Source organism: Peromyscus maniculatus, chromosome 22 (assembly GCF_049852395.1).
Source record: "Peromyscus maniculatus bairdii isolate BWxNUB_F1_BW_parent chromosome 22, HU_Pman_BW_mat_3.1, whole genome shotgun sequence".
NCBI lineage: Eukaryota > Metazoa > Chordata > Mammalia > Rodentia > Cricetidae > Peromyscus > Peromyscus maniculatus.
Genome location: NC_134873.1, coordinates 2,123,500 through 2,411,857, shown reverse-complemented (window position 1 = coordinate 2,411,857; position 288,358 = coordinate 2,123,500). Strand labels below are relative to the sequence as shown.

General features: G+C 40.8%; 5 protein-coding genes, 2 long non-coding RNA genes and 3 pseudogenes across 14 annotated transcripts; 5 read left to right on the top strand and 5 right to left on the bottom strand.

Annotated features, from left to right (window-relative positions):
* Positions 1 to 6,536: 6,536 nt before the first annotated feature.
* LOC102907636 (uncharacterized) lies at positions 6,537 to 19,204 on the top strand. The gene is made up of 4 exons (XM_042266961.2): positions 6,537 to 6,648; positions 11,799 to 11,925; positions 12,128 to 12,188; positions 12,733 to 19,204. The coding sequence occupies exons 1-4, from the start codon at positions 6,646 to 6,648 to the stop codon at positions 14,159 to 14,161; spliced, it is 1,620 nt and encodes a 539-aa protein (XP_042122895.2). The 5' UTR covers positions 6,537 to 6,645; the 3' UTR covers positions 14,162 to 19,204.
* A 70,229-nt stretch (positions 19,205 to 89,433) lies between these two features.
* LOC102907927 (uncharacterized) lies at positions 89,434 to 103,257 on the bottom strand. 4 transcript variants are annotated; one of them, XM_015996856.3, is made up of 4 exons: positions 103,159 to 103,257; positions 93,526 to 93,652; positions 93,327 to 93,387; positions 89,434 to 92,792 (listed from the first exon to the last, which is right to left on the bottom strand). In XM_015996856.3, the coding sequence occupies exons 1-4, from the start codon at positions 103,159 to 103,161 to the stop codon at positions 91,253 to 91,255; spliced, it is 1,731 nt and encodes a 576-aa protein (XP_015852342.3). In that variant the 5' UTR covers positions 103,162 to 103,257; the 3' UTR covers positions 89,434 to 91,252. The 4 variants fall into 4 exon arrangements, with proteins under 4 accessions (XP_015852342.3, XP_076415122.1, XP_042123010.2 ...); XM_076559007.1 differs by having other exon boundaries at positions 89,434 to 92,771; XM_042267076.2 differs by lacking the exon at positions 103,159 to 103,257 and adding an exon at positions 99,322 to 101,532.
* Positions 103,258 to 109,103: 5,846 nt separating this feature from the next.
* LOC102921133 (ubiquitin-like protein 7 pseudogene) lies at positions 109,104 to 110,053 on the top strand (annotated as a pseudogene).
* Positions 110,054 to 120,186: 10,133 nt separating this feature from the next.
* Positions 120,187 to 121,119, bottom strand: LOC143270162 (uncharacterized). Its single transcript, XR_013047140.1, has 2 exons — positions 120,930 to 121,119; positions 120,187 to 120,511 (listed from the first exon to the last, which is right to left on the bottom strand). It is a non-coding gene; the product is annotated as an uncharacterized LOC143270162 (long non-coding RNA).
* A 160-nt stretch (positions 121,120 to 121,279) lies between these two features.
* On the top strand, positions 121,280 to 271,860 carry LOC102926914 (uncharacterized). Of its 4 annotated transcripts, none has more exons than XM_076559000.1 (4): positions 121,280 to 121,422; positions 139,039 to 139,165; positions 139,368 to 139,428; positions 139,966 to 144,265. In XM_076559000.1, exons 1-4 carry the CDS (start codon positions 121,420 to 121,422, stop codon positions 140,714 to 140,716), a joined length of 942 nt encoding a protein of 313 aa, XP_076415115.1. In that variant the 5' UTR covers positions 121,280 to 121,419; the 3' UTR covers positions 140,717 to 144,265. The 4 variants fall into 4 exon arrangements, with proteins under 4 accessions (XP_076415115.1, XP_076415113.1, XP_076415116.1 ...); XM_076558998.1 differs by lacking the exons at positions 139,039 to 139,165; positions 139,368 to 139,428; positions 139,966 to 144,265 and adding exons at positions 268,005 to 268,131; positions 268,340 to 268,400; positions 268,942 to 271,860 and having other exon boundaries at positions 121,395 to 121,422; XM_076559001.1 differs by lacking the exon at positions 121,280 to 121,422 and adding an exon at positions 121,613 to 121,835.
* LOC143270153 (large ribosomal subunit protein eL19 pseudogene) lies at positions 144,921 to 147,820 on the top strand (annotated as a pseudogene). The gene has a single exon (XR_013047126.1). The product of XR_013047126.1 is annotated as a large ribosomal subunit protein eL19 pseudogene (transcript).
* On the top strand, positions 160,638 to 204,326 carry LOC102920812 (uncharacterized). Its single transcript, XM_076559003.1, is given in 5 exon segments — positions 160,638 to 161,325; positions 198,898 to 199,024; positions 199,228 to 199,288; positions 200,434 to 201,892; positions 201,894 to 204,326. Coding segments are annotated over 5 exon segments (1,920 nt in total). The 5' UTR covers positions 160,638 to 161,268; the 3' UTR covers positions 202,110 to 204,326.
* Positions 183,793 to 185,325, bottom strand: LOC143270154 (Y-box-binding protein 1). Its single transcript, XM_076559026.1, has one exon. The coding sequence runs from the start codon at positions 185,186 to 185,188 to the stop codon at positions 184,220 to 184,222; it is 969 nt and encodes a 322-aa protein (XP_076415141.1). The 5' UTR covers positions 185,189 to 185,325; the 3' UTR covers positions 183,793 to 184,219.
* LOC102907023 (ribosomal L1 domain-containing protein 1 pseudogene) lies at positions 188,126 to 190,044 on the bottom strand (annotated as a pseudogene).
* Positions 267,929 to 275,560, bottom strand: LOC143270161 (uncharacterized). The gene is made up of 3 exons (XR_013047139.1): positions 275,536 to 275,560; positions 272,173 to 272,298; positions 267,929 to 268,204 (listed from the first exon to the last, which is right to left on the bottom strand). It is a non-coding gene; the product is annotated as an uncharacterized LOC143270161 (long non-coding RNA).
* Positions 275,561 to 288,358: the final 12,798 nt, after the last annotated feature.

The window sequence follows — 288,358 nt, the reverse complement described above, 5'->3', positions numbered from 1 at the left end:
ATTGAGGCTGGAGAAGCCACACACCTGAACTAAAGCAGGGAGATTATATAGGTTGTAGGTGAGGGGTGATGACGTGTCTGCCACAAGATCGGTTTGTGCCCGAGTATGGTCAAAAGTTGAACGCTTTAGGCAGGGACTTGGGTGACTGGCAACTTTAGGAGAGGAAGCTGCCATAGCCACCAAGAATGCAGAAGTCTTTGGGGCCTTCACTTTGGAGATTCTCTGAGTGGGTGGGGTTTGGAGAGACAGGAATGGCGCTTCTTAGACCATGCAGGAGAACACTGGAGGTTCCAATCTAACAGATTCCTCTCCTTAGTGACCAATAGGAGTCTGACTCCTAGTGCCCCAGGCTGCCTAGGTCAGGAAAACTTCTCCAGAATGGAGAAGCTGGGCTGGAGTAATACCTCAGCAGTTAAGATCACAGGCTGCCTTTCCAGAGGACCCAGGTTTGATGTCCAGGATGACGTGGCAGCTGTCAACTGTGGTGTGACTCCAGTTCCAGGGTATTTGACTCCTAATCAGGACTCCCTGCCCACTGAGCATGAACATGGTACACAGACCAGTATAGGGGCAAAAAGTTCAATGTAGATGAAATAATAATTTTACAAAAATAAAAAAGAAAGTAGAGACAATTCACACTATAAACCTTCTTTTTCCAGCTGGGCATGGTAGTCCACACCTTTAATACCAACACTTCTGAAGGAGAGGCAGGAGTATCTGTAAGTTCTAGACTATCCCAGTCTACACAGTGACATCCAGGATAGCCAGCGCGATGTAGAGAGACCATGTCTCAAATAACAAACGAAAAAAAAACTTATTTTTCTGCAAATTGATATGCTTTCTCCATAGCAATGTAGATAGGAGCCCCACAGAGGTGTCCTGTCAGATCAAATCTAAACAGCCAGGATGCTGTGATACTGAATCACTGTTTACAGGTCTACATAGAGACCTCCTATGAAAGGAGGCCCCAGCCGGTGGGGGACCTTACAGGTGTCAATATGGGGCTGCCACCCTAGAAGAGATAAGAATGGAAACCTAGTGTGGATTGACTTTGTCAACCTGCATCAGATTTCTGGGTGTCTAATGCCAGGCAGGTAATAGTCATCATATTTCAAACATGGTACAATTTGGGAAAAGATTTCCAGGGTACAATTAGTCCAAGCAGTAGAATTCCAGGTGTACCATAAAGCTTAGGCTGTGACTACATAGAAACCCTTTGATAGAGTTCCCGTGACCATGAAAGTGGGTTCTATAGCTAAATGGCCTAAAATCTAGTGTGGTCTCTGACCAAGATAACATAGATGTCAGTGGGCCATGGAGCACGTGTGCCATCTCCCTTAAAGACGAATAATGGCCTAGGGAGGGAAGAGTCTGGGATAATCATTCTGAGGAATTTGGGTGAGGTCTGCTTCCACAGACAGCCAAAAGGTCACCACGTCATTAACAAAACCCACTCTTAGCTTTCTGGATGGAATGCAGGTGTTTGATTTCGTTTCCTCCATTGAGGAGACACCCCTGTGTGTTAACATTCCTGGTGCTCTTAGTGTGTCTCTGTGAGTACAAGGCCCTCCTGCCCTCTCCACCAGATGTCCCCAAGAGCTTTTCTCTACTATCTGACCTCACTGTGGATCTACTATGACTTACACAATGACAATGCTTCTTCTGTCCACTTACCTTCTTATGTTAAAATTATACTAATTTATTTGTGTATTTGGGTGCACATGTACCTCTTAGTGCAAGTTATCAAAGTCAGGATAACTTGCAGGAGTTATTTTGTGAGTGAGTGGCGGGGGTGGGGGGGTGGGGTATGTGCGTGTGCACACCTTCACACACCACAGTGCACATGGAGTGATCAGGGCACAATTCACAGGAACTGATTCTCTTCTTCAACATATGAGGCCAAGACATGAATCTCATGTCATCAGGCTTCATGGCAAGTGCCTTGCCTGATAAGCCAACCCACCTGTCCTATGTCTGCTTTTCTCGGAATCTGGTGAATATGTTCACTGCCATGTCCCCTCAGTCACTGCCATTTCACATAGAAAATGCTACTTTTTCATTATTATACACTTCCTTATTTTACACAACTATATTGTCAAACACATGAATTTGAGAAAATTTGCAATGGGTGTAACATTATTCAGCAAAAACCATTAAAAAGGGTTAGCAAGCTGGGCAGTGTTGATGCATGCCTTTAATCTCAGCTCTTGGGAGGCAGAGCCAGGAGGATCTCTGTGAGTTTGAGGTCAGCCAGTGAGATCCAGGACAGGCACCAAAACTACACAAAGAAAACCTGTCTTGAAAAACAAACAAACAAACAAACAACAACAAGAACAATAAAGAAGGGTTAGCAAGATGGTTCAGAGTAAAAATGTGTGAATCAAGCCCAAGGACCTAGGTTCAGTCCCTGGTATCCATGTCAGAAGGACAAATGGGTTCCTGGAAATGTCCTCTGCCCTCCCAATGCTTGCACAGTAGCATGTACACATAGACAGACAGACAGACAGACAGACAGACACACACACACACACACACACACACACACACACACACACAAGTCGGCAGAATTCTTCCAATGGATCCCTGACCTGTCCAGTTAAGGACTATTAAGTTTGGAAAGGCTAAATAGACTCTTTTAGAGTCGCGTCTTCCAAGGAAAATAGTGAATCAAAACTAGTATTGCATCCCTGGAGGAATTGCAGAAATCAGTTCTACCATGAAGGACTTGAAAGATTCAGAGTGGTGGTTCACATCACATCCCCCTTTAACTCTGGTCAGTGCAGATGACAGGTGCATCATGAAGAATGACAGTTGACTATCAAAAACTCAATCACATAATGACTATTCATGTTGTGAAATGGTGCTCAAGAGGCCTTGGTGGGTTTGGACCAAGGTCCCCCACGGTGGGTGAGACACACCATACTGGTGCAGCAGATGGTAGCATGTCACAGTGGAAAGTTACTAACATGGCAGATGCAATGTCCATGTGGCAAGTTTTATTATTAAAGGGAGAGAGAAGGAGATGGAGACAGAGAGAGAGAGAGAGAGAGAGAGAGAGAGAGAGAGAGAGAGAGAGGAAGAGAGAGAGGGAGAGAGGGAGAGAGGGAGATAGAGAGAGAGGTATGTACTACCTCTGGTGAGAGTGGAGAGAGAGAGAGAGAAAAGTTTTTCTTTTTTTTTTTTTTTTTAAAGATTTATTTATTTATCACGTATACAGAAGAAGGCGCCAGATCTGATTACAGATGGTTGTGAGCCACCATGTGGTTGCTGGGAATTGAACTCAGGACCTCTGGAAGAGCAGTCGGTGCTCTTAACCTCTGAGCCATCTCTCCAGCCCGAAAAGTTTTTCTTAATGGGAACGTAGGATGGAGTCAGGACTCTAGATGGGTCAGAATACTAACAGTGACATCAATGCATCTGTTGTACCAAATGTGGTGTCCATACTTGAGCAAATTACCACGTCTCCTGTGACATGGTTTGCAGCTATTGATCTGGCTAATGACTTTTTCTCAGTGTCTGTCCATAATGACCACCAGAAGCAATTTGCTTTCAGTTGCCAAGGCCAACAGGACAGCTTTACTTCAACAGTATGTTACCTCTGCAGCCCTGTGTCATCACTTAGTTTGGAAGGGTTCTTGATCGTGTGTCTCTTCCATAAAATATCACATTGTTGTACTGTATTAATGATGATATATTGAATGAGCCAAGCGAGCAGGATGGAGTAACCACATGAAACTCATTGGTAACACATATGTGAATCAGAGGATGGGCCATAAATCCAATCAAAATTCAAGAGCCTTCTACCTCAGTGAAATTCTTAGGAGTTCAGTGATGTGGGACATATAGAGATATTCCATCTAAGGTGAAGGGTAAGTTGTTGCACCTGGTCCCTCCCAGCACCAAGAAAGAAGCACAACTTTCATTGGGCCTGTTTGGATTCTGGAGACAGCACGTCCCTCACTTGGGTTGGTTTTTCTTGTGCATACACCAAGTGACATGGAAAGCTGCTATCGTGTGTGGCCTGGACCAGGAGAAGGTTCAGGCTACTGTGCTACCACTTCAACCACATGATCCAGCAGACCGGATGGTACTTCACATGCCAGTGGCAGATTGGGGTGCTGTTTGGAGCCTTTTGGTGTCCCCTATAGGTGACTCACGGAAGACACTTTTGAGATTTCAGAGCAAGGTTCTACCTTCATCTGCAGACAACTATTCTCCTTTTGAGAGAGTTTGGGGCTACACTGCTCTTGTGCCCTAGAAGAAGCTGAACCTTTTAAAATGTGCCACGAAGTTATTAGGCAACCTGTGCTGCCTATCATGAGCCTGCAGCAATCTATTATCAAATAAACCATCATACCTTTAGATTCAAACTTCTTAGAATAGTTAAATGAAGATTAAAACCTTAGTAGCCTTGTGAGGTTCTTCTACACAGTTATGCAGCTTCCAGATGGCATCATCTGCCACAGTCACACTTAGGGACTGCCTTCTTTGCTTCCACCATATCTAGTCCAAGATTTCAAGGTTTCCAGAGGGAACTGTGTAGGGAGGAAAACGAGGGATAATACCACACACTCAGAGAAATGATAGAGACTTAAAACTAAGCTTGGAGGTGTCACATTGTTTAATTTCCTCTTAGATGGGATAGGGAGGGTTGTAGTGGTATTTGCTCTGCCCATGACCTTGGACTCTATGGCCCAGAGGAGGCGGTAATCTGTAATTGTGAGTGTATTTTCTAAATTTATATCTTAATAAATTGTTATGCATTTAATAGACTCATATGGATTGATCATAATAGAGGGGTTATATTAAGGAAGTATGTTGCCCAGCCAGAGGGACTGGATCCACCCTAATTCTGGGAAATATTTGCTTCCTTTGGTCTGTTTCTCTCTCTCTCTCTCTCTCTCTCTCTCTCTCTCTCTCCCCCCCCCCCCAATAGTTTTCACTCTCTGTCTTTTCCTATACTGCTCTTACTACTTAGGTTACATTCCTTTCCTGGTTTATGTTGTGCTCTCCACCCTCAGGCTCTAATATGCAAATGTTTGGTGTAACAGTAGGAGGTGTGTCTTTGTGGGAGTTGGTGTGTCCTTGTTTGTTTAGGTGTGTCACTGTAGGTGGGATTTAAAGTTTCAAGAGCCCAGACCAAACCAGGGGTTTCTCTCAGCCTCCTGCCTCTGTTATCAGTATGTGTGACTGAGTGCCATGCCTTCCCACCATGATGCTGCCATCCAGGATCATGGTGGCCTATTCCTCTGTAATCAAGCCCCAAATTAGAAAACTTCCAGTGTGAGTCACCTTGGTCATAATAGTTCCTCACAGCAACAGAAAAGCCACTAAGACAGGTTGTCTGTGTAATATTTTGGCATATTATGTCTCTGTATTGTGCCCATGTCCAGTGATAATGAGTAAGGCTGAATTGAAGAGGAATGGACTGTCTTGACAAAACGTATGGTTTGATGACTCCTGCAGGTCCATAGAGTAAGAGAGCAACAAGGCGGGGTGGGGAGTTAATGCAACCTGTGTCGTTTGGAAAGAAAAACAGCACTAGATAGTTTCAGAGGGCAGTATGTGCTGAAACAGAGGCAGTGATTATCAGGGAGGGTAGAGCCATTAGAGAGAAGACACTTGCTCTTCTTTGAAAATATAGAAAAGGTGTTGTAAAGGAACTGCCTACCCAGCCAAGCATTTAACTATGGAAGGAAAAGGAAGGTGATTCCTAGTCCTGAAAACCAACTTCACACAGCATCTGCTGCTGCTCTGTTCCAATGGGGCCAGGCCCATCCAAAGCCAGGACCCTGCATGGTGGTATCTATGTGTTACTTTTTCTTGAAAGAAGAAAGAAGTAACATTTAAAGGTCATGCATTTTTTCCCTCTGTACATTCAGCTCTGTTGCAGCTATCTGTTTGGCAGAGTCCAATCCCCAGTGAAAAGACAGTGAGACTTCATTCCAACAATTCGTGATGATCAAGTCTGGGTTGTATTTTGAGACCATAACATGTTGAGATGCCCAAGCTTTGAGACACTGTCATGAAAAGTTTCGTGTAGGGAGTGGCAGTAGGCAAAGAGAGAGCCAGCTGTATGAGAAGTTGCAGTGAGAAAGAGCCATCTAAGCCCTTTGAAGCCGAATCCCCAGGTGTCTGAAACAGAGCTGCAGGATTTGGTGTTTGCCCTGGAGCGTTTCAGTCTTGCCTTGGTTCGATCTTTCCTTACTTCTTTGAAAGGGAAATGTGTATTCTGTGCCATTGTGTGTAGGGCACACATAAATTGTGTTTCGATTTTACAAGATGCCACATTCTAAGACATTGCTTAGATTTTCAGAAGAAACTTTGTACATTGGACAGTGTTGGGACTGTTAGATAAAACGGAGATCTTTGAAATTCTGCTGCATGCCGGTCTCTGCAGGTCTGGGACAGTTCTGTGCCTGGGGTGGAAGGCAGGGCTGGGAATCACGGTGCTGTGTCCCTTTGTTTCTAAGAGAACTGCTCCTGTCATTCTGGACGCACTAGCCAATCAGGGCCTCCAGAAGGACTGTCAGTCAGAATGGGGAGGGTACTTCCGGTCCGCCATGCTGCAGGCTCGGCGGCTCCGGGGCTGAGGAGACTCTGGTGTTCCGAGTGCTGCGCCTGGACCCGCGGCCGGAATCGGCCATGGTGAGCACGGGGCCGCCGTCCCCACCGGGGGAGGAGCCGGGGGAGCCGGGGTGGCGTCCCGGGGCTGCGGGAACCGGCGGCTGGACGCCGCGCCCGGTGTGATCACGTGAGGCCCCTGACGTCCCTGCTGCCCCTGCAGCTCCCGGGTCCTGCGGCCTCTGAGTAACTTCACCTGCGGCCGAACCCAGGGGTGTGGGTCCTGGGCTCCGAGAGTGGCTCATTGTGACGTCACCATGCTGTGAGCGCGCATGCGCCGCTCTCTTTGCGCCTGGTGGGAGGCAGAGCGTTAACTGACCGAACTTGGTGTGGAAAAAATGCAAGGCGAACCTCGGCTGTTGGCTGAACTTGAAGCCAGCCTGAACTGCTCGAGACATTGTCCTCCCAAACCAAAGGCAGCCGTGTGTGCCTGTGCACGGTGTAACACCAGGGCTCAGGTCGCAGAGGCACAAGGATGGAAGCAAGTGTAACCTAGTGTTTGCATAGAGTTCCAGACCACTCAGGCCTGTACAGGGAAGCCTGGGCCCCACGGCAAAACAGCATATGATGTCATAACTCATGAAAAAAAGAATGCCTGCAAGCGGTTAGGGTGCTTGCTCCTGGGGCTGATGACTTGAGTTCAACCCTAGGACCCACGTGATGGAAAAAATGACCTTTTCATCAGCTCCTGCTTTCAGGTTCCTGATGTGCTTGAGTTCCTGTCCTGCCTTCCTTCCTGAGCATGGGGAGCAGGAGCCCTTGTGTGGAAACATGCTTGTTGTTGACCTCACCATGCAGAGAGCATAGCTCTACTGCTTTTATTGTCTCCATGGAAGGCAGATTTGCTGACCAGCTGAGCCCTAGTTTCTCTGTTATCTTCTCAAAGTTCTGAACTTCCCACTTAACACACAGGTGTAGGATCCCACTGGAATTAATTTTGTACAGATCTTAAAATCTGTGTTGTTAATACATTTGCATATAAATGACACAGTGTTCCAGATACTTGTGTTAGTAAGGCCATACTTACTGGGTTTTCTAGTCACATTGTTCAACACTGACTATATTTTAATTGTTTTCTTATGTCTGTTTGCTCTCATGTACAGTTGATCTCTTTATTCTTTCCCAGACAATACAATCTTTATGGTAGTTGTATTTGAAGGTTTGAATTCAGATGATGTCACTGTGTGTACTGTTTATTCAATCTTATGTTGATCATTTTTTTCATTCATGATGACCTTTTGCCATCACTTTTCTGTTGTTGATAGCATAAATTATTTGACATTTTATTAGACTTTCATTGAATCAATAGCTCAAATTCTGATTTTTTATAATATACTATTGATATAATAGCCAAGATGGCTGCAAACCACAAAGTTGCTTTCTTTTCATGTTTGGCTCAGCTCCCTGCTAAGACTTTCCCATCCTCCATCACGCACAAGTCCAGGTGGGATCCACCTTTCTTAAAGTTTAAATGTTCACTGTTACACCATTTCTTTAATAGAACATTTTAATTAGGTTAGCATGAATGTAGGAGGAGGTGGCACCTATGGCCTAGGCAGGTAGGCTCCACACAGCAAAGGAGTAGAGGAAAGATTTCTGTGCCCTCAAGCAGAGACAGTTGAGTCCATCCAGATTATAACTGTGGAGGCCAAGCATTGTCTTCCAGGTGTTCACCTTTTCCTCAGTCCTCAGACATAAAATGTTGCTTGGCCCCATTTTATCCCAGTAGATTATGGTCTGGGCTGTGATCAGATGGATCTGTGACTCTCCGTGTTGGCTGGAATTTAAGACCTTCAGAATCCAACTTGCTAAACTAGTGAAATTGGATTTAAAACCTTAGTAGCCTTGTGAGGCACTTCTACCCAGTTAGAAATGCAGCTTCCGATGCCATCGTCTACAGCAGTCACACTGAAGACATGAAGAGACTGACTGCCTTCTCTGCTTCCAGCAGACCTGATCCAAGGTTTCCCGGTTCTCCGAGGGAACTCAGTAGGGAGGGAAACAAGGGATAATGCCATGGACTCAGAGAAAAGATAGGGACTTAAACCTGAGTTTGGAGGTCTTGCATTATTTAATCTCTTCTTACATGGGATAGGGAAGGTTACATTGATAAAGCCTGTAACCTGGCAAGAAGTACTGCTTCCCTCTTTTTGGGGTAAATTTTCTTCCTTTTGTTTTTTTTTTCTCTCTCTCCTTTGTTCTTACTCCATTTTCCTTCTGTTTCTTTCACTCTTTTCCTTTAGAGCTCTTTCTACTTAGGTTATATTTCTTTTATGGTTTATAGTTCCTCAAGACCCTCAGGCTCCTACCTTTAAAAGCTTTGTCCCCAGGTAGTGGAACTAATTGTGTAAAATTAGGAGGTATGCCCTTGTGGGAGTAGGTGTGTGGTTTGTTAAGGTGGAACTATAGGTGGGCTTTCAGGTTTCAAAAGCCCAAGCTAAGACCAGTATTCCTGCTTGTCTGTCTGTGTATCAGGATGTTGGTCTCAGCCCCATGCTTGCCTGCCTTGATGCTGCCGTTCATGATGATAATGGACTAATCCTCTGTCTGTGTTATCAAGCCCCAACGTAGAAAGCCTTGCATTGTAACAGTCACCGTGGTCACAGCGTTTCTTCTCAGCAAAATGGTAGTAACTAAGATAGATGTTTTGTGTAATATGTTGGCATATTGTCTGTATGTATTCTTCCTGTGTCCTGTGAAAATGAGTAAGGCTAAATTAAATAGTCATGGACTGTCTTGACAACAGATTTAGTCTGTGGCTTGGGCATTACTGGTGACTCATGCAGATCCATAGAGGAAAAGAGCAACAATGGGACTGAAGTTAATGAAACCTGTGTGGTGTGGCGAGAAAAACAGCACTAGGTGGTTCCCAGTGGCAGTCACATGTTGAAACAGAGGAGCTCAGGGCCATTAAAGAGAAGGCACCTGCTCCACTTTGGAAATATAGAAAAGGTGTTGCAAGAGTACAACACACCCAGCCAAGCATTGAATTATGGAAGGAAAACGGAACAAGATTCCTAGTCCCAGAAAACAACTTCATACAGGACATGTTGTTGATCTATTCCTATGGGGCACGGTCAGTCCAAAGCTAGAAGCCATGTAGATGCATCATTGATGCGTCACGTTTTATTGAAAGAATAAACATGCACAATTTAAAGGTTAGGGATTCTTCTGTGCTTTCAGTTCAGCACTGTTACAGCCACCTGTTTGGCAGAGCATATCCCCAGTGAGGAGACTGTGATACTTCATTATATGATGGTGTGAAAATGAAGCTTGGGTTGCATTTTGAGACCATTAGATATTGAGATACCCAAGCTCTGAGACACCTGCCATGAATAGCTGTATGTAGGGGGTGGAAGTAGCCAATGAGAGAGAGTGTGAAAAGTTTCAAACAAAAAGAGCCATCTAAGCCCTTTGAAACTGAAGCCCCAGGTGTCTGACACAACTGCAGGATTTGGTGTTTGCCCAGCAGGGTTTCAGTCTTGCCTTGGTCCAATCTTTCCTTACTTCTTTGAAAAGGAAATGTGTATTCTGTACCTTGTGTTGTGTATCTATAATTTGTGTTTTGATTTCACAAGGTAACACAGTCAAGAGACTGCTGTCAGTGTGAGAAGAAACTTTGTACATTCTAGCAGTGTTGGGACTGTTCAGAATATGGGGATCTTTGTGGTGGACTAATTGCAGTATGCATTGAGTGTGAGCCTATCATGATCTGTGTCAAAATGTGGTGGGTTGAATGAACAATCTCCCAAGTACAAAGATGTATTTGAGACTTTGTCTCTGGTTTGTGGTTTTCATCAAGGTGCCTCTAGGATGAGAGGCTTTTTTGGAGTATGTTAGTCTCTGGGGATGAATGTTGAGTATTTCTACCCTGACCACACTCGTCTTCTTTTTGTGGTTGACACTGAGCAGCCCCCTTCCTTCTCATGCAGCCATACCATAACACTCATAGCAGATTCCATCCCTAAATTACATAAGATAAAAACAGAAGCAATTCCTTTTCCTTGCTAAGCCATTTTTTTTGCCCTGATATTTTCAGTTTCATATTTTTGTCTGGTAGAATTAGGTTTTTATACATGTGAAGCATTTGCTCTTGTGCTGAACTTTACCCACTTCTTTGCTTTTTAACTTTGGCAGAAAGTATCATTTTTTTCTTTACCCACTGGGATGGCATGCATTCATGGCATTAATACGTATCTCCTGAGTCATTACATTGCAGACGTTTAACTTTCTCCATATCTTTATGCATGTTTTAATTTTTAAAAAAATTTTTGAAATGTGTATGTGAGTCTTTTGCCTGATATATGCATATGTACCTTGTGTGTGCCTGATGTTCACTGAAATCACAAGAGAGCATTGGATTCTCTTGAATTTGAGTTACAAATTGTTGAGACCTCCAAGTGAGTGTTGGGGATTGATACAGGTCCTCTGTGAAAGCAACAGATGATTTTTAACTGTTGACCTTTATACTCTACCATTGTGTTCTCTCTCTCTCTCTCTCTCTCTTTCTTTCTCTCTCTCTCTCTCTTTCATTCTCTCTCTCTCTTTTAGCATAACCCTTTACTATCATATTAGCCTTATAGTTTAAATGGGGCATTCCAATTTTCTGAGAGATAAGAACATATCCTCAGTGAATTTTTAACTCATTAGTGGAATTTAGAGTAAGCCCCGAGTGCTCTCTTTTTTTTTTTTTTTTTTTTTCTTTGTTTGAGACAAGGTCTCAGTGTGTACCTTTGGCTGTCCTGGAAGTCAATACAAGGACCAAGCTGTCCTGGAAATCACAGAAATTCACTTGTCTCTTCCTCCTGAGTTTTTGGGATTAAAAGTGTGTGTCAGCATGCCCATTTTAGCCATCACTTTTTGATGTCGGTAATTTTGAACAATTTTGCTGATGTTTACTCAGTACTATTGCTCTGTTTGCATATCTTTCTATATATGTAAGTCAGCATTTCTCTTGCAATGCCATGTACTGTTCAGAGAGCCCAGAAATAAAGGTCATGGTCCTTCTTTTCTGTTTCCTTCTAAAATGATTTGGTAATTGCATTTGAAATTCTGTGATATGAAATAAATTTGTTGAGCACACAGAATTATGAAATTATATTCATGACAAAATGTCCATTTTCAGTGCAGTCAGTCTCAACATTTCTATTATGTACATATTTGGGATACTTTAGGATGCAGTGACCTATGAGGATGTGCATGTGAACTTCACCCATGAAGAGTGGGCTTTGCTGGATCCTTGTCAGAAGAGTCTCTACAAAGATGTGATGCTGGAAACCTACTGGAACCTCTCTGCTGTAGGTAAGAATGTGAGTTTTCCTTCCCTTTTTAACTTAAGGGGACATGCCTTTATTGGACATTGGTGATCCACTGTGATTTTGACTATGAAAGTGGAAGAATATGGTGAACAAGTCAGGCAAGGTTCTAAGGTTCATGAAGATAATAACTAAAATTTTGCATAATTTCCTATAATGTATCATACTTTTCTGGTACTATATTTTAGGCTACAAATGGGGAGACGAGAATATTGAAGAACATTGTCAAAGTTCTAGAAGACATGGAAGGTAAGTTTCTTGTGCAAGGTGATAGATTTGTATCTCTGAAGAAATTTTAATGTGCCCTGATATTTAATGAAAAGCAACAGTATAAATAATAATAGCTTTGTGATTATTATTAAATTTTTACAACATCATGTACCTTGATTTCAGGTAGGTAGTCTATGTCTGCAAGGTGGACCTTTAAGAAACAAGACAAGGAAACAATGTCTTAACAGATGTCACCATATTAATCATAGTCCCCTGAGATCCATGTTGTAGAGCTATATATCCATTTAGTTTCATTCCATTAAACTATTGTAAAGGCAATCACAAAGGGATTAGGGTATGTCCAAGACCTTTTATAAGCAAATTGTCCCTTAGTTAAGCTAGCGTTACTCATATACTTGAAGAGACTTACCAAAGTGTAGTGAGAAGGGCAGTTTATGAGAGTCAAGGATGTTGTTGTGATGGAGAGACCTTAATCCCTATACCACATCTCTATGAGACACAAAAAGTTAAACTGTGTCAATGCATTGTGACAATCTTTGGTTTGTTATTATTCCTTTAATAGGTACGTGATCTGTCACTCTGGATACAAGCCATGTGAGCGTAAAGGGTATGGAAAGAAGCAATGTACCTCTGTCTCTCCCAGAAAAAATAGGAGATATGTAGTAGTGCCCACTATGAGAAGACATGGTGATCGTGATTCAAGGGCAGAATTAATTGAATTTCCAATTTCACCAGAAATACATCAAGAAACTCACATTGGAAAAGAGCCTTGTGAGTACAAGGAATGTGGAAATTCTTCTGTCTGGCCTGGTTCACATTGCGCACGTAATGTGACTCACACTATAGGAAAATGTGATGAATTCAATCAGTATGGTAAAACTCTGAGTTCTTCCATTTCTCTTCAGAGAAGTGAAAAAACTCATATGGGAAAAGGATGTTGTAAATGTGAACCGTGTACAAAAGGCTTGAACCATCACAAGTTTCTTCAAACACATGAAAGAATCCATAATGAAGAGGAATCCTGTGAATGTAAACACTGTGACAAAACATTTACATCTGGTTGCTCTTTACAATTACACCAAGGAATGCATTTGAAAATGAAACCCTATGACTATAATCAAGATGATAAAGACTTTGCATGTCAAAGTTATCTTCAAGTGCCCAGAATTCATACTGGGAAGAAACCTTATGAATGTCATCAATGTGGAAAAGCCTTTGCGCGTCCCAGTGAACTTAAAATACATGAAAGATGTCACACTGGAGAGAAGCCCTATGAATGTAGTCAATGTGGTAAAACATTTGCATATCCTAGTAGTATGCAAAGGCATGAAAGAAATCATACTGTTGAGAAACCCTTTGAATGTCACCAGTGTGGTAAAGCCTTTGTACATAACAGTCATCTTCAAAGGCATGAAAGAAGTCATTCTGGAGGGAAACGCTATGAATGTAATCAGTGTGGTAAAGCCTTTACACATAATAGTCACCTTCAAAGGCATGAAAGAAGTCATACTGGAGAGAGACCCTATGAATGTAATCAATGTGGTATAGCCTTTTCATCTCGCAGTAATCTTCTCAGTCATGAAAGAAGTCACGCTGGAGTGAAACCCTATGCATGTAATCAATGTGGTAAAGCTTTTGCACGTAAGACTCATCTTCAGTATCATGAAAGAATACATACTAGAGAAAAATCCCATGAACCTCATAAAAGAAGTAAAACTTTGCATACGAAGCAAAGGCGCCGCCATTTTGGAAATACCAGTACCATGGGGTGTCCACCAAAATCATCAGCAGTGGTGAAGTGGAACCAGTCAGAGCCTAGGAGAGAAGTTGTGGGAACTGCAGAGGGTGGAGCCAGAGAAGTGACCCAAACCCTTTGGAGAAGCCCTGAAGGTAGTGAGTGGATCCCAGTCATTAATAGTGGAGTTATTTATACTGTTGGAGTTTGTTTTTCTGTTTTGCAGAATGTGACTACCCTGATTCTTCCCTCTTGAAGGGAGAAGGTATTTAACTTAACTTCGATTTTTTAAAAAGCCATAATTGAAAGACCTTCAACTTTTAATAAAGACTTTGGATTTTTAGTGAGATTGGATATTTTTAAAGAAAAATTTTAGTGTGTTTGAATTTGTAAAGATTGTGGGACTTATTAAAGCTATTTATGTTTTTAATATGAGATCTTGGGAATGAATAAGAACGGAAGGGTTGTGGCTCAATAGTGACGTGTTTGCATGTCAAGTTGACAAAAGTGGTCAGTTGTACTGGCTAGTCTTAGGTCAATTTCACACTAGAGTTGTCTGAAAGGAGAGAAACTCAATTGAGAAAATACCTCCATAAGATCTGCTATCAGGCATTTTTTAAAATAGTGATTGATGGGGAAGGGTCTTGGAATATAAAAGAAAGTAGATTGAGCAAGGCATGGGAAGCAAACCACTAAGCAGCACCCCTCCATGGCCTCTGCATCAACTCCTGCCTCCAAGTTCCTGCCCCATTTAGGTTTCTGTCCTGACTTCCTTTAATGATGAACAGCATATGCAAGTGTAGGCCAGATAATCCTCTTCCTTCTCAGCTTACTTTTTGGTCATGGTGTTTCATTGTTGAAATTCTAATGAAGAAATCCTGTCTCAAAAAATTTAAAAAAAGTGGTTGTGGATGGCTCAGCAATTAAACACTGGCTGTTCTTCCAGATGACACAGTTTCAATTCCCAGCACCAACATGGAAGTTCACAACTCTAAGTCCTGTTCCAAGGTATCCAACACACTCATACATACGTACATACAAACAAAACACCTATGCATGTAAAATAAAAATAAAGTATTTTTTGAAAAGAATATATCATAATATCATATTATGGAACTTTCCCTACATAATCTGAACTCATCTCTAATCAAGTAAATTTTTTTTTTTTTTTTGTTTTGTTTTTTGTTTTTCGAGGCAGGGTTTCTCTGTGTAGCTTTGTGCCTTTCTTGGAACTCACTCTGTAGTTCAGGCTGGCCTCAAACTCATGGAGATCTGCCTGACTCTGCCTCCCAAGTGCTGGGTTTAAAGGTGTGCGCCACCACCGCCTGCCTCAAGTAAATTTTTTGTTGTCTTCATTCACATGAGAGAACTGTGTTAACAATGACAATGAGAAACAATGTGCAGAGTCTATTCACAGAGGGACAGAAAGCAGTCACTCCTTCAATGACCAAATAGTAGAGAATTTCATCTTTCCAAGTGATAGAAGACAGAAACAGTAATGGTGTAACTTCATCTTCTACAGTATAAATGACATATTGGCAAGTTGGGGATTTGACTCAGTAGCACTGATGCTGTTGGGTACCCAACTTTGATTCCTAGCACTCAACATCTGATGGCTCAGAACTACTTATAAAGCTTTTTTTCTGGAGATCTGATCCACTCTTCGGGCTTCCTTGGGCACCAGGTATGCAAGTAGTGCAAAGACAGATTTATATGTATCTGTATATGTGTATGCTCCATATCTTTAAAATAGTTTCTTCATGTATATGTTATGTTTTTTCTTGTTAAAATAAACTTAATTTAATTTAGGTGTACTGTTGGAACATGGTTCCAGAAAGGGGTCATTGAAGAGAATTCTACATGCTCATGTTAACAATCCAAGAAAAGACAAGAGGCTGTGACCTCCATTTCTTCAAAACATGAGCTTGTTCTGGGAATGTGGTTTTGCGCTCCTCCCAAGTGTAGCAGGTCGGAGTGAGTTCTCTTGAGATTACACATGATTGCTTGCTGTTGTTATTCACTACATGCTTAAACTATCATGTATATGCCTGTATGCAAAGACATGTTTTGTCCCATGTGGCTTGTTTTTATCATTGTATACAGCTTGAACTCATGAGACCTTTCTTCCTCATGTGACCTTTCTTAACCTGCAGAATATAAATTTTCTGGGTCTCCGAATAAAGTTGGCTATTGTATGAGACTTTAATCCTCCATATCTATGGGCTCAATTCTCCCAGGTCCTACCATCCCTAGGGTGGTGAAAAGTGGTGCTTGATGAGGAGCCAGAAGTCAGCTATGAGACAGAGTGAAGACCCACAAAAAAGGAAGTGAGTGAGAATAAGGTGGCAGAAACCAGGGAAGGCTTTGCTTTATATCTATATGGCACATCATTTTTTAGAGTAAGGAGGAACACAAGTATCAAAACCACAACTATTGGATTGCTTGCAAATGTTTATGATAATAATTCCTGGTTTCCAGAAGAAGGAATTTTAGATGAAGTGGTATGGGACAGAATCCAAAAGGACATTGAAAAGGCCAATAAACAAGGGAGAAAGATCCCTGTTCAAGTTTGGGCCACTTGTTCATTAACTTGGACTGTTATCAAAATGATTAAGGAAGATTAGGAGGATAATATTCATGAAGAAGTGATAGTGAATTCCTTGAATGAATGTAAACTTTATGATCAAACCTTAAAAGTGGTAAAAGAAGCAAAAAAGCTGATTTTTCTTGTTCCGGGAAAATTGGAAGTAAAAAATAGCATCACCAACATCTACGCAGGTGACAGTTCCCTCAATTCCCTTATTGGAGCCACCTTTAGATACATGTCATCCATTTTCTGAAAATGATCCTGAAGCATGGGGTAAGTAATTTATTCATCAGTTAGATCTTGAATTCTCCATTTGATGAGGACTTAGGAGAATCTGTGGGAAAGCTAACTTCCTTTGCCAATTCCTTCTTGACCTAATGCGCTGTAATTGGATATGTTCAATGCAACTTCACCATAATCTAAATGTTGCAGCTATTGAATCCAGACCAAAGAGACATTTGTTTATTGTATAGATCCTTGATTGCCTTTAAACATACTTGTTTTCCCCACTAAATTTTCACCTACAGATATAGCATAAAATGATAAACTTTTGAAATGGATTTATTTACACCATAAAGGACACAAAACACTAACTGGCCAATGGGAGGTTTACAGCCATGTTTATACTCATGCCCACAAGTATTCCTAAATATTGGCCTTCAATAGTTTTGGATATAAAAGATTGCTTTTATACTATATGTATTCATCCTGTTGATAATGTGCATTTCACCTTTTTTCTTCCCTCACTCAATCTTAAAGAACCTCTACTCCAATGTCAATGGACTATATTACCTCAAGGCATGACAAACTTCCCTATTATGTATAAGTACTACATAGGAAAGGTGTCATAGCCTGTGAAGAAGGCCTTCTCTTAGCCTTATATCATTAAGTATATAGATGATATCCTGTTTGCCTCCTCCAAAGAGGAAGAGCTACAGTTCATATATGAATTTACTCAGGATATGCCAAAAAAAAAAAAAAAATGAACTTACAATTGCACTGAAATGGTGCAAAGATTAGAATTGCAATATTTGTGAAAACTGGTTATGAGAACAATCAAACCACACAAAAAGTCCATTAGACAAGACAACTTAAGAACAATGAGTTTCAGAAATTATTAGGGGGTATTAATTGGCTGTGTCATTCTCTAGCAGTACCTAATGATGCACTAACCATTCTATTTAAAACTGTAGAAGGAAAGGCAACATTGGGTAGTCCTCACATTACCTTCAGAGGCAAAGTAAGAACTACAAGTGTTTGAATCTGGACTAAAAGAGACATGTGTGTATTATGGATTCTTCATGATATTTTATATTTCCCACTAATTGTCTCCTACAGGTATTCTAGCACCAGAAGATAAACCTTTGGAATGGATTTATTCACACCATAAGGGGCAAAAAATAATATTGGCTTTTCTTACTCTTCTTGCTCAGGAACTTAGGACAAGATTTGATTTTTGCTGTATTATATTATCCTTAACTAACAATGAGTGCTTAAACATGTTAAAGATCTCTATGGACTTTTAAATCATTTGCAGGTTACTGTGGAAGGCTAGGAAATCATTATCCTTCTGACAAGCTATGGGATTTTTCATATGACCTGAATTGGTGATTCAAAAAATTGTCCAAACACCTCCCATTCCACAGCAGAAACTTATTTTATTGATGGCTCATCTAATGGACGAGGAAGGTTTTATAGTCCAGAAATTCACCAGTCTGTTAATACTTCTTCCTGAGCTTAACAGCTGGAACCAGCTGTTGTGATTAATGTATTACAGTTTGTTCAGAAATGTTAGCGTTCAGACCCGCCCCTTGGGGACCTGCCCAGCATCCTGACCACGTTATCTTAGTCATCTTACGTAAAATCTCCTTTAAGAAAAAAATCCCTCAGCTGGGTGGTGGTGGCACATGCCTTTAATCCCAGCACTCAGGAGGCAGAGCCAGGCAGATCTCTGTGAGTTCGCGGCCAGCCTGGGCTACAGAGTGAGTGCCAGGAAAGGTGCAAAGCTACACAGAGAAACCCTGTTTAAAAGAAAAAAAAAATCCCTCTCCTCTCTCCCTCCCCCCTCTTCCATCTCCCTCCCTTCCCTTCTCTCTTTCTCTCTTGCCATAAGGTAGTGCACATTTTTTCTCTTCTTTTCTTCCCTTTCTCTTCTTCCCTCTCTTCCCTTCTCCCTTTCCCCCAATAAAACTTTCCACGTGGGTGCCATCTGCATGGTATGAGCGACTTTCTGCTGTGCCCCCTTTTGGCACAGGCACATATCTGCATTGTGTTTCCCTCATCCGCTGTGGGACACCTTGGCTTCATGTGCCAAAGCCACCGTGGCACCATTTTTAAAATACAACACAGTTAATTTGTAAACCTTTAAATATTGTTTCAGATTCTGCTTATGCCGTAGGAATATTTCCACCATTAGAAGCAGCTTTAATTTTATCTTCACTTCCTGATATTCTCTCATTACTACAGGAGCTACAACATCTGGTTGAAGTCAGCACACATCTTTTGTTTATTACTCATACTCTAACCTCCCTGGGTTTTTATTGCAGGAGGAAATAAGCAAGCTGATGCATGAACCTGCTCTATTTTTACTTCTCCAGAACAGGTACATCAACACATACACACTAAAGCTCCTTGACTTCATGTACATTGATTGCCCCATCCCAAGTAGAGAAGTGAGATAAATTGTTCAGGAATGTCCTTTTATGTTTTTTTTTTTTTAAACACCATCAGGGGGCTGGAGAGATGGCTCAGAGGTTAAGAGCACTGACTGCTCTTCCAGAGGTCCTGAGTTCAATTCCCAGCAACCACATGGTGGCTCACAACCATCTGTAACAAGATCTGGTGCCCTCTTCTTGCCTGCAGTCATACATGCTGTATATATAATAAATAAATAAATCTTGAAAAAAAAACCACCATCAGAGTCATATAGCTTGAGTTAATCTCAGAATTAAAAATACTAATGAATTATGGCAAATGGTTATCATGCCCTTTTTTCTTGAACCTTGTTTGCCCTACCTGCATGTGTTCATTTATACATATTCTAAATTTGTTTGGGCTGCACCTCAATCCTCAGAAAATGCTTCTACAGTATGCTCTTATACAGACCTTCACTATTATGGGAGTGCCTACTTCTATATAACTTGCCATAGAATAGCATATACTAATACAATATTTAAGACTTGTAAATAATGGAGTATTAATTAGGCATTCCTTAAAATCCTCAAGGCCAGGATATAATTGAAAGTGAACATAGCATATTAAAACAACAATTATTTTTTAAAAAATTAAGAAGGGAAAGTACCAAGGGGTACTTTAAATTTTAAAATTAATCCCCAGGTTATATATGTTTGAAAGCTCAAAATCATTTCTCTACAGAGTGTTCTGAACTGCCTTTCGATAGGCCTGTCTGGTTTAACCAGTTTGAGACTTGGAAGTCCGGTTGGCTGAAAATTTGGGAAAGAATATGCGTCTTTCATTGCAGATAGATCCACTGAAAATTTATGGATTTCTGTTCAACTCCTCTGTGGGCCATCAAGAACGGGGTGAGAAGACAGTGGAAGGCACAGGAAAGATGGCAACTCTTCAGCTAATGGGCAAAAGGAGAAATCAACCATATCATCAGAACTCTGTTCGGCCACCCGGGGCCAGCTAAGAACCTATACACCAAGGGAAAAGGTATTCTAAGGACACCCAAAGTCCTATGTCACCTGCTAATCTCTCTCTGGCAATATTAGCTGCTTTGGCCCATGCATTTGCAGTGAGTGCCACTGAGTACATTTATTGGTCTAGCATTACCCATCTGTCTTTGCTTCACCTTGTGGACTGTTTGGATTCAGCCCCTGTATTCAATACTAACAACTCTGTGTTGATGACTGGACCTTGGGACCATAAGATACTTGTTCATCCATCTGATAAAGGGACTGTATGGAATTTTTCCTTGGGATTTGAATCACTTCCCATTTCCATAGCACATCATAACATTAGTATTCCTATTAAAGGCAAATATGGGCTTATGTTCTATGAGATACCAGAACTACTAATCATATGGGTCTCTTCGAGCTATTCTCTAGATTTTTTTTTTTGATCAATACTACTTGAAATAGTTTGGATTCTTGTTTTATTTTATTTTTTATAAAGAAATTTTTTATTCATTTTTACATACCAACCACAGATCCCCCTCTCTTTTTTTCTCCTGGCCCCCCACCCCCCACTAGTCTCCCCCCCCCCATCTAGTCCTCTGAAAAGGTAAGGCCTCCCATGGGGAGTCAGCAGAGCCATTCAGTTGAGGCAGGTCCAACCACCCCCCCCATCAAGGTTATAAAAGGTGTCCCACCATAGGTAATAGGCTCCAAAAAGCCAGCTCATGCACTAGGGATGTGGATCCTTGTTCTTGGTGACAAATAATTCTTTCACAATTTAAATATTATTCATTACATTTATAATTTGCTTGCTTATAAGATGAATATATATGCATCAAATGACAATTAGGTTTATACGCAGCAATTAAAACCACTCTAGATATCCTGTGTTTAAAAAATAAAAAAGGGGAGCTGATGGAACACAATCCAATAATGAAGTCATAGGAGAATTCTGAGTGCTTGTGAGAACACCCCAAGTGTAGGGAAAAGGGGCCAGCTAAAGAAACCCATCCTGACCCTGGAACCGAGAACCAGTGAAAGAAACAGCCTGGATCTGAGACCTGAGCCAGTGAAAGAAACACTTTATTCCTGAACCCAGAACCAAAGAAACATGCCCTGACTCCAAAGAAACCAGTGCCAAAGAAACACACTTTGTCCTGAGAATCAGAGCCAGTGAAAGAAATATGCCCTGGCCTTAGAATTAGAGCCAAAAAAAAAAAAAAAAAAAAAAGAAAAGAAAAAAAAAAAAGCCAGTGAAAGAAAACAGTTTGGCTCAAAGATCAGTGCCATCTCTGCCCCTGACACCAACGAAACTAACCAGTCCCTGAGCAGGAAAAACTAACCAATCCCCGAACAAAACAATCTCCCTAGAGAAGCTCTGCCCCTAAGGAACCCTATACAAACCACCCTGCCTGTTCGGCTGTTGACTGTTCTTTCCCACCCTGGCAGAGGCAGTCACTCTCCTAGACTCCTCTCCCCCCCAAATAAATCTCTGAAGAGTGTTGGGTGAAGGTCTTAATTCACCAGCACAGAGAAGAAGAACCTTGCTGAGACGTCCCTTAGAGGACTGAGCAAAGTTGGGGCAGAAAAAGTAACAACTTTTTGCTGGAGCCAGAGGAGATTTCTGCAGTGATTTCCCCTTTAGCAGAGTGAAGTGAAAGAAGCAACATCTTGGGCCAGAGAGAAAGAAGCAGAGCTCTGCTGGGAAGCCCCCTTAAGGGGCCTGAGCAAAGCTTAGCTGTAGTGGCTCTCCAGGAGATGAGCCGGATTGCTGTATCCTGCGGGGAGACTACCCCCCACCACACCACAGCTCCAGGTATATCCTAACTTCCCAAACAGGATACCTCCCTCCAGAGCTGAGCTGTCCCACTCAGCCCCAGCCACCAGAGCTGTCCTAGCAGCTCCAGGTATAGCCTGACTTCCCAAGCAGTCAGGAGACCTTCTCCGTAACACTTGGTTACACCAAGAAAACACAAAATTCTTATGACCTCAGTTTCTTCAAAACATGAAATTGTTCTTGGAATATGTTTTCATGCTCCTTTCAGGTATAACATATAGCAGTTAATGTACTCCAGATGACCTGTTATTGTTTGCTGATATTTCTAAATTAAATGTTGAAACTATCATTTACATGCCTCCAGGAGAAAACATGGTTTCCATGTGTGGCATATCCTTGTGATTGTATGCAGCTTGAACTCATGAAAACTTTACTCATGTGCTATTTCTTGACCCCCTAACCCCCAGAGTATAAATTGTCTGAGGCTCTGATTACAATTGGCAATTGCATGAGACTGAGGTCCACTTCATTTGTTGGTTAATGTAAGCCACTTGAACCACACAAGTGGCCTGGCCCCTCCCCTGAGGACCTCTAACTCCTGGACCATGCCCCCACCCTACAGAGTAAAAAACCCAGTCTCTGCATGTGAAATCCCACCAATCTCCACCCTGAAAAGACCCACCCCTTTCCAAAAAACCATATAAGCCCTGTATCCTGTTTGGTTTGCTGCTGTTTTTCCCTTGAGCAGCAGCAGCAGCAGCAGCAGCAGCAGCAGCAGCAGCAGCAGCAGCAGCAGCAGCAACCTTTCTGTTTTTTCCTTCCCATCAACTCTCTTGTGTGAGGTTTGTTGTGTGGTGTGACTTTGGTATTCGCTGGCTCCCGGCTGCTAGAATACCTTCCCATCCAAGTTGTAATGCTTACATTTGGTGCTGTGACTCGGATAGGCTCTCCTAGTGCCTGCGTTTACCCTCATGGTCTAAGCTGTACTGGACCCTATCCTTCATCTCCACCCACAAGGCTCCACCTTCTGGCTCACCAATCACTCAGCCCCTTACCACCAGCAGCAATTAGGTTAATTTCCCCCTTTGGTTAGTATAAGCATTTTCCTGAAAACGAGGAAGTGACCATTGAGTGTCTGGCACTGTTGTGATAATCTTAGAGGTGGAGATATCCCCAGCCACTGTCTTTAAGGCTATGACTCATCCTCTTCATCTGACCCATAGCCCCACCCTTGTAACTGCACTTAGAAAACTTCCATTCTTTCCACCTGACACCTGACCTGAAGAGCACTAAATTTGTTCACTTTTGCAATCAAATTTGGCTTTAATACCCCTTAGATAATCAAGCCAAAGGGCAACCTTAGATCATAATATTATTTGGTACCTTTACAAATACTGTGAGCAATCGGGGAAACGGAAAGTGATTCCACATTCCCTATTTCTCTGCTCCAAGCCCTGTTTGTTTTTGTCTAGTCTCCCCTGCCACACACACCCTGTGTGAATGTCCTGTCTTTTAAGTTACCATCCATGGATCTGTAAGTTTGCTGCAAAGGGGGAGCTAGAAGCAAGACCTAGCAGGAGGGGGAGAAAGCAAAGGAGCAGGCCAGCTGCAGCATGCACACACCACATACACACTCCACTGACCGGTGCTTTCCTCAGCTCCCTCCTGTAGCATCCTTTTCTATAGCCAGGGCTCAAAAACTTCCTATCATTAAGCCTTCTTTGTTCTCAGCTTACTGGATTTAGTTTTACAGGGATTCAGGTGTCTCAGGTTTGAGTGGTACTAGACTGTTGCTCCGTGCTGTCCCACCTGAATTTAAACCTGGCTCTGGAGTTAGGATATGACTTGTTTAAAGGTTTCTTCCAAAATCTCTGTCCTGTATCAGGTGAGCCATGTGCTGTGTGACGGAAAACGGAGAGCAAAACAAAATAAAGGGACAGACTATTTCCAGTAGGGACCATTGCTGCTCATCTCATACTCCTGGTTTTAGATTAACTCTCTAAAACTTTTGCTGAGGTATAAGCAATATTTGTAAGGCTCTTGTGCAAACTTCCTGTACCTGAGGATTTGTAAACATATTGGGTCTCATTAAAACTGTGTGAAAATCTGTAACGAAAGTGTTATTTAAAACTCATAGCACCAGAGGGGATAGTTGAAAATTTATACACAGGTAGCCTTAAAGGAAAAATGTGGCTTGCTGCCACCTTAGCTGCTGTCCCCCCCACTGGAATGGAGGTAACCACATGGCTGACAGCTGTCTTTTGCTAGTGTTGGAAATGATGGACTTTGCCATGTGACCTCATTCCCATCTTGATAAAAGTGACTACATGACAGAAGCTATCCCAGGAAAAATAACTCCTCCTAGCTGTGAGGCCCAAACCAGATGATTTTTTTCTTCCACTATTTTCAGTCACACACAGAAACAAGCCTCCACCCACAGTCCCTTCTCTTGCTCTCCAGCCTCTGGTTTCCCTTTCTTCCTTCTCAGTGACAGAATCTCTTCACTGTGAATGTTTTTATGACTCTTGTGGCAAGTGGAACTTATGAAGGCCTTCCCACAATACTTACATGCTTCCCCTACTTTCTATTGTTACAAGAACTCCAAACAATCAAGGTTTTGCCACAATGTTTACATGTGTGAGATTTCTCTCCTAAGTGAGTTCTTTCATGAATGTTACAATGAGTAAAGCTGGTAAAGGTTTTTCCAGAAGGCTTTTGATGCATAAAGCTTTCCTTCACTGTGAATTTTTTCACTAACTAGCAAGAAGTGTCACAGATGAAGGTTTTCCCATGATGCTTGCATGCATAAGGCTTCTCTCCAGTGTGAATTCTTTCAGGAGGGCTATATAACGTCAAAACAATAGAGCTTTGGCCACACTGCTTACATGTATAGGTTTCTTTCCTGAGTTACTTTATGTTTCTCAAAATATTTCAAATATTTAAATGTTTCCCACATTGCTTGCTTACAAATGTAGCTTTTCTCTCCCATAGGACTTGTTTTCATGGTTGCTAAGGTAACTGGAATCAATGAAGGATTTTTCACGGTGCTTACCCATAAGTGGATTCACTTCTGTGTGGATTCCTTCATCATTCTGGCTGTAAGTGTGTCTCCTTAATATAGTCTCATTGAGTTTATCTCCAGTATAAGTTCTTTCCCGAGGATAAACAATTGGGAGACTCCTACAGCCTTGATTATATTTTTAGTTTTTACAGGGTTTCTCTTTAGGAGAAATTTCAAGTACCCGAAGTGATTCAAAATGACTGATATCTTTCTAATGTTTCTGATGTGTAAAAGCCTTTGCCATAGCTTCTATATATTTAGATAGTTTCCCTCTAGTTTGTCTCTGAGATACACATGTAAGGATGAATGAACAATGTATTTTACATGCAATCAGCTTTCACACACTTATTGTGGGATGCATGGCTTCATTAACCATATTCTCTGGAATTGTTTTCTTAATTTCATCACACTGTCTATCACATTGATATGCATAAATGTTGCTGGAGGGCTTCTCTCCAGGTTCCACCAAGCCCCGCAGTCCCACAATCTACGTATAAAATAATCACTCAGACGCTTATATTACTTATAAACTGTATGGCCGTGGCAGGCTTCTTGCTAACTGTTCTTATATCTTAAATTAACCCATTTTTATAAATCTATACCTTGCCATGTGGCTGGTAGCTTACCGGCATCTTTACATGCTGCTTGTCCTTGTAGTGGCTGCAGTGTCTCTCCCCCCTTCTTCCTGTTTCCCCAATTCTCCTCTCTCCTTGTCCCGCCTATACTTCCTGCCTGGTCACTGGCCATCAGTGTTTTATTTATATAGAGTGATATCCACAGCACATAAACTTTCTCAACTACCTGAGCTCTGCATAAAATGAGAAGAGCATTACTGTAGCCAAGGGAAATGGTGGAAGCTGGCTTGTGGGGACCAGGACAACTATACTATTGCAGAGGCAACAGCAGAATGCCACCAATGTTAAGGACAATATGGAGCACATGAAAAGCCCTTGACAAGTATAAAGAGTGTTGACTTTACATCTTTAAGAATTATGAAGGGGCTTTATCATTGGCTGAGGGGTTAAGAACAATTCTTGCAGCCGGGCGGTGGTGGCGCACGCCTTTAATCCCAGCACTCGGGAGGCAGAGCCAGGCGGATCTCTGTGAGTTCGAGGCCAGCCTGGGCTACCAAGTGAGCTCCAGGAAAGGCGCAAAGCTACACAGAGAAACCCTGTCTCGAAAAACCAAAAAAAAAAAAAAAAAAAAAAAAAGAACAATTCTTGCTCTCATAACAGGCCAAAGTTTGATGATCAGAATTATATGGAATGCTTCCTGTTACTCTTGATCTGAATGATCTGTTGACCTCTCTGGTCTACACAGATGGTTTTTGCAAAGGTGATGTATACAAGCACACATACAATACACATAAAGTAATTAAGGGAAATAAAAGGAGTGAACCTTCAAGCTAAGCACTGGTCTTAGCAGACAGTCACAACAACCACAGAAAGTAGTCAAACACTGGCATTTTTGCATTATAAATACTTAGCCTGTGTTGACTAGTTAGTTATCAACTCAACCAGAGCTAGGGTCATCTGAGAATAGGGACCCTCAATTGAGAAAATGGCTCCAAGGGATTGACCTGTATTCAAGACTGTGGGGGCATATTCTCATTATTATTGATGAGGCAGGACAGATCATAGTGAGTGATATGCTCCTAGGTAGCATGTGGGTGTGAGCTCATAAGAAAGGTACTTTAGTAATCCATGAGGAGCAAGCTAGTAAGCAGCATTCCTCCATAGTCTCCAGTTCAGTTCTGGCCTCCAGCTTCCTGTCTTTTTAGCTCCTACCCTGCTTTCCATTGATGGACTATATGTAACATGTCAGTGTAAGCCAAAAATAAGCTGCACTGTCCCAAAAGATGACTTTGGTCGTGGTGTTTATCACAGGATCAGGGAAGACTCTACAGTAGAATTTGGCTACCAGGTTCATGAGGTAATGCTGACAGAGATGACTGTAGTTTTAATGAGGACTGGGAGAATGCCTGGAACATTGATCTGGAAAAGGCACTGAGTGCTCAGAGGTCAATGAGCTGTTACTGGAGATCTGAGGATAGGAATGTAGAGAACAAAGAAAAGATGGAAGTCTGGCTTATAGAGTTTCAAGGATGATGATTGTTACATCAAAGACTCTACTGAGGCAGTTTCTGTGATATTTTATATTATGACTCTGCTTTCTCGTCAGCTTGGCTTTAAGAATGATTTGGGATTAACAAGAAAACAGCATCATTTAATATAAATATCGAGGGATTTCAGTCAGCACACAGACAGGTGGCCTAGAGGGTGCCAAGGCTGCATCTCAAGTTGGCTGCAGAGTATTATGGTTTATGAGCTTTTTTCCAGGCAGGATTGGCCTTGACATCATGAGAGCTGCTGGATTGCAGGGGTCTTGGAACGAAACTGAGCATGACATCACAAAAGGCCAGGGGAGACCATTACTGAAGGTGCAGGTTTAGATGAATTGGGAAAATCAAAATAGAGGAGGTTTTGGAGAAGCTGAGACTTGGCTCAATATGGTAGTTTGGGAGTCCCTGACAATATCCCAAGGAGCATGTGTGGAGCCTCTAGCATATAAGAGAGACCAGTACCATGGAAAGATTTCCAAGGACTGAAGCAACTGTGAAGTGCAGTGAGTCTGAGACTATCAGACAAGTTATGTGTTCTGTGCATGGCAGGGCCAAAAGGGTGGGTCATGCAAGAGATGTGGGAAACTGAAACATTGTGAGTGAATTCCAAATATGGGATATGGGGCTAGAGGTCATGATTTTCACTGCAGAATTTTAGTTTTGCTTTGATCTGAGTGAGTCTATTGTGGAATATTTAACTATGTAAACATATGTTGTTACATTTGTTTATCCTGCAGAATATTACTTTAACTGTTGTTTCTGCTACCTTTGTTAATGATGTGAGAATGTGTTACATTTGTTTATGCTGCGGTTGCTTAATTATGAAAAGATATGCTGTTGTTTCACCTTGCCTGCCTAAGGCATCTGATTGGTCCATTAAAGAGCTGAATGGCCAATAGTTAGGCAGAAGAGGGATAGGTGGGGCTGGTGGGCAGAGAGAATAAGTAGGAGGAGAAATCTAGGTGGAAGTAGAGAAGAAGAAAGGAGAGATAGAGGGAGAAAGAAACAGCTACGTAGCCACCAGTCAGCTTGATGGAGTGGGACATACAGAAATGGTAGAAAGCCCCAAGGCAAAATGTAGATGAAGAGAAACAGGTTGGCAAAGAGGCAGGTAGAGGGAAGTTGTTACTAAATTGCACGTTTTGCAACTCTGTGGGTTTGATGTCCCAGGTTTCAACACCAAAATGTTAGTAAATTGATGGCTGAAACTGCAAGGAGACAGTTCAGCCCTGGAGGGTGAAGTATCCTGGACACCTTGAGCTGCTCAGAACAAGAGCTCTGCCCTGAAGGTGTCCCGGACACCTGGAGCTGTGTAGCACAGCTGTGATGGCTGAAACTGCAAGGAGACAGTTCAGCCCTGGAGGGCGGTTTTTCTGACTTTTCGGGAGAGTCAAGCCTGGAACTGTTTCAGCAGGGAAGGGTATCCTGACTCTTTGGGAAAGTCAAGGTATACCTGGTGTGATGGGGGATGGTCTCCCCGCAGGATATAGCAATCCTGCTCCTCTCCTGGAGAGCCTCTACAGCTGAGCTTTGCTCAGCCTCCACTTAAGGGGGCTTCCTAGCAGAGCTCTGCTTCTCCAGCCTAAGATGTTGCTTCTTTTGCTTCACTCTGCAAAAGGGGAAACCCCTGCAGAAATGCAGCAAGCAATCTCTGGCTCAGGAGGAAAGTGTTACTTGCAGTTCTCTCTGTCCACTGAGGGGCGTCTCAGCAAAGATCTTCTGTTCAGCTGCTCCTTGCCCTGCTCTTTCAGCTCTCTCTCTCTCTCTCTCTCTCTCTCTCTCTCTCTCTCTCTCTCGTTTTGTCCACTGGGGGACGTCTCAGCAAGGATCTTCTCTATGCCAGTGAATGAAGATCTTCACACCCAAAAAACTCTTTTGAGGAAGAGGTTTATTTGGGAAGGGGGACTCCAGGAGAGTAGCTACCTCTACGAGGGTAGAGAGAACAGCCTTGCTTTCTAACTGACTAGGCAGGGTGGTTTTCACAGGAAGTCTAGGGGTGGAGTCAACCCCGGGGTCCAGGGTTCTACTATCCTGCTCTGTGATTGGTTGGTTTCACAAGTCAGTTGGCCAGGGGCAGAGATGGCTCTGATCTGACTGAGACAAACTGTGTTTCTTTCTGCCCTGATCTGAGCCATCTTTCCCTAGTTCTGGGCTCCAGGGTCAGGGTGGGTTTCTTCAGCCAGCCCCTTTTCCCTACAGAAGTAAAAAAAAAAAATCCTCTATTGTTACTGAAAAATTTCCTCACTACATTCTACCCCCTTTGTGATATTTATGTCCTCAAGGCTCAGCAAACTAATCAGTTTTGTCAAAAACAATCATCAACCTGAGACCTCCATGCCCTACAACACAGGTTGGCTGGTAATGATTGTTCACCAGGTTGGATAAATCATTAGAAATACAAGAAAAGTGGGTTAATAGGTGACTCTGCCAAACCACAAACAGTGCAGGACTCCTCAGTGTCAATTTAGGACAGTTCCTCGACCCAAGTCTCCAGCCTTTCGGAATTTATGGAAAGTATTTCGTTTTTGTCTCCTTTGCTTTTTTTTTCTTCCTGTGTCACTTGGAACACCAGCTGAAAATGGACTGGAATCTTCCTGACTTAACACCACATCTGTTACACAATAACGGTTGTCCATGATGAATATGAATGCTGCATTTTTGTAGAAATTCAACGGATAAAGACACAAGGAAAGAAGAGGACTCTCATTGAGATGAACTCAATTTCACAAAAAAAGTATTCTACAGTGCACGTACCAAATCCTGAAATTCCCAAAACACTTGAGATTGTGTCAGTCAACAATTTGTGAAGAATGGGATTGGCAATTGATGGCTTTGAAGGGAAAGCGAGTCGTTTTTCTTCAGGAATATGGCCAACAGTAGGTTTCCCATGCCCTGTGGATGGCCACACACATTTGGACAGTGGTAACTGAACTCAGTGTACAATAAAAAACAAAAACAAAAACAAAACACACACAGAAGTAAGAGAACAGATGGCTGTGCTGGGCATGTAAGGGCTAGAAACAACAAAAACACACCATTTATATGCAGAATTTTCCCCCAAACAAACATATTTAAAAGGTTTTGTTTGGATTTTTATTAATAAAACATTAAAACAGATGTCCATAGGGCTAGGATATGGGTAAGAATGTGAAAACCTTGCTGCGCAAGCCTGCAGACCTCAAACCTGCTCAAGGATGAGGGAAGAGTGAATACTTCCTCACTGTTGGTGGAAGTTTAAACTGCTGCAATTATCAAGCAAATCAGTGTGAGCTTGCCTCAAAAGTAAAATACAGAATTACCATTTTACCAAACTATACATCTCTCCACATATGATGTAAAGAGTCCAAACATCTACCACAGATACATGCACACACATGATCAATGTTGCTCCAGTTCCAATAACTAAAAAATAATCAGCCTAAAAGGATAACCAGACTACAACCCACGGCTCCAGAGAAGCTAACTAACAAGGAGAGCTTGTCCCCCAAGAGGGACACATGGATTGGCCTGTGAAGGGGAAATGGATGAGATCTCCATGAGTAAATTGGGAGTGAGCGGGGCAATAGAAGTTAGGGGAAGGGGGATGAGAACATAAGGGAATGGGATGGTCGAGCTGGAACAGGGATGGAATGGAAGAGCAATGAAAGAGATACCATGATAGAGGGAGACGCCATGAGGACAGGGAGAAACCAGGTGCTAGGGAAGTTCCCAGAAATCCACAAGGATGACCCTACCTTAGACTACTAGCTATAGCAGAGAGGGTGCCTGAACTAGTCTACCCCAGTAATCAGATTAGTGAATACCCTAACTGTCATTATAGAGCCTTCATCCAGTAACTGATGGAAGCAGATGCAGAGAACCACAGCCGAGCACCTGGCTGAGCTCCAGGAGTCCAGTCAAAGAGAGGGAAGAGGTATTCTATGAGCAAGGGGCATCAAGATCATGATGGGGAAACCTACAGAAACAACCAAATCAAACTAGTGGGAACTCATGAACTTTGGACCAATAGCTGTGGAGCCTCCATGGGACTGGATTAGGCCCTCTGCACAGGTGAAACAGTTGTATAATTTGATGTGATTAAAGGGCCCCTTGGCAGTGGGATCAGGATCCATCCCTAGGACATGAGCGGGCTTTTTGGAGCCCACTACCTATGGTGGGACAACTTACACAGCCTTGGTCCAGGGGGAAGGGCTTGGACTTGCCTCAACTGAGTGTATCAGGCTCTGCTGACTCCCCATTAGAGGCCTTGCCTTGGAGGATGTGGGAATGGGAGGTGTAGATGTAACCAACCGTCTTATTAAATAAGAAACACAGAACCAATGCAAAAAAGAAAGGCAAGAGATCAGAGCTAAGAGCCTTACCCGTCTGCTGCAGCTAGCCACTTCAGCCAAGAGAGACCTACTTCCTGAGTGTTTGTCTTTATATAGACTTTCTGTTCTGCCTTCTCATTGGTTGTAAACCCAACTACATGGCTGCCTTGTCACTGCCTGTTTGTACAGACCTCCAGATCTTCCATGGTTGGTATAATTTATGACAATACATCCATTGCATCTTATCATTAGAGTCCACCAGTTGGTTCTTTCTGTAGCCCAGGCTGGCCTCTTTTTTTGTTTTTTGTTTTTATTTCCAAAATGCATCACTTTATTTTTCCACATGAGGTGGCCACACATTATAAACTCTGAGCGCATGACAATCACATGATCTCTTCAGTGAGCTCCCAGGTAGATCCCAGCTCTCCTGGAGCTTGGAGTCCTGAGGTTTCAAATGTTAAAGCTTTCACCACAGCCACAAGTCCCTTTGATGTTGGGGTTATTGAAAACAAACTCACTGGACAGTTTGTCTTCCACATAGTCCATTTCTGTTCCTAAAAGTGTTAACTGTGCTTTCTTTTTGATGAACACTCTGACTCCATCTTGAGTAACTTCATCAGAATCTCCTTTTGTCTTTGTATACTCTAGGGTGTAAGAGAGGCCATTACAGCCCCTAGTTTGCACACCAACTTTCAGACCCACTTTTAGAAAATGATCTGGAAGGTCTTTAGGCTGAATTATTAGGGTAAAGAACAGAAGTGTAACCAAGCATGTTCTGTATGCTGCCATATTATCTGGCTTGTCTTTAAGAAGCTGTTTTATCTTGTTCACAGCTGAGGTGGTCAGCGTCAGCACCACCCACGTGGCCTGCAGCTTCCTCTTGCTCACGGCCCGCACTTGCCCTCAGCCTCAGGCTGAAGTGCGATAGCTCAGCCTCTCTCCATGGACACGGCTGGTGCTTTGATGCCACAAGCTCGGGCGCAGGTGCCAGGAACCCGCCATAGTAGCTCAAACATGCAGGCTGCTACTAACTTGAGAGAAACAACTAGGAACTGTTTTTAGCTCTGTTTTAGAATCTTTGTACTCAGGTTTTAGGTGGAAACTCTTGCTCCACGTTGGGCGCCATTTGTTGCTAGAGTTTTCCTGCCTGGCCCACAGTCAGGACAAAAGTGCTATGGGATGGTCTGTATGTCAAATTACTTTGATGTGTCAATAAATAAAACATTGATTGGCCAGTGGCTAGGCGGGAAGTATAGGTGGGATTAACAGAGAGGAGAAAAGAAAGAACAGGAAGGCAGAAGGAGACACTGCCAGCCGCCGCCATGACAAGCCGCATGTGAAGATGCCGGTAAGCCATGAGCCACGTGGCAAGGTATAGATTTATAGAAATGGATTAATTTAAGCTATAAGAAGAGTTAGCAAGAAGCCTACCACAGCCATACAGTTTGTAAGCAATATAAGTCTCTGTGTTTACTTGGTTGGGTCTGAGCGGCTGTGGTACTGGTGGGTGACAGATTTGTCCTGACTGTGGGCCAGGCAGGAAAACTCTAGCAACTGGGGTGAGGGGAAGGCTGGGAGTGGAAAGAGGAAGGGGAGGGGATCTGTAGTTCAGATGTAAAATGAATAGAACATTTCTTTTTTTTTTGTTTTTTTGTTTTTCGAGACAGGGTTTCTCTGTGTAGCTTTGCGCCTTTCCTGGGACTCACTTGGTAGCCCAGGCTGGCCTCAAACTCACAGAGATCCGCCTGGCTCTGCCTCCCCAGTGTTGGGATTAAAGGCGTGCGCCACCACCACCCGGCCTAGAACATTTCTTAATAAAAAAGAAAAAATATTTTCATTGGCAAAAAAAAAAAAAAAATCAGCCTAGATGTGCATCAACTGATATTCATTTAATGAAATGTGGCATATAAACACATTGGAATTCAATTCTGCAATGAAGAAATCTGAAATGAAATTTGGAAGTGTATTAACTGGAAATATAATTATATCGAAAGAGCTAACCAAAGTGCTCAAAGTCAAAGGCTGTCTGTTCTCTCTTCTATATGAATTCTATTTTTAACCTCTTACCCACCCTCTTACCCATCTGTTTCAAAACTGGACTGAGTGTCTATAGAGAGCATGGAGAAGAAACTTCCACGATTTGTGTGTAGGTGGGGGTGATACAGCTACAGTAGTAGGCATGTGATATGCAAGTAGAGTGGGGGATATATGAGGACCAAAAAGGGGAAAGGGAAGAGAAGAGTTTTGAGTATCAAGGTTCAGGATCATCCTCAGGTAGGCAGTGATTTTTGGGTCACACTGTTGGTACACAGTGTCTCTGTCCAAAAAGAAATCAGACATAGAGTTGCAAGCCCTTACTCAGAATGAGTGATGCAGAGGAGGGTGATCTAAGAGTCCAAGGCTAGCCTGGTCAACACAGAAATTTCCAGAGTGATACAGAGAACCCAAAACAAAACAAACAAACAATAAATTATGTTTTAAATATGAATTAAAAGTAAATAAAGCCCGGCGGTGGTGGTGCATGCCTTTAATCCCAACACTCGGGAGGCAGAGGCAGGCGGATCTCTATGAGTTCGAGGCCAGCCTGGGCTACAGAGTGAGTTCTAGGAAAGGCACAAAAGGCACAAAGCTACATAGAGAAAGCCTGTCTCGAAAAACAAAAACAAAAACAAAAAACCAACCAAACAAAAGTAAATAAACATCAATGTAACTACAAACACAAGAGTAATAAATGTGTCATGAATGTACTGCACACTCACATCAACTTTCAGTTAAAAAACATCTCCAGCAGGTTAGAAGCACATTTGTCTTTCTCCCATATGAACTTTCTGCAGCTTTCCCAACAGTTAGAAATTACACCACCTACAAAACCAACTATCTGAAGGCAATAGGAAAGACATCAAGGACTGCAATCCCGGAAATTGTGTTACAGAATTCACACTCCCAATCTCTTCTGTTTCAAGCAGCCTACAGCAAAACAAGGAGCAGCAACAAATACAATTCCAGTTCCATGAAGCTCTGCACATGACTGCCTGGTCCATTTCATATTTAGCAATGTTGGGAATACTTTCTAAAACTCTAATTTTAACCTTAAAAACAATCACTGTAAACAAACAAAATGTGAGGCAAAATGAAATTTCTCTTTCTTCAGATCAGTAATTTTGACCACTGTAGAAGGAAGAACAAGAAAAAGTGTTGCACATCATCATTTTTTTTTTTTTAAAAAGGAAGGCCAGATGGTGGTGCACACCTTTAATCCCAGCACTCGGGATGGAGAGGCAGGCAGATCTCTGTGAGCTTGAGGCCAGCCTGGTCTACAGAGTGAGTTCCAGGACAGGTACCAAAACTACACAGAGAAACCGTGTCTTGGAAAAAAAAAAGAAAAGAAAAGAAAAATGCAAAAATCATACTAGACGAGGTGTTAGATTTTAGGACACAGTCTGGACTCAGCATCACCAACCTGCCATCTCTTTAATGTCTATGTAGGCATGGGTTCATGGAAAGGACTCACCCAAGAGTGCTGGGGATTTCGAGGAAGCAGCTTCATCAGCACAGAACAGGATGCGACTCTGGGCTCGAGGCTGCCTGTGGGTTGCACACTTCAAGTGCACATGCACACAGGAATGGCTGTCAGATTCCATACTCCAACACCACAGGAAACTCCAAGTGCTGGCGCCACATAGCTCCAAAGTTGCTAGTGTCCCAAACTCCCAACGAAGATTCCAAGAGCACAAGACTCACTCACCATTTCATACTTCTGAGGTGTCTACACTTTCATATAATAGTGTACTCTTTCATACACAGTGTATTTAACACTTCAAATTGATCTTCCTATCTCATATACAATTATTTTGCCTATCATTAGTTAGAATTATCTAGTATACCACTAATATTTGCTACAATTTGAGCAATAATTTACACTAAAATACAGAGGAAATTGTGAAATGTATCCACTTTTTAAAAAAACATTTGATACTTTCAGTAAATAACAGGATGTAATATCAACATCCAATAAAAAATAACATTTCTCAAATCAACACCAGGGTCAAATAGAAAATCACTAACAAAATCCCATTCAGAGTAACATGAAAAGAATTACTTAAAAATGAGCCCAAGCAAGAGGGTAAAAATGGCAATAATGACAACCTCCAATGGTAAAGAAATTAAAAATTCATGTCCATGAATTGCCAGTAATAATACTGTACAAATGAGCATTGTACTTGATATAGTGCCTGGGTTGCAACACAGCATTCCTGAGAATATGATCATCCCTGCTCAACCATTATGGGTCATCCCTGAGAGGACTGTCTGCCGAGACAGCCTGTCTACCTTGGGCAATAATTTCAAGGAGAGACTGCATAAAAACCAAGTGGCTTATGAAGCTTCATCAAGTTCATCATTCTGAAGCCCCTTCCAGGTCACCCAGAGAGTGATGGATGTTCACTGGTATGGTCTCCTGTCAAGCAGGGGCCCTCTGTCTGTATTCAGGCCGGGACAACGCTACTAGGAGTAGAGGGTGGATTGGAGGTAGGCTGTGCAGGGACTGAGAGAGTGGGGGAGTTCTGTGGGTGGATGGCTTCCCTGGAGTTCTGGCAGCAAGCGTGGCCCCTAGTTGAGCAGAGGTCTCCACCTGAGTTTAGGGTTGGGACATGTTGATGAGGAGGGGAGCAAGGATGGGGGTAGTGTGACTAGGCACAATGGAGAGGTTCAGTGGATTGACAGCCTACTCATAGTTCTGGTGGCTGGCTCAGCCTCAGGTCAAGCAGGGTGCCTTCACGGGAGTTGGGGGCTGGGAACAATAAATTTAGTCTTAAGTTTATTAAAAAAAATCTTTCACTGTCAAGCTTTCACCAAATGTTATACAACAGCCAAATTATATTTCAATTAAAAAACTTTAGATAATGGATAGGTTGAAACATAAGGCGAGAAAAAGCCTCAAATGTGCTTACCTCTCTCCAAACTCTTGTGTTTGCATAGCATGCCCTTCTTCCTGTTCCTCTGTCTAGACAGACCTGGGGACTCTTTCTACCCCAGCTGTCTTAGGATTTCTACTGCTCCGAAGAGACACCATCAAGAAACAAAGGTCAAGATGGAATATGGTTGCTGGTCTGCAGTCACATTAGCTAACTCCTTTTCTGTATCTTTCTTCCTTACATTCCAGTCCAGGCCTGAGGGCAGTAGGGGTTGGGCCATGACTCATACCCACAGAACAAAACACAAGACTCAGGAGGAGATAGAGGGGCAGGGAGTGGAAGGGTCTGGGGCCCAATAAAATCTTAATTTCAATGCATCCATAGGTCAGAGATAGTCTTTTGGCCAGCAGTGTCTGTGGCTATTGCTTTCTTGACCTGGATGTGGTGGATCCATGTGGTAATGACAGGTACATTCACATTCACAGGAGTGGAGCAAATGTCCATGCAGTGTCCTTACCATGTTGGTTCTAGCACCCATTTGACTACCCAGTTGACCTAGATGGTATCATTGGACTGAAGCAAGGGGAAATATGTGTTGGGCACAGAGACTGGCTAAGTTTCTTGTGTAGTCTAATGAACAGAATTTATGGAGAACTGGAAGGCCTATAGTGACTTGAGAAAGGAAGGGTGACACAGATTTGCTCACTGCTGGTCTCTGAGCCTGGGATGCACGGAAGAGGTCTTTCTGGGTATTGCTGTGAAAGCTCTGACCAGACTCTTGTTTGGAGGAATGTGGATATTGGGACATTGGATTAGAAAAGCAGTTGAACATTTTAAGTGGAGATTAATGGGCCACCCTAGTAGGGATGTGGAAGACAGTGGTGTCCCTGCAAGGAAGTCCAGAGAGACCATTGCATGAAGATGTGAAACAAGCCTGGATTGTGTTAGAGACCCCAAGATGCTGGAGATGCCAGAGTCATGGGTACCTGCCAGGGAAACCTGTGAACAATGTGTGGAATCAGCCCAAGAGAGAGAAGTGTTTTGCAGACAACAAGACCGAATAGAGTTGGCGATCTGAAAGGCTCTTTGACATTAGACATTGTGCTGCAGAATCTGTAGTTTGCCCAGCAGCTCGTAGGTCTTGTTTTGGTCCAGTAGTTACTCACTGTGCTTCCTCCCCTCTCTTTGGCAATGGTGATGTACATCCTGTGCCAGTGTACGCTAGTAGTATGTAATCTGTTCTTTTGATTTTAATTCACAGGGGTTACAGTTAAGAGTTTGTCATGCATCAGAAGAAACTTTGAACCTTGCACTTTTAAACAGTGTTGAGGTCATGATAGACTATGGATACATTTCAAGTTGAATTTAGGCATTTTTTTTTTTCATTTTGGTGTGACTACAATCTAGGGAAGCCAGGGACTGGAACATGGTGGTTTGATTAGAGTGGCCCACGTAGGCCAATTCGAATGCTTAGTCACAAGGGAGGGTTATTGTTTTGGATGGTTCAGAAGCCTTGGTGGTGAAGGTGTGGTCTTGTTGGTAGGCATGTACCACTGGGAGTAGGCTTTAAGGTTTCAAAGGGGCAAGCCAGGCCCAGAGACTTCCTCTTTTCCTGCTGCCTATAGATCCAGATGAAGAACTCTCAGCTAGCATGTCTGCCAACATGACACACCCTCCTCACCATAATGACAGTGGACTAAACCTCTGAAATTGTAAACAAGCCCAGTGAAATGCTTTCCTTTATAAAAGTTGCCATGGACATGGTGTCTTTTACCACTAATAGAATATTGACTAAAACAGATACCAATACTCAGTTTTTCAAAGAGATAAAAATAATAGAACACTTAGCTGTATTGACTTTGAGGCAGACTAGGACATTCCCTGGAAGAAGGAATGCCATTAACAAGAGACTGTATGAGCTTGCCTCCTGTAAAAGGTTAGCTTCTGAGTGCTGTATGAGACACACAGGTTACATCCAAATGCCCTGTGTTTCAATCCTGTCACCAGACTGAAGGGAGTCCACCAGGTTTATACTTAACAGTATAAAAGCGTTTCCCAATTGTTACTTTCATTGGTTCAATGTAGTTTCCCCAAACTGTACATCCACCAATTTGTTTTGCTGTCATTTGTATGGTACGAATTAGTGCATGCTGGGAAAGTGCACCGAACGGCACCTACCCTGCCACATTAGACCCTTATTTGTAACAGAGATTCCTACAGCCCACTGACTTAAACAGCCTGTTGTTGTTATTCAGATAAATGTTTATGCCACGGGGAGGGGATAAAAATGTTCATGCTGCTATTGAAAAACATATTTTGCCATGTGTGGCTTGTCCTTGTGATTGTATACAGACTGGACTCATGAGAACTTTACTCTTGTGACAGTCCTTGAACCTCAGAGTATACATTGTCTGGTGCTCTGAATGAAGTTGACTATCGATTAAACTTTAGACCACTTCAAATATCAGCTCCACTTTCCCAGATCCCATTGTCTGTAGAGAGGTGATGGGGTTCCACCCCTGACCACATCCCCAACCTCTCACTGGAAGATTCTAGACAGAGGCTCTATACCTAAAGCACACCCCAAACCCCTCATTGGGGTTTATTAGGCAGATCCTTCACCACTGAGCCAAGCTCCATTCCTTGGTTTCTTTAAATCTTGCATTGAACTCTTATTTGTTGCTATAACTGAGATTTGGGTCTGTTGTGCCCAGATTGTGATCCCCCAGAGAGACCACCAAAGACAGGCATGCCGGAATGCAAAAGCAAGGTTTAATTCTGGATATCCAAAAGCAATACAAGCCTAGGCAGGGACTTCGTCCAATACATCCAACGCAGTGGAGGCTGGAGGAAGTGCCCACCTGTCTGCAAGCTCAGCTTTTAAAGGGAAAAATCACAAGGTTACATCATTTAGGGGTGCTAGTACAGGTACAATTCTGATTGGCTCACTTCTAGGGACTTCTAGAAATTACTTCTAAGGGAGTGGTTGCCCACCACCATTTCTCATTGGCTGCCCTCAGGTGGGGGCATTTCTGTGGTCAGTTACCCTGGAAACCAGGGAGAGGACATTCCATAGTCTGGCAGGCATTACCTCGTGACTATCTTGTGATTCTGTACTTTTACACTTCCTGGTTTCTGGAATCTGAACTGACTGGTTTTAGTAACTAATGGCCTATTCCCAAAAGGAGAAATCTTAGGCCTTAATTTTAGGGTGAAAGCATTTTGGTCTTATTTCTAAGATGGCTCATTTTGGTATCACAGGTCCAGAATATGAGATTACCTTCTGAGTCCCTCTACCCCGTTCCTGCCCTTATCCAGTGTTCCACACTGTGAAGTTTCCCCCTCACAGTAAGCTCTGGGTGGATGGTTGTGATGTGGGTGGCATAACAGAAGTTGAAACCTTTCAGGTGTTGGAGAGTTATGGAAATCAGAGGGCCACAGTGTAAGGAGTGGTGGAGTGATGTGGTTGGCTGGACACCATTGCTAAGGTCCCAGGCTGGCCTCCCAGTATATGATGAGCTCCATTCATCACCCTGCAAACTGGAGAAGGTGGTCTGGGGTTTCGGCTCGTAGAGGTGATAAATGGAAAATGAACAGCTTAGCTGTGTCCTCCATTGCCCTGTGCCTGCAGCAGGTGCATCTGCACAATCTGGCTGAGAATGCACTGCATGTCCTCATCCATCTTTCTCTGTCATGAGGTGGAAGTTGGCATATACACAGACACTCCTTCATGCAACTGTTGGGTGATCCCCTGTCTCCAAGTCCACCCAAGAGTCAGTGCTCCATCAGTTAGGTCCGTGCACAGAGATGAACCGCATGCCTGGCCTTCGATGGAAGGGGAATCTGAGGCCTAGGTAGTGGCAGAGGAATACTCAATGAGAATGGGCACCACAAGATGGAACCAGGAGGCACAGGACTTAGCTGAATGGCAGACATGAGGAGATGGCTGCTATATAAAGCCACTACAGTGCCATGCTCCCAGGCCTCTCCCTGTGGGTACAGGGGAGAGGGAGGCAAAGAGATCAGGGAATCAAGGTCATCCTTGGCTGCACAATTAGTTTGAGGTCAGCCTGGGCCACAAAAGACTCTTCCTGAAAAAAAAAAAAGATGGGGAGGTGTAGATGTAACCAACCGTCTTATTAAATAAGAAACACAGAAACAATGTAAAAGAGAAAGCCGAGAGGTCAGAGCTCAGAGCTAAAATCTCACCCTTCCTCCTGCTGTCCCAGCTTCGCGAAAAAAAAGCTACTTCCTCTCGGTTCGTATTTTTAAAGTATGTTGTTCTGCCTTCTCATTGGTTGTAAACCCAAACACATGACTGCCTCGTCACTGTCTGAATGTACAGCCCCCTAGGTCTTAAAGGCATATGTCTCCAATGCTGGCTGTATCCCTGAACACACAGAGATCTTATGGGATTAAAGGCGTGTGCCACCACCGCCACACTCTTGCTATGGCTCTAATAGCTCTGACCCTGAACACACAGATATCTATGGGATTAAAGGCGTGTGCCACCACCGCCACACTCTTGCTATGGCTCTAATAGCTCTGACCCCCAGACAACTTTATTTATTAACATACAATCAAATTAATATTTCAGTACAAATCAAAATAATATTTCAATACAATTAGATTACCACCACATTTCCCCTTTTCTATTTTAATAAAAAGAAAAAAAGCAAAAGGTTATGACTAACAAAAGAAAAACTATATACAAAAGTACAATAACTATATACAATATATACAAGTAATAAATACCTAAACAGGTATTTGACGAATCAGAGAAAATAATTCCATTATCTATCCTATTTTGATAATTCCAAGATGTATCTAATGTACTTTCTATCCTAATTAATTTTCAACTATAACTAACTAATCTTCAACCATAACTAACTAATCTTCAACTCCCTCAGAGACCCAAGAAGGGAATAATATTAGCTAACAAAAATAAAAACAGGAAGTGCATGCAAGCAACTTCCAAAAAAATTTTGTGAGTTGACAGAAACAGCCAGCTGCCTGGGCAGTCACCTGAGGTTTCTCTGCAGTGTTGGGGCATCATCTTCAGCCTATAGGCTTAGTGTATCTGACAGATTCATTTGTGAAGTAGGATGTACACAAGGTCAACAGTTCAACCTCACATTGGGTGAGAGCAGTCCACGTACCAGAAACACCTGAATTCCACTAGTGTCCTGTCATGATTCAGGATTTTAAATTCTGGAAATTGTTGACAGTTTTTTAATTCAGCTGTCCATTCTTCTTGGCTGTGTATATATGGCTTCATCTCAGCATCCCCTTCTTCTCCACATCCCTCTATTAAATGCCAGTCTACTTTTGAGAGGCATGAGCTTTCAGCTGCTGTTCCATTGTACAACAGAATCCATCGGCCCTCTGCCTGTTAAGCTGCCTTCGAAGAAAAGGGCACCGTACCTTTTCCGGATGCGAAGGCCACTTCAGGGATGGGGCCATATTGTCCTGGCCTCAGAAGATGCCTTTTGATAAAGCCATAACCACACTTGTTTTGGCAAGAATCAGTAGTCCCTTGTTTCGTGATCTGTCTGTCCATTTTGTCCTGTTGATTCGAGGATACTTTGTTGTCCAGTGGCTAACTTTTGCTAGAATGAAAGTTGACTCCATATGCAGTTTCTTCAATGCCCATATTTTCTCTAAAGTAGATTGGTACTGCCAGGAGCCGACATGTCTCAAAAAAGAAAAATTTTCTAAGTTATTAAAACATTTTAAATGCCATATTCTGTAGATCTCTGAAGGGTTTGAAGATGACCTGTCTAAAACATCTCTGCTCAATTTTTAAAACATATCCAATATGACTACAAGTTCTATGATAATGTCTAACTACTAGCTTTCATTTCTTTATATCCTAATAGTTGATAATAATAACATTCAAGGATCAGAAATTTGCATTACATTGTTAAATGGATGGAATAAATACAATTAGAAATATACATATAGCATTTTCTAACAATATCAGTTTCAAATTTGTGTACAATATAAAACAATTCAATCCAATGTAAAGTATTTAAAACTAGTAATTGTCTTTCTCTTTTCTTTCTTTTCCTTTCTTTCTTTCTTTCTTTCTTTCTTTCTTTCTTTCTTTCTTTCTTTCTTTCTTTCTTTCTTTCTTTCTTTCTTTCTTTCTCTTTTTTTTTTTTAAACAAGAACCTTAAATCTAATCTCCTTTGCTTAGCCTTTTTCCTAACCCTTGACAATAACTTGTAACCAACCCCCCTAAATACTAAAAATTATCCCAGACCCAAAACCCATTAAAAAGACCAAAAAACCACCCGCCCCACACCACCTCTTTGGGAATGTGGGCGTCGTATTCTTAAAATTGCTTCCTGCTGGGTATGGGCGAAGTTTTCTTTATCCTGAAAGAAAAATTTTAGGTTAATTGTCAAATTCTAGGAGAGGTAACTATATCCTTCATTATCCAGTCTGTGTATAATGCCAAAGTTCAGGGTTTATCTCAAGTCCTTATTCAAGTAGTCTTTGAGACTGGATCATCTCATCTAGTCATCTCAAATTTGCTCTGAGCACCTTGTAGTTCAAAGCTGATCTATGGATGATGTTTGTCAGCTTAATGATATTATTATTGTCCACGTGGAATTGTTGTTGTTGTGGGGCCCCATCTTCTTTCTAGAGACTTCAGTTGATGTTAGGCCTGGCCATGATTTCCTGCAGAAAACTGATAAGAGACTCGAACACAAAAACATATATATGCAGCTAGCCTTTTTTCTAGAATTAGTTAGTACTCTATGTGACCATTCATATCTTAACAAAGTTTAAAATGTATATATATATATTAATCTTGTAAATTTTGATATAAAATTTATACTTTGAGAAAAGTTTAAAGAATCAGAATAGAATCAAAGAGTTGAGATTAGTAATAGAATAGTCCCTTAATTAATTTTGCTTTTGTCCTGTACCATAGCAGAAGATGGCTCTTATTCTGGCATGATACAGGGAGTTTGCATTTTCCTTTTAACAACATGCTTGATTTTAAAGAAGGAGAGAGCCATTCTCCAACTCCAAAGTCAGCTTTAAATTTTAATTGAACTGGGACTATTAGAAAACCAAGAGTGTTAAATCTTTAGAGAAAAGCAGAAACAAACATTTAGGAAGACATAAAATTTTTTTAGATAATATATACCCATACACCGTTTCACTCTGTTTCTTGGGATAGATGATTTGTCCCTTTTCTTCAGTTGTCTCATTTGTCCAGTGTTCTTCAGATTCCTTAACCTTCATTCTCCTAAAAGACAAAAACAAAAACCTTTCCCCAAGACTAATTTTGGGGATGTTTCCTTTTGACAAGTTATTATCTGATTAAATGAAAAGGCATGTGTTATTGATACAAGTTAGTTTAAATTGGATGTTCATGCTGGTTGATGAACTATCACCTCCTCTAATTAAGAGGTCTCTCTTGTTCAAATCGAACCTTTATCAATTTTGATGGTACCCACAGCTTATCTTCTCCTGTAGAAACAAAAGCAAAACCACGTCCCCAATGTAATACATACCCTGGTTTCCATTCTGAGGTCAGCACATCCTTAAAGTATATAGGCTGATTTAATTCTGTAGTTTTTTCTATTATCCAATGTCTCTCTGCAGCTGTTGTTCCTTTCTCATTGGCATTCAGAAAATTCAAAGTTAGAAGAGCATTATGCAGTCTATTTCTGGGGGTTTTTGTTACCCCTTTCTGTTTATTTAGCATATCCTTTAGAGTTCTGTTTGATCTTTCTATAACTGCTTGACCTGTAGGATTGTGTGGTATGCCTGTAATATGCTTTATATTGTAATAAGCAAAAAACTGTTTCATTTTAACAGAGACATATGATGGAGCATTGTCAGTTTTGATTTGTGCAGGTATACCCATGATGGCCATAACTTCTAGCAAATGAGTGATTACAGAATCAGCTTTTTCAGAACTCAAAGCAGTTGCCCATTGAAATCCTGAATAAGTATCGATAGTGTGGTGTACATATTTCAATTTTCCAAATTCTGCAAAGTGAAACACGTCCATCTGCCAGATTTCATTTCTCTGAGTACCCTTTGGGTTACATCCTGCTGGTAATGGCGTCTGATTGTAGAAGGAACAAGTAGGACATTTCTTTATTATTTCTTTGGCTTGTTGCCAGGTTATGGAAAAATCCTTTTTTAAACCTTTACTATTAACGTGATGTTTTTTATGAAATTCTGAGGCCTCCAGCACATTTCCTATCAATAATTTATCAATCTCTTCATTGCCTTGTGCTAGAGGGCCTGGCAGACCAGTATGGGATCGAATGTGAGTTATATATAAAGGATGATTCCTTTTCCTGATTGTATCTTGTAATTGAATAAATAGTGAAGTTAATTCTGAAGCATCAGGGATAAATTCTGCAGTCTCAATATGTAACACCACTCTTTCAGCATACTGAGAGTCAGTTACTATGTTGAGAGGTTCTGAAAAATCCATTAATACCAACAGAATAGCATACAATTCTGATTTTTGCACTGAATTATACGGACTTTGAACCACTTTACTTAAATTTTCTGATTTGTAACCTGCCTTTCCTTCTTTGTTGGCATCTGTATAAAATGTACGAACTCCAGATATGGGTTTTTGCCGTACAATTCGAGGCAAGATCCATTCAGCTCTCTTTATAAGATCAATTCTATTGCTTTTGGGATATTTGCTGTTAATTTCTCCCAAAAAATTACTGCAAGCTCTTTGCCAAGGTTCACTTTCTGTCCATAATTTTTCAATGTCCTCCTTAGTTAATGGTACGACAATTTAGGAAATTTTTTACGTATCACTTCCAATGGCTGTTGTACAAAATATTGGCACAGAGTTGGGCTATTCAACATTCCCTGTGGGAGGACCCTCCATTGAAATCTTTTAACCGGTTGAGAATTATTATAAGTAGGCACTGTAAAAGCAAATCTTTCTCTGTCTTTTTCTTGTAAGGGTATTGAAAAGAAACAGTCTTTTAAATCAATAACTATGAGAGGCCATCCTTTTGGTAACAGAGTAGGCAAAGGCATCCCAGATTGTAGAGAACCCATTGGCTGAATTACTTTGTTAATTGCCCTAAGGTCTGTTACCATTCTCCATTTACCAGATTTCTTTTTAATAACAAATACAGGAGAATTCCAAGGGCTGGTTGATTCTTCAATATGCTGAGCATTTAACTGTTCTTCTACCAGCTCTTCTAAAGCCTGGAGTTTCTCTGTTGTTAAAGGCCATTGCTGGACCCATACAGGCTTGTCTGTTAACCATTTTAAAGGTAGAGCTGTTGGTGTCTTTGGAAGATCATCAGTTATTGTGCCCTGTTCTTGTATAATATGGATGGCTGGTGACCACTCATTAGAACAATATCTTCTAATATTTCTCTCAGTAACATGTGCTAGTTTATGATTTGTTTCTGAGATTGGAGGGATGTTAATCTGAGTATTCCATTGTTGCAACAAGTCTCGACCCCACAGGTTCATAGTTATGTTAGCCACATATGGTTTTAATTTTCCTCTCTGTCCTTCTGGACCTATACATTCGAGCCATCTTGCACTCTGTTTCACCTGAGATAATGTCCCAATTCCTAACAGTTGAACGTTTACCTCCTGAAGAGGCCAAGTTGGATGCCAAAATTCTGGTGCAATTATGGTAACGTCCGCACCTGTGTCTACCAGACCAGACAACAAAACACCATTTATTTTTATTGTTAATTTTGGTCTTTGTTCATTAATAGAAGTTTGCCAAAAAATTTTCTTTATGTTTTCTCCTGAATTTTCTATTCTCTCTGTTTCATCATTCTGACCAGCATGATTTATTCCAATAGGCATTTGGTTATTTAATCGCTCTCCAGAGCAGGCATTTCCTCTATGGCTGCCGGAAAGGTTTGAACTGGATTTGCACTGGGGGCCTGCCTGAGGCCCCTCTGGGAGTTTCCCGAAGACTGAGGCAAAGGATTACCCTGTCTGTCCTTTGTTGATCTACATTCGTTGGCCCAGTGTTTTCCCTTACCACACCTTCTGCATACTCCAGAAGGAAGGGGCATTCTGTTGCCATTGTTCCTTGAAGAAACATTGTTTCTGGAAATGACCTGTCTACAGTCCCTTTTCAAATGTCCTTGCTTTCCACATCCAAAACATCTAACACTCCTCAAACCTTTTGAAATTACTTCTCCTACCCATGTATCATCATGCTCATCAGCTTCAACATTAATTGTTTCTCTAATCCAATCTTCCATAGGTGCAGATCTTGCCCTTAATGGCCTGATTATTCTTTTGCATGCTGCATTCGCATTCTCAAAGGCCAAAGATTCAATTATTGCCTTACCAGCTTCTGAATCCGAGACCGTTCTCTTTACTGCTGAAGCCAGTCTTTGTAAAAAATCTGTAAAAGACTCTTTTGGGCCTTGCTTCACCTTTGTAAATGACTCAGATTTTTTTCCTGGTTCCTCAACTTTGTCCCATGCATTCAAGGCTGCCGTTCGACATAAAATTAGGGTTTGGACATCATATAAACATTGTGCTTGTGCTGAAGCATATTGGCCTTCGCCCATAAGCTGATCCTGGCAAACTTGTACTCCTTTATCCCTCCATTGTTTTTCTATGTTTTTAGCCTCCTCCTTAAACCAAGTCAGAAATTGAAGTCTCTGGCTGGGTTCCAGAACACCTTGTGCGAGGTCCCGCCAGTCCTGTGGTACTATCCTATTATATGTTGACCAAGTGTTTAACATTTGCTTTACATATGGGGAATGCATGCCATAAGATACTATTGCCTCCTTAAACCTTTTTAAATCCAACATTTCAATTGGAGCCCAAGTATTTTGTGTAGCCATTTGATCAGGCATCTGCTGTACTGTTACAGGATAAATTAAGGGTGACTGTGTGAAAACAGGTTTTCTTTCTGCAACCTTATGATCCCGACTTGAAACAACTTCACTGTTAATTTCTTCTGTCTGAATTTTTACAGGTTTAACAAGTTCTTCTAACGCTGTTATCCTGGCACTTAAATTGACTATCTTTTTAAATATTAAAATGTGGATTATTATAGTGATGAGGTGCATAATTCCACCAATACTAATATTATATAGTTGTTCCATTGCCAGACTGCCTAAAATTTCGAACAAAAACCAATTTTCTTCCAATGTACACATAAAACCCATTTGTTTTTTAATGTGGAAAAAAATTCTCTTTTAGATAGTTTCCTTTAAAATATCTGATATATTATGACTTACCAAATCTGCGTAGAACAGTAGAAATCCGAGGGGATTTTCAAAGCAGCCACCTAGTGTCCCAGGTGTAAATCCAGAGAGAGAGAGAGAGAGAGAGAGAGGAAAGAGAGAACGCACAAGAAAGCGTAGCCGGCTAAAGCTTAAATGCAGCCACGTGTTCCCTCTTGTGCCGAGTCAAGGCTTGGGTCTGGCTTCCTTAAGCTCCGACCACGTGCGTTGGCTTTACAGGGCCCTGTTCGGCAGGGCAGGTCTGAGTTGTTTGTAGCACCGGCTTTAGGCAAGCTGCTCACAGACCTAGGCCCGGGCTAGAAGTTGCTACCCGGACTAGGACGCCAGCAGCTCGGACTAAGAAGCCGATCGCCGCCGGCCGCCGTGTGCCGCCGCTGCTGCCGCCGCCGCCGCCGCCGCCGCCGCGGGCCGCCTGCCGCCCTTGCGGGAAAGCGGACCTGCCGCCAAGCCAAGCAGTTTTTAATGGATTCTTGTCACGTTGGGCGCCAGATGTAGATGTAACCAACCGTCTTATTAAATAAGAAACACAGAAACAATGTAAAAGAGAAAGCCGAGAGGTCAGAGCTCAGAGCTAAAATCTCACCCTTCCTCCTGCTGTCCCAGCTTCGCGAAAAAAAAGCTACTTCCTCTCGGTTCGTATTTTTAAAGTATGTTGTTCTGCCTTCTCATTGGTTGTAAACCCAAACACATGACTGCCTCGTCACTGTCTGAATGTACAGCCCCCTAGGTCTTAAAGGCATATGTCTCCAATGCTGGCTGTATCCCTGAACACACAGAGATCTTATGGGATTAAAGGCGTGTGCCACCACCGCCACACTCTTGCTATGGCTCTAATAGCTCTGACCCTGAACACACAGATATCTATGGGATTAAAGGCGTGTGCCACCACCGCCACACTCTTGCTATGGCTCTAATAGCTCTGACCCCCAGACAACTTTATTTATTAACATACAATCAAATTAATATTTCAGTACAAATCAAAATAATATTTCAATACAATTAGATTACCACCACAGGGAGGGGAGTGGAGGAAGGGAAGGGGAGGGAAGGAGTTGAATGGAAAGGTGAGTGAATGGGAGGGGAGGAGGGAAATCTGAAGTGGACGGGAGTTGCATCTATAGCAAGACATGCCCACATATCTGTGCACCTGAGTCAAAACCCCATGATCTGTGCCCACTGATGCCTGAGTCAGGAAATTGACTGTGACCCACCGCATCTAGCCTGGATCCTACCAACTATCACTGTCTGTACCCCGTCTTCTCTCTGTGTGGCTCCCATCGCCCACGCTCTCCCGCACAGAACCAGGGTAATCTCCATCCTCTGCAGTGACACTGTCACTTGGCCACTCAGCACATCCTTCTCCCCAGAGTGTCCAGGGCAGCCTTCTGTGCCTTCGGGGCCTCTGACAGCATAAAGACTTCTCTGGACAGTCCTGTAATCTACGGGGGCCTGGGCTCCATGAGCAGCCACACAGTCAGACAGGGACAAGGGAACTCTTCAGCTGGCAGCTTGGTAGAGGGTCCAAGGTCAGGACAGGAGCTGAGCCAATTCAGAACTTGTAATTGTATACCCCAAGGGCTGAAAATGTTCCTCATGTTTTTAAATGTTTGAGAAGGAAAAAAAATCCAAGGAAAGATTTATTTTCTGACCCTTGAATGGATTCCAAATCGCATTTGATGTTTATCCATAAAGTTAGATTGGCACACAGCCCTGTCTGCTCACTGCTCAGAAACCAGACACTCTGTGGTCTACAGGTCAGCAAATACTTTGTCTTTTTGACTCTTCATAGAAAAACACTCAGCCTCCCCTGCTCTTAGAGTCTCTGTTGGCCCATTTGGGGGAACACTAGAATCTGGAACAGCCTCACCATGCCAAATAACACATAAGCCCCAATTGGATTTCTGTCGCCTTTTATGGGATGTGCAAGGTTGACCTGTGACCTCCTGACAAGCCTGTATCTCCACTGAGTTCAATCCCTGGGACTCACATTGTTGAATAAGAACACAGGAAATTTGGGCTGGAATCCCAGCTTATGATCCATTTAGTGGCGTGACCTTGTATGAGTGGATTTACCTCTTTATGCCTGTTACTTCAAATGCGGATAATTAGAGCAGTAAGCACACCACACCAGTTACCATGGTTACAATGACCAGTTGGAGCATCGATTCCCAGATTGGCTCTAGCTGAGACTCTTCCCTATGTCTGACTTCCCATGTGATAAACGGGCTGGTTTCACCAGACAGTGGCGGCTAGAAGGTTCTTCCGTTCTGTGTAACCTCGGCTGAGTGGGCCCCAACAGTGAGCAGGGGGGAACCCACCTTCTTGTCCTTCTCCTTGGCCTTGTCCAGGGCCTCCTGGGCACGGCTCTGGGCCTGGCGTGCCCTCTCGGCCTCTGTACGAAGCCCCCGGAGCTGCTGCTCGGCCCTGGCCAGCTGGGCCTCGGCCGCGTGCCTCTCGCTCTTCATAAACAGTGCCTCACGCTGCACCTGCGGCCCAAGCCCACGAGTGACTCTCGGGACATTTAGACCCCAGAGAGGCTTGGATCCTGGGGCTCTCCCCACCCTTCCATGCTGAGCTGATGGCTTTCCACCTCCAGGAAGGTTCTGAATTCCCACCCGACCCTAGGAACGTCCTGCCCTGCCATGCACCTCTGCTTCCTAGCTGTGTGTAGCCGGACAGGCAGTTAAGCCTCTCTGTGTCCTAGCTTCCACACTTGGTGGTGCAAACCTGAGATGCAGGTACTCAGGGGGTCTGGGGCAGGAGGATCAGGAGTTTGGGAGCTATAGTATGAGTTCAAGGCATGCCCAGACAGCTGAGAGAGACTCTGTCACAAAACGCATACACAGTTCCTGGTAATAATTTTATTTGTTTGTTTGCCCTTTGCTTGTTTATTTGCTTTGAGACAGGGTCTCAGTGGCAGCTGTGCGTCACCATCTCGGCTATACAGTGACTCAGATGAGTCTCAGTAGGCAGAGTGTTGCCCCAACATGCACTATGCATCTGCATAAACAGGATTTGGTGGTGAAACCTCTTACACCAGTAATTGGGAGTTGGAGGCAGGGAGAATCAATAGTTCAAGGTCAGCTCATGCTATATGAACCTCTCTCAGAAAAACAAAACCCAAATGAAACAATGAGGAGGAAATAAAAAAGACCAGGGTTCAAGGCTGCCTCAGCAGGTAAAGGTGCGTGCAGCCAAGCCTGACAGCCTTGGTTAGGTCCTCAGGACCCACACGCTGGAAGGAGAGGACTGTGTCTCACAGGCTGCCATCTGACTTTCCCATCATACAATGTGTGTGAATACACATAAGGAAAGATAATAAATTAAATCAAAATAGAAATATTGAGGGCTGGAGAGGTGGCAAAGAGGTTAGAGCACCGGCTGCTCTTGCAGACCAGGGGTCCGTTCCCAGCACCCATCCGTCACTGCTCTAGAGGACTATGAAACCTGGGAGGATGGAGCCAATAAATGAGGTGGACCACAGTCTCATGTAATAGCCAATGGTAATCAGAGCTTTAGACATGTACTCTGTGGGTCACAAAACGTCACATGAGTAAAGGACTCATGAGTTCATGCAGCATACAATCCCAAGGATACACCACACACAGGAAACATGTTTTTCCATAAAGGCATTGTAGATGTAACCAACCATCTTATTAAATAAGAAACACAGAACCAATGCAAAGAAGAAAGCCAAGAGGTCAGAGCTAAGAGCTAAAACCTTACCCTTCCTCCTGCGGTGGTCCTACCTCTCCGAAAGAGAGCTACTTCCTGTGTTAAAGTCTTTATAAAGACTTTCAGTTCTGCCTTTTCATTGGTTGTAAACCCAACCACATGACCACCTCGTCACTGCCTGTCTGTACAGACCTCCAGGTCTTCTATAGTTGGTATTAAGATTAAAGGCGTGTGTCTCCAAAGCTGGCTGTATCCCTGAACACACAGAGATCTACCTAGCTCTGCCTACCAAGTGCTGGGTGGGATTAAAGGTGTGCACCACCGCTGCCCTGTTTTCCTATGGCTTGCTAATAGCTCTGACCCCTGGGCAACTTTACTTATTAACATACAAATAACATTTTAGTACAAAATAAAATATCACCATATTTCCCCTTTTCTATTTTAATAAAAAGAAACAAGGAAAAAGCTTATAACTAACATAAGAATAACTATATACAAAAGTACAATAACTATATACAATATATGCAAGTAATAAATACCTAAACAATGTCTAGTCCATTTGTATTTGACAAATTCAGAGAAAATAATTCCATTAGCTATCCTATTTTGGTAAGTCCAAAATGTATCTAATTCAATTTCTATCCTAATTAATCTTCAGCTATAACTAACTAATCTTCATCTCCCTCAGAGACCCAAGAAGGAAATAATATTAGCTAACAAAAATAATAACAGGAAGTACATGCAAGCAATTTCCAAAAAATTGTGAGTTGACAGAAACAGCCAGCTGCCTGGACAGTCACCTGAGGTTTCTCCATAGTGTTGGGGCATCATCTTCAGCCTATAGGCTTAGTGTATCTGACAGACTCATTTGTGAAGTAGGATGTACACAAGGTCAACAGTTCGACCTCACATTGGGTGAGAGCAGTCCATGTACCAGAAACACCTGAATTCTACTAGTGTCATGTCATGATTCAGGATTTTAAATTCTCGAAATTGTTGATGTCTTTTTAATTCAGCTGTCCATTCTTGTTGGCTACGTTTGTACATGGCTTCATCTCAGCATCCCTCTATTAAATTCCATTCTGCTATTGAGAGGCATGAGCTTAATTACTCTTCAAGAATAACTGTTTCAGCGGCTGTCCCATTGCACATCAGAAGCCATCGGCCCACTGCCTGTTCAGCTGCCTTTGAAGAAAAGGGCACTGTACCTTTTCTGGATTGCGAAGGCCACTTCAGGAACGGTGCCATATTGTCCTGGCCTCAGAAGATGCCTTTTGATAAAGCTACAACCACACTTATTTTGACAAGAATCAGTAGTCCTTTGTTTTGTGTCCTGTCTGTCTATTTTGTCCTGTTGATTCGAGGATACTTTGTTGTCCAGTGGCTAACTTTTGCCACAATGAAAGTTAACTCCAATTGCAGTTTTTTCAATGTCCATATTTTCTCTGAAGTAGATTGGTACTGCCAGGAGCTGGCATGTCTCATAGTCATAACAAAAAAGAAAACTTTTCTAAGTTATTAAAACATTTTAAATGCCATATTCTGTAGATCTCTGAAGGGTTTGAAGATGTCCTGTCTATCTAAAATATATCTGCTCAATCTTGAAAACATACCTAATATGACTACAAGTTCTATTATAATGTCTAACTACTAACTTTCATTTCTTTATGTCCTAATAGTTGGTAATAATAACACTCAAGGATCAGAAAATTGCTTTACATTGTTAAATGAATGGTATAAGCACAATTAGAAATATACATATAGCATTTTCTGACAATATCAATTTGAATATATATAATTTGTATACAATATAAAACAATCCAATCTAATGTAAAGTATTTAAAACTAGTAATTGTCTTTTTCTTTTCTTTTCTTTCTTTTTTTTAAAACAAGAACTTTAAATCTAATCTCCTTTGCTTAGCCCTTTTCCTAACCCTTGACAACAACTTGTAACCAACCCCCCTAATCAGTGAAAATTATCCCAGACCCAAAACCCATTAAAAGACAAAAAAAAAAAAAAAAAAAAAAAAAAAAAAGACCCATCCACCCCACACCACCTCTTTGGGAATGTGGGCATCGTATTCTTAAAATTGCTTCCTGCTTGGTATGGGCGAAGGTATCTTTATCCTGAAAAGAAAAAAAAATTAGGTTAATGCATTCAAGGCTGCTATTCGACATAGAATTAGGGTTTGGACATCATATAAACATTGTGTTTGTACTGAAGCATATTGGCCTTCTCCAGTAAGCTGATCCTGGAAGACTTGTGTTCCTTTATCCCTCCATTGTTTTTCTATATTTTTAGTCTCCTCCTTGTACCACATTTTCCACTGGAGATTTTGTCCGGGTTCAAGAACAGCCTGTGCCAGCTCCCGCCAGTCCTGTGGTAGAATCCTATCATAAGTTGACATTTGCTTTACATATGGGGAATGCATGCCATAAGATGCTATTGCCTCCTTAAATCTCCGTAAGTCAAACATTTCAATTGGAATCCAAGTATTTTGTCCATTCTCTTCACCAGGTAACTGATGTATGGCTACTGGATAAATTAAGGGTGACTGTGTGAAAACAGGCTTTTTTTTTCTGTAACCTTATGATCCAATTTTGAAACAACTTCACTGTTAATTTCTTATGTCTGAATTTGAATTTCTCTATAATTCATTTTTACAGGTTTAACAGTTTTTTCTAAGACTGTTATCCTGGCACTTAAATTGACTATCTTTTTAAATAGTAAAATGAGGATAAGAAAAGTAATAGACTGAATAATTCAATCAATATTAATCTTCTCATATAGTTGTTCCATTGTCAGAGTGCCTAAAATTTCAAACAAAGCCCAATTTTCTTCCAATGTACACATAAAGCCCATTTTTTTAATGTAGGAAAAAAATTCTCTTTTAAATAGATATCTTAATTGACTTACCAAGTCTGCATAGAACAGTAGAAATCTGAGGGAATTTCAAAACAGCCACTTGGTGTTCGAGGTGTGAATCCAGAGAGAGAGAGAGAGAGAGAGAGAGAGAGAGAGAGAGAGAGAGAGAGAGAGAGAGAGAGAAAGTGTAGACACAAGTTCTGACTAAAAGCTTAAATCCAGCCACATTTTTCTCGCTTGAGCCATGTCAAGCCTGGGCTCCTGGTTCCTTAAGCCCTGTGGGTTGGCTTTACAGGCAGGGGCCCTGTTTGGCAGGGCAGACCTGAGTTGTTTGTAGCACCAGCTTTCAGCAAGTAGCTCCAGCTGTGGGTCAGTCAGACCTGGGCTGGAGCAAGGGAGCCAGGCCACCCAGGCCGGAAACCAGACCTGCTGCCAAGCCAAGCCAAGCGGTTTTTAATGGATTCTTGTCACGTTGGGTGCCAAATTCTTGGGCGTACAATCCCAAGGATACACCACACACAGAAAACATATTTTTCCCTAAAGGCATGTAAAGGATAGTTTAAACATATAATTGAATAATATCAGCAAACAATAATTGGTATTATGGAATAAATTCACTTCTGCATGCTACACATTAGAGGAGCACAAAAACCCATTCCAAGAACAATTTCATGGTTTTTGAAGAAACTGGATCTTGTCTTGTTTTCTTGGAGTCTTTTCTCAAGCACCCAGAATTCTCTTCACAGGGCTCCATTATTGTACTGTGTTCCACTAGCTCCCCCTTTTTATTTTTTAAACATGGGATATCCACAGTGGCTTTGATTTGAGATGTAGTTAAAGGTAATTGTCATTTGATGCATGACTATCCTATAAGCAAATTATAAACATAATGAATAATATTAGAACGGTGAAAGGATTGTGTGTAATACTCTGTAACCAAGAACAGCGATCCAACCTATTTTGAGTACTATTGGTTACATTATCATAGTGATCAGAAAAATCTAGAGAATATCTTGAAAAGGGACCCATAGTAGTTCTGTTATCTCATAGAACATAAGCCCATATTTGCCTTTAATAGGAATTCAAATGTTATGATGTGCTATGGAAATGGGAAGTGATTCAAATCCCAAGAAAAAATTCAATACAGTCCCTTTATCAGATGGATGAACAAGTATCTTATGGTCCCAAGGTCCAGTCATCAACACAGAGTCATTAGTATTGAATACAGGGGCTGAATCCAAACAATCCTCAAGGTGAAACAATGAAGGATGAGTAATGTTAGATCAATACACTCACTCATTGACACTCACTGCAAATACATGGGCCAAAGCAGCTAACATTGCAAGAGAAAGATTTGCAAGTGACAGGGCTCTGTGTGCATAGACTATCTTCTCCCTTGGTGTATGGGTTCTTTTTTTAATTTAAATTTTTAAATTCATTTTACATACCAACCACAGATCTCCCTCTCATCCCTCCTCCTGCTCCTCCCCAGCCTTCCCCTGACCCATCCCCCATCCTCTCTCTATGGTGTTATTTTATTTGTACTGAAATGTGATTTTAATTGTATGTTAATAAATAAAGTTTCCCTGGGGTCAGAGCTATTAGAGCCATAGCAACTTGGTAGAAGAGCTAGGTAGATCTCTGTGTGTCCAAGGATACAGCCAGCATTGGAGACATATGCCCTTAAGACCTGGAGGGTGGTACTTACAGGCAGTGACGAGGCAGTCATGTGTTTGGGTTTACAACCAATGAGAAGGCAGAACAGAAAGACTATTTAAAGACAGACACACAGGAAGTAGCTCTTTTTTGGGGAAGCTAGGAGCACTGCAGGAGGTAAGATTTTAGCTCTGAGCTCTGACCTCTCAGCTTTCTCTTTTACATTGGTTCTGTGTTTATTTTAATAAGATGGTTGGTTACATCTACATCTGGTGCCCAACTTGACAAGAATCCATTAAAAACCACTTGGGGCCAGCTCCCTAGTCTGACCAGCCGGCTCCCTAGCCCCCACCCAGGTCTGCTTGGCCTCAGGCCGGACTAACTGAGAACTGCTTGCTTAAAGCCAGTGCTACAAACAACTCAGGCCTGCCCTGCCAAACAGGGCCCCTGCCTGTAAAGCCAAGCCTTGACTTGGCTCAAGAGGGAACAAGTGGCTGGATTTAAACTTTAGCCAGCTACCCCTTCGCTTTCACTTTTGCTCCCTCCCTCCCTCCCTCTCTCCCTCTCTCTCTGGATTCACACCTAGGAACTAGGTGGCTATTTTGAAATTCACTCAGATTTCTACTGTTCTATGCAGATTTGGTAAGTCATAACATATCAGATATTTTAAAGGAAATTATTTAAAAGAAAATTTTTTCCACATTAAAAAAAATGGGTTTTATGTGTACATTGGAAAAAATTTGGGTTTTGTTTGAAATTTTAGGCAGTCTGACAATGGAACAACTATATGAGAAGATTAGTATTATTGGAGTTATGCAGTTTATCACTATGCTTATCCTCATTTTACTATTTAAAAAGATAGTCGATTTAAGTGCCAGGATGACAGCTTTAGAAAAACTTGTTAAACCTGTAAAAATTCAGACAGAAGAAATTAACATTGAAGTTGTTTCAAGTTTGGATCATAACGTTACAGAAAGAAAGCCTGTTTTCACACAGTCACCCTTAATTTATCCTGTAACCATACAGCAGTTGCCTGATCAAATGATTACACAAAATATTTGGGCTCCAATTGAAATGTTAGATTTAAAAAGGTTTAAGGAGGCAATAGTATCTTATGGCATGCATTCCCCATATGTAAAGCAAATGTTAAACTCTTGGTCAACATATAATAGGATTGTACCACAGGACTGGTGGTACCTTGCACAAGCTGTTCTAGAACCCAGCCAGAGACTTCAATTTCTAACGTGGTTCAAGGATGAGGCTAAAAACATAGAAAAACAATGGAGGGATAAAGGAATACAAGTTTTCTAGGATCAGCTTATTGGAGAAGGCTAATATGATTCAGTACAAACACAATGTTTATATGATGTCCAAATCCTAATTTTATGTCGAATGGCAGCCTTGAATGCATGGAACAGAGTTCAGGAACCAGGAAAAAAACCTGAGTCATTTACAAAGGTTATGAAAGGTCCAAAAGAATCTTTCACAGATTTTTTTTTTTTTTTTTTGGTTTTTCGAGACAGGGTTTCTCTGTATAGCTTTGCGCCTTTCCTGGAACTCACTTGGTAGCCCAGGCTGGCCTCGAACTCACAGAGATCCGCCTGCCTCTGCCTCCCGAGTGCTGGGATTAAAGGCGTGCGCCACCACCGCCCGGCCACAGATTTTTTTTACAAAGACTGGCTTCATCAGTAAAGAGAATGGTCTCGGATTCAGAAGCTAGTAAGGCAATAATTGAATCTTTGGCTTTTGAGAATGCGAATGCAGCATACAAAAGAATAATCAGGCCATTAAAGGCAAGATCTGCACCTTTGGAAGATTGGATTAGAGACACAATTAATGTTGAGGCTCATGAGTACGATGATATGTGGGTAGGAGAAGCAATTTCAAAAGGTTTGAGGAGTGTTAGATGTTTTGGATGTGGAAAGCAAGAACATTTGAAAAGGAACTGTAAACAGGTCATTCCTAGAAACAATGTTTCTTCAAGGAACAATGGCAACAGAATGCCCCTTCCTTCTGGAGTATGCAGAAGGTGTGGTAAGGGAAAACACTGGGCCAACGAATGCAGATCAACAAAGGACAGACAGGGTAATCCTTGCCTTAGTTTCCGGGAACTCCCGGAGGGGCCTCATGCAGGCCCCCATAGCAAATCCAGTTCAAACCTTTCCTGCAGTCATAGAGGAAACCCCTGCTCAGAGCGATTAAATAACCAATGCCTATTGGAATAAATCATGCTGGTCAGGATGATGAAACAGAGAGAATAGAAAATTCAGGAGAAAACATAAAGAAAAATTTTTGGCAAACTTCTATTAATGAACAGAGACCAAAATTAACGATAAAAATAAATGGTGTTTTGTTGTCTGGTCTGGTAGACACAGGTGCAGACGTTACCATAATTGCACCAGAATTTTGGCATCCAACTTGGCCTCTTCAGGAGGTAAACGTTCAACTGTTAGGAATTGGGACATTATCTCAGGTAAAACAGAGTGCAAGATGGCTGGAATGTATAGGCCCAGAAGGACAGAGAGAAAAATTAAAACCATATGTGGCTAACATAGCTCTGAACCTGTGGGGTCGAGACTTATTGCAACAATGGAATACTCACATTAACATCCCTCCAATCTCAGAAACAAATCATAAACTAGCACATGTTTCTGAGAGAAATATTAGAAGATATTGTTCTAATGAGTGGTCACCAGCCATCCATATTATACAAGAACAGGGCACAACAACTGATGATCTTCCAAAGACACCAACAGCTCTAGCTTTAAAATGGTCAACAGACAAGCCTGTATGGGTTCAACAATGGTCTTTAACAACAGAGAAACTCCAGGCTTTAGAAGAGCTGGTAGAAGAACAGTTAAATCCTCAGCATATTGAAGAATCAACCAGCCCTTGGAATTCTCCTGTATTTGTTATTAAAAAGAAATCTGGTAAATGGAGAATGGTAACAGACCTTAGAGCAATTAACAAAATAATTCAGCCAATGGGCTCTCTACAATCTGAAATTCCTTTGCCTACTCTGTTACCAAAAGGATGGCCTCTCATAGTTATTGATTTAAAAGACTGTTTTGTTTTCAATACCCTTACAGGAAAAAGACAGAGAAAGATTTGCTTTCACAGTGCCTATTTATAATAATTCTCAACCGTTTAAAAGATTTCAATGGAGGGTCCTCCCACAGGGAATGTTGAATAGCTCAACTCTGTGTCAATATTTTGTACAACAGCCATTGGAAGTGATATGTAAAAAATTTCCTTAATCTATAATTTATCATTATATGGATGATATTTTACTAGCTGACTCAAATGCAGATACTTTAGATAGAATGTTTGAAGAAGTAAAGAAAACTTTGCCTTGCTGTGGATTACAAATTGCTCCTGAAAAGATACAAAGAGGAGATTCTATTAATTATTTAGGATATAAAATAGAGCTACAAAAAATTAGACCCCAAAAGGTGCAAATTAGGAGAGAGAGACTACAGACTCTTAATGACTTTCAAAGATTATTTGGAGATATTTCTCATCTATGAACTATTGTTGGGGTAAAAAATGATGAACTGACTAATTTGTTCAAAACCTTAGAAGGTGACAAGGACTTAAATAGTGCAAGATAATTATCACCTGAAGCTGAGAAAGAATTGGCCTTGGTAGAAAAGAAAGTACATGAAGGGCACGTGGATCGTATTGATCCAAAGCTGGATTGCATTTTGGTTATTTTACCTTCTAGGCATTCTCCTACTGGAATATTAATGCAGAGGGAAGATATTATATTGGAATGGATATTTTTACCAAATAAACCAAATAAAAAATTAAAAACTTATGTGGAAAAAAATCTCTGATTTGATTTGGAAAGGAAAATTGAGACTTCGTCAATTAGCAGGAATAGACCCAGCAGAAATTGTTGTACCTTTAACTAAGGAGGACATTGAAAAATTATGGACAGAAAGTGAACCTTGGCAAAGAGCTTGCAGTAATTTTTTGGGAGAAATTAACAGTAAATATCCCAAAAGCAATAGAATTGATCTTATAAAGAGAGCTGATTGGATCTTGCCTCAAATTGTACAGGAAAAACCCATATCTGGAGTTCATACATTTTATACAGATGCCAACAAACAAGGAAAGGCAGGTTACAAATCAAAAAATTTAAGTACAGTGGTTCAAAGTCCTTATAATTCAGTTCAGGAATCAGAATTGTATGCTATTCTGTTGGTATTAATGGATTTTTCAGAACCTCTCAACATAGTAACTGACTCTCAGTATGCGAAAGAGTGGTATTACATATTGAGACTGCAGAATTTATCCCTGATGCTTCAGAATTAACCACTATTTATTCAATTACAAGATACAATCAGGAAAAGGAGTCATCCTTTATATATAACTCACATCCGATCTCATACTGGTCTGCCATGCCCTCTAGCACAAGGCAATGATGAGATTGATAAATTATTGATAGGAAATGTGCTGGAGGCCTCAGAATTTCATAAAAAACATCATGTCAATAGTAAAGGCTTAAAAAAGGATTTTTCCATAACCTGGCAACAGGCCAAAGAAATAGTAAAGAAATGTCCTACTTGTTCCTTCTACAATCAAACGCCATTACCAGCAGGATGTAACCCAAAGGGTACTCAGAGAAATGAAATCTGGCAGATGGACGTGTTTCACTTTGCAGAATTTGGAAAATTGAAATATGTACACCACACCATCGATACTTATTCAGGATTTCAATAGGCAACTGCTTTGAGTTCTGAAAAAGCTGATTCTGTAATCACTCATTTGCTAGAAGTTATGGCCATCATGGGTATACCTGCACAAATCAAAACTGACAATGCTCCATCATATGTCTCTGTTAAAATGAAACAGTTTTTTGCTTATTACAAAACAAAGCATATTACAGGCATACCACATAATCCTACAGGTCAAGCAGTTATAGAAAGATCAAACAGAACTCTAAAGGATATGCTAAATAAACAGAAAGGGGTAACAAAAACCCCCAGAAATAGACTGCATAATGCTTTATTAAATTGAATTTTCTGAATGCCAATGAGAAAGGAACAACAGTTGCAGAAACACATTGGATAATAGAAAAAAAACTACAGAATAAAATCAGCCTATATACTTTAAGGATGTGCTGACCTCAGAATGGAAACCAGGGTATACATTACATTGGGATGAGGTTTTGCTTTTGTTTCTACAGGAGAAGATAAGCTGTGGGTACCATCAAAATTGATAAAGGTTCGATTTGAACAAGACAAACCTCTTAATTAGAGGAGGTGATAGTTCATCAACCAGCATGAACATCCAATTTAAACTAACTTGTACCAGTAACACATGCCTTTTCATTTAATCAGATAATAACTTGCCCAAAAGGAACATCCCCAAAATTAGTCTTGGGGATAGGTTTTTGTTTTTGTCTTTTAGGAGAATGAAGGTTAAGGAATCTGAAGAACACAAGACAAATGAGACAACTGAAGAAAAGGGACAAATCATCTATCCCAGGAAACAGAGTGAAATGGCATATGGGTATATATTATCTAAAAATTTTTATGTCTTCCTAAATGTTTGTTTCTGCTTTTCTCTAAAGATTTAACACTATTGGTCTTCTAATAGTCCCAGTTCAATTAAAATTTAAAGCTGACTTTGGAGTTGGAGAATGGCTCTCTCCTTCTTTAAACTCAAGCATGTTGTTAAAAGGAAAATACAAACTCCCTGTATCATGCCAGAATAAAAGAGCCATCTTCTGCTGTGGGACAGGACAAAAGCCAAATTAATTAAGGGACTATTCTATTACTAATCTCAACTCTTTGATTCTATTCTGATTCTTTAAACTTTTCTTAAAATATGAATTTTATATCAAAATTTACAAGATTAATATATATATATACATATATACATTGTAAACTTTGTTAAGATATGAATGGTCATATAGAGCACTAACTAATTCTAGAAAAAAGGCTTCAATTAGCTGCATATATATGTCTTTGTGTTCAAGTCTCTTATCAGTTTTCTGCAGGAAATGACGGCCAGGCCTAACATCAACTGAAGTCTCCAGGAAGAAGATGAGGCCTCACAACAACAACAATTCCACGTGGACAATAATAATATCACTAAGCTGACAAATATCATCTACAGATCAGCTTTGAACTACATGGTGCTCAGAGCAATTTTGAGATGACTAGCTGAGATGATCCAGTCTCAAAGACTACTTGAATAAGAACTTGAGATAAACCCTGAACTTTGGCATTATACACAGCCTGGATAATGAAGGATATAGTTACCTTTCCTAGAATTTGACAATTAACCTAAAATTTTTCTTTCAAGATAAAGATAACTTCGCCCATACCCAGCAGGAAGCAATTTTAAGAATACAACACCCACAGTCCCAAAGAGGTGGTGTGGGGTGGGTGTTTTTTGGTTCTTTTAATGGGTTTTGGGTCTGGGATAATTTTCATTGTTTAGGGGGGTTGGTTACAAGTTGTTGTCAAGGGTTAGGAAAAAGGCTAAGCAAAGGAGATTAGATTTAAGGTTCTTGTTTTAAAAAAAGAAAGAAAAGAAAAGAAAAAGACAATTACTAGTTTTAAATACTTTACATTATTATCAACTATTAGGATATAAAGAAATGAAAATTAGTAGTTAGACATTACAATAGAAATTGTAGTCATATTAGATATGTTTTAAAAATTGAGCAGATATATTTCAGACAGGTCATCTTCAAACCCTTCAGAGATCTACTGAATATGGCATTTAAAATATTTTAATAACTTAGAAATTTTTCTTTTTTGAGACATGTCGGCTCCTGGCAGTACCAATCTACTTCAGAGAAAATATGGGCATTGAAGAAACTGCATATGGAGTTAACTTTCATTGTGGCAAAAGTTAGCCACTGGACAACAAAGTGTCCTCGAATCAACTGCTGACAAACAGGAAAGACAGGACACGAAACAAAGGACTACTGATTCTTGCCAAAACAAGTGTGGTTATGGCTTTATCAGAAGGCATCTTCTGAGGCCAGGACAATATGGCACCATCCCTGAAATGGCCTTCACAATCCGGAAAAGGTACAGTGCCCTTTTCTTCGAAGGCAGCTGAACAGGCAGTGGGCCAATAGCTTCTGTTGTGCAATGGAACAGCAGCTGAAAACTCACGCCTCTCAATAGTAGACTGACATTTAATAGAAGGATGTAGAGAAGAAGGGGATGCTGAGATGAAGCCGTATATACACAGCCAAGAAGAATGGACAGCTGAATTAAAAAAAAAAATCAACAATTTCCAGAATTTAACATCCTGAATCATGACATGACACTAGTGGAATTCAGGTGTTTCTGGTACATGGACTGCTCTCACCCAATGTGAGGTTGAACTGTTGACCTTGTGTACATCCTACTTCACAAATGAGTCTGCCAGATACGCTAAGCCTATAGGCTGAAGATGATGCCCCAATACTGTGGAGAAACCTCAAGTGACTGTCCAGGCAGCTGGCTGTTACTGTCAACTCACAAAATTTTTGGAAGTTGCTTGCATGCACTTCCTGTTTTTATTTTTGTTAGCTAATATTATTTCCTTCTTTGGGTCTCTGAGGGAGTTGAAGATTAGTTAGTTATAGTTGAAGATTAATTAGGATAGAAAGTGAATTAGATACATTTTGGACTTACCAAAATAGGATAGATAAGGGAATTATTTTCTCTGATTTGTCAAATACAAATGGACTAGACATTGTTTAGGTATTTGTTACTTGTATATATTGTATATAGTTATTGTACTTTTGTATATAGTTTTTCTTTTGTTAGTTATAACCTTTTGCCTTTTTTCTTTTTATTAAAATAGAAAAGGGGAAATATGGTTGTATTTTATTTGTACTGAAATGAGATTTTAATTGTATGTTAATAAATAAAGTTTCCCTGGGGTCAGAGCTATTAGAACCATAGCAACTTGGTAGAAGAGCTAGGTAGATCTCTGTGTGTTCAAGGATACAGCCAGCATTGGAGACATATGCCTTTAAGACCTGGAGGGCGGTACTTACAGGCAGTGACGAGGCAGTCATGTGTTTGCGTTAACAACCAATGAGAAGGCAGAACTATTTAAAGACAGACACACAGGAAGTAGCTCTTTTTCGGGGAAGCTAGGAGCACTGCAGGAGGTAAGATTTTAGCTCTGAGCTCTGACCTCTTGGCTTTCTCTTTTACATTGGTTCTGTGTTTCTTATTTTAATAAGACGGTTGTTTACAGCTACGTGTCTCCAAAAGGGTAAGACTTCCCATGGGGAGTCAGCAAAGCCTGGTACATTCAGTTAAGGCAGGACCAAACCCCTCCCACCTGCATCAAGGCTGAGCAAGGTGTCCCATCATAGGTAATGGGCTCCAGAAAGATAGATAGATCCTGAGCCCACTGCCAGGGGTCCTTCAAACAGACCAAGCTTCATAATTGTCTCCCATATTCAGAGGGTCTAGTCCAGTACCATGTAGGTTCAACAGTTGCTGGTCTAAAGTTTGTAAGTTTCTATGAGCTTGGTTCAGTTGTCTCTGTAGATTTCCCCATCATGATCTTGACCCTTGTTGCTCATGTAATCCCTCTTCCCTCTCTTTGACTGGACTTCTGGAGCTCAGCCTGGTGCTTGGTTGTGGATCTCTGCATCTGCTTCCATCAGTTACTGGATGAAGGCTCTATGATGACAGTTAGGGTATTCACCAATCTGATTACTGGGGTAGGCCAGTTCAGGCACCCTCTTTACTATTGCTATTAGTCTAAGCTGTTCTCATCCTTGTGGATTCCTGGGAATTTCCCTAGCACACCTTATCCCATAATATCTCTCTCTATCAAGATATCTCTTTCATTGCTCTCCCACTCCGTCCCTCCCCCAGCTCGACTATCCTGTTCCCTCATGTTCTCATCCCCCATCCCTTCCCCTTTATTCCCTGCCCCCATACCCAATTTACTCATGGAGATCTTATTTGTTTCCCCTTCCCAAGGTGATCCACGTGTCCCTCTTAGTGTCCTCCTTGTTTCCTAGCTTCTCTGGAGCTGTCGGTTGTAGTCTGATTATCCTTTGATTTACATTTAGTATCCACTTATGAGTGAGTACATACCATGTTTGTCTTTTTGAGTCTGTTTTACCTCATTCAGGATGATATTTTCTAGTTCCATCCATTTGCCTGCACATTTCATGATGTCATTGTTTTTTTTTAACAGCTGAGTAATACTCCATTGTGTATATGTACCACATTTTCTTTATCCATTCTTCAGGTGAGGGGCATCTAGGTTGTTTCCAGGTTCTGGCTATTATGAATAATGCTGCTATGAATATAGTTGAGCAAGTGTCCTTGTAGTATGATTGAGCATCCCTTGGGTATATGCCCAAGTAATATGAGAAACACACAGGAGTCTGCTTAAGGAATATTAGAGAATTTATTTGGATATAAATTGAGGAAATATACTCACAAATACAGAACCAAGTAAACAGTTGAAGGCATCCTCTGTTCTGACCAGAAGCTAATCCACCTGGACATCTGATCACATCAGGAAGCAGGGTGAAGGGATCTCATAACTACTTTCCCTTTCCTTTTAAGAATTCATATATGATGGCAAGAAGCACTGCCTCCTTCAGGCCATATAACCCAAGGTCATGAATGGAGCAAATTCTACTACATTTCCCCCTTTTGCCTAAATAAGAAGGTTCTAAACCTAATGCAAACTATATACAATAAGAATGAATATCAAGTATTGTCCAGGAAAAACAGAGAGTAGTAATATAAACAAAGTGGAACTACAACCTACAAAACAACATCAAACAAGAAACACATGCTAAATGCCCAGAAATGTCCAGATCATAGGTAAATGGCAAATTATCGAGATTACTACAATAGCTGTCCTATCCTGAAGAAGCTAACTCTAGTACCTAATATGTTCTTAACTAAGATACAAGAGGATTGTAACTGTAACTATCTAGTCATCAACCCCATCAAAGATTGAGAAGGAAAATAATATTACCTGAGAAAACAAGAAGTGCAAGCAAGCAACTTCCAAAAAATTGTAAGAGTTGACAGAGACAGCTGGCAGCCTGGACAGTTATCTAGTGTTTCTCAGCACCATTGGGGCATCTATTTTTGGCTACAGGCCTAGAATATCTGACAGACCATTTTCAGAAGCAGGAATTCTGAAAGACCATCTTACCCTGTCTTGGCAAGGTTCAGCAGTCACTTTTCCTTGTGTCCTGTTCAACCAGAAAGGACAGTGTATGTACTCTCAGCAGTCAAAGCAAGGGCAGTTCTTTGCCCAGTAGGCCATTTTTTTGCCAAGAAGAAGACAGACATCCATAAGGAGTGTCTTTGAAGCCCAACATTCTCTTGGGAGTAGATTGGTGCTGCCAGGAGCAATTGTTTCTCACACCAACAGAATTCTAAGTTATCAAAACATTTAAATGCCATATCCTCTAGGTCTATGAAGTTTCTGAAGATTACCTATCCATCTGATATATTTTTCTGTAAATCTGGAAAACCTAACATAACTATAGATATGACAAAGATGTGTGACTATTTATCTATAAGTCTTATCTACCTAAATAACCTAAGTACTGAGACTTCACATTAACAAGGTAAACAATCTGAAAACCGACGTACAGTATAAGGACAATGACCTCAAAATTGTGACAATGTACAAAATATCTTAAACAGAGGTAGAAATGTATAGTGCAATATGACAACAATATCCTTAATATGTATCAATATACAAAATATCATAAACAGAGGTAGAACATACCGACAGTATGACAAACATTATTTTATATTTGTATCAATATATATCAACATACAAAATATTTCAAATAGGAGTAGGAATATGTGTACAATATGACAATTATAGTTTTGAGTTTGTATCAATATACAAATTATCTTAAATAGAAATCGAAAAATAGTTTAAATTTGTGTCAATATACAATAATCCATATCAGTGCAAATTATCTAAGGCTGGTAGTTTGCTAAATTAATTTTCTAGTACAAACAATAATCTTCCTTAATATCCCATCCTATCTCTTCCCTCTTTTTTCTTTTCTGAAAGAGAATCTTGAGTCTAATTTTTTTTTTGTTTCACTGCCAACCCTATTACAACTTACCCATAACACTAAGAAAATATAACATTTTTGGAGAGGAGGCATCATTTTCTTAAAATTGCTTCCTTCTGTCTAGTGGGTGATGGTATCTCTGTGGGATTCTGTAAGAAAGCTAAATGGCTAAGTCTCAAAAGGACTTGCTGAAAGTTTGTAGCCAGTCTCATAGTAATGGGTAAGGTTTCTGAAGTTCTGGCTAGCAGCATAATATGATGGACCATCTCATCTTGGAATTGTCCTGAAGAGTTTTCAGTCCAAAGCTGATCATTGAGTGGTGATTTTTGCTTCAATGGCATCATTATGGACAGGGTAGGGTCATCATTGTTGAGCCCCATCTTCCTTCTGAAGACTTCAAGGATTGCTATTAGAAAGATTTATTTTTCACTGTGGAAAACTTGAATGTTGTTAATATCAAAATGGAAAGTTTGAGTTTTAGGATGATATGGTGATATTTTATTTGTATTTAAATGTTATTTGTATGTTAATAAATAAAGTTGCTCGGGGGTCAGAGCTATTAGCAAGCCATAGGAAAGCAGGGCAGTGGTGGCGTACGCTTGTAATCCCAGCAGTTGGTAGGCAGAGCTAGGTAAGTCTCTGTGTGTTCAGGGATACAGCCAGTATTGGATACACATGCCTTTAATCTCAATACCAATCAATAGAAAACCTGGAGGTCTATACAGGCAGGCCGTGATGAGGCAGTCATTTTGTGGTTGGGTTTATAACCAATGAGAAGGCAAACAGAAACACTATAAAAAGACAGCCACACAGAAAGTGGTTCTGGTTCGGAGAGGTAGGACCACCGTAGGAGGAAGGGTAAGGTTTTAGCTCTTAGCTCTGACCTCTTGGCTTTCTTCTTTGCATTGGTTCTGTGTTTCTTATTTAATAAGATGGTTGGTTACATCTACAGGATGACATGACATGTGAGGAAGGATACCAAGAAATCAAGAATAAGCTTTGAGAGAAATAGAATCTTGACAACAATGGTCCCTACATTATTGGTTTTCTATCCACACCAGTTGGCTTTTCTGATATGAGACAGATTCTTTTAACTTTTTCTTTTAGCAACATGCTTGGGTTTAGAGAAGGAGAGAGCCATATTCCAACTCTAAATCCAGCTTGATTTATAATTGAATTGGGATCACAACTTTTGTTAGGTTAAAGAGATAATGATGTTAGGCAGTGAGATATTATTACCCTGTAGATTATATTGATACCAATAGGTCCTTCTCTTTTCCTGTAGATGTGTGGGTGTTCAAGGCCTTTTGATTTCTTGAAGATAGGTATTTCTATTATCCTGTAAAGACAAAAAAAGAACCCTGCCCTGACCCTTGTTTGTTGAGTTTTTCTTACAACTTGTAGAGTTGTCACATCAGTGGATGAGCTATAACTTCTCCTCATCAAGGGAATTCTCCTGTTCAAATAGAGTTTTTATTAATTTTGTTAGTATCCATAGCTTTTGTTCTTTTGCAGAAACAAAAGCAAAAACCCTTCTCCAATGTAGGACATATCCTGCTTCCCATTACAAGGTCAACACATCTTTGAAATAGACAGGTTGGTTTAGCTCAGGAGTTTTTTTTTTCTGTTATCCAATATCTTTCCACAGCTGTTGTCCCTTTCTCATCAGCATTAAGAAAGTTCATGGTTAAAGCATTATGCAATCTATTTCTAGGAGTCATTGTTACCTCTTTCTGTTTATTTAGCATATACTTTAAAGTTTGATTGGATCTTTCTATGACTGCTTGGCCTGTGGGATTGTGTGGTATACCTGTAATATGCTTTATATTGTAATAAGCAAAAACTATTTCATTTTACTTGAGACATATGCTGGAGCATTGTCAGTCTTAATTTGTACAGGTATTCCCATGATGTCCATAACTTCTGATAGATATGTAATTATAGAATCAGCCTTTTCAGAACTTATAGGAGTTGCTCATTGAAATCCTGAGTAGGTTTCAATGGTATGGTATACATATTTTAATTTTCCAAATTCTGCAAAATGAAACACATCCATCTGCCAAATTTCATTTCTTTGTAAACCTTTAGGATTACTTCCTGAAGGTAATCAAGTTTGGTTATAGAAGGAACAAGTAGTATTTTTTTTATGATTTTCTTGGATTGTTGCCAAGTGATGGAAAAGTCTCTTTTCAAACTATTGCTATTTACATGGTGTTTCTTATGAAACTGTGAGGCTTCCAGCACATTACCTATTAATAACTGATCAGTCTCATTACTACCTTGTGTTAGAGGACCTGGCAGGCCCATATGGGATCTGATGTGTGTTTTACACAAACACACACAGACACACAGACACACAGACACACAGACACACACACACACACACACACACACATACACACACACACACACACACACACAATGTTCCCTATATCTGATGATTTCCTCTAATTGTATAGTGAAGTTAATTCTGTGTTATCAGTAATAAATTTATCAGTTTTAATATGTAAAACAACTCTCTCTGCATATTGAGAGTCAGTAACTATATTGTGAGATTCTGTGAAGTCCATAAGTACCATAAGAATGGCATAGAGTTCTGCTTTTTTGTACAGAATTGTAAGGGCTTTGAGCCACTTTACTTAAGTCTCCTGATTTATATCCTGCCTTTTCTGATTTATTTGCATCAGTATAGTATGTGGTGACTCCAAACCTTGGTTTTTGCCATACAATGTGAGTAAGGACCCTCTCAGTTCTTTTTATGAATTCTATTCTCTTGCTTTTGGGATAACAGTTGTTAATCTCTCCCAAAAATTACTGCAGGCTCTTTGCCAATATTCATGGTCTTTTCACAAAGAGGAAATTTCCTCATTAGTTAAGTGTATTACAATTTCTGCTGCGCCCATTAATACCAATTGATGAAGTGTTAATTGTCCTTTTAAAATCAAGTCAGAGATCTTTTCCACATATATCTTTAACTTCTTACTTGGTTTATGTGGTAGAAATATCCATTCTAATATAATACCTTCCCTCTGCATGAAAATCCCTGTAGGGGAATATCTGGAGGGTAATATGACTAGAATACAGTTAAGCTCTGGATTCACATCATCCACACATGCCTCTCATATTTTATTTTCTGGTAGGACCAATTCTGTCTCAGCTTCAGCTGATAGTTCTCTTGGACTGTTTAAGTCCTTGTTCCCTTTTAGAATATTGGCCAAATTTACTAGTCCATTTTTAGGTATTCCAATGATGGTCCATAAGTTGGAAATGCATCATAACAATATTTGAAAATTATTAGGAGTCTACAATCAATCTCTCCTGAGTTGTACCTTTGGGGTCTATTTTTGTAGCTCTATCTTATATCTTAAGTAATTAATAGAATTTCTTCTTTGTATTTTTTTGGGGGAGCAATTTGTAATCACCAGTGAGGTAAATCTTTCTTTACTTCTTCAGACATGCTATCTAAAGCATCAAACTTCAAATCAGCTAATAAGATATCATCCATATAATGGTAAATGATAAATTGTGGAAATTGTGCACAAATTATTTCCAATGGTTTTTGCATAAAATATTGGCAAAGGGTGGGGCTATTTAACATTCCCTATGGGAGAACCTTCCACTGATACCTATTGATTCTCTAGGAATTATAAGTAGGTACTGTGAAGGTAAATTTTTTATCTATCCTTTTCTTGTAGAAGTATGGTTTAAAAAACCCAGTCTTTTAAGTCAGTAACTATACTAGGCCATTCCTTAAGTATCAGAGAGGGTAAGGGCATCCCATTCTGTAGGGAACCCCTAGGCTGAAATACTTTATTAATGGCTCTCAGATCTGTCAGCATCCTCCATTTTCCAGATTTGTTTTTAATCACAAATACAGGTAAATTCAAAGGGCTGGAAGATTCTTCAATATGCTGAGCATTTAACTGCTCCTTAACCAGCTGTTTTAAGGTTTGTAATTTCTCTTGTGTCATAGGCCATTGCCCAACCAGACAGGTTTATCAGTTAGCCATTTTAAAGGTAGGGCCATTGGTACCTCTGAGAGTTCAACAGTGGTTGTGCTCTGTTTATGAATAGTTGGTGGCAGTTTATAGTATCTAATAACATTATTCCCAGAAACAGAAATTGGTCTATGGTCTGCTTCTGAGGTTAGAGGGATATTAATCTGGGTATTCCATTGCTGTAATGTATCACGGCCCCAAAGATTCATGGCTACATTAGCCACATATGGCTTCAGCCTTCCTTTCTTTCCTTCTAGCCCTATGCATTCAGCCCATCTTGTACTTTGTTTTACCTGAGATAGGATTCAAATCCCTAAAAATTGGAATCTACCTCTTGAGGAGGCCAATGCAGATGCCATGAGTTTGTTGTAATTATAATCACATCTGTACCTGTGTCCACTAAGCTTTCAAGTATAAGGTTATTAATTCATACCCTAAGCTTTGGTCTTTGTTTATTTATGGAAGTGTGTCAAAATATTCATTTTATGGTGTTTTTCAAAATTTTTGATCCATCTATCAATGCTGTTCTATCATCCAGTGTAGTATTGTCTTTTACATTAGGCACTGTATTATATAATTGTCCTGGGAAGGAGTTTCCTCCACATTGACTGGAAATGACTGGACCACATTTGATTTGGGGGCCTGTGAGAGGCCCCTGACACATTTCCCAATGGTAAAGGGTTGCCTCATATGTCTCTTGTTGATCTGCATTTATTGGTCCAATGTCTGTCTTTGCCACATCTTTTGCATAATCCAGAAGTTTGGGGTCTCCTGTTTGGGTCATTTCTAGAAGAAGCATTGCTTGTAGGAGTGCCCTTTGTACAATTTCTGGTTTACCTGTTTTACCACAGTTAACACATTTGGCACTTTGATGCCTCTTTATACCTTTGGAAATTACCTCTTCTATCTGAACCTCATCACCATAGTTAAGAGACTCAACATTGATTGTGTGTTGGACCCATTCTTCTGTGGGTGCTGGTTGGATCTTTAAAGGTGCAATTATCTTTTTTCATTCTATATGAGCATTTTCAAGAGTCAAAGATTGATTTGGTACTCATCTGCTGTGGATATTGCTCTATATATAAATAAAACACTGGTTGGCAAGTGGCCAGGCAGGAAGTAGGTGGGACAAGGAGAGAGGAGAATTCTGGGAAGCGGAAGGCTGAGGGGGAGACACTGCAGCCACGGCCAGGAGAAGCAGCTTGTGAAGACGCTGGGAAGCCACCAGCCACGTGGCAAGGTATAGATTTATAAAAATGGGTTAATTTAAGATAAAAGAACAGTTAGCAAGAAGCCTGCCATGGCCATACAGTTTATAAGTGATATAAGCGTCTGAGTGATTATTTTATAAGTGGATTGTGGGACTGCGGGCCTTGGGGAACCTGGAGAGAAGCCCTCCAGCTACAAATGGCGCCCAACGGCTCGAGTTTCCACCTTAAACCTGAGAATATTTAATAACCAATTCTAAACAGAGCCAAAACCAGGTTCCTGCTTCTTGTCTCATACAGGCAGCTAGACGCCGCAAAACGCGGGTTTGAACAGTGGCGGGTTCCTGGCGGGTGCGTTTGACCAGCAGTATAGTGGAAATGAGGCGTCTGCCAGCGGCACATTACGCTGTGTAGTAGATTTAGTCTTTACTAGTATTTTTAAAAAAAAAAAAAAAAAAAAAAAAGGTTTCTGGGCTACACGCTGCTTTGATAAAAGCTTAGACCCACTATTTCTGAGACTTGATGACTCCCAGAGCTGGCGGAAAACGTACCACTGCTATGTTGGAAAGCTAAAGTGGGCGGAGCCAGCAGCCACACCGCAGTTTCAGTCTTAAAATGGTGCAGTTTAAACCAATAAGCTCAAGGTAATATAAAAAATAAGCCACGTAAAGATGGCTACCACACAGAGAATCTGGATTATGTTCTCTTTGATATTCGTAACTGAAGAAAAACATTTGATTACAAAAGCTGTTGAGTTATGCCAAAATGTATATTTTAAAGGTACCTTGACTTCAAAATTTGGATTTAAGGATATGTTACTTTGGAAAAGAGGTTTTGCTTTTGTTTCCACAGAAAGCCAGAGGCTGTGGATTTGTTCCAGATTAAGATACATCAGGTTTCACCAGCCAAGACCCCCTGAAAGGTCTCCGATGACACCATGGCCCAGATGATCCGACATCCAGAGCGGTTTCAAGGCAACTGGTTCACACAATACAGCCTCACAGACTACCCCATAGGCCTAAAATTTTCTTTGCTTCCCCATAAGATACAGCGCCCCCCTCCAGCAGGAAGTAGTAAGAGATACTACGCCCAAATTCCCAAATATACCAAGCTGGCTTTAGAGGTGGAATTGGCTCACTCCCCCTCTAAACCCAGACATACTGCTTTAAAAAAAAAAATGGTTAAGAGATTCTTGTGTCCCAAATCAGAAGAGCCCTCTGATGTGGGACAGAGAAAAAACATTATTTTTATTTAAAACAGGTTGATTATAAATGTGATCTCTTTCTAAAAAAGAAAAGGGGATATGATATAGATATATAGGAGAATGTGGAGATGATGAGATAAAAGGGTAGATTAATGAACCTGCTTTTAAAGAAAACTTGTTTGAAATGTCTTACATTGGTATAGATTTTAGTTCATGTTTAAAATGTTTTACATTGGTATAAATTTTAGTTTATTGATACAAACTTTAAGTTAATTTTGTTATACTATATATATGTTTCTATTCTTGTTTGAGGTATTATGTTTATGTAACTCATTTAAAATTGTAATGGATAATTAAAAATAGATTAATAATTAGTCATCTATGATAATCATATTTGTAGCCATGTTAGTTAAGTCTTCTAGGTATACATAGATATATTTCAGATAGATAGGTAATCTTCAAACACTTCATAGACCTGGAGAATATGGCATTTAAATAACTTAGAATTCTGTTGACGTGAGACACAATTGCTCCTGGCTGCACCAATTTGATCCCGAGAGAATGTTGGGCTTCTAAGACATTTCCATTGGGAAGTTTGTCTTTTTGGCACAAAATGGCCTACTGGGCAAAGAACTGCCCTTGCCTTGATGGCTGACAGTACAAATGCAATGCTGTCCTTTCTGGACAAGCGGGACACAAGGAAAGTGACCACTGTACTCTGCCAAGACAGGGTAAGATGGTCTCTCAAAATTCCTGCTTCTGAAAATGGTCTGTCAGATATTCTAGGCCTGTAGCCAATTTGAATGCACCAACAATGCTGAGAAACATTAGGTGACTGTCCAGGCTGCCAGCTGTCTTGGTCTACTCTTGCAAGATTCCCGAAAGTTGCTTGCATCCATCTACCATTTCTCAGGGACCATTATGTTCCTTCTCAGGTCTTTGATGTGGTTGAAAACTAGATAGTTGTAATTTCCTCAGTTATGATAAAAGATAAGTTAGATATAAAACCTTAAACTCACAAATATAAGATAGATAGGACATCTTCTTTAATATTGTAACTATAATTCTTGCTCGGTAATTGTTTTGTTATATGTAATATTTACCATGTTAAAGTTAAAACCTTCCTTTTTAAAAAAAGAAGAAAAGGGGAAGTGCTGTGGATATTGCTCTATATATAAATAAAACACTGGTTGGCAAGTGGCCAGGCAGGAAGTAGGTGGGACAAGGAGAGAGGAGAATTCTGGGAAGCGGAAGGCTGAGGGGGAGACACTGCAGCCACGGCCAGGAGAAGCAGCTTGTGAAGACGCTGGGAAGCCACCAGCCACGTGGCAAGGTATAGATTTATAAAAATGGGTTAATTTAAGATAAAAGAACAGTTAGCAAGAAGCCTGCCACGGCCATACAGTTTATAAGTGATATAAGCGTCTGAGTGATTATTTTATAAGTGGATTGTGGGACTGCGGGCCTTGGGGAACCTGGAGAGAAGCCCTCCAGCTACACTCATCCAACTTCTTGATCTGATATTGTGTTGTTTACAGCTTTAGTCAAACTTTGTAAAACAAACAAACAAACAAACAAACAAACAAACAAACCAGTAAAGAGTTCTTTTGACCCCTCTATGACCTTGGTATATAGCTCAGTTGGTTTCCCTGGTTCTGGAATCTTCCCAAGCATTTAAGGCTGCTGTATGGCATATGGATAATGTATGCTCATCAAAGGTAGATTGTGCATCTATATCAGTGAAACAGCCCTCACCAAAAATTTGATCTTGGAAGATCTGAAAACCTCTAATCTTCCCTTGCTCAAGGGCCTTAGCTTCTTCTTTAACCAGCTTTTCCATTGTAATTGCTGGCTATATTTTAATACAGCTGATATTAGCTGATTCTGGTCATTTGGTGTGATCGTATTTCTAGAAGACCACACATTTAACATCTGTTTCACATATGTTGAATGTATATCATAGGTAACTATAGCATCCTTGATGTCCTTTAAATCTTTCATATGTATAGACTCCCATTTATCCCTTCAGGATATTTATCAGTTGCTGGTTTTTCATAAACAGTAACAGGATATATATCATGGCTTGTGACTTTTGGTAAGTCTACTCTGACTCTATAAGGCACTGGTGATGTTATAACCTCTCTAACCTGTTCCTTCTGCATATTAACACTTTTATTATCAGTTCTAACAGAGTCCTGTAAAGTTTGAAATCAATTAACCACAGCTTTTTCTAAATTCTGTACCTCTTGTATCATAAATGATTCTGATGACTTCATGCAATCAAAATTTTTTTATGTTCATCATAAATACATGATTCTGTACTAGTCTATGCTGACTCCCCATTGGAGGTCTTACCTTGTCAGAGGAGGGGCTGAGGGGTGCACGGCGGGGGGTGGGAGGCTGGGGGGGGTAGAGGAGGAAAGAGGGGGAGCTGTGGTTGTTATATAAAATGTATAAAAAATTTCTTAATAAAATAAATAAATATATGATTCAAAAGATTTTATTCTATCAATTAATGATCATTTCTCCTTAGAAATTATCTGTATGGCATTAAGATTGCCTTGCAGACTTAATGTTTTACCCAAAAAAAATCTTTACATTTATTTTCACAGAATTAAATCTAGTTGTCCATATATTATTAGTGGACTGAAGTTCATGTGGTAAATTAGCAGATTCCAAAGAATGAATCCTTTGATTTAAGTTCTCATTACCACTTTTCAAAGTCTGTATCAGTCTCATTAATGTCTCATATTTGGTGCTGTTATTAAACCAGTTTATAATGATATGAAATGAATTACTATGCTAATCGCCATTACGGCAAAAATTTTATATGTCCCAGGAATGTCATATATGTTTTGTAAAATTTCATCCATAGTATAAACAAAGAAGTTTTAAAATTTCTGAATGATTGTATTATCTGCCATGGTGTAATAAATACTTAAAATTTGTGAAGGAAAGAAAATTTTTATTTATTTATCTATTTATTTATAAGTTTAAGGTGTAAAATTATCAAGTAATTTACCTCAGATAAGGTCCTTGAGAGATTTTCCTAAGTATCCTAGGTTCTAGTACCCCAGGCTCTTAATTAACCTGGTAGGACAAATAGCTGGTTCATGTGATGATTTTGGGATGTAGTAGCAATATTTGGCCAGCAGGTGTCACAGGTTAGCACCAAGGCAAGTCCTGAAGCACTGTACCTCACTCTGGCTCAAGCTCTGAAGTTGTTTGACCTGTGAGCTTAAGCAACTACAAGAGACAGATTTAAAATAAGGGAGTAGCCTGTTGGCACTAACACTTGCAGTTGGTTGCTGGCAGCCAAGTGGAGTGTACAGTGACTCCCACAGTGGTCTTGCAGGAGCCTTCTCAGAGTGGCAGGGGGCAGTGAGAGAAACGCTACTGATGTGCTCAGACTGCAAAGCAGGTGTGCTTTGCTGAGGGATCTGCGCCACTTGTATCAGGCTGAAGGCTTTGATCTGATCCAGCAGCTACAACCACAGACCTAGAAAGGCGCCTAGTGTGGGCACCTTTCTCTGTGACAGGATGCTCTATTCACCACTGACCACGCATGGTTCTGGCAGTGGTTACAAGAACTGCTGCCTTGTGAGCCACCTGGTGTGGGAGTGCCTGGCTCACACACCCAGATGGGACAAATGGAGTTCTGATTATATGGTTGACATTTCTTTTTGACCTTTACCTAGAGGGTTGCTATCTTTCTTGTTACTTCCTCTGTCTTCTTAACCTGCACAATTTTTCTTGAAGGCCAGCAGCCAGTAGAGCTTAAGAGGAATCGATAATGTTTCAGTGGCTCTATCTGCAATGACAGATGCATGTCCCTTCCTAAGTTTTCCAAGTTTTCCATCAACTGGACTTCCATGTCTCAAATTCTTGAAGTCATACAGGCTTATCTAAAGGTAGTTCAGATGCTCTGTAGAGAAATGATTTTGAACTCTGGAACATATATAACCTGGGGGGTCAAATTTAAAATTCAAGAGTAAATAAGGAAAGTACATGAAAGAAGGAGGAGGAGGAGGAGGAGGAGGAGGAGGAGGAGGAGGAGAAGAAGAGTGTACCAAAGGATTCTGTGTACCAAGGGTACTCTTCTTCTTCGTCTTCTCCTTTCTCCTCCTCCTCGTCCTCCTCCTTCTCTATCTATCTATCTATCTATCTATCTATCTATCTATCTATCTATCTATCTATCTATCTATCTTAGGAAGGGAAGCATCCAAACTTTTTTTTATTTATTTGTATTTTATGTACATTGCTGTTTTGCCTGCAGGTGTGTCTGTATGAGGTCATTGGATCCACAGGAACAGGAGTCATAGAAAGTTGCGAGCTGCCATATCGGGCCTGGGAATTGTACCCGGGTCTTCTGAAAGAGTAGTCAGTACTCTTAACCTCAAAGCCATCTCTCCAGTCCCCCTTCTTTATTTTTTAATAATTGCTATTTTAATGTTCTTTGTCATCTTTCAATTATATGCTGCCTTGAGTATTATAAGGAATGCCTGTAATATGATTAATCCTCTATTACTTATACTTCTTAAATTTTTATCTATCTATCTATCATCTATCTATCTATCATCTATCTATCTATCTATCTATCTATCATCTATCTACCTATTACACCCTAACCACAGTTTTGATGACTTCATGCAATCAGAATCTTTTTATGTTCATCATAAATACATGATTCTGTACTAGTCTATGCTGACTCCCCATTGGAGGTCTTACCTTGTCAGAGGAGGGGCTGAGGGGTGCACGGCGGGGGGGGAGTCTGGGGGGGTAGAGGAGGAAAGAGGGGGAGCTGTGGTTGGTATATAAAATGTATAAAAAATTTCTTAATAAAAATAAATAAATATATGATTCAAAAGATTTTATTATATCAATTAATGATCATTTCTCCTTAGAAATTATCTGTATGGCATTAAGATTGCCTTGCAGACTTAATGTTTTACCCAAAAAAAAATCTTTACATTTATTTTCACAGAATTAAATCTAGTTGTCCATATATTATTAGTGGACTGAAGTTCATGTGGTAAATTAGCAGATTCCAAAGAATGAATCCTTTGATTTAAGTTCTCATTACCACTTTTCAAAGTCTGTATCAGTCTCATTAATGTCTCATATTTGGTGCTGTTATTAAACCAGTTTATAATGATATGAAATGAATTACTATGCTAATCGCCATTACGGCAAAAATTTTATATGTCCCAGGAATGTCATATATGTTTTGTAAAATTTCATCCATAGTATAAACAAAGAAGTTTTAAAATTTCTGAATGATTGTATTATCTGCCATGGTGTAATAAATACTTAAAATTTGTGAAGGAAAGAAAATTTTTATTTATTTATCTATTTATTTATAAGTTTAAGGTGTAAAATTATCAAGTAATTTACCTCAGATAAGGTCCTTGAGAGATTTTCCTAAGTTCCCCCCTGCATCTTCTCCTTTCAGTCCCTTCAACTTCACTCTTCCCCCATTCACTCCTCCTCCATATCTCTATAGAATAGGGCAGGCTTCCCATGGATAGCAAACCCACCTTAGCATATCAAGTTGCAGTAAAACTAGGCACATCCTCTCCTATTAAGGCTGGATGAAGCAACCCAATAGGAGGAAAGGGTCCCAAAAGGAGGTAAGATCAGAGATCTGCTCCCATTGTTGAGTCCCAGAAGAAGACCAAGCTACACAACTATAACATATATGCACCAGGCCTAGTCATTCTTATTCAGACTCCCTCTTCAGCAGTTCAGTTTCTGTGGGCCCCTATGAGGCCAGGTTAGTTGATTTTGTGGGTTTTCTTGCAATTACCTTGACTCTCTTGGCTCCTACAATCCTACCTCCCCCTCTTCTCAGAATTTCCCAAGCTCTACCTAATATTTGGCTGTGGGTCTCTGCATGTTTCTGTCACTTGCTGGGTGAAGCCTCTCTGATAACAATTGGTATCAATCTATGAGTATAGCAGAATATCATTAGGAATCATTTTATTGACTTTTTTTTTGTTGGCAGTCATGGTTCTATTCTAGGTCTCTGGGATATCCAGTCTCTGGGTCCTGGCCCTCCAGGCAGTGTCAGGAGTGGGTTTCTCTCACAGTATGGGTCTCAAGCTGAACCAGTCATTGGTTGGTCACTCCATAATTTCTGTGCCACTTTTACCCCAGCACATCTTGTAAGCAGAACACATTGTAGGTCTAAGATTTTATGGCTGGGTTGGTGTGCCAGTCTATCCACGGGAAGTCTTGCCTGATAACAAGAGATGGTTGGTTTAGGTTCTGTATCCCTCATTACTAGGAGTCTTAGCTAGGGTCACCCTCACAGATTCCTGGGAGTTTCCATTGCACTAGGTTTCTAGCTCATCCCAGAGATGGCTCTCAATTCCAGTTGTCTCTCCCAGAGCTCTCTTTCTCCATCCTACTTCCACCCAATCACTTCTGTTTCCATCCCCATCCCTGTCCAGACCCCTTCCCCCTTCCACTGGCAATGTTTATTCTTTTTGTCCTCACAGTGAGATTCATGTGTCCCCCCCCCCCCTCACTTGAGCCCACCTTGTTACCTAACTTCTCTGGGTCTCTGAATTATAGAATGGTTATTTTTTTATTTTATTTTATTTTATTTTTTTATTTATTTATTTATTTATTTTTTTTTTTTTGTTTTTTTTCGAGACAGGGTTTCTCTGTGTAGCTTTGCGCCTTTCCTGGAACTCACTTGGTAGCCCAGGCTGGCCTCGAACTCACAGAGATCCGCCTGGCTCTGCCTCCCGAGTGCTGGGATTAAAAGCGTGCGCCACCACCGCCCGGCGGTTATTTTTTTAAATTTATTGTTTATTTATTATGTATACAGTGTTTTGCCTGCATGTGTTCCTGTAGGCCAGAAGAGGGCACCAGATCTCATTACAGGTGGTTGTGAGCCACTATGTGGTTGCTGGGAATTGAACTCAGGACCTCTGGAAGAGCAGTCAGAACTTTTAAGTACTGAGCCATCCCTCCAGCCCAGGTTATTTTTACTTTATAACTAATATCCACTTATCAGTGAGTACATACCATGTTTGTGTTTCTGTGTCTGTGTTATCTCATTCAGGATGATCTCTTCTAGTTCCATCCATTGGCCTGAAAGTTCATGATGTCATTGTTTTTGACAGTTGAATAATATTGTATTGTGTGAATGTACCACCTCTTCTTTATTCATTCTTCTGTTAAGGGACATCTATGTCATATTCAGGTTCTGGCTTTTATGAATAAAGTTGCTATGAACATAGTTGAGCAAATGTCCTTGTGGTGTGATTGAGCATTCTTTGGGTTCATTCCCAAGAGTGGTATAGCTGGGTCTTGAGATAGATCGATTACCAATTTTCTGATAAACTGCCACACTGTAGCTGTACAAGTTTGTACTCCCACCAGCAATTGAGGAATGTTCCTGTTGCTCCACATCCTCCCAGCATGAGCTGCCATTTGTATTTTTGATCTAAGCCATTCTGACAGGTGTAATATGGAATTTGAATAATTTTAATTTACATTTCCCTGAAGGATAAAAATGTTGAACATTTCTTTAAGGGCTCCGTGGCCTTTTGAGATTCTTCTGTTGAGAATCTTCTGTTTAGATCTATACCCCATTTTTAATTATATTATGTGGTAGCTTCTGGAGCTCTTTATACATTTTAGATATCAGCCCTCTGTCAGATGTGGAGTTGGTGAAGATCTTTTTCCATTCTGTGGGCTGCCATTTTGTTCTTTTGACAGTGTCCTTTGTCTTATAAAAGGTTTTCAGTTTTATGAGGTATCATTTATTATTTGTTGATCTTAGTGTCTTCACTGTTGGTGTTCTGTTCAGGAAGTTGTCTCCTGTGCCGATGCATTCAAGGCTATTCCCTGCTTTCTCTTCTATCAGGTTCAGTTTATCTGGCTTTATTTTTAGGTCTTTGATCCACTTGGACTTGAGTTTTGTGCAGGGTCATAGATATGGATCTACTTATAGTCTACATACTGACATTTGGTTAAACCAGCACCTTTTGTTGAAATGCTTTCTTTTTCCATTGAATAATTTTGACTTCTTTATCAAAAATCAAGTGCCCATAGGTTTGGGGATTTACTTCTGGGTCTTTGAGTCAATTCCATTAATCAACATGTCTGTTTTCATGCCAGTACTATTCAGGGTTCTTTTTTTGTTTGTTTGTTTGTTTTTGTTTTTGTTTTTTAGAGACAGGGTAATCTGTATAGTTTTGGAGCCTGTCCTGGAACTCGTTCTGTAGACCAGGCTGGCCTTAAACTCACAGAGATCCACCTACCTCTGCCTCCCAAGTGCTGGGATTAAAAGTGTGTGTCACCACCACCACCACCACCACCACCACCACCACCACCACCACCACCACCACCACCATCACCACCATCTGGCACAATGCAGGTTTTATTACTATTGCTCTGTACTACACAGCTTGAAATCAAAGATGGTGATACCTCTGGAAGTTCATTTCTTGTAGAGGATTGTTTTAGCTATCATGGGTTTTTGAAGTTGAGTATTGTTCTTTAAAGGTCTGTAAAAAACTCTGTTGGAATTTTGATGGGCATTGCATTGAATATGTAGATTGCTTTTGGTAAGGTTGCCATTATTACTAAATTAATCATACCTATCCATGAGCATGGGGGAATCTTTCCATCTTCCGATATCTTCTCCAATTTCTTTCTTTAAAGACTTGAAGTTCAAATATTTGTGTTTATAAATGTACAGCAGAGTAAGAGTGGTTTTCTAGATTATTTAATTCCCATATTTCTAAACTATTTACTACAGAATAACCCGGGCTCACTAGTTTGGATGACTGGGTGGTTTTTTTTTTTTTTAAATTCATTATCAGTCATGCTTGGAGCAACGTTTCGCTGGAGAAGTTAGCATTCTGGCAGTGGCAGGAGTCACTTTTGGAGCATGAGAGAGTCTAGCATGACCTGTTAGACTCACACCCTCATAAGGCACAAGAGAGTGTGTAGCTTAATGAGCAGAGTGGACCATGAGCAGAGGGGACCATACGAAAGCGCTTCTAACTTCCCTACTGAATTACTTGCTAGCCCAGGATGGGATGGGGACAAGGCCATTTGCCCACAAATTTAGCTTTCATGTAACTCCCAGTGTGTTGTATCATAATATATTCTGTTCTTTCTTTGTAATGTAAGTTTTGCTTTGGGTCAATTTAAAAAATAAAAAAAAAAGACTTGAAGTTCTTGTCATACATGTTTTTCACTTGCTTGGTTAGAGTAACACCAAGGTATTTTATACTATTTTTAGCTATTGTGAAGAATGTGCTTTCCCTGATTTCTTTCTCAGTCTGATTGTCAATTTTATATAGGAGGGCTATTAATTTTTTTTAGTTTATTTTGTATTTAACCACTTCACTGAAAGTGTTTATCAGCTGTAGGAGTTCCCTGGTAGAATATTTGGGATTGACTATGTATACTATCATGGCATCTGCACATAGTAATACTTGGACTCCTTCCTTTCCAATTTGTATCTTCTTGATCTCCTTTTGTTGTCCTATTGCTCTGGCTAAAATTTCAAGTACTACACTGAATAGATATAGAGAGAGTGGACAGCTTTGTCCTGTCCCTGATTTTAGTGGAATTGTTTTACATTTCTCTCCATTTAATTTTAGGTTGGCTTTAGGCTTGCTGTATATTGCCTTTATTATGTTTAGTTAGGTATGTCTCTTGTATCTCTGATATCAAAGACTTTTATAATGAAGAAGTGTTGATTTTGTCAAAGGCCTTTTTAGCATATAATTAGATGATTAGGTGGTATTTTTTATTTCAGGTGGTCTATATGATGGGTTACATTGACAGATTCTCATATGTTTTATGCCTGCATCTCTGGGATGAAGCTGACTTGATCATGATGGATGATATTTTTGATGTGTTCTTGGATTTGACTTGTGGGTATTTTTTTTTTTTTTTGCATCAATGTTCATGAGGGTAATTTTTTGTTTTGAGTCTCTATATGGTTGGGTATCAGGGTGACTGTGGCCTCATAACATAAATTTGGCAATGTTCCTTCTTTTTTATGTAATGGAATAATTTATTTTATGGAACTATTGGTATTAGCTTTTCTTTGAAGGTATGATAGAATTCTGCACTAAAACCATTTGGGACCTGGGCTTTTTGGTTCAGAGATTTTTATGATTGCTTCTATTTCCTTAGGGGTTATAGTTCTATTTAAGTTGTTCATTTGATTTTGATTTTACTTTGATAAATGGTAACCAGTTCTTTTAGATTTTCCAATTTTGTGGAGTACAAGTGTTTGAAGTATGACGCAATGATTCTTTGAATTTTCTCAGTGTCTAGTGTTATGCTTCCCTTTCTTTTCTGATTTTGTTAATTTGAGTATTCTCTCTGTGCATTTTAATTTGGATAAGGGTTGGTCTATCTTGTTGATTTTTTTCTCAAAGAACCAGCACTTTGTTTCATTGCTTCTTTGTATTGTTCTCATGTTTCTGTTTATTGACTTAGGCTTAAGTTTGATTATTTCCTGTCATCTATTCCTCTTGAGTGTATTTGCTTCTTTTTGTTCTAGCACTTACAGGTGTTCTGTTAAGTCGCCAATGTGGGATTTCTCTAATTCTCTTATGAAGGTTCTTAGTGCTATGAACTTTCCTCTTGGCATCCTCTTTTATTATATTTCATAAATTTGGGTTGTTGTGCATTTATTTTCACTGAATTCCTGGAAGTCTTTTTATTTCTTCATTGAGCCAGTGGCAACTCAGTAGAGAGTTGTTTAGTGTCCACAAGTTTGTAGGCTTTCTCTTGCTTCAGTTGTTGTTGAAGCCCAACTTTGATCCATGGTGATCTCTTTTTTTCTCATTTTTTTATTAAGAAATTTTCTATTTACTTTATATACCAACCACAGATCCCACCTCTTCCCTCTTCCCTCCCCAGCCTTCCCTCCCAAGCCACCCCTCGTCCCCACATTTTCCAAATCAAGGTCTCTCATGAGGAGTCAGCAGAGCCTGGCCCACTCAGCTGAGGCAGGTCCAAGCTCCTTCCTGCTGAACATGGTGATGTCTTAAGATACAAAGCTTGTTTCAAATTTTTAGTTCAAATTATCTGTTGAGACTTGCTTTGTAGCTGAGTATAACTTCAGAGAAGGTTCCATGAGGTGCTGAGAAAAAGGTACATTCTTTTTTCTTTGAGGCAAATGTTCCATAGATGTTAGGACCATTTGAGTCATAATGTCTGTTTGTTCTATGATTTTTCTGTTTAGTTTATGTCTGGATAACTTGTCCATTGGTGAGAGTGAGACACTGAAATCTTCCACTGTGAATGTGTGGGATTTGATGTGTGATTTAAGCTTCAGTAATGTTTCTTTTACAAATGTGGGTGCCCTTGCATTTAGGGTATAGATGTTCAGAATTGAGATATCTTGGTGGATTATCCCTTTGATGAGTATGAAGTGTCCCTTTCTATCTATTTTAATTATTTTGTTTGGAAATCTATTTTGTTAGATATTAGAATGACTGCACCAGCTTGCTTCTTGGGTGATTGTATGAAAAACCTTTTTCCAACCCTTTACTCTGAGGTATTGTCCCTCTGTTTCCTGTGTGCAGCAAAATAATGGACTCTCTTTTCACATGTATTTTGATAGCCTGTATCCTTTTATGAGGGAATTGAGTTCATTGATACTGAAAAAGAATTTAAGGAGCAGTGATTGCTAATTCTTGTCATTTTGATGTTGGTAATGATGGAGGTAGTGTGTGTGTGTGTGTGTGTGTGTGTGTGTGTGTCCCTTCTTTTCATTTTGATGTTGTGAAATGATTTATTTTCTGTGTTTTCTTGGGTGTCATTAATCTCTTTGTATTGGAGTTTTCCTTCTAGTATCTTCTATAGGAATGGATTTGTCGATAGATATTGTTAAATTTCATTTTGTCATAGAGTATCTTGTTTTCTCCATCTAGTTGATGGAAAGTTTTGCTGGGTACAACAGTCTAGGCTGGCATCTGTAGTCTCTTAGATCTAATAAGACATCTATCCAGGCCCATCTGGCTCTTAGAGCCCCAGTTGAGAAGTCAGGTGTAATTTTAATAAGTCAGCCCTTATATGTTACTTGACTCCTTTCTCTTTCAGCTTTTAATATTCTTTGTTCTGTACATTTAGTGTTTTGATTATTATGTGCCAGACAGACTTTCTTTTCTGGTGCAATTTACTTGGTGTTTTGTAAGCTTCTTGTACATTTATAGGCATCTCTTCCTTTAGTTTAGAGAAATTTTCTTCTATGATTTTATTGAAAATGATTTCTGGGCCTTTGACTTGGAATTCTTCTTCTATTCCTATTTTTAGGTTTGGTCCTTTCAGTGTTCCAGATTCCTGGATGTTTTATGTTAGGAACATTTTAGATTTAACATTTTCTTTGACTGATGTATCAATTTCTTCTATTGTATCTTTTATACCTCATATCTCTTCTATTTCTTGTATTCTGTTGGTGATGTTTGTGTCTGTAGTTACTGTTTGTTTTCCCAGATTTTCCATCTCCAGGATTCCCTCAGTTGGTTTTCTTTATTGCTTCTAATTTCATTTTCAGGACTTGAACAGTTTTATTCATTACCTTCACCTGTTTGTATTTTCCTGGATTTTTTTAAGGGATTTATTCATTTCCTCTTTAAAGACTTCTATCATCTTCATAAGATTGAATTTAAGGTCATATTCTTTTGCTTCAGCTGTGTTGGAATCCAGAACTTGCTGTTGCAGGATAGTTGGACTCTGGTGGTGCCATATTGATGTGGCTGTTTTTGATTAGTTATCTAGATTTGGGGTTATTATAGGTTAAGGTGCTGATTTCTGATTTTATCTTTGTTAGATGGATATTTTTGGATGTTTTTTCATTGGTTTCTGTTTCCTCTCTGGTCTTCTGGCCTGAGTGGTCTTGGGTTCTGGTGGCAGATCCAGTGGGGTGTCTCCACTGAAGTTTTTGCATCTTGCATGGCCTCTGGGGTCTTGTGTGCCAATGTTGCCTCTGTGGTTCCAAGTACTTGTGTGGCCTCTAGGGTTCCTAGTAAGGCACAGCCTCTGGTAAGGCAAAACCCTTCTGCCAAAATTGTAGGCTGAGATATGGAGCCCAGGGGAGTGTGTGCATTTGGGGGCTGTTGGGTGTGCTCAAGTGGGTCTTAACTGGCAGTAGGTGATGTCTTATCTGGGGTTCCTAGTACTAGCATGGCCTCCAGGAAAGCAGGTCTTCTGCCCAAGTTTTGGCCCAGAATATGGAGCCCAGGAGAGCAGGGGTCTGTTGGATGGGCTTTAAGTGAGTGTAAGTGGATAGTGGGAGGTGTTTTACTTGGAGTCTATAGAACAGGTCTGGCCTGTGGTAAAGCAGAAGTCTTCCAGAGTTGTGGGCTGAAATGTGGAGCCCAGGGGGGAGGGGTGCAGTTTCTTAAAATTAGTATATATTGTTCTAGTGTAAGTTGCATAAAAGTTGGCACTCACTTAATAGCAAAAGTTTGTTTGTAGAAGTGTTCTCTGAGGATTGAGGTCCGGCCCACAGAAATGTAGAACACGTATAAATGAACACATGCTATTATGATATCCAGGGTTCAAGAGCAAAGTGAGTGAAAGCCATTTAACATAATTCATTAGTATTTTTATCTCTGTGATTAACTCCACCTGTATGACTGACAGTGTAAAGGAACATAAATAGGACATTCCTGAACACTTTATCCCACTACTCTAAGTGGGATGGGACACTGTACATGAAGTATATTAGCAGTAGTGTGGAGGTGTAGATGTTCCTGTTCTGGAGAAATAAAAATTGGGCAGATTAATGCATCGGTTCATTTCCCTCTGCAATAAAAACAGGCAGGCTGGAATATGCCCAAATATAAATAATAAATAAAGGATGTCTATGGGTTTTGCCAGATATTTTAGTTCCTGTAGTAATGGAAGCTTAACAGAAACTGCAGTTAAAATTAAAGTAGTTCCTATTGCTGGAAATATTTCAACAACATAAGCAGAATCTGAAACAATATTTAAAGGTTTGTAAATTAACTGTAACACATGAATCAAAACAGCCAGTTCTACCTGTTGAGCTCAAGAAAAAGAAGTATTGATAGATTGATGAATATCTGGACTATAAATCCTTCCTGATCCATTAGATGAGCCATCAATAAAATAAATATCTGCCTGTGGAAGAGGAGAGGTTTGGACAACTTTTGTAATCACAAATTCGGGTCATATGAAAAAAACCCTCTCTTGCCAGCTGGATAAAGATTCCCTTTCTTTCCATATTAGTCTGCAAATGATTTTAAAGTTCATATGTTGCAAGTAGCAGGAAAACATAATGGGATCCAGCTTCTATAACAAAAGCTACTATTTGAAAAGGTCAAAGACTTTTCTGAAGCCATGGCTTAAGAAATCTTGGTGATATTTTAGCACTCATGCACACACACACACACACACACACACACACACACACACACACACACACACATATATATATATATGCTGGTTCCTACAGTGATTTTCTTGTATGCTATGTGTGCTTCCAAGAACTCCTAACAGTGTATTTATCTAAAATACCTATCAAGCATCCTAGGCCAAATGATCTCCTGAACTAAGGAAACAATACCTGTCTTCTTGGTCAGGCAGATAGCTTTATTTATTGTGCAATTTAAGCTGAGACCCCCCTTTCTTATACAGCCTTACTAACATTACAGATGCCTAACGTTTTTACCTAACCACTTCTAGGAATGTAGTTTGAACACATAAAGCCCCCTTTTTTGATATATTAACTGATTTTAGCTCTCAGTTGACCTCTTCCCTTACCACTCCCTTTTTGGGTTGCAAAAGAAAGCCTGATGATCACTGCCTAAGGAAAATTCTTTATGAACTTGTAAGAATTCAAGCCTGGTGACCTCGATTTGGCTAGAGCACTGTTATTACATGGGTACATCACTGCAAACCTCAGAGACTTAGGGAGGATTTTTGAGGATTTTGACTGGAGAGGATTTAGACTGGAGAACTAGAATGAGATGGAAGATGAGGAAGAGCTAGATGGGGAAGAACGAGATGAGAAAGATGAAGGTGGGGCAGAACTAAGATGAGAGAAATAAGATAGAACTTAGTGGGGACAGCAGATAAATGTAGAGAGAAATCAGGTAAGAAAGGAGCTAGGTATGAGAGCAGAACTAAGCTGTGTAGATAGGATTTTATCCTACAGGAATAAAGTAGACAAAGAGCACGGTGTACATAGGTTCTTTTCCCCAAAATAATTCTCACCATTCATAGCTTCTCTTCTGAGCTCCTGGGAAGAATATTAAGGCTGGTCCTTAATAATATTCGAGATTCATACAATTCTCTAACATTTAAACATCTCAATTTTGCTGAAGCTACACTGGAAATACCAATTACACCTCATGAGGCCAGTAAGGAATTGGTAAATAAAATCAACTTTTTAATAGGCTCTAAGTCTTCACCAAAATGCAGAGAATTGAAGATTAGATTGATGAGTAAATTACTCACCCCATGCTTCAGGGTCATTTTCAGAAAATGGAGTATCCAGTGAAGTAACTGAGGGAGCTGTCCTCAGCACACACATAGGTGATATTTTTACTTTTGATTTTGCCTGAACAAGGAAAATCACCTTTGTGCTTCTTTTACTAATTAAAAGTTTGATCATAAAGTTTATAGTCATTGAAAGAATTCATAATGAGTCTTTCATGATTAATATCCTCCTTGTCTTCCTTAGTTTGATAACAGTCCATGTTAATGACCAAAGGACACAAAATTGAACAGGGATCTTTTCCTTGTTTATACGCCTTTTCACTATCATTTTGGGCTCTGTCCATACTTCATCTAAAATTCTAAACTAATAATAGTGATTTTAATGTTAATAGTATGCTCCATTCTTTAAAAAAAAATGATGCACTAGGTCAACATAAGGAACCTACCCCCACCCCTGTCCCGCCCCTCATTTCTGCCCCATTATTCTCACTCATCTCTCCTTCACTAAGGGTCCTCTCTTTAACTTGTAGCCAACTTCCAGTTTCTGTTCAAGTGCCACTTTTCACCACTCTAAAGATGGTGGGACTTGGGAAAATGGAGCCAATAAATGAGGAGGACTATGGCATGATAGCCAACTTTATTCAGTGTCCCATACAATTTATACTCTGCAGGTTAAGAAAGGTCATGAGTAAAGTTCTCATGAGTTCAAGCTGTATACAATAATAAAAAACAAGTGACGTATGACAAAAACACGCTTTTCCATAGTCATATAAAGGTTAGTTGAAACATTTAATTGAATAAGAACAGCAAGCAATAATGAGTAATCTGAAGTCAACTCACACCTATCTGCTACACCTGGGAAGAGCACAAAAACATTCCAATTTCATGTTTTGAAGAAAGCAAGGTCACAAGACTTGTCTTGACTTCTGGGAGTGTTAACATAATCATGTAGAATTCTCCTCAATGACTCTTTTCAGGACCATGTTCTGACAATATATCTAAATTTATTTTAATTTTAGGAAAAAACATAACATATACATGAAGAAAGCTTTTAAAAATATGGAGTCATGCACACTTGCACACACACAAATACATATATATCTGCACCATTTGATACCTGGTGCCCAAGTAAGTCAGAAGAGTGCATCAGATCTCCAGGACAAAGCTTTAAAAGTAGTTCTGAGCCATCTGATGTGGATGCTAGGAACCAAATTTGGGTACCCAACAGCAGCTTTATTATTGAGTCAAATCCCCAACTCACCAATATGTCATTATAATGTAGAAGATGAAGATACAACACTAATGTTTCTGTCTTCTATCACTTAAAGGTGATGAAATTCCCTACTATTTGGTCATTGAAGAATTGAATGATCTATCCCTCTGTGAAAGGACTCAGAACATTGCTTCTTAATGTAATTGTAAACACAGAATGAAGACAACAAAAGATTTACTTGAGTCCAGACTATATTAAGTAAAGTTTTATAATTTGATATAGTCTTTTTTTATAGTTTATTTTACATGCATTGGTGTTTTGTTTGTATGTAAGACTGTGTGAAAGTGTTGGGTAACATGGAACAGGACTTACAGACAGTTGTGAATTTCCATGTGGGTGCTGGGAATTGAAACTGTCCTCTGGAAGAATAGCCAGTGTGCTTAATTGCTGAGCCATCTGTCCATAACCCCTTTTTATTAATTTTTGGAGACAGGATGTCTTAGTTAGAACTTTGGTAATGAAACACCATGACCAAAAAGCAAGATGGGCAGAACAGGGTTTATTTGGTTTACATTTAAGCATTACTGTTCATCACTGAAGGAAGTCAGGACAAGAACTCAAGCAGGGCAGGAACTTGGAGGCAGGAGCTGATGCAGAGGCCATGGAGGGATGCTTCTTAGTGGCTTGCTTCCCATGCCTTGCTCAACCTGCTTTCTTATAGATCCCAGGGCCTTTACCAATCAATCATTATTTTTAAAAAAATGCCTTATACCTGGATCTTATGGAAGCATTTTCTTGAGTTTTCCTTCTTTCAGACAACTCTAGTGTGAAATTGACATAAAACTAGCCAGTACAACTGACCATTTGTCAACTTGACACACAAACATCACTATTAAGCCACAACCCTTCCTTTCTTATTCATTCCCAAGATCTCACATTAAAAACATAAATAACTTTAATAAAAGTCCTATAATCTTTACAAATTCAAACACATTAAAAATTTTTCCTTAAAAACATTCAATCTCACAATAAATCCAAAATCTCTTTTACAAGTTCAAAGTCTTTCAACTATGGCTTTTGTAAAAATTTTGTCAAAATTAAGTTAAATACCTTCTCTCTTCAAAAGGGATGAATTAGGTCAGTCACATCTGAAAGAAGGAAAAAAAAAAAACTCTAACAGTATAAATAACTCCACTACTAATGACTGTAATCCACTCCCAATCTTCAGGGCTTCTCTGGCTCCACCCTTGGCAGTTCCCACAACTTTTCTTCTAGGCTCTTACTGGTTCCACTTTACCACTGCTGACGGTCTTGGTGGACACCCCATGGTACTGGCATCTCCAAAATGATTTTGTCTCTGCCTGATGTACAAGGTTTTACCTCTTATGTTCATGGGATTTTTCTCTAGTATGTATTCTTTCATGCCTGTGAAGATGACTGTTATATGCAAAAGCTTTACCACATTGACTACATTCATAGGAATTCTCCCCAGTGTGACTTCTTTCATGCCTGTGAAGATGACTTTTCTCAGCAAAGGCTTTACCACATTGATTACATTCATAGGGTTTCTCTCCAGTATGAATTTTTTCATGACTGAGAAGATGACACTTCTGTGCAAAGGCTTTACCACATAGATTACATAAATATGGTTTCTCTCCAGTATGACTTCGTACATGCTTTTGAAGAGTACTGCTATCTGCAAAGGCTTTATCACATTGATTACAAACATAGGGTTTCTCTCCAGTATGACTTCTTTCATGCTTGTGAAGATTAATCTTTTGTGCAAAGGCTTTACCACATTGATTACATTCATAGGGCTTCTCTCCAGTATGACTTCTTTCATGCCTTTGAATACTACTAGGATATGCAAAGGCTTTACCACATTGATTACATTCATAGGGTTTCTCTCCAGTATGATTTCTTACATGTTGTTTAAGATTACTGGAATTTGCAAAGGCTTTACCACATTGATTACATTCATAGGGTTTCTCTCCAGTATGATTTCTTTCATGCTTGTGAAGACTGCTGTTATCTGCAAAGGCTTTACCACACTGATAACAAACATAGGGTTTCTCTCCAGTATGACTTCTTTCATGCCTGAGAAGATTACTCTTCTGTGCAAAGGCTTTACCACATTGATTACACTGATACAGTTTCCTGCCCGTATGAATTCTTTCATCCCTGTAAAAATCACCAGTACTTGCAATGGCTTTGCCAAATTGATTACATTCACAGGGTTTCTCTCCAGTATGAGTTGTTTCATGTGTTTGAAGGTAATTGTGACATTGAAAGGCCTTTCCACACTGATGACATCCATTCTGAAGATAACTATGATATGCAAAGGCTTTATCACCTTGATTATATTCATAGTGTTTTATTTTCAAAGGAATTCTTTCATTTAAATGTAAAGAGGAATCAGATCTAAATGTTTTATCCCATTGTTTACATTCATAGGGTTCCTCTTCATTACCAGATCTTCTACATGTTTGAATATACCTGTGACGGTTCAAGTCTTTAGTACATGGCTCACATTTACAGCATCCTTTCCCTATGTGAGTTATTTCTCCTCTTTGAAGAGAACTAGAAAAATTCAGAGCTTTACGACACTGATCACATTCAAAACATTTTCCTGAAGTGTGAGTCACATTACATGTGCAATCTGAACCAGGACAGGTTGAAGAATTTCCATATTCCTTGTCCTCATAAGGTTTTCCCCCAGTGTAAGTATGCTGATATATTTCCAATGAATTAATTGGAAATCCAATTAATTGTACACTTAAATCACGATCACCATGTCTTCTCATAGTGGGAAATACTACATATCTTCCAATTTTTCTGGGAGAGAGAGAGGTACATTGCTTCTTTCCATATCCATTATGCTCACATGGTTTATATCTAGAATGACAGGTGATATACCTATTAAAGCAACAATTACAAACAAAAGTTTTTCACATTGCATTCACAGTTTAACTTTTCATTCCTCTAGAGATTTGGTATCGAGATTAAGGTCTCTCCACCACAACACATTTCTTGATTGTTACAAACTGCCCTTCTCACTAAACTATGATAAATCACTAGAAGTATATGAGTAACAATAGCTTTACTATGCACTATTTGCTTATAAAAGGTCTTAGACACACCCAAATCCCCTAATGAATATGAATGCCTTTTCAATACTTGAATGGAATGAAACTGTATGGATGGATAATTCTACAACAGGGCTATGATTAATATGGTGACATTTGTTAAGGCATTGTTTCCTTGTCTTGTTTCTTAGAAGACTGCATTGCAAACAGATCATGCTACCTGAAACAGAAGTACATAATGTTGCAGGAATTTAATAATCATCACAAAGCTGTAATTATTTACACTGTTGTTTTTCATTAAATATTAGGGCATATTAAAATTTCTTCAAAGGCATAAATGTATCTCCTTGCAGGTGAAAATTACCTTCCATGTCTTCTAGAACTTTGACAATGTTCTTCAATATTCTGGTCTTCCCATTTGTAGCCTAAAATATAGTACCAAAAATGTATGATATATTATTGAAAATTATGCAAAATTTGAGTTGAAATCACAGTGGAACACCAATCTCCAAGAAAGGCTTGTCCCCTTAAGCTAAAATGTGACAGAAAGCTCACATTCTTACCTACAGAGATGAGGTTTTCATAGGTTTCCAGCATCACATCTTTGTAGAGACTCTTCTGGGAAGAATCCAGCAAAGCCCACTCTTCCTGAGTGAAGTTCACATGCACATCCTCATAGGTCACTGCATCCTAAAATATCCCATATACATATGTAATAGAAATGTTGAGATTGAATACATTTCAAATGTACACTTCATTGTGAATATATTTACATAATTCTTTGTGCTCAACAGAATTTCAAATGCAATCACCAAATCATTTTAGAAGGAAACAGAAAAGGAGGACCATGACTATCATTTCTGGACCCTCTGAACAATATGTGACATTCCAAGAAAAATGCTAACTTACATATAGAGAGAAACATGCAAACAGAGCAATAGTATTGAGTAAACATCAACTAAATTGAATCAAAATTACTGACATCATAAAAGGATGGACAAGATGGGTATGATGGTGCACACTTTTAATGACAAAACTCAGGAGGCAGAGACAAGTAAATCTTCATGATTTCCAGGCCAGCCTGGTCTGGATAAAGATTTCCAGGAGACCCTGTCTCAAACAAACAAAGACAAAAAAGAGAACACTCAGGGCTCACACTAAATTCCACCAATGAGTTAAAAATCCACTTCATAAATGTACTTGTCTTTCAGAAAAATGGAGTGTCTCACCTAAACTCTAAGGGTAATATAATATTCATATTGAAGAAATGCATTTTTAATGAGTGACTGACAGATCAAAAGATTCCTCAAAAACATAGTGAGTAAAAGTTGATGCTAAAAAATTCAAACAAACAACAAACTAAACCCAATAGAGTATAAAGATGGGTCAACAGTTAAGATCACCTGCTACTTTTGAGGACCTGAATCAATCCCCAGCACTCACTTGGAGGTCCCAACAATTTGTAACTCCAGTTCAAGAGAATTCAGTGCTCTCTTCTGACTTCAGTGAACACCAGGCAAACACACAGTAAACACACACACACACACACACACACACACACACACACACACACACACACATATGCAAAAGACCCATGCACACATTTCAAAAATTGAAACATGCATAACTATATGGAGAAAGTTACACATCTGCAATGTAATGATTCAGGAGATCAGTATCGCCATGAATGTATGTCATCCTGGTGGTCAACAATGATACTTTCTGCCAGAGTTTAAAAGTAAAGAAGTGGGTAAAGCTCAGCACAAAAGCAAATTTTCACATATACAAAAACCTAATTCTATCATCAAATACATAAAAATAAAAACATCAGGGCAGAAAAATGGCTTAGCAAGAAAAAGCAATTGCATCTATTTTATCTTACATTATTTAGGGATGGAGTTTGTTATGATGGTAATGGCATGGCTGCATGAGAAGGAAGGGGACTGCTCAGCTTCAACCACAGAAAGAAGACAAGTGTGGTCATGGGTATAAACACTCAACACCTATCCCCAAATACTAACATACTCTGGAAAGGCTGCTCATCCTAAAGGTGCCATATGCACCCTTATGAAAACTACAAACCACAGGTCTCAAATACATCTTTATACTTGGGAGAGTTTTCATTCAACCTACCATGTATTGACACAGGTCGTGATAGCTTCATACTCAACCCATAATCCAAAATGCAATTAGTCTAACCACAAAGATATCCATATTCTATAACAGTCCCAACATTGTTAGAATGTAAAAAGTTTCTTCTGACACTGAAGGCAGTCTCCAGAATGTGTTATCTTGTGAAATCAAAAAACTACCCAACACACAATGGCACAGTATACACATTATATCTACCCAACAGACAATGGCACAGTGTACACATTATATCTACCCAACAGACAATGGCACAGTATACACATTATATCTACCCAACAGACAATGGCACAGTATACACATTATATCTACCCAACAGACAATGGCACAGTGTACACATTATATCTACCCAACAGACAATGGCACAGTGTACACATTATATCTACCCAACAGACAATGGCACAGTATACACATTATATCTACCCAACAGACAATGGCACAGTATACACATTATATCTACCCAACAGACAATGGCACAGTGTACACATTATATCTACCCAACAGACAATGGCACAGTGTACACATTATATCTACCCAACAGACAATGGCACAGTGTACACATTTCCTTTTCAAAGAAGTAAGGGAAGACTGAACCAATATGAGACTGAAACCCTGCAGAGCAAACACCAAATCCTGCTGCTCTCTGTTAGACACCTGGGGCTATAGTTTTAAAAGGCTTAGATGGCTCCTTCTCTTTGACATTTTTCACACCTCTCTTTCTTGCTTCTTCCACATCCTACATCCAGATATTCATGGCAATGTCTCAGAGCTTGGGTATCTCAACATCTAGTAGTCTCAAAATGCTACCTAGTCTTCATTTTCACATCTTCAAACAATTAACAATCAGTCTCCTCACTGGGGCCTTGACTCTGCCAAACAGATGGCTGCAACAGTGCTGAACTGAAAGCACAGAGAAAGAATCCAGGACTGTCATCTGAAACCACCTAGTGCTGTTTTTCTTGCCAAAACACACAGGTTTCATGAATTTCTTTCCCTACTGTTGCTCTTTTCCTCTATGGATCTGCATGAGTCATCAGTAATGACCGTGCAACAGACTAAATGTTGTAAAGACAGTCCATGACTGTTTAATTTAGCCTTACTCACTTTCACAAGTTATGGGAAGAATACATACAGACAATATGCCAAAATATTACACAAAAATATCTGTCTTAGTTACTGGCCCATTGCTGTGAAGAAACACTATGACCAAGGTGACTGTTATAATGCAAGGTTTTTAATTGGGGGCTTGATTATACAGACAGAGGATTAGTTCATTATCATCATGAATGGCAGCATCAAGGTAGGCATGCATGGTGTTGAGACTAACATCCTGATACACAGACATAAAAGCAGAAAGAAACACTTTCTTCACTTGGGCTTTTGAAACCTCAAAGCCCACCTATAGTTCCACCTTAACAAACAAGACTCACCTACTCTCACAAGGGCATACCTCCTAATTTTACAGTTAGTTCCACTAACTGAGGACCCGAACATTCAAAGATAAGAGCCTGAGGCAAATATAAACCATGAAAGAAATGTTACCTAAGTAGAAAGAACTCTAAAAGAAAAGAGTGAAATAAATTGAAGAAAAAACAGGGAGTGAGAACAATGGGGAGGGAGAGGGAAAGGGAAGGGGTGGAGGATGGGCAAGCAGGTAGAGAGAACTAAAAGGAAGAAAATATTTACCCAAATTGGGGGTGGGCCTGTACTTCTTGCCCGGTTATAGGCTTTATCAATATAACCTTCCCTACATTATCTAAGAAAAGACTAAACAACATAAGACCTCCAAACTTAGATTTAAGTCCCTATCTTTTCTCTGAGTCCATGGCATTATCCTTTCTTTCCCTCCCTACTGAGTTCCCTTGGAGAACCCGGAAACCTTGGATCAGGTCTGATGGAAGCAGAGAAGGCAGTCTCTTCATGTCTTCAGTGTGACTGCTGTACATGATGCCATCGGAAGCTGCATTTCTAACTGGGTAGAAGTGCCTCACAAGGCTACTAAGGTTTTAAATCCAATTTCACTAGTTTAGCAAATTCCAGCCTACACGGAGAGTCACAGGTCCATCTGATCACAGCCCAGACCATAATCTACTGCAATAAAATGGGTCAAGGAATATTTTGTATCTGGAGGCTGAGGAGGTGAAACACCTGGAAGACAATGCTTGGCTTCCAGTTATAATATGAATGGTAAGATATATGGATGGACTCAACTTTCTCTGATTGAGATCATAGCATTCTTTTCTCTACTCCTTTGCAGTGTGGGACCTACCTGCCTAGGCCATAGGTACCATCTCCTCCTATATTCATGCTAACCTAACTAAACTGTCTTTAAAGAAAAGGGTTTAATAATGCACATTTAAACTTTGAGAAGTGTGGACCCCACTGGGATGTGTGTCTGATGGAGGATGGGAAAGTCCAAGCAGGGAGCTGAGCCAACCTTGGTAAGAAAGCAACCTTGTGCTTTGCTGCCTTTTTGGATATTATGTCAATAGAATATTACAGGAATTGAGAATTTCAGCCAGAGAGTCAATAAAATCCAATAAAAATCTAATAATTTATGCCATCAACAACAGAAAACTGATGGCAAAATGTCATCAAAAATGAAAACAAGATCAACGTAAGATTGAATAAACAGCACACACAGTGACATCATCTGACTTCAAAACTTTGAACACTAACTACCAGATAGATTTACTGTCTGGGGAAGAATAAAGAGATCAACAGAACACCAGAGCAAAGAGACATAAGAAAACAATTAAAATACAGTCAATGCTAACTAATGAGACTAGAATACACAGTAAGTATGGCCTTACTAACACATGTGAATGGAACATGGTGGCATTTGCTATGTATTAACAACACAGATTTTAAGATCTGTACAAAATTAATTCCAGTGGGATCCTACACCTGTGTGTTAAGTGGGACGTTCAGAACTTTGAGAAGATAACAGAGAAACTAGGGCTCAGCTGGTCAGCAAGTCTGCCTTCCATGGAGACAATAAAAGCAGTAGAGCTATGCTCTCTGCATGGTGAGGTCAACAATCAGCATGTTTCCACACAAGGGCTCCTGCTCCCCATGCTCAGGAAGGAAGGCAGGACAGGAACTCAAGCAGGGTGGGAACCAGGAAGCAGGATCTAATGCAGAGGCCATGGAAGGTGCTGCCCCCTGGCCTGTTCACCATGGCTTGCTCAGCCTGCTTTCTTATAAAACCTAGGACCACCAGCCCATGGGTGGCACCATCCACAATGGGCTGGGCATTTCCCAATCAATCACTAATTAAAAAAATATCTTCCAGGCTTGCCTACATCTAGATCTTATAGAAGCATTTCCTCAACTGAGGCTCTCTCCTCTCAAATGACTCTAGCTTGTGTCAAGTTGTCATAAAACTATCCAGTACATTGATGATTCATCTTAACTGGATTAAACAGAAACCTGAATGAGTGCCCTCTGAAGTTGGAGAGAACAGAAAGGAGCTGCCAGAGCCTATGCCCTGCTGGATTGAACTCCTGGGGCAAGAGGAGTGTAAATGCATTCTGCTGTTAGTACTTCAGTTTGATTCAGAAGTCTTTACTGTAACTCTTTAGAGATTTTTACATAATATACCAAGCCGACTAGGTGACACATGCCTGTAATCCCAGCATCCAGACTAGCATGGGCTGCACAGGGAGGTGCAGGAGGTCAGGGACAGCAAAGAGGAATCCTGACTTAATCAAGATGTTTTTCTGAGGTGCTAGGATGGGATCCAAAGCTTTCACATGCTTGGTCAGGTATTCTACCCATGACCTACATTCCCAGCACCCTGTTTTCCATGCATGGTGTCTTAAGTGCTGCACACATGTAGAAGTAAGAGAACAAATTGTGAGAGTCATTTTTTCCATCATGTGGGTCCTGGGGATTGAACTCAAATCATCAGGCTCAGAAGCAAGCACTTTAACCACTTGCAGGTAGTCTATTTTCATGGGTTATGACATCTATTGCTGTTTTGCTGAGGGGACAAGGTTTCCCTATGTAGACCTGGTTGGAATAGAACTATGCAAACATTAGGTTAAATTTGCTTCCATCCTTATGTCTCTGCCTCCTGAGTCCTGGTATTACACTGTGCATGATTGCACATAGCTGTTTTTGTTTGGGGAAGAAATAGTCTCAAGTAGCTCAGGTTGGCCTCAAGTTCAGTAAATAGCTGAGGTTAGCCTTGCATGTTTTTTCCTTACCAAGCCCCATCCTCCAGGTAGCGACATTTTAATAGTAAACACTGAGGCTGGGCACAGTGACATACACTTTTAATATTAGCACTGGGGAGGCATAGATGAACCTGCTTTATATCATAAGTTTCAGGCAAGCGAGGATGAATTAGTAAGACCCTTCCTGAAAGAAAAAAGAAAAAACAAATCACCCATGTTGGGTGCCAAGTTGATGTTACAGTTATTACCTGTGTGTCCCCCAACAAGGCCACAATGCCCATGGGTCAGTAAAGGACATAGAGAAGAACCACTCCAGGGATGGTTTCATGGAACATCATCTACTTTACTTCACATGAGCAACTACTTATACAGTGGAAGTCTATTGACTATAATTGGTTAGCACATCACCTTGGGTTGAAAAGTGAGCAGTCATACAACCCACCAGATCTCTATGCAGAAGTAGCACATAAAAGAAGACGTGGAGAGTGTAGACAGGTCAGCAGGCCAGCTACTGACTACCCATGCTACTTTATAATTCAATGTTCTGACTTTGGGGAATATTCAGGAGCATGGTGGGCCATGCTTGTTATTTAGAAGTGCAGTGTACAAGATAGACTGACCACCAGGACATTCTTGCATTTTCTCCTACAGTTCCTCTCTATATCATTTTACATTCCTGAGAGCAGAGCCTCTTGATCAATGAGCAGAATATGCCAATCAGTATTATTAAAACTAAAAAGATAACATAGGTCAAGTAAAAACAGCACCAGTTACAAGGTGGTGACAGTTCCCTCAGCTCCCTTATTGGAACCTCCTTTAAATACCTATCCTCCATTTCCTAAAAATGTCCCTGAATCATAGGGTGAGGAATTTGACAATATATCCTATCATAAATTCCCTCCATTTCCTAATGAGGACTTATGATAACCTATGAAAACGCTAACTTTACATCCTAAGCAAGCTAGGGCATGGCAGGAAAAAGAAATTCACTTACCAATTCTTTCCCAGCTGCATGAGCTGTGCTTGGTATTTCCAGTGCTATTTCAGCAAAACCAAAATGTCTAATGCCTAATTATGCACTAACCAATATATTTAAAACTCTAGAAGGAGAGATGGCATTAACAGTACTCACATACTATCTTGAGAGGTAAAAAAGGAACTAGAGCTATCTGAATCCAGACTAAAAATGGCTACTCATTTCTACCTGAACTTGGAAAATAGAAGGTGGAGTCACATGCTAATGGTGATTATATAATGGCTGGACAGTTATTGACAGTTCATGGATGGGCCTGAGCTGCATGTGGTACTATTGCCACAACTTGTAAGCAATTGCTAAAAAGACCAGAAAGCAGGTTATTGGTGGCTGAAGATGGCTTTCTCTTCCCAGATGACCCTGCTGAGGTCAAGTATCTTCACATTCAAACACAACAAACATCTGGCAATTTCAAAGCATAAGCTTGTGTTTATTTACACCATCTTACTTGTGAACATGAAGACAGCCATGATGACTATGATCAAGAATTCTATAGTGACTTCTGATCTTTTTGAGAGTATCAAATAGCATTGAGTGGGTGCCATTTGACTGCTAGGTTTATGTCATTAGAAAAGTAAAGTTAAAACCATCTTCCAAGGGTACTGGCTCATCAGCTTCAGAAACCTGCAGTGCCTGCAGGGGAGGATCAGCTTTTAAGACTGTGCTGCTCTTGCAGAGGACCTGAGTCTGGTGTCCCACACACAGGTCAGTTGGCTTACATGCCTATAACTCCAATAAATCCAACCTTTTTCTGGCCTCAGAGAGAAGTAGCAACCCTATACATTTATGGAGTCATGCACAAACAAAAAATAAAATGAACAAGTAAAGCTTAACAGAAACTGAAATGAAAGCTATGGGGAAAGCCCCAGACAATGTTAAAAAGCATGCTGTGAAGGCAGTTTACTTGAGATCTAGAAGGCAATTGTTTTTCTTATTAACCTATCAGCTTATGATAGTTTATATAAATGTTATAAATATGGCCAGGTATAGTAGCTTAGGCCTTTAATCCTAGATTGTCAGAGGCAGAAAGATCTTGAATTCAAGACCAGCTAGGACTATGTAGTGAGACCTGGTCTCAATTTAACGGAGCTGACAAACAAAGTTTTGTTCTAGGTAGAGTACCCTCTTGAATGTAATTTTACTAGTGTATCATATGAATTTCTTTTTCTTTTTTTGTTTTTTTTAATTAATTTTTTTTCATTTTTACATACCAATCCCAGTTTCCCTCCCTCCCCTTCTCTTGCCCCCCCCATAACCCTACCCCCATCCACTCCACAGAGAGGGTAAGCCCCCCCCCCTCGGGGAGTCAACAAAGTCTGGCATACTAAGTTGATCCTCATAATTATTTTAATGCTTTCATACTAATTAAAGAATCAACTTTTAAATGTTTGAAAAAGTAAAAATGTTTCAAAGTCACAGTAATGTAATACTTGGATTTTTGGCTGAAGAGATGGCTCAGGTATTAAGAACATACTGCTTTTGCAGGGAACTCAAGTTTAATTCCATGAACTTTATCAGGTAGAGAGAATGTGACTCAAAATAGAGTACACAGACATACTTTTCTTTAAGGTTTTCTGAGATGGGCCCATGTCTCGAGAACCCCCACCCCCAACACCACCACCACAGAGACGATATCCAATGCAAGCACAAAGGGGTTTATTGATAGCAAAGCAAGCCCAGGCTTGGTCCGTGTCCAACACTCTGACTAGCCAGGTGGAGGAGTGGCCCTGAGTTCTCAGGGTGAGGAGTTTTTAAAGGGAAAAACTGCAAGCTGGGTGGTACAAGCCTTTGCATCTTATGACTGCGTGAGGGTATGTAATATGTGAATTTAGTGGTTGGGGGTTACAGTTTTCATTTTGGGGCAGGCCAGGACAAGTCCCAAGCTTTGTCCTTGAGCTGCCATGGGGGCTGGCTGGCCTTACACATACCGACTGTGGGAACTGACTCAGTGGCCCAGGCACTGCCCTTGAGCTGCCATGGAGGCTGGCTGGCCTCACACGTTCACATTGACCCCATGCACGTTGCTCTAAGTTGGTGAGGGGTCCCTGACAGTAAACAACTGGCTGAACCTTGAGCGGTCAGGGTCAGAGTACATGCAGAAAGGGAGCTACTGTAAGGACTGTGTCATAGCCCTCCCAGAAACTGCTTGCTCAAGTCTCAGGAAACTGAAATTGAGGCCTGAACTCTGAGAGAAGACTGAGCAGCCTGTTATGGCATCTGCTTAGTCCTTTCAGGCTCTCACTGTGCAGCAGTAGCTGGCCTAGAACTTTCTACGTACTATTTGGGAAAGAATAAAGAGATCAAGAAAAACTAAGAGAAAACTTAGAAATAAAGACGCAATTAATATAGAGTCAATTGTGACACACGAGGCCAGGAAACCCTGTAGTCTGGCCTTGCTGACACACGTGACTGGACCACCCTGGCATCCACATGCAAATGTGTTAATGACACAGACTTTACGCTCTGCACAGAATTAACTGCAGACGGATCCTACACCTGAATGTTCAGTGCCAAGTGCAGAACTTCCAGAAGACACCAGAGTGACCAGGACTCTGCGAGTTAACTGCTTTTCGCAGCAAAGATGATAGCTGCGTATGGGCGTGCACTGCATAGTGACGTGGGAAATAAGGACAAATCCTCACACAGTTCACCCAAGCCAGTTCACGTTAAGTGCAGCCGCAGCCGGAAGTTATTCTGAGGCCACAGGGACAGCAGGAGCCTCAGGGAACTCACGTGACCTCACCGGACGCCGCCTCCGCCGGTTCCCGCAGCCCCGGGACCCACTCCGGCTCCCTTGGCTCCTCCCCGCGTGGGGCCGGGGGCCCCTCGCTCACCATGGCGGATTCCGAGCTCGCCCCGCTCTCCTCACAGCTCCCGTCAGCGGGTTCAGCGCAGCACACGGAACAAGAGAGTCTCCCTGCAGCATGGCAGACCGGAAGTGCCCGCCCCATTCTGTCAGGCAGTCTATCCGGAGCCCCGATTGGCTAGTGAGGCTGCAGCTCCCTTAGGGACAGAGTGTTGTGAAGGGACACAGATCTGTGGTTCCCATCTCTGGCTTCCACCCCAACCAAGCACAGAACTGTCCCAGGCCTGCAGAGATTGGCATGCAGCAGAACTTCAAAGTTTTCCGTATTACGTAACAGTCTCATCACTGTTCTAATGTCCAAAGTTTCTTCCGAAAATCAAGGCAATATTTTGAATGTGCCATCTTGTAAAATCAGAACACAAACTATGTATGCCCAATACACAATGGCACAGAATATACATTTCCCTTTCAAAGAAGTAAGGGAATATTGGACCAAGGCAAAACTGAAACCCTGCAGGGCAAACGTCAAATCTTGCAGCTCTGTCTCAGACACCCGGGGCCTCAGTTTCAAAAGGCTAGGATGGCTTTTTCTCACTGCAACTTCTCATACAGCTAGCTCTCTCTTTGCTACTTCCACTAACTTCATGCAGCTATTCTATTTTCTCTTTTCTCCGCTATTCTCTTCTATGCAGAGTCTCAAAGCTTGGGTATCTCAGCATGTTTTGTTCTCGAAATGCAACCCAGGCTTCATCACCATGTATTCATGCAATGAACTCTCACAGTCTCCTCACTCGTGCTTTGACCATTAAACATTTCATCTTTCTTCTTTCAGGAAAAAAGTAGCACATAGGTAACACCACCACACGAGGTTCTAGCTTTGAATGGACCTGTCCCCACTCGAACAGAGCAGCAGGATGTTCTGTGTGAAGTTTGTTTTTCGGACTAGGAATCACCTTCCTTTTCCTCCCATGCTTAAATGCTTGGATGGGTGGGCAGTTCCCTTACAACACCTCTTCTACATTTCTAAGCAAGAGGAGGTGGCTGCTCTCTAATGGCCCTAACCTCCCTGACAATTACAGCCTCTGTTTCAGCACATGACTGCCCTCTGAAACTACCCAGTGTTGTTTACATTTCAAACCACACAGGTTTCATTAATCCCTGCTCATATTGTTGCTGTGGGATGTTCTGTATGTCCTGTGGGAGCCCTTCTTGGGTTCTTTGTGGCGTTACCCAGCAGGTCCATATAGAGGATGATTAGGACCATGGGCCTGAGTGCAGGTGTTTGAGATGGTCTGCACTTGGCTGTGCTGGGGGATGGTCTGCTAGGCAGGAAAGATAGGCGGGACTAACAGAGAGGAGAAATAAAAGGACAGAAAGGCAGAAGGAGAGGCTGCAGCCGCCGCCATGACCAGAGACACTGCAGCCGCCGCCATGACCAGAGACACTGCAACCGCCGCCATGACCAGCAGCATGTGAAGACGCCAGTAAGCCACCAGCCACATGGCAAGGTATAGATGTATGGAAATGGATCAATTTAAGATAAAAGCACAGTTAGCAAGATAAGGACAGTTAGCAGGAAGCCTGCCACGGCCATGCAGTTTGTAAGCAAAATAAGTCTCGGTGTTTACTTGGTTGGGTCTGAGCGGCTGTGGGACTGGCGGGTGACAAAGATTTGTCCTGACTGTGGACAAGGCGGAAAACTCTAGCAACATATTGTTGCTCTTTTTCACTATGGTCCTGCAGGAGTCATCAGTAATAATCACACCATGGACTATATGTTTTGCCAGGATAGTCCATTCCTTTTTAGTAAGCCTTACTCAATGTCATTGGACATGGGCACGATACAAAGAGATAATACGTCAAAATATTATACAGACAACCTGTCTTAGTGACTTTTCTATTGCTGTGAAGAAACATTATGACTAGTGACTCTTATGAGGCTTGCTTAGAGTGACAGAGGATTAGTCTACTATCATCATGAATAGCAGCATCATGGTGGACAGGCATGGCACTGAGTCTCATATCCTGATACACAGGCAGGCAGAAAGAAACACTTGTTTTGGTCTGGGCTGTTGAAAACTCAAATCCTGCCTACAGTGACACATGTTAACATACAAGGATACACCTCCTACTGTTGCATCAAGTATTTGAATATAAGAGATTAAGGGTGATGAGAACAATATAAACCATGAAAGGAATATAACCTAAGTAGAAAGAGCTCTAGAGGAAAAGATAGAGAGTGAAAGAAATTGAGAGAGAGAGAGAGAGAGAGAGAGAGAGAGAGAGAGAGAGAGAGAGAGAGAGCGCAAAGGAAGAATACATTTTCCAGAAATAGGGTGGATCTAGTCCCTCTGGCTTGGCAATACATTTCCTTAATATACCCTTCCCTAACTCATCTAAGATGAAATTAAACAATTCAATGCCTCCATGTTAAGGTTTAAGCCTTTATCTTTTCTCTGAGTGCATGGCATTATCTCTTGTTTCTCTCCCTACCCAGTTCTCTCAGAAAACCTGGGAAACCTTAGATCAGGTCTGATGGAAGCAAAGAAGGCAGTCCCTTGATGTGGTTAAGTGACTGTTGCAGATGATGCCATCTGGAAGCTGAATTTCTAACTGGGTAGAAGTGCCTCACAAGGCTACTAAGGTTTTAATTTTCATTTAACTATATTAACAAGTTCGAACCTAAAGGCATGATGATTTATTTGATAATAGATTGCTGCAGGCTCATGATAGGCAGCCCGGGTTGCATGGTAACTTCATGGTACATTTTCAAATGTTCAGTTTCTACTAAGGCACAAGAGCAGTCCCAAACTGTCTCTCAAAAGGAGAACAGTTGTCTGAAGTTGATGGTAGAGCCTTGCTCAGAAATCCCAAAAGAGTCATCTTTGATTCACTTATAGGGGACATCCAAAGGCTCCAAACAGCATCACAATCTGCCACTGCCACTGCAAGTGCCATCGGGTCTGCTGGATCATATGGTTCAAGTGGTGTAGCAGCCAGCAGAGTAGCCTGAACCTTCTCCTGTTCCAGGCCACACACAACTGTAGACACTTTCCATGTCACTTAGTAGATGCACCATAGAAACAAACCCAAGTGAGGAATGTGCTGTCTCCAGAATCCAAATAGGCCCAATAACCAAAAGGCTTTCTTGTTTGTGGGAAGAGCAAGGTGAATAACTTATCCTTCACCTTAGATGAAATATCTCTGCATGTCCCACACCAGGGAACTCCTAGGAATTTCACTGAGGTAGAAGGCCCTTGAATTTTGATTGGATTTATGTCCCATCCTCTGATTCACATATGTGTTACCAATGAATTCAATGAGGTTACTACTTCCTGGTCACTTGGCCCATCAAATATAGTGCAGCAATTTGATATTTTATGGAATAGACACACAATCAGTATCCCTTCTAGCTAAGTTATGTATGACACAGGACTGAAGAGGTAACATATCATTGAAGTAAAACAGCAAAGCTATCCTGCTGGCCTGAAAGCAAACTGCCACTGGTGGTCATTATGGACAGACACTGAGAAAAAAAAAAACACTTGATAGACCAAAAGCTGTTTATAATTCACCAGGAGATGTGTTCATGTGATCAAGTTGTCATAATTATTATGCAGGAGGAGGGGGTATGCCATGAGTGCAGTGAAACATGCTGACATACTGGGCAGATGCAGTGGTGGGCTGGCTGGTGACCCACTCCATGCAGGCATAGCAGTGGGGCAATGGGTGGACATTCACAACCCAGATGCTACATCTGCACAGAAATGGTTTATTATAATAGAGAGACAAAGAGAAGATAGGAAAGAGGGAGAGAAGAGAGAAAGAGGGAAAGAGAGAGAGGGGGGTTGAGGGGTGCATGCCTCATGGGAATGGAGAGAAAGGGGTGGAATTTTTCTTTAAGAAGAGGCTTTTTAAGGACGCAGGGCAGTCCCAAGGGGCAGGTCGGAATATCAACACAAGTAAGGACACCATATCTGGTACAGCAACTGCAATTGGAGTCACTACCTGATTGAGTTTTTGATAGTCAATTGTCGTTTTTCATTATACATCTGTCTTCAGCACTGTCCAGATAGAAGAGTTAAAGGGAGATGTAGTTGTGGTGGTAACCACCACCCAGCATTTTTCAAGTTCTTCATGATGGAACTAACTTCTGCAATTCCTTCTGGGATGCAATACTAATTTTGAATCACTATTTTCCTTATCAAAGGCTGTCACGAAGTGTTGTGGCATGGGTGTGTGGGTTAATGCAGATCCTTGGAGAGAAAACTCAGAGGCACCTTAAGAATGAATTTAGCCTTTCATGGCTGCAGGGGGATCCAGTCTCTAAGGACTGAAAACTTTCCCTTGTCCCAGGGCATTTTTATTTTTCTCTATATTTACAGTTTAGCCAGTTGATTTTCGTATGTTCAAAACAACCTGAAAGGAGCTCCCCAAAATACAATGCCAAGTGCAAATTCCTTGATTCATCAGGGACCACAGTTTTCCAGGTTTCCTGAACCAAGTTTCGCATAGGCCTTTGTATCCTTGGGAGACTCCCAGACAGGATTCACATAGAGGGCAACAAGAGAAACAAAAGGTGTCTGCTAAACAAAAGCTGGGTTAGAGCTAGGTGCTACTCTCTGGTGCCCAGGCCAGGTGTAGCCCAGTGGAGTGCAGCTAGAAGAGGCAACTCTAAAGACTTCCACTTGTCATTTCCAACCACAACAGTCCTTACTCAACAGGTCAGAGAAGCAATGCCAGCTTCTAAGTGTATCTATCCCAATTTCCCAATTCTGGGATTGGGAAAAGAACCACAGGATGAGTTTAGGGAAACACTGGTGTTGGTTTTAATGCGGCAGAGCTGCGTTATTCATTAAGCGGTGCTGTTACCATGCGAGAAAGAAGGCCACGAGGCACAACAAAACCCACTGTCAGAGCTTTATTAGGGGAAGAGAGGGACAGAAGAGAGTGTGACCAGGCCTGTGGGAGACATGTGCAGAGAGAGAAGACGGGGAGGAGGAGGAGAAGAAGGGGAAGAAGTCTGTGTCCCACTTCTTATGGATTCCCCTGCACATGCGCATATGGGCTCACGGAGCTACACCATGCATGTGCATAGATTGCGTGATCATGCTGTGTGCAAATTGCATGATCATGCAGCACATGGACATGGATTACGTAGAGTATAAGGCCCCTTGCTTAGCTTCTGAACTGTGCATGTGCAGTCATGTAGAAGTGGGAATGGCCAGGAATTCTAACAACTGGATCTACTGTGATTTTTTTTTTTTTTTTTTTTGGTTTTTCGAGACAGGGTTTCTCTGTGTAGCTTTGCGCCTTTCCTGGAACTCGCTTTGGAGACCAGGCTGGCCTCGAACTCAGAGATCCGCCTGCCTCTGCCTCCCGAGTGCTGGGGATTAAAGGCGTGCGCCACCACCGCCCGGCCTGTAAGTGTGATTTTATCCAATTACTTGACCTCTATAAGGCCCTCCTTTAACTGGAGGGCCACACTGTTTCTTGGGATCTTCCGGAATCAGTGTCTAACAGACTCTAAGAAGTCTGATTGTTTCCTTTTCCCCAGTATACAGCTACCCTTGTAAAAGGCCATAGGTTCTTTTGGGGAAGAACTTGAGAAAGGGTAACAATAAAACACTTAGATATTTTATCAAGATCCTTCCTCAGGGGAACCTGGGCATTGCTTCATTCAAGGGTTCCAGGTCTACAAACTGTCTCAAATCTAAAATTTTCTCCCAGGCTGAGAATCACTTTGCACGGTCCAATGCAGCCACTCGCCCCCAAATCAATTCTTCAGTTTCCAGAGACAGAACTGGGAGAATATTCGCTAGGGGCCTATAGCATTTCATTTCTAAAGCAGCTTATTGCTGGCAAGCTCCAGGAATCTGTTCCAGACCCGGAGCTGATTGATCTGATCTACTGCGGTCGGAAGCTAAAAGATGACCAGACCCTTGACTTCTATGGTATTCAGCCTGGGTCCACAGTCCATGTTCTCCTCAAATCTTGGCCCGAGCCTGATCAGAAACCTGAACCTGTGGACAAAGTGGCTGCCCTGAGGGAGTTCCGGGTGCTGCACAGTGCCCTGCAGAGCAGCTGGTCCTACAGAGAGGCGGTCTTTAAGATGCTCAGCAATAAAGAGTCTCTGGATCAGATCATTGTGGCCACTCCAGGCCTCAGCAGTGATACCATTGCTCTAGGGGTTCTCCAGGACAAGGACCTCTTCTCTGTCTTTGCTGATCCCAACATGCTGGATACATTGGTGCCTGCTCACCCAGCCCTGGTCAATGCCATCATCCTGGTTCTGCACTCGGTAGCAGGCAGCACCCCAATGCCAGGAGCTGAATCCTCTTCCCGAAGCATGCCCTCCAGCTCGTACCGGGATATGCCAGGTGGCTTCCTGTTTGATGGGCTCTCGGATGATGAGGACGACTTTCACCCAAGCACCCGTTCTACGCCCTCTAGCAGTACACCCAGCTCCCGCCCGGCCTCCCTGGGGTACAGTGGAGCTGCTGGGCCCCGCCCCATCACCCAGAGTGAGCTGGCCACTGCCCTGGCCCTGGCCAGTACTCCAGAGAGCAGCTCTCACACACCAACTCCTGGCACCCAGGGCCATTCTTCAGGTACCTCGCCAATGTCCTCTGGTGTCCAGTCAGGAATGCCCATCACCAATGATCTTTTTAGTCAAGCCCTCCAGCATGCCCTGCAGGCCTCTGGGCAGCCCAGACTTCAGAGCCAGCGGCAGCCTCAGCTGCAGCAGTTGCGTGACATGGGCATCCAGGATGACGAACTGAGCCTCCGTGCCCTTCAGGGCACTGGAGGGGAAATCCAAGCAGCCCTGGAGCTGATCTTTGCTGGAGGAGCCCCATGAACTTCTAGTACCTGAGTGCCTAGCAAGTTGCAGAGGCGATTCCTAGAAGGAGACACTTGTGAAGTTGCCTCCAGCTGGGATCTTCCGGAATCAGGGAATCAGTGTCTAACAGACTCCAAGAAGTCTGATTGTTTCCTTTCCCCCAGTATACAGCTACCCTTGTAAAAGGCCATAGGTTCTTTTGGGGAAGGACTTGAGAAAGGGTAACAATAAAACACTTAGATATTTTATCATGATCCTTCCTCAGGGGAACCTGGGCATCGCTTCATTCAAGGGTTCCAGGTCTACAAACTGTCTCAAATCTAAAACTTTCTCCCAGGCTGAGAATCACTTTGCATGGTCCAATGCAGCTTTTCTTTCATTCGTTAGAGAATTTTTCTGCTTATTCAGATCAAACAAATTTAGTTGGTGTCTTATCTGTTTCACACCTGGAAATACCATGATTGATTGGCCAGTAAGAAAAGGTCAATATGAGTCATGTACCAAAAGAAAAAAAAATCACTTTGCCTGTGCTGATCATTATAGGTTGGGCCATTATGGACTTTATCTCTGTTGTCCATTGTGATAGCTATGATTACATTGTCTTTGTCAATCAGTGTTGCCTCCTGACCCCTGCTACCTCAAGAACCAATTCAACCTATTGCATTTAATTCATCCAACTGATCAGTAGTGTTTCCAACCCTAAGGTATAGCACAATGAAAAGTGAAAAAAAAGCTTCAAATGTGCTGGTGCTCCTTACACCACTTTGCAATTTATAGGATTGGCAAAGGGCATGTCATCTGGGCTTTTCCATTATGGAGGATTAGGTTTTACACTGTGTACCCACTCCAACATTGCAATTTCCCTCAGCCTTAATATCCCTTCATTGACACTAAACCAAGGGTGTCTGGCATCTCCAAATCCTTTTGAGTATACCATCTTTTGACAAATGCTTCAACCAACCATTCAAACAATCTTTTTACACTTTTTTTTTTACTGTGAGAGTTTCCATATTAAACCTAGACTCTCCATTCAGAGGGCCCATATCAATAAACTCAGCCTGATCTAGTTTTATGTTCCTTCCACCATTATCCCACACACCTAAAATCCATTCCCACACATCTTCCCCAGACTTCTGCTTGAATAAATTAGCAAATATATCAAACTCTTCAGTGGTGTGCACAATATCTATTTCTTTTCTAGGAGTCTGCTTTGCATTGAGTCCAGTTATGGTTCTAGAAGCAAGTATTGGTGGGCCCTGAGGGACATCAGCATTGTTTTGTCTAACATTTCCTTCAGAGAAAGCCACTGATGTTTTGGCAGACAGTGAAAGATTAATGTCCTCATTCAAAAATGAAAAAGTCAGTATTTCAAAGGGTGGGACTAAGGGTACTATTTCTCCAGTTTAGATAAATTTCTCAGTTGAGAATCTGAGTGTTCAAAGTCATGTGCTTCAGTTGGTCCCTTCCACACATCCCCTTCCCATGTTACAGGTTCTCATTCTTTGTCAAATTGGGCCCTTACTTCAACCAGTAGGACATGCCATGGCTGAGACTTGAATTTTCACTCTACTTCAGTGAGCCTTATAATGAGGGCATCAGCTTGGTTTTTCACAACCTCAGTTCTGTGGCTTCTGGAAAGAAGGTTCTCTTTCAGGGCAAAATTAGAAAACTTCAAACTGTTTATATGAAGCTGGAGCTGGCCAATTTTCTCACCAAGTTCATTGTTGTCCTTCCATGTGTTGTAAGAAGCTAAAAGTTGGTTAATGTTATCACAGAGCTCAACCCTAAACTTGGTCAGTTTCTCCAGAGGTGCTAAGAGCAACCAACCAGTATCATCACTTTCCTTATTTTTCCCCAAACTGTAGAAAGTTTCATACAAAGTGTCACCTGTCAGGGACCTACCCTGGCCTGTCAAAGGGTTCTTGGAGGGAGAAGTGAGGATTGAGAAATAATAGGAAGAAATATAGATGTAGAAGGAAAGACAAAGACACAGGACAGCTTTGGGAGGGCCCTGGGTCAATACCCAGTCGCCCTGAGTTTATTCACGATGGGCTTTTTGTATATCAGCAAGGGGAGGGGCAAAAGACCTAACCCTTTCAAGGTCGAGGTATAAAGTACCAAGTGTAGACACTTCAAAACACCTGGTAACCACACCTTTGGACAAATCATCCTATTGGGTGAAGCAAGCTCAGACTTTCTGACCTTGAGTAAGGCCTTGCTAGGGAGCCTCTGTGGGCCCCACAGTCACCAAATGCATTGCCACTAACAATTGGTGAGTCAGGATAATCAAATGCATTTATATCCTTTAAGTTTGTGATATAGTTAACACCATGTTTGTTCAGTATTCTCCAATCTCCCAGAAGAGGCTTCAGTAACTGCAGAATCTTTGGTAATAACAGTTGTTGGTGAATTGAAAACCTATTCCAGACATTTAAAAGGTTCATCCTTATACTTCTGTTGTTCACAGCAGTCCTCAACTTGTGGGTCACAACTCCTTTAGTACATCTTTATCTCTAAACATTACTTACATTATGATACAGTCAAAATTATAGTTATGAAGTAGCAATGAAAATACTTTTATAATTGGAGATCTCCACAACATGAGGAGCTATATTAAAGGGTTGCAACATTAGAAAGGATGAGAGCCACTGTTCCAGAATTACTTCTCATGCCAAAATTGGTATTATAGTTCTCTGGAGAAACAGAGCTTATAGAATGAAAACTAAAATACATATTTAGGGTTTATTGGAAAGACTTACAGTCTGTAGTCCAGCTTATCCAACAATAACTGGCTGTGACTGGAAAGTTCAATACTCCAGGAATTGCTCAGTCCCTAAGACTGGATATCTCAGCTGGTCATCAGTATACACTGGAATCCCAAAAAAGTAGACTCTAATTTCAGTGAAGAAACTGACTTGCTAGCAAGGTGAGTGCAAGCAGAGAAAGAGTAAAAACATCTGCCGGGCGGTGGTGGCGCGCGCCTTTAATCCCAGCACTCGGGATGCAAGGCCAGGCAGATCTCTGTGAGTTCAAGGCCAGCCTGGGCTACCAAGTGAGCTCCAGGAAAGGCACAAAGCTACACAGAGAAACCCTGTCTCAAAAAACCAAAAAAAACCAAACCAAAACAAAAAAAACTTCCTTTGTCTTAGTCCTTATATAGGCTTCTAGCAGAAGGTGTGGCCCAAATTAAAGGCATGTCTACCCACCTTAAAGATCCAGATTAAGCCGGGCGGTGGTGGCACACGCCTTTAATTCCAGCACTCAGGAGGCATAGCCAGGCAGATCTCTGTGAGTTCAAGGCCAACCTGGTCTACAAAGAGAGTTCCAGGAAAGGCGCAAAGCTACACAGAGAAACCCTGTCTCAAAAAACCAAAAAAAAAAAAAATCCAGATTAAAGGCCTGAGTGTTCCTACTTCAAGGACCCAGATTAGCAGTAGATCTATTTACTTCAAATTAGGCAAATGCCCCTCACAGATGTGCCTTCCATTGTTGCATGTTAGTTAATTCCAGATGTGGTCAAGTTGACAAAAGCCATTACAGGTAGGCAAGACACAGGGATTGGGTCAGGATACACTCAGTAGATCCAATGTTGAAATCAGGGCTTCATACTTTTCACAATAAGAGTCCTTTTCCCTGTGAACCATCTCCCTGGCTCTTGATACCTTACAGGTTCCTTACATAACATCCATCATTTCCCTTTATCCCACATCTCTCTTGCATGCGTGGTGGGGAAAGGCTTCCAGTCTTTCTCTTCCAACTGGCTTTTATTGCTTATTTGCGCTGAGACAGGCTCTGCTGTAACCCAGCGTGGCCTCAAACTCAGCAGTTGTAGCTGAGGATGATCTCAAATTCCAGAGCCTCCCACTGCTGCCTCATGAGTACTGGGATGTCAGGCATGATCCTCCATGGCTGGTTTGTGCCATGCTGAGGATGGAACTACTAATCCCACTGAAAGAGAGTAAAGACTATTTCCAAAATTATTTGGTCGAATCAAGTTAGCTTTACTTTTTCTGTTAGACAGGGCTATCACCCTAAAGCTGGGTTTGAGAAAGTAGCAATGAACACAGGAGAAGGTAGGGTTTCTATAGCCAGAACCCAGCAGGACTGTGGGGTTTTCAAAGGGTCAGGAGATTTCCAGAGGAAATTTGGTTACATAGGAACTTGGCTGAACATTTCAAAATTATTTGGCAGAACACACCTTATCAGGGTGTCAGTCAAACTCAATAGAGGAGGGAGCATGTCAAATTCCATAAACAGGTTAAATCTGGTCAACTTGAAAGTTGCAGCAAACAGAAATGGACTTGTACTGACCTTATAATGGAGGCACTTCCATCATTAAGATGGTGTCAGTCTGATTCATCAGAACCAAGGGTGCTGTGCATCCTAGGCCAGCAGTCTGCCACAGAGCCTCAGCCCCAACCCACGGCTTATATTAAATATCTGTCTTGATGCCTCTCTGCACATCCCTCTAATGCTGATACAATGTTAATGTACCTCACTTGGTTGAGAAGAAGTTCATGACAAATTTGCCATTTACATTCTGGAGTCTTTTAGTAAATACATAAATGACAAAATCTAGAATTGGTCCTCCCTCAGACTATTAATCTGTCAGTCTGTTGGTGCTATTGTTCTTAAGGAGATGGAAACAGGGCATCTAGGCTCATGCCTGCAATCTCACCAGTTAGAATTCTGAGGGAAGAGGACTCTATGAGGTCCAGCCCACTCAAGGGTATATTGGAAATTCAGGCCACTTTAGACTACACGGTTACATTCCTTAAAAAATAATTGACAAATGGATAAAATGGAAACTGTTGAGTCTTTCTGATTTTTTTCTGATTTGATTTTTTCTGGTGCAGTGGGGTTGGTGTGTCAAGACTATTACTACTCATGAAATAAGAGAATTGTCATTACCAAACACAAGGATGAGAACTGATATTTTAAAATTTATTTATTTATTTATTATTTACTTATTTAGGGTGGGCATATATGTGTGAACACATGATGAAGGAAATGGCTGCACATGTAGAGGTCAGAGGAGAGCACGCAGGAATTGGTGCCCTATGCATTACAAGAGTTGAACTCAGGTTATAAGATTTGACTTTAAGCATATAAGATTTGGCTATATTTGTTTTGTCTCCACACTCAGGAAGACAGGAACCAATGAAGTTGGCTAACAGTAGTGCTTATAAACGGCACCTCCATTTCCATGCATGTTCGACTGTACTTTTCATTATTATTCACTTGTCAATGGATTGAGGGAGGAGACATTTGTGAGTTTGAGGCCAACTGGATCTACACAGTGAGCTTCAGGCCAGCTGTGGCTCCAGAGTGAGAGCCTTCCTCAAAACAAAACAAAACAAAACAAAACAAAACAAAACAAAACAAAATGCTTCAGGCTGCAGGAATATATCATAAGAATTCAGCTGATTATGGCAAAGTCACTACCTGGAGGGATCAGGGAATTCCTCCAGAGGAAGCCAAATTCCAAGGAGTTTTTGGTGTTACTTGGCTTGTTATATATCAGCTGTATTCTGTTATGAAAATCATGTGTGCCTTCATAGTTTTCCCAATTGATTTTTCCCTAAGAAGGACTAACAGTGTAGACTGATCACTCTCTGGACATACACATTCCAGGTATTTGGAGAACAGCCTCAGGAAAGGCTTTCTCTGGAATCAGATATCTCCCCTAGCCACTTTTAAGGACTACAGGAGACATCACCCAGGTGGGCGCCCAACTTCTGAGGACTAACAATGATAACAGCCCACATGCAAGTCTCCTGACTTACGGTAAATTCCACAAGGAGACACCGCCTAGGAGAGGTGGACATTAAGTAATAGCTTTACACAATTTAGCTCGGAAGAACTAGTTGGGTAAGAACTTGAGAGGAACGAACTGAGATGGGGAAGAACTAGATTGAAGGGCTAGAAGAGAGGACTAGAGGAACGAGATGGAAGATGAGGAAGAGCCAGATGGGGAAGAACAAGATGAGGAAGAACCAGATGAGAGAGAAGGAGACAGGAGAGGAGCTGATAGGGGGAAGAACTAGATAGATGAGAACCTAGAAGGGACATGAGAGCAGAATAGAAATTGTGTAGAGAGAGAGAATTATCACAGAATAATAAAGTGTATGAACTAAGGAGTTTCGTGTACATGGATTCATTTCTTTTCATCAAAGATTAATTATCAGCTGGTTGTAGATTCTTCCCGGACCCTGGGAGGGGACTATCCAGGGGCTGGACCCCCATAGTCCCTGATAACAAAACAAAACAAAACCCAAAACAAAAAAATCATGTAAACAAACAAAAACCCTTAAAGAAGCTGGGTGGTGGTGGCTCAAGCCTTTAATCCCAGCACTTGATAGGCAGAGCAGGTTGATCTCTGTGAGTTCAAAGTCAGCCTGGTCTACAGAGCAAGTTTGAAGCTGACCAAGGCTACACAAAGAGACCCTGTCTCAAAAAGAAAAAAACTTAATTAAATAGAGATGTTTACTTTTTTTTACAATTTTTTTATTCATGGTCTCTCTAAGTCCCTGCCTAATATAGGTGCTGGGTCGCCCTGAGTCCCCTGTGACAGCAGAGCGTTAGGAGCTGTGCCATCTCTTCCCCCAAAAACCCCAAGTACTAAATCTCTGCGGTTTTAAATCGACAGGTTCACTTTTTCAAACATTTAAAAGTTGATACTTTATCACCACAAAGGCATTCAAATAATTATGAGGATCATCTCTAGGAGAAAAATAAATTCATGTGACACATGTTTACAGTGATCTTCAAGAATTTACATTCAAGAGACTCGTCTCCCTAGAACGAAGAGTTCTGTTTGTCACCTCAATTCCTTACATGTTTAATTTTATTTTTGAGCTCAGGTCTCACTGAGTGGTCCTAGCTGGCCTAGAAGTCACAGACCCATCTGCCTCTGCCCCACAAGGTTTAGGATTAAGTCACATGTCACCATACAAGGCCATATTTATGCTCTTTACATAACATCTACACAATATATCACAAGCTGAGTGGTAAGAAAAAAATGTCTTCTAGATCTCAAATAAATATACTGTGTTCATAGTATGTTTCTTTTTAACATTGTTTGGACCTTCCCTCCTTGTTTCAATTTCTTTGTTGGGGGGTTTATTTGTTTAATGTTTCAAACCGCAAAAATATGAAGTGGAAATTCCAGTTGATTATGACAAGCTAATACGTGAAAGAAGCCAAGGGCCTTCCAGAAGTCAGGCTGAGGCTCAAGGAGCCTTGGTGATATTTGACATTTGATTATTTGTTGTTTCCTGCTATGAATTTCTCCTGTGCTATTGTAGCTTTTCCATCATTTACTAGGCACCATTTCCCCTCTCCTAAAGGAATATTTAGATAATTTTCTGTACAGTAATGCAGCCAGGATCCCTAATTTCAGGGCTTTCTGTAATTATCATCATTAGCAGCATCTGGTCAGGACCATCCCTGGATGGACGAAAGTATCTTACCTGAGATACCTCACAGATTCTCTAAGAACAGACTTAAGCACCTAGACTATCTGTTTGAGAAGGCCTGGCAGATGTGCTAATTAAGCTTAACTTTCTGCTTTCCAGATCTTATCTCTAGTTTTGGATCCACCCTTAACAATTAACTCAGACTAAAGGATTCCAACTTACAAGTACATCTCTAGCTGTGGTGGAAGTTGCCTAGTGACCCCAGCACACTTGTCAGAAATGGTGGGAACAGAGATAGCTTGGAGAGATAACGGCCAAAGGGATAAAAGGCAGTTTTATTTTCAGAGAAGGACTAGATGGAGAAGAGAAAAGAGAATAGAAGAACTTGATGGGTAAGAACTGGAGAAGAATGAACTGGAATGGGGAAGAACTAGATTGAAGGGCTAGAAGAGAGTACTCGAGAAACCAGATGGAAGATGAGGAAGAGCCAGATATGGAAGAACAAGATGAGGAAGAACAAGATGAGAAAGAAGGAGATGGGAGAGGAGCTACGATGGGAAGGAACTAGTTGGATGAGAATCTAGATGGGGGTGGAACTAAGATGAGAGAATTAAGATATAACTTAGAGGGAACAGCAGATAAATGTAGAAAGAAATCAAGCAAAAAAGCAGCTAGGCATGAGAGCAGAATAGAAGCTGTGTAGATAAGATTTTATCCCAGAGGAATAAAGTAGATGGATGAAAGAGCTCAGTGTACTTAGATTCTTTTCCTAAAAATAATTTGTGCCATTTGTAACTTCTTTTCTGGGCCCCTGGGAAGAAGATTACTAAGGCTGGACCATAATAATTTTTGAGAGTTTATGTGTGTTTTGTGCATGCCTGAATGTATGTACCTGCATGACTAGTTCTCCCAGAGGACAGAAGAGGAGTCAGATCCCTTTCAGTCACAGATATAGGCATGTGAGACAACCATGCTGTGAGGTGGGTACCAGGATCAGGTCCTCTGCAAGAGCAGCACAGTCTGGACAGCCGAGCCTTCTCTGCAGGCACTGCAGGTTTCTGAAGCTGACAAGCCAGTATCCTTGGAAGATGGTTTACTTAACTTTTCTAACAATAAAAAACATGGCAGCCAAAGCCAAACACTCAATGCACCCTCAGAACAGCACAAGTCACTATAGATGTGTTATAGTTGTCATGGCTGTCTTCATGTTCACAAGTAAGAGGTCCCAAATAAACATGAGCTTATGCTTTGAAATTGCCAGATACTCTATGTGCTGGAATGTGAAGATACTTGACCTGACCCCAGCAGGGTCATCTTGGAAGGGAAAGCCATCTTCAGTCACCCATCACCTACTGCCTCAGTCTCTTTAGCCATTGTTGATAAGTTGTGACAACCTATACCACACGCACCTCTAATCCATCCAGGGGCTGTCACTGAATGGCCAACCACTTCTGTAATCAGATTAGCACGTGACTCCACCTGCTATTTCCCAAGGTGAGGTAGAAGTGAGTAGCCCTGGGACACTAGATCACCTGAGCCAGAAATCATACAGTGAGCCAGACTGAACATGACTGTCAAGTGTTCATGTGGCTTTAAAGAATCCTCAGCAGAAGGCCTGCAGGCAGGACACAGGATAAAATTCCTCCACAGGCAAGTGGGTCACAGCAGTGAGATTCTGACAAAGAAAATAAAACAATGGGAGCATGTTGTAAAAATGCTTATTCTTAATGTGGTGTACTTTTTTACTAATGATGCAGAATTGAGAAAAATGAATCTATAGACTCTTATATCAAGTGGGCAGTAAAATATGTATAATTCAGTCATCAGAATATTACAAGGCTGTATAGTAAATATGGAGTTATTAAGTAAGAACTAATGTTACTGAATGTCAGGAATGAGTGTGTGGGTTCATGCGGGTCCATGGAATGAAGACTCAGAGGCATCTTAAGAATGAATCTAGCCTTTCATGGCTGCAGGGGGTCCAGCCTCAAAGGACTGAAGGACTTGCCCTTCACCGAGGGCATTTTATTTACTCTTTTTTACACTTTAGCCAGTTAATTTCCGTTCTTTCAAAGCAACCTAAAAGGAGCTCCCAGAGACCAAATACCAAGTGTAAATTCCTTGATTTCTCAGGTACCATGGTCTTCCTGGGTTTCCTGAACCAAATTTTGCATAGGCCTTTGGTCCTTGCAGGGCTCTCTGATCCTTGACTCTCAAACAAGATTCACATGGGGTAATAAGAGAAACAAGCCGGGCCGTGGTGGCGCACGCCTTTAATCCTAGCACTCGGGAGGCAGAGCCAGGCAGATCTCTGTGAGTTCGAGGCCAGCCTGGGCTACCAAGTGAGTTCCAGGAAAGGCGCAAAGCTACACAGAGAAACCCTGTCTTGAAAAACCAAAAAAAAAAAAAAAAAAAAAAAAAAAAAATAAGAGAAACAAAAGGTAAGAGAAACTAAAGGTGTGGTTAAACAAAGGAAGGATTAGGGCTAGGTGCTACTCTCTGGAACCAGGCCAGGAGCTCAGCAGGAATGCACTACAAACTAATTTTGACCGCATAGGGTTTAGTTGACTAATATCCTGTATATACATTGATTGGCCTTTTCTACAGAATAATAGTTTAAGAGATTGCATATTTCTGGTGCAATTTTTTTTTTTTTTCGAGACAGGGTTTCTCTGTGTAGCTTTGCGCCTTTCCTGGGACTCACTTGGTAGTCCAGGCTGGCCTCAAACTCACAGAGATCCACCTGGCTCAGCCTCCCGAGTGCTGGGATTAAAGGCGTGCGCCACCACCGTCCAGCTCTGGTGCATTTTTAATAAACTTTCTTTTTACAAAAATGAAGATAATATTACGTTTTCCACAGCTGGCCTGATGTATGGCCGTCCCTGAAACTGACAGGTTTCCTTTGTCCCTTCTCAGTTTCATAGTGAACCCGACTAGTGTCCCCAAAATGAGTCTTCAACTCCCAAGAAGCTAGACAGAATTGAAGTCTGACTCAACAGGTGCCTGGTGATGAGTTTTAAATCCTCAGTTGCTGGGTTCCTCTGCTGCCGATGTAATAAGCCAATCCAGCCAAATTAATAAATCCAGGTTTAAAGAACAGAGCAAAGCAATCCTGGGTGACCCTTGGAAAGGCAGGGGAAGTCACAGGGCAAATATGGCTGCCAGGCCTTAAATAACTTGTAGGCATGGTCTTGAGTAGTCCCATGGAGGGGCTGGCTTTTGGTGGCCTTTGAGGGGGTGGGGGTAACAGGAGGGCAACTCTAGGGGGAGGAGCTTCTGTTTGGGGAGCTTTGAGGGGGCGGGGCTGAGGAGAGAGAGGGGAGGCTTCCACCTGATCACCCCAGACTCTTTAGGTATATGCTATGGATGACAGGGACTGAGGAGGAGCTTCTACCAGAGCACCTGGTTCCTGCAAAGGATCAAGGTACCACATTTTCTCTCTAGCTGGGATAGGGGGAGCCCCTCACCCCACGCTGCAGGCTGCCATGGCACTACAAAGGGTTTGGTGGCAGGGTTGGTCTTCCCAGACCAGACACTTACTCTGGCCCTACTGGGTAACACCTGAGGTCAGATACTTTCTCATAAAATGGCTTCAGTACGTTGACTAGGTTCCTCAGCTGTCTGCCCTCGGTTTGAGTCCTAACATCCTGTGCCCAGGAGGAAGAAGGGGGCGTGCCTACTGAGTGCAGGAAAAGAGCTGGGACTTTGCAGTCCAGGCGTGAGTGCGGCTGTTGCCAATCTCTGCGGGTCTGGGGCAGCTCTGGGCCTAGGGTGGAAGCCAGGGCCGGGCATCATGGGGCTGCCTCTCTTCACAGCACTCTGTCCCCAAAGGAGCTGCTCCCATCACTCAGGCATCACTAGCCAATCATGGCCTCCAGCCGGACTGCCAGTCAGAATGGGGCGGGCACTTCCAGTCTGCCATGCTGCAGGCTCCAGGCTCTGGGTTGAGGGAGCCGCTGGGGTTCCATGTCCTGCGCTGTGACCCGCGGCCGGGAGCTGCGAGGAGAGCGGGGCGAGCTCGGAATCGGCCATGGTGAGCGAGCGGCCGCCGTCCCCACCCGGGGAGGAGGCTCGGGAGCCGGGTGGGGTCCTCGCGGGCCGTGGGAACCGGCGCCCTGACGCCGTGCCCGGTGGGGTCCCGTGAGTCCCGTGAGGTCCTCAGGGTTCCCGCAACTCCCGGGTCCTGCGGCCTCTGAATAAGTTGCCTCTGTGGATCGCGCCCGCGCCTGCGCAGAACACGGGGATGGGGTATGCTGCGTGTGGATAGTGCCTTATTGTGACGTCACCATGCAAAGCAAGTGCGTGCGCCGCTAGCCTAGTCGCCCGGGAAGGCAGATTGGTAACTGACAGGGCCCTGGTCACTCTGGTGTCTTCTGGAAGTTCAGCACTTGGCACTGAACATTCAGGTGTAGATCCGTCTGCAGTTAATTCTGTGCAGGGCGTAAGGTCTGTGCCATTAACACATCTGCATGTGGATGCCTGGGTGGTCCAGTCACGTGTGTCAGCAAGGCCAGACTTACAGGGTTTCCTGGCCTCGTGTGTCACAATTGACTCTCTATTAATTGCGTCTTTATTTCTAAGTTTGCTCTTAAGTTCTGTTGATCTCTTGATTCTTTCCCACACGGTACACTCTTCATTGCGGTTGTGTGCGAAGATTTGAAGTCACATGATCTCACTGTGTGTACTATTTACTCAGCCTTGTGTTGATAATTTTTTTCATTCATGGTGACCTTTAGTCATTAGTTTTCTGTTGTTGATAGGAAAAAAATTAGACTTTTTATTGTACTGATATTTAATCTATAGCTGACATTCTGTACTGACACAATATTGAGGCTTCCTGTCCACGTTGTGGAATTTCTATCCTTTGTTTGAGTTCCTTGATTATTTTAATTGTAAAGTTACAGTTTGGGCTACGGATATTTGTGAAATTTCTTTGTATTTCTGACTGTTTAATCTATGGTGACATATGAGAGATAAGGAAGTAGTATTTTTAATTTACTAAATGTATTTATTTCATGTGCATGAGTGATTTATTTGCCTATATATGTGGTCACCCTGTGTGTGTGTGGTGCCCACAGAAGACAGGAGACATTCCATCACCTGCAACAGGATGCAGGGATGATTGTGTGCCACCAGGTTAGTGCTGGGAACCAAACCCAGGACTTCCGCAAGAGCAGTAAGTGTCTTAACTGCTGAGCCATCTCTCCAGTCGTATACATGACCGATTTTCAAAACTTTAGGTATGTGTGTGCACATGTACACGCTGAAAAGCCAGTGTTAAGAGAGTTGAGGTTTGCTTAACAATCTGTCTTTGGGGGCTGACAGATGACTCAGGAGGTGTGCTGGTTAGCTTTGGTCAGCTTGACACAAGGTAGAGTCAGACTGGCCTGTAGGCAAACTTATGGGGTGTTTTCTTCCTTAATGGTTGATGGGGCCCATCCCACTGTGGTTGGTGCCACCCTGGGCAGGTGGTCCTGAGTTCTGTAAGGGTCAAACTGAGCAAGCCATGCTAGCAGGAGGGCAGTGAGCAGCATTGCTCCAGGTTGACATATATGGAATACATAAGCCTATGGTGTATCTGAGTTAGCAAATCTGTTCCTGGCCAGCTCCTCTTTGTGTGTTAGGTAGAGCTGGAGGCTTGTGATTACTGAAGAGAATGTTCTTTGTTAAGATCTAATAGTGTGCTCTAAGATTGTCTCGATCCCAGTGTGTAGCCCCACAATCCATTGACGTTACTGTCCCCCTAAATCCACTCCTCAATTCTTGGATTAAAAAAGGTTTTTGGCACCTCACAGTGCTAAGTCTACCCATTTGAGTCACAGAGTGGGCTGTCCATGTCAGTAACAGGAAACTTGTTTGTTTTTGGAGCATGGTCGGGTCTCCACTGAGGCCAGAATAGAGGGAATAGTTTATTGTATACATCACAGGGGAAACAGACTAGGCAGTGGCTTGGATTACAAGTTGTTTAATATTAAGACAGTGAGCTGCAGGGGTTTCAGAAGAAGAATCTGATGGGACAGGGCGAGTGCCTTTCTGTGTATTTCCCAGTCTGTTAATTCATTCATGTGAATGAAGGAAAACCAAATTGGTGTGTGTACAGTTTGTGGATGTTACTTTGAGCCACTGAAATTTCCGACTGGACAACTCTCTCGTGTTGGTGAGTGCAATGCTGGTTGTCTCACTTCAGTCAGGTGAGAGAACTGAGACACAGGGCATCTGGCTGTGGCTTGTGTGTCAGCGTACAGTAGTCAGCAGCCAACATTTTACACCGAGAAGATCATACAGTCAGTTATTTATGACATTCCCTCTACCAGGACAGGACCTACTCTTTCACAGTCAGTATAGGTCGGTGTTTTTAAGGTTTATTTTTACCTCTTTTAAACACTGGTTGTTGGAATCTGTGTTAGTGTCCATTGCTGTAAAGAGACACCATGACCATGGCAACTGTTATAAAGGAAAGCATTTAATTGGGGCTGACTTACATTTTCAGAGGTTTAATTCATTGTCATAATGGTGAGGGACATGGTGGCATGCAGGCAGACATGGTCCTGAAGAAGTGCTTGAGAGTTCTACATTTGGATCTGCAGGCAGCAAGAAGAGAGAAGGCCACTGGGCCAGGTTTGGGCCCTTGAAACCTCAGAGCCCACCTGCAATGACACACTTCCTCCAACAAGACCACACCACCTAATCCCTCTCAAACAGTGCCACTCCCTGATGACTAAGTACTCAGTCACAGGGCATATGGGGCCATTCTCAATCAAACACAACAGTGTCACTTCTGTTCTCCACTGACTCCCTGTGGTGATATTGTGTTCCCCAAAATATTGTGCATGCTAATAAACTTATCTGGGGTCAGAGAACAGAACAGCCACTAGATACAGAGGCCAGAAAATGGTGGCACTCACACCTTTAATCCCAGCATTCCAGAGGCAGAAATCCATCCGGATCTCTGTGAGTTCAAAGCCACACTGGAAACAGCCAGGCATGGTGACTCATGCCTTTAATCCCAGGAAGTGATGGCCAGAAGCAGAGAGGTATATAAGGAGTGAAAACCAGGAACTAGAGCCTGGTTAAGCTTTTAGGCTTTTGAGCAGCAGTTCAGCTGAGATCCGTTTGGATGAGGACTCAGAGGCTTCCAGTCTGAGGAAACAGGATCAGCTGAGGAAATGGTGAGGTGAGGTGTCTGTGGCCTGTTCTGCTTCTCTGACCTTCCAGCGTTCACCCCAATACCTGGCTCCAGGTTTGTTTTTATTAATACGACTTTTTAAGATTCGTGCTACAACTCCCAGTTATTAAGAACTTTATTCCTGATGGTGGCGGTGCATGCCTTTAGTCCCAGCACTCCAGAGGCAGTGGCAGGCGGATCTCTGGGTTTGAGGCCATTCTGGTTTAAGAGTGAGTTCTAGGACAGCCAGGGATACACTGAGAAACCCTGTCTCAAACATCCCAGAAAAAGAACAGACTTGATTTGATGTTTCTCAAGTGGTTATTCATGTATTTATTTTGAGAGCAATGTGCTATATAGCCCAGACTTGCCTGATACTATGTCCTTGAGAATTGCCTTGAACATCTAAACCTGCCTCTGCCACCCAGTGCTGAGAATACAGATATGCAGGTCAGAAGGGAAAAGACAAGGGAATGAGTGTCCTCACGGAGCCCAGGCTTTTATTAGGGATTTCTGATGCAGAGGAAGCAGTGCAGGAATCTGCGTCCATTGCTTAACTGCAGGCTGGTGTAGTCACAGCAGAGAAAAGGATGAGGTTGAAAGGATTCCTGTTTTGTCTGCAGTTGAAATTGCCAGTGAGCAGTTAGGAAATCAGTTTTAGGGGATTGATAAATGTCCTGATCAATGTTTATTTGAGTTCCACAGACCGGGGCAACCAAGATTTTGGATAAAGAAGTGAATTTCTTTCTAGAAACCAAATTGCTGTAGTTCTACTAGTTCAACAGAACGAAGAGCTGGACTAAAGGCTGTGGTCCTGCTTAATTGGGCTGTTATTTTGCTGGCTGAAAATGTACAGCCCAAGGGAAAGGTTTTGGGTGATCCTTGGTGTGCTCCAACATAAACTGTTAGTGCCCTAGCATGGGGCCGTAAAGCCTGTTTCAGTGTTCTCAGGAAATTTCTCGGGACTGTAATTCCATCATTTGGACTTTCCCTTCCCTGCTCCCAGCCCCCCATAAATCATTCCTTGCCTTCAAGTTCATGGCCTCCTTTTGCTTTGTTGTTCCTATTTAAATTTGACCTATAGCTTTTTAAAAAACTTATTTAACGTTTAAAAAAACTTTTAAACTTTATTTATGTGCATTGGCATCAGGGCCCCTGGAACTGGAGTTACAGAGCTGTGAGCTGCCATGTGGGTGCTGGGAATTGAACCCAGGTCCACTAGAAGAGCAGCCAGTGCTCTCACCAGCTGAGCCTTCTCTCCAGCCCCCTGAGCTATAGTTTTCTAAAACACCCTTTTCTTCAAACTCTAAGATGCACTCTGTCCTATCTGTGAATGAGAAACTGCAATGGGAAGGAGTCTACTTCTTAGTTTTTGGTTGTGAGCCCAGCCTTTCAAGGCTGAGCCATCTCACCAGCCCACTGTACCTGTTCACCATTGCTTGATTCAACAAGACCAAGGCAGGCCCCTAGTACATAGAATTAACTATTGCATCTTTTTCATTAGTGTGGCTCAAGGTGAATCTCCCTGCTTTGTAGGCGTGGTTTCTAGGTGGAGACATTCACCTGCCTCCATTTAATTTTAGACCTTCATGCAGGCCAGAGGTCCTGTTCTCTTGACCACAGGGCTTTTTTTAGTAGCAGGCCTTAGTTACTACTTTTAACTTGCTCCTTCCTAAAGCCCCTGGACTCCCTTAGCTCAGACATCAGAGCTCCCACACAGGTTTGGCATCTTTGACCTCTGGTGAGGATGAAACTGCTGAGAGTTCCAGTGACACTTCTGGCTTTTTGTCAAGAAAGCAACTGATGCCTTTTGTTTGAGGACTTTTTACCCTCAACGGTTTAGCCAGTTCTTACCTCACCCTCTCTGAAGAAGCAACCATACTGGGATTGGAACAGTTAATCTGGCTTCTTCCAACTGTATTTGGGGTGTGAGGTGGCAGTATTGGGGTACCCCACCAGCGATCTTCCCTCAAAGATCCCAACTGTCAGATGTAGAGAGGAAAGGAGGTCCATGGCTGGTGTCTTGAGGGATTAAAATGTCAAAAGTCCATTAGACTGTCTTGATCTGCTCCCAAGAGCCCCTTCCATTAGACTCCTGGTTCTCCTTTGGCCTCTAAGGTTATTCTCCAGGGTTAGGATTAGAGTTCGCAATGAACCCACCATAGCTTTCACATCCTTTGAAAGTTCTTGCATGAGCTAAGAGTCAGCATGATGCCCTTCCCATGTGGCTTCTAGATGGGAGAGAAGAGATGTTTACCATCATTTCATGTGTATGTTAAAACAATACTGGCTGGTCTCCCTTGGCTATAGGCAGATGCTTCAATGAGCCAAAGTCTGATGTCTTACATCTGGACAACATCTTTTTATCAAGAAGAAAATATTGGTGATATATATTTGTCTAATTAACATCTCCTGTAGACTTAAACTTAATATCTGTGGTGTGTGATCCCTGGGTTGTTATCAAGTCTTTTAGTCTTTGGTTAAACTTTCCTGCTGAGCGCTGAAGACTGTGCAGGTGGCCAAAGTAATTTTTCTTCTCTTTGTCAAGGACAGTTGTGCAACTGATCTCATGTGGGCTTGAGAAGACCTTCAGGGTCCTGTAGCCCTTTTACCAATTGTCCATCAATGTGAGAATGAGTCAAAGCCTTGCTTGACAAACTTGTTTACTTTGAAACCTGGATTGACCCTCCGTTTGGTAGACTTGACAATGTTTTGGATTCATTGAGTGGGGTTCCCTGCTCTCCACATTTATAACCTGTCAATCCCTGTTGTATTTCTCAATGTATCCTTGTCATATTCTCAGTCTAAATAGAGGTTGAACATGAAATGACGCAGACTAAAAGTCCCCTTTTAGAGATGGCTTTCTGTGTCAGGCTGCCTGGATTAGAAAAGGTACGGTATAGTTTATCATATGCAATGTGGGATTATGTACTCGTAGTTTAGAGACTACAGGACACAGAAAACATATAAAATAACTGAAGAAAGAACCAATATTAGGATGTTCTTTTCCCATGGCGTGTTTCTTTCAAAGCAAGTAGAATTAAAGTAAAAGCCTGGGTTCCCAGGGCATGCTTGGGGAGATACAAGAATGGACATCAGAGTGGACCAGAAGAGTCCCAAGTGTCTTTGGGGGAAAAAAAGGCAGGTATGGATGTTCCACGATGGGGTTGGAGCATGAGGTGAGGTGTTAAGACCCAGCGTAGCCTGTGTCTGCAGTCTCTAGCTGCTCACTGGCTGTAGCTTGTCTAGCACCCTGCCTTCTAGTGTTTTGATTCTGTTGGGATGTGTGCTTTCCCAAGATTGGCTCTAGGCTGATGCAAATTCCCATGAGCCTTCCAATTCTAACCATTGTAGAGGATTAGGAACTTTATTGGATTCCTGGCTAGTGTTGGAGGCATGCAGCTAAGAAAATTCTTCACACCCCTATAGAAGCCAGTATACATCAGATAAAGCAATCTGTTAAAAATAAATCAAAGCAATGGGCAGTAGTGGTGCACGCCTTTAATCCCAGCACTGGAGAGAGAGGCAGGCCGATCTCTCTGAGTTCGAGGTCAGCCTGGTCTACAGAGTGAATTCCAGGATAGCCAAGGCTACACAGAGAAACTTGTCCCAAAAAATCAAACAACAGCAAAAATAAATAAATAAATAAATAAATAAATAAATAAATAAATAAATAAAATAAAAAATTAAAAAAAAATCAAAGCAAGCACACCATGGAACTCTAATGCCACCTTATAAGTATAAATGGTATAATCACCTGAAGACTCCCGGAATTTTATGTGTCACCATTTTTTGATTGTGCCATGTGTTTGCATTAACCAAGAAGTCACATAACATTTCTCTTTTTTTAACTGAAACGATTAGAAATGATGATAGCCTAGTCACATGGCTGCTTCCATCGTGATGAGGTCACAAGTCAAGTTGGCAGCAAACCACATGGTTGCTCTCTACTCAAGGTTAGATCAGCTTCATCAGGTACCGGTCCTGGTGAGATCCACACTGCCCAAAGTTTAAATGTGCAGTGGTACACCCTCTTCTTTAAAACGACATTTTAGTGAGGTCAGGGTGACTCTAGAGGAGAGGGTCCCTGTGGCCTGGGCATGTAGGCCCCACACAGCAAAGTAACACAGGAAAGAAGAGTTCTTGACCTCAAGCAGAGACAGTTGAGTCCTCCCGTGTGTCTTCCCACACGGATTGTACTGTGGTAGCCAAGCGTTGTCATCCAGGTGTTTCAACTGCTCCTCAGTCCCCAGACACAGGATGTTACTTGAGCCCATTTTATGCCAGTTGAGTCTGGTCTGGGCTGTGATCATGTTGGCTTGGATTTAAGATCTTCAGAATCCAACTTGTTAAAATAGTTAAATTTAAAACCTTAGTAGCCTTGTGAGGCACTTCTACCCAGTTAGAAATGCAGCTTCCAGATGGCATCGTCTACAACAGGCACACTTCAGCACACCAAGAGACTGACTGCCTTCACTGCTTCCACCAGACCTGATCCAAGGTTCTCAGGTTCTCTGAGAGAACTGGGTAGGGAGGAAAACAAGGGATAATGCCATGCAGTCAGAGAAAAGATAGGAACGCAAACCTAAGGTTGGAGGTACTGTATTGTTTAATCTCTTCTTAGATGGGGTTGGGAAGGTTATATTATGGAAGTCTGTAACCAGGCAGAGGAGTTGACTCCTTCCTGTTACTGGGCAATGTTTCCTTCTTTTGTATTCTCTCTCTGTGTCTGTGTGTCTGTGTCTGTCTGTCTGTCTCTCTCTCACACCCACACACCCCCACACACCCTCTGTCTTTTCCTCTAGAGCTAGCTCTCTCTCCTTAGGTTATGTTCCTTTCATGGTTTATATTGTGCTCATCACCCTCAGCCTCTTATATTCAAATGCTTAGTGTAACAGTAGGAGGTGTGGCCTGTGGGAATAAGTGTATCCCTGTTTGTTAAGGTGTGTCACTGTAGATGGGATTTGAGTTTTCAGAAGGCCACACCAAGGCAAGTGTTTCTTTCTGCCTCCTGCCTGTGTATCAGGATGTACCTGTCAGCCCTATGCCTGCCTACCCTGAATCATCCTTTCATGATAATGCTCTAATCCTCTGGCATTGTGATCAAGCTCCAAACTAGAAACCTTCCTTTATAAGAGTCACCTTGGTCATAATGTGTCTTCACAGGAATAGGACAGTCACTAAGACAGGTTGTTTGAGTAATATTTTAGCATATTATCTGCCTGTTTTCTGCTCATGTCATATGAAATTGAGTAAGGCTGAATGAAAACAATATACTGATTTTTTGACAAAACAGTCCGTCTGTAGCATGGTTATTACTGACGACTCATGCGGATCCATAGTGAAAAAGAGCAACAAGAGGGGCAGAGAACTTGGTAGCTTCAGATGGCTGTCATGTACTGAAACAGAGGTAAGAGTTACCAGGGTGGTTAGCACCATTAAAGAGAAGGCACCCATTTTTCCTTGGAAATATAGAAAAGTTGTCATAAGGGTATTGCCCACCCAGCCAAACATTTGACTATGGAAGGAAAAGGAAGGTGATTCCTGGTCCCAGAAATCACTTTCATACAGAACCTGCTGTTGCTCTGTTCCAATTGGGCCAGATCCACCCAAAGCTAGAACCCTGTGTGGTGGTATCATCTGTGCTACTTTTTCTTGAAAGAAGATAGATGCAAATTTTAAAGGTTATGAATTCTTCTAGACTTAAAGCTCAGCACTTTTGCAGCTATCTGTTTGGCAGGGTCAAGACCTCAGTAAGGAGACAATGAGCTTTTACTAGCATGAATCCGTGTTGATGAAGTCTTGTTTGCATTTTGAGACCACAAAATGTTGAGATACCCAATCTTTGAGACACCTGCCATGAGTAGCTTCATGTATGGAGTGAACTTGGCTAAAGAGTAAAATGTGTGAGAAGTTGCAGTGAGAAAGAGCCATCCTAGCCCTTTGAAACTGAAGTCCTAGGTGTCTGATACAGAGCTGCAGGATTTGGTGTTTGCCCAGCAGGGGTTCAGGCTTGCCTTGGTCCAATATTTCCTTATTTCTTTGGAAAGGAAATGTGTATTCTATGCTATTGCATGTTGGGTAGATATAATTAGTATTTTGATTTTACAGTATGCCACAATCAAGAGATTGCTTTCAGTGTTAGAAGAAACTGGCATTCAAACTGTGTTGGGACTATTACAGAATATGGAGATCTTTGAAGTTAGACTAAATGCATTTTATTTTCATCATGGGTTGACTGTGAGTCTGTTATGGCTTGTGAACATGCGGTGGGTTGAATTGAAAATCTCCTAGGTAGGTTGACTTTGTCTCTGCTTTGTGGCTTTCATTGGGGTGCTTATGGAACCTTTAGGAGGAGCCGCCTTCCTGGAGGAAGTTAGTTCCTGGGGATGGGCGTTGAGTGTTACCTGATCAGCACACTTTGTCATCTCTGTATGTTTTCTGGTGGTTGAAAGTGAGCAGCTTCCTTCCTTCTCATGCAGCCACGCCATCACCACCATTACAGACGCCGTCCCTAAATAATATGAAATAAAATGTAGGCAATTGCTTCTCCTTGCAAAGGCATTTTTCTGGCCTGAGACTTTTATTTTATATTTTTGGGCTTATGGATTTGGCTTTTGTACACGTGAAGCATTTGTCCTTCTAGAAGCTGAGCTTTATTCACATCTTAACTTCTCAGTATCAGCAGAGGGTATCATTTTTTTCCCTCCAGGATGGTATGTATTCATAACATTAATTCTGAGTTCTCCTTAATCATGGTGTCTTAGTTAGGATTGCTATTGATGGAATGAAACACCATGACCAAAAACCATGTTGGCAGAATGAATAGTTTATTTGGCTCACACTTATTGCTGCTTATCTTTGGAGAAGGTGAGGAAAGAACTCACACAGGGCAGGCACCTGGAGGCAGGAGCTGATGCAGAGGCCATGGAAGGGTGCTGCTCACTGGTTTGCTCCTCATAGCTTGCTCAGCCTGCTTTATTAATGAACCCAAGACCACTAGCCCAGGGATGACTCTTTTATTCTTCTCACCACACTGCTTGTTTATGTTTTCCTGGATTTCTTTAAGGGATTTATTCATTTCCTCTTAAGGATCTCTATAGCTCCTACATGTAGCTAGAGTTTTCCTGCCTTGCCCACAGTCAGGACAAATCTTTGTCACCTGCCAATCCCACAGCCGCTCAGACCCAACCAAGTAAACACACAGACTTATATTGTTTACAAACTGTATGGCCATGGAAGGCTTCTTGCTAACTGTTCTTATATTCAGGGGGTCTTGGCTGGTCAAACCTGATGTATCTTAATCTGGAACAAATCCATAGCCTTTGGCTTTCTGTGGAAACAAAAGCAGAGTCTCCTTTCCAAAGCAACACATCCTTACATCCAAATTTTGAAGTCAAGGTATCTTTAATATATACATATTGGTTTAACTCAACATCTTTTACAATCAAATGTTTTTCTGCAGTTAAAAATCCCAAAGACAACATTATCCAGATTCTCTGTGTAATATTCATCTTTATGTGGCTTATTTTTTATATTAATTTTACTGTCTCTTTAAAGACTTTATTTTTAAAACTGCATTTGTTTATATAACTGTATATATCACCTTTTTGTCTCTTTAAAGCCTACGTATGTTTTACACACATTGTAAAGCATTTAAAGTCTTGTTCCATCTGAATCTGTCTTATTGTGAATCTATTGCTTTAAACTGCAGCATTTGTAAGACTGAAACGGTGCTATGGCTGCTGACTCCGCCCACCTCAGCTTCCCAACATGGTGGTGGTACGTTTACCGCCAGCTCTGGGAGCTATCGTGGGTCTATGCTTTTATCCAAGCAGCGTGTAGCCCAGAAACCTCTGTTTTAGTTTTATACTAGCAATGGCTAAATCCACCACGCAGCTTAATGGCCACTTGCAGAGGCCTCATTCCCACCATACTGCAGGTCGAGCTCGCACACCAGGAACCCACCAGTAGCTCAAACCAGCAAGCTGCCACTCATTTGAGAGAGATAATTAGGAAGCTGTTTTTAGCTCCATTTTAGAATCTTTTCTCAGGTTTTAGGTAGAAACTCTTGCCAACACATTGGGCACCATTTGTGGTGGTATTCTAATTGTACTGAAATGTGATTTTGATTGTATGTTAATAAATAAAGTTACCCGGGGGTCAGAGCTATTAGAGCCATAGCAGGAGTGTGGCCTTGGTGGCACACGCCTTTAATCCCATAGATCTCTGTGTGTTCAGGGATACAGCCAGCATTGGAGACATATACCTTTAAGACCTGGGGGACTGTACATACAGACAGTGACGAGGCATTCACGTGTTTGGGTTTACAACCAATGAGAAGGCAGAACAAAATACTATAAAAAAAAATGGACAGACAGGATATAGCTCTCTTTCGGGAAGCTGGGACACTGCAGGAGGAAGGGTGAGATTTTAGCTCTGAGCTCTGACCTCTCGGCTTTTTCTTTTACATTGTTTCTGTGTTTCTTATTTAATAAGACTGTTGGTTACATCTACACCTACAGGCAATTTTAAGGTCTTTTTTTGTATTTCACCTATGTTGGAATATTCAAAGCCTGATGTGGTAGAATAGCTGGGCTCTACTGGAGACTTATTGCCCTGACTGTCATAGATTGTCTTTTTATGCTGTCATCTAGGCTTCTAGGATTGGGATGATCATAGGTCTAGGACAGGTTCTGATTTCTGGGTTTGTCTTTGTTGGTGGGTGTTTTGCTTCTTGATTTCTGTTTCTTGTCTGCATTTCCAGGGAGTGGAATGGCTATGTGTTGCCTGGTAGGACATTTTCTTTGCACCTGATAGTTTTGGCCAATGTGGTTCCAGGTAAAGTGTGCTGCTGGGTATTGGGAGCTGACACTTAAGAATAGGGATAGGCTAGAGATCGGAAGGGATTCACAGTAGGGAGCAGAATAGAGTGTTCCACGAGGATCTGCTTGTTTCATCCGCTTGGAATGGAGGGAGATGGTGAAAAGAGGTCACTGCAGAGGGTCTTCTATGGCCCTGGGGATGAGACTCTCAGGTGGATCTAGAGCAACAAAAGGAGAGGGTAAGATATACAGACAGCCTGCCTGCTTCCCTGATGGGAGTGGTCTGTTGGATAGCTGGATGTATCTTTTGGTTAGCAGGATGTACCTGCTGGAATTGGGGCCTGGGATAAATCAACAAGTGTGGAGAGGGAGGTTAGAGGGGAGAAGATCTGCAGGATCCACAGGAGATATGGGCAGAGGGGGAGGAAGTCTGCAGCTGGTGTCCTGTTGCAGAGGTAGAGATGAGACCTGGGGTATTGGGTTTGGAGTAGAGGAAAGGATGTGAAGGTCTTCAGTTAGCTTACCTGTTTCCCCAGCCTGCTCAGCTGGTGTGTTATGGTGAATGCCTGATGGTGTTGGGGGCTGGGGTACTGAGATGTGTTGGGGGAAGGAAGGTTGGAGGAGATCTTTGTGATCCATTGAGGATGGGGTCAGAGAGGAAAGGGAGAACACAGCAGGTTTTCTGCTACAAAGGTGGGGATGAGTCTGGGGAGATGCGATCTGGAGAACAGGAGAGGTGTGGATCCACCATCATCAGCCCACTTATTGTCAAGAGCTAGGTCACTGTCACAGTCTGAACAAAGCAAAAACAAATGTCAACAGTGTAAATAACTCAATGTCCAATTATCTCGGACTCACTGTCTTCTGGGCTCCTCCAAGGGACTCCAGTCACTTCTCTAGCTCTGCCCTCTGCAGCACACACAGCCTGTCTTCCAGGTTCCAGCTGCCTCCAGTTCACTGCTGCTGCTGTAGTCATCCCATGGAACTGGCATCTCCAGTGTGCTCAGGCCTCTTGCTGCAACTGGTCTGAAGTTTCACCAATAGCCTCTCCTAGGCTTTCTTTGTGGTGCTAAACCTCAACTTCTCTGCATAACTCCATTCAAATGACCTCTCACAATGCCAAGCCTCAGCTGCCCTTCATGACTCCTTCATGCCTTTAAAACCAGTACCGCCTGGGTGACTGTTACAGTACTAAGTTCACCTGCCAGTGCAAGGTACAACCTTGGCCACTGTGTTGTTTGGAAAGAAAATAACCCCCTAAGGATATAGGACTATTGGGAGGTGTGGCTTTGTTGGAATAGGTATGGTCTTGTTGAAGGAAATATGTCACTCTGATGGCAGGCTTTGAGGTCTCATATATTCTCAGGCCTCACTCAGTCTGATGCACAGGCCACTTCCTGTTGCTTGCAAGATATAGGACTCTCAGCTATTTCTCCAGCACCATGTCTGCCTGCAAGCCACCATGTCCTACCATGAGGATAATGGACTGAACCTCTGAACTGTAAGGAAACCACCCCAATTAAATGTTTTCCTTTATAAGAGTTGTCATGGTCATAATGTCTCTTCATAGCAATAGAAACTCTTTGGAGAGCCTGCTCCAAGACCACCTCCAGAGTATGCAAAAAAAAAAAAATCCACAAATAGGGTGAGGGCTAGACTTTTTTTTTATCTCAGGGGTAGCAAAAAAAAGCACTCACGCCTTCTGATGATAACTTTCTCTTTTAGTTGATCTTGAAAAATCTCTCTGTACCTACATAACTAAGGCAAATAGGAATTATCTCTCTCTCCACACAGCTATATTCTCCACACAGTAACATCTCTTTCCACACAGCCATGTATCTCTGTCACAGCTACATCTCTTCACATGCTTCTTCTACATTCTCCACCTCTATCTCTCTTTACATCTCTTTCTCATATAACTACATCTCTTGTTTCATACTTCTTCTTACATCCCTCATGCACACTTCTCCCTCTGTATACACAAATACATCTCTCTTTCAACACACACATACACACACACACACACACACACACACACACACACACACACACACCTTCAGCATCAAACTCTGGACATTTATTTGTTAAACATTTTCAGGTCTGACCCATTCTCATAACACAAGATAAGTCACACAGTTTTTCACAAGCTAGAGATGTCATGCCAACTGGGCATGGCGAGTAAAGTAAGCACGTAGATCTGAGTGGTAGGGTTCTCAAACAGAAAGTGACATTGAAATTCAGGGCTTAACAATAAACAATTAGTTGGCTGAACTTTGAGTGGTAGGGCTACATACAGAAAGTCAATTACTTTAGGGGGTTATGTCTCAATGTTGTCAGCCAGACTTTGGTTTAACAGACACGTGGGAACTTGTCCTTGTGTATTCTCTGCAGGGGCAGCTAGTCTGTTTTGAATTTGCTCTAAAATCTAAAATTAGCTGTCTTTGTGACTGAGAATACTGTTACTTGCCTATGTCAATTATGAAAAATAACCTAGTATTATTTCTATTCATCAAAATTATACATCTTATGCAGAAATCATCTTCCTGACCATCCACAGCTGTATGTGTGTCCAAACACAATCAGTGGGGAAAATATTCATAGCTGTTTTAAGGGAAGAAATGTAGTGACAGGTGAGAAAAAATTACAGAGAGAAGCAACCAGTCATTTACAGTCAGTAACCCCACAGCTTTGAAAGTCAGGCTCCCCATCAGAGAATTATCTAGTGAGTCAACCTGCTGAACACTGGTTGTCACCTGCTGTATATTCCCATGACCTCTGGTAAAGCCATTGCTACCAGCAGCTCTCAGCAAAACTCTAATGAAGAGAGCCACCTGTGGTACACAGCTTCTGTGTACTGACTCTGAGGAAACACTGCCCAGAAGATTTCACCTCAATGATGCTGGTCTTTTCTATCACTGCGAATTTCTCAGCTCCAGCTAACCAGCATCAGTTGTCTCAATAAGGCAAAGGTTTTATTTCAGTGGTTCTGGTCTCTTGTTAATCACAGTAGATTTTTTCAGCTCCAGTGGACCAGAGAGCATAGATTCTTTACACAAAAGGTCTGGTAGAATCTTTACTTCCTTCTGAAATGTCAGAAGCCAGGCCTCCATCTTCTGCACTGCTCTCAATATTCTTATCTTCCAAGCTCCTACAGAACAGTTTGCTGAGCTCTCAGCATTCAATGGCTTTTCTCACCCAAAGTTCCAAAGTCCTTTCACGGTCCTTCCCAAACAACATGGTCAAGTCTGTAAGCAATACCCAATGATACTGGTACCAACTTGTCTTATTTAGGGTTTCTATTGCTGTGATAAAACACCACAGCTAAAAAAGAAGTTGAGGAGGAAAGGGTTCATTTGGTATATACTTCCATATCACTGCACATCAAAGGAAACCAGGGCAGGAACTCAAACAGGGCAGGAACCTGGAGGTAGGAACTGATGCAGAGGCCATGGAGGGGTGCTGCTTACCAGCTTTTTCCCCATGACTTGCTCAGTCTCCTTTCTTATAGAACCCAGGACCATCAGTCCAGGGATGGCACCACCCACAGTGGGCTGGGCCCTCTCTGCCAATCATTAATTAAGAAAATGCCCTACAGACCTGTCTACAGCTGGATCTTTTTTTTTTTTAAAAGATTTATTTATTTATTATGTATACAGTGTTCTGTCTGCACATATGCCTGCAGGCCAGAAGAGGGCACCAGATCTCATTCCAGATGGTTGTGAGCCACCATGTGGTTGCTGGGAATTGAACTCAGGACCTTTGGAAGAGCAAGCAGTGCTCTTAACCTCTGAGCCATCTCTCCAGCCCCAGCTGGATCTTATTGTGGCATTTCCTTACCTGTGGTTCCTCCTCTCAGATAACTAGCTTGTGTCAAGTTGACCTAAAACTAGCCAGCACACATTGGATTACAGGTGCTTAACATTCTCCCTACCTTTCTGTATGTTTTTAAGTTTTCTTAAATTTTTTTTTTTTGTTTTGGTGTGAGTTGTTGTTTTGGTTTTTTGAGACAGGGTCTCATTATAGAACAGCTTTGGCTGTCCTGGAATTAGATCTATAGACCAGGCAGGTCTCAAACTCAGAGATCCACCTGCCTCTGCCTCTTGAGTGCTGGGATTAAAGGTGTGCGCCACTATCCACTAGGCAAGTCTTTTGAATTAAAAAAAATATACATGCTTGAGTCTCTTGCCTATATATATGAATGTGAACCAATCATGAGCTGTCCATGTAACTGTCTTATTAAAATAGAAACACAGAGCCAAATGCAGACTTGAAAGCCCAAGAGATCAGAGTAATAGCTAAGAGCTAAAAACCCTTTCTTACCCTTTGCTGCCGCTGCTGTCCTTTCCCTCAGAAAGAGACCTAATTCCTGTGTGTCTGTCTTTTTATTGACTTTCTGTTCTGCCTTCTCATTGGTTGTAAACCCAACCACATGACCTCCTCATCACTGCCTGTCTACACAGACCTCCAGGTCTTCTGTGGTTGGTATTGAGATTAAAGGCGTGTGTCTCCATGCTGGCTGTATCCTTGAACACACAGAGGTTTGCCTGTCATGTGATCTGGATTAAAGGTGTTCACCACCACCACTGCTCAGTTTCTGCTACGGCTTGCTATTATCTCTGACTCCCAGGCAACTTTATTTATTAACATACAAATAATATCACATTTCATTACAAATAAAATATCACCATATTTCTCCTTTTCTATTTTAATAAAAAGTAAAAAGGAAAAAAGTTTAACTAATATAAGAAAAACTATATATAAAAGTACAATAGCTATATACCATATATACAAGCAATAAATACCTCAACAATGTCTAGTCCACTGAAGTCAGAAGAACATATTGTCTTCTCTTGGTCTGGAGTTACAGATGGTTGTGAGCCTCCAGATGAGTGTGAGGGATTGATTAAAATCTTCTGCAGAGCAGCACAGTATCCTAGCTGTTGACCCAACTTTACACTCTAATTTTTTTCTGATTCAGCATTTCCTTTGCTAATGTTTTGAGAACGTTTTATGTCAGTCAGTAATTTATTGAAATTTGTTCACAGAAATATCATATTATAGTTTAAACTGGCCCTCTCTATAGTTTTCTGGAAGACCAGTATGGAAGTGGAATGAATGTTTGAGTCTTTGGAGGAATTTTGATTGAGCCCCTGAGTGGTTTTTTTCCCTTTGTTTTTGTTTGTTTGTTAGAGACAGAGTCTCACTAGGTAGCTCTTATCTGTCTTTAAAAATCTCTATATAGACCAGACTGGCCTCAAAAATCGCAGCAATTCACCTGTCTCTGCCCTTCCGAGTTTTGGAATTAAATGTGTGTACCACCATGCACACCCTTGTTTATTTCTTTTTTGACGTTAGGAATTTTGATACAATTTTGCTGATGTATACTCAGTAGCATTGCTCTGTTCCTATGTCTTTCTTTATTATGTTAGTAGTCATTTCTCTTGCCATGTCATAATCTATTCAGTGGGCACACAATTGAGAGGCATGATCTTCTTTCCTGGTCCTTCTACAATGACTTGGTGACAGCATTTGAAATTCTGTGACATGGAATAAATGTATGGAGCACACAGATTCATGTAAATGTATTCTCAATGAAGTATATTTGTACAGTTCAGTCAGTCTCACCATTTCTATTACATACATATGTGGGATACTTTAGGATACAATGACCTATGAGGATGTGCATGTGAACTTCACACCTGAAGAGTGGGCTTTGCTGAATCCTTACCAGAAGAGTCTCTATGAAGAAATGATGCTGGAAACCTGCAGGAAACTCACTGCTATAGGTAGGAATGCTAGATTTTTGTCATGTTTTACAAAGGGGACAAGCATTTCTTGATCGTTGATACTCTCGGGGGATTTCTGTTGTGATAAAGGAAGAATGTGGTGAATATGTCAGGGATGGTTCTCAGGTTCAACAAAGATAGTGACTTAAATTTTGCATAATTTCCTATAATATATCATACATTTTGTGGTACTGTATTTTAGGCTACAAATGGGAAGACCAGAATATCGAAGAACATCGTCCAAGTTCTGGAAGCCATGAAAGGTAATTTTCATATACAAGCTGATACATCTGTATCTCTGAAGAAATTTTAATGTGCCCTGAAGCTTTAAGGAATGGCAACACTGTAAATAAGCACAGGTTTATGATGACTATTAAATACCCACAAAACCATGTACCTCAATGTCAAGTAGGTGATCCATGTATCCAAGGCATTTCTTTAAGAAAGAAGACAATGAAACAAGTTAACACGTGACACTATTTTAATGATAGCCCATGAGATCCATTTTGGACTGTTCATCCCTTTATTTTCATACCATTTATATAGGCATATACATTGATTAGGGGGATCAGTGTCTGTCCAAGATCTTGTATATGCAAATAGTCCATAGTAAATTTAGTGTTACTCATATACTTATAAAAACTTACCATAGTTTATTGAGAGGGGCAATTTATGAGAGTCAAGAAGGTTGTCATAGTGGAGAAACCTTAATCTCTATACCACATCTCTATGAGGAACAAAAAGTTAGATTGTGTGAATGCAATGTGAAAACCTTTTCTTTGTTATTCTTCCTTTAATAGGTATCTCATCTGTCCTTCTGGCTACAAACCATTTGAACATAAGGGATATGGGAAGAAGCAATGTACCTCTCTCTCTCCTACAACAGTTAGAAGATATGTTGGAGTGCCCACTATGAGCAGACTTGGTGAATGTGATACAAGTTTACAATTAATTGGTTTTCCAACTACACTGGGAATACATCAACAAACTCACACTGAAGAAAAGCCTTATGATTACAAGGAATGTGGGAATTCTTCTGTCTGTGCTTGTTCACTTTGCAAATGTAGTGTGACTCACAGTATAGAAAAATGTTATGCATGCAATCAGTGTGGTAAAACTCTGAGTTCTTCCAATTCTGTTCAGAAATGTGAAAAAACTCATATGGGAAGAGGAAGTGATAAATGTGAATCATCTACTAATGGCTTTAACCATCACAGGAATCTTCAAACACACAAAAGAACCCATAATGAAGAGGATCTCTATGAATATAATCAACATGATAAAGACTTTAGATCTGATTCCTCTTTACAATTACACCAAAGAACTCATGTGGAAGTAGAATCCTATAAATATAATCAAGGTGCAAAAGACTTTGCACATTTCACTGGTCTCCAGTATCCTGAAAATATTCATACTGTGACAAACCCTATGTATGTAATCAATGTGGTAAAGCCCTTTCAAGTCACCATTATCTTAAAATACATGAAAGAATTCATACTGGAGAGAAACCCTATATATGTAATCAGTATAGTAAAGCTTTTGTACATTTAACTAATCTTCGAAATCATGAAAAAACTCATGCTGGGGAGAAACCCTATGAATGCAGTCAATGTGGTAAGGCCTTTTTATGTCGCAGTAATCTTAAGACACATGAAAGAAGCCATACTGGAGACAAACCCTATGTTTGTAATCAATGTGGTAAAGCCTTTGTAACTCGCTGTAAACTTCAAATGCATGAAAGTACTCATACAGGAGTGAAACCCTGTGGGTGGAATCAATGTGATAAAGCCTTTGCACAAATCAGTCGTCTTCAAATAATTACAAAAACCATACTGGAGAGAAACCCTATGAATGCAGTCAATGTGGTAAAGCCTTTTGAAGTCATAGTAATCTTAAGACACACAAAAGAAGTCATACAGGAGACATACCCTTTGAATGTAGTCAGTGTGGTAAAGCCTTTGCACATTTCAGTCGTCTTCAAAAACATTACAATAATCCATACTGGAGAGAAATCATATGAATGTAATCAATGTGGAAAAAACCTTTAGAAGTCACAGTTATCTTCAAACACATCAAAGAATTCATACTGGAGAGAAGCCCTATGCATGTAATCAGTGTGGTAAAGTCTTTGTAAGTCGCAGATATCTTCAATACATGGAAGAATCCATACTGGAGAAAAGCCCTATGTATGTGATCAATGTGGTAAAGCCTTTGCACATTCCACTAGTCTTCGAAGTCATGAAAAAATTCATACTGGAGAAAAACCCTATGAATGTAATCAATGTGGTAAAGCCTTTACATGTCGCAGTAATCTTCAAACACATGAAAGAAGTCATACTGGAGACAAATTCCATGAATGTAACCAATGTGGTAAAGCCTTTGTAAGTCGCCGTAATCTTCAAATACATGAAAGTACTCATACAAGAGTAAAACCGTATGAATGTAATCAATGTGATAAAATCTTTGCACATATTATATATCTTCAAAGGCATGAAAGAAGTCATACTGGAGATAAACCATTTAAATGTAATCAGTATGGGAAAGACTTTACACAATGTCGTTTTCAAAAACCATGCTGGAGAGAAACCCTATGCATGCAGTCAATGTAGTAAAGCCTTTGCTAGTAGCAGTAATCTTCAAATACATAAAAGAACTCACACTGGAGAGAAGTCCTATGAATGTAATCAATGTGGTAAAGCCTTTGTAAGTCATCGTAATCTTCAAATACATGAAAGTACTCATACAGGAGTAAAACCCTATGGATGTAATCAATGTGGTAAAGCCTTTGCACATATCATTTATCTTCAAAGACATGAAAGAAATCATACTGGAGACAAACTATGAATGTATTGAATGTGACTTGCCATTGCAGGTCACAGAAGCCTTAAAAAAAAAAAAAGGTGCTCTTATACTGGAGAAACACCCAATGAATAATTGATGTAGTAAAACTTTGCAGGTCAGTGTAATCTTCACACATCAAAGAAGTAATAGTAAAGAGAAACCCTACAAATGTCAATGTGATAATGCCTCTTTATGTTACAGTCTTCTTCAAAGGCATGACAGGATTACTCCTGGAGAGAAACACCATGAATCTAGTAAATTCAGTAAAGCTTTGCACACCACACACAGTGTTCTCACTGAGCTGTCTCACTGGTGCTCAAGTAAGATTAGTAGAAGCATTCTATCAGTCAAATATCTTTTTTCAAATTGTAAACAAATTGTCATCCAAGGATAGAGGAGCACAGAATAATTTGAATAATAAAACTTATTTGAAGTATCAGCTTCACTTATTTGCAAATGAAAATAGTTTTTATCCTGCCATCCAGTTTCTTTTCAATTGTGTTAGTTTATTCTAAGGACTAAATGCTTGTTCCTAACACTTTCTTAGAAACACAAATGAATGACAGGGAATTGTCTCAGTGTATAAAAGTGATTGCTGCTAAGGTTGATGACCTGAGTTCAGTCTCAGGGATACACTACACAAACCAGTTTTTCTTTGATTACTACACTTAGGCTGTGGCATATGCACACCACACACCTGCACACATGAATATCTTTGAAACTAAAGTAAGTAATTAGTGAGATCACTCACCTGCTTAAGGCACTTGCTCCCAAACTTGACTACCTCAGTTTGATCTTTAGTACTGACACAGGAGAAGTAGAGAATACACACCTGTAAATTATCCTCTGCCTGTCACATCCACAACATGGCACTGGTGTTACATACTGTTAAAAATTTCTAAAGAGATGAAATTAACAAAGCAAAAAAAGTAACCAAAATATTGAGGACATAGGAAATGATTTTCCAATTGAAATTAATACGTTATTGTACTCCATGATATGTCACTCTTCAATAAAATAGACAGCTTGTGATTAAGTCCTACATTATTTGTCTCTGATTCAAAGATAGGTCATTTTATAAACATCTCAGCTGGGTGTACTGGTGCACTTTGGAGAGAGGCAAATGGATGTTGCTGAGTTTGAGGCTATCATGGTCCACACAGTGAGATCCTGGATACTTATTGCCTTGTAGAGAGATCCTGTCTCAAAAAAGAAAGAAAGAAAGAAAGAAAGAAAGAAAGAAAGAAAGAAAGAAAGAAAGAAAGAAAGAAAGAAAGAAAGAAAATTTAAGTAACTGTGGCATATATCACATTATGGAATTTTTCCTGACTTAATCTGGCTTCATCTCTACTCAACTAAACCCTTCATTGTCTTCACTCAGATCAAGAGAACTATGTTAAGAATGGCATTTAGAAGCAATGTGCAGAGTCCATTCACAGAGGGAAAGAAATTCATTGAGTCCTTCAATGACCATGTAGCAGGGATTTTCATCATATCCATGTGAGAGAAGATAGAAGGAGTCATGGAACGAGTACTTCTGCTGTAAGATACCCATGTTTAGTTCCTGGCACCCACATCAGATAGCACAGAACTAGTTGTATTCCAGCTCTAGGAGATCTGATGCATTTGTCTGGCTTCCTTGCATGCCAGATATGCAAATGGTGTAAAGACAAACATTTTATATATTTTTATATAATAAATTTTTCAATTATAAAAATAAAAATTTGAAAGCCCTTTTAAAAATATGGAGTCATATATATAATATATAATATATATATGGTTTAAATACATGTGTGTTTGAGAGAGAAAGAGACTACATATTATAAAAAAGGCTTTCTTATGTATTTTTTTTTTTTACAAATTTAAATAAAAATAATTTAATTTAGGTATATTGTCAGAACATGGTCCTGGAATGGAATCATGTAAGGAGATTTCTGAATGCTTGGGAGAACACTCCCAAAAATACAAGAGTCTTGTGTCCATACTTTCCTCGAAAAACAAAATAGTTCTTAGAAAAACTTTTATGCTCCTCCCAGGTGCAGCAGATAAGAGTGGGGTTACATCAGATTACTCATTATTGCTTGCTGTTGTTATTCAATTAAATGTTTAAACTATTCTTTATATGCCTGTATGGAAAAACATGTCTGGCTTGTCTTTGTCATTGTTTACAGCTTGAAGTCATGAAAACCTTATTAATATGACCTTGTTAACCCTCAGAGTATAAAGTGTTGGGCCATGAATAACGTCGTCTATGATGTGTGACTTTTGTCTGCCTCATTTATCAGCTCTGTTCTTCCAGATTCCCCTCTAGAATGGTGACAAGTTGCACCTGAGCAGGGACTAGGTCAGCTACAAAAGAAGAGAGTGGGCACCCTCACATAAGGAGGTGACAATAGGGGAGAAACCAGGGAAGGCTTTTATTTCCTCAAGTTTGTAAATTATTTATTGTAATTGGTGTTTTGTCATGGGTGTTGGGTCCCCTGGAACTGGAGTTACTTGTAGACAGTTGTGAACTGCCATGTGGGTGTTGGGAATTGGACCCAAGTTCTCTGCAAGAGCAGTCAGTGCTCGTAACCACTGAGCCATCTATCCAGTCCTTGTGAACCATTTTTTAAAGAAAAGAGAAGCACAAGCAGCAGTATCACAACTGTTCAATTGTCTGCAAGATGCTTATGGTTAAAGTCTCTCGCTTCCAGAAGAAGGAACCTTAGAATATTTAGATGAAATATGGGACAGAGTCCAAAACAATATTGAAAAGGAACATGAACTAGAAAAAAAATCTTTCAGGCTCCTATCATTCAATGTGGATAATAACCTGTTACTCACTTCCAAAGAGGAAGAGCTACAATTCATATAAGACATGGCTCGGACATGCTATTTTAAAAAGGGCTCATTATTACACTAAAAAGGTACAAAGTATGCAAAGTTTGGGAAAACTGGTTGCTAGAACAACTTTTAAACCACAAAAAAAAGTTCATAGATAAGACAATTTAAAAAATAAAGTTAACTTTTACAAATTATTAGGGGGTATTTAATTGGATACATCCTGCTTTAGGAATGTCCAATTATGCACTAACAATACTATTTAAAGCTCTAGAAGGGCCAATGGTGATGGCACATGCCTTTAACCCCAGCACTTTGGAGCCAGAGGCAGGTGGATCTCTGTGAGTTCCAGGCCAGCCTGGTCTACAGAGCGAGTACAGAGGATAGACTCCAAAAGCTACACAGAGAAACCCTGTCTCTAGAAAGAAAGAAAGAAAAAAAAAAAACCTCTAGAAGGGTTCCTTGCACAGTCCTCACATATTATCTTCTGAGGCAAGAAAACAACTACAGCTATTTGAATCCAGAGTAGAAGAGGCATTTTTGTGTCATGAGGATTCTTCGCTGCCTATACTGGCTGGTTTCCTGTCAACCTGGCACAAGCTAGAGTCATCAGAGAGGAAGGAGCCTCAGTCAAGGAAATGTCTCAAGATCCAGCTGTAAAGCATTCTCTTATTTAGTGATCAGTGGGGGAGTACCCAGCCCATATTGGGTGGTGCCATCCCTAGGCTAGTGGTCCTGGGTTCTATGAGAAGGTGGGCTGAGCAAGCCAGGGGAAGCAAGCCAGTAAGCAGCACCCCTCCATGGCCTCTGCATCAGCTCCTGTTTTGAGGACATGTCCTGACTTCCTTCAATGATGAACAGCAATGCTGAAGTAGAAGCTTAATAAACCCTTTCCTCCCCAAGTTGCTCTTTGGTCATGGTGTTTCATTGCAGCAATAGAAACTCTAAGACACTGCCTTTGGACTTATTTATTTTCCTCACTAACTTGTCTCCTTATAGTTATTATAAACACCAGAAAATAAACCTCTGGAATGAAAATATTTACACCATAATGGTCAGAAAATACTAAGTGCTCTCCTTACTCTTTTGCTGTGTTATATTACCTCTAACAATCAGTGTTTGAGAGTGTTATACAATTCTATGGATTTTCAAATTTTATTTGTAGATTACCATGAAGGGTAGGAAATCATTATCCTTCTGGCCAGCAATTAGATTTTCTCCTAAGAACGGGATTTGTGACTACAAAAATTGTCCACTTTCTCCCATTCCACATGCAGAAATGTATTTTATTTATGGCTCATCTAATGATACAGGAGGGATTCATGGTCCTAATACTCATCAATTTATTAATACTTCTTTTTCCTGATCTCAGCAGGTGAAACTGGTGTTTTGATTCATCAGTTATGGTTAATTCATTAACCCTTAATTACCATCTCAGATTTGCTTATGTGGTTGGATTGTTTCCAGCAATAGAAACTGCTTAGTTTTGTCTTCACATCCTGTTATGCTCCCATCACTACAGGAACGACATCAGCTTTAAATCTCTACACATCCCTTGTTTATTAACCATGCTCATGTACACTTCAACCTCCCTGTTTTTGTTGCAGAGAGAAGTAAGCAAGCTTATGCATTAACCTGCCTGATGTTTACTTCTCCAGAACAGGGGCATCAGCACCTACACACTAATACTAATTGACCTCATGTATGGTGCCACAACCTGCTTAAACAAGTGAGACAAATTGTGCAGGAATGTCCTGTTTGTGCTCTCTTACACTGTCGTGGCCATATAGCTGAATTCAGTTATTCCCAGAGTTATAAATACTAATGAATTAAGGCATATGGATGTCATCCACTTTCCTCTTTTGCCTCATACCTGCATACAGTATTAACTATTTTTAAGATTCTTTGGGCAGTTCCTCAATCCTCAGAGAATACTTCTGCATTTTGCTCTTCTCTTATACAAACTTTTGCTGTCTCAGGAGTGCCTACTTCTATAAAAATCTAACAGTGGGCCACCGTATAGTACAGAAATTTTAGAACTTCTGTAAGGAATGAAATGTTAATCATATTACCGGCATTCCTTATAATCCTCAAGGCCAGGATATAATTGAAAGAGCACATAGAACATTAAAACAACAATTATTAAAAAATAAAATGGGGGCCTTTCGCCGCTGCGTCCGCAGCCATGAGTATGCTCAGGCTGCAGAAGAGGCTTGCCTCTAGCGTCCTCTGCTGTGGTAAGAAGAAGGTCTGGTTGGATTCCAATGAGACCAATGAAATCGCCAATGCCAACTCCTGTCAGCAGATCCGGAAGCTGATCAAGGATGGGCTGATCATCCGGAAGCCTGTGACCGTCCATTCCCGGGCTCGATGCCGGAAAAACACCTTGGCTCGACGGAAGGGCAGGCATATGGGCATAGGGAAGCGGAAGGGTACTGCCAACGCTCGGATGCCTGAGAAGGTGACCTGGATGAGAAGGATGCGGATCTTGCGCCGACTTCTCAGGAGATACCGTGAATCCAAGAAGATTGACCGCCATATGAATCACAGCCTGTATCTGAAGGTCAAGGGGAATGTCTTCAAAAACAAGCGGATTCTCATGGAACACATCCACAAGCTGAAGGCAGACAAGGCCCGCAAGAAGCTCCTGGCTGACCAGGCTGAGGCTCGCAGGTCTAAGACCAAGGAAGCCCAAAAGCGCCGGGAGGAGCGTCTCCAGGCCAAGAAGGAGGAGATCATCAAGACGCTGTCCAAGGAGGAAGAGACCAAGAAATAAAGCCTCCCTCGAGTCTGTACATAGTGGGCCGCCTGTGGCCACAGGTGGATCAGTCATTAAAATAAAACAAGCAAAAAATAAAAAATAAAAAAATAAAATAAAATGGGGGCTGAGAGGTGGTGGCCTACTTCATTAGTTCCAGCACTCGGGAGGCAGAGGCCAGCCTGGTCTGCAGAGCAAGTTCCAGAACAGCCAGAGTTACATAGAAGAAACCCTGTCCAAAAACCAGAAAAATGAAATAAAAAACAAAAAGAAGCACCAAAGGGTATTCTTGCACTTATTTACTCTCGATTTTAAAAATTCACCTTCTGGTGATGTATGCTTGAGAGCTAAAAATCATTTCTTTACAGAACATTCTGAATTGCCTTTAAATTGGCCTGTGTAGTTTAAACAGTTTAAGACTTTGAATCCTAGTTGGCTAAAGAAAATTGGGAAGGGGATGCATCTGTCATTACCAGTTTATCCACTGAATCATTACAGATTCCTCTTTAGCTACTCTGGCTCCTGGCCATAAAGGACAATGATAGAGGGTAAGGAGATAGTGAAAATCACCAGAAAGATAGCAAAACTCCAGCTAAAGTGTAAAAGCAGATATGGAGCATATCATCAGTATTCATGTCTGCCCACCAGTGGCAAAGTTAAGGCCCTGTACACCAAGGGAGTAGTAGTTATTCTATGAAATACACGGAGCCTTATGTTACCTGAGAATCTTTTTCTGGTAATATGACCTGCTTTGACCTGTGTGTCTGTGGTGAGTGCCTCTGATCATGTCTATTGGTCTTTCATTTCTCATCCTCCTCTATTTCAATTTGTAGGTTGAATAGGTCCAGCTCCTGTTATCTTTACTAATGTCTCTGTGTTTATGACTGGACTTTGGGACAATAATAGACTCATCAATCTAAAGAAGGAACTGTATTCAATTTTTCCTTTGGAGTCAAATCTCTTCCCATTTGCATAGGACACTTTTTGCATTAGTATTCCTAATAAAGGTGATATGGGCTTATTTTCTATTAGATACTAGAACTGCTCATCATAAGGGTCTCTTTTTAAGGTAATCTCTAGAATGCTGTCTAGACCACATATTAATGTTCTTCTCTGAACCTCTTGAGCAATTCACCCATAGTCCAAATCACCCTCAGCACCATTGTCCTCCAAGCTCCCACTAGAATGGCCCAAGAAGCAACACTTAAAGCATCCAACAGCTTTTCTAACCAACGTCCCAATGTCCACATCCTCCAAACAAAACCATGGTCCGGCCTATCAGCAACATCCCAGTCCCTGGTACCATCTTCTGTCCTAGTTAGGGTTTTTAATTACTGTGAAGAAACACCATGACCATGGGAACTCTTACAAAGGAAACGTTTCATTGGAGCTGGCCTGCAGTTCAGAGGTTTAGTCCATTATCATCATGGAGGGAAGCATGCAGGCAGACAAGGTACTGGAGAGTCAGCTGAGAGTTCCAAATCCAGATGAACAGGCAGCAGGAAGACATGGTGACACACTGGCCAGGCTTAAGCATCTGAGATCTCAGAGCCTGCCCTCAGTGACACATTCCTGCAACACAGCCACACTTCCTAATAGTGCCACTCCCTGTGAGCCTATGGGGACCATTATTATTCAAATCACCACAGTGTGTATAGGTCTGAAGATATGAAAGCTAAAGTGTACGAGTTATAAAGGTATAAAACTTTCAAATTTCTTACCCCCTCTTTGCTATTTGTTATACTAAATTGTCTATTGTTCAAAATTTCAGCATCAATCAATGGAGTTCTGACAAGCTGGTAAAGCACAGAGTACTATTATAAGTCACAAGCTCAGGATTTTATATTTGCTTTGGCTGTCTTCTCAGTATAGACTTAAAAGTGCTCTTAATTGTGCTAAAAACATCTGTCAAATATATATGTCCCTCCCTCCAGACAAAGTGTTCATGCTTTAATCCAGAATCACTTTTGGGTCCCCAAGCTTCTATGTCTCAGAAGCTGAGTCCACTGCCTTCTGTACGATGTGGAATTGAATACAGATTGCAAACATTGGTAGTGCTAACATATCTAAAACTTTTCTCTCTTTCTGTAAACTCAAAAAATCTTGTCAGCTTCAGGGTGGTGACTTGGCTCTAACTCTGGCAAGTCAAATGGACTCCAGATAAGTAAGTACTCCTTAGTTTCACAATCTGCCTATTCCTGAGGATGGGATCTCTCTCTCTCTCTCTCTCTCTCTCTCTCTCTCTCCCCCAACTACTAGGACCATAGGCCTAGAAGTTTCAAATATATAAATATATACTCTGTATAAAAATTTTCCCCTTGCATTCCCACCAACAATGGAGGAGAGTTCTCCTTGCCACACATCCTCTCCAGCATAAGCTGTCTTCAGTGTTTTTGATCTTAGCCATTCTGATGGGTGTAAGGTGGTATCTCAGAGTCATTTTGATTTTCATTTCCCTGATAATTAGGGATGTTGAGCAATTCCTTAAATGTCTTTCAGCCATTTGAGCTTCCTCGGTTGAGAATTCTCTGTTTAGCTCTATAGCCCATTTCTTAATTGGACTTTTGGACATTTTGATGTCTAATTTCTTGAGTTCTTTATATATTCTGGATATCAACCCTCTGTCAGATGTGGGGTTGGTGAAGATCTTTTCTCATTCTGTAGGCTGTCACTTTGCCTTGTTGACAGTATCCTTTGCTCTACAAAAGCTTCTCAGTTTCAAGAGGTCCCATTGATTGATTGTTTCTCTCAGTGTGTGTGCTACTGGTGTTGTTTGTAATAGCCAGAACCTGGAAACAACCTAGATGCCCTTCAACTGAAGAATGGATAAATAAAGTTTGGTACATATACACAATGTAGTACTACTCAGCAGAGAAAAACAATGACATCATGAGATTTACAGGCAAATGGATGGATCTAGAAAAAAATCATCCTGAGTCAGGTAACCCAGACTCAGAAAGACAAACATGATATGTACTCACTAATAGGTGGATACTAGATGTAAAGCAAAGGATGACTAGACTGCTACTCACAACTCCAGGGAGGCTACTTAGTAAAGAGGACCCTAAGAAAGACACAGGGATAGCCCAACAACAGAGAAATGGATGAGATCTACATAAGCAAACTGGATGTGAGATGGGGTTAATGAAGGGCAAGAGTCAGGGGAAAGAGAGATTAGGGGAGCAGGATATCCCAGCTGGATCAAGAACAGAGAGGGAGAACAAGGAAAGAGATACCATGATAAATGAAGACCCCACGTGAATAGGAAGAAGCAAAGTGCTAGAGAGGTCCCCCAGAAATCCATAAAGATACCTCCACAATAGACTACTGGCAATGGTTGAGAGAATGCCCGAACTGACCTACTCTGGTGATCTGGTGGCCGAACTGTTGTGGTAAAACTCTCATCCATTGACTGATGTAAGTGGATGCAGAGACCCACGGCCAGGCCCCAAGTGGAGCTCTGGGAGTCTAGTCGGTGAGAGAGGAAGGATTGTATGAACAAGAGATGTTGAGACCATGATTGGAAAGAGCACAGGGACAAATAGCCAAACTAGTGGAAACACATGAACTATGAACCAATAGTTGAGGATGCCCCAACTGGATCAAGCTCTCTGGATAAGTGAGATAGTCAATTAGCTTAAACTGTTTGGGAGGCCCCCAGGCAGTGGGACTGGGACCTGTCCTTAGTGCATGAGCTGGCTTTTTGGAGCCTGTGTCCTATGCTGGGACAGTTTGCTCAGCCTGGGTGAAGGGAGGAGGGGACTGAACCTGCCTCAACTGAATCTACCAGGCGGAGCTGAATCCCCAGGGGAGTTCTTGCCCTGGAGAAGGTGGGAATGGGGGATGGATTGGGAGGAGTGTGGGGGGAATCTGTGGCTGATAGGTAAAATTAAATTAATTATAAAATTTAATAAATAAATAAATAAATAAATAAATAAATAAATAAATAAATAAATAAAGGAATTCTCTATCATGATGTCACAGCCCTGAGACAGAAAGCAGGCAAAGCTAGTTAAATGAACTCCTTCTGGTCCTGCATGGAAGCAACTGTCTACTTTCTCTGAGGCAGCAGGTTCAGAGGCAAAAGCAGCCTTATTCTGAGGTTTCAATATCTCAGCAGGATTGTTCATCTTCGAACAGCAGCCACACTGCTGATACATGACTTTTCCTGGATAATTTCTGTAATTGTGTTCTCATAATTTTTTATGTGTGAGAATTAAAGACAATGATACATCTTTTAAAAATATTGATACATCTTTTAAATGTAGATTCTAGTGTATGATCTAAAAGATAGATTTTTCTCTGTAAATCTTCATGTGTCTCAGTGACAGTACTTGAAGTCTCCTGTCCCTATTTAATTTGTTCAAAGTATATCCTGGGGCTTAATCCTAAAAGAAATGTAAGGATGACATCATAAATGTAATGGAAAATCGGTTCTAGGTTGGCTCCTCTTTTAGCATTAGCCAGAGTTGGATGCATGCTCTTATTAAACAGATTTTTATTTATTAATCTCTTAACTGTGTGGAGTAATTTATCCCTATGAAGATATACTAATTCTAGAACAGCTGTATCTCCTGCTTTTTGGAAACAATTTCTGGAATAAGCTCTCTTATGCTGACTCAGCTGGCCTTATCCCAATCTGTTGTTACCCAGGGCAATGTCCTTACTGCCCTCTTGATTAAACCAACAAAATTCTTAAATTAAAGGTCTGTAGCATGACTGAGTTTTAAAATTATCTGAGTCATGTAGTCAACTGTTCATTGCAGTCACAGAATAAGGATTTGTGTGTGAAGCATGGCTTTGGCCTTCAGACCAGAATAGGAGGAAAGTTTGCTGTGTACACTGCAGGGGGAAACAGAGTAGGAAATCAGCTGCTGGAGTCACCATTATGAAAAAGGACCTGATTGTTAGTTACAATGTTAATGGTTTTGTGATTTTCCAACATACATTAATTCATGTCATGTGAATGAAGGCAGGCCGGATTGGTACAATTTGGGAAGGGTAGCTTGAGCCAATGAATACTGAATCTCGGGACTGGGGCCCTCACTCCTTTGCAGGTATGTTCAGTCCTGGTTGGCACAGTGAAGTCAGCTCAGTGAGGTGAGACACAGGCCATTGGCCGTAGCTGTGTGTGTCGGGTTACAGAACTCAGCAGCTAACACTACACACAGTGGCAAGGTCAAACAATATATTATTTATAACATTCTCTCTACCAGAGAATGGCCTGCTCTTTTTCAAGGTCAGGATAGCTATGTGTTTTTTCAATTATATTTATCCTTTTAAAAAGTCCATTATTGGTATCATTTTTATTTCATTTTGCTTAAATGCATTATAGCTCTTATCTCTATTTGTGTCTGTTCTCCAATGTTTCTAGGTCATTAATACTTTGGCTCCTTTTTTTCTCAAGTGCGGTTTGTTATTTGTTTATGTTTAGAGTAATGTCTCCTGCAGCCCAGGCTTGCCTCATGCTATGCAGTTGAGAATTTCTTTGAACACCCAATCTTGCCTCTGTTGCCTAGTGCTGGGAAGACAGTCCTGTGATGGCTTCCAGACTGGGACTTGACTGGTCAGTGAGAAGGAAAAGTAGACCAGTTTATGAATGTTCTCCAGTCTCTCTGGCTTTTACTGGGAATGTACAAATGAAGAGGGACCTGTGCAGTTCTTGAGTTCACTGACCAACTTTAATCAGGTAGAGTCATAGCACAGAAAGGGGTGGGCAGGCAAATGGGTGAAAGCTTGCCTTCTGTGACAGTAGTTGACAGTAGCAATGAGTATTGAAGTAATCCATCTTAGATGAGCAATAAGTGTCCTGAGTGGCCACAGATGAGGAAATCACGAATCTGGATAAAGAATTGAACTTTCATGAAGCCAAGTTACTGTAGTTAATCTAGTTCAAGCATAATAGAATATATGGGTAAAATGATGTGGCCCTGCCTAACAGGACTTTTATTTTCCATGTTTAAGCTGTAGAGCTTGAGAGAAAAGTTGTGAATAATCTTTGGTGTGCTCTCATACAAATCCCTAGTCTCTGGAGCACATGGTCATAAAGCCTGTTTCAACTTTTACAAACAATTTTTTGGGATTATGATTACATCATTTCAACAATCTCTTTTCTGCTCCAAGTCCAAGTGTGTCAGTGATTCCAGGCTGGGCCTTGACTGGTCAGTGAGAAGGATAGATTGGAAGGAATGTCCTAATGCAGCCCATGCTTTTATTGGGGAGTACCAGTGCAGATATGCTTGGGAAAAGTGAGAGTTCATTGACCACACATTATAAGCTGTTAGGGTCACAGTGCAGAAAGGTAGGGGTGGGACAGAGCCTTAAAATTTTCCAGTTTTGTCTACAGTTGGGATTACAAATGGGCAATCAATTAATCAATTATAGGTGATTGATAAATGTCCTGATTGGCCATTTCCTGGGCTCCACAGACTAGGTTCCTTTGCCAGGAGATTGACCTATTCCCACTGAAATGTTAGTTCTGTACCCAGAACAGAGATTCTATTCTCTTGACCAAGGGTCCTTTTCTTTTAACAGGCCTTCATAACCACTTTTAACTTTCCTGCTTCCTAAGGCCCCCAGAATTGCTTAGCATCAGAGATCAGAGATCCCAAAACACTTTTGGCAACTTTGGCATCTGTGAAGGATGAAACTACTCAGAGTCCCAGTGACACTTATGGCTGTTAGTTAAAAAAGCAGCTGCTTTCTTTTCTTTGAGGTTTCTTTTTACCTTAAATTATCTAGCTGATTTCTACCTCCAGTTTTTATTCCACCTCCCTCTGAAGGGGTAATCTCAACTGCCATTATGGAATTGGGGTAATCACTGATCTGGTTTCTTCCATCTGAATTTGAGTTATCAGGTGGAATATTGGGAAACCCTTCCAGAGGGCCACTTGTCAAGAACAAACTCACAATTGTAGACAGGAAAGGAATTCCTTTACTGGTGTTTAGGAAGTATTAATAATAAGAAATTCTTGATGGGCTCACCATAGCCCCCATCTATGAGATGTTTCTCTTTAAACTCTACAGTTAGTCTCCAGAGTGATTGAACCCACAACCAGGTTTCACACCCTCTCATAGCTGTTTCATCAGCCCCAAACCAGCACGAAGCCCTTCCCATTTTGCTTCTTGATTGAGAGAGAAAAGGTATTTAGCATCATTTAATTTGTAGGTTAAAACTATCATGAGCCTGTCTTCCTTGACTGGTGGCCAGTGCTCAGGGAACCAAGGTCTGAAGTCTCACATCTGGGCAACATCTTTTTATCAAGAAGAATATGTCAGTGAGATTGGTTGTCTAAATAACGTGCCATATAGACTCACATCTAATGTCTGTGGAGTGTGAGCCCTTGGGTTGTTATCAATTCTCTTAATCTTTGGTTAAACTTCCTTCCTAGTGCTGAAGATCATCGGGTGGCCAAAATTAATCTTTCTTTCTGTGCGTCAAGGCCAGTTAAGCAGGTAGTCCTCAGGGGTCACTCGGGTTTGAAAGGAACCTCAGACTCTTCTACTCCTTCTTCTACCAGTTGTCCATCAACATAAGGATAAGTCAAAGGCTTTCCTTTATGTGCTGCGTCTTCCTTTGAAGCCTGGAGGAAATCCTTCCCCCATTGACCCTCCTTTTGGAGGCTTGATAAGGTTTCAAATTCATTGAGTGGGGTCTCCATGGCCTCCATGAACAATAAAACAAATGATCTATGGCTTTTTGTAAGACAAACTGCTAGATGTCTTATTAATAAAAAAACAAACCCAGAGCCAGAAATTGGGGTGAAAACTGAGAGATCAGAGGAATAGAACAAGCCAAGTGGCAAGGTCTCACTGCTAGGAAATCTTCAGCCCAAGAGAGAGCTACTTCCTGTATACTCATGCCTATAGACCTTTCTGTGCTCTGCCATCACACTTTCTCTCCACCCAGCTACATCACTTTCCTCTTTCCACCCAGCTCTATCACTTCCTGTCTGTATGTACAGACCTCCAGACCTCTATGGTTAACTAGTGCTACATCACTTTCCTCTTTCCACCCAGCTCTATCACTTCCTGTCTGTATGTACAGACCTCCAGACCTCTATGGTTAACTAGTGCTACATCACTTTCCTCTTTCCACCCAGCTCTATCACTTCCTGTCTGTATGTACAGACCTCCAGACCTCTATGGTTAACTAGCACTGAGATTAAAGGCGTGTGCCCCCATGACTAGTTCTGTTCCCAGTGTGGCCTTAAACTCACAGACATCCAGATGGATCTCTGCCTCCTGAATGCTAGGATTAAAAGTGTGTGCTTCCACTGCCTGACCTCTATATTTAATGTAGTGGCTAGCTTATTCTCTGATCTCCAGGCAAGCTTTATTTATTAGAGCACAAATAAATTATCACCACATTTCCCCTTTCTTTGTCTAAAATAAAAAAGTTATAACTAATATAAGAAAAACTATATACAATAAGTACAATAACTATATGCAATATATACAGACAATAAATACATCAACAATGTCTAGTCCATTTGGATTTGACAAATTCAGAGAAAATATTCCATTATCTATCCTATTTTGGCGAGTCCAAAATGTACCTAATTCACTTTGTATCCTAACTTATATTACCAACCAAAAACTATCTTTTGATGTCTGTCTTTTTTTTAAAGATTTATTTATTTATTTATTTATTTATTTTACAATATTCTGCCTATAGGCCAGAAGAGGGCACCAGATCTCATTATAGTTGGTTGTGAGTCACCAAGTGGTTGCTGGGAATTGAACACAGGACCTCTGGAAGAACAGCCAGCGTTCTTAACCTCTAACCCATCTCTCCAGCCCAGTGTCTTTCAAATTTATATACTTTATACCTCTTTAGTGCATTTCTTTTCTGAATTTAACAAGGAAAAGTATAACTATATCCTTCTACTCTTCACCTTCCTCAGCGACATAAGAAGGAAGTAGATAATATTACCTAAACAGGAAGTGCAAACAAGCAGCTCCTAAAAAAAAATGTGAGTTATGACAGAAACAGCTAGCTGCCTGGACAGTCACCCGAGGTTTCTCTGCAATGTTGGGGCACCCATTTTTGGCCTACAGGCTTAGCATATCTGACAGACTCATCTGTAAAGCAGGATTTTTCTAAAGAGCTTTCCCACTTTGTCTTGGCAAGGATCAGCAGTTCTTTCTTTTCTGTCCTGCTTGTCCATTTTGGAGGGCATACTGTCAGCAGTCGAAGCAAGGGCATTTTCTTGCCCAGTGGCTAACTTTTACCACAGTGAAAGTTAACTCCATAAGGAGTTTCTTTGGTGCCCATCATCTTCTCTGAAGTAGACTTGTGCTTCCAGGAACAGACATCTCACATTGTCATAAAAAAAAGAAAAAAATCCATGTTATTAAAACATCTTAAATGCCATATTCTGCTGATCTCTGAAGTGTTTGAAGATGACCTGTCTATCAAAAATATATCTCTGCTTGACCTTGAAAACATACCTAATATGACTGACTACAAGTTTGATTGTAATGACTAACTACTAACCATTTCTTTATTATCCTAAATAGTTGGTAATAACTTTCAAGAATTAGAAAATTGCATTACATTGTTAAATGAACTGTATAGGCACAATACCTTGAACAATATTAGAAATATTTGTGTAGTATTTTCTGAAAAAATCAATCTCAAATTTATATCAATATATATAATTTGTATACAATATACAAAAATACAATCCAATGTAAAATATTTAAAACTAGTAGTTGCATTTTAAATGTAGGTTCAGTAATCTACCTTTTTATCTTATATCTGTATCTTCCCCTTTTTCCTATTCAGAATAGATTCAATTTATTCTTTTAATCCATAATTTATATATCTGGTTTTTTTTCAGATTAGATTCAATAATCTACCTCTCATCTATATCCTCTTTTTTCTTTTTTTTCAAACAAGAACCTTAAATCTATTCTTCTGTGTAATAAAATACCCTAAACAATAACAATTATCCACAACCCATTGAATGACCAAAAAAGCCACCCACTCCACCTTTTGGGAATGTGGGCTTCATTTTCTTAAAAGTACTTCCTGCTCTCTGGAGGTGACGGCATCTTTCGGGGATCCTGAAAAGAAAAATTTGGGGTTAGTTGTCAAGTCCTGGGAGAGTTAGCTGTATCATTTGTTGTCCAGTCTATGCATAATTCGAAAGTGCAGAGCTTGTCTCAAGTCCTTGCTCAAGTAGTCTGTGAAGCTGGATCATCTCAGCTAGCCATCTCAAAATTGTCCTGAGTGGCTTGTATTCCAAAGCCAATCTTTTGTTGTTTTTCAGCTTGTTGGTATTATTATCATCCTGATAGAATCATCATTGTGGGGCCCCATCATCTTTTTGGAAACTTCAAAGTTGTTGCTGTTAGGGGTGGTTATGGTTCTCTGCAGAAAACTGATAAAATCTTCTACCTGAAATCATGTACAGGCAGCTAGATGAAGCCTTTTTTTCTAGGATTAGTTAGTACTCTATATGACTAGTAATATCGTGATAAAAGTTTAAAAAAAAAAAATATATATATATCTTATAAATTTTAATATAAAATTTATACCTTAAGAAAAGTTTTAAAGAGTCAAAATGAAACCAAAGAATTATGAGATTAGTGGCAATAGTCCCTAAATTTTGGTTTTCTTCTGTCCCATATCAGATGGCTCTTCTGAAATGATACAGAGATTTTTGGGTTTTCCTTTTAACAAGCTTGCCTGGGTTTGGGGAAGGAGACAGCCATGCTCCAAAGCCAGCTTTAACTGGGACTACATAAAGACCATTTATTTGTGTATGTGTCTGTAGAGAACAGCAGAAGCAAACATGTAGGAAGACTTTTGAAATTTTATCATGTTAGATATGTGATATACCAATAGGCCAACTTACTCTTTTTCTTGGGACTTTTTTTTTCTTGGATGATTTGCCCATTTTCTTCAGCTTTTGTTCCCAGGGACCTCACTGACCTTGTCTGCAAAGGGGAGAATATTCTCCCCTTCTGTCCATCTGAACACATTAGAATAGCCTCTAATGATGCTGTGATTTTTGCCATGATGATAATGGACTAAACCCTCTTAAACTGTAAGCCAGCCCCAATGAAATGTTTCCTTTATAATGTTGCTGTAGTCATGGTGTCTCTTCACAGCAATAGAAACTCTAAGTAAAATCCCCAAAAGCAGCCACCGTAGGAATGTCTCCACCAGTGTGTACCATGGCTCCTCCCATAGCTGCGAATGTGGAGCTCACCTTCTCTCCACTCTTCCGCTGCCCATACCCTGTGCGCATTTCTTAGTGGACATGCGAAGCAAGCCTGATAGCACTCAAGGTAAATTCCCACTTTTAAATTTGGCTTTCTCATAGGTGCATAAACAGAATCTACCCCCTCCCAAGACTTTCCCAGGCTATGTGCTCTAGCTCCTCCCGAAAACCACAAGGTCCCGTGTCATTCGGGATGCATTGCATAGAGTTCCCTGAAAAAGAGGCTGTACACTCAGAAGGAGGGGCTCCCTCCTTTCATGATGGAAGAGCAACAGTCAGCCAATCTGGGGGTGGTCATCCTCTGTAAGCAGGCACAGCTGATCACAGGAAGGTGACAATCGTGTGTCTTAAGACAGTGCTGAGCAACAACAATTAAATAAAAGGATGCTTAATAGAAACTGTGTATAAGATAATGTAATAAATTAATATTTCTTAGGCACAATCTGTTAAACTAAACCTTAGAGAAGACACAAGACAGTCTTCATATAATACATGGCATCAGTACTATAGCCATGCTTTTGGGTTTTAATACAAGTATGTAGTCGATACCAAGAAACAGCAAATAGATAACAAAATATCATGAAATTGGTGTTTGCAGCATCCTGTACAACACAACTAAGAAATTCCTCTTAAAAGTATGATTACCAGCCAGGCGGTGGTGGCACACGCCTTTAAACCCAGCACTCAGGAGGCAGAGCCAGGCGGATCTCTGTGAGTTCGAGACCAGCCTGGTCTACAAAGCAATTTTCAGGAAGGGCACAAAGCTGCACAGAGAAACCCTGTCTCAAAAAACAAAAACAAAAAACAAACAAACAAAACAAAAAAAAAAAGTAGAAGAAAATGTATGATGACCCAAACTGGGCGATGGTAGCTCACACCTTTAATCCCAGCACTTGGGAGGCAGAGCCCGGTGGATCTCTATGAGTTCAAGGCCAGCCTGCTCTATAAAGTGAGTTCCAGGAAAGACACAAAACTACACAGAGAAACCTTGTCTCGAAAAACCAAAAAAAAAAAAAAAAAAAAAAAAAAAAGAAAGAAAGAAAGAAAGAAAAGAAAAGAAAAGAAAAGAAAAGAAAAAAACAGTATGATGACCCAGCTTCCTGTAGAGAGATCTTTACACAGATGGTCTCTTTATCCTGTCTGTGGATGAGCAACCCATTCACTCTCTTTACTACAGACATATGACCATACATAAAAGGTGAGTAAACATTTACAACCTGGCATCCAAATCTCTAACAGCCCTGGTTAACATACTATTTAACCATCCTTAAGCAAATTCTACTTTGTGTGAATTACTATTTCCTAAGCATTGGTAAATCCTTTATATCACCAATTGCAGTTTAGTAGTGGAGTGCTACCCAGTACATGAGATGCCATTTACAACCTCCACAAATTAATTCTAAATGGATCTTACATCTAAATGTCAAATGAAAAATGTAGAACTTCAAGAAGATATTTGAGGGCTGGAGAGATGGCTCAGAGGTTAAGAACACTGGCTGCTCTTCCAGAGGCCCTGAGCTCAATTCCCAGTAACTACATACATCTCATCTGTAATGAGATCTGGTGCCCTCTTCTGGCATACAGACATGCATGCAGGCAAAACACTGTATATATAATAAATAAATTTTAAAAAAGAGGCATTGATAAAGAAAGAAAGAAAGAAAGAGAGAAAGAAAGAAAGAAAGAAAGAAAGAAAGAAAGAAAGAAAGAAAGAAAGAAAGAAGGAAAGGGAGGGAGGGAGGGAGGGAGGGAGGAAGGAAGGAAGGAAGGAAGAAAGAAAGAAAGAAAGAAAGAAAGAAAGAAAGAAAGAAAGAAAGAAAGAAAGAAAGAAAGGAAGGAAGGAAGAAAGAAAGAAGGAAAGAAAGAAAGAGTTACTTAAAACTAGGCCTCTCTGAGTTTGGCAACCTGCATGAGCTTTGAGAGGTTTCTCTAAGAACCTGATTTATAGAGCAAAAACTGAGCTCCATCACCAATACAAGGAACATGCTTGGAAGAGCTGGTGATAATCTGGGCAAGGGCCTTTTGAAAGGCTTACTTCAGATCCTCAGAACCCAACACTTTCCACACAAGGGTCTGTGGTTATCAGTCCCATCACCACTGTGGATTTTGTTTATAATGTTCTTCAGGTACCCCATGTTCCTCTTGTGCAACGTTGTCTGATTAGCTTCCTTCTGAATTTGTACACTTCCTTTTAAAACTGAATCCATTGATTTACACTACAAGAGACTTGCTGTTGAATTTGGCACAAATCTCCAGGCAACCTGGAATAGGTCTGTCCTTAGATTGGAAGCCAGGGCTGGGAACCACTGTGCTGTGTCCCTTCTGTTCATCTGGTCCTGTCACTCAGACCTCACTAGCCAATCAGAGCCTCCAACGGGCCACTCAGATGGGTGGGTTCTTCCGGGAGCCAGGCTCCTGACTCAGCAGAGGAAGTGGGGAGTTGTCCCATGTGCTGTGCCTTGGCCTCCATTGTGAAGGGAGCAAGTCAGCTCAGCAGCACCATGGTGAGTGAGGGGTCGCTCTCCAAACATGGGGAGAAGCAGTGGGCCAGGATGAGTGAGGGGCTGCTGTCCCCGTGCAGGGAGGAGTGGCTGGTCTTGGTGAGTGAGGTGCCGCTTTCTGCAGACTAGGTGGAGCAGCTGACTGAGGCTGAGGAGCTGGTTTGGTGGGTCCTTCCTTAGCTCAGTGGGAGCCAGAGTTCAGCCGGGCGTTGGTGGCGCACGCCTTTAATCCCAGCACTCGGGAGGCAGAGCCAGGCGGATCTCTGTGAGTTCAAGGCCAGCCTGGGCTATAGCGTGAGATCCAGGTCAGGCACCAAAACAACACAGAGAAACCCTGTCTTGAAAAAAACCAAGACCGAGTTCATTGTTTTCCTGCCTGGTACTGCCTGGTCCAGCCTGGTCGTTTGTGGCCCTTGCAAGTCCCTGGGCTGGATTGGCATCCTCTGAATAACTTCACTCCCAGGACTGTATCTGCACAGAGCCCTGGGAGCAGATCTGTGCTTAGAACTCTCTTTGTTGTTAACATCACTGTGAAATTCTGGTGCCTGTGTTGCTTATATTGTATGTGGAGAAACATCACCAGATTTGCCAAACTCAGAGAATACTGGTCTCTCTAATACCTTCCAGAAGTTCTGAACTTTTAGTATTTAACTATTAGGCTTAGGATTCATCTGGAGTTGATATTGTGGAGCTTGTGAATGGCATCTCCTGTGTAGAGTAGCGTTCCACGGCTAAATTGTGATGTAGAAGGGTAGAATTGATGGTAGTAGAATTGATGGTATAAGGATTTACCAGTTCTTAGGAGACATTAAGTCACACAAATTAGAATGTAGGTAAGGGAGGACTGGATCCCAAATACCCCAAAGGTAAGTAGTATGCTAACCATGCCTGTTAGAAATTAGTGTGATAAGAAGTAAATGTTTGTTCACCGGGATTAATCATCCGTTAAGCTACACTCTGATAACAAATGAGACAACCCTGTTTTACAACTAGCCAAAAGGCCCACCTTCCCATCTAAGGGCTCTAACATGCTGCTCAAGGGGCCATTACAGGGTCCCAACCAACATTAAATCCCCCTGTGCCATGAAGATATTATAATTCTACAACAGCTGCATCTCCAGCCTTTTTGAAATGGAGTTTTGAGTCAAGGACTTCCATATTGACAGAGGTGAACTAGGACCCTGTCGGCAGCCCCATAGGACATAGCCCCTGACTAACAATCCTACATTCTTGGATTACAGGGCAGCAACACCACAGCGCTCTAAAATACAAGTTTGAGTCATATAGTGGGCTGTCCATTTCAGTAACAGAAAAAGGATTTGTGTGTGCGGCATGGCTTCTCCCTTCTGACCAGAGGAAGAGGAACAGTGTGCTGTGTACACTTCAGGGAGAAACGAACTAGTCAATACCTAGCTCAGAGAGTGATGTTTAAGGCAGTGAGCTGCAGGGGTCTCCTTTACAAAGGACTCATGGGGCATGGTGAGTGACTTTCTCTGTAATTTCCCTGCAGTATTAATTCCTTCCATGTGAATGAAGACAGACAGAATTGGTGGGTATACAGTTTAGGGAGGGTAGCTTGAACTACTGGTAGAAAGGAGGCGATGGACATCATCCTCAGCAATACATGGTTAGAATTTATTCAACTTTCTGCTACTCCCAACCACCATGGTGTGAGTCTGTGAAATTCAGTTCCAGGGCACAAATGAGTTTCTGAGCTACAGAGGTATCCCAGGTTTACGTGATATTGGGCAGGTGAATAGGGCAGATGCCACACATCTTGTGACATAATCTATGTGGCAGGAAGCAGACATTCCGTTAAATTATTCTTCAACATTGTTTTGATTGGGAATCATTGGGGCTGGGTTTGCCTGAAACCACAAGCAACTTGAGGAGCTGTGGAGCCATAGTAGGCTCTGGAGGAGACCACCGCCATTTGCAGAGTGGGCTCTGGAGAAGATCACCGCCATTTGCAGAGTGGACCCTGGAGGAGACCACCGCCATTTGCAGAGTGGGCTCTGGAGAAGATCACCGCCATTTGCAGAGTGGGCTCTGGAGGAGATCACCGCCATTTGCAGAGTGGGCTCTGGAGCTTGTGGCCCATCTGGAAGAAATCTCCGTAGCTGGAAGGTCAGAAGGTTAACAGTTTAAGGGTCACTTTGAGTTAATTTTGTGGGAGTTGTGATATCAGTGTTCATTTAATCTCTGTACACATAGAATCATAGGTAGCTGGGTGACTGGTCAAGAGCCCACTTTTTCTTAGCTGAGTTTCCTTTGGTCTTTTGAATAAAAGTTAGTATTGTTTTCCTGCTTTTGTTCTTAGCATTTTCTCTCCATCCTCTTTATTCTTTGATAAACATTGTACATTCTATTGATGGCTGAACTTTGTGGTAAATACAGAAGTCACAATTTGTCAATATGTGTACTGTGTTTTCATAATCCTATTGAGCTTTCTGAGAGTTACCACTTTGCATTGTAGCTTTGGAATCAGGTATCCAATTATAAACTGTTGGAAATTTTCTTTGGGTTATATTCAACTCATGCTGCAAATTTACATACTATTATCTTAATATTGATGTATCATGTTCCCAAAGATCATTTATTAACTTCTGTATTTATTTATGTTTTGTTGTTCTTGTTGTTAATCTGTGAAAGATTTTTAGTTTATTAGTTAAAAGGTACTATGGAGCTTGGCCAGGGTTCAACACATATTCTTCTTGGGGATGATGTGAGTTCATATCATAACACCCAAATTGGGAGGTCCATAAGCATCTGCTGCTCCAGATCCAAGGGGTCTGACATTCTCTTCTCTGGTGTGTCACCTGCACATGATTGGAAGATATTCTTTCTTTCACACATAAACATGGGGATAAATTTGTTTTCAAAAGTTCTTGTGACTTATAAAGCAATTAGAGCAAAACAAGTTACTTGAAGTGTATAATAGAAATCATACACTGTTTATTTAAAAATCTGTTATCTTGCATTTGGCTTGGGAAAGTTTTTGTTTCCTCACTGATTCAGACTTACATCTAATCATTAATCAAAAGAAATAAGTTGATGTCTCCTAGCAAATATCCTTTTCTTTATCATAAGACAATGAGATCTTAGTAGTCAAAACTATTTCTGCAAAGTTAAAAGACCAGAAGGTTTCAAGCAAATCTCTCAGATTTTGGTGGAACAGCCCTCCTTACCTAACCCATTTTTCTATTATTAGTAAAAGAGAGAACTGGGGTGCACAGGATGAGTGATGGGCCATGATTTCTTGGAGTTTGACTTCGATATAATCTTGTAGGTCTTGTTAAAGGACCATGATATACATTTGTAAATATGTCTTTGTGTCTTGTTTTTTTTTTTTTCCCCAGGGGTTCCATCAATGTTGCTTGTTTTACTGCCATCTCTTTACATTGTTGTTTCTCTGGAAAATGATAAGCCTTCACCAATTTTGTATTCAGAAAATTTCTTGTTAGGAGTTCCTTGAGTTTTTGTTGGTTTTGAAAGTTCTGGGAAGAGACGGTTTTAAATTTCTTTTCTTGATCTTACAGGCTTGCCTGTCCTTAATTCTGGACATATCTGTGTTTTCCCATTGTTTTTATCTTCCTATTATTTTTTTTTCTGCTTAAGTGATTGATGTCATTAATACTTTGGTTTTGAGTTTTTAAAGCCTTCTGATATATCATTGCCTCTTTGTCTTAATTATCTTCAACTGTCAACATGATGTGGCCTAGAGTCATATGAAGGAACATAAATTGAGGGTTTGCTCAAATCAGAATTTCCTGTTACTATGTCTGTGAGAGATTGTGTTGATTGATGATTAATGTGGGAAGGTTCTTCCACTGAGCAGTATCCCTACGCAAGTATGACTGGGCTGGATAAGAAAGCTAGCTGAGCACAAGACAGTGACCAAGCCAAAAAAAAAAAAAAAAAAAAAAAGCCAGTAAAAAAGCTTCTGCATGGATTTTGCATTTGCTAGCTTGAGTTTATCCCAAGCTCTCACAATGATGGGTGAGATATGGCAACATCAGCAACAAATAAACCTGTTCGTTTATGTTCATTTATAATGCAGACAGTGGAGTTCAAGGTCATAGGATTTCAGCAGGAAATAGACTCCATGAGAAATTTATTTAGCCTGATATCATAGTGTAATGGCCCCAAATCATTCTTACTTTCTCCATTCCCTGAGAGATTGAGTAAGCCAGAATTAAAAGGTAATGGGCTGATTTCTTTGATAAAATATTGATTTTATTGGATGGTTATTGCTGATTCCAGTGAAAAGAAACAAGAAAAAAATGAAAAAAAATGAAAAAAGAAATCTGTTTTGTAGAGGAAATCACTAGGTAGATTCTGATGGCAGTCCAGTGTTGAAAAAGGAAGGAACTTTTTAGGAGATTGTCAACAATAAAGAGAAGCACTTGATCTACAATAGAAGTCTATAAAGGTGTCCTAAGGGTAAGACTCCTCCCATATAAACCTTCATTTTGTTGAAGGAGTAAGCAAAGCAATTCCTAGTCTCAGGAATGAACTTCATACAGAACCTGCTGCAAGTCTGGTCCAAGCATTGTAGGATCCATCACAACTTAGAATTTAGGAGCCAAATTGGGGGAGTTTGTGGGAATCACCCTTGTTGTCCTTGTTCTCTAATTAAAAAAGATGCAAAATGTAAAGGTCATGGATTCTTTCTCTGTGGTTTCAGTTCAGCACTGTTGTTTAGCATCAGTCAGAAACCCAGTGAAGAGACTCTTGAGAGTCCATTCCATGAAGTTGTGAAGATGAACCCTCTATGTATTTTGAGACCATTTGATATTAAGATGCACAAGCTATGAGACATCTGCCATGGATAACTGAATACAGGCAGTGGAAGTAGCAAAGGAGAAAAATGTATGAAAATTTTCAGGGATAGAGCCAGCTAAGCTCTTTGCAAATGAAGGCCCACATGTCTGAGATAGAGCTATAGGGTTTGCTGTTTGCTGAGTTTTCTTTTGTCTTGGTCCAGTTTTCCCTCACTGTGTCCACACTCCCCTCTTTTCTTTTTTAATTTATTATTCTTTCATATAATATATTTCCTCATATAATAAAGTTTTCTCTCCCTCAACTCCACCTAGTCCCTATCCCTGCTCCCTTCTCCACCAGGTCCACTCCTCCATTTCCCCTCAGAGAACAGCAGGTTTTCCAAGGATATCAACCAAGCATGACATAACAACTTACAATAAGACTAGGCACAGACCATCATAATCAAGGCTTAATAAGGCAACCAGGTTAGAGGAAAAGGGTCCCAAGATAAGGCAAAAGATTCAGGAACACTCTCTCATACACACTGTTGGGAGTCCTAAAAAACACCAAGCTACACAACCATAACATATATGCAGAGGACCTGGCCAGCACCCATAGGGGCTCCAGGATTCCTGCTTCAGTGAGCCCCAATGGTCCCTGCCTAGTTGATTCTGTGGGCTGTGTTCTCCTGGTGTCCTTATTTCAGTTAGGAAAAATTTTGACCATGATTGCTTTTCAAATATTTCCTGGGCCTACAAGCTGGGATTCTTTTCCTTCTAGTCTTCTTATTCCTAGGATTGGTCTTTTCATAGTGTTCCAGGTTTCCTGTGTTTATGTTTCAAGAATTTTTAGATTTAATATTTTCTTTCACTAACCTATCCATGTCTTCTAACATATATTAAATTCCTGAGATTCTCTCTTCCATCTCTTTTATTCTTTTGGTGAATCTTGCCTCTGTAGTTCCTGTTGCTTTTATTTCCAGAATTCCTTTGGCTTGTGTTTTTTTTTTTTTTTATTATTGCTTTCATTTCCAGTTTCAAATTCTTGAAGCATTCTTCATCTGGTTGTTTTTATTTTCTTGGCTTTCTTTAAGGGATTTATTCATTTCCTTTAATATATTGTTTATTCTTTCTCTGATTTCTTTAAGGGATTTATTCACTTTCTCTTTAAGGACCTCTATCATTTTTTATAACATTGGTATTAAGGTCTTTTGCTTGTGCTTAAGCTGTATTGGAATATTCAGAGTCTGCTAGAGTAGGGTAGGTGAGCTCTGATGGTGACATGTTGACCTGGCTGTTGTTGATTGTGTTCTGAAGCTGATGTCTAGATATCTATCTGGGTTGGTAGTGATTGTGGGTCTAGGTGCCTATTTCTCAGTTTGTGTTTGTTGAATGGGTGCTTTGTTCCTTGGTTTATATCTGTTCTCTGATATTCTGCTCTGTTGGGCCTATGGTTGAACAGAGGTTCCCCAACCCCCAAATTGGGGATTAGAAATCTAGTGGCAGGTGTGGCCTCTGTTCCATCAGGGAGTCTCCATCCAAGTTGGGGGCTAAAAGGAGCCAAAGTTGGGAGGAGAAACTGAATTGTGCAGTGGGGCATTTTGAGAGTGGAGAATGTTGTGGGCAGGTGACCTACATGGACTTCTGGCAGCTGGTGTCTTTTGTTCCAGCAGGGCATATCTGCCCAAATTGGGGCCTAGGACACTATGAGGAGGAACGGAGTGGGATTGGGTATAATGTTGGGGAGTCCTGACAGAGTGGAGGAGGTCCATTGTGAGCAGCCTACCCGGATTTCTGATGGCTGCAATGGCTTCTAGACCAGCAGAGAGTCTTCACCTGAGTTTTCCTACTGGTTCTTCTGGCTGTTATGTCCTGCACTTAAGCAAGGATGTCCCGTGAGTTGGAGGCAGGGTCATGGCTACAGGGATGGTAGCTGGAGAGCTGGTGGGGAATTGTGTCTGTGGGAACTGAGGGAATGGGGAAGTTCCAGAGACTGGTGACCTACCTATACTTCCAGCTGGTGTGGCCTACACATGAGCATGAGTGTTTCTGTCCAGGCTGGAGGCTGGAACATAGTCACTTTCCTCTCTATCTGAATGATTACATATATTGTGCCATTGTTATGTTGGAAAGGTTTAATTTGTTTCTTGATTTTACAAGATGTCACAGTCAGGAGACTGTCTGAGTCTCAGAAGAGACATTGGACATCTGAACAGTGTTGTGGCTGTTACAGGCTATGAGCATTGTTGAAGTTAGACTAAATGCATTTTCATTTCATTGTTATCTTTTTATTTATTCTTATCTCATACAGTACATCCTGAGCACAGCCTCCCTTCTCTCTACTCCCAGTCCACCCTCCCTGCCACTTTCACACTCACCGAGAGCCACTGCTCCTCTGTTTCCTTTCAGGAAAGGGCAGGTCTCTCAGGGACGTCACCTGAACACAGCATTACAAGATACAATAAGACTAGCACAAACCCTCATCTTAAGGCTGGATTAAGCAACGCAGTAGGAGGAAAAGGGTCTGAAGAGTAGGCAAAGGGGTCAGAGATACCCCCACTCCTACTGTTAGGAGTCCCACAAAAACACCAAGCTTCACAACCATAACATGTGGGCAGAGGACCTGGCACAGACCCATGGAGGCTCCATGATGCCTGCTTCAGGCTCCATGAGCCACTATGGTCCCTGCTTAGTTGAGTCTGTGGGTTGTATTCTCCTTGTGTCCTCGATCCTGCTGGCCCTACAATTCCTCCTCCCCTCATCCTCGTCAGGGGTTTCCAGAGCTCCAGCTAGTGTTTAGTGAGGATCATTTGCTCCAATCAGCTGCTGGAAGAAGCCCCTCTGAGGACAATTGGTCTAGGCACCGTTCTCTGATTATAGTAGTATATAGTTGGGAATCGTTTCATAGACTTTGTTTTTGTTTTGTTTTGGTCGACTGTATTTGTTTCTACCTTAATTCTCTGAGCCATTCAACTTCTAGTTCCTGTTCATCCAGGCAGTGTTGGGCATGGGCTCCCTCTTTTGGCTGGGGCCTCAAGTTAGACCAGTCATTTCTTGGCCTCTAGACAAGTTCTCTGAACTGCCATTGACCCAGTATATCTTGCAGACAGGACAGTATGTCAAATATTTTGTGGCTGGGTTGGTGTCCCATTCCCACCACTGGGAGCCTTGTGTGGTTATAGAAGCTGGCCAGCTCAGGTTCTCTTTTCTCAGTTACTTGGATTCCTCACTTTTGTCACACTCATAGCTTCTAGGTTTCCACTGCATTAGGTTTCCACATTGGCCCCTAAAATATCCCCTTTTCCAGTCTTTCCCAGTATTCTCTCCCTCTGTCCTTACTTTCCTTACCTGTTCATTCCTGTTCCTGCCCCCAGACTATCCACAAAATCTATTTCCTCTTCCTAGGGAATGAATCTGTGCCACATACACCCACCCCTCCCAGCTGATCTTGTTACTTAGTCTTTCTGGGTATGTGGATTTTACTGTGATTATTCTTTACCTAACAGTTAATATCTACTATTAAGTGAGTAAATATCATATTTTTCTATGTGGCTCTTGGTTGCCTCACTAAGGATAACAAAGAACTCAATAAACTAGACATCAACAAACCAAATAATCCAATAAAAATGAGGTACAGTTCTAAACAGAATTCTCAACAGAGGAATCTAAAATGGCTGAAAAACACTTAAAAAATGTTCAAACCCATAGCCATCAAAGATGTGCAAATCAAAAATACTTTGAGACTTCATCTTACACATGTCATAATGGCTAAGATCAATAACCCAAGGAACAGCTCATGTTGGCAAGGATGTGGAGTAAGGGGAACACTCCTCCATTGCTGGTGGGAGTGCAAACTTGTACAATGTGGAAATCAATACAGTGGTTCCTCAGACAATTGGGAATTGATCTATGTCAAGACCCAGCTATACCACTCTTGGGCATATATCCAAACAATGCTCCTCCATCCTACAACAAGAATACTTGCTCAACTGTATTCATAGCCAAAAACTGCAATGTTTGTGAGCAATTGTTCTTGGTTTTAGTTTTCATAATTGCACAAATTCCCTTGAGATGTTGTTTGTTATTCTGTCTGGCATGGATATCAGTAATTAGTCAGGGATACATTTGAGCACATGATCCAGGATCAGTATCCAGGGTAAATGATTTATTCTAAATGTGTACTGTTTTGTCAAAACATTTCAACAATGTTAATGTTAAAATGCTTAGTAGAAGAAAATATTAGAATCATTAAATACCCCTGTGTGTATCGAAAGCATCATTTTCATCTGTCTAGTAGAGATGTAGTAATGTAAGGTAACCAGAAATCAATTGTATATTTTGCCAGAGACCTGCTTGGGGAGAGGGTTCAGGTCCCAAAGATGGTGTGTGGAGTTGGCAAAGGTGAGAGAAGAGGAGATGACAGGATCTGAGGGTGAAATGGATGGCTACCAGCCATATTGAAAAAAAAGACTACACCTTTTATACTCTGTAGTTCTATGGATGATTCAACAGGCGAAAAAGGAGCATGTGAGCTGGGGTGTGCCTTGAAGTCATGGGTTGAGGAAGATATCCTTGACCTTGACAATAGGCACCAGGCGTATGTTAATATAAGGGACACAAGTTCCTCCTGCCAGAGATAAGGAGAATTATTGCTTTAGCAAGCTGCAACTCTCCTCTGGCTCCCAAGGGAATGGAGAACCTTATCCAAATGCCTGACCTTGGGAAAATGACTTCTTTGGGGAGCAGACATTGTACTACAATTTCTTAGTCTTATTATATGGGCCTGTTCTCCTCATTATGCTCCCCAAAGGGAAGGTCCTGATGTCTTACTCTTTTCCCATTATACCATACCATTCTAATTTCTCTATATTCATTAAGTGAACTCTTGCTCTTAATTGCCTCAGGCTCTGGTTTTGAATAGTAGTCATCTCATCCTTGGGATCAGGTGTGCCCAGTGAGTCTCTAATTTTCCTGTTCTTGGTGCACTTAGGAGGTCACAATGAAATTCCTGGGTCCACAGTGGCAGGAATTTTTTTCCAAAATATTATTTTGTTTAGAGAGGCTTCCAGTGTACACATTTTTGTCCTTTACCTAAGCCTACACAAAATTTCCCAAAGGGAAAGGCATTAATAGAGAGAATCATTAAAAATAAGAGTAAAATGGTGCTGAAGAAGTGTGGTCCACAGTGTCTAAATGCTGCAACTTTGTCAAGCAGCCATGGCCGCCATGCCTTCTACACCAATATTTCACAACATAGTTTGATGTGCTAAGGATATGTACATATTATTTGAAGTTCCATGTTTCTTCATAACCCCATTAGCTGTCCATTTGGCACTTCTTCATGAGGTGCTGCCTTCTAAGGAGATTATCCAGAGATGCCAGAGATGTAATGTCACTGAGACTTATTAAAACAAATAGGCAAAAAAATGATTCCTGTTAAGTGTGTGTAATGTGATTATGGGTTTTTAGGCCATGGCAGATACGTGGAGACCAGAAGACAGTTTTGTGGAGTCTACTTTTGTCCCTCTTCATGTGGTTATCAAGGCCAAGTCCCAGCCTTGCAGAGGCATTGCCCAATTATCTGTCTCACTGGTACTCAAATATGAATAGTTAAAACGTTCCATCAGTAACATATTGTCCTCTTTTGTGATTGTAAACACACTGTCATCTAAGGATAGAGGAAGACGGGACAATGTGAGTAATAGATCCTATTTGCAAATGAAAATAACATACTGCTGTCTCTTGTTTTCTTTTTCCTTTTTTGGCTTGTGTTAGTTTATTCTTAGAACCAAACTCTCGTTCATAACACTTTCTTAGAAGCACAAATGAGTGCCATGGAATTGTCTTAGTGGGTAATGTTGGAAGCCGCTAAACCTAATGACCTGAGTTCAGTCACTGGAAGACTCAAATAACTACTACAGATTTTCCCTTATTCCTGCATTTGGGCTTTGGCATATGCACACTCCCATACTGGCACATACATAAGTTATTTATAAACCCAAATAAGTGTCATTGAGGTCACTTGCAGCCAAATGACTCCCTGAGTTTCATCTCTAGAACTCACATAGGAGTAGATAAGTTGTCCACTCACTGCCCCATACACACAATGGCAAAGTTGTATACACACAAACATAGTTCAGACATTTTTAAATGGATGAAATTAACAAAACATATAACCCAGTTATTGAGAATATATGAAATGATTTGCCAGTTTTCATTATTATTGCAGAATTTCAAGAGTTACTACTGTTCATGAAAACATTGATGGTTTCTTTTAAAATCTTATTGTATCCTTTAATTTTGTCATTCAAAGTTAGATCACATATCTGAGCTGGGCTTAGAGGTGCACACCTGTAACCCCAGCACTTGGGGGACAGTGGCGGGCTGATCTTTCTGAGTTTGAGGTCAGCTTGGTTCACATAGTGAGTTCCAGGACAGCCATGGCTATTAGAGGTATCCTGTCTAAAAAAAAATTCCAAAAAAGACATAGCTCAAATTATGGATCTTTTCATTATATAATCTGACTGGACCCTGACTGGTTGCAGCAAATCAGGTTTGTTTTCTTTTGTTATCTTTACTTACATGAAGAGAATTGTGTTAACAATGAAAATAAAAAGCATAGTGGAGAGACCATTCAGAGAGGCTAGAAAGCCATTGAATCCTTTGACAACCATCTAGAGGGAACTTTCATCACCTTCAAGTGATAGGAGCCAGAAGGAGTAATTATGCACCTTCATCTACACTTTAATGACATATTTGGAAGATAGAGAGTACACTGAATAGGCATGCTCCTCTTGGGTACCCAACTGTGGTTCCTAACCCCCACATCAGATGGCTCAGAACTACATGTCTTTCCAAGTCCAAGAGATCTGATGCATTCCTCTGGCCTCCTATGGTACCATCATACCAATGGTGAAAAGACAGATATATATGTGATTCCATACTTTAAAAAAGGTTTTCTTCATGTATATGTTATTTTCAAAATGTATGAAATTTAATTTAGGTGTCAAAGTTTTGCCAGTGTGCATGACAAATACATGCCAGGTAACAGTGGATGTCACAAGGGAGTGTCTGATCTCCAGTGCCATTTAGTTACAGATAATTGTGAGTTGTCGTCTTCTTGCTAAGAATCAAAGTCAGACCCTGCGGATGAGTAGCCAGTGCTCTCAGGTGTTGAACAATCTATTCAGCCCCATGAACATGTCATTATAGCAATAAGGTGTGATGGATGGACCTGATTTCATCTTTACCTCAGCCCCGATCACCCAAAAGAAATACAAGATTGACAGCATCCGAACCTAACTTAGATATGGTTCTTTTTTTTTTTTTTGGTTTTTCGAGACAGGGTTTCTCTGTGTAGCTTTGCGCCTTTCCTGGAGCTCACTTGGTAGCCCAGGCTGGCCTCGAACTCACAGAGATCCGCCTGGCTCTGCCTCCCGAGTGCTGGGATTAAAGGCGTGCGCCACCACCGCCCGGCTAGATATGGTTCTTTTTTTTTTTTTTTTTTTTTTTTTTTTTTTTTTTTTTTTTTTTTTTTTTTTTTTTTGGTTTTTTCGAGACAGGGTTTCTCTGTGTAGCTTTGCGCCTTTCCTGGAGCTCACTTGGTAGCCCAGGCTGGCCTCGAACTCACAAAGATCCGCCTGGCTCTGCCTCCCGAGTGCTGGGATTAAAGGCGTGCGCCACCACGCCCGGCTTAGATATGGTTCTTAAAGAAGTTCCCAAGCCCATATATCCAGAAAATGAGGGAAGAGTACAAAAAGTGATTCTGAGAGACACTGACAAGTCTTTAAAGTGTCTGATGGCTTGACCAAAGCCACAAGACTGAGTTTATCTCCAATGCCAAAAAATGAGCAGCAGTGTAAGTCTGCAAGGACAATTGTCAGGTGGACCCATGCTGGAGTTCATAATTCCTGTAAGGAGAGAAGAGGAAATAGCAGGCATGAAGACTGACTTGTCTGAATGGGATGGTATTCTGCTTTCTTGGTGCTTGTAAAACTTTCAGTTAGGAGCCCTGAATGGTGGTGACTCCAAATAACATCTAGGTTGTCAGGAAATCCTGAGACTTCAACAGAAGTCACTCTAAGGCTGGGGCAATCAGACCTTTTCAAAGAGCTACAGAGTATGGAGGAATTATAAGAGAGGGAATTTGGGGTGTGAAAGGCCAGGATCAAATGACCAGAGAGGAATGCTTGGGGTGTACCTGAGGACAAGCTGCCTTCTATTGTGCTCTCTCTATCCACTCAGCTGTGGTAAATCAGGGCACTCCAGGTCTCCCACTCTTTCCTGTTTCTGATAACCACATGAAGCTGTCAGTGACAATTTCCTGCGGCCCCAACTTTGTGGTCCTCACTTGGGCCTTAAAGTTCTTCAGTGCCCTTCCCTGTAGCCTACATTCCTGGTAGGATTAAAGATATTATAAAGAGACTAAAGAGACATATCTCTTTCTTTGGCTAACAGCTAGTGAAGCAGTGGACCCCATGAAATTCTAATTTCCCTGGGAATCTCATTGTGGGAAAAGACTGAATCCTCTAGATGAGAATGTTATACTGAAGAAACATTTAATCCTTATTTGACCACCTTGTAGGAAAGATAGAAGCTGAGAATGCAGAAGGTTTTAGAGATGGGAAAAATTCACTATATGGCTTCATTAGATTACTTACTTTTCATATCTTTTTCCTTCTATCTAAACCTGTTAGGACCCCAAGGATGGATTAGTTACCATATATTTTCTTTATTGTTACAAATAAGTCAAATTGAATAAGTACCATGTTTAAATTTTTCATTAATAATTGCTCTTTTCCCTTTTCTATTTTCTTTTCTCCTTTTTTTTTTTTAAAATAAAATAAAATAATATTACTATGACTCCCTGGCTGGCCTGGAACTCATCTGTCATTCTTTTTTTTTTTTTTTTTTTTGAGACAGGGTTTCTCTGTGTAGCTTTGCGCCTTTCCTGGAATTCACTCTGTAGCCCAGACTGGCCTTGAACTCACAGAGATCCACCTGGTTCTGCGTCCCGAGTGCTGGGATTAAAGGCACTCCACCACCACCGCCCGGCTTTCATCTGTCATTCTAATGCCTTGCCACTGTACTTCCTGTTTGTAGTCCTAAATTTTTCATTTCTGGAGTTCCTTCAGTTTCTGTTTTCTTTATTGTTTCTGTTTCCATTTTCAGACCTTAAACAGTTTTATTTGTGTCCTTCAACTACTGGTTTTATCTTGACTTTATTTTAATTGCTTATTAGTTTACTCTTGTAGATGTAACCAACCGTCTTATTAAATAAGAAACACAGAACCAATGCAGAGAAGAAAGCCAAGAGGTTAGAGCTAAGAGCTAAAACCTTACCCTTCCTCCTGCGGTGGTCCTACCTCTCCGAACCAGAGCTACTTCCTGTGTATATTTGTATATAATATATACAAGTAATAAATACCTAAACAATGTCTAGTTCATTTGTATTTGACAAATTCAGAGAAAATAATTCCATTAGCTATCCTATTGTATCTAATTCACTTTCTATCCTAATTAATCTTCAACTATAACTAACTAATCTTCAACTCCCTCAGAGACCCAAGAAGGAAATAATAGTAGCTAACAAAAATAAAAACAGGAAGTACATGCAAGCAACTTCCAAAAAATTGTGAGTTGACAGAAACAGCCAGCTGTTTGGACAGTCACCTGAGGTTTCTCCGCAGTGTTGGGGCATCATCTTCAGCCTATAGGCTTAGTGTATCTGACAGACTCATTTGTGATGTAGGATGTACACAAGGTCAATAGTTCAACCTCACATTGGGTGAGAGTAGTCCATGTACCAGAAACACTTGAATTCCACTAGTGTCCTGTCATGATTCAGGATTTTAAATTCTGGAAATTGTTGATTTTTTTTAATTCAGCTGTCCATTCTTCTTGGCTATGTGTGTGTGTGGCTTCATCTCAACATCCCGTTCTCCACATCCCTCTAATAAATGCCAGTCTGCTATTGAGAGGTGTGAGCTTAATTACTCTTCAAGAATAACTGTTTCAGCTGTTGTCCCATTGCACATCAGAAGCCATCAGCCCACTGTCTATTAAGCTGCCTTCAAAGAAAAGGGCATTGTACCTTTTCCGGATTGCGAAGGCCACTTCAGGGATGGTGCCATATTGTCCTGGCCTCAGAAGATGCCTTTTGATAAAGCCATAACCACACTTGTTTTGGCAAGAATCAGTAGTCCTTTGTTTCGTGTCCTGTCTGTCCTGTTTGTCAACAGTTGATTTGAGGATACTTTGTTGTCCAGTGGCTGTTGCCACAATGAAAGTTAACTCCAATTGCAGTTTTTTCAATGCCCTTATTTTCTCTGAAGTAGATTGGTACTGCCAGGAGCCGACATGTCTCATAGTCATGACAAAAAAAGAAAAATTTTCTAAGTTATTAAAACATTTTAAATGACATATTCTGTACATCTCTGAAGGGTCTGAAGATAACCTGTCTATCTAAAATATACCTATTCAATCTTGAAAACATACCTAATATGACTACAAGTTCTATTATTATGTCTAACTACTAACTTTCATTTTTTATACCCTAATAGTTGTTAATAACAACATTCAAGGATCAGAAAATTGCATTACATTGTTAAATGAATGGTATAAGTACAATTAGAAATATACATATAGCATTTTCTAACAATATCAATTTCAATATATATAATTTATATACAATATAAAACAATCCAATCCAATGTAAAGTATTTACATTTTTCTTTTCTTTCTCTCTTTTCTTTTTTTTAAACAAGAACCTTAAATCTAACAACAACAACTTGTAACCAGCGCCCCTAATCCATGAAAATTATCCCAGACCCAAATCCCATTAAAAGACCAAAAAACAAAACAAAACAAAACAAAAAAAACCAAAAAAAAAAAAAAAAACCACCCGCCCCACACCACCTCTTTGGGAATGTGGGCTTTGTATTCTTGAAATTGCTTCCTTCTGGGTATGGACAAAGGTATCTTTATCCTGAAAAGAAAAATTTTAGGTTAATTGTCAAATTCTAGGAAAGGTAAATATATCCTTCGTTATCCAGTCTGTGTATAATGCCAAAGTTCAGGGTTTATCTCAAATCATTATTCAAGTAGTCTTTGAGACTGGATCATCTCAGCTAGTCATCTCAAAATTGCTCTGAGCAATTTGTAGTTCAAAGCTGATCTGTAGATGATGTTTGTCAGCTTAGTGATGTTATTATTGTCCACGTGAAATTGTTGTTGTTGTGGGGTCCCATCTTCTTCCTGGAGACTTCATTTGATGTTAGGCCTGGCCATGACTTCCTGCAGAAAACTGATAAGAGACTCGAACACAAAGACATATATATGCAGCTAATTGAAGCCTTTTTTCTTTTTAGAATTAGTTAGTACTCTATATGATCATTCATATCTTAACAAAGTTTAAAATGTATATATATCAATCTTGTAAATTTTGATATAAAATTCATACTTTAAGAAAAGTTTAAAGAATCAGAATAGAATCAAAGAGTTGAAATTAGTAATAGAATAGTCCCTTAATTAGTTTGGCTTTTCTCCTGTCCCATAGCAGAAGATGGCTCTTTTCTTCTGGCATGATACAGGGAGTTTGCATTTTCCTTTTAACAACATGCTTGAGTTACAGTTATGGAAGATGACCTGATTGTGGCAGGGTTAATGATTTTTTAATTTCCCTTCAGATATTAATCATGTCATGTGAATGAAGGCAGACCAGACTGGTAGATGTACAATTGGTAGGTTAATGAACATTAAGTTTCCAGGCAGGTGGCTCTCATCTGCAGATCTGTCAGGTCAGAGGGTTGAGACAAGTCATTGGCTATATCTGTGTGTGTTGGATTATAGATCTCAGCAGCTAACGTTTCACATAGGGGCAAGGTCAAAGAGTATTTTATTAATACAATTTGCTCTACCAGAGTATGCCAATTATTGGCTTCACTTTTTAAAATTTTCTTCAAGTGCATCACTTATTTGTTTTATTCTCTGGTGTTTCCCAGTTATTGAAAATTTCTTTCCGTTTTTCTCAGATGCTGTTGGTTACTTATTTCTGTTTAGAGCAGTTTCTCCTGTGGCTCAAGCTTGCCCACACTTTGTAATTGGGAATTACTTTGATCATTTAATCCTGCTTCCGCTGCCCAGGGCTGCGAAGACAGTCCTGCCACTCCGAGTCTGGGCCTTGACTGACTGGTCAGTGAGAAGGAAAAATATACAAGTGAATGAGAATCCTCCACTCTCTCTAGCTTTTATTGGGAATGTTTAAATGAAGAGGGACCCATGCAATAATTGTGTTCACTGACCAACTTTAAAGCAGGTGTAGTCACAGAAAGGGATGGGCAAGAAAGAGGTGAAAGCTTTCCTGCTGTGACAGTAGTTGACATTAGCACTAAGTACTGAATTTATCAATCTTAGAAGACCCATAAGTGTCCTGAGTGGCCACAGACCAGGCAATCAAGAATCTTGATAAAGAAGTGAACTTTCATGAAACCAAATTAGTGTACTTACTCTAGTTCAACCAAAATAGAAGATCTGGATAAATTGTGGCCCTGCCTAACAGGACTGTTATTTTCCATGTTTTGGATTTGTACGGCCTAAAAGAAATGGTGTGAGTACTCTTTAGTGTGCTCTCATAGGAGTCACTAGTCTCTTGAGCACATGGGTCATAAAGCTTGTTTCAACTTTTAACATAATTTTTGGGGATTATAATTGCATCACTTCCACCTTCTCTTTCCTGCCTCCAAGTCCAGGTGCACCAGTCACTCCAGGCTGGTCACTGGTCATTGACTGGTCACTGGTCATTGACCGGTCACTGGTCACTGACTGGTCACTGAGGAAGAAAAGGAGACGGGGAATGAATGTGCTAATGCAGCCCTGGCATTTGGTGGCGAGTGGCTGTGCAGAAGCTCTTGAGTGAGAACGTGCATTTGTTGTCCACACATTATGAGCCGGTCACAGTACAGAATATGAGGGGTTGGAAGGAGCCTTAAAAATTTTCTGTTTTGTCTACATTTGTTATTACCAATATGCAATCAGTTATCACTTAATTAGGTGATCTTTAACAGGTGATCTATAAACGTCCCAAGTTGCCGTTTCTCGGGCTCCATAGATCAGGTTCTTTAACCAGGATATGTACATGTCCCTATTGAAATGTTAGGCCTGTGCCCAGGACAGAGATTCTATTCTCTTGACCAAGGGGCTTTTTCTCTAACAGGCCTTCTTTACTTCATTTAACTGTCCTCCTTCTTAGCCCTTAGGATCACTTAGCATCAGAGATCAGAACTCCCAAACACTTGGAACTGCTAAGAGTCCCAGTGGCACTTCTGGTTTTTAGTCAAGAAAACTAATTAATTTTCTTTGGGGTCTTTTTACCCTAAACTTAATAGTTGAATTCTACCTCCTGTTCTTACCCCATCTCCCTCTGCTGAGGTAACACTAACTGACATTATGGGATTGGAGCAATGATTGATCTGTCTTTTTCCAGTTGAATTTGGGTTACCAGGTGACTGTATTTGGATACCCTTCCATTGGTCCTCTTGTAAAGTCCAAACTCTCAGCTGTAAACAGGAGAGGAATTCCTTTACTGGTGTCCAAAAAGAATTAAACTGTCCAAAGTCCATAAGACATTCTTTTTTTTAAAAGGTTTATTTATTTATTATGTATACAGTGTTCTGTCACACATATCCCTGCAAGCCAGAAGTGGGCACCAGATCTCATTACAGATGGTTGTGAGCCACCATGTGGTTGCTGGGAATTGAACTCAGGACCTTTGGAAGAACAAGCAGTGCTCTTAACCTCTGAGCCATCTCTCCAGCCCCAAGACATTCTTTTTTAAAAATTTATTTATTCTATTATCAGTTTGATACAGTACAAATTCTTATCCTAATAGTGAAATGTTTCACCGAGGCTTACCCAGTGATTGAGTAATACCAAAACCTATTATAAGCCACAGTCATTCTAGGGTCCCCCCTGCTATGTAGCCTCCCTAGTTCTGTGGGTTGCAGTCTGATTGTGCTTTGCTTTATATCTAGTATCCACTTATGACTGAGTACATACCATGTTTGTCCTTCTAGGTTTGGGTTACCTCACTCAGGATGATATTTTCTACTTCCATCCATTTGCCTGCAAATTTCATGGTGTCATTGTTTTTCTCTGCTGAGTAGTACTTTATTGTGTATATGTACCACGATTTCTTAATTATTTCTTCACTTGACGGGCATCTAGGTTGTTCCAGGTTCTGGCTATTACGAATAATGCTGCTATGAGCATAGTTGAGCATATATCTTTGTGGTATGATTGAGCATTCCTTGGGTATATGCCCAAGAGTGGTATGGCTGGGTCTTGAGGTAGATAAATTCCCAATTTTGTGAGAAACCGCCATACTGATTTCCACAGTGGTTGTACAAGTTTGCATTCCCACCAACAGTGAAAGAATGTTCTCTTTGCTCCGCATCCTCTCCAACATAGACTGTCAGTAGTGTTTTTGACATAAGACCTTCTTGATGGGATCACAGTAGCTCCCATCTGTTAGATGTTGCCCTTTGACCTCTAGTGTTGGTCTCCAGAGTGATGAAGCCACTGTTAGCTTTCATACCCCTTCATAGCTGTTTCATCAGCCAAAAGTCAGCAGGATGCCCTTCCCATGTGGGTTCTGTGTAGGGAAAGAAAAGGTATTTGGCATCATTTGGAACCAAAGTCTGATGTCTCGCATCTGTGCAGCATCATTTTATGAAGAAGATGTCAGTGAGATTGGTTGTCTAATAGCATCTCAAGTAGACTGACATCTAATGTCTGTAGAGTGTGATCCCTTGGGTTGTTTCCAGTTTTCTTAGTCTTTAGTTAAACTTTCTGTGACCTACAATCTCCTAAGCATTGGAAAATCCTTTATATCACCAGTTCTATTCTTAGGATTTATTTATTTATTATGTATACAGTGTTCTGCATGCATGTGTCCTTCCAGGCCAGAAGAGGGTACCAGATCTCATCACAGATGGTTGTGAGCCACCATGTGGTTGCTGGGAATTGAACTCAGGACCTTTGGAAGAGCAGTCAGTGCTCTTAACCACTGAGCCATCTCTCCAGCCCACCAGTTCTATTCTCCTACATCACAGTGTATTAGTGGAGTGCTACCCAACACAAGAGATGCCATTTGCAGCCTCCGCAAATGAGCTCCAAATGGATCGACCACCCAATTATCAAATGCAAAGTATAGAACTTCTAGAAGATACTTGAGAAATTAGGCCTTTGAGTTTTGCAATGTGCCTAGGCCTTGTGAGATTTCTCTAAGGCCCTGATGTGTAGATAAGAAACAGAGCTCCTTCTCCAAATCCAGGAATATGCTTGGGAGAGATATGGGGCTAGGGCCTTTGGGGAGTGGTTAATGTGTTAAAAGTGTAAATGAATTAATTAAGGCAAGCTGTTGTATTGTTAGGGGATCAGTTAGAAAATTTGAAGGAGCAGATAAAATTAAAATGTGATTGGAATATTCTTGTTATTGTATCACACCCTTAAGATTTAATGAAAGCAAGTATGATTAGGATAAAGTTAGGATGTATTTGTTGGGTCACCTTAAGTAACTTTTGCAAAAAAGTTACCTGATACGACAGGATGGATATTATGGAAAATCTAGCAGATATTATAGCCTCATTCAATCCTACAAATCACTTTAATAGACTTCTTATCCTAGCAGGTGTAGTACCCCTTGTTCTTACAATAGTAACTTTATTGGCTTTAAAATACATTTTGTTATACTTGTGTAAGATTGTAAGACAAATAGACAGAAAGAAGGTTATATTTGCTGTAAGGCTGCATAACCTACAAGATAGTTGAATTTTTTTAAATAAAAGGGGGGATGTGTGGCTGCATTCCTGCTGAGCTGTACCTGGCCTGGCTCCAGAGAGTGGCACCCAGCCCTAACCCATCTTCTGTTTAGCAGACACCTTTTGTTTCTCTTGTTGTCCTATGTGAATCTTGTCTCAGAGTTTCCCAAGGGTACAAAGGTCTATGTGAAACTTGGTTCAGGAAACCCGGAAAACCATGGTACCTGACAAATTGAGATATTTGCACTTGGCATTGTATTGTTGGAAGCCTCTTTCAGGTTGTTTTGAGCATATGGAAATTAACTGGCTGAATGGTAATAGAGAGAAATAAAATTCATTTCCTTTAAATGAATTCCTGCTCTAATACCTTTTTGTTTCTATTTTTCAATGTTTTCCAGTCATCAAGAATTTCATTCTACTTTTCATTAAGTGCAAGTTAATTAATAAATTAACTAATTAATGTCAGCTTAGGATAGTAAGCTGGGGGCTGTGTGGGTCATGGGAATCCATGGAATGAAGACTCAGAGGCATCTTAAGAATGAATCTTAGTCTTTCATGTCTGCAGGGGGGTCCAGCCTCAAAGGACTGAAGCACTCACTATCTCTTCACCTTGGGCAGCTATTCATTGTCTTGGGCTGTTTAAATCTGAGTCACCTTGCAAAATCTGAAACAAATTAGTTAATTCTTGAGCAGTTAATTCTATAGTAGGCCACGACCAGTTAATATCACCCAATAATTTTTTAAAATCATTAAGTGTATGTAGTCAGTCCCTTCTAATCTGTACCTTCTGCAGCTGAATTCTCGGTTTACTTAAATTTATAATCTAAATAGCTAAAAGAATTTCCTCTGTATCTTTTCAGGAGAAATTTGTAATCCCCAATGGGGTAAATTTTTCTGTATTACATTGAGCATTTTTTCTAAGGTATCTGTATCAGAAGCAGCCAATAAAATATCATCCATATAATAATTGGACTTATAAAGAAATTGTTTATGAGTTATTTCCATTGGTTGATTTACAAAATATTGACATAAAGTTAGGCTACTGGCAGTGGCCCCTACTCTAAATTTGGATAGCCAAATCTTGTCCTATTTTGTCTTTGTACAACCTGAATAGCCTGTGACCTATCCTTATAATTTTTTCAATGCTCTTTCCAGGAATATATCCCATTTTAAATATCAATTTATTAGTTGCTTTTGAAATTGTAGGAATATTAATTTGAGATCCCCATTGTTGTAACAAATATCTTTCCCATAAATTTATGGCTATATCAGCCATATAAGGCTTTAACATTTTATCTGTTTTTTAGGCTCTATGCATTTAATCCATTTTATATTTTGTCTTACTTGAGATAAAGTTTAAATGTCTATAAATTGAGTGGAAACTTCTTGTAAGGGTCCGTTGGGATTGCAGGATACTTGTGAAGTAATAGATACATCCAGCATCAGAATCCAATACTTTATTCTTAATTTTAATTAATTTTATTTTTAATTTAGGCCATTTATCATTGATAACTGTTTGCCAGAACACCTTTTTTTCTGTACATTCAAAGCCTCCAGTTCTACATATAGGTGCCATTTTGTATTTAAGATATGGAAGCAATAATAATCGAGCAATTTTATCATCAGTTTTTATTTTTATGGTCCTTTTTACATATGCCATCTATAAAAGCATTAAATATAATCTCTATAAGATTTTAAGAGGTAACTTTAGGCAATAAAATCTTAAGAAGAGGATCTTTTTATAGATTCTAAGTAACATTAATGCAAATCATCAATTATTAACAATGTGGATTAAACAATTTACCTGTATTTTATTTACTGGAAAAAATTTTGTAACCTCTTTATTAGTAACATATTATTTGTTATGCGTTTTTATCCTAGCAATCACATTATTTTTTTTTTTTTTATTTAAGACCTTTATTAACAGGTGCTTGCAGTTTGTTGACTTTTTTTTTGAAAAAATCAAGTTGTAAACTTTTATTACAAATTAAAAATGAAGTTCTTAAAAATCTCAACTTGACCAGATATGAAACAATTTAAAAACCATTAAAGGTGTATTGAGAAAAACCAGACCTTTTTTTTTTTTAAAAAACACATTTGTCATTACCAAAAAGAGACATCTTTAGGTAAAAATAATAAAAACCCCATGCTGCATAGATAATGCAGATAGTTCTAGTGTATCTGGTCAACGGGCAAAAAGCAAGCACTTAAGGTCTTCAGCTCCAATCTTTGTTCATTTCTTATTGCTGGAATTTCATATCATTTCTTCTTGTTGGATGACCAAACCGGATGATGGTAGAGATGGTAAGCCGGCATTTACTCAGCCCCGCCCTGCTCAGCCTCGGGAGCGGACGAATTCTCAGCTGGTGGATCGGCTGCTTTTGTCTCTTTGCCATCTTGTGGTTTAGGGTTCTCTGGGCGTCTGCGTCGGTAATTGAAGTTGCGGCGGTACCGACGTTGAGGTGGCTGCTGACCTTGGGTCTCGTCTCCTTGATTTTCCTTGTCCTCTTCATTGCCATCCTCTCTAGGCTGTCTTTGGCGAGGAGGGCCCCTGCGGAATCGTGGTCTGTAACCCCGATACATATTCTGTCTCACTGGTCTACCTTGCTCTCCTGCACCCTGGTTGTCAGCACCCTCCATCACTTCTCCTTGCACAGGAGGGTTGGAATACTGTGGTCGACGCCCATAGGGTCTCCTCAAATAGTAAGGTGGGAACCTTCGCCTGCGATAGGGACGGCGTTGTTGGGCTTGGCCTTCAGGAGCGCTTTCCGACCCCTCGTTCTTTTCCCCACTCTCACTATTCTGGTAATTTTGCTGGTAATTGCGTGGAGGACCCCTACGACGTGGATAGCGTCTATAATGGTTACGGTCTGCTGCGTATTTACTGCCTTGAACTGGAACTCCACCAGGTCCTGTAACATTTGCTGCCTCCGCACCCTTTTCTCCTTCAACAACATCAAACTCCACAGTCTCTCCATCTCCTACACTGCGAAGGTACTTCCTGGGGTTATTCTTCTTTATGGCAGTCTGGTGTACAAATACGTCTTCCTTGGTGTCATTCCTGTTGATGAAACCGTATCCGTTCCTTACATTGAACCATTTTACTGTTCCCAAAACCTTCGTTGCGATGACCTTCTTGTCCCCGCCGGCGGGCGCCGCCGATGTGAGGCCGCCCGGGCCGCCACTCCCCGCGCCGCTGCCCGTGGAGCCGGGCTTGGTGTCGGCGGCGCTGAGGGCGGCGGCGGGGGCGGCGGGCGGCTGCTGGGTCTCGGCCTCGCTGCTCATGGTTGCGGTGGTGGTGACTGGGGCCGGCGGCGACGGCTGCGGCTCCTCCCGGGGTGTGATGGTGACTAGGCCGGCGGCGGCGGTGGGGCTCTCAGGGCTCTCTGGGGTCCACTCTCCGCTCCCGCTACCGATCGAACTCAAGCAATCACATTATTTAATAAGCTAACAACCTGACCTGTTTCAGGTGTTACATTTCTATAGATTTAACCAAGAGTTTCTGGAAAGCAACGTAAAGAACAGAGCCAAATTTACAGTAATGATCAACAGACAAGAGCATACCTAATATATACTTCAAAATTATGAATCCTGTTCCTTTAGTTTATCTACTGTGAAAATCAAACATTCATCCAAACATTTATTAGACAATCAAAAGAAGAGAACGTCCTCTATACAACGATTGATTAATATCTCTGGAAATTCAAACAGCATCGACTTAGCATTCCATGTCCTGACTACAACCGTTCTTCACCAGAAGTTGGGTCCATTTAGACTTCCTCTTTCTCCCATGAGGGACTATTAATAATGAGTTATTCCCACCATTGGGGAGAAACAGAAAACATTTCCCATGAAGGAATCTTTAATATTGGGTTATTCCCATTCTGAGGTAAAAATAAAAATCATTTAAACCAAAGTTAAGCAAACAAACAACAAAATTCTAAGCTCGGGGCTTGTTTACTTGTTCAGCCAGCAGAAGTAAGGCCCACCTGTTGATTCTTTGTAATTCAGATGCCACAGCTCTGAGAAAGAACTCAGAGTTTTAGCTATCCTGAAATTTCTTAGATAAGAAAGAGCCTTGTCTTCCTCTATTTTTATTGGGAAGAGGCTTTTTTTATATATATTTTTATGGGGTTTTTAAATTTTTAGGCCTCGTTTTAATATTTGTCTGTTTTTTACTGGGAAAATCCTTTTTTCTTGATTAAACTTTTTTCCCTTTTTTATCAGGAAATTTCCTTTTATTTCCTTCCCTTTTCTCTATTAGGAAGATTTTTTTTTCATTTATTTTCTTTCCCTTTTCTCTATTGACAAAGGTCTTTTCCCTTGATTTCCCGTCCTAGGACCCACATTATTTCTATCTTTAAAAATTGTGCAGTTACCACTTTTTGTTTTGACAAGCATTTTAGCAACTGTACATTTTGTTGCTCCTGAGATGGGGAGTTTAAATTCTCCATGACCCCACTGATCCTGGAGTCCTCTTACCCTGAGAGCACTTCCCTCCAGTTCTTAAGATGGCCAGCTCCTCTGTCTTATTTAGATTTTCAACTTTCCTGGCTGCAACTTCCAAATAAACACACTGATGCTTATATTAATTAGAAATGCTCAGACAGTAGCTCAGACTTAATCTATTGCCACAGCCCCGAGGCTTGTGGCATTTACCTTTCTGGCATGTCTTGGTTCCTCTTTCTCTGTCTGGTGACTCCTGTCTCTGAACTTCTTTTTCCCAGAATTCTCCTAGTCTGGCTCTCCCTCCCAATCTCTTCCTGCCCAGCTTTAGGCCAGTCAGTTTGTAATTAACCAATAAGAGTAATGTATATTCACGTGTACAGAAGGGTTATTCCACAACATTCAACATCTTGTTTGTTGAGTTCTTTATATATTTTGGATATTTAGCCTCTATAGGATGTGAAATTGTTAAAATGTTTCTGCATTCTTTAAGCAGCCTCTTTGATTGACTGTGTCCTTTGCCTTACAGAGGGTTTACAGTTTCATGAGGTCCCATTTATTAATTGTTGACCTTAGTTGGTCCCTGCACTCTTGGTGTTCTGTTCAGAAAGTTGTCTCCTGTGCCAGTGCAATCCAAGCCTTGCCCCACTTAGTCTTTTATCAGTTTCAATGTATCTGGTTTTATGTTGGGGTCATTGACATTTTGTGCAGGGTGATGAATGTGGATCTATTTGAATTTTTCTATCTCTAGAAATTCAAATTAACAGGCACCATTTGTTGAAGGTACTGTCTTTTTTTTTTTTTTTTAACCATTTTACATTTCTGAATTTCCTTATCAGAAGTCATCTGTCCACATGTGTTTGGATTTATCTCTGGGTCTTTAATTTGATTCCATTTTCAACGTATCTGTGTTACTGCCAGTGCCAAGCTGTTCTTTTATTGTTCATGGTTGCTTATCTATCCTGTTTTCTGTTATTCATATCAAAGTGCACACTGTCCTTTCAAGATCTTCAAACAAATGTGTTAGAATTTTGATAGGGATTGTGCTGAATCTTTAGATTGCTGTTGGTCGGATGGCCTTTTACTGTGTTAATCCTACTGATTCATGAGCATGAGAGATCTTTCCATGTCCTGGTATCTTCAATTTCTTTCTTCAAATACTTAAAGTTTTTAATCACACAAGTATCTCACTTGCTTTGTTAGAGTTACTCGAACATATTTTATATTATTTGAGGTTACTGTGAAAGGTGTTTCCCTTATTTATTTCTCATTTTATATAGGAGGGCTACTTATTTTTTGAGTTCCTCTTGTATCAAGCCACTTTGCTGAAAGTGTTTATCATCTGTACTTTCCTTGTCAAATTTTTAGGGTCAGTTATGTATATGATCATATCATCTACAAATAACAATACTTTGACTTCCTTTACAAATTATATCCTACTGATGTCCTTCAGTGTTTTGTTGGTCTATCTAGAACTTCAAGTACTATATTGGGTAGATATAGAGAGAGTTCACAGTCTTATCTTGTTCCAGATGTTAGTGAAATCTCTCCATCTCATTTGTTGTTAGATATAGGCTTGCTGTACTTTTCCTTTACTATGTTTATGTATGTACCTTGTATCCCTAAACTCTTAAAGACTTTTATGATGTATGATCTTGTCAAAGGCTTTTTCAGCATCTAAAAGATGATACTGTGGTTTTTTTTTTTTTACCCACAAGGAGATATTATACTTTAATTAGAAAAGCACAAACATACAGAAGCACTCTTATCAGCAAATACACTGAACAATAAAAAATAGATTTTTTTCTTTGCCTCAAACCCCTAGTTTTTACAAATAGAAACATGAATTCAGAATCATCTCTGGAAACTTTACAAAAATATTAAGTCTAGGACTCACTGTTGAAAAAAAGGCTGCAGTGGGGTCGGGACCAGAGGACCTTTTGTTATGTGGTATATGGTCATTTTTGACAGTTCTGGGTACTGAAGACAGGACCATGCATATATGTTAGCAGAGTGTTAAACCACCAAGCCCAGGAATGAAGTTTGGCCTTTCAAGAGAGATTCTTGCTGAACTCCAGGCTTCCTTCAAGCTCATGCCTCTCTGGCCTTGGCTTGAGTATTAGGGATGTAGCTGTGCATACCCAATCTTGGCCAAGTTTGTTTGTCTGTTGAGACGAGGTCTCACCACCTAGTTCTGGCTGGCCTCGACCCACACAGACCTGCCTATCTCTACGTCCCACAGTGGGTGTCACCACACCCTGTCTAAGTATTCCTGAAAAGCTCGTAGGGTAACCCTGATGGTTCCTTCAGGCCAAGGAACCTGATTTTAGTTTGAGTGGGCCACTTGGGGTTTTTTGTTTTTGGGTGTATTGGAAGGTTTCCTGAGAGTAAAGAAATTGGCCTCTGGCTTTCTGATTTCCTGCAAATCTCTTTTTGTCTTCTTCCCAGGGGTCCCAGACCCTAAAGCTTCTGGGGTCTCCGTAGATGGTAGGGCCTTCCTTTTCTTGCCCTGAAGTATATTTGGATCAGGTCTCCTTTTTGGAGATTTTTTTCCCCTGTGACATTTTCTTGCATCTCCACATTGTCTTTGTCTGGCGTTTCTCCTATTGGTACCAGTTGTGGAATTGTTTCGTCACATTCGTCCGTCCCTTCGGGTTGCGCCTTTCCTTTGCTGGTCTTTTTCTTCTGGGATCTTGGGGCCTCCACGGGAGCGCTGCTGGCTTCACGTGCTAAGTCATCTTGAGTTAGAAGAGATGCAGCCTCCTTGGATGTTTTCTTTGACATTTTGTTTTTCTTCTTCAGCTTTTCTTTTTCATGCTTCATTTTTTTCTTTAGTTCCTTTCTCCTCACGCTACCAAAGGACAGGATCTTTTCCCCCTGACACGTGACAAACGAGGAAAAGATGGGAAGGGAAACTGACTTCTCAGTTTTCAGGAACAAAAGTTTCACACTCTGCCATTTCTCTGGTAATTTTTCTGAAAGCATTTCTGAGACAGCCAGGATGTTTTCAATGATGTGCTGAGTCTCCATTCCAGTGTGACCAACACGTACAGCACTGCCAGAACCATGTCTGGAGATGTGTAAGACGGTCCCGGTGATACAGCGGTCAATCTCTTTGGACAGATTCTTGGCCAGAAGGTTTACAGGTACTGGAACTTTCTTCCTCTGATAGAAATGCCTTCCTATGTGTGTGGGCAAATGCCGTCTAATTCTTTCATCAGTAATGAAGACATCAAAGCTACCTAGGAGGCGGAGCTTGGCTTCATAGGCTTTATATTCTGTTTTTAAAGTTTTAAAAGGGATAATCTGAGAGATGCTATTAACTCCATGCTTTTTCAAAAGCTTTTTATAGAAACATTCTGTCTGTTCAGGTGATTCACAGTCATCTTTGGTAAACAAACAGACTTCTGATGAATCTGATAGAATACTATGAGGCAAAGCCACTTGGACCCGCAGTTCTTTCTCTGGAATTTTCCATAGTATAACCATTAGAAACCAATTCTCATTCTCATTCAAAAGTAACTCATTATTCTTTTTTCTTGACTTGGAGTGTGCAAACAGAACTTCCACTGCCTTTCTAATCTGCTCTTTGTCCAGATGTTCCAGATCGGCTGGGGTTGCTCGCACGGCAGTCGCCGTGTCAGCCAAATCCGGGGAAGAGGAGAACGCTGAGGCCTCCATGACTGCCTCGTGCAGACCCCCTATACTGTGTTTTTTTTATAGTTTATTTTTGCTTTGGATTACATTTACTGATTTTTGTATGTTGAACCATCACTGCCTCTCTGGGATGAAGCCTACTTGTTTAGTTTGATCTTTTGATGTGTTCAGGTTACAATATATTTAAAAAATGTATAGGCTTGGGAAAGAGAAGAAAATGGATAGATTAAGGATAGATTAAATAATAGTAAAGTCCTTACAAGAGAAATAGAGTAATAAAAAATAAAATAAACTACATAAAAATGGGAAATACACAGTTTGGATTTTATTTTTTATTGTATTTTTTTTTAGATTTTTGACTGTTAATGAGCTAGCTGCTAAAAGACATTTGGTTATAAAAGCTGCTAAATTAGATATATTACTTTGGGAAGGAGGTTCTCCTTTTATTTCTACAGAAAATGAGATGCTATGGATTCATTCCAGGTTTAAGAAAAATCAGGTTTGATCAAGGAAGATCCCCTGAAAATCCTGAATACACACATGGGAAAATAAACCTAAAGTATCTACAAGACAAGTGACATGTTTTACCTGCTCAAATATAAAACAAAAAATTATCTTTGGCTGGCTTGTATAAATACAGTTTATATTTATATTAATACAGATATATATGTTATCTTTAAAGGTTTATATATTTTCAGAACAAGGAGGCCAGTCTCCAATAAAAATGGATGGCCCAAATGATCCAACATTTCAATACACCTCTGTTACAGTTTCCTTTGAGTTCTGCATACAAAACAGCTTCAAGGCTGCTGCTTGAGATGGAGCAACCACACAAAATACTACAATCAGGACTTGACTATATTTCTAAAGTTTCTCAGGGTTCCCATAAAATTACCAGCACACACAATCAGCAGGAAGTGGTCTAGAGAAGTATACCCAAATTTCCAAAGTATTGTTTATGAATCTTTGTTTTCATTTAAGGGTGTTTGGTTCTAAATTGTTACTGGTCATACTCAATCTCTGTCTAAGGAGAAAGGGAGATATGATATAAAAATGATTTAAAAAAGGTTAGATTGTTGAATCTACTTTTATACAAAAAACTACTGTTAATCTCAAAATATTTTACATTGGTATGGATTTTAGTTTATTGATACAAATTAAAGTCATATTTATTATATTCTCTCTATATTTCTACTCTTGTTTAAGGTATTATTTTTATATATCTCAATTAAAATATATAATTAAAATTCAGATTAATAGTCATAAATCATACTTATAGTCATTTTAGTTAGATTTTTCTAGATATACCTTTCACATAGGTAATCTTCAGACACTTTAAAGACCTACAGATATGGCATTTATAATGTTTTAATAATTTAGACTTTTCATGACACATCTGCTCCTGGCAGCACCAATATAGTCCAAAAAGATGATGGACATTGAAGAAACTCCATATGAGGTTTGTTTTCTTTATGGCAAAAGCTAGCCATGTGGGCAAAGAAATTTCTCTTGCCTCAGTTACTGACAGTTATTGTCCAGACTGGAGCAACAGAATGCAAGAAGGTTGACTACCAAACCTTGCAAGACAAGGTAGGGTAGTCTTTAAAAATTCTGTGCTTTACCGAAAAGTCTGTCAGATATGCCAAGCCTGTAGGCCAAAATTGGATGCCTCAATGTTGCAAAGGAAACTTGAGTGACTCTCTAGGCAGTCAGCTGCTTCTGTCATTTCTTACATTATTTGTAAGTCACTTGCTTGTACTTCCTGCATACTCAGCTATTATTATTTCCTTTTAAGGTCTTTGATGGAGTTGAAGACAAGATAGTTATAGTTTCATTAATTGAGATAAAGAATAAAATAGACAAAAATTTAGACTCACCAAGCTAGAATAGATAATTAAATGTTTTATTTGATTTTGTCAAAATACAAATAGAGTAGATATTGTAAGTAAAATTCTTATTTGGTAACTATTTTGTTATTTGTAATTTTAGTATGTTAAAGTTAAAAACCTTCCTCTTTGATTAGACAGAAAAGGAGAAATGCTGTGGGAGGATCCTTCCTTATGTTGTAAATGTTTGTTGCTCTCATTGGTTGATAATAAAAGATGATTTGACCTAAAGCCATGTAGAATAAGGATGTGTGGGAAAGCCAGATATAGACACAAGAAAAAGAAAGGACAGAGTCAGGAGACTCTGGCCAGCTGCCCATGAAACAAGATGCCAGAGAACAGATAAGCCACAAGCCACAAGCCACATAGCAATACATAGATCAAAAGAAATGTGTTAATTAAAATGTAAGAGCTAGGAAGTAATAAGCCTGAGCCATCAGCCAAGCATTTATAATTAATGTAAGCTGCTGTGTGGTAATTTGGGAAGTGACTGCTGGGTATAAGCAGGTAGACAGGGCAGAAAGCTCTACCTCCATTTACAATCCATTGAATACCTCAAATTGGAATCCCCAGAGTCTGTCTACCTCTATACTCTTGCAATCTCCAGATTGTTAAGGGCCAGTCCAGAAACCCAATTTTCCACTGTCCACTGTCTCAGAATCAACATATCTGATGTAACAGCATCTGATAGAAATTTTCTATGATCATTTAGAAACAAGAGCCTGAATTTATGGATATCTGCATAACTGTGGCATCATGAAATGAGTAGGGTAATGTTCCTTCTGTTTCAGTTTGTGGAATAATTTGCAGAGTATTGGTTTCAACTCTTCTTTGAAAGTCTGGTAAAATTTTTCCTAAAACCATCTGGCCCTTGGTTTGTTTTTTGTTTGTTTGTTTGTTTGGTTTGGTTTGGTTTTTGTTGTTGGGAGACTTGTAATGACTTGTTTTATTTTACTGGGTGCTATAGGTTTATTTAAATTGTTTGTGTGATGTTGATTGAACTTTGGTAAGTGGTACCTACCAAGAAATTTATCCATTTCTTTTAAAATTTCCAATTTGGTGGAGAACAGGTTTTTAAAGTATTTCCTTGTGATTCTCTGACTTTCCTCATTCTCTGTTGTTATGGGCCCCCTTTCATTTTTTATTTTATTATTTAGGATATTCTCTCTGTGTCTCTTAGGTAGTTTGGATAAGAGTTTGCCTGTCTTGTTGATTTTCTCAAAGAACTAACTCTTTGTTGCTTTCATTGAATCCTTGTATTTTTCTTTATTTCTATTTTGTTAATTATAGCCCTCAACTTGATAGTTTCTTTCTGTCTCCTCCTCTAGGATATATTTACTTCTTTTTGTTCTTTGCTTTCATGTGGGGTGTTAAGTTGCTAGTATGAGATCTTTTCATTTTTTTCCTGGTTTTTTTTTTTGGGGGGGGGGGGTGTTGAGAAAGGGTTTCTCTGTATAGTTTTGGTGCCTGTCCTGGATCTTGCTCTGTAGACCAGGCTGGCCTCAAACTCAGAGATCCACCTGGCTCTGCCTCCCAAGTGCTGGGATTAAAGGTGTGCACCACTGCCACCTGGCTTTTTTTTCCTTTTTTTATGTAGACACTCAACTCTATACAGTTTCCTCATATCAGTCCTTTCATTGTGTCCTCTAAATTTGGATATGTTGTATAATTATTTTCATTGAATTCTAGAAACTCTTTAATTTCCTTCTTTATTTCTGCCTTGGCCCATTTTCTTCAGTAGAGTGTTATTCAGTTTCCATGAGTTTTTAAGCTTTCTTTCTTTTTTTTTTAATGTTACTTTGTCTTTTTCCTTTGTGGCTCTTAATATTTTTCTTTGTTCTGTGTGTTTAGTGTTTTGATTATTATGTGGCGAGGGTACTTTTTTTTTTTGGATCCAGCCTTTTTGGTGTTCTGTAAGCTTCTTGTATCTTCATAGGTATTTCTTTCTTTAGATTAGGAAAGTTTTCTTTTATGATTTTGTTGAATATATTTTCTGTGCCTTTGAGTTGGTATTCTCCTCCTTCTATCCCTATTATTCTTAGGTTTGGTCTTTTCATGGTGTCCCAAATTTTTTGGATGTTTTGTGTTACAACTTTTTTGTCTTTAGTGTTTTCTTTGACTGACGAAGCTATTTTCTCTATTGTGTCTTCTGTGTTAGAGATTCTGTGTTCCATCTCTTGCATTCGGTTGGTTATGCTTGTTTCTGTAGTTTCTGTTCATTTAGTCAGGATTTCTATTTCCAGCATTCCCTCAGCTTGTGTTTTCTTTATGGTCTCAATTTCATTTTTCAGATCTTGGAATTTTCTTTCATCTGTTTAATTTCTTTTTCTTGGCTTTCTTTGATTTCTTCCATTTTTTGCTTGTTTTTTCTTCCATTTCTTTAAGGGAATTTTTTATTTCCTCTTTAATGGAGTTTTTCATTTCCTCTTTAAGGGAATGTTTTATTTCCTCTTTAAGGGAATTTTTTTATTTCTTCTTTAAGGGCCTCTATTATCTTCTTAAAGTCATTTTTAGGATTGATTTCTTCTGCTGCTTCTGCCTTGGTATGTTCAGGTCTTGCAGGTGTAGTAGAATCACTAGGTTCTGATGTTGTCATATAGGTCTTTATGTTGTTGCCTGTATTTTCGCACTGGCGTCTACTCATCTCTTTCTCTGCTCGGTGCAGGCAGTGTCTGTGTCTGAAAGTGCCTCTCTTGTTCTAATTTTTAGTCTTGGTTCACTAGGAGTTCTTGGTTTAATTGGTGTTCTTGGGCTGTTTCTTTGGGAGCAGCTTAGTCAATTCAGTGTTAATGGGTTCTGTCTCTGGGAGCAGTTGTTCCCAGTTGGTGCCGAGTGTGCTTATGGTTTCAGTGGTTGTTAGGCTCGTAGGGGTCAGGTTTTTTTTTTTTTTTTGCTCGGGGAACAGGGAAAGGTAGCTGTCTGGTCTCTGAGACTCTGATGGGTAGGGCCTAGGGGCTAGAGACCTGATCTGTTGGTCAGGAGATGGGAGCTTACCTGTTCTCAGTCAGTGAAGTATATACCTACGATTCTGGTGATCTGGTTCGGTGGCTGGGTGGCGCCTTCTTTGTGTTTTCAGGTCATGTTTTGCTCATTCGCCAACTGCTCAGCTGATCTTGTTTCTTCAGACTTCAAACTGTAGGGTTCTGAATCCTCTCCCGGATGGATTTCAGCTGAGCAGGGTAGTCTCACCAACACCTCCACGTTGTTGGGTTTTGCAGGATCAGCAGCTGGGTCCTGAGTTGGCCTCAGACAGAGTGTTCAGATCCATTCTGGTTCCATCCCACGGAGATGGCTCCTTCCCCGGGTGTTGGGATTAAAGGCGTCCCTGTTCCAAGCTCTTGATTAAGAGCTTGTTTTCACTAACTCTTCAGTGGGTAATGGCTCAGTTTCCGGTCTTTACTGCAACTGTGTTTCGGCCGCTGACCGCCGCTGCGCCTGCCTGCCTCTGTTTGTTTGTTTGTTTGTTTTCAAATATCCAGCTATAATCCATGGTGGTCTGATAGGATGCAAGGACTTATTTCAGTTATCTTGTATCTGTTGACTTGAATTGTGTCCAAGTGTGTCTTCATCCTTGGAGAAAATTCCATGTCGTATTGAGAAGAAAGTGTATTCTTTTTCTTTGGGTGGAATGTTCTGCAATATCTGTTAGGTTCACTTGCCTTATAAAGTCTGTTAGCTCCAATATTTCTCCATTTGGTTTTCATCTGGATGACCTGTCCATTGGTGAAGATGGGGTATTGAACTCTACCACTATCGAACACTGCGTGAGAGTCTATGTGTCATTTAATCTGTAGAAGTATTTCGTTTACAAAGGTGAGTGACCTTGTATTTGGGACATAGATATTAATAATTGAAATATCATATTGGAGTTTTCCTTTGATGAATTATGAGTGTTCTTCCCCATCTCTTTTGATTAATTTTTGTTTGAAGTCTATTTTTGTAGATAATAAAATGGCTACAGAGCCTGCTTCTTAGTTCCAATTGCTTTAAATGTGTTTTTCCTAGCCTTCACCTTTTGGTAATCTTCATCCTTGACGTTGAAGTGTGTTTCTTGTATGCAGTGGAAGGAAGGATATTGTTTTTGAATCCATAGTGTTAATTTGTGTCTTCATTGGGGAATTATGGCCATTGATATTGAGAGATATCAGGAATAATGATTATTAATTCCTGTTATTTTGTTCTTGTTATTAGTGTGGTGGTGGTATGTGTATAAGGGTATGTTTGTGTGTATGTGTTTCCCTTCTTTTGGTTTTACTGATGTGATATTATTTATTTACTGTGTTTTCATGTGTGTAGTTAGCTTCCTTGGGTTGGATTATTCCTTCTAGTACCTCTGTAGGGCTGGATTTGTATGTAGATACTATTTGAATTTGACTTTATCATGGAATATCTTATTTTCCCCATTTATGGTGATTGAAAATTTTCTGGATATAGTAATCTGGACTGGCATCTGTGGTTACATGTGTCCAATCCCTTATGGCTTTTAGAATCTCCATTGAGAAGTGAGGTGTAATTCTCACAGGTCTGCCTTTATATGTTACTTAGTCTTTTTCCTTTGCAGCTTTTAATATTCTTTCTTTTCTGTATGTTTAGTGATTTGACTACTATGTGACAAGGGGACTTTCTTTTCTGGCCTAATTCTATGCCTCAGTTAACGGAGGGATTAGGCAAAGTGATTTCCAGTCCCAGGAAGCAACTTCATACAAAGCCTGCTGCAATTCTGGTCCAAGCATGACAGGAGTCATTCACATCTTAGAAGCCAAATTTGGGGGAATCATTGATGTTGAACAGGTTCTGGAAACCAGAATGATGCAAAATTTAAAATCATTCATTCTTAGTCTATGTTTTCAGTCCAGCATTATTGTAGGCATCTGTATTTGGTATGGTAAGAGCTCCAGTGAGGAGACTGAGAGTTTATTGCATGGTGCTATGAGGATGAAGCCTAGGTTGTATTTTGAGAACATAAGCTGTTGAGATACTTAAGCTATGAGACATCTTCCATGGAAAGCTGCATATATGGAGTAGAAGTAACCAAAGAGAAAGATGTATGGGAAATTGTGGGGAGAGAACCATCTAAGCCCTTTGAAAATGAAGCCCCAAGTGTCTGACACATAACTACTAGATTTGATGGTTGCCCTGCTGGGTTTCAGTTTTCCCTTTGTCCAATCTTTCTTTACTATGTCTCAATTCCTCTCCTTTGGAATGGGAATGGATTTTTTGTGCTGTTTGTGTGTTGGAAAGATTTAACTTGTTTTCTGATTTTATAAAATAACACAGTGAAAAATTTGTCTTGAGTGTCAAAAGATACTTTGGACATTTGGACAGTGTAGGGGGCTGTTGCAGACTATGAGGATCATTGAGGTGACTAAGTATATTTTCTACATGGATGATCATGAGCCTGTAGTAACCTAATGTAGTTGACTGAATGAAAAATTCCCAGATAGGATGAGGTATTTGAACATTTGTCTCTCCTTGGCATCTTATTTGGGGTGCTTGTGGAACCTTTAGTAGGAGGAATCTCTCTGGAAGATATTTCTCACTGGGGGGTGTGATATGTGTCTCTATATCCTTAACCCATTTCCTTTTCTATGTTTCTACTATGTTGTAGTTGAAACAAATCAGCCAGCTTCCTTCTTGTGCTGTCTTGACTTCACCACCATTATAGATGGTATCACTAAATCACATAAGATACAATTGAAGGAATTGATATCCAATGCTAAGCCATTTTGCTAGCCTGATTTTTTAAAATTTTGTCTTTTTATTTTTGTTTCTAACAAGACAATCTTTGGCTGAGTAATTCTGTCCAAAAAAGTGGCTCTGTAGACCAGACTGGCCTTGAACTCAGAGATTCACCTGACTCCTTATCCCATATACTGAGATTAAAGGTTGATCCACATTCCAGGTTTTTTCATATCTATTATTGGGTGGTGGGTCTAGAGTATATGTTTTAGTCCATGTCAAGCATATGCTGTTTTACTCAGCTTTACCTCCAGCTTGAATTTTGAAATTAGGATATCATTCTCTTTCCCAGGATGCAGTATTCATGACATTAATACTGCCTGGGCCTTCTGAGTTATTAGATTACAGGTGTGTGACATTCTTCCTGCTTGTTGTGTTTGTTTTGATTTTTTTTATGAATGATTCTTTTGCCCTGTATACATGGATATGTACCACACATATGCATGGTCCTCACAGTAGTCAAAAGATGGTCTTAGAACCCATGAACTTGGTATATGAACAGTTGTGTGATTCTGCCATGTGAGTACTGGCAATTGAGCCCATCTATATACAAGACCAGCAAGAGCCCTTAACTTCTCTGCCATCTCTCCTGCCCTGTGTTGATTATTTGTGATCAACATTGATATTGCTAATGTTATCATCTGTCTGTGTAACTTTTTAAATGCACAGTTCCCTTTAGTAAGATTTATTAAAGTACAACTTAAACTGGAGCAATTCAGGTTTCTGGAAGATGAATACAGAACTGAAGTTAATATCTGAGTTCATCCTATCTTTTTTGTTTGTTTGATTGATGTTTGCAGTGCAGACAGGTTCTTAATATTTGCTACTTATTGTCCTGAACTGAATGCATAGACTAGGCTAGCTTTCAACTCAGAAGCACATATTCCTGCTTCTGCCTTCTGAGTGCTGGGATTAAATGCATGAGCCAATACACTCAGCTTACTCATCTTTTTTGTAGTTAATAATTGTTCATACAATTTCTCTGATATGTCCTCAGTACTGTTGATATGTTTGCTTGTCTCTATGTTTGCTAATAGGCATTTCTCTTGCAAGATATTAGCCTATTAAAAGCATTCAGAAATAATAGAAGTAAACCTCCTATTTCAGTTTCCTTCTAAAGTAACTTGATGATTATATTGTAATCTCTGAGTTATAGAATAAATGTAGAAAGCACCAGATTTATGTGACTATTGTCAAAGAAGCACACATTTACAATGTTGTGAGTATCATGCTTTTTGTTTTAGACTTATGTATGGCATATTTTAGGACGCAGTGACGTATAATGATGTGCATGTCGACTTCACTCAGGAGGAGTGGGCATTGCTGGATCCTTCACAGAAGAATCTCTACAACAATGTGATGCTGGAGACCTATATGAACCTCAGTGCTATAGGTAATACTGTAAAATTTTCCTTCACATTTTAAAATAAGCGGACAACTATTTTTTAGCTATTGATGCTCTTCTGTAATTCTGATTGAGAAAGAGAAAGAATGAGGTGAATAAATAAGGCATGGTTCTAAGGATTACTGAAGATAGTAACTGAAATTTTGCAGTTTCCAGTAATATTTCATACATTTCCTCATACTATATTTTAGGCTACACTTGGGAAGATCATAAAGTTGAAGAACATTGTCAAAGTTCTCAAAGACATGGAAGGTAATTTTCATGTGCAAGCTGATACAAATGTGCCTCTGGATGTATTTTAATGTATCTGGAAGTTTTAAAGAAATACAGCAGTGTAAATGATCACAGCTTAAAGTGAACTCATGATCATTAAATACTCACAACCCATATACCTTAAAGGCAGGTAAGTGAATTGTATTTGAAAGTCATTCTTTTTAGAAGGAAGACAAGGAATCAATGCCTTAAGAGATATCAGCATTTGAATCATAGCTCCACCAGAGCTATGCTATAGAACTGCCAATCCATCTAGTTTCATACCACTCATATTACAAAAGGTATACACATTGAGTATGTGATAAGTGTATGTCCAAAACCTTCTAATAGTCCATAATAAAGCTAGTGTTACTCATATAGTTGTTCTGTCTCTGCTAAGATCAGTGAGATGGGTAGTTAGAATCAAGAGTTAAGGGGAGGTTGTTGTCGAGAAACCTTAAACCCTATACCACATATCTGTGAGAAACAAAAAGTTAAGCTGCGTGGAGGCAATGTAGAAACCTTTTATTTGTTATTCTTCCTTTGGTACATATCTCATATGTCACTCTAGATACAAGCCATATGAACATAGGGATATGGAAAGAAGCAATGTATCCTTCTCCATCTCAGACCAATTAGAAGATAGGTAGTAGCCCCATGTTGAGTAGACTTCTTGAATGTGATTCAAATTTAAAAGTAATTAGTTTTCCAACTTCATTGGAGATATGTCAACAAACACACTGAAGAAAAGCACTAGGAATGTGTAAATACTTCTATTTGTCCCTGTTCACTTTGCAAATGTAGTAGGATTCACAGCATAGGAAAATCTATCAATGAAATTAAGAGGCTAAAATTCTGAATTCTTCCAGTTCTCTACAAATATATTAAAAGCCTCATAGAGAAAAAAAAAAAGCCATAAGTGTGAGCCATGTAATCAAGGTTCATATCATCACAGTCATCTTCAAAAAAGCAACATAATCCTTAATTTTTTTCGGGAACAACATGAGTTTAAGCAAAGTGATAAAACCGTAAGATCTGACTCCTTTTGACATTTACACCAAATTGTAAAGTTAATTGATACAGAAAAAATTTTAACAGTGTAATGAATGTGGTAAAGCTTTCACATTTGCAAATTATTCTTGCAGGCATGAAAGAAGTTATACAGGAGACCAATCTTCTGAATGGACTCTATGTGTTAATGCATTTGCATATCAGAGTCATTTTCAAAGGCCTGAAAGAATTCATACTGGAAAGAAACTCTATGAAGGTATTCATTATAGTGAAGACTTTGCATGTCATAGTAGTCTCCAAATACATCAAGGAATGCATACTAGAGGGAAACCATATGAATGTAAGCAATGTGGTAAAGCCTTTGCTCGTCCCAGTCATCTTCAAATGCATGAAAGAACACATACTGGAGAGAAACCCTATGAATGTAATCAGTGTGGTAAAGCCTTTGCACAACATAGTCATCTTCGAATGCATGAAAGAATACATACTGGAGAGAAGCCCTATGAATGTGATCAGTGTGGTAAAGCCTTTGCTTGTCACAGTTCTCTTCAATTGCATAAAAGAGGACATACTGGTGAGAAACCCTATGAATGTAATCACTGTGGTAAAGCCTTTCCTCGTCTTGGTGATCTTAAATTGCATAAGAGAATACATACTGGAGAGAGACCCTATGAATGTAATCAATGTGGTAAAGCCTTTGTGCAATACAGTCATCTTCGAATGCATGAAAGAACACATACTGGAGAGAAACCTTATGAATGTCATCAATGTGGTAAAGCCTTTCCCCGTTACAGTCATCTTCAAAGACATGAAAGAATGCATACTGGAGAGAAGCCCTATGAATGTAATCAATGTGGTAAAGCCTTTGTTTGTCTTGGTGATCTTCAATTGCATAAAAGAACACATACTGGAGAAAAACCCTATAAATGTAATCAATGTGGTAAAGCCTTTGCACAACACAGTCATCTTCAAAGGCATAAAAGAATACATACTGGAGAGAAACCCTATGTATGTAATCAGTGTTGTAAAGCCTTTTCATGTCATAGTGATCTTCAAAGACATGTAAGAACACATACTGGAGAGAAGCCCTATGAATGTAATCAATGTGGTAAAGCCTTTCCTCGTCTTAGTAATCTTCAATTGCATAAAATAACACATACTGGAGAGAAACCCTATGCATGTAATCAATGTGGTAAAACCTTTGCCCATCACAGTTACCGTCAAAAACATGAAAGAAGACATTCTGGAGAGAAACCCTATGAATGCAATCAGTGTGGTAAAGCCTTTGCCCATCACAACCATCTTCAAAGACATGGAAGAATGCATACTGGAGAGAAGCCCTATGAATGTAATCAATGTGGTAATGTCTTTGCTTGTCTTGGTGATCTTCAATTGCATAAAAGAACACATACTGGAGAGAAACCCTATGAATGCAATCAGTGTGGTAAAGCCTTTGTCTGTCACAGTCAACTTCAAAGACATGGAAGAATGCATACTGGAGAGGAAGGCTATGAATGTAATCAATGTGGTAGAGCCTTTGCCCGTCATAGTGATCTACAAAGACATGAAAGAATACATAGTGGAGAGAAACCCTATGAATGTAATCAGTGTAGTAAAGCCTTTGTCCATCATAGTGATCTTCAAAGACATGAAAGAACACATACTGGAGAGAAGCCCTATGAATGTAATCAATGTGGTAAAGCCTTTCCTCGCCTTAGTAGCCTTCAATTGCATAGAAGAACACATACTGGAGAGAAACCATATGGATGTAATCAGTGTGGTAAAGCTTATTCACAACACACTCATCTGAAAATACATAAAAAAACACATGCTGGAGAGGAACCCTATAAGAGTAATACTATTAGTGTGGAATTGGTTTGTTAAAGCCTGTGAATATAACAGACTTTGAGGATCTGAAAAACTACATACCAAAGAAAATCTGATAATAAAGGATTTGGCAAGATCTTCAGCCAGCACATTTACATTCAATTACACAAGATTATTCTTGAGAAAAAAATCTCACAGGTGTCAGCAATCTGTTCAAGCATTATAGTGTCCCTCTGTATTTGGTTTTTAGATTTCATACTTCTCTTCAATTACATAAGATAATAAATCCAGGTATAATAGTGCCTTTTCTATTGCTGTGATATAATATAATGTCAATGTGAACTTATGAAAGTGTTTAATTTAATTTGGCTCGTGGTTCCAGAGCAATACAGAATCACCATGAAAGTGGCATTGAAACAAGTGTCAGACATAGCAGCTAAAGTAGGAAGCTAAGAATTCACATCCTTAATCTGCAGCATAAAGCATAAAGTGTAAATGGGAAATGGTAGGCAGATATAAACTCAGGACAACCCCCAGTGACATATTTCTTCCAGCATGACAGCATTTCCTAAATCTTCCCAGATGATAACACAGTCTAAGAATAATTGATTTTTCTGACTTTAGGTCTACATGCTTGTTTTCTGTTACACAAAACAATTAATGATGGAGAAAAACTCTGTAAGCCTTCAGATGCCTCAATACCTATGATACAGGAATTACAAGAGATAAACATTCATGAGTGAATATTAATTTAAATATTTGTTTTAATTTCAGTTATGCAATGTCAGTATCTTTCTGTGGGTAGGTACATGTGCATTCTGGTTCTCAAAAAGATTAGACCCTTGGAGCTTTTCATAGCAGGAATTACTGGAAGTTGTCAAAAACCTGACCTAAGTCCTCGGAATGGACTTGTATTAAGGACTTGGCCATGTCTCTAGCCCTGTAAATATTCTAAAGCTTTTTTATATCATCTTGATATCAGAAAACAGGAAGGAACTCATACAAAAGAAAAACTCTGTGTACATAAATAATTTGGTAAAAACTTTAGACATCACAATTGTCTTCAGGTTCAAGAAAAGAAACTTTTTCATCACAGCCTTGACATAGGTAAATTATTAACAAATTTCACTAAAGACATTGTGGCTTCTATTTTGCAACATTTGAGGTAGATATTCTATTGTACTCTTTGTGTAGCAAATTCATTCATTGAAGTTTATTTTGTGCTCCTTATATTCCTTCTGTGGCTTTTGTTCATCTTCTATTGTGCTTTCAATTAGTGAGAGATATTTTTCTGCTACAGTGTATAAAATGGGATGGCCATCATCTAAGTGGTACATCTTTATTTAAATATTAGGCAGTATGTGATCATATTTTCCAGCAAGTGTGTCTGTGAAACGGTGATGGGTTTCTATTCCTGGTTTTATTTTTTCATATTTTTTTCACAAATTCCCTTGAAATGTTTTTTGTTATCCAGCCCCACTTGGATGGTAGTAATTAGTCAAACATAAAATTGAAGTCATGATCCTCATGTGTGAATCTCCAGAGTACAAGTGTAAGGGTAGATAATGTACTCCCAATGTTTGCTGTTTTGTCCACACGTATTCAGAATGTTAATGTTAAAATGATTAAAAATAGATGAGAATATAAGAAACATTGAATTTCTCATGTATATCCAAAGTAACATTTTCATCTATGTGGAAGTGATGTAATAAAGTAGGATAATCAGCAATCAACTGTATATTTCACAATATAACTTGATGTACTATGGATATGTATATTTTATTTGAAGTTCCATACATCTTCATGTCCTCATAGTTATCCATTTGGCATAATATATTGAAGCATTGCCTTCTAAGGAAATTATCCAGAGATGCCAGGTAATGTAATGGCAATGGGATTTATTTTTTTAAAAAATTCTGTTGTATGTTTGTGTAACTATGGGATGTTTTAGGCCATGACAGATGTGTGGAGAAAAGAAGACAACTTTATGGTTTTGTTCAACTTCATATGGCGATCAAGATGAGATTACAGCCTTGTACACGGCAGACATTTCCAGCAGAGCTGTCTCATTGATGCTCAAATAAGATTAGTTGAAACATTGCATCAGTAAAATATTGTCTTTTTGGATTGTGGAAATATTTTCATTGAAGCATAATGAAAAACAGGAGAAATTGAATAATAAATCCTATTTCCAAATGAAGATGATATACTGCTATCTCTTTTGTTTTCTTTTTCCTTTTTGTGTATGGAATGTGTTAGTTTATTATGAGGACTAAACACTAGTTCATAACACTTTCTCAGAACCACAAATGAATGCCAGAGAATAGTTTCCATGAGTGACGTTGGTTGCTGCTAAGCCCCATGATCTGAGTTTAACCTCAAAGAAACCTGTATCACTCCTACAAATTTTTCTCTTATATCTACACTTATATTGTGGCATATGCACACTCCCACACTAGCACATACATACATAATTAAAAAACACAAATTAGTGTCATTGAGGTCACTTGCAGCTGAATGATTCCCCTACTTTCATTTCTAGAACTTACATAGGATAAGTAGGTAATAGACACCAAAAGTTGTCCTCTCATTGCCATATACACATTCTTGTATATTATTAAAAGGACCAGCCTTAATAATATATTTCCCAGGGGCTCAGAAGAGAAAGTACGAATGGTGAGAACTAATTTCGGGAAATGAATCTAAGTACACCATGCTTTTTGTCCGTCTACTTTATTCCTCTGAGATAAAATCCTATATGCATAGCTTCAGTTCTGTTCTCATGCCTAGCCCCATTCTTGCCTGATTTCTCTCTATATTTATCTACTGTTCTAAGTTCTATCTTAATTCTCTCATCTTAATTCTTCCTCATCTAGTTCCTTTTGATCTCATTCTTACCCAGCTAGTACTTCCTCATCTGGCCTTTCCTTGTCCTCCATCTTGTCCACATGTTCTCTCTGGTTGAAATCCTTATCCATCTGTGGGGTGTTTACCCACCAATCCCACAGCTCTCCAGAGTTTTCTTGAGTGTGAGCAGCAGGAAATATTAGATAGAAGGATTGATTGCAGAGAATATTGTGGAGATAAACAGATAGAAAATAAAGGATAGCCTCGAGAGGGGCTGGAACCAATGGGCCCTGAGTGTTTTTGCCTCAGGGTATTTATAGAGACGCCAAGGGGTGGAGCAAAAGATCTCTCCCCCCACCCCCCAGCACAGCCAATTGCAGACCATCTCAGACACCTGCACTCCAGCCCATGGTCCTAATCATCCTCTCTATGCAGACCTGATGGGTAAAGTCATGAGGAACTTGAAAATGGGCTCCCACATCTCTCAGTTTTCCATCCTCAACTTTATGCCTCAGTCCTCTCAAGTCTCTGAGGTGTTCAGGTATAATTGCAAGCAATAGTGATCCTCTGCCAGAGCAAGATCATCAGGCTTGAATTCTTACAGGGTCCTAAAGACAGGTAAGAATTTTCCTCAGGCAATGACCATCAGGCTTTGTTTTACAATCCAAAATAGGAGTGGTAAAAGAGGAGGTCAACTGAGTGCTAGTGATGGGTTAGCATATCAAAAAGGGGATCTATGTGCTCAGTCTACATTCCTAGAAGTGGTTAAGTAAGAAGTTAGGGGTCTATTTGTAAGGTTGTATAAGAAAGGAGGGTCTCACCCTAAATTACACAAGAAACAAACTATCCACCTGGCCTAGGAGACAGGTGTTTCATTTGGCTTTGGATGCTTGATAGGTACTTTAGGTAAATATGCTGTTAGGAGTTCTTGGGAGCACACAAGAAAATCATTTTAGGAACCAGCTAATATATATACAAAAGCAAAATATCACCAAGACTTTTTTTTTTTTTTGTTGTTGTTGTTGTTGTTGTTGTTGTTGTTGTTGTTGTTGTTCTGGGTTTGGCTTTTCAAGATAGGGTTTCTCTGTAGCTTTGTGACTTCTGGAACTCTGTAGACCAGGCTGGCCTCAAACTCACAGAGATCTGCCTGCCTCTGCCTCATGAGTGCTGGGATTAAAGGTGTGTGCCACCACCACCCAGCTTTACAAAGACTTCTTAAGCCATGGCTTGACCTTCAGAAAAATCCTTGACTTTTCCAAGTAGTAGCTTTTGTGATAGTAGCTGAATTCCATTTTGTTCTCCTGTGGCTAGCAGCAGCACATCATGGCAAAGATGTGTACACACAAACAGTTCCAACACTTTTACATGGATGTAAGTAACAAAGCAGAACAAAATTACCTAGTTACTGAGAACAAATAAAAAACGTTTTCAGTTTTAATTATTAATTATAGAATTTCAAGAAGTATTACTGTTCATTAAAAACTGATGGTTCTTTTTAAATCTTATTTAATCATTAAATTCTCTGGTCCAAAGATAGGTCATTTTAAAAACATTCCTCAGTTGAGCTTAGAGTTGGATGCCTGTAATCCCAGTATTTGGGAGATAGTCTGCTTCCCTGATGCCTGCACAACCTTCAGTTAGGAGCCCAGAATTGTGGTGACTCCAGATGACATGCAGGTTCTCAGGAAATTTTGAGACTTAGACAGAAGTCACTCCAAGGGTAGGGCACTCAGGAAATTCCCAAGAGCTGTGTAATATGAAGAATTTTTTAGGGAGGGAGCTTTGGGTGTAACAACCAAAAGATCAAATGTTCAGAGAGCAATGCTTGAGGAGTGCCTGGGGACAAGCTGACTCCTACTGTGTTCTCTACATTTACTCATCTCTGGTGGATTAGCCATGTCCAGGTCTTCCACTCTTTCCTTTTTTGGCAACTACATGTACCTATCAATGACAGTACCCTGTATCCCCCACATTTTGGCCCCCATTTGGACTTTAAGACTCCTCAGTTCCTAAACTGATATTCCTGTAACATGCCTGCATGGCAAAAATAAGGATAGTCTAGAGAGAGATTTATATCATTTCCTTTGCTAACACCTAGCAAAATAGCGGAACCCATAATATTCCAATTTCACTGGGAATCTCGTGGTGGAAAAAGACTTGAGTTTTCAGGATGAGAATGTCTCTACTGAAGAAACATTTACTCCTTATCTGACCACATAGCAAGAGAGACACAAGTTGAAAATTGGGGAGGGTTTTAGAGATGGGAAAAATTAATTATTAGCTTTATTAAATTACTTATTTTTGCTTATCTCTTGCCTTCTATCTAAACCTCTTAGGACCCCAAGGATTAGTTACCTTATAATTCCATCACTGTTCCAAATTAGTAAAACTGAATAAATATCATGTTTTCAGTGTTCATTAATAATGTGCTTTTTCTTTCAAATCTTCTTTCTCTCTTCCTTCCTTTCTATCTTCCTTTTTTATTTTAAAGAATAGTCTTACTATGAATCCCTGGTTGACCTGGAACTCACTCTAAACATTAATTTGTCATAGAACATCAGATCTTGGACATTTTGTGTTATAATTTTTTTGGCATTGGTATTTTCTTTGACTGACGAATCTATTTCCTCTATTGTATCCTCTACACCAAAGATCCTCTCTTCCATCTCTTTTATTCTGTTGGTTATGCTTGTATCTATGTTTCCTGTTCATTTATTCAGATTTTCTATTTCCAGCATTCCCTCTGTTTGTGTCTTCTTCATTGTTTCTATTTCCCTTTTCAGGTCTTCCCTCACCTGTTTCATTGCTTTTTCATGGTTTTCTTATAGGGATTTATTGTTTTCTTCTGCTTTGTCTTTTCCTCTAGTTTTTTATACAGTTCTTCCCATTTTTTGTTTGACTTTTCAATTTCTTTATTGATTTCCTCCACTTTTTTGTTTATCTTTTCCTCAATTTCATTTTTGATTTTTTTCTTTAAAGGTCTCTAGCATCTTCATGATGCTATTCTTAAGGTTGCTTTCTTCTGCTTCTTCCACTTTGTGATGTTCATGTCTTGCTGTTAGAGGAGGGCTAGGTTCTGGTGATGCTGTATTGCTCTTTATGTTGTTGTATGTACTTCTGCCTTGATGTCTGCCCATCTCCTCATGGATGCATTTTTGGTCTTATTAGGCCTCTTGGTCCATCAGAGTTGACATATTCGGTGTTTCAGGAAGCCTCTCTTGGTCCAATGAGAGGTGGCAGATTCTACTTCTCAGAAAGCCACTCTTGTGCCCCGGCCAGCAGGGCTTCAATGGGAACTCGACCACCCTAAGGACGGAATGATAGGGACAAGAGACACAAAGGAATACACCAAGACAAGATTCTGATCAAGGTGCAACTTTATTTTTCTCCAGGAGGGTTTATATAGTTCCTGCAGGGTGTGTGTGTGTGTGGGGGGGGAGTAGGAAGCTGTTATCTGCATAGGGTGGGGCAAGCTAGCAGGATGTTTATGCAGGATATTGATAGGGTGAAAAGGTCAAAGGCTCTGACTCAATGTCCTGTTGCTAGGCAACCTGACTGTAAGTTGTTCTAGTTCACTGACGTATCGGGTGTCTGTAATTTTCTATTAACTAGAGATTCTGTCCTTGTCCCTGACACTCTTGGTCTAATCAGGGCTGGCAGATTCCCTGTCTCCTAAGTTTACTCTTGGTCCAATGATGGCTCTTTGTCTAATGAGAGCTCTCTCTTTCTCTGGGCCAGGTGGGAGCTCTCTGGGCCTGATTACAGCTCTCTGGGCCAGATGGGAGCTCTCTGGGCCAGATGAGAGCTCAGGGCTGGTCTCTAAGTCTCAGAAAATGGCAGGACTCTTGGGTGGATGGTTGTGGGGGCAGGGCATATAGATTCCAGGGTCCACTGGGGGGGGTGTCTTGGAGAAAGGGAACCTTCCTGAGGAAGCCCTGCCCACTGGCTGGCAAATGGGGCCAAGTTGGGAGGGTCTTACCTGGGAATGGCTGGGCCCGGGGATGGGACTTAGGGGGAGGCCTCCCTGGGTATGACCCCAGACACTCACCTCTGGTCCGGATGGGAGCTTTGGTCCAGATGGGAGCTGGGGGCTGGTCTCCAATTCTCAGGAAGTGGCATGGGTCTCAGGCAGATGGGTGTGGGGGCAGAGCGTGTAGATTGTAAGGTCCACTGGGGAGGTCTCTGGTCCAGATGGGAGCTCCAGGCCAGATGGGAGGTCCAGGCCAGATGGGAGCTGGGGGCTGGTCTCCAATTCTCAGCAAGTTGTTGGTGTGGGGGGGTCTTGGACGGATTGGTGTGGGGGCAGGGCATATAGATTGCAGGGTCTACTGGGAGGTCTTGGAGAAGGGGAACCTGCCCTTGGGAGCCCTGCCCACTGGCCGGCAACTGGGGCCTAGTTGGTCCGTAGCACACGCCCTTAATCCAATCACATGCCAGGCAGAGTCTCTGTGTGGTCAAGGACACAGCCAATCGTGGTGACACAAGCCTTTAATCCCAGTACCAACCATAGAGACCTGGAGGTCTATATAGACAGGCAGTGATGAGGAAGTCGTGTGGCTAGGCTTAGAGCCAATGAGAAGGCAGAACAGAAAGGTAATAAAAACACAAGTCAGGCAGGAAGAAGCTCTCTCTCTGGGGGAGCTACTGCTGGTGGTAAGCTAAAGCTAGTCGTGGCTATTGCTCTGGTCTCTTCTGCTATTACCTCTGTATTTGGCTCTGGGTTTCTTATTTACTAAGACTTTTTAGAATTTTGTTTACAGGTTCTGATCCTAACTATAGTAACAGAAAAAGGCTCCCATCAAATGCAGCCCCCTGTCTTAAAGTCCATTGTCTTCCAACTATGAGCAATATTGTTTTTCTTTATCACTGATTCTGCATAAATCATTAAGTGAGAAGGGTAGGATTTTGTCCTTATTCTACAGATAATGAAACCCAGGCTCACATAAATTTGATTTTGAATATGGGTAAGTGTAACTGCTCATCCTGTCATTCTCACTAAATGAAGTTGAAGCCACCTAGGCCAGGCATGGTGGCACAGACATGTAATCATGGTATCTAGAAAGTAGAAGCAAAAATTTCAGGATTTCAAAGACATCCAAGGTGAACGTGGTCAGTTTGTTTTGGGGGTAAGGCCTTCAGAACCAAAGGAGACTGTTACTGGTCCAGTACAGTGTCCATAGTCTCTCTTACAGCTCCAGAACTTCAGGGCCACAGCTCCAGCAAGTGTCAGCTGAGATATTAACACCCAGGTTTTCTATTCTTGATATTTTCTGACTAAGGCAGCCTAGGTCACTTTGAGGTCACACACTGGATGCTCATTAAAGAGTAAAATTCACCTGTAGATGAGATAATTAGCCTCAGGCAGGGATGCACTCTCCAATTGCTTATCCAATGCTGTGTGTTCAGCTCTGAAACCATATACACACAACCAACAGAAATGGACTCAACAGGTCTTATTAATATATTTGTGCACACATAATCACACATGCTTAAAAAATTAGCAAAGAAGAATTTGTGAAGGAATGGAGAGAGGACATGGAAGTGGGAAAATGATGAAATACATTTTAATAAAATTTTTTTAAAAGCAGTTAGAGAGATGGCTTAGAAGAGCACTGGGTGCTTTTACAGAGGACAGAAACTCCATTCCCAGAAATCACCTGGTAGCTAACCATCTCTTGTAACACCAGTTCCTAGGTATCTGATGCCCTCTTTTGGCCTCTGCAGGTATTGCACACAGACACTTGCAGGCAAACAGCGATATTCATAAAATAAAAATAAATCTTAAAAATATAGAATTCTTTACAGTGATTTCAAAGCCTTGAGAGAGACAGCAGGCAAGGCTAGTTAAAATGAACTCCTTCTGTTCCTGCATGGAGGCAACTTTGTGACTCCTCTGAGGCAGCATGCTCAGAGCAAAAAGTAGCCTTAGTCTGAGGTTAGAATAGCTCAGCAGGAAAGTTCGTCTAAAAACAGCATCCACAGTACTGATTGTTGACTTTTCCTTGATATTTTTTGTATTTGTGTTCTCTGCCCTTTGTATGTGTGAGAATTAAAGACAATGATGCATCTTTTTAATGTATTGATAATATTTTAAATGTAAATTATAATTTATGATCTAAAAGATAGATTTTTCCCTGTAAGTCCTCATCTGTCTAAGTGGTTAGACTTGCAGTCTCCTTTCCCTCTTTAAATTGTTCAAAATGATAACCTGAGTCCTGATCCTAAAGGAGACTTAAGGATTATATCATATATAGAATGCAAAATCTGTTCTAGTCTGGCTGCTCTTGTAGCCTTAGCCAGAGATGGATACATGCTGTTACTAAATAAATTTTTGTTTATTGATCATTCATTTAAGTATATGGAGTGATTTATTTCTGGGAAGACTAATTGTAGGACAGCTACACCTCTGGTCATTAAGAAAATGTTTCTGAGACAAGCTCTCTTATGTTGTTTCAGGTGATCTTGATCCCAGTCTGTTGCTTCTCAGGGCAATGATTTTACTGTCCTCTTGATTAAACAAACTAGATTCTTAAAGGGCTCTACCACCAGTGAGTTTTAAAATTACCCTTTGAGTCATGTAGTCAACTGTCTATTGCAGTCATTGTAAGAGATTTACATGTGAAACATGGCTTCTGCCTTCAGAACAGAATAGGAAGAATAATTTCTTACGTGTGCTGCAGAGGGATATAAAATAGGCAATCAGCTGCTGGAGTTACCATTATGAAATAGGATCTGATTGTGGCAGGGTTAGTGATTGGTAATTTCCCATGATATATTATTTTATGTTATGTGAATGAAGGCAGGCCAGATTGGTGGGTGTACAATTTTTGGAGGTTATCTTGAGCCAATGAATACTGTATTTCCAACTAGGGGGCTTTCCTTTGCAGATATGGTCAATCCTGTTTTGCTCTGTTAAATCATCTCAAAGGGTTGAGTAACAGGTCATTGGCTGTAGATGTGTGTCAGGTTACAAAGCTCAGCAGATAACATTGCACATAGTGGCAAGGTGAAACAGTTCTTTATTAATGCCAGTCTCCTACCAGCAAATGGCCTGCTCCTTTTTAAAGTCAGGATAGCTATCTGTTTTTCAATTATATTTATCTTTTTAAGATGTCAATTATATTTCACTTTTAAAATATGATTTTTCTTTAATTGTATCACTGCTCTAATCTGTTGTTTGTTTTATTTCCCAGTCATTAAGGATTGCTTCACATTTTTCTCAGGTGTTGGTTGCTTATTTCTATTTAGAGCATTTTCTTCTGCAGCTCAGGCTTTCCTCACACAATGTAGTTGAGATTGCTTTGATCATTTAATCCTGACTGTGCTGTCAAGGGCTTGGAAGACAGTCCTGCCATTCCTTCTAGTCTGGGTCTTGACTGGTCAGTGAGAAGGAAAAATAAACCAGTGAATGAGTGTCCTCCAAACTCTGGCATTTATTGGGAACTTACAAGTAAAGAGAGACCTGTGTAATAATTGAGTAATAGAATAACTTTAATCAGGTTTAGACACAGCACAGAAATGGAAGATAAAGAAAAAGGATGAAAGCTTTCCTGCTGTGACAGTAGATGACATTAGCAATGAGTACTGAAGTAATCCATGTTAGATGATCAATAAGTATCCTGACAACCCACAGACCAGGCAATCAAGAATCTGGTTAAAGAACTGAACTTTCATGAAACCAAATTACTACAGTTACTCTAGTTGAACCAAAATAGAAGATCTGGATATAATGGTGTGATCCTGACTAACAAAACTGTTATTTTCCAAGTTTAAGATGTTTAACCTGAAAGAAAAGGTGTAAGTAGTCCTTGTAGTGCTATAATACAAATCTCTAGTCTCTGGAGCACATGGCCATAAAGCTTGTTTCAATTTCTTAACATAATTTTGGGGATTATAATTACATCATTTCCAACTTCTATTTCCTGCCTCTAAGCCAAGTGTGTCAGCCATTCCAGGCTGGAGCTTGCCTGCTCAGCGAGAAGGCAAAAGAAACAGGGGACTGAGTGTTTTAGCGCAGCCCAGACTTTTTGTATGGCATGGTGTTGCAGAGGTGCTCGTGTAAGAATGGGAATTCATTGTCCACACATTACAAGCAGTTATGGTCACATGCTGTGGATATCGCTCTGTGTAAATAAAATGCTGATTGGCCAATAGCCAGGCAGGAAGTATAGGTGGGACAAGAAGAGAGAATTCTGGGAAGTGGAAGGCTGAGGCAGGGAGATGCTGCCAGATGCCGCCATGACAAGCAACATGTAAAGATACTGGTAAGCCACAAGCCACGTGGCAACTCATAAATTAATAGAAATGGGTTAATTTAAGATAGAAGAACTAGATAGCAAGAAGCCTGCCACAACCATACAGTTTATAAGCAGTATAAGTCTCTGTGTGTTTACTCAGTTGGGTCTGAGTGGCTGTGGGACTGGCAGGTGAGAGAGATTTGTCCTGACCGTGGGCCAGGCAGGACTGGAGAAAACTTCAGCTACAGTCACAGTACAGAAAGGGAGGGGTGGGAAGAAGCCTTAAAATTTTCCAGTTTTGTCTGCAGTTTGGGCTGCCAATGTACAACCAATTAATCAATTACAGGTGATTGATGAATGTCCTGAATGGCCATTTCTTGGGCTCCACAGACTAGGTTCCTTGGCCAGGAGATTTACCTATTCCCATTGAGATATTAGTTCTGTACTCAGAACAGAGATTCTATTCTCTTGACCAAGGGTCCTTTTCTTGTAACAGGCCTTCATAACCACTTTTAACTTTTCAGTTTCCTAAGGCCCCCAGAATCACTTAGCATCCTAGATCCAAAATCCCAAAATACTTTTGGCAACCTTTGCTTCTGTCAAAGATGATACTGCTAAGAGTTCCAGTGATGTTTCTGGCTTTTAGTCAAGAAAGCAACTGGTTGCTTTTCTTTGGAGGTTTTTACCCTAAACTGCTTGGTCAATTTCTACCTCCATTTCTTACCCCAACTCCTCTGAAGGTGTAGACCAAACAGGCATGATGGGATTGGAACAATCACTGAACGGGCTTCTCCCAGCTGAATTTGGGATACCAGGTGGCAGTATTAGGATATCCTTCCAGAGAGACTCTTGTAAAGACCAAATGCTCAGATAAAGACAGAAAAGGAATTCCTTTAATGGTGTCTGCTAAGGACTAAAATGTACAAAGTCCAGAAGACATTTTTTGATGGGCTCACAATAACCCCCATCTATTAGATATTAAATTTTGACACCCATAGTTGGTCTCCCAAGTGATGAGCCCACAATCAGCTTTCACATACTTTCATAGCTGTTTCACCAGCCAAAAGTCAGCATGATGTCCTTCCAGTGTGGCTTCTGGATAGGAAGAAAGTAGATATTTAACATCATTTAATTTGGGGGATAAAACAATCATGGACTTGTCTTCCTTGGCTGTATGCAGGTGCTCACAGAGCCAAGATCTGAGGTCTCACATCTGGGCAACATCTTTCAGTGAAAAATAAAAATATCAGTGAGGATGGTTGTCTAAATAGCATCTCATGTAGACTTAAATCTAATGTCTGTAGAGTGTGATCACTTGGGTTGCTGTGTCCTAGTCTTAGCCTTTGGCTAAATTTTCCTGCTGGGTGCTGAAGACCATGCAAGTGACCAAAATTAATTTTTCTTTCTGTGGTGTCAAGACCAGTTGAGCAACTAGTCTTCAGGGGTCACTTGAGTTTGAGGGGAATCTCAGATTCTTCTAGTCTTTCTTTACCGCCTTCCATCAACATGAGGATAAGTCAAAGGCTTTGCTTTATGTACTGTAGTTTCCTTTGAAGCTTTGAGTATATCTTTCTCATATTGACCCTCCTTTTGTAGACTGGAAAATGTTTCAAATTCAATGAGTGGTTTCTTTATGGCCTCCATGAACAATACAAGTGATCAATTGTTCCCAGGGACCTCATTGGTCTTTTGTGGAAAGGGGAGAAATATTTCCCTTTTAGTCCCTCTAACCACATTAGAATAGCCTCCAAGAATGATTATGAAACACCCAGAAGATCAGTTTCACACCAGTTTGGTACTTTTAACTACTGTATACTATTTCAATGGCCAAGCATAACCCAATAAACTTGTTTGATATATATTTTAGCCAGTCCCTGAAATAGTTGATATCTGATCTTGCCAACTTTATCATATATGACCTCAAAATCTCATTCTTTGTGTACCTTAAACAACCCATTCATATCTTCATAACTTGCAAAACCTTTCCTGTCTATGTTATTATTTAAGTTCTTTCCCAAAGCCATTTCCATATTTACATTTTTTTCTAATAATTTTTTAATGTACCAGTTCCTTTCTCTAATTCCATGAGACATAGGGACATTAGCAAATATATTTATGATGTGTTATGAGAATTTTCTCCCCAGTGGAGGAGGACAAGGCAATGTCTATCCCATCCCCATAAGTCCCAATGACAATGCAAATACAATTTCACCAATGTCCCACTCTGGGAAACCAATGAGTTCATACTTAATGAATACGAGTGAGGAAATTTTTAAAGGAGTTGGTTACTGAGGTGATTTGAATAAAAATGGCCCATCTAGTCCCATATGGAGTGGCAATATCAGGACGAGTGGCCTTGTTGGAGTAGGTGTGGTCTTGGAGGAAGAGTGTCACATTCACTATCTGCTACCTACTATTCTGGATGTAGAACTCTGAGCTCTTTCTCTGGCACCATGTCTGCCTGCATGCCACCATGCTTCCTGCCATGATGAAAATGGACTAAACATTCTGAAACTGTAAACCAGCCGCAGTGAAATGTTTTCTTTTATAAGAGTTGTCATAGTCATGGAGTCTCTTAACAGCAATAAAAACTCTAACTAAGATACCCAAAAGTGGCCACATAGGAATGTCTCCACTCAGTATATACAATGGCTCTCCCATAGTTGCATATGTGTTACTCACCTTTTCTCTACTGTTCCACTGTCCATATAATCTAGCATTAAATCACATTTCTCAGTGAACAAAGGAGGTAAGACTGAAAGCACTCAAGGTATATCCCACTTTGTAGATGACCTCATCACATGTGCAAATACAGAATCTACTTTCTCCCTGGTATTTCCCAGGCTATGTACTCTAGCTCCTCCCTCAAACCACAAGGTCACATCATTATGGCTGAATTGCTTACAGTTGATTGGGCAAGAGGTTGTATACCCAGAAGGAAAGAAGAGCTCTTTCTTTGATATGATGGAATATCAGTGGTCAGCAAACCTGGCGGTGGCTGCCATTTTAAACAAGCACAGGTGGTCATAGGAAGGTACCAATTTAGCCAAGTGGTGGTGGCACACGCCTTTAATTCCAGAACTTGGGAAGCAGAGCCAGGCAGATCTCTGTGAGTTCGAGGCTAGCGTGGTCTACAAAGTGAGTTCCAAAAAAGGCACAAAAGCTACACAGAGAAACTCTGTCTCAAAAAAACAAACAAACAAAAACAAAACAAAAAAAAAAAAAAGGAAGGTGCCAATTGTTTGTCTTAAGATAGTGGTGAGTAACAAGAATTTAATAAAAAACAGTTGAATAAAAACTGTGAATAAGATAATGAAATAAATTACTATTTTTTAGGTATAATCTGTCAAACTAAACTTTAGAGAAAACATGTGACTTTGTTCCTGCTGGCCTGCTCTTGGCCTGGCTCCAGAGAGCAGCACCTAGCCCTAATCCATCCTTTGTTTTAACAACACCTTTTGTTTCTCTTATACCCTTTGTTTCTATTATCACCCTAAGGGAATCTTGTCTCAGAGCCTCCCAAGGATCAAAGGCCTATGCAAAACTTGGTTCAGGAAACCCAGAAAACTGTGGTACCTGAGAAATCAAGGAATTTGTCACCTGTATGTAGAACCAGAGGCTTTGGAAGTACAGAACAAAAGATGTTTTGACAAACAGTGATAAATGGCCTAAATTAAAAGTAAAATTAAATAAGATTGAGATTGAAGGATTATTGGATTGTAATACTGATAGATTTATAATTTCACAAGAATTCTGGGATCTCAAGTGGCCTTTACAAGAAGTCTCCACTCAATTTGTAGACATTGGAATCTTATCTCAAGTAAAACTGAGTGTAGAGTGGATTAAATGTATAGGGCCAGAAGGACAGAAATGTATATCAAAGCCTTATGTGGCTGATATAGCCATGAATTTATGGGGAGAGATTTGTTACAACAACAGGGAGCTCAAATAATATTCCTACAATTTCAGAAACAGCTCGTAAATTGATGTTTAAATTGGGATACATTCCTGGAAACATCATCAGAAAAAAAATTATAAGGAAAGGTCACAGACTATGCAGGTTGTACAAGGGCAAGACAGGACTGGAACTGGCTCTGCAAATTTAGAGTAGGGACCGCTGCCAGTAGCCCAACTTTGTGTCAATATTTTGTAAATGACCACTGGAAATGGCTCATAAACAATTTCTTTAGTCTATTATTTATCATTATATGGATGATATTTTATTGGCTGCTTCTGATACAGAATACCTTAGAAAACATGTTTAATGTAATACAGAAAAATTTACCCTGTTGGGGATTATAAATTTGTCCTGAAAAAAAATACGAAGAGGAGATTCTCTTAGCTATTTAAGCTATAAACTAAGTAAACTGAGAATTCAGCTGCAGAAGGTACAGATTAGGAGGGATCAAGTGTGTACGTGCAGACTCTTAATGATTTTCAAAAATTATTGGGTAATATTAACTGATTGCAGTCTACAATTGCATTGTCTACTCAAGAATTAACTAATTTGTTTCAGATTTTGCAAGGTGACTCAGATTTAGACAATCCAAGACAGTTAACAGCTGAGGCCAAAAATTTAGCCCTGGTAGAAAGAAAATTACAAAATGTCTATTTGGATAGATTAGACCTTTCAAAGAGATGTGTTTTAGTAATTTTACCTTCAAATCGTTCCCCTACTGGACTCATTATGCAGAGAGAGGATTATATTTTTGAGTGGATTTTCTTAGCTTACAAACAGGGTACAAAATTAAAAAAACTATATTTAAAAAACATTTCTGAACTAATCATAAAGGGAAGATTAAGACTTTGTCAATTGTCAGGTATGGATCCAGCTGAGATTATGGTACTCTATACCAATGCTGAAATTAGACAATTCTTGAGAGATCTAACCTCACACTAAAAGAGATGCTTGTTAAACAGAAGGGGGATATGAGGACCCCCAGAGGTAGATTGCATAATATCCTAATAACTTTAAAATTTTTTTTTAAATGCTAATGAAACAGGAGCAACATCGAGTTATGGAAAGAATTGCTGAATCAAGTCAGCCCATGTATTATAAATATTTTAACATCAAAATAGTCCAGGGAAAGTATTAAGTTAGGGCCAAGGTTATGCTTATGTTTCCACGGGAGATATTAAATTGTGGATTCCATTGAAATTGATAAAAATCCACCATGAACAAAAAAAATCTCCCTGATACTGTGGCTACGGAGATGCCTCTGTGAAAGGCAAGGCACATGAGGCCTTTGGAGCAGACAACTCACCCCCCCCACCTGGGGACAGCTTAAGAGTTTGTGTGAGGAAAGAGAGATGATACTTTGCATGACTCAGAAGCCTTTGAATGCTACAAACTTATTTCTTGCCATGTTTCCCATGGTTACAGTGCAGGTAAAAGGGATGGATCATGATTATTGGGCTTATATCCCCAATCCTTCAATTAACATAGCAGTAGCTGGGGAGACAGGAATATTCCTGTAGTGGTTAATGAATCTTCTTGGCTACCTGATCCTTATGACAACTGAGGTCCTGATCAGCCAACAGACAAGGGTAAAGTGATTAACAATTACACTGTTGGGTACAAGGAATACCTATTTACATGAGAAATGGAATTCAATGCCTAAAAATTAACTCTCAAGTATGGTTATCCATAGTCAATACTACTCAAAATTATCATAAGTTTTATATGCTTCATTTATCTAGTTTTAAAGGACAGGAGATTAATGTAAGGATTTGATCCTTAATTACGTCATCAGCCTTCGCCGGCTTCCCAGCCTAAAAAGAGGGTGAGCCCTCTGTGGGCTCTCTCTCTGTCCCCTCTCCTCTCCGCTCCTTCCTCCTGTCGTCTCCCCTCTCCCCCTCCCCCCTTTTGTGTCTCTCTGTCTCTGTCTCTGTCTCTCTCTTTTTCCCCTCTCCCCCCCCAATAAAGCTTTAAAAGGTAACCATGGCTATGATTCTTTTAATCAGCACGCTGCTGGAACGGCATGGTCGCTGCGGGCGGCGACCAGCCACGAGGGGCAGCGCCGCAGCATAACGACCAGCCAGGAGGGGCAATGCTGGGGCATAACTAACAATGGAGCTGTGACTCGGATACATCACCGAACACCGAGGACCCACTGTAAACTACTGCCGCCTCTATCCCCATCCAGCGAGACTGCGAGCACACGCGCGTCCCTGGACCCCCACCACTACCGCCATGATTCTTCACCACAGTAAGTCCGCTGTTCTCGTGGCTGTAGTCTGAGCTATATTCTTTGCGACGGACACCCCGGGGGTTGTCCTCGGGCTGCACTTGCAACGGCACATTTCCCTTTCTGACGAGAAAGCAAATGCTGTCCTGGTCTACCAGGTGGACCAACTGCGGTGTGGCTCCAGCCCTTCTCATCCCTTGACGAAGAGGATGGCAAAGTTGAGCTGACTCATGGATCTCTCTCCACTCTTTGGGGACGCCCAAGATTGTAGTCTGATCCCGGTTTGTTATTTTAATTTTTTTTTTCTTCTCGGCTACAGTCATGGGACAAATGGGCGGATACATTGGCGGATAGGGGCGGGCACTGGTAAAGGTGGCCACATAGCGTCGAAAATCTGGCCCCATAACAGAGTTGCGGGAACTTTTGCCAGTGAACGGGCAAATGAGAGTTACTTTATCTCCAAGCTTTCTACTAAAGTTCTAACTAAACCCTTGTCCTTCCCCCACTTCTGCGTCTCCACGTGCAACCTTTTCCGTCTGACTTCCGCCGGCAGTGGGCGGGCTTAAGTGGGCGCCCACTTGGGCGGTTTCTACAACTCGCCTTAACTCACCTTTAACTCCACCCACTCATTCTCAAACTGCCTTGAGAAACACAGACAGGTCTGGAAGAGGCTAAGATCCATGCAAATAAATTTACAGTAGTCAGGATGGCTCTTAAGCCAAAAAATCAGCTTATAGCCTCAGACAAGTCTTCCAAAAGCTGTCCTTAAGCCACCAATCATCAGGAAAAAAAGAAAAGTTCAGGACATGGAGTAAAATCCATCTCTTGTTCCCCAGACCTCCCTGACTAAAACTTAAGCATCTGGAGAGCAAGGCTCCTGACCCCACGGGCAAAAGAGTCATCTGTGGCATTTAAGGTGTGCCAGGAAGAGATAAAAGCCCGAAAACAAAATTGCCAAGTGCTGGCACTCGCTGACTCCCTAAAGCTGTTGGATCCCTGTTTTAAGTGAGGAAAAGGCCATGGGCTAGAAAATGCCCTGCCAGGCCATCAACAGCCTTGTTAAAAGTGCCACCTAGAAAGACAGAGTCAGCTGGCCACCCCCAGGCACCAAGATGCATGGGTACATCAAGCTAAGACCTCCAGCAGACTTGGCTTGGCTACAGACATGGCAGGGAAGCCAGAACACAGCAGGGAAATGATCTGTTTCTTTCCTTCTAGACACCAGAGCCACTGACTCAGTCCTGGGAGTTTTGGGATGTCACCTCTCCTTTATTGTCAGGTACAGAGGACAGCCTTACCACCTCACCAGATTTAATTACACTTTCAGAGTTACTTAATGAAAAAAGATTTCCACCTAAAATAAGAGCTCATTGCTTCACTCCAGATCCACTGCCTGTGTTTCTCATGTGCATACAGACAGGGCCCTGATCTTTGCCTTGTCCCTAATTCCAAAAAAAAAAAAAAACCAAAAAAAACCAAACAAATTCTCATGTACCATAAGCTTTTCTCTTCCCAGTTCTCTGTTCTAACTCGCTGTTCAGCTAATGGTACAGGACCACCATAGAACCAAAGTCCAGAGATCATCAAATAAAAAACTGTAACAGCTAAAAGGTATTTACAAAAGCGTCTGGGCACTACAAAAGGACTTTAATATAAACATCTATTACTGTGAGATGCTTTTAACAACTGATCACCTGTCTCCTGGATGCCAAACTAATAAAGGAAACAGGTGCTTCAAAATAATCTCTGATAAAGCTTAACATGTTTTAAAATCCATAGGGGCAGGCCAGATCTACCTCAGCTAAATGCCAACTCCAAAAATAATAATGATCCTTTTATCTCTCTAAGTTTTTTTTTTCTATGTCACCAGCATCTTGTCAAACAGACAGTTCCCAGCCACAGCCAAGAGGGATACATGTCTCCAGAGCAAACGGATGACAGACAACATCCCACAACGCCTGTCTACCTCGGAAAACTCCCCTTCTCCATTCCCCCCGGAGCCAACCAACGTCCAAAAGTCAGCTGGAAGCAGTTTTTGAGAGGAATGACGACCCTAATCCCATCTACCTGTTTTTTTTTTTTTTTTTTTTTTTTTTTTTTTTTTTTTTTTTTTTTATAATAAGGGAAAGTCTGGAATGTAAGGATTTGATCCTTAATTACGTCATCAGCCTTCGCCGGCTTCCCAGCCTAAAAAGAGGGTGAGCCCTCTGTGGGCTCTCTGTCCCCTCTCCTCTCCGCTCCTTCCTCCTGTCGGCTCCCCTCTCTCCCTCCCCCCCTTTTTGTGTCTCTCTGTCTCTGTCTCTGTCTCTCTCTCTCTCTCTCTCTCTCTCTCTCTCCCCCCCCCAATAAAGCTTTAAAAGGTAACCATGGCTATGATTCTTTTAATCAGCACGCTGCTCCGATGGCATGGTCGCTGCAGGCGGCGACCAGCCACGAGGGGCAGCGCCGCGGCATAACGGCCAGCCAGGAGGGGCAACGCCGGGGCATAACTAACAATTAATGCTACTAGTTCCATAAATCTACCATTCTGTGAGATGAGGGTTACCAACAAGGAATCTGACTGGGTACATTGGCAACAGTGTAAGAGTGAGAAACCTGGAGGGCTAATTAATATCTCTAAAGGAGACATCATTGACTAGAGCCCTTATAGCTCCCCTCAGGGGAAATATTCTCACTCAAAGTTAAGATGTAAATGGTATAATATAAATGGAACTGTGAAAATCAGTGCTTCTATTAATGAACCTATTCGGTAGCATGGAGTTGGAATGGCAAATCCTCTCCTACAATTTGATGATTCATTTCAGTCTAACTTGTGGAAATTAGCAAGTACCTTCTACCCTCTTAAGGTGTGGGAAGGAAAATTAAACTTTAAGGATGATAAGTACACTCTGTCTTTTAGACTAAATCAAAGCCATCCTTTTATGACATGTGTACCATTACCTACCTGCTATTAAAGGGGCCTGTACAATGGCACCCAAATAATTTCAGCATCACTTGTGAATGGTGTAACCTTCATACCTGTGTTAATTCTAATATGTTTTTAAATTTGACCTTTGAGAGTTTATACATTCTTAGAGCAAGGCCGGCAATCTAGATGCCAGTGAAGTTGTCAAGGTCATGGCAAGACTCTCCTGTGATGATCCCGGTATGGAAACTTGTTGAAAGAATATTAAAAAGAACACATCAAATGGTTGGACTGGTGGTTGCAGTTATTATGGGAATCATTGCATTGATGGTTATAGCAGCAACTCCTGGAGTAGTGCTTCATAAAAAAAAAAAACAACAAAAAACCAAACTGCTGAATTCATTAGAGACTGGCATAAACATTCAGAGAACTTTGGACTGAACAAAATAAGATTGATAATGAGACAGTAAATTAGCTGTATTAAGGCAAGCTGTTGTATTGTTAGGGGATCAGTTAGAAATTTTGAAGGAGCAGATAAATTTAAAATGTGATTGGAATGTTTCTTGTTATTGTATCACACCCTTAAGATTTAATGAGAGCAAGTATGATTGGGAAAACATTAGGGTGCATTTGTTGGGTCACCCTAATTCTTCTCAAATGGTTTTTGATTTACAGAAAGAAACTTTTGCAAAAAAAAGTTACCAAATATGACAGAAATGGACATTATGGAAAATCTAGCAGATACCATAGCCTCATTCAATCCTATAAATCACTTTAATAGATTTCTTATCCTGGCAGATGTAGCTCTTGTTTTTATAATAGAAACTTTATTGGCTTTAAAATGTGTTTTGTTTTATTTGTATAAGATTGTAAGACAGCCGGGCGTTGGTGGTGCACGCCTTTAATCCCAGCACTCGGGAGGCAGAGCCAGGCGGATCTCTGTGAGTTCGAGGCCAGCCTGGGCTACCAAGTGAGTTCCAGGAAAGGCGCAAAGCTACACAGAGAAACCCTGTCTCAAAAAACCAAAAAAAAAAAAAACAAAAAAAAAAACAAAAACAAACAAACAAACAAAAAAAGATTAAAATCATGGGCTGGAGAGATGGCTCAGAGGTTAATAGCACCGACTGCTCTTCCAGAGGTCCTGAGTTCAATTCCCAGCACCCACATGGTGGCTCACAACCATCTGTCATGAGATCTGGCTCCCTCTTCTGTATACATAATAAATGAATAAATCTTTAAAAAAAAAAAAAGATTGTAAGACAAACAGATAGAAAGAAGGCTATATTTGCTATAAGGCTGCATAACCTACAAGATAATTGATTTTTTTTTTAATGTACAAAGGGGGATCTGTGGCTGCGTTCCTGCTGGCCTGCTCTTGGCCTGGCTCCAGAGAGCAGCACCTAGCCCTAATCCATCCTTTGTTTTACCAACACCTTTTCTTTCTCTTATACCTTTTGTTTCTATTATCACCCTATGGGAATCTTGTCTCAGAGCCTCCCAAGGATCAAAGGCCTATGCAAAACTTGGTTCAGGAAACCCAGAAAACCATGGTACCTGAGAAATCAAGGAATTTGCACTTGGTATTTTATCTCTGGGAGCTCCTTTCAGGTTGCTTTGAAGGTACAGAAATTAACTGGCTAAACTGCAAATAAAGAGTAAATAAAAATGCCCTCAGTGAAGGGAAAGTGCTTCAGTCCTTTGAGGCTGGACCCCCTGCAGCCATGAAAGGCTAGATTCATTCTTAAGATGCCTCTGAGTCTTCTCTGCACAGACCTGTGTGAACCCACACACCCTTGCCACAACAGTGACAAAAACACAAGATAGTCTTCATATAAATCATGGCATCACTACAACAACCATGCTTTTAGTTTGTAATGGGTGTGTGTTGACAATACAAAGAAACAGCAAATACACAACCAAACATCATCAAATTGATGTGCACAGCCTCCAGTACAACACAACTAAAAATCCTTCTTTAAACTATAATGCTCTAGCTTATGATAGAGAAATCTTTACACAGAGGGTCTCTCTATCTTCTCCATGGATGAGCATCCCATTACCTGTTTTGGTTTGGTTTTTTTTGACACAGGGTTTCTCTGTGTAGCTTTGTAGCTGTCCTGGAACTCACTCTGTAGACCAGGCTGGCCTCAAACTCATAGAGATCTGCCTGCCTCTGCTTCCCGAGTGCTGGGATAAAAGCTGTGCACCACTACCACCCAGTCCCATTTCCTGTTTTTATTACAGACAGGTGACAAATAACAGTATACAAAAGAAGATGAGCGAATATTTACATCCTAGCATGCCAATCTCTAACAGCCTTGGTTAACATAGCACTTATATTTGGGTTATTTTAGAAGCAGCCTACCCTTAGCTAAATTCTGCTTTGTGTGACTATCTCCTAATCACTGGTAAATCCTTTACATCACTGATTCCACCGTTATATATCACAGCTTAGTAGTAGAATGCTACCCAGTATATGAGATCAGTATTTAACTCCAAATGAATCTTACATCTAAATGTCAAGTTCTAAGTGCAGAACTTTTGGTAAACACTAAAAACTAGGCCTCCCTCTTTGAGTTTGGCAGCCTGTGTAGGCCGTGGAAGGTTTCTTTATGGCTCTGATGTATTGAGAAAGAAACAGAGCCCCTTCTCTAAAACAGGGAATATGCTTTGTAGAGCTGGTAAATGTCTGGGGCCAGGGTCTTTGGGATGGGTGTGGCTTCTGATCATGAGAACCCACCTCTTTCTACACATGGGCCTGTGGTTATCAGTCCCAAGGCCACTATGAACTTTGTTTTAATGTCTTTGAGTTATTCTGTGTTCCTCTTATGCAACATTGTCTGATTTGCCTCCTTCTGAATTTGTATACTACCTTTTAAAACTGAACCCATTGATGTACCTTAACAAGTAACTTGCTGTTGAATTTGGCACAAACTTTTAGCCAACCTGGCATAAGTCTGTCCTTAGACTGGAAGCCAAGACTGAGAACTACTGTACTTTGTGACTTCAGCTCACTGGTCCTGTCACTCAGGCCTCAGTATCCAATCAGAGCCTCCAGCAGACCCACCAGTCAGATAGGAGGCATTTCAGGAGCCAGGCTTCCAGCTCAGCTCAGCTCCGTAGAGAAGTCAGATGTTGTTCTGTGTGTTGTGTCTTGGCCTCCATTGTGAGGAGAATGCAGGTTAGCTTGACAGCTGCACCATGGTGAGTGAGGACCTGCTCTCCACAAACAGGAAGGTGAGCCTGGCCTTGGTGAGTGAGGGATCACTGTCCTCATGTCAGGAGGTGTGGCTCGCCATGATGAGTGAGGGGCTGCTGTCTTCAGACTGGGTGACCCAGCTAAGCCAAGGGAGCTGGTGTGGTGGGTCCTCCCCTGGTTGGGTGGGAGCCAATGGCTAGACAAAGAGTTTGGCATGTTCCTGCTGGTCCTGTGTGGTCCTTGCAACTCCCTTGGACAGGGTGGCAGCTTCTGAATAACCTCCCTCTGTTGCCTGTGTCTATGCAGAACAATGGGAGCAGGACTGTGCTTAGAAAGAGCCTTGATTTTGACATCCTTGATTTTGACAGGGAGCTGAGCCAACCACGGAAAGAAAGCAACTTTGTGGTTTGCAGCCATCTTGGCTATTATATCAATAGTATATTATAAAAATTCAGAATTTGAGCTACTGATTCAACAAAAGTCCAATAAAAGGTCAAATAATTTATGCTATCAACAACAGAAAACTGATGGCAAAAGGTCATCATGAATGGAAAATGATCAGCATAAGATTGAATAAACAGCACACACAGTGCGATCATCTGACTTCAAAACTTGGAACACAGCTACAAGATTGTATTGTCTGGGAAAGAATAAGGAGATAACAGAACATGAGAGCAAACAGACATAAGGAAACAATTAAAATATAGTCAGTGTTGAACAATGTGACTAGAAAACCCAGTGAGTATGGCCTTACTAACACAAGTAACTGAACACTGTGTCATTTATATGCAAATGTATTAATAACACAGATTTTAAGATCTGTACAAAATTAATTCCAGTGGGACCCTACACCTGTGTGTTAAGTGGGAAGTTCAGAACTCTGAGAAGATAACAGAGAAACTAGGGCTCAGCTGGCAAAAACACCACGTTTGGTACAGCAGATGCATTGATGTCCCTGTTAGTATTCTGACCCACCTAGAGTCCTAACTCCATCCTACGTTCCCATTAAGAAAAAAAAAGTTCCTCCCCCTTCACTTTCTCTCCCCTCCTCTCTCACCAGAGGTAGCGCATGCCTCTCTTTCTCTCTCTCTGTCTTGGTGTCTGTGTCTGTGTGTCTGTCTGTTTGTCTCTGTGTATCTCTCTCTGTGTCTGTCTGTCTGTCTCTCTCTCATCTCTTCCTTTAATAATAAAACTTGCCACATGGACATTGCATCTGCCATGTTAGTAACTTTCCACTGTGACATGCTACCATCTGCTGCACCAGTATGGTGTGTCTCACCCACCGTGGGGGACCTTGGTCCAAACCCACCAAGGCCTCTCGAGCACCATTTCACAACATGAATAGTCATTATGTGATTGAGTTTTTGATAGTCAACTGTCATTCTTCATGATGCACCTGTCATCTGCACTGACCAGAGTTAAAGGGGGATGTGATGTGAACCACCACTCTGAATCTTTCAAGTCCTTCATGGTAAAACTGATTTCTGCAATTCCTCCAGGGATGCAATGCTAGTTTTGATTCACTATTTTCCTTGGAAGATGCAACTCTAAAAGAGTCTATTTAGCCTTTCCAAACTTAATAGTTCTTAACTGGACAGGTCAGGGATCTATTGGGAGAATTCTGCTGACTTCTCTCTCTCTCTCTCTCTCTCTCTCTCTCTCTCTCTCTCTCTCTCTCTCTCTCTCTCTGTACATGCTACTGTGCAAGCATTGGGAGGGCAGAGGACACTTCCAAGGAACCCATTTGTCCTTCTGCCATGGATACCAGGGACTGAACCTAGGTCCTCGGGCTTGGCTCACACATTTTTACTCTGAACCATCTTGTTAACTCTTCTTCTTCTTTTTTTTTTGTTGTTTGTTTGTTTTTCAAGACAGGGTTTCTCTGTGTAGTTTTGGTTCCTGTCCTGGATCTCACTGGCTGACCTTGAACTCACAGAGATCCACCTGGCTCTGCCTCCCGAGTGCTAGGATTAAAGGCGTGCACCAACACTGCCCAGCTTGCTAACCCTTCTTAATAGTTTTTGCTGAATAATGTTACATCCATTGCAACTTTTCTCAAATTCATGTGTTTGACAATATAGTTCTGTAAAATAAGGAAGTATATAATAATGAAAACAGTAACATTTTCTATGTGAAATGGCAGTGACTATGGGGGGAAATGGCAGTGAACATATTCACCAGATTCCGAGAAAAGCAGACATAGGACAGGTGGGGTGGCTTATCAGGCAAGGCACTTGCCATGAAGCCTGATGACATGAGATTCATGTCCTGGACTCATATGTTGAAGAAGAGAATCAGTTCCTGTGAATTGTGCCCTGATCACTGCATGTGCACTATGGTGTGTGAAGGTGTGCACACACACATAACCCCCACTCACTCACAAAAAAAACTCCTGCAAGTTATCCTGACTTTGATAACTTGCACTGAGAGGCACATGTGCACCCAAATACACAAATAAATTAGTATAATTTTAAAATAAGAAGGTAAGCAAACAGAAGAAGCATTGTCATTGTGTAAGCTGTAGTAGATCCACAGTGAGGTCAGATAGTAGAGAAAAGCTCTCGGGGACATCTGGTGGAGAGGGCAAGAGGGCCTTGTACTCACGGAGACACACTAAGAGCACCAGGAATGTTAACACACAGGGGTGTCTCCTCAGTGGAAATCAAACACCTGCATTCCATCCAGAAAGCTAAGAGTGGGTTTTGTTAATGACGTGGTGACCTTTTGGCTGTCTGTGGAAGTAGACCTCACCCAAATTCCTCAGAATGATTATCCCAGACTCTTCCCTCCCTAGGCCATTATTCGTCTTTAAGGGAGATGGCACACCATGTGCTCCATGGCCCACTGACATCTATGTTATCTTGGTCAGAGACCACACTAGATTTTAGGCCTTTAGCTATAGAACCCCCTTGCATGGTCATGTGTACTCAATCAAAGGGTTTCTATGTAGTCACAGCCTGGTGCACCTGGAATTCTACTGATTGAACTAATTGTACCCTGGAAATCTTTTCCCAAATTGTATCATGTTTGAAATATGATGACTATTATCTGCCCGGCATTAGACACTCAGAAGTCTGGTGCAGGTTGACAAAGTCAATCCACACTAGGTTTCCATTCTTATCTCTTCTAGGATGGCAGCCCCATATTGACACCTGTAGGGTCCCCCACCGGCTGGGGCCTCCTTTCATAGGAGGTCTCTATGTAGGCCTGTAAACAGTGATTCAGTATCACAGCATCTTGGTTGTTTAAATTTGATCTGACAGGAGACCTCTGTGGGGCACCTATCTATATTGCTAGGGAGAAAGCATATTAATTTGCAGAAAAATAAGTTTTTTGTTCATTTGTTATTTGAGACATGGTCTCTCTACATTGCGCTGGGTATCCTGGATGTCACTGTGTAGACTGGGATATCTAGAACTTATAGAGATACTCCTGCCTCTCCTTCAGAAGTGTTGGTATTAAAGGTGTGGACTACCATGCCCAGTTGGAAAAAGAAGTTTTATGGTGTGAATTGTCTCTACTTTCTTTCTTTTTTTTTTTGGTTTTTCGAGACAGGGTTTCTCTGTGTAGCTTTGCGCCTTTCCTGGAACTCACTCTGCAGACCAGGCTGGCCTCGAACTCACAGAGATCCGCCTGGCTCTGCCTCCCGAGTGCTGGGATTAAAGGCGTGCGCCACCACCGCCCGGCTCTCTACTTTCTTTTTTATTTTTGTAAAATTATTATTTCATCTACATTGAACTTTTTTGCCTCTATACCGGTCTGTGTACCATGTTCATGCTCAGTAGCAGGGAGGCCTGATTGGGAGTCAAATACCCTGGAACTGGAGTCACACCACAGTTGACAGCTGCCATGTCATCCTGGACATCAAACCTGGGTCCTCTGGAAGTGCAGCCTGTGCTCTTAACAGCTGAGCTATTACTCCAGCCCAGCTTCTCCATTCTGGAGAAGTTTTCCTGACCTAGGTAGCCTGGGTCACTAAAGAGAGGAATCTGTTAGATTGGAACCTCCAGTGTTCTCCAGCATGGTCTAAGAAGCCCCATTCCTGTCTCTCCAAACCCCACCCACTCAGACAATCTCCAAACAAGGTAAGGCCCCCAAAAAACCACTTCTGCATTCTTGGTGGCTATGGTGGCTTTCTCCCCTGAAGTTGCCAGTCACCCAAGTCCCTGCCTAAAGCGTTCAACTTTTGACCATACTTGGACACAAACCTAGCTTGTGGCAGATACATCATCACCCCTCACCTACAACCTATATAATCTCCCTGCTTTAGTTCAGGTGTGTGGCTTCTCAGACCTCAATCTCTGGGACTAAAGAATCTGCCTGTGAGTTTCTTTGCTCAAATAAGCCTGTTGTTATACTGGAAGTTGCAATAACTGCCAAGAGCTTGGAACTAGGCTATTTGGTGCCTTCCCTTTGGAGATTCTCTGAGTGGGTGAGGATTGGAGAGACAGGAATGTGGTTTCTCAGACAATGCAGGAAAAAGTGGAGGTTCCAATAAAATATTCTGGCTTTTTTAGCTATACGGGCACTGGTTCAAATCTGGCTACTTCCTGATGGCATGGGACAATGTGGGGAGAGGGAATGGGGAGTTGGTGAGTTGGGAGCTCAGCAGAAGGTAAGGGTGAAGACACATTCAGTTAACTGCCACCATGAAGACCTCACAAATCTGTTCCTGGAGGAAGTGGAAAAGGTAAGTTGCTTATTGAGGGTTAAATCAGTAGACGCTGTAAGGGAGAACAGTTGTGTGCTGGGCATGAAGCAGCTGGCCTCTCTAGCTCTGACTCCCACATTGTAACAAATGTAAGGATGGGGCATTTATGAAGTGTAGGATGGGAGAGCAGACAGAAATGAACAAAAGAGCAGATCTATTGCAGGTGGAGTGAGCAGGGAGGATCCCAGCATGGCCAGACCAAATGCCAGGAAAGCCTAGTGAGTCTTTGACACCAATGAAAAGATTTTTTTTTAAAAAGGCAATGTGGGTACTTTTCGCAGGACCTGCCAAGGCATGCTACTAAGAGAACACACCACGCACAACATAGTGCAAGAGGCTTATTGAGGGTCAGGGAGAGTGAAAGAGTAAAAGGCCATGGAGCAGAGACATGAGAGACAGGTAGACACAAAAACAGAGAACGGAAAGAGACAAGAGAGACTAGAGGAGGGGGAGACTCAAGCCCACTGCCAAAGAAGCAACAAGATGTCAGCAGACCAGTAATGCCACAGCCAAGTGGCAACACATAGATTTACAGAAATGGGTTAATTTAAGAAGAAAGAGCTAGCTAGCAAGAAGCTGAAGCCATAGGTCACACAGTTTGTAATTAAAAAAAAAAGAGAGATAAGAGGAAGAAGAGAGGTAGGGCGTGCTAGAGAGTCAGATAGCTCATTTGGGGCAGAGGGCTCAGGATCTGTCCCTGGGTGAAAAGGCATCTGGGTCTAAGGATATTTTGCTTTGGAAAGGAGGCTCTGCTTTTGTTTCCACAGGTTAAGATGTTTCCAGGTTACGATGGATTAGATTTGATCAAGCAAAACCTCCTGAACCTTGACAGATGGTATCTATCACAAAGGTTATAGCCAGTCTTCCCGGGACTTGACCATAATCTTGAATTGTCTCAGGATCCCCATAAGATTAACAGTGACCCAATCAGCAGGAAGTAGCCTAGAGGACTATACCCACATTCACAAAAGAAAATGGATTTTGGATATTTGTCTTTGTTTAGGTGGTTGATTAAAAATTGTTATTGGTCATAGTCAAGTCAATCTCTTCCTAAAAGAAGAAAGGGGGATATGATATAGTCTTGAATATTATTAAGGACCACCCTTAATAATATTCTTTCCAGGGGCCCAGAAGAGAAGCTATGAATGGTGAGAATTATTTTTAGGAAAATAATCTAAGTACACCAAGCTCTTTCATCATCTACTTTATTCCTCTGGGATAAAACTCTGTCTACACAGCTTCAGTTCTGCTCTCACACCTAACTCCTTTCTTGCCCAATTTCTCTCTACATTTATCTGCTGTCTCCTCTAAGTTCTACCTTAATTTTCTAGTCTTAGTTCTACCCCATCTAGGTCCTCATCCATCTAATTCTTTCCCATCTTAGCTCCTCTCTCATCTTGTTCTTCCTCACCTTGCTCTTCCCCATCTGGCTCTTCCTCATCTTCCATCTCATTCCTCTAATACTCTCTTCTAGCCCTTCAATTTAGTTCTTCCCCATCTCAGTTCATTATTCTCCAGTTCTTACGTATCTAGTTTTTCTATTCTCTTTTCTCTTCTCCATCTTGTCCTTGCTCTGAAAATAAACCTGCCTTTTATCCCTTTGGCCCTTATCTCTTCAAGCTATCTCTGCTCCCACAGTTTCTGGCAGGGCAGGGGGAAGTATGCTTGGTCACTAGGCAACTTGGCTAAGCAACTTCCATCACAGCTAGATGTACATGTAAGCAGGAACCCTTTAGTTCTGAGTTAATTGTTAAGGGTGGATCTAAAACTAGAGATAAGACTTTGGAAAGGAGAAAGTTAAGCTTAATTAGCACAACTGCCAGGCCTTCTCAAACAGATAGTCTGGATGCTTAAGTCTGTTCTTAGAGAGTACAGAGGCATCTCTGATAAGATATTTTCATCCATTCAGGGATGGTACTGGCTGAATGCTGCCAATAATGGTAATTACAGGGAGGCCTGAACTGGGGTTCTGGCTGTGCATAGTTGTCAGTGCAGAAGGTTAACTAAATATTCCATTAGTAGAGGGGAAATTGTGCCTAATGAATGGTGGAAAAGCTACAATAGCACATAAGAAATTCATAGCAAGAATTGGCTGATAATCAAAAGACAATATCATCAAGACTCCTTGAGCCTCAGCTTGACCTCTGGAAGGCCCTTGGTTTCTTCTAGGTATTAGCTTGTCATAATCAGCTGAAATCCTACTTCATATATTTTTGTGGCTTGCAGCAATATAGAATTATAGGATATACAAATGATAGGGTAAAAGGGTAGATTATTGAATCTACTTTTAAAAAGCAACAACTTGTTTGAAATATTTTACATTGCTATAGATTTTAGTTTATTGATACAAATTTAAAGTTAATTTTGATATACTGTATGTATATTTCTACCCTTGTTTAAGATGTTATGTTTAAGCAATTCATTTTAAATTGTAAAATATAACTAAGAAATACAGACTAATAGTCATCTATGATAATAAAACTTATAGTCATGTTAGTTAAGTTTTTAGGTATACAAAGGTGTATTTCAATTAGGTGGGTAATCTTCAAACACTTCAAAGACCTACAGAATATGGTATTTAAAATGTTTTAAGAACTTAGACTTTTATGGACAGTGAGACATGTCTGCTCCTGGCAATATCAGTTACTTCAAAGAAGATGATGGACAACAAAGAAGTTCATTATGGAGTTTGCTTTCTTTATGGCAAAAGTTAGCCATTTGAGCAAGAAACTGCTCTTGCCTGGACTGCTTGACAGTATGTTGTATAAACTGGACATGCAGGACATGTAGGAAGATGACCACTAAACTTTACAAAGCAAGATGGTCCTTCAGGTTCCTGCTTTATAGAAGAAACTGCCAGACATTCTACAGGACACAGGGAGAGTGACTGACAAACTTTACCAGAATGGGTGGAACAGTCCTTAAAACTTCCTGCTTCACTGAAAGCCATGCCAGAGACTCTAGGCTTGTAGGCTGAAGATAGATGCCCCAATGTTACAAAGGAACTTTGGATGACTGCCCAAGTAGCCAGATGTCTCTGTCATTTATAGAATTATGGAAGTTGCTTGCCATGCACTTCCTGTTTACTCAGGTAATATTATATCCTTCTGATAACTCACAAAAATAGGATAGATGATAGAATATTTTCTTTAATTTTGCCAAATACAAGTAGACTAGATACTGTAACTGTGATTCTTGCTTGATAACTGTTTTGTTATGTATAATTTTACTATGTTAAATGTAAAACCTTCCTTTTTGATTAGACAGAAAAGGGGAAATTCTGTGGGATGTCTTTTTGTATGCTGTGAATATGTGTAGCTCCCACTGGATAATAAATAAAGCTGTTTTGGCCTATGGCAAAAAAGCTTACAGGGAGGTGGGAAATCCAAATAGAGATACAGAGAGAAGAAGGGTGGAGTCAGGGGAGATGTGAGCCTGCTGCCAAAGGAGCAACAAGATGTCAGCCGACCAGTAACACCACGGCCATGTGGCAACATATACATTTATAGATATGGGTTAATTTAAGATGAAAGAGCTAGCTAGCAAGAAACTGAAGCCATAGGCCATGTAGTTTGTAATTAAAAAAAAAGAGAGATAAGAGGAAGAAGAGAGGTGGGGGGTGCCAGGGACTTAGACAGCTCATTTGGGGCAGAGGGCTCAGGATCAGTTCCTGGGTGAAAAGGTATCTGGAGCCACTACAACCCTAGCTAACAAAACGTGGGTTGCTGAGCACTGGGTACATAGGGAGGGATGAGAGGGCAGAGCTCAAAAACCCTGAACATAAGGGAGCTCAAACCATTTTTTTGAGTGTATGGTGTTAAACAGCCCCAAATTTGGATAAATTTTGCAGCAGAGACCCCAGGGGTGACTGAGGATCAAGTTTAGACCAGCGTTGCCCATTTCCAAGACTTTGACAGAGGACAAGGGTATAGACTAGGGAGAGGTGTCCCACGTGATAGCCTCGGACAAGCAGTGAGGATGGGGTAGCATTTGGGAAGGACATCTCTCAACACAAAGGTCCCCTGGAACAGAGATGGGCTTGCCCTGTGTGGGCAGGGAATCCCAGGAATCCTGGACCTAGAAAGACATACCCAGGACCTCTTTAGGTGGTGACTGGGAAACAGGGGACTTACCATGAGTTGAAAGTAGATTGTGTCTGGCAGAGAGAAAGTTAAAGGGAGAGGAGTTGCCCCTCCCCCACATGGCCATAGGGCCCAGTCCACCTGGCAGGAAGGCTCAACTCCTCCTGGGTTTCAGCCAAGATAGTAGTTTTTTTGTGCCCTGATAATAGGTTTCTTTGCCAACACAGTAAGCCAGATCAAGCCTAATGGAAAAAGTATAACAACAGGTTTATTTGAGCCAAGCAATTCCTGGGCAGATTCTCCAGTCCCAAAGATCAAGGACAGAGAAGCTGCACACCCCCAAAAAAGCAGGGAGATTACATAGACTGTAGGCGAGAGGTGATGACATGTCGCCACTGTAGCGGTATCGCCTGCGTTACCGATAACCGTTTACCATGTCTGAGCGAAGGGTTGCGGATTAAAAAATAGAGACAAGAGACAGCGGGTCATCCGTACGATTGGATGTCGAATGCCGTTTATTGAAAGAGGGAAGAAACCTTAAATACGTACAGGCTTACAGCACAAATGGAGGAACCCCCGGAGGGCAGAAGTTCGCTACCAATGGTCTACATTCCAGACTCAATGTTCTACATTCTTGCATCTAAGTAGTTAACGCCCAAAATGCAGGATACACAACAAGGAACTTCCCTCAAGCATTCAGAAGGGTGGATACCCGGCAGAAAATCTGAATAGGGAGGACATCTGATCAAGGTCAAGCAAGCAAGGCTGCATCCACTCCCAGTCGGGGGCCAGGGCCCATGGCGCCCACAGCCACAAGCTGGGTTTGTGCCCAAGTGTGGACAAAAGCTGAATGCTTAGACAGGGACGTGGGCTGCAGGCAGCAATGGGGGAGGAAGTTGCAATGGTCAGCAAGAAGGCAGAATGGGCATTTTGATGCCTTTTCTTTGTTGGAGATTCTCTGAGAGGGCGGGGCTTGGAGAGAGACAGGAATGGGGCTTTCTGGATCAAGCAGGAGTGAGCTGCAAGAGTGATATTTAGCCTCCAGCATGGATAAGCTCCCTACTTGGCCATGTAGTACAAAGTGGTCAGCCCAAAAATCAAATATACCCAAACAACAAAAGCAGATTTAGCATGCTGCATTGATACTTGTACATATTTAATCCTACATATGTAACAAAATTAAAAAAAAAGAGAGACCATCAATTTGAAATTTGGGAGGCAAAGAAGGAGTTGGAGGGAGGGAACAAGGAGGGAGAAAAGGGAAGAGGAAAGTGATGTAATTACATGAAAATTAATAAAAATAAAATTTAAATTAAACAAAAGAATGAAATTCTCTATAATGATATCACTGTCCTGAGCCATCCAGCAGTCAGGGTTACATCAATGATGTCTTTCTGGTACTGTATAGAAATCGCTATAGCCTTCCTCTGAGTGAGTCTGTGCAGAGGCAAATCAGCCTTGTTCTGAGGTTAGAATAGCACAGTAGAGGTGTTCATGTCACAGTGGTGTTCTCAGTGCTGAGCGGTGACTTTTCCTTGATGTTCTCTGTATTTGTGCTCTCTGTCCTTTATATTTGTGAGAATTCTGGCATTGATACGTCAATCTTTATCATATATTTTGATTGACAGGAAACATTGGTTCCTAAGCAGTCTACTTTTATGTATCATTTACTAGATTTTCAGCTAAGAGTTTATGTACAAGCTGAACATTCCAGAAGCATTTCTGTCCATGACTTTTATGTTATACATTTGTTCCTGCACAGCTTTCAGCTACGGCTACCCCTAAATGTCCCTGCTTTTACATTATGGTCATGTTCAGAATTGGACCTCTTAACAGAGCATCCTTAGGTGTAGGCAGACCTCCACATAACAGTAGTGCTTACAAACAGCACCTCCATTTCCATGCATGTTTGACTGTCCTTTTCACTATTATTCACTTGTCAATGGTTTGAGGGAAGGAGACATTTGTGAGTTTGAGGTCAAATGGAGCTACAGAGTGAGCTTCATGCCAGCTGGGGCTCCAGAGTGAGAGCCTTCCTCAAAACAAAACAAAAAAACAACCCCCCAAAACAGGTAAACAAACAAAAACCCTTAAAAAAGCTGGGTGGTGGTGGCTCAAGCCTTCAATCCCCACACTCAGTAGGCAGAGCAGGTTGATCTCTGTGAGGTCAAGATCAGCCAGTTCTACAGAGCAAGTTCAACATTGGCTACACAAAGAGACCCTGTCTCAAAAAGAAAAAAAAAACCTTAATTAAATAGAGATGTTTACTTTTTTACAATTTTTTGATTCATGGACTCTCTAAGTACCTGCCTGACATAGGTGCTGGGTTGACCTGAGTCCCCTGTGACAGCAGAGTTTTAGGAGCTGTGCCATCTCTTCCCCCAAATCCAAGTACTAAATCTCTGCGGTTTTAAATCGGCAGGTTCACTTTTTCAAACATTTAAAAGTCGACACTTTATCAACACAAAGCATTCAAATAATTATGAGGATCATCTCTAGGAGAAAAATAAATTCACCTGACACACTAGTGATCTTCAAGAACTACATTCAAGAGACTCGTCTCCCTAGAACGAAGAGTTCCTATTTGTCACCTCAATTCCTTACATGTTTAATTTTATTTTTGAGCCCAGGTCTTTCTGAGTGGTCCTATCTGGCCTACAAGTCACAGACCCATTTGCCTCTGCCCCACAAGGTTTAGGATTAAGGCACATGTCACCATACAAGGCCATATTTATGCTCTTTACATAACATCTACACAATATATCACAAGCTGAGTGGTGAATAAGAAAAAAAATGCCTTATAGATCTCAAATATATATACCGTGTTCATAGTATGTTTCTTTTTAACATTGTTTGAACCTTTCTCTCCTTGTTTCAATTTCTTTATTGAGGTTTGTTTATGTGTGTTTTGTGCATGTCTGAATGTATGTACCTGCATGACTAGTTCTCCCAGAGGACATAAGAGGAGTCAGATCCCTTTCAGTCACAGTTATAGGCATGTGAGACAACCATGCTGTGTGTTGGGAACCAGGCTCAGGTCCTCTGCAAGAGCAGCACAGTCTGGACAGCTGAGTCTTCTCTGCAGGCACTGCAGGTTTCTGAAGCTGGTGAGCCAGTACCCTTCGAAGGTGGTTTTATTTAATTTCCTTTTCTAGCAATAAAAAACATGGCAGCCAAAGAGCACTCACTCAATGAACCCTCAAAAAAGAGCAAAAGTCTATATAAAATTCTTAGTCATGGTCATCATGGCAGTCTTCATGTTCACAAGTAAGATGGTGTAAATAAACAATAAGCTTATGCTTTGAAATCGTCAGATGTTCAGTGTGCTGGATTGTGAAGATACTTGACCCCAGCAGGGTCATCTTGGAAGGGAAAGACATCTTCAGTCACCCATCACCTACGCTTTCAGTCTCTTTAGCAATTGTTTATAAGATGTGACAATATACCACATGCACCTCTAATCCATCCAGGGGCTGTCACTGACTGGCCAACCCCTTCTGTAATCAGCATTAGCAAGTGACTCCACCTGCTATTTTCCAAGTTCAGGTACAAATGAGTAGCCCTGGGAAAGGACATTACCTGAGCTAGAAATCATATGGTGAGCCAGACTGAACATGCCAGTCAAATGTTCATGTGGCTTTAAAGAACCCTCAGCGGAAGGCCTGCAGGCAGGACACAGGATAAAATTCCTCCACAGAGCAGTGGAGCACAGCAGTAAAGCAGCTGGACAGGGATTCTTCATGCCATTGCCACTGCTGCTGGCTGCTGCTTCAGCACCGTCACAGATGCCAGACAGGGTGTCAAAAAGTGGACAGTGGACGGTGTGTGTGTGTGTGTGTGCGTGTGTGTGTGTGTGTGTGTGTGTGCGCGCGCGCGCGCGCGCGCGTGTGTGTGTGTGTGTGTGTGTGTGCGTGCGTGCGTGCGTGCGTGTGTGTGTGTGTGCGTGCGTGTGCGTGCGTGCGTGTGTGTGTGTGTGTGTGTGTGTGTGTGTGTGTGTGTGCAAAGGCCAGGGTGCCATAGTCCCAAGTGGACTTCAGGACAAAGACTGACACTAATGGTCCCAAAGCTGGGGTGGCAGAGCCTGCACATGCTTTGCTATTTGCTCTTTTGAAATAGGGTCTCTCCTTTAACCCAGGACTGCCTAAAACTCACAGTGATCCTCCTGCCACAGTGTGCTCAGTACAGAGGACAGTTGTGTGCCACACCTAGCTTCTGTTATTTCATTAGTAAATGTGCAGAATTAATAGAAGTTAGGCATGGGGGTGTAGGCCTTTAATCTTAGCAGAGGCAAACTGATCTTTATGATCTTGAGGCTAGTCAGGTCTGCATAGTGAGTTCAAGACCAGGAAGGGCTGCAGAGTGAGACCTTGAAGAAGAAAATGAAATAATAGGAGCAAGATGAAAAATAAGTATTTTTAATGTGACTCACTTATTTTTCCTAATGATGCAGAAGTGAGAGGGGAAAAAAGTGTCGACTCCTATGTCAAGTGTGTAGCAAAATATGTATATTTAGACATCAGAATATTGAGACTGTCCAGTAAATATGGGGTGATTAAGTAAAAATATTTTGACTCCATAGGGTTTAGTTCACTAAATTCTGTATTTATTTACATTGATGGGCCTTTTCTTTTCTTTTTTTTTTTTTGTTTTTTTCGAGACAGGGTTTCTCTGTGTAGCTTTGCGCCTTTCCTGGAACTCACTTGGTAGCCCAGGCTGGCCTCGAACTCACAGAGATCCGCCTGGCTCTGCCTCCCGAGTGCTGGGATTAAAGGCGGGCGCCACCACCGTCCGGCTTTTTTTTTTTTTTTTTTTTTTTTTTTTTTTTGGTTGATGGGCCTTTTCTACAATTGTTTAAGAGACCATAGATCTGGTACAAATTTTTTAATCAAACTTTCTACAAAAATGAAAATCATATCATGTTTTCCACTGCTGGCCTGAGGTATTGCTTAGCCAAGAAAAATGGCAGTTTTCTTTGTTCTTTCCCAGATGACTCAGAGGTTAAGAGCCCTGGCTGCTCTTCCAAAGGTCCTGAGTTCAATCCCAGCTGTAATGAGATCTGGTGCCATCTACTGGCCTGCAGGGATACATGCAGGGATACATACAGAACACTATACATAATAAACTAAATAAATCTAAAAAAAAGAAAAAAGAAAAAGAAAAGAGTCCTCCTGAGTGCAGGAATAGTTCAGAGAAGTCTTTGCAGTCCAGCCCCAAGTTCTGCTGCATGCCAGTCTCTGCAGCTTTCCGGGATATCTGTGCTTGGGGTGGAAGCCAGGGATGGGAAACAATGTGCTGGGTGTCTCTTCACAACACTCTGTCCCTAAGGGAGCTGTTCCTGTCACTCAGGCATTCCTAGCCAATCAGGGCCTCCAGATGGACTACCAGTCAGAATAGGGTGGGCACTTCCGGTCCGCCATGCTGCAGGCTCGGCGGCTCCGCGACTGAGGGAGACTCTCTTGTTCCGTGTGCTGCGCTGTGACCGGCTGACGGGAGCTGTGAGGAGAGCGGGGCGAGCTCGGAATCCACCATGGTGAGCGAGGGGCCGCCCTCCCCATGGGGAGGAGCCTTGGGAGCCGGGGTGGGGCCCGGGGCTGTGGGAACCGGCGGACGCGGCGGCCCGTGAGGTCCCTGAGGTCCCCGCTGTCCCCGGAACTCCGGTGTCCTGTGGCCTCTGAATGACTTACAGCCGGGCCGCGGCTGCGCAGAACATGGTGGGGTACAGTGTGAGGATTTGTCAATATTGCAGACGTCACCGTGCAGTGCACACATGAGCAGTTTTCATCGTCGTCTATGGAAGGCAGATTGGCTAACTCTCTAAGCATTAGTTTCTCTGGTGTCTTCTAGAAGTTCTGCACTTGGCACTGAACATTCAGGTGTAGATCCGTCTGTAGTTAATTCTGTGCATGGCGTAAAGTCTGTGTCATTAACACATTTGCATGTAGATGCCAGGGTGGTCCAGTCTCGAGTATTAGTAAGGCCAGACTTACAGGGTTTCCTGGCCTCGTGTGTCACAATTGACTCTATATTATTAATTATGTCTTTATTTCTAAATTTCCTCTTATGTTCTATTGAACTTTTTATTCTTTCCCAGACATTCCAGTCTTTATTGCAGTTGTATGAAAAGTTTTTAAGTCAGATGATGTCACTGTGTGTATGCTATTCACTCCATCTTGTGTTGATAATTTTTTAAATTGTTAGACATCTTATTGGACGTTTGTTGTATCTATAGCACAAATTCTGTATTGAAATAATGTTGAGACTTCCTGTCCACAGTCGTGGAATTTCTTTCCTTTGTTCCAGTCCCTTGATTCTTTCAACTGTGAAGTTAATAGCTTTGGTTACAGATATTTGTTACATTTCTTTTGTATTTCTGGTTGTTTAATCCATGGTGACACATGAAAGATATGAGGGCATGTGTTTTTTATTTACCAAGTTTATTTATTTCATGTATATTAGTGTTTTCCTAGAATGGATGGATATTCATCACCTATGTGTTTGGTGCCCACAGAAGAAAGCAGGGGGCAACAGCATCTACTGATGATTGTGTGCCACCAGGTTAGTACTGGGAACCAAACCCAGGACTTCTGCAAGAGCAACAAGTGTCTTAACTGCTGAGCCATCTCTCCAGTCCTAAACATGACAGATTTTCAAAACTTTATGTGTGTATGTGCACAAGTACATGCTGAAAAGCCAGTGTTAAGAGAGTTGAGGTTTGCTTAACAATCTGTCTTTGGGGGCTGACAGATGACTCAGGAGGTATGCTGGTTAGGTTTGGTCAGCTTGACACAAGCTAGAGTCAGACTGGTCTGTAGGCAAATATATAGGGTATTTACTTGATTAGTGATTGATGTAGTAGGGCCCAACCCACTGTGGTTGGTGCCACCCTGGGCAGGTGGTCCTGAGTTCTGTAAGGGTCAAACTGAGCAAGCCATGCTAGCAGGAGGGCAGTGAGCAGCATTGCTCCAGGTTGACAGCATATGTGGAATGCATAGGCCTATGGTGTATCTGAGTTAGCAAATCTGTTCGTGGCCAGCTCCTCTTTGTGTGTTAGGGAGAGCTGGAGGCTTGTAATTACTGAAGAGAATGTTCTTTGTTAAGGTCTAATAGTGTGCTCTAAGGTTGTCTGGATCCCAGTGTGTAGCCCCACAATCCATTGACATTACTGTCCCCCTAAATCCACTCCTCAATTCTTGGATTAAAGGTTTTTGGCACCTCACAGTGCTAAATCTACCCATTTGAGTCACAGAGTGGGCTGTCCATTTCAGTAACAGGAAACTTGTTTGTTTTTGGAGCATGGTCTGGTCTCCACTGAGGCCAGAATAGAGGGAATAGTTTATTGTATACATCACAGGGGAAACAGACTAGGCAATGGCTTGGTTACAAATTGTTTAATATTAAGACAGTGAGCTGCAGGGGTTTCAGAAGAAGAATCTGATGGGACAGAGCGAGTGCCTTTCTGTGTATTTCCCAGTCTGTTAATTCATACTATGTGAATGAAGGAAAACCAAATTGGTGTGTGTACAGTTTGTGGATGTTACTTTGAGCCACTGAAATTTACAATTGGGCAATTCTCGTGTTGATAAGTGCAATCCTGGTTGTCTCACTTCAGTCAGGTGAGAACTGAGACACAGGGCATCTGGCTGTGGCTTGTGTGTCAGCATACAGCAGTCAGCAGCCAACATTTTACACCGAGAAGATCATACAGTCAGTTATTTATGGCATTCCCTCTACCAGGACAGGACCTACTCTTTCTCAGTCAGTATAGGTAGGTGTTTTTAAAGTTTATTTTTACCTCTTTTAAACACTGGTTGTTGGAATCTGTGTTAGTGTCCATTGCTGTAAAGAGACACCATGACCATGGTAACTTTTATAAAGGAAAGCATTTAATTGGGGCTTGCTTACATTTTCAGAGGTTTAATTCATTGTCATAATGGTGAGGGACATGGTGGCATGCAGGCAGACATGGTCCTGAAGAAGCGCTTGAGAGTTCTACATTTGGATCTGCAGGCAGCAAGAAGAGAGAAGGCCACTGGGCCAGGTTTGGGCCCTTGAAACCTCAGAGCCCACCTGCAATGACACACTTCCTCCAACAAGACCACACCACCTAATCCCTCTCAAACAGTGCCACTCCCTGATGACTAAGTACTTAGGGCATATGGGGCCATTCTCATTCAAACACAACAGTGTCACTTCTGTTCTCCAGTGATTTCCAGTTACTAAGAACTTTATTCGTGATGGTGGCGGCACATGCCTTTAGTCCCAGCACTCCGGAGGCAGTGGCAGGTGGATCTTTGAGTTTGAAGCCATTCTGGTTTTTTTTTTTTTTTGGTTTTTCGAGACAGGGTTTCTCTGTGTAGCTTTGCGCCTTTCCTGGAACTCACTTGGTAGCCCAGGCTGGCCTCGAACTCGCAGAGATCCGCCTGGCTCTGCCTCCCGAGTGCTGGGATTAAAGGTGTGCGCCACCAACGCCCGGCTCCATTCTGGTTTAAGAGTGAGTTCTAGGACAGCCAGGGATACACTGAGAAACCCTGTCTCAAACATCCCAGAAAAAGAACAGACTTGATTTGATGTTTCTCAAGTGGTTATTCATGTATTTATTTTGAGAGCAATGTGCCATGTAGCCCAGGCTTGCCTGATACTATGTCCTTGAGAATTGCCTTGGACATCTAAACCTGCCCCTGCCACCCAGTGCTGAGAATGCAGATATGCAGGTCAGAAGGGAAAAGACAAGGGAATGAGTGTCCTCACGGAGCCCAGGCTTTTATTAGGGATTTCGGATGCAGAGGAAGCAGTGTAGGAATCTGCGTCCATTGCCTACCTGCAGGCTGGTGTAGCATGAATCTTAAAGAGTCTTATTAATAAGAACAAACCTGGGGCCAGTTATTGGGGTGAATGCTGGAAGGTCAGAGAGACAGAACAGGCCACAGCTACCTCACCTTGCCACTTCCTCAGCTGGTCCTGTTTCCTCAGACTGGAAGCTTCTGTGTCCTCATCCCAATGGCTGTCAGCTAAACTGCTGCTCGAAAGCCTGAAGCTTAACCAGCTAAAAGCTTAACCAGCCAAATGCTTCTAGTTTCTGGTCCTCACACCTTATATACCTTTCTGCCTTCTACCACCACTCCCTGGGATTAAAGGCGTGAGTCACCATGCTTGGCTGTATCCTTGAACAGATGGATTTCTGCCTCTGGAATGCTAGGATTAAAGGTGTGTGCTACCACTGCCTATCCTAAGTATCTAGTGGCTTATCTGACCCCAGATAAGTTTATTAGGGTACACAATATTTTGGGGAACACAATACCACCACATTTCCCCTTTTTTGTCTAAAATTAAAAAAGCTTATAACTATTACAAGAAAAACTATCCAAAAAGTATATGCAATATATGCAGTCAAGAATTACATTAACAATGTCTACCCCATTAACATTTGACAGATTCAGACAAAAAATCTATTATATATATTAATGTCTAGTCCAGTAACATTTGTAACATTTGATAAACTCAGATAAAAATTTTATTACTTATCCTATTTAAAACAAGTAATTCCTTTTTAAAAGTATTTTTCTTTTCATAATAGAGTCAGTAATCTACCTTTTGTCATTTTTATATCTTCCTCTTTTTCTTTTTAATGTAGATTCAGTGATCTACCCATTTATCCTTTATTTCTTTATCTTTTTTCTGAGTAGATTCGATTTACTTCATATATATATTCTCTTTTTTTTTCTTTCTTTCTTTTTTTTTTTTTAACAAAACCTCTGAATCTAATCTCCTCGTTCAGCTTTTTTGCTGACCATTAACAATTAACAACTTGTAGCCAACCATCATAAACAATGACAATATCCAAAACTCATTAAACGACCAAAAACCTCCCATCCCACCTCTTGGGAATGTGGGTGTTATTTTCTTAAAATTACTTCCTCTTTCTAGGGGTGAAGACATCTTTAGGGGATCCTGAAAAGAAAATTTTTGGGTTAATTGTCAAGTCCTGCATCATTTGTCCAGTCTCTGCATAATAGGAAAGTTCAGGGCTTGTCACAAGTCCTTGTTAGAGTAGTCTGTCAGGCTGGATCATCTCAGCTAGTCATCTCAAAATTGTTCTGACCAGTTTGTAGTCCAAAGCCGATCTTTCCTTGGTGTTAATCAGCTTAATGGCTTTACCATAGTCCATGTAGAATCATCTTTGGGGAGTCCTGTCTTCCTTTTGAAGATTTCAAAGTCGCTGTGCCTCCTCTGTGGTTTGGAGTAATCACAGTCTGATAAATGTCTGTCTTTTGGAACCACGAGTGTTCTTCCCTAGTAGAGAAAATCTTCACAGCAATTTCTCCCCACCATTTGTCTTGCTAAAGTTTTCCAAACTGACCTTTGTGGATGCTTTCTTGTAACACAATGGTCCTGGCAATTCTTCTCTGAACAAGCAGCAGTAAACCCTTTGTCCCAGGTAGCAGCATCACTGCAGTCACCAACATGATGAGAAGGAGCCAGCAATAGTTCCACGACCACTGTTTTTGGCCAGGTCCCAGGACTGAAACTTCTCCCTAGCAAGCCTCCTAGGCTGGCCTCAAATTCGGGATCCTCTTGCCTCTGCCTCCTGCAGTAAATCCAACCAATGTGCCACCACAACTGGCAATGTGTAGCTTGGCCACAGGGAAGTAGCTTTTTTGTGAATTTGTAACACGAACGTTGGGCGCTGATGTAGTCACAGCAGAGAAAGGGATGGGGTTGAAAGGATTCCTGTTTTGTCTGCAGTTGAAATTGCCAGTGAGCAGTTAGGAAATCAGTTTTAGGTGATTGATAAATGTCCTGATCAATGTTTATTTGGGTTCCACAGACCGGGGCAACCAAGATTTTGGATAAAGAAGTGAATTTCCTTCTAGAAACCAAATTGCCATAATTCCAGTAGTTCAACCAGAACAGAGAGTTGGATTAATTGCTGTGGTCCTGCTTAATTGGGCTGTTATTGTGCTGGCTGCAAATGTACAGCCCAAGAGAAAGGGTTTGGGTGATCCTTGGTGTGCTCCAACATAAATTGTTAGTCCCCTAGCATGGGGCCATAAAGCCTGTTTCAGTGTTCTCAGGTAATTTCTCGGGACTGTAATTCCATCATTTGGACTTTCCCTTCCCTGCTCCCAGCCCCCCATAAATCATTCCTTGCCTTCAAGTTCATGGCCTCCTTTTGCTTTGTTGTTCCTATTTAAATTTGACCTATAGCTTTTTAAAAAACTTATTTAAATAAAAAAAAAACTTTTAAAACTTTATTTATGTGCACTGGCATCAGGGCCCCTGGAACTGGAGTTACAGACAGCTGTGAGCTGCCATGTGGGTGCTGGGAATTGAACCCAGGTCCACTGGAAGAGCAGCCAGTTCTCTCACCAGCTGAGCCATCTCTCCAGCCCCCTGACCTATAGTTTTTAAAAAACACCCTTTTCTTCAAACTCGTTAAGATGCACTCTGTCCTATCTGTGAATGAGAAACTGCAATGGGAAGGAGTCTACCTCTTAGTTTTTGGTTGTGAGCCCAGCCTTTCAAGGCTGAGCCATCTCACCAGCCCACTGTACCTGTTCACTATTGCTTGATTCAACAATACCAAGGCAGGCCCCTAGTACATAGAATTAACTATTGCATCTTTTTCATTAGTGTGGCTTAAGGTGAATCTCCCTGCTTTGTAGGCGTGGTTTCTAGGTGGAGACATTCACCTGCCTCCATTTAATTTTAGACCTTCATGCAGGCCAGAGGTCATGTTCTCTTGACCACAGGGCTTTCTCTATTAGCAGGCCTTAGTTACTACTTTTGACTTTGCTTCTTCCTAAAGCCCCTGGACTCCCTTAGCTCAGACATCAGAGCTCCCACACAGGTTTGAAATCTTTGACCTCTGGTGAGGATGAAACTGCTGAGAGTTCCAGTGACACTTCTGGCTTATTGTCAAGAAAGCAACTGATGCCTTTTGTTTGAGGACTTTTTACCCTCAACGGTTTAGCCAGTTCTTACCTCACCCTCTCTGAAGAAGCAACCATACTGGGATTGGAACAGTTAATCTGGCTTCTTCCAACTGTATTTGGGGTGTGAGGTGACAGTATTGGGGTACCCCACCAGGGATCTTCCCTCAAAGATCCCAACTGTCAGATGTAGAGAGGAAAGGAGGTCCATGGCTGGTGTCTTGAGGGATTAAAATGTCAAAAGTCCATTAGACTGTCCTGATCTGCTCACAAGAGCCCCTTCCATTAGACTCCTGGTTTTCCTTTGGCCTCTCAGGTTATTCTCCAGGGTTAGGATTAGAGTTAGCAATGAACTCACCATAGCTTTCACATCCTTTGAAAGTTCTTGCATGAGCTAAAAGTCAGCATGATGCCCTTCCCATGTGGCTTCTAGATGGGAGAGAAGAGATGTTTACCATCATTTCATGTGTATGTTAAAACAATACTGGCTGGTCTCCCTTGGCTATAGGCAGATGCTTCAATGAGCCAAAGTCTGATGTCTTACATCTGGACAACATCTTTTTATCAAGAAGAAAATATTGGTGATATATATTTGTCTAATTAACATCTCCTGTAGACTTACACTTAATATCTGTGGTGTGTGATCTCTTGGGTTGTTATGAAGTCTTTTAGTCTTTGGTTAAACTTTCCTGCTGAGCGCTGAAGACTGTGCAGGTGGCCAAAGTAATTTTTCTTCTTTTTGTCAAGGACAGTTGTGCAACTGATCTCACGTGGGCTTGAGAAGACCTTCAGGCTCCTGTAGCCCTTTTACCAATTGTCCATCAATGTGAGAATGAGTCAAAGCTTTGCTTGACAAACTTGTTTACTTTGAAACCTGGATTGACCCTCCGTTTGGTAGACTTGACAATGTTTTGAATTCATTGAGTGTGGTTTCCTTGCTCTCCACTTTTATAATCTATCAATCTATTTTATATTTCTCAATATATCTGTGTCATATTATCAATCTAAATAGAGTTTGAACATGAAATGACTCAGACTAAAGTCCCCTTTTAGAGATGGTTTTGTATACATTGGGTTTTGTATACATTTCTTCCTGTGTTAGAAAAAGTGCAGTATAGTTTATCATATGCAATGTGGGATTAAGTACTCATAGTTTAGAGAGAATAGGACACCAAAAACTATTCGGAGAATTTCCACAGAGCTACACCTGGTTTGACTCCAGATTATTAGCACCTAGATTTAATCTGCCTTTTGTGATTGCTACCTTTTGTTTCTCAGTATCTTCTATGTGAATCTTCTCTGAGAATCTTTCTGAAGGTGCAAAGCCTATGCAAATTTGGTTGAAGAACCTGGAATACCACAGGCATTTTTTGGCTGAGAATTTGCATTTGGCATTGTCCCTTTGGGAAGCTTACATGAAAGGTATCAGGATGTGAAGATTAACTTGCTAAAAGGTGTAAATTGGAGGGCAGTTTGGTAATCTACAGTGGTTCAGTCTGGAGACAAGACTCCCCCTCACCCTCCCGCAGATGGAAAAGGCCACAGTCATCCTTGAGGTGCCTCTGTCTATTGATTTTAGGGACCTTCTTGTACACCCACACCTGATATACAACAGAAAACATCTAAAATAACTGAGAAAAGCAATATTAGAATGTTCTTTTTTCATAGCTTGTTTATTTCAAAGCAAACAGAATTAAAGTAAAAACATGGTTTCCCAGGGCATGCTTGGGGAGATACAAGAATGGACATCAAAGTGAACCAGAAGAGTCCCAAGTGTCTTTGGGGAAAAAAAAGGTATGGATGTTCCAAGATGAGAACATGTTGGGAGAATGAGGTAAGGCCTTAAGACCCAGGGTAGCCTGTGTCTGCAGCCTCTAGCTGTCCTAGCTGCTCACTGACAGCTGCTTGTCTAGTGTTGGGGTGCATCATGGAGAGCAGGTCAGTTGAAGAAAGAAGGCACTCCCAAGATCAAATTTTAAGGCCTATGTGGCTGCAGGAAGGTCCAGTCTCTTCTACTAGATTGAACCCCACACAGTCATACAAAGGTATATTTATTGAAAGTTACACAAAGTAGTTCCTCATAACAAGGTTCCTAATGTAATTTACATTTCTTACTGAAGGAGAGTATTCCATGCCCCCATGACTCTAGTCCTTTATTATGTATCATGTGCAATACACAAGCCAAGAGCTTCAGGTGTGCCTGATGTCTTGTGACCAAAGTTATGGGATGGCTGCAAAGCCCTTTCAGCAAAACAATCACTATTTTCTACAAGGATTCTTCAAGGTCATAGGATTAAATGAAGCTGTGGTATCTGCAAGGCGTTCCATAACATCCATTCCAGATACATCAGGTAACTTAACTGAAAAGGTTTCCTTAATTTCTTGTTGTAAATTATAAGACACTTGAGAACCATTAGTGTGACTCAACAAATGCAATTTAACTTTTCCCAATCATACTTGCTTTCATTAAACTTTAAAGGTGTAATATAATAAGTTGTAACATTTTAATCACATTTTAATGTGATTTGTTCCTTTAAAGTCTCTAACTGATGTTCTAAAAGTAATACAGCTTGCCTCAAGTCAGCCATTTCCTTTTTTTAATTAAAAAATTTTATTTTTATTTAAATTTTTTTTTTATTTTACATACCAACCACAATTCCCCCTTCCTTCCCTTTTCCTAGTCCCCCTCCCCTCCCCTCCCCTCCACCCTACCTCCCATCTACTCCTCATAGGGGGTAAGGCCTCCCTTGGGTAGTCAACACAGGCTGACATACCAAGAGTGGGCAGGACCAAGCCCCTCCCCCTGGATCCTGGCTGAGCAGGGCATCCCACCATAGGGAATGGGCTCTAAAAGCCCAGTTCATGTACCCAGGATAAGCCTGGTCCCTCTACCAGGGGCCCCACAAACAGATCAAACCACACAACTGTCACCCACATTCAGAGGGTCTAGATCAGTCACATGCAGCCTCCCCAGCTGTCAGTCCATGAGCTCCCACTAGCTTGGATCAGCTGTCTTTGTGGGTTTCCCCTTCATGGTCTTGACCCCTCCTTGCTGAATATAGTCTGTTCTCCCTCTCTTCAACTGGACTCCAGGAGCTTGGCCCAGTGCTTGGCTGTGGGTCTCTGCATCTGCTTCCATCAGTCACTGGATGTAGGTTTTATGATGATAATTAGGGTAGTCACCAGTCTGACTACAGGGGAAAGCTAGTTCAGACACCCTCTCCACTATTGCTAGGAGTCTTAGCTGGGGTCATCCTTGTGGGTACCTGAGGATTTCCCTAGCACCAGATTCCTCTTTAACCCCATCATAGCTCCCTCTGTCAAGATATCTCTTTGATTGCTCTTCCTCTTAGTCTCTCTCCCAACTTGGCCTTTTTTTCCCTTTTTCTTTTATTTATTATTAATTTTTCCATTCATTTTACATATCAACCACAGATCCCCTTCTCCGCCCTCCCTACCCTCCCCCAGCCTTCCGCCCCAACCCCTCCCCCAATCCTACCCTTTCCAAGGCAAGGCTTTGCATGGGGAGTCAGCAGAGCCTGGTACATTCAGTTGAGGTGGGTTAAGCCCCTCCCCCTGCACCAAGACTGTGTAAGGTGTCCCACCTTAGGCACTGGGCTCCAAAAAGCCTGCTCATGCACCAGGGATGGATCCTGATCCTACAGCCAGGGGGGGCCTCTTAAACAGTTCAAGCTATGCAGAGTGCTTAGTCCAGTCCCATGGGGGCTCCATAGCTGTTGGTCCACAGTTCATGAGTTCCTACTAGTTTGATTTGGTTGTCTCTGTAGATTTCCCCATCATGATCTTGATGCCCCTTGCTCATAGAATCCCTCTTCTCGTTCATCGACTAGACTACTGGAGCTCAGCCTGGTGCTTGGCTGTGGATCTCTGCATTTCCTTCTATTAGTTACTGGGTGAAGGTGCTATGATGGCAAGTATTCACTAATATGATTACCAGAGTAGGCCAGGTCAGGCACCCTCTGCACTATTGGTAGCAGTCTAAGGTGGGCTCATCCTTGTGGATTCCTGGGAACTTCCTTAGCACCCTGTTTCTCCCTATTCCCATGCTGCCTCCATCTATCATGGTATCTCTTTCTTTGCTCTCCCACTCTGTCCCTGTTCCAGCTTGAACATCACATTCCCTAATATTCTCATCCCCCATCCCTTACTCTCTAATTGGCTCCTTTCACCCCCAGTCTGCTCATGGAGATTTCATCTATTTCCCCTTCCCAGGGCAATCCATTCATCCCTCTTAGGGTCCTCCTTGTTAGCTAGCTTCTCTGGAGCTGTGGGTTGTAGTCTGATTATCCTTTGCTTTACATCTAGTATCCACTTATGAGTGAGAATATACCATGTTTGTCCTTCTGAGTGTGGGTTACCTCACTCTGGATGATATTTTCTAATTCCATCCATTTGCCTACAAATTTCATGATGTCATTGTTTTTTACTGATGAATAGTACTCCAGTGTGTGTGTGTGTGTGTGTGTGTGTGTGTGTGTGTGCGCGCGTGTGCGTGTGCGTGTGTGTATTCTTCATTCATTCTTTGTTTGAGGGGCATCTGGGTTATTTCCAGGTTCTGATTATTACAAATAATGCTGCTATGAACATAGCTGAGCATGTGTCCTTGTGGTATGATTGAGCATTCCTTGAGTATATGCCCAAGAGTGCTGTAATTGGGTCTTGAGGTAGATTGATTCCCAATTTTCTCAGAAACCACCATACTGATTTCCAAAGTGGCTGTACAAGTTTGCACTCCCACCAATAGTGAAGGAATGTTCCCCTTGCTCCACATCCTCTTCAACATAAGCTGTCATCAGTGTTCATGATCATAGCCATTCTGATAGTCGTTTTGATTTGCATTTCCCTGATGACTAAGGATGTTGCCAACTTGTCCTTCTTGATCCCTCATGTCCCCATCTCCCTCCCCTCCCCTCTACTCCTCTCCTAGTTTACCCAGGAGGATTTAGCCATTTCCCCTTCCTGGAGTGATCCATGTGTGACCCTCTTAGGGTCCTCCTCTTTACGTAGCTTCTCTGAGGTTGTGGATTATAGCCTGGTTATCCTTTGCTTTGCATCTAATATCCACTTATGAGTGAGTACATACCATGTTTGCCTTTCTGGGTCTGGGTTACCTCCCTCAGGATGATTTTTTTCTAGTTCCATTCATTTGCCTGCAAATCTCATGATGTCATTGTTTTTTTACCACTGTATAAAAATACTCCATTGTGTAAACGTACCACATTTTTTACAAAAAAATCTGTTCTTTGGTTGAGGGGCATTTAGGTTGTTTCTAGGTTCTGGATAATGCTGCTATGAACATAGTTGAGCAAATGTCCTTGTGGTATGGTTGAACATCTTTTGGGCATGTGCCCAAGAGTGGTATAGCTGGGTCTTGAGGAAGATTGATTCCCAGTTTTCTCAGAAACTGCCATACTGATTTCCAAAGTGGCTGTATAAGTTTACACTACCACCAACAGTGGAGGAGTGTTGTCCTTACTCTACATACTCTCAAACATAAGCTGTCATCAGTGTTTTTGATCTTAGCCATTCTGACAGGTGTCAGATGGTATCTCAGAGTCATTTTGATTTGCATTTCCCTGATGACTAAGGATGTTGAGCAATTCCTTAAATATTTTTCAGCCATTTGAGATTCTTCTGTTGAGAATTCTCTATTTAACTCTGTAGCCCATTTTTTAATTGGATTGTTTGTTATTTTGATGTCTAGTTTCTTGAGTTCTTTATATATTTTGGAGATTATCCGTCTGTCTGTTGTGGGGTTTGTGAAGATCTTTCCCCATTCTGTAGGCTAACATTTTGTTTTATTACTGTGTCTTTTGCCTTACAGAAGCTTCTCAGTTTCAGGAGGTCCCATTTATTAATTGTTGCTCTTAGTGTCTGTGCTACTGGTGTTATATTTAGGAAGTGGGCTCCTGTGCCAGTGTGTTCAAGACTACTTCCTACTTTCTCTTCTGTCAGGTTCAGTGTAACTGGATTTATGTTGAGATCTTTGATCCACTTGGATTTGAGTTTTGTGCATGGCCATGCAAATGGATTTATTTGCAATCTTCTACATGTCGACATCCAGTTATGCCAGCACCATTTGTTGAAGATGCTTTCTTTTTTTCATTGTACAATTTTAGCTTCTTTCTCAAAAATTAGGTGTTCATAGGTATGTGGATTAATGTCAGGGTCTTCAGTTCGATTCCATTGGTTCACATGTCGGTTTTTTATGCCAATACCAAGCTGTTTTTAACTACTGTAGCTCTATAGTCGAGCTTGAGGTCAGGGATGGTGATCCCTCCAGAAGTTGCCTTGTACAGGATTGTTTTAGCTATCCTAGGTTTTCTGTTTTTCCATATGAAGCTGAGTATTGTTCTTATGAGGTCTGTGAAAAATTGTTTTGGGATTTTGATGGGGATTGCATTGAATCTGTAGATTGCTTCTGGTAAGATTGCCATTTTTACCGTGTTAATCCTACCTATCCAAGAGCATGGGAGAGCTTTCCACTTTCTGATATCTTCTTCAGTTTCTTTTTTCAGAGACCGAAAGTTCTTGTCATACAGGTCTTTCACTTGCTTAATTAGAGTTACCCCATGTTATTTTACATAATTTGTGGCTATTGTAAAGGGTGAGGTTTCTCTGATTTTTTTTCTCAGCCCATTTATCATTTGTGTGCAGGAGAGCTACTGATTTTTTTGAGTTAATCTTGTATTCTGCCACATTACTGAAGGTGTTTTTCAGCTGTAGGGGTTCCCTGGTAGAATTTTTCTGATCACTTATGTATACTATCATATTATCTGCCAATATCGAAAGTTTGACTTCTTCCTTTCCACTTTGTATCCTCTTTATCTCCTTTTGTTGTCCTGTTGCTCTAGCTAGAACTAGGTTCTGGTGGTGCACTAGGAGCACTGGCGCTTACCCTTCTCTTTCTCCAATAGATGCAGGAGGTGTCTGTGTCTGAGGCAGCTGCTCTTGGTCCAGTCTGTACTTGCTGTGTCTGTGTCTCAGGGGGCTCCTCATGGTCCAATCGGAGCTCTTGGTCTAACTGGAGCTGGCAGATTCTGTGTCTCAGGAAGCCACTGAGGTCTCAGGGGGATAGGTGGGTTTAGGGTAGGGAGTGGGTCTTGTAGATTACAGGGTTCAATGAGACGTGTTGGTGGGATAGCCTGCCTGCAGGAATCTTCCGTGCTAGCCTGCAACTGGGGAAGCCATGGGTGGGGGTGGGGGCACACTCACCTCTTGGTTCAGTCAGAGCTGGTGGATTCTCTAATAATGTTTCTTTTACAAATGTATTTGGGGCATATATGTTCTGAATTGAGACTTCATCTTGATGGCTTTTTCCTGGGATGAATATGAAATTTCCTTCTCCATCTTTTTTGATTAATTTTAGTTTGAAGTCTATTTTGTTAGATATTAGAGTAGTTACACCAGCTTGTTTCTTAAGTCCATTTGATTGGAAAATCTTTTCCTAACCCTTTACTTTGAGGTGATGTCTGTCTTTGAGGTTGAGACGTGTTTCTTGTATGTAGATCCTGTTTTCGTACCCATTCTGTTAGCCTGTGTCTTTTTATAGGCGAATTGAGTCCATTGACATTTAGAGATATTAATCACCAGTGATTATTAATTCTTGTTATTTTTGGTTTTATTGTTGTTGGTAGTGTATGTGCTTATCTCCTTTCTTAGGGATTTGCTGGTGTGGGGTTATCTATTGCTGGTGTTTTTGTGTGTACAGCTAACTTCCTTGAGTTGGAGTTTTTCTTATAGTACTTTCTGTAGGGCTGGATTGTAGATATGTATTGTTTAAATCTGGTTTTGTCTTGGAATATCTTGTTCTCCCCATCTATGATGATTAAAGCTTTGCTTGATATAGTAGTCTGGGCTGGCGTCTGTGGTTTCTTAGTGTCTGCATTACATCTGTCCACGTAAATTGTTTGATCCACACTGCCCAGTTACAGTAATGTGTTACTTGGGATCTATGAAATAGCATCTTTTAAAGATTTTTATAGGCCGGACGGTGGTGGCGCATGCCTTTAATCCCAGCACTCGGGAAGCAAAGGCAGGCGGATCTCTGTGAGTTCAAGGCCAGCCTGGTCTCCAAAACGAGTTCCAGGAAAGGCGCAAAGCTACACAGAGAAACCCTGTCTTGAAAAATCAAAAAAAAAAAAAAAAAAAAAGAAAAAAGATTTTTATAAAAATAATCCAGTGTATTGCCTAAAGTTACCTCTTAAAATCCTATAGAGATTGTCTTTAATGCTTTTATAGATGGCATATGTAAAAACGACCATGGAAATAGAAGCTGGTTATAGAATTGCTCAATTGTTATTACTCCCATATTTAAAAGGCAAAGCAGCTCTAGTGAGTAGGACAGGAGGTTTTGGAAATACTGGGGAAAAGGTATTTTGGCAAATGATCGTTAATGATGAACGGCCTAAATTAAACATAAAATTAAATGGGATTGAGATTGAAGGATTATTGGATTCTGATACTGATGTATCTATAATTTCACAAGAATCCTGGGATCCCAACGGGCCTTTATAAGAAGTCTCCCCTCAATTTGTAGGCATGGCATAGTTGGCATAACTTTATCTCAAGTAAAACAAGAATGTAGAATGGATTAAATGTATAGGGCTGGAGGGACAGGAAGGGATATCAAAGCCTGATGTGGCTGATAAAGCCATGAATTTATGGGGGAGAGATTTGTTACAACAATGGTGGAGCTCAAATTAATATTACTATAATTTCAGAAACAGCTCATAAATTGACGTTTAAATTGAGTTATATATGGATGATATTTAATTGGCTGCTTCAGATACAGATATCTTAGAAAAAATGTTTAATATGGTACAGAAAATTTTACCCTATAGAGGATTACAAATTTTTTTTCCTGAAAAATACAAAGACTGGATTCTCATAGGTATTTATGCTAGAAATTCAGTAAACAGAGAATTCAGCCACAAAAAGTGCAGATTAGGAGAGATTGACTGCAAACTCTTAATAATTTTCAAAAATTATTGGTTGATATTAATTGGTTGAGGCTTATAATTGGATTGTGTACCCCAGAATTAACTAATTTGTTTCAAATTTTGCAAGATGACTCAGATTTAAACAGACCAAGACAGTTAACAGCTGAGGCTGAAAAAGAATTAGAACAAAAATTACAAAATGCCTATGTGGATAGATTAAACCTCACAAAGAGGTGTGTTTTAGTAATTTTACCTTCAAATCATTCCAGTACTGGACTCATTATGCAGAGAGAGGATTATATTTTAGAGTGGATCTTCTTAGCTCACAAACAGTAAAAAAAAATTAAAAACTTGTGTAGAAAAAGTTTCTGAACTAATCATAAAGGGAAAGTTAAGACTGTCAATTGTCGGGTATAGATCCAGTTGAGATTGTGGTACCCTATACCAATGTTGAAATTAGGCAATTGTGGGAGATTGATGATTGGCAAAGAGCTTGTAGCAATTTCTTAGAAGAAATTAACAAATATGCAAAAAGTAAGTGAATTCAGTTTATGAAAAGAACTGAATGGATTCGTCCCCACATAATAAAAAGGGCACCTATTTCTGGGGCTCTTACATTCTATACTGATGCAAATAAACCAGGAATGTCTGGTAAAGAGGCAGCAAATATCAGTAAAATTGTTCAAAGTCCATATGATGCAGTTCAAAAATCAGCTGTATGCCATTCTGATGGTTTTGTTAGACTTTAAGGAACCTCTTAACATAATTATTGATTTACAGTATGGTAAAAGGGTTGTATTGCATATAGAGACTGCTGAATTAATTTCTGATAATTCAGAATTAACTTTATTATTTGTACAACTACAACAGACAATCCAAGGAAGTGATTGCCCACTGTACATTACCCATATTCGATCTTATACTGGGTTGCCTGGGCCATTAGCAGCAGGAAATGTGGAAATTGATCAATTATTGATAGGGTCTGTGTTAGAAGCCTCAGAATTCCATAAGAAACACCATGTTAATAGTAGAGGCTTAAAGAAAAAATTTTCTATTACTTGGAAACAAGCTAAGGAAATTATAAAATACTGTCCTGCTTTTTGTTTTTATAATCAAGTTCCTTTACCTGCAGGAACTCATCCTAAAGGTACACAAAGGAATGAAATGTGGCAAATGGATGTATTTCATTTAGTAGATTTTGGAAAATTAAAATATGTTCATCATACCATTGACACTTATTCTGGATTCCAGTGGGCATCTGCCTTAAGTTCTGAAAAGGCAGATTCTATAATTACACGTTTATTAGAAACAATAGCTGTAATGGGCATACCAGTACAAATTAAGACTGATAATGCACCAGCTTATGTCTCCAGTAAACTGAAACTTTTTTTTTTTCACATGTTACAACATAAAACATGTTACTGAAAACCATACTGTAACATCTGTGGTTACAATCCTACAGGACAAGCAGTTGTTGAGATATCTAACCTCACCCTAAAGAGATGCTTGCTAAACAGAAGAGGACCCCCAGAGATAGACTGCATAATGACATATTAACCTTAAATTTTCTAAATGTTAATGAAACAGAGACAACAGCAGCAGAAAGGCATTGGACTGTAGTAAAAACTGCTGATTTAAATCAGCCTGTGTACTACAAGGATGCCATGACTTCTGCTTGGAAAAAGGGGGAGGTGTTACGATGGGGCTGGGGTTATGCTTATTTTTCCACAGGAGGTAATAAATTGTGGATTCCATCAAAATTGATAAAAACCCACCATGAGCAAAAGACATCTCCAAGATGCTGTAGATGCAGGGATGCCTCTGTCAAAATCCAGACACAGGATACCTTTGCAACAAACAACTAATCCTCCCACCTGTATATAGCTTAAGAGTTTGTGTGACAAAGGAGAGATGATACTTTGCATGACTCACAAGCCTCTGAATGCTACAAACTTATTTCTTGCCATACTTTATGTGGTAATGGTACAAGTAAAAGGGATGGGTCATAATTACCTGGCATTTATCCCCATTCCTCCAATTAACTTAGCAGTAAGTTGGGGAGATATGAATATTCCTGTAATGGTTAATGAATCTTCTTGGCTACCTGGTCCTTATGATAACCAAGGTCCTGCTCAGCCAATGGAGGAGGGTAAAGTAATTGACAATTACACTGAGGAGTTCCTATTTGCATGGGAAATGGAATTCAGTGCCTAAATATAACCTCTCAAGTATGGCTGTTCATAGTCAATACTACCTAAGATTATCATAATAAGTTTTATAAGCTTCATGCATCTGGTTTTAAAGGACAGGAGATTAATGCTACTAGTCCCATAAATCTACCATTCTGTGAGATGAGGTTTTCCAACAAGGAATCTTGACTGGATACATTGGCAACAGTGTAAGAGTGAGAAACCTTGAGTGCTCATTAATATCTCCAATGGAGAAGTCATTGATTGGAGCCCTTACAGCTCCCCTCAAGGGAGTTCCCCTCACTCAGAGTTAAGGTAGAAATGGTATAATTTAAATGGAACTGTGAAAATTAGTGCTTCTATTAATGAACCTATTCGGTGGCATGGAGTTAGAATGGCAAATTCTTTCCTGCAATTTGGCAAGTCACTTCAGACTAACTTTTGGAAATTGGCAAGTGCCTTCCATGCTCTTAAGGTGTGGGAAAGAAAATTAAACATCAAGGATGATAAATACACTCTGTCTTTTAGACTAAAAGTGATCCTTTTATACCATTACCTTACTTGCTACTGAAAAGGCCTGTACAATGGCTCTCTAATAATTATAGCATCACTTGTGAATGCTATATCCTTCATATCTGTGTTAATTCTTGTATATTTTTAAATTTGACCTTTCAAAGTTTATATATACTGACAGCAAGGCCTGGATACCAGTAAAATTGTCAAGGCCATGTCAAGGCCATGTCAAGGCCAAGACTCTACTGTGATAATCCTGGTACAGAAGCTCACTGAAAGAATATTAAAAAGAACATGTCAAATGCTTGGACTGGTCATTGCAGTTAATATGGGAATCATTGCATTGACAGCTACAGCAGCAACAGTGGAGTGGCACTTCATAAGAAATCCAGACCACTGAATTTGCTAGAGATTGGAATAAACATTCAGAAGTGTTGCTTGGATTCTAACGGCTCCCTCAGGGGAGGGGTGAGAAGGTAAGAAGGCTCAGCATCAACAGCATAGACACTGGGCGTCCATTGAAGGCAACTAATGGACTCATTTATTCAATAACTAGGAAGGCCTTATATACCCTCCTCCCAGCACCCAGTCTGTATGGTCGTCCCTCATTGACTGGGCATGATTAGAAACTCTGATATCAATTAGGAACTCTGATAACTCCTGTTGCTAGGCCAGGTTGGCTCATAAGGAGTATGTTATCTGCATGCCTTGGCAAGGGGTCTGAGCCAATTTCCTCGACCCTATGGGCCTGTCCTACTACATATCTACCCTTTTATTACATGGGCACTCAGCAGGAGTCAGAGTTCTTTTCTCCAGCCTTATTGACCCAGCCTCAGGGGGGGGGCTCAGCAACTGGACTGTGCCTGACTTAGGTTGGCTCCCCAAACAAGCTCTTAATCATCTTTGACTGCCAACCCTCGAAGAGCATCCATCCCTGGGGATTCACCCTGGGTGGGGAGTTTCAGGTAGTAGCTTTTTGAATTTCAGAAAGCCAGACATGCATAACCTCCTGTGGAGGGCTATGAGTTGGATGTTTAAGAGCTATTAACACCTATAGAGTCACCTTTGTGGCCACCTGTTGTTGTTGGAAGTGCTGTAGGAGACATGTAAAAAGTAGAAAGATCAAAAGCACCGCCCCACCAATCAAAACATAAGTGAAATCCAGGAGGGATCAAACATCCTCTTTATATCATGCCAAACCTTTTAAAAAATAAAGAGTCAAAGTCCATAACCTGCACTCTTGCTGGAAAATTTCATGTTAGCTGTAATGGATAATATAGAAACTTAGCTGACCATGGGCCCTTAATATATTTAGCTAGCTCCTGGCCTGCTAAACTAATTAATGTTCCTCATCTCAAAAGGCATCATACATATTGGTGCAGTGGCACTCTGAGGTAACACACAACCATACCCTCTCCCACGGGTTAGCAGGGGGCTGCAAGCTGCCATTGGAGGGAGATTGGATCTCTCCATCTCACCAGGAGCAGGGGCATGTTCCTTGGCAGAGACACCCAGTGCTTGTAGGCCAGGCTGAGACCCTTGTCATTAAATCTGAGAAAGTTCATATGGAAAAGGACCTCTGTTAAGACCAGATGAGGATCTCTCCTAGCCTCTGGTGAGATAGTCCTAATCAACAGCTCCTTAAGAGCTCTGTTGGTCCTCTCCACAATGGCTTGTCCCTGTGGATTATAGGGATCTTAGTGGTATGGGAAATCTTCTAGGACCCCAGAAAGTCATTAAATTGTTGAGAGGCATAAGCAGGGCTATTGTCAATCTTAAGTGCCCAAGGTACCCCCATAACTACCATGGCTGACTTAAGGGCCTTGGTAGCATTGATTGCCTTCTCCCCAGAAAGGTTGAGGACATAAACAAAGGAACAGGTATCTATTATCACATGAACATATTTAAGATTGCCAAAGAGGGAATGATGCATGACATCCATCTGCCAGATGGTGTTAGGCAACAAGCCCCAGGGATTAACCCCTGCACATTGAAGCAGTCCTAAGGGGGCAAGAGGAGCACAAGTGGCACATGTCTGGGACAAAAGTTTACATTGGAAAACAGGTAATTCTGGAAGAAGTCTGTGCAAATTCTATGGAGACAGATGGAACTGCTGGTGAAGAGACCTGGCTTGCTCTAGGAGATCCATATGATGGTGTCTATGACCTCATTTCCTTGAGACAATATTCTGGGTAATTTGGAATGAGATCTAATATGTGACAGGTACCAAGGCTCAGTCCTCTGATTTAGGACATCTTGTATGAGCAACATGGTGCTGGCAATGGGGGTCAGTGAGTCTTTGACCTGAGAAAAGGCCAGCACACGAACTGCCTGTAAAGCATATTGGCTGTCAGAAAAAAATATTAATGGGCTCTATCTGGCACTCTACTAGAACTTTGAGGAGGGCCAATAGCTCACCCAATTGAACAGGGCCAGGGTTAGGGGTAATATATGTAATGTCTTTGAAGCCCGGATGCTGGATAAGAACACCATATCTGTTTTTATTGGAATCTGAAAAGACCAGAGTGGTGTGAGGGATGGGAGTGGAGGAGGGGACTGCATAGGGCTGTATCTGCATTAGAAGTGTGGGGAGTTCTGCTAAGATCTTGTTTTTTGGCAAATGATTGTCAGTAGTTCCTGTGAATCCTGCAACCATTTCCTGGAATGAGATAGAATCTGCGCAGAGGAACTGGGTATTCTTTAAAGAAAAGGGGAAGACAAGATTATCTGGCTCTTGTCTATATGTTTTCCATGCCAGCATCTGTGCCTTATGGCCAAGTTGGAAGGACAGACCAAACTTAGAGGTGACCTTGTGCAGGTCAGAATGTGCTTGAATGTATCCATAGAAGAGGCCCAGATTGCCATAATACTCCCCCAAACCCCCTGGGTGTCCAGAGGACCATTGCCAATAAGGCCTTTGGGGATCATGGCATTGCAGGCTGGAGGTGGCTAGAATGGCCAAAACCTTTTGTAGCAACTCTTTAGCTTCTTGGGTAAGCCTGACCTTAGTGGAAGGACAGGTGAGTCCCTCCAACAATGAAAATAGATATCTCATCTCTTGGTCAGGAATGGGTAAGAAAGTTTAAAGCCAATTAACCATGCCCCATAATTGTTATAATTCTGACAGTGAGTACAGTTCCTTCAATTCCAATTTAAAGGAAAAGGGGCTGACCTGCTTAGCAATAGAAAATCCTAAAGGCAAAGCGGGGTACTATTTGGACTTTATCTGGAGCCACCATCAGATATAACAGTGCAAGATCTTCTAATACTCCCTTGGCAGTCTTTTGCAGAAAGGCTGCATCTGGGTGTGCCAAAAGGAGATCATCTGTATACTGGATCAAAAGAACATCCCTGGGGACATTAATCAAGGCTTGAGAAATGTATAATTGGCAAATCGTGGGGCTATTCTTCATTCCTTGGGGCAAAACAGTATATTGATATCTCTTAGCTGGTTTATGCATATTAGGTTCCCACACAGTAAAGGCAAAATTATCTGGATCCTGTGGCACCAGGGGAATTTGAAAAAAGCAATCCTTAATATCTAAAACTAATACATAATAAGATGAGGGGACAGCACTAGGGTGGGGGAGGCCTGGCTGTGCAGACCCCATTTCTTCCATTAGACCATTAACTACACAAAGATCCTGCAGGAGGCGATAGCATCCCTGTTTCTTGGGGATAACATGTGGGGGTATTATGTTTACTTGGAGATAGTTCAATGTGTCCCATCTCTAACTGATCTGTAACTAATTCCTTTAGGATTGACAGCTTGGGTTCAATTATAGGCCACTGTTCTACCAAAACTTCTTGATCCAAGAGCCAATGGAATGGGGCTAGGGGGCTTGATGGTGGTGAATTGCATAGGGACAGCAGTGGCAGTTAGAATTGGGGGTGCAGATCTCGTGCAGGGTCGTGGATTTCAAGACCTACCTTTTCATGGAGCTTGATGTCATCAAAAAAAAAAAAAAAAAAAAAAAAAAAAGGCCCTGTCATCTGTAGTTAGGATAACACCTATATCCTCCAAAATGTCTCTGCCCCACAGGTTCCTACATTGGAATGTACACAGGTACATTGGAAATGATAGAGTGAATGGCTCCCCAATTGCCATCAAGATCCTTCCAGTGGACTTAGAATCTTGTTGGCCTCCCACACCACTGATGGGGGGGGGGGCTGGGTTTAAACTTCAAATGAGGGAAGTGCAGTATCTCAGTCTTGGTTAAAATGGTAGCATCTTCACCCATGTCAACCAAACCCTTGAAGCTTGTCCATCAAGGTAAGATGGTTAGCATTGGTGAGTGTGGAAAAATGGTCATTGTCCAATAGATTTTTTTATTACTAGAGCCTCCTCTTACTGGTGGGGCTGAGGAATGCCCTACCTGGAGTTTAAAGGGGCCGGTGTTTCAGCAGGCTGTGATTTGCAATCCTTTGCCCAATGAAATCCTTTATTGCATCTGGAGCATCAGGTCCTTGGTTTTGCCCTGGGGCAGTCATGCCGCAAATGGCCTGGTTTGTCACATCCTCAGCAAGTTCTATCTACCTGGGGGCCCTTGGGAGTGTCATTAACATGCTGCCTGTCAGTGAGGAGAGCATCCAGGCAGGCAGTAAGAGCAGCAATGGGACTGGTGCTGGGGTCAGGATCTCTGGTGGCCTGCACCCATTTGTGTATGCCTTCATTCCTCACGGCTGCAACTGCTTTATGGGTTTGGGCATTGAGCCCCTCCCAAGTCAGTTTAGTCAGCATATCTCTAGTTGGGGCATGCATCCACTCTGCACTCTACTGCCTCATTGACATAGGCCATGTAGTCAGGGAAGAGCTCCCTGGGCTGTTGGATAAAATTGCAAAAGTAAGTTGAGGAGTTCTGGGGAGTAGAGGCTCTGAGGGCCATGAGGGCCAGGTCCAAGACCTGTTGAAAATAGGCATTCAAGCCAGTCTGTGCCTGGTGCACAGGATGGGCATATTGCCCATGCCCTTTTAGCATATTATAGGTCACTGAGACATTAAGATGTTCATCTGGGCCTGGGATTCTGCCTGATGATCATAGACTGCAGGCTCCAACACAGCTTTAAGCAAATGGTACCAATCAAAATAAGTTTGTAACTGCATGGACCATTGAGCAGTGACCTGCTGAAAGTAGGAGGAATCTGGGCCTGACTCATTGGCTGCCTTCCAGATGAGGGAGAGATCAGCTATGGGGGTGGGAATCCAAGGCTGGGCATCGGCATTTGGGCCCATATTGACTTTGAAGGCTTCCATGGGTCTATGGATTGTCAGTGATGCAGGTTTCAAGTGTTGTAAGACATCTGGCATCATGGAATAGCAGTTGCCCCTGAGGCAGGCTAGTATTGGGGTAGATTGTCCCAAGAGTACTGTGGTGGAGGGGTAGCTGCCAGCAGTGGTGGAGCAGAGGGGATAGCTGCACATGCCTTAATGACAGCTGCCTTCTCTTTGACAGATTTTGTGGGACCCAAACTGACATCTACATTATCCGTGACAAATTTCAGGGGGCTCAAACTGACAGTTACGTTCTCTTGTCAGATTTTGCAGGGCTTAAATGGACAGATTGCTTGGAGCCCAAAGTGACAGCTACATTCTCCTTGACAGATTTTGTGGGGCCTAAACTGACAGATTTTTTTCTGGCCCAAAATGTCTGTTTCCTTATCATCAGATATCATAGAGATATCTGATAGGGAAGTGGTGGGGGTGATGAAAAGATTACCCATCTTTTCAATGGGATGAAAATTTATGTCAGACCCTTATGTCCTGTGCTTAGTGGGGGACTTTTGTGGTTTTTTAGGCCATGACCTTATGTCCACATGGTGTTTCTGGATAAGGGATGGCGATTGGGAGCCGAGCCTTGGTTCCACCTCGTGGGGGGTCAGTCCTTACGTGGAGGTGCTGGCTAACCAAAACAAAAAAAAAAATGTGCCTTGCTAATGGGATGGGCAAACAAACATGACAGAGAACACAAAAGAAGGAAATAAATGGGGGTCTCAGTGTTTACTTACCAAAGGGACCAAAAGAACACAACACAGAGGCCTTCTCACCAAAACACACCATTTTGGGGGCACTGTCAAGCACTGGAGAGTGAAGAGAGGAGATGATCAGAACCTGCACTGGGAGAAACAAAGTAGCAGAAGCCCCAGTTCAAGCCCCAGTTGCTTGGATTCTAATGGCTCCCTTGGACAAGGGGGTGAGAAGTCGCGGCATCAATGGCATAGACACGGGGAGTCTATTGAAGGCAAATAATGAACTCATTTATTCAATAACAGGGAAGCCTTTATATATCCTCCTCCCAGCACCCAGTCTGTGTGGTTTTCCCTCATTGACTGGGCACGATCAGGAACCCTGACAGTGACCAGGAACTCTGACAGCTCCTGTTGCTAGGCCCTCAGGCAAACTCCAGGTTGGCTCTTAAGGAGTATGTTATATGCATGCCTTGATAACTGGTCTGAGCCAATTTCCTCCACCCTATGGGCCTGTCCTACTACACAGAAGAGCTTTGGACTGAACAAAATAAGACTGATAATGAGATAGTAAATGAATTAGCCAAGTTAAGATAAGGTGCTGTATTGTTAGGGAATCAGTTAGAAATTTTGAAGGTGCAGATAAAATGTGATTGGAATGTTCCTTCTTATTGTATCACACCTTAAGATTTAATGAAAGCCTGCCGGGCGGTGGTGGCGCACGCCTTTAATCCCAGCACTCGGGAGGCAGAGCCAGGCGGATCTCTGTGAGTTCGAGGCCAGCCTGGGCTACCAAGTGAGCTCCAGGAAAGGCGCAAAACTACGCAGAGAAACCCTGTCTCAAAAAACCAAAAAAAAAAAAAAAAAAAAAAAAAAAAAAGATTTAATGAAAGCAAATATGATTGAGATAAGGTTAGGATGCATTTGTTGGGTCACCCTAATTTTTCTCAAATGGTTTATGATTTACAGAAAGAAATTAAAGAAACTTTTGCGAAAAAGTTACCTGATACAACTGGAACAGACATTATGGAAAGTCTAGCAGATACTATAGCCTCATTCAATTCTATGAATCACTTTAATAGATTTCTTATCCTAGCAGTTGTTGCTCTTGTTCTAGCAATTGTAACTGTATTTGCTTTAAAATGTGTTTTGGTCCACTTACATAAGATTGTAAGGAGAAGATAGAAAAAAGGCTATATTTACTGTGAGGCCACATAGCTTTCAAGATAATTGATTTTTGTACATAGAAAAGGGGATCTGTGACTGCATTCCCACTGGGCTACTCCTGGCCTGGGCACCAGAGAGTGGCACCTAGCCCTAACCCATCTTTTGTTTAGCAGACACCTTTTGTTTCTCTTGTTGCCTATGAGAATCTTGTCTCAGAGTCTCCCAAGGATACAAAGGCCTATGTAAAACTTGGCTCAGGAAACCTGGAGAACCATGGTACTTGATGAATCGAGGAATTTGCGCTTGGCTTTGTATCTTTGGGAGCTTCTTTCAGGTTGTTTTGAACATATGGAAATCAAATGGCTAAACTGTAAATATAGAGAAAAATAAAAATGCCCTGGGCAAAGGGAAAGTGCTTCATTCCTTAGATGCTGGATTCCCCCTGTAGCCGAGAAAGGCTAAATTCTTTCTTAAGGTGCCTCTGAGTCTTCTTTCCATAGTTTCAACTGAACCCATACACCCGTGCCGTGATGATTTGAGACATAAATGCTAGTTGAGATTTCATTTTTGAGAAATTATAAATACATCAGTGTTAGTCTCTACTAGGCCTGAAATCTCAGTGCCATTTATTTATAATTTTAGCTTTGGCTTTTCATCATTAATAACAATTTGTGAAAATACTTTCTTTCCAGTACTTTTAAAACCTCCTGTTCTATACACTGGAGCTGCTTTACCTTTAAGATACAGAAGCAATAGTAATTGAGCAATTCTATCACCAGATTCTATTTCCATAGTCTTTTTTTTTTCATGTAAGTCATAATTTTAATTTCTCCCTGGTAATTTTCATCTATAATTCCTGGTTGAAAAAATAAATCCTTAAGATATTAAACTACTTTTTCCCATAATAATTCCAGTTGTCTCTGGGGGAAAAAGAGCATATACTCCAGTGGTTATTTTGTAACAAGCAATTTGTGGAGATAATGTTAAATGTTTACCCACTAAATCCAAAGCAGCACTTCCTGAGGTAGCATACATTAAATCTCCAATACTGAGCCTAATTTCCCTGGTTGCTCTATTGATGAGCCATATCATTGCTGACATATGTTGAGCCATATATTGCTGGCTCATGTTGTTTATTCCTGGGCCCCAGGCTAAGCCCTTTATCTGGTTTCCCAATGGTAAAAGATTGCTATGTACATTTCTGACTGATCTACGAATATTAGTCCAATGATTGCCTGTTTCACACCTCTTACAAACTTTCCAAAGTTAAGAACCTTTTCCTTGATTACGTTGAAGGGAAACATTTCCTTTTGAAATTCTTGCTGACAATCCTTCTTTAAATGCCCCATTTTCCCACTGTGAGATCAAAGTCTTTTAGCCAAGGCCTGCCCAATAATATTGGCATTGCAAGTAGTTGATCTAATATCAGCAGTGGCCTTAATCTAATCTTCTAGAAGAGCTCCCTGAGCTTTCAAAGGCCTTATTTATGGCTCTCTCACATTCTGTATTTGCATTTTCAAAAGCCAAAGACTCAGCCAAAACCTTTCTAACATCAGGATTAGCCACTGCTCTATGCACTGCCAAGGTTATTTTTTGTAAAAAACAAAAACAAAAACAAAAAAACCGTGTAAGCTTCTCTTGAACTTTGTGTAAATTTTGTAAATGAGGTAGTTCTTCTCCCTGGCTCTTCAGCCCTATCCCAAGCCCTTAAAGCTGTTAGAGGACATTGTACAATAGTTGCATCATCAAACAGTACTTGTCTTTGTAAGTCAACATCCTGGCCCTCACTCAACAATTGGTCCTTCAGTTTATTTCCTCCTCTAGCCTGATTATGCTGTTCTATGACTGTTGTTGCTGTTTTGCATCAGGTGAGTCATTGTAATTGAGGACCAGCGTCCAGTATAGCATTCATGTGGTCCTTTCAATCTTGTGCAGTAATTCTATTCCGTATGGCTCAGTTACTTAAAACTGTCTTATTTGAGGTGAATGTGTTTGGGGAGTGGGGTGGAGCTTGTAGATTACAGGGTCCAATGGTGGATGATGATAGTCTGGCCTGTCTACAGGGGTCCTACCTCCTGGCCTGAAACTGAGGCTGCAGTGGGTGGTGGTAAGGAAGTGCGTGGTTGTGCCTCTGGGCCCAAAGCCTAGAGGCTGGGGTGATTGCCTAGGAGAACAAAGACTTACCTCTTAGTCCAATGGGTGCTGGTGGACTCTGTCTCAGGGTGCAGCTATGGTCTCGAAGGATGTGTGGGTTTGGGGGTGGTGGGGCTTGTAGGTTACAAGGTTTGGATGGGCATGGTGGTAATCCAGCCTGGCTGCAGGAGGCTTGCCTATTGCCCTGAAACAGGCTGTAATGGGTGGTGGTGTGGGGGCACAGGGTTGTGCTCCTGGGCCCAAAGCCTAGAGTAAGCAGCTGGGGTCCTAGAGGGTGATGCTGGTCTTTTCTTAATCTTGCTTTATTCTTAATCATTTTTATTTGTTATTTATTCTTAATCATTCTATTTATTTGTTTGTTTGTTAGACACAGGGTCTCACTGTGTAGCTCTGCCTGTCTTTTAAATCTCTACGTAGATCAGACTGGCTTCAAAATCACAGAGATTCACCTGTCTCTGCCTCTTGAGTTTTGGAATTAAATGTGTATACCACCATGCCTATCTTGTTCATTCTTTTTGAAGTTAAGAATTTTGATACAGTTTTACTGATGAATACTCAGTAGTGTTGCTGTGTTTGCATGTCTATCTATATATCTGTAGTAGTCATTTCTCTTGCAATGCCATGTACTGTTGTGGGCACAGAATCTAGAGGTGTGATCTTCCTTTTCTGTTTCCTTCTAAAATGACTTGGTGACTGCATTTGAAATTCTGTGACATGGAATAAATATATGGAGCCAACAGAATCATGTAAATGTACTTTCAATGAAATGTATTTTTACACTTCAGTCAGACTCACCATTTCTATTACATACATATGTGGGATACTTTAGGATACAGTGACCTTTGAGGATGTGCATGTGAACTTCACCCATGAAGAGTGGGCTTTGCTGGAACCTTGCCAGAAGAGTCTCTACGAAGATGTGATGCTGGAAACCTGCAGGAACCTCACTGCTATAGGTAGGAATGCTAGTTTTTTTTTGGTCACTTTTTCCAAGAAGGGGACAAGCATTTCTTGATCCTTGATGCTTTCCTGTGATTTCAGTTGTGATAAAGGAAGAACGTGGTGAATAAGTCAGGCATGGTTCTCAGGTTCAACAAAGATAGTGACTTAAAATTTGTATAATTTCCTATAATATATCATACATTTTGTGGTACTGTATTTTAGGCTACAAATGGGAAGACCAGAATATTGAAGAACATTATCAAAGTTCTAGAAGACATGAAAGGTAATTTACATATGCGAGATGATCCATATGCATCTCTGAAGAAATTTCAGTGTGCCCTGAAGCTTTAAGAAAAGACAACACTGTAAGCACAGCTTTATGATGACTATTAATTCTCACAAACCAATGCACCTCAATGTCAGGTAGGTGATCCATGTTTCCAAGGCATTCTTGTAAGAAAGAAGACAATAAAACAATGTGTTAACACATGGCACTATTTTAATCATAGCCCCGTGAGATTCATTTTGTAGAACTGTCTATCCCTTTCATACCATTTAAGTATCATATAGGCATACACATTGATCAGGGGGCTCAATGTATGTCCAAGGCCTTTTGTAAGCAAATAGTCCATAGTAAAGCTAGTGTTGCTCATATACTTATAGAAACTTACAATAGTTTATTGAGAGGGGCAGTTTATGAGAGCCAAGAAGGTTGTCATGGTGGAGATACTTTAATCTCTATACCACATCTCTATGAGGAACAAAAAATTAGATTGTGTGAATGCAATGTGAAAACCTTTTCTTTGTTATTCTTCCTTTGATAGGTATCTCATCTGTCCTTCTGGCTACAAACCATTTGAACATAAGGGATATGGGAAGAAGCAATGTACCTCTCTCTCTCCTACAACAGTTAGAAGATATGTTGGAGTGCCCACTATGAGTAGACTTGGTGAATGTGATATAAGTTTACAATTAATTGGTTTTCCAACTACACTGGGAATATATCAACAAACTCACACTGGAAAAAAGCCTTATGATTACAAGGAATGTGGGAATTCTCCTGTCTGTACTGGTTCACTTTGCAAATGTAGTGTGACCCAAAGTATAGAAAAATGTTATGCATGCAATCAGTGTGGTAAAACTCTGAGTTCTTCCAGTTGTGTTCAAAGATGTTATAAAACTCATATGGGAAGAGGAAGTGATAAATATGAACCATCTACTATAGACTTGAACCATCATTGGTATCTTCAGACAGACAAAAGAACCCATAATGAAGAGGATCTTTATGAATATAATCAACATGATAAAGACTTTAGATCTGATTCCTCTTTACAATTACACCAAAGAACTCATTTGGAAGTAGAATCCTATAAATATAATCAAGATGCAAAAGACTTTGAACATTACAGTTGCTTTCAAGTACATAGAATACATACTGATGAGCAACCATGTGAATGCAATCAATGTGGTAAAGCCTTTGCCAGTTGCCATAATCTTAAAATACCTGAAAGAATCCTTACTGGAGAGAAACCCTATGTATGTAATCAATGTGGTAAAACTTTTGTAAGTCGCCATAATCTTAAAATACATGAAAGAATTCATACTGGAGAGAAACCCTATGTATGTAATCAGTGTGGCAAAGCCTTTGTATATTTAACTAGTCTTCGAAATCATGAAAAAACACATACTGGGGAGAAACCCTATGTATGTAATCAATGTGGTAAAGCCTTTGGCTGTCGCAGTAATCTTCAAATACATGAAAGTACTCATACAGATGTGAAACCCTACAGATGTAATCAGTGTGGTAAAGCCTTTGCACATATCATTTATCTTCAAAGGCATGAAAGAAGTCATACTGGAGACAAACCATTTGAATGTAATCAATGTGGGAAGGGCTTTACACAATTTAGTCATCTTCAAAAACATTTCAAAATTCATAGTGGAGAGAAACCCTATGAATGCAGTCAATGTGGTAAAGCCTTTGGAAGTCGCAGTAATCTTCAAACACATGAAAGAATTCATACTGGAGACAAGCCCTTTGTGTGTAATCAGTGTGATAAAGCCTTTGTAAGTCGCCGTAATCTTCAAATACATGAAAGAACTCATACAGGAGAGAAACCTTATGAATGTAATCAGTGTGGTAAAGCCTTTGCACATTTCACTAGTTTTCGAAATCATGAAAAAATTCATACTGGAGAGAAACCCCATGTATGTAATCAGTGTGGTAAAGCCTTTGCATGCCGCAGTAATCTTCAAATACATGAAAGTACTCATACAGATGTGAAACCCTACAGATGTAATCAATGTGGTAAAACCTTTGCACATATCATTTATCTTCAAAGGCATGAAAGAAGTCATACTGGAGACAAACCATTTGAATGTAATCAATGTGGGAAGGGCTTTACACAATTTAGTCATCTTCAAAAACATTTCAAAATTCATAGTGGAGAGAAACTATATGAATGTAATAAATGTGATAAAGCCTTTGGAAGTCACAGTAAACTTCAAGCACACGAAAGAATTCATACTGGAGAGAAGACCCATGTATGTAATCAATGTGGTAAAGCCTTTGTAAGTCGCCGTAATCTTCAAATACATGAAAGAATTCATACTGGAGAAAAACCCTATATATGTGATCAATGTGGTAAAGCCTTTGCACATTTCACTAGTTTTCGAAATCATGAAAAAATTCATACTGGGGAGAAACCCCATGTATGTAATCAGTGTGGTAAAGCCTTTGCCTGTCGCAGTAATCTTCAAATACATGAAAGTACTCATACAGATGTGAAACCCTACAGATGTAATCAATGTGGTAAAGCCTTTGCACATATCATTTATCTTCAAAGGCATGAAAGAAGTCATACTGGAGACAAACCATTTGAATGTAATCAATGTGGGAAAAGCTTTACCCATTTCAGTCGTCTTCAAAAACATTTCAAAATTCATAGTGGAGAGAAACCCTATGAATGCAGTCAATGTGGTAAAGCCTTTGGAAGTCGCAGTAATCTTCAAACACATGAAAGAATTCATACTGGAGAGAAACCTTATGTATGTAATCAATGTGGTAAAGCCTTTGTAAGTCGCCGTAATCTTCAAACACATGAAAGGAGTCATACCGGAGAGAAACCCTATTTATGTAATCAATGTGGTAAAGCCTTTGTAAGTCGCAGTAATCTCAAAATACATGAAAGCACTCATACAGGAGTGAAACCCTATGGATGTAATCAATGTGGTAAAGCCTTTGCACACATCATTTATCTTCAAAGGCATGAAAGGAGTCATACTAGAGACAAATTATGAATGTATTCAATGTGACTTGCCTTTGCAAGTCACAAAAGCCTTCAAAAACATGAAAGGTGTCATACTGGAGAAAAACCCAATGAATGTAATTGATGCAGTAAAACTTTGCAGGTCATTGTAATCTTCACACATCAAAGAAATAATAGTGAAGAGAAAACCTATAAATATCAATGTGATAATGCCTCTTTATGTTACAGTCATTTTCAAAGGCACAACAGGGTTACTCTTGGAGAGAAACATCATGAATCTAGTAAATTAAGTAAAGCTTCACACACCACATACATTGTTCTCACTGAGCTGTCTCACTGGTGCTCAAGATTTGTAGAAGCATTCTATTAGTCAAATATTGTCTTTTTTCAGATTGTAAACAAATTGTCATCCAAGGATAGAGGAGTACAGAATAATTGCTGTTATTGAATAATAAAACTTATTTGAAGTGTCAACTTCACTTCTTTACAAATGAAAATAGTATTTATCCTGCCATCCAGTTTTTTAATTGTGTTAGTTTATTCTAAGGGCTAAATGCTTGTTCCTAACACTTGCTCAGATACACAAATGAATGGCAGAGAATTGTCTCAGTGTGTGGAGGTTGTTGCTGCTAAGACTGATGACCTGAGTTCAGTCTCTGGGATATACACATTATTCATACCAGTTTTTCTCTGATTACTACACTTGGGCTGGGACATATGCACAACACACACCCACACACATCAATATTTTTGAAACTGAAATAAGAAATTAGTGAGATCACTCACCTGCTTAAGGCATTTGCTCCCAAACTTGACTACCTCAGTTTGATCTCTAGTAGTGACATAGTGGAAGTAGAGAATACACACTTGTAAGTTGTCTGTTGCCTGGCACATGCACAACATGGCACAATACTGGTAAAAGTTTCAAAAGAGATGAAATTAACAAGCAAAGAAAATAACCAAAATATTGAGAACACAAATACATTGTAGCATTGCATGACATGTCACTGTTTAATATAATAATGATAGTTTCTGTTTACATCTTACATTATTTGTCTCTGAGTAAAAGATAGGTCATTTTATAAACATATTTGAACTGGGTGTAGTGGTGCATTTTGGAGACAGGCAAATGGATCTTGCTGAGTTTGAGGCTATCGTGGTCCACATAATGAGATCCTGGATACTCATGGCCATATATTGAGATCCTGTCTCAAAAAACACAAAAGAAAATTTAAGTAACTGTAACATATCACATTATAGAATTTTCCTAACTTAATCTGGCTTCATCTCTACTCAACTTAACCCTTCATTGTCTTCACTCACATCAAGAGAACTATATTAAGAATGACTATAAGAAGCAATGTGCAGAGTCCATTCTCAGAAATAAAACCCAATGAGTCCTTCAATGACCATGTAGCAGGGATTTTCATTAACTCCAAGTAAGAGAAGATAGAAGGACTCATGGGACATCTTGATCTTCTGAATTATAATGACCTATTTGGGCCATGAACAGTTGCCTCAGTACTTCTGGTATAAGGTATTCAAGCACCTTTTTGTTTCCTAGCACCCAGATCAGATGGCTCAGAACTACTTGTAATTCCAGTTCTAGGAGATCTGATGCATTCATCTGGCTTCCTTGGGTAACAAATATGCAAATGGTATAAAGATATAAACATTTTATATATTTTTATATATTGTAATTTTTTCAATTATAAAACTTGAAGAAAGTCCTTTTAAAAATATGGAGTCATACACACACACACACTCACACACACATATCTATGTATGTATAGTTCAGATACATCTGTGAGAGAAACTACATATTGTAAAAAGGGCCTTCATTTTTTTCTTTTTTTACAAGTTTAAATAAAAATTTAACTTATGTATATTGTCGGAACATGGTCCTGGAACTGAATCATGTGAGATTTCTGAATGCTTGTGAGAATACTCCTAATAATAAAAGAAATGAGTCTTGTGACTTCAGTTTCCTCAAATCACAAAATTGTTCTTGAAACTGTTTTTGTGCTCATATCAAGTGTGGCAGATAAGAGTGAGTTTACTTCAGATTACTAATTATTGCTTGCTGTTGTTATTCAATTAAATGTTTAAACTATTCTTTATATGCCTGTATGGAAAAACATGTTTTCCATGTCTGGCTTGTCCTTATCATTGTATACAGCTGAAGTTATGAGAACCTTATTCATATGGCCTTCTTCAGCCTTAAATAGGGGGATGTCTTTTTGTATGCTGTGAAAATATGTTGCTCTGATTGATTGATCAATAAAGCTGTTTGTCCAATGGTGAGGCAGAATAGGATTAGGCAGGACATTCTAACTAGAGAGGAGGAAGGAGAAAGGCAGAACAGTCTTGCTGTCAGCCACCGCCATGAGAAGCAAGATGTAAAGATACCGGCAAGCTATGAGCCATGTGGCAAAGTATAGATTTATAGAAATGGGTTAATGTAAGATGTAAGATATAGCTAGTGAGAAGCCTGAGCCAATAGGCCATACAGTTCATAATTAATATAAGCCTCTGTGTGTTTACTTGGGTCTGAGCAGCTGCAAGACTGTGAGGACGTGGGAGCCAGCTGGGCACAGGAAAACTTTCAGTTACAAGTATGAAGTGTGTTGTCTATGGTGTGAGACTTTTGTCTGCCTCAATTATCAGCTCCATTCTTCCAGATCCCCTCTAGAATGGTGATGAGTTACACCTGATCAGGGGCCAGGTCAGCTGCAACAGAAGAGAGTGGGGACCCTCAGAAGGAAGTGACAATAATGGGGCAGAAACCAGGGAAGACTTATTTTCTCAAGCTTGTGAATCATTTCTTTTAATGTGCATTGAAGTTTTGCCATGGGTGTCAGGTCCCCTGGAACTGGGGTTACAGTTGTGAGCTGCCACATGGCTATTGGGAATCAAACCTGGGTCCTCTGCAAGAGCAGTCAGTGGTCTTAACCACTGAGCCATCTTTCTAGCCCCTGACTTTGCCAAGCTTGTGCATCATTTTTTAAAGAAAAGAGCAGCATAAGCATCAAAACCATAGCTATGATTAAAACTTGCTTGCAAGTTGCTTATGATTATAATCCCTGGTTTCCAGAAGGAATTTTAGATGAAGTATGGGACAGAGTCAGAAATAATATTGAAAAAGAAATATGAACTAAGTGAAAAGCCTTCTTTCAGGCTTCTATTGTTTAATATGTATGATATCGTCTTAGTCACCCCCAAAGAGGAAGAGCTGCAGTCTATATATGACATGACTCAGGATATGCTACATAAAAATGGGCTCATTATTACACTGAAAATGTTGAAAGATTAGATAATGTGCAATATTTGGGACAACTGGTTACTAGAATGACTTAAACCACAAAAAAATGTCCATAGACAATACAATTTAAAAACAGTTAACCTTCAGAAATTATTAGTGGTATTTAACTGGATACATCCTACTTTAGGAATGCCCAGTTATGCACTAACAATGCTGTTTAAACCCTAGAAGGTTTCCTTGCACAGTGCTCTTCACATATTATCTGTGAGGCAAGAAAACAACTACAGCTATTTGAATCCAAAGTTGAAGAGGTATTTTTGTGTTAGGATTTTTGCTGCCTTTAAACTTACTTATTTTCCCCACTAACTTGTCTCCTATTGGTATTAGAGCACCAGAGGATAAACCTCTGTAATGGAAATATTTATACTAAATTGGTCAGAAAATATTAAGTGCTCTCCTTACTCTTCTTGCTGTGTTATATTACCCATAACAATCAGTGTTTAAGAGTGTTATACAGAGATCACTCCAGCCTCTAGGCTTTGGGCCCAGGGGCACAACCCTGCACCCCACACTACCACCCATTGCAGACCTAATCTCAGGCCAGCTGGCAGTTTTGCAGACAGGCCAGAGTACCCCCCGCCCCAACCTACCCACCCTCCAAGACCAGAGCTTCTCCCTGAGACAGAGCCTGCCAGTGTCAATTAGACTGAGGTGAATCTTTGTCCTCATAGACGATCACCACATCCTCTAGGCTTTGGGCTCAGGGGTACAACCCTGTGCCCCCACACCACCAACCATTGCAGACCTAGTCTTAGGCCAGCAGGCAGGTCTCCTGCAGGCAGCCTGGACTACCAACATTCCCCACCCCACCACCTAAACCCACTCACCCTCTCAGACTGCAGCTTCTCCCTGCCAGCTCCGATTAGACTAAGAGACCCAGTTTCAGGCCAGCAGGCAGTTCTCCTATAGGCAGGCTGGACTACCACCATGATGATAGAGGCCTTCAAAGAGGAAAGGAAAAATTTCCTTACAGAAATTGAAGAACAACTGTAGCTAGAGTTATCTCCAGTCCTGCCTGGGCCCGCAGCCACTCAGAACCAAATAAACACACACAGGTTAATATTTAAAACTGCTCGACCATTAGCTCAGGCCTACCAATGCCTAGCTGTTACATATAAACTCAGCCCATTTCTGTTAATCTATATGTGGCCACATGTTCCGTGGCTTTACCTGTGTGCCTGTTACTTGCTCCCTAGATGGTGGGATGGAGTCTCCTGACTCAGCCTTCCACTTCTCAGAATTCTCTCTCTTTGTCCTGCCTATACTTCCTGTCTGGCTACTGGCCAATCAGCATTTTATTTATCAATCAGTTATAGCAACACATTCACAGGATGCAGATATCCACAGTAAACAACTAAGTGTATCAGGTTCTGCTGACTCCCTGTGTGAGGCCTTGCCTTGGAGGAAGTGGGAATGGGGGTTGGAATGGAAGGGAAGGCTGGGGGGGTGAGAGGAGGGAGGGGAGGGAATCTTTGGTTGGTATGTAAAATAAGCAGAAAATTTCTTAATAATAAAAAAAATTTAAAAAGAGTGTTATACAATTCTATGGATTTTCAGATTTTATTTGTTGATTACTATAGAAGGATATTAAATCATCCATCTGGCCAGCAATTAGATTTTCTTCTAAGAACTGAATTTGTGACTACAAAAATTGTCCACTTTCTCCCATTCCACAGGCAGAAACTTATTTTGATGGCTTATCTAATGATACAGGAGGGATTCATGGTCCTGATACCCATCAGTTTATTAATACTTCTTTTTCCTGATCTCAACAGGTAAAACTGATGTTTTGATTCATCAGTTATGGTTAATTCATTAACCCTTAATTACCGTCTCAGATTTGCTTATGTGGTTGGATGGTTTCCAGCAATAGAAACTGCTTTAGTTTTGTCTTCACATCCTGTTATGCTCCCATCACTACAGGAACGACATCAGCTTTAAATCTCTACACATCCCTTGTTTATTAACCATGCTCATGCACACTTTAACCTCCCTGTTTTTGTTGCAGAGAGAAGTAAGCAAGCTTATGCATTAACCTGCCTGATTTTTACTTCTCCAGAACAGGGGCATCAGCACCTACACACTAATACAATTGACCTCATGTATGGTGCCACAACCTGTTTAAACAAATGAGGCAAATTATGCAGGAATGTCCTATTTGTGCTCTCTTACACTGTCATGGCCATATAGCTAAATTCAGTTATTCCCAGAGTTAAAAAGACTAATGAATTAAGGCATATGGACGTCATCCACTTTCCTCTTGTGCCTTATACCTGCATACAGTTGTAACTATTTCTAAGATTCTTTGGGCAGTTCCTCAATCCTCAGAGAAGAGCTTCTGCATTTTGCTCTTCTCTTATACAAACTTTTGCTGTTGTGAGAGTGCCTACCTGTATAAAATCTAGCAGTGGACTCTTGTGTAGTACACAAATTTAAGAACTTCTGTAAAGAATGGAATGTTAATCATATTACAGGCATTCCTTATAATCTTCAAGGCCAGGATATAATTGAAAGAGCATATAGAACATTAAAACAATGATTATTTAAAAATAAAAGGGGGGGACTGGGCAGTGGTGGTGCACACCCTTTATCCCAGCACTCCGGAGGCAGAGGCAGGTGGATCTCTGTGAGTTCAAGGCCAGCATGGTCTACAGAGTAAGTTTCAGAACAACCAGAGATACACAGAGAAACCCTGTCTCAAAAAATTGGAAAAAGAAAAAGAAATAAAAATGAAAAGGGGAGCACCAAAAGGTATTCTTGCATTTATTTACTCTCAATTTTTAAAATTTGCCTGCAGCCAAAATTAACCTACATCCCGAATGAAAGGCACTGTGGATATCCTGTGTTTAAAAAATGAAAAGGGGGAGATCATGGAACATAGTCCAGGAATGGAATGATGTCTCTTCCCACCCTGATACATGTGTGAACACACATATGACCACAGGGAATAAATACAATTTAAATAAAAATAAATATATGTTAAAATGCCCCAGTGTTCTAAGTGATGATGTTACAGGCATGAGCCAAGGTGCCTATTTTTGTCCCTGAAAACTAACAGACTAGTAGCCTAAGGGAGGACTATTTCTATATTTGATCATTTGTGTATTAAATAAAAAGACCCCAGAATGTAAATTAATTTGTCATGAAGTCCTTGGCCAAGTGTGGTACATTAACACTGTGTGAGGAACAGAGGGATGTGCAGAGAGAGGCATTAAGATTAACACATGAAAGAAACCAGGAGCTGTGGCTGTGGCTCAGTTTGTAGGCTGCTTGGCTAGGATGCTCAGAGCCCTGGGTTCCATCCAAGCATGACGACTCATGACTGTCATCCTAACACTCAGGAGGGAACAGTGGAGGGCTGTGGAATTTGAGATTATCCTTAGCTGCATGTGTAAAAATGAGGCCACTGGATGCTGCTCCTCATATGGTGCAAAAGTCAGATGGCGGCCTGTGGGACCCAGTCCTCACCTACCATATGGATTCTGAGAACCCAACCACATCCATCCAGCTTGGTTTTGAGAGCCTTTACCCACTAAGCCTTGGTCTTTTTTTTTTTTTTTTTTTTTTTTTTTTTTACACCATTGGGTTTTTTTTGGGGGGGGAGGGGGCGGTACAGGCTTAACCTTGAGACACTGAAATTTCCAATTAGGCAACTCTCTTCCTCCCCTCCCTGCCCCCAAAAAGAGTTTCTCTATGTAGCTCTGGCTGTCCTGGAACTTGCTCTGTAGACCAGGCTAGCCTGTAACTGAGAGATCCACCTGCCTCTGCCTTCCAAGTGCTGGGATTAAAGGCATGCATCACCACTGCCCAACTAGAGTTTATATTTATAATGGGCTCATGTAGTCCCGATAGACTTTGAATTCAAGAGTTTCCTGCCTCCACCTCCCCACTACTCAGATGACTAGTGTCATCATGTCCTGTTTATGCAGAGGCCTAGTGAATGCTGGGCCAACCCTCTACCCACTGAGACCCAACTGAGCTGAAAACATTAATATAGTGGACTTGGTGATGTACAACTGCACACTGATATCCTATCTCAAAAACAAACCACAATAAAAAACAACAACAAAACTTAGTTACCAGCAATTGTGTTTGTGTGTTTTGAGATAGTCTAAGTTGCCTGGGCTGCTCTTGAACTCCTGATCCTCCTGCCTCAGCCTCCTAAGTACTGGTCAGTGCCACTGAGTGAGGAACTAGGACACAAGTTTCCCTCCAATTCCTTTACTCCCCTCCTCTCTTCTTTCTCTCCTCTTCCTCTACTCTCCCCATCTGCCTCTTTGCTCCCCAACTGTTCCCTTCCTCCTTTCTTCCTTTTCCACCTTTCTCTTGTGATGGGGTCTCTTGTAGCCCAGGCTGACCTCAAATTCACTATGTAGCTAAGATAACATTGAACCCCTGGTTCCTCTGCCTTCCTCCACCCTGTGTCCACAAGAGGCTCAGGAGCATGGTGTTATTTTGGCTTTATAGCAAAACCATCTCCTGTATACTATTCAATGAGTCCCCTGACTCCTGACTCCATTTTGGGGTGCCCACCCTCCTTCAGCATTCCTCTGCCAATTCTTCAGCCTCAGTTTCCCCTTATATTTAGGGACAGCCTTGTGATTTCTGGGAACATCCCAGTGTATGAACCTACCTTATGGACTGTTGACTCCCTTGGGTTTGATTAAGGGGACTTACAGGGACAGGGGATCATCCAGCAGGTGCCCCAGGGTGTATCTCTGCCCTGTCACCCTGCCCCCACCTCAATGAAGGCATGCAAGTACATACCAGTTCCTGTAGATGTAGCTGCTGTAGGCACAGGGTCCCTGATGACAAAGCTCAGCTGTTCAGCCTTCATCTTTCAACCTCTGCAAGTTGAAGCCACAGGGACCACCTCCCAAATATCCAGGATGATGAATGGGACTCAGAAAGTGATAAATGTGAGCCATTTACTAAAGGCTTGAACCATCACAGGTATCTTTAAATACACAAAGGAACCCATAATGAAGAGGAACCCTATGAATGTGAACAACATGATAAAACATTTAGATCTGATTGTTCTTTACAATCACACTAAAGAACACATTTGAAAATTAAACCCTATGAATATAATCAAAGTAATAAAGCCTTTTGTAGTGGGTAGCCATTCCAGCTTTGATCTGGAAGTTCCAACCCCCATTAAGGCTTCAGTAACTGTCACACCTACAAGGTGGGCCCTAGAGAGGACCCTGAAGACCCAAGATCTGGATGCACTGGCTCTCTTGGTTCCTGGACCCTGGACGCTGGAGGTAAACCAAGCAGAGTTCTCCAGAGAACACTGCCGGACTGCGCTATACTTTTCCCAGATCCTGTTACCTATCCCTTCACTTGTAAGATACCCAACAAAATAAACCTCCCTTTTAACTACATGGAGTGGCCTTAATAATTTCACCAATAGCCTTTGCATGTCACAGTTGTATTCAAGTACTGAGAACTTATACTAGAAAGAAACAGTATGAATAATAACCAATGTGATGAAGATTTACACATCCTAGTATTCGTAAACAACATTGGAAAGAAATCCTATGAATGTAATCATGTGGTAAAATCTTTACACATTCATTTTCTTAAACAACATGAAAGAATTCACTGGAGAGAAACTTTATGAATGTAATCAATGTGGTAAAGCCTTTGCATATAAAAATATTCTTCACAGACATGAAAGAATACTGACTAGAGAAAAATCCCATTTATTTAACCAATGAGGTAAAGCTTTGCAAACCAGACTCTATCATTTTAGAGATTTCAGTACCATTGGGTGTCTACCAAGATTATCAACCATGGTGAAGTGGAACCGCTTAGAGCATAGAAGAAAACGTGTGTACTTCAGAAGGCAGAGCCAGAAAAGTGACCCAATCCTTTGGAGAAGGCCTGAAGATAAAGAATGGATCCCATCATTAGATATAGAGTTATTTATACTGTTGGAATTTATTTTTACTTTTTTCAGATTGTGACTGCCTTTTTTCTTTGGTCTTGAAGGTATTTTAATTTAATTTTGAATTTTACATGAGCCATAGTCTAAAGACTTTGAACTTTGAAAAAAAGATTTTGGAGTTTTAGTGAGAATTGATATTTTTAAAGAGAAAATTTAATGTGTTTGAATTTATAAAGATTGTTCAACTTATTAAAATCATTTTTGTTTTTAATGTGAGATCTTGTGGATGAATAAGGAAGGAAAGGTTGTGGTTTAACAGTGATGTGTTTTGTGTGTCAAGTTGACAAGTGGTCAATTGTACTGGCTAGTCTTATGTCAATTTCACACACAAAGTGGAATTATCGGAAAGCAAGGAAAGTCAATTAAGAAAAAGCATCCATTAGAATTGGCTGTAATGGCTTTTCCTAATATTGTTTGATGTGCAAGTATCCTAGGTTGTATGAGAAAAGAAACTGAGCAGGCCACCGGGAGCAAGTCAGTAAACAGCATGCCTCCATGGCCTCTGCATTAGCTCCTGCTTCCAAGTTCCTGCCCCATTTAGGCTTCTGTCCTGACTTCCTTAACTGATGAAGAGTAATAGGGAAGTATAGGACAAATAAATCTCTTCTATCCATCTTGCTTCTTTGTTGTGGTGTTTACATTGCCAAAATACTAACTAAGACTTCCTGTCTCAAAAATCCAAAATCAGGGTTGTGGTCAAATGGCTTAGCAATTAAACACACAGCTATTTTTCCAGAGGAGATAGTTTCAGCTCCCAGTACCAACATTGAAGTTGAAAACTATAAGTCCTGTTCCAGTGTATCCAACACCCTCACACAGACATACATACAAAACACCTATGCATGTAAAATAAAAATAAATTATTAAAAAAGAATATATCACATTATGAAAACTTCCTTAACATAATCTGGACTCATTCTTACTCAACTAAGTTTTTTGTTGTCTTCCTTTACATCAAGAGAACTGTATTAACAATTATAATAAGAAGCAATGTGCAGAGCCCCTTCACAGAGGGAAAGGACTCATTCATTCAACCCTTCAATGACCAAATAGGGAATTTCAGCACCTCCAAGTGATAGAAGACAGAAAGAGTATTGGTACATCTTCATCTTCTACATTAGAATGACATATTTGGGAGTATGGAATTTGACTCAGTAGTAAAGGTGCTGTTTGGTACCCAAGTTTGGTTCCTAGCATCAACATCTGATGGCTCAGAACTACTTATAAAGCTAGAGATCTGATGCACTCTTCTGGCTTCCTTGGGCACCAGTTATGCAAATGGCAAAATATGGACTTCTTTCTTTCTTTCTTTCTTCCTTCCTTCCTTCCTTCCTTCCTTCCTTCCTTCCTTCCTTCCTTCCTTCCTTCCTTCCTTTCTTTCTTTCTTTCTTTCTTTCTTTCTTTCTTTCTTTCTTTCTTTCTTTCTTTCTTTCTTTCTTTCTCACTCTGAATGCATATGTGACTCCATGTTTTTAAAAAAGCTTGAATTCATGTATATTTTTTGCTTTTTTTTTCTAAATAAAAAAATAAATTTAATTTAGGTGTATTGTCAGAGCATGGTCCTGGAAAGGAGTCATTTGAGGAGAGTTCTGAATGTTTATGCGAGCTGACTTCAGATTTCTTAATATTATTTGCTGTTTTATTTGGTTAAATGTTGAAGCTATTCTTTATATGCCTGAATGGAAAAATATGTTTGTTTGTCCCATGTGAACTGCTTTTATCATTGTATACAGCTTGAAATCATGAGAACTTGACTCATCTAACCTTTCTTAACTCACAGAGTATAAATTGTTTTTGCCAATAAGTAAATTTGGATATTTTATGATATTTTAGTCCTCCTCACTTATCAACTCCATTCTTCCAGATCCTGCCACCTCTAGAGCAGTGAAAAGTAGCACTTGAGAAGAAACCAGAAGTCAGCTACAAATTAAGAGATTGATGACACTCAGTGAAGGAGGTGAGTGAGAATCATGGGAAAGAAACTAGGGAAGGCTTTGCCTTATGTTGAAATAGTGCATCATGTTTTTTTGTGTGTATGTGTCTGTACATATTTTTCTTTTTATTGAGAGATTTTCTGTTTGTTTTACATATCAACCACGAATTCCTCTGTCATCCTCCCCCCCCCCCGCATTCGCCCCCAGTGCATCATGTTTTCAAAGAAAGGAGGCATACAAGTATTAAAACTGGAAATGTTAGATATCTTGAAAATTGATTATGATTATTATTCATGGTTCCCAGAAGATGGAATTTTAGATGAAGTATGGGGTAAAGCCCAAAACGACATTGAAAAGGCATAGAAAAATGAAAAAAAAAATCCCTGTTCAATTTTGTGTCCTTTGGTCATTAACATGGACTGCTATCAAACTAAGAAAGATAAGGAGGACATAAATCATATAGGACTCATTGTGAATTCCTTCAATGAATATAAACTTCATGATCAAACTTTTAAATTGGCAAAAGAGGAAAAAAGGTGTTTTTTTCTTGTTCAGACAAAATCAAAAGTAAAAATATCATCACATATATGTGTGCAGAGGATAGTTCCCTCAGCTCCCTCACTGGAACCTCCTTTACATACTTATCCTCCATTTTCTGAAAATGACCCTGAAGCATGGTGTGAGTAATTTACTGATAAATCTAATCTTGAATTCTCTCCATTTTGGTGAAGACTTAGGAGAGCCTATGATAAAGTTGACTTCATTTACCAATCCATCCTGGTTCCGTGAAGTGCAATTGGAATTTCTAGTGAAACTTCAGCAAAATCAAAATGTTTAACATCTAATTATTCACTAACCAATCTATTTAAACTCTAAGAGATGGCATTGAACTGTTCTAGCTTACTATCTCAAGAAGCAAAAAATAACTACAGCTATTTCAATCTGGACCAAAGATGTATTTGTGTATCCTTTGGATCCTTTCTTGCCTTCAAATGTACTTATTTACCCCACTGAAAATTGTCATATACCAGTTTTATAGCACAAGAGAATAAACCTTTGGAAAGGCATTTTCTCTTTTCTGTTCCCTTACTCAAACATAATGGCATCTACTCTAATTTTAATGGGCTTTATTTTCTCAAGGCATGACACACTCCCCTACTATGTATAAAGACTATATAGGATATATGTTAGAGTCTGTGTGGCAGGCCTTCCATTAGTCTTAGATTATTCAACATATAGATGATATCCTGTTGACTTGATCCAAAGAGGAAGAGCTACAATTCATATATGACATGACTCGGGATGCCAGAAAACAAACACAAAATAATGGATTTATTATTGAATCAAAATGGTACAATAATCAGGCCCTGTCTAATATTTAGATAAACTAGTTACTAGAACAACTGTTAAACCACACAAACACAGAAATGTCCATTAGAGAAGATAACTTAAAAACATCTGATGACTTTGGAAATTATTAGGGGCTATTAATTGGCTGTGCTCTTCATTAGGAGTAACTAATGATACACTAACCTTTGTATTTAAAATTGTTGAAGGATAGACCACATTGTATAGTCCTATCTACACTAAGAGGGGCATTTGTATATTCCGTGTATCCTTGGTTCCTGTTAAACTTACTTATTTGACCCACCAAATTGTCTCTTACACTTATTATAGCACAAGAGGAGAACCTTTGAAATGGATTTATTTACACCATAAGGGGTAAAAATACTAGCAGCTCACCTTACATTTATTGCTCAATTAGTAAATCAGGGCAGGACCAATTGTCAAAAATTATACATATTTGGTTGTTGCTGTATTATATTACCCTTAGATAACAATCAGTTGAAGTGTTTTAAAGAATTGCATGGACTTTCAAATCATTTGAACAGTACTATGGAAAGATAGGAAATCATTATCTAGCTGTCAATATAGGGTTTTCCTAATGTGACCTTAATTTGTAATTACAAAAATTGTCCAAACTTCTTTCATTCTACAGCCTGAAACTTATTATTTTATTGATTGCTCACTAATGAATTAGGAGAGATTCATAGTCCAGATATTCATCAATCTATTAATATCTTTTTCCTGAGCTCAACAGGTGGAACTGGCTGTATTCATTCATGTATTACAGTTAATTTATAAACTGTCAAGCTGGTGTAGCTACCCTAACATCTAACAAAAGAGACCTCCAACCAAAATTAATCAAAAGAGATGAAGGACATTTCATACTTACCAAAGGAAAAATTCACCAAGAAACATCTCAACTCTCAATATCTATGCCCCAAATGCAATGGGACACACATTCATAAAAGAAAAATTAATGAAGCATAAATCATACATTAAATCCCACACATTAATATTGGGAGACTTCAAAGGTTTTATTAATTAAAAAAACCCATAGCCAGATATTGGCATAAAACCTGAAAGATCAGAGAGGCAGAGAGCAATCCACTATTTCTTACCCCTACGAAATCCTCCACCAAAAGAGAGTGGATTCCTGTTTCCTCATACCTTATATACCTTTCTGTGTCATGTCATATTACTTCCTGAGATTAAAGGCACGTGTGTTTCCCTAGCAACGGCCTGAGATCTCAAGTGCTGGGATTAAAGGTGTGTGCCACCATGCCTGGCTCTGTTCCCAGTGTGGCCTTGAATTCACAGAGATCCAGATGGATTTCTCCTGAGTGATAGGATTAGGGATGTGTGCCACCACTCTCTGGCCTTATGTCTAATCTAGTGGCCGGCTATGTCCTCTGATCCTTAGATAAGTATATTAGGGTACACTATATATCAGCACATTTTCCCTTTTCTGTCTAAAATAATAAAATAAGGTTATAACTAATATAAGAAAACTATATACAATAAGTTCAATAAGTATATACAATATATACAGTCAAAAATTACATTAACAATGTCCAGTCTATTAACTTTAACAAATTCAAACAAAAACTCCATTATTTATCATATCTTGATGAGTCCAAAACATTGTACCTAAATCACATTCTACCCTAACTTGTTTTTTTAATTTTATAATTAATTTAATTTTCCATATCAGCCATGGATTACCCCTGTCATCCCTCCTCCTACCCCTCCCCGACTTCCCCCCAAACCACTCCCCATTCCCACCTCCTCCAAGGCAAGGACTCCCCTGGGGATTCAGCTCAGCCTGGTAGATTCAGTTGGGGTAGGTCCAGTCCCCTCCTCCCTTCACCTAGGCTGAGCAAAGTGTCCCAGCATAGGTCCTAGGTTCCAAAAAAGCCAGCTCATGCACTAAGGACAGGTCCCGGTCCCTGGGGGCCTTCTAAATAGTTCAAGCTATCCAGTTAGCCTAATCGAGTTCCATGGGGGCTCCTCAGCTATTGGTTCATAGTTCATGTGTTTCTACTAGTTTGGCTATTTGTCCCTGTGCTTTTTCCAATCTTGATCTCAATATCTCTTGCTCATATAATCCCTCCTCTCTCTTGCCGATTGGACTCCAGCAGTTCCACCTGGAGCTTGGCAGTGGATCTCTGCATCTGCTTCCATCAGTTACTGGATAAGAGTTCTATCACGACAGTTAGGGTGTTTGGCCATCTGATCACCAGAGTAGTTCAGTTTGGGCTTTCTCTCAACAATTGCCAGTAGTCTATTGTGGGGTATCTTTGGGGATTTCTGGGGACCTCTCTAGCACTTTGCTTCTTCCTATTCCCATGGGGTCTTCATTTATCATGGTCTCCTATTTCTTGTTTTCCCTCTCTGTTCTTGATCCAGCAGTGATCTCCCGCTCCCCTAAACTCTCTTTCCCCCTACCCTTGCCCTTCATTACCCCCCTCCCATGACCAGTTTGCTCATGTAGATCTCATCCATTTCTCTGTTGTTAGGCAATCCCTGTATCTTTCTTAGGATCCTCTTTACTAGGTATCCTCCCTGGAGCCGTGAGTTGCAGTCTAGTCATTCTTTGCTTTACATCTAGTATCCACCTATGAGTGAGTACATACCATGTTTGTCTTTCTGAGTCTGGGTTACCTACCTCAGGATGATATTTTCTAATTCTATCCATTTGCCTGCAAATTTCATGATGTCATTGTTTTTCTCTGCTGAGTAGTACTCCATTGTGTATATGCACCACATTTTGTTTATCCATTCTTCAGTTGAAGGGCATCTAGGTTGTTTCCAGGTTCTGGCTATTACAAACAATGCTGCTATGAACATAGCTGAGCGTGTGCCCTTGTAGTATGATTGAGCATTCCTTGGGAATATGCCCAAGAGTGGTATAGCTGGGTCTTGGGGGACATTGATTCCCAATTTTCTAAGAAAGTGCCATATTGATTTCCAAAGTGGCTGTACAAGTTTGCATTCCCACCAGCAGTGGAGGAGTGTTCCCCTTGCTCCACATCCTCTCCAACATAAGCTGCCTTCAGTGTTTTTGATCTTAGCCTTTTTGATGGGTGTAAGGTGGTATCTCAGAGTCATTTTGATTTGCATTTCCCTGATGATTAGGGATGTTGAGCAATTCCTTAAATGTCTTTCAGCCATTTGAGCTTCCTCTGTTGAGAATGACCGCAATGACCAGAGAGGCTGCAGCCGCCGCAATGACCAGAGACACTGCAGCTGCCGCCATGACCAGCAGCATGTGAAGACACCAGTAAGCCACCAGCCACATGGCAAGGTATAGATGTATGGAAATGGATCAATTTAAGATAAAAGCACAGTTAGCAAGATAAGGACAGTTGGCAAGAGGCCTGCCACGGCCATACAGTTTGCAAGCAATATAAGTGTCTGTGTTTATTTGGTTGGGTCTGAGCGGCTGTGGGACTGGCGGGTGACAAAGATTTGTCCAGACTGTGGCCAAGGCGAAAAAATCAAGCTACATTTAGCTCTATAGCCCATTTCTTAATTGGACTGTTAGGCATTTTGATGTCTAATTTCTTGAGTTCTTTATATATTCTGGATATCATCCCTATTTCAGATGTGGGGTTGATGAAGAACTTTTCCCATTCTATAGGCTGTCACTTTGTCTTGTTGACCATGACCTTTGCTCTATAAAAGCTTCTCAGTTTCAAGAGGTCCCATTGATTGATTGATTCTCTCAGTGTCTGTGCTACTGGTGTTATATTTAGGAAGTGATCTCCAGTGCCAATGCATTCAAGACTACTTCGTACTTTCTCTTCTATCAGGTTCAGAGTAACTAGATTTATGTTGAAGTCTTTGATCCACTTGGACTTAAGTTTTGTGCATGGTGACAGATATGGATCTATTTGCAGCCTTCTACATGTTGACATCCAGTTATGCCAGCATCATTTGTTGGAGATGTTTTCTTTTTTCCATTGTACAGTTTTGGCTTCTTTGTCAAAAATTGTATGTTCATAGGTGTATGGATTAATGTCAGGGTCTTCAATTCAATTCCATTGGTCCACATGTCGGTTTTTATGCTGGTACCAAGCTGTTTTTATTACTGTAGCTCTATAGTAGAGCTTGAAGTCAGGGATTGTGATACCTCCAGAGGTTGTTTTATTGTACAGGGTTCTTTTGACTATCCTGGGTTTTTTGTTTATCTGAATGAAGTTGTGTATTGTTCTTTCCAGGTCTGTGAAGAATTGTGTTGGGATTTTGATGGGGATTGCATTGAATCTGTAGATTGCTTTTGGTAAAATTGCCATTTTTACTATGTTAATCCTTCCTATCCATGGGCATGGGAGCTCTTTCCATTTTCTGACATCTTCTTCAGTTTCTTTTTTTGGGGGGGACTTAAAGTTCTTGTCATACAGATCCTTCACTTGC

What these genes read in the sequence shown, in the direction of transcription:
- LOC102907636 (XM_042266961.2), top strand. An exon ending in CTGGAACCTCTCTGCTGTAG is followed by an intron (nt 11,926 to 12,127) that starts GTAAGAATGTGA and finishes ACTATATTTTAG; the next exon opens with GCTACAAATGGGGAGACGAG. An exon ending in AGTTCTAGAAGACATGGAAG is followed by an intron (nt 12,189 to 12,732) that starts GTAAGTTTCTTG and finishes TTCCTTTAATAG; the next exon opens with GTACGTGATCTGTCACTCTG.
- LOC102907927 (XM_042267076.2), bottom strand. Translation starts at nt 99,384, where the DNA reads ATGTCACTGTGCCCAGCCTCAGTGTTTACTATTAAAATGTCGCTACCT. An exon ending in TGAAAACCTCATCTCTGTAG is followed by an intron (nt 93,388 to 93,525) that starts GTAAGAATGTGA and finishes ACTATATTTTAG; the next exon opens with GCTACAAATGGGAAGACCAG. An exon ending in AGTTCTAGAAGACATGGAAG is followed by an intron (nt 92,793 to 93,326) that starts GTAATTTTCACC and finishes TTGCTTTAATAG; the next exon opens with GTATATCACCTGTCATTCTA.
- LOC102926914 (XM_076558998.1), top strand. An exon ending in CAGGAACCTCACTGCTATAG is followed by an intron (nt 268,132 to 268,339) that starts GTAGGAATGCTA and finishes ACTGTATTTTAG; the next exon opens with GCTACAAATGGGAAGACCAG. An exon ending in AGTTCTAGAAGACATGAAAG is followed by an intron (nt 268,401 to 268,941) that starts GTAATTTACATA and finishes TTCCTTTGATAG; the next exon opens with GTATCTCATCTGTCCTTCTG.
- LOC143270154 (XM_076559026.1), bottom strand. Translation starts at nt 185,188, where the DNA reads ATGAGCAGCGAGGCCGAGACCCAGCAGCCGCCCGCCGCCCCCGCCGCC.